Below are 288,358 nucleotides of genomic sequence, written 5' to 3'. Positions count from 1 at the left end.
CACCCGTTAGACTTCGGGCGAGTCAAGGGGGTAGAACACCGCATCCCTACGGGAGATCATCCTCCCATAAAAGAGAGGTATCGACCCGTACCCCCTGCACATTACCAACACGCCAAGGGGATGCTTAGAGACATGAAGGAGGCTGGGGTAATCCGGGATAGCTGTAGCCCCTGGGCAGCCCCACTAGTTTTAGTCAAAAAGAAAGACAACACCATGAGGATGTGTGTAGATTACCGGAAAATCAACCGTATCACACACAAGGATGCGTACCCCTTACCAAGGATAGAGGAGTCATTGGCTGCTTTAAGATCTGCTAACTTCTTCTCTACCTTGGATCTCACTAGCGGGTACTGGCAGGTTCCTGTAGCAGAGGCGGACCGGGAGAAGACCGCATTCACCACCCCGATGGGACTTAGCGAGTTCACCTGCATGCCGTTCGGACTCTGCAACGCCCCAGGAACCTTCCAACGATTAATGGAGTGCTGTCTGGGCCACAGAAACTTCGAGACGGTCCTGTTGTACCTGGACGATGTCATCGTATACTCCAAAACTTATGAGGACCACCTGAAACACCTGGCGGAGGTGTTCGAAGCTCTGGCGAGTTACGGCCTAAAGGTGAAACCCTCCAAGTGTCACCTCCTGAAACCAAAGGTGCAATACCTGGGACACGTGGTGAGCGCTGACGGAGTGGCTCCCGACCCCGATAAGATCACCGCAATTAAGGGATGGCCAAGCCCCTCCAGCGTAAAAGAAGTGCGGCAGTTCCTAGGGTTGGTAGGCTACTACCGAAGGTTTATTCCCGGTTTCACCAAAAAGGCAGCGCCTATGCAGGACCTCCTGATAGGCCAGTCCCGGAAGGCCAAGAACCAGAAGCCGCCCTTCAAATGGGAAGAGCTAGAAGAAGAGTCCTTCCGCCAGCTGAAGATGGCCCTCACGGGGGATGAAATCTTGGCGTACCCAGACTATAGCCAGCCCTTCATCCTCTACACCGACGCCAGTAACATCGGGCTAGGAGCCGTACTGTCCCAGATTCAGCAGGGGAGAGAACGAGTGATCTCCTATGCCAGCCGAAAACTGCGACCCACCGAAAGGAACCCCGAGAATTACAGCTCATTTAAGCTAGAGTTCCTGGCCGTGGTATGGGCAGTCACCGAGCGCTTTAGGCATTACCTCGCTTCTTCCCGGTTCACCGTATACACGGATAACAACCCGTTGATACACCTGGACACGGCAAGACTCGGTGCCCTGGAGCAGAGGTGGATGGCCCGTCTGTCCAACTACGAGTTCACAATCAAATACCGGGCAGGACGCTCCAATACTAACGCGGATGCCCTGTCCAGGATGCCCAACCTGCCGGACGAAGGAGAAGATCCGGAGGGACTGGAAGAAGTTGAACTCCCTGCGTTCCACCGTCATGGGACTATCCAGTATTCCCACCGGGTAAGGGGTAAACAGGCTGCTACGTTGAACCCCTTACCCCACTACAACTGGGCGGAAACGCAAGACAGCGACCCTGCCGTCCGACTGGTGAAGGAGATGCTGACTCGGCCGGAGGCTCGACTTGAACCAGACGCTCCGGAGGAAGCCAAACAACTATGGGCGGAGAAGAGTCGACTATTCCTTTACAAGGGGAAGTTGTGCCGCAGAATGGTCAACTCCCGGACGCATGAACTACTCTGGCAAGTAGTGGTGCCACGAAGAGACGCAGCCATGGTGATGGAGGCATACCACGACGGAGCTGGACACTTCGGGTGGAAAAAGCTGGAGTTCCTGCTGCGCGAGCGGTTCCACTGGGTAGGCATGAGGGGAACCATCGAGAAGTGGTGCAGAGACTGTGGCCCGTGCAATCTGAGAAGGAAGGACCGGGCCAGCCAGAAGACTCCCCTGCAGTCCATCGTCACCCGGCAACCGTTGGAACTGGTAGCCTTGGATCATGTAAAACTGACCCCAAGCAGAAGTGGCTACGTCTACGCGTTAACCATCGTGGATCATTACTCCCGGTTCTTGGTTGTCGTCCCCGTCAAGGACTTAACGGCTCAAACAGCAGCTAGAGCCTTCCAGCAGCACTTCTGCCGTCCACACGGGTACCCGGACCAAGTGCTGACGGACCAGGGACCTGCCTTTGAAGCGGAGGTCTTCCAGGAATTCTGCAATCTGTATGGCTGCCGGAAGATAAGGACGACACCCTACCATCCGCAAACTAATGGACTTTGTGAAAAAATGAACCAGGTGGTAATGGATCTTCTAAAAACATTGCCCCTGGAAGAACGCAGTCTGTGGCCTGAGAAGTTGCCCGATCTGGTGGACCTATACAACCACATCCCGGTAGGTTCCACCAACTGTACCCCGGCTTACCTAATGAGGGCGAGACCTGGTAAGTTACCTGTTGACCTGGAAATGGGAGTCCTGACACCTGAGGACACTTCACCAGAAACAGACTGGGACACAGAGAGGCAGCAGCAGTACCGGAGAGTACAAGAGAGCGTGGAGCGAAGTCTCTGTCAGGCTAGGGAAAGACAAGAGAAGACTTACAACCAGTATGCTCCCGCTGTTCCCCTGGTACCCGGAGAGCAGGTCTTGAAGAGGAAAAGACGGCTCCACAAGTTGGATGACCAGTGGGAGGAGGACCCGTACACCGTACTGCCCTCAAGCCACGAGAACCCGAAGGTCTGTACCATCAGTAAAGACGGAGGGGAAACCACAGCCATTGTATCCCGGGACCACCTGAAGAAGTGTCCCGAACAACTGAGGAACCCTGAAGAGGAACAAGAAGACCATCGACCCGTGGGAGAAAGGGAAGATATGGTTAGTACCGTGCTCGGGGACTTCCCTCGGTCTTGGACTCAAGTCAATGGTGCAGTTGTGGTACCCGTACTCACCTTCCTCCAACCATCATCCCAAGAACCTACGGAGCAACGGGTAGAGCTGGAAGAACAGCCGGTCCAGGAGGCAGAAGACTCCACACGAGTAGAACAGGAGAATCAACCCTCTGCTTATAGTGAGCCTGCCGTACCCCTAGTGAGACAAAGAGCCGGTAGACAGCTGCCCAGTTTACCCTTGACAGCTCCTACACCCTGTAGTTCAGGGCCAGACAGTCAGCTCCGTAGGTCCACTAGGGCCACTAGAGGCCAGTTACCCGCACGCTGGAGAATTTGAAGTGTAAAAATAGTTCTATTTATGTTTATCTGTGTATTGTTGCTTGTGTATAATTTTGTGTTTCCAGTTGTTTTTAGGAAACCTTGGTGGATTTACCGGGAATCCTTGTATATAGTTGGAGCGTAACCCAGGATGGACTAGAGACTGTTAAGGACTCGGGGTAGGACAGACCCCTACCTGGTTACGTCTCCCTGTGTTGGTGAAATGGACACCTTTGCTTTTCTTCAAAGACTGCACCCGGTTGCGGACACGCCGTAACCATCTTATGTGTTTTTCTTATTGTGTTGTTATTGTTATACTTTGTTATGTTTTTCTAAATGTGTTTAGTCCCGGAGTACTAAATTTCACTAGGGGGGAATGTGGCACCCCAGGGGTCTGGTTTTCCACAGTAATGTAATGTTATGTCTGAGAGCAGGTGGGAGGTCCTTTGGTCAGGGATCCTGTGCATGCCACACCTCCTGCCCAGTCTGGGGAGGGGAAGAACTTCCCCTGTATAAACCCGGGGCTGAGGCATGGTGAGTCAGACAAGGAGAGTGGAGAAGAGAAGCAGCATAGGAAACAGCAGAGTTACAAGGAGTCAGGGGCTGGCAGCTGTAGAGTTCGCCCTGACTAAGAAGATTCTTTACCGGACCCGGAGTCCGAGGCTGTGGGGACTAACTCCTACCCAGCAGCAGAATCCGACAGGCAGGGGATTTCAGGTCCTCTGGCCCAGAAGCCCGAAGGCACGGTCACACGCGTGGGACCAGCACCGCCATCGTGGAGCGGAAGCCATTAGAAGGCCCCGAGTCACCGGCCATACGGGTGAGCACCACACGGTACACTCAGGGACGTGGGCTACTTACATCAGCTTCTAGCAAGGTAGCCAGAAGAGTACAGTCAGTTTGGGAGGCCTACAACTACGCCTGGCCAGGGGAGATCCCATCTGCTCAAAGACTGACCAGGCCCCGTTTGCTAGCAAGTACTCCGGAAGGGTCTATCGTTGTTACCAGTAAAGACCCTGAACTACACCGTACCGTCTCTGAGCGGTTCCTGCTACCCCCATCATCCACGTCGGCTGCCCTGAGGCCATACCCCTCCCGTTGGGGGTTATACTATCACGCTGCACAATCCTACCACCGGCCTCAGCGGTCTGCCCTGCAGCAGCAGCTCCCTGGCTGCACTCAACGGGTGGCGTAGTCATCAACTATTTACTACTAATAGACAGCCGTCTAGTTTGACTCCCTGGGCACGGACCGGGTCACCGCCACGAGACTACAACCCTCCACTGATCCGGCTCCGGGTAGGCTCCCGCGTGCGCAACGCAGCGCGACACCGGCCCAGGGGCGCGTCAATAGCGCAGGAAAATCCATAATGGTGAATCTGCACCAAAATCGACATAATCCTTGGAGGAATTTCCTGCTGAATTATCCAACTTGTTGAGACCTTCCCTAAAGATATATTAACGTGGTTGTCCTCTACTAGGACAACCCTTTCTCGATCTAAATGTTTGGCTCCGATAAAATAAAAAAGCTTATACTCCCCTCTCGCACCGGCACCGTTCCCGCAATGTCGGCACTCGCGGTCCCGGAGCTCTCGTGAGCCCCGCACCCAATCAGCGATGGCGTCACTGTCCCCACCTTCAGACAAATTGAACATGAAGAGGAAGTCTGGGCTGCGGCTGCTCTCTTATTTCCTCTTCATGTTCAATTCGACAGGAGATGGGGACAGTGACGCCATCGCTGATTGGGCGCGGGGCTCACGTGTCACAACAACCGCACGAGAGCTCCGGGACCGCGAGTGCCGACACTGTGGGAACGGCATCGGCAAGGCAGGTGAGTATAAGCTTTTTTTATTTAATCAGGGACAAGCCTGTAGTTGTCCAAGTAGTGTGACGACTTCTTTAAACACAGTCTAGATAAGGTGTAGATTCCCATCTGGATTTTCCGCGTGGAGAATCTGCAGAGTATTACAGTTTTACAGTAATGTTACAGTAGCGTATTACGGTACATTTACAAAAAAGCAACAAAAAAATAAAATTGTCTGGTGCCGGATTAAATTCTGTAGAAGCCTCTTAGCAGTCAAAGTCTTGGGCCACCCCAGCAAATTATTTCCTAATTTACTAAAAACACACCAATTAAGTTTTATTAAACAGCAAAAATAAGTTAATCAAACTTCATTATAACCCAGAAAAGATAATTAACGAACGTTGACCTCGGGTGTAGGGTGCATTCCCATCTATGTCCTCGGAACTTCTACTCATGAATGTTCTATTATATTCTAGCGTTATTGAGATATCGTGGCCACTTACCATTCCTCCTCTCCAACTCTCCTATTACTCATAGATTCTAAAACATATCCATTACCAGGCGAAACCATTTCCATGCCACTTGCCGTAATGTTCCCAGATGGAGCTCCGTTGTTCTAGATGGCTTCCAATGCAATGTCACCCAGCCAGGTCGGCACGCTGATTGTAAATTTCTTTCAACATTAAAACCATATTATTTTTTATTGTGCCAAAAGACACGGGACTTGTCAGCCGGTGCCTACTATGCCTAATCCGGCACTGTAATTGTCACTGGTATATTACCTGAAATTGCAGCTCAAAAAAATAGATTGTGGGGGGCGATTCATCAAGACTATCCATTTTTGCGCCGGTCTTGATGAGGGGACATTTCGAGCGGACGCTCACGTTTCATTAAGAGGATCACGCTATTGTGGCGCCCTTTCGGGTCCAGTTGCCACAGAGGTACTGCATCTCAGCCAGAGGTGTGGTACCCCACTCTCGGGTAAGGAGGGAGCACTACCCAGGACCCACCCACTCACATCCAACACTACACCACTCCATTAGGGAAGGTCCAGATTGCTCCTGAGGGAGAGCACAGACCCGGTCCCTGTTTGGAAGGTGGAACTAGGTAGAGGAGGTGGGTGGAGGAAGTGGTTTAGGGGAGCACTGAAGGAAGGACTGAAGTTAGAGGGGACCACGCACTGCGACAGTTGGCGACGTGGGTCACATGACAGAGTATAAAAGGCAGGTAGAAAGAGTTGAGTAAGTGATCGTTGAGGAGTAGGGTCCAGACGGAGTGGGGGTCCAGTCAGAGGGGCTCAGTAGGAGAGTGAAGAGAGAAGACAGGAGCAGTGAGAAGGGCTCCAGAGAGAGAGAGGATCCTAGGGGCACGGGAAGTGCGGAGGCTACCCGTGCGCCTGTGTTCACGCCGACTGTGAAGGGATCAGGTCGCAGTAGGGGATCGGCCCCAGACTAATGGAGGACTGCAAGACTCAGCTAGCAAACCGGAGGTTGCGGTATCTTTAAGTGCCCTAGCCAAAAACCACACACATTCGCTGAAAAGGTGACCATATAGGACCAGGGGGACAGAGAGGATGTCGCCCGACAAGGCCCGCGGCCACTGGCTCGGGACACTACGTGTGAGGCGCAGGGCAGGTGGGCGAGAGCCAGCACAGAGAGACGATTCAGAAAGGTACACAAGAAGGGGGTCCCGTTCAAGTGCACCCAAGTTAAATGAGAGTTGGCTGGATCACTTCCCTGGAGGACACAGGACTCGGTGGGCTGTTATAACCTGCTGGCAATTGTAAAGTGGAGCATCATAAGAACTGTGAGTAAACACTTGAAGACTGCACCCCACTGTGTCCTTGACTTAATTGCTGCGTCACCTGCCTTGCACTACACCAACAACATCCAAATTTAATTGCCCTGAGGCCTAGCTCTACCCGTGGAGAGCTGAACCATCTTTGCTGCGTCATCAACAGCCCCAGTGGACCTGAACAGCAGCGGCGGCCACCTATGGCCGCATACCACGGGTGGCGTCACAAATCTTTATTCCCCAATTGACTTTTTTTATTGACCTCCCTGGGCCATGGACCGGGTCACTGCCACCGTGACTACCCCAAAAAGGACCTGCCCGTCTACCGAGTACCCCACGGCTCCAGGGGGCGCGTCACTATATGTGTATATGCGCCTTGCCACAATTCTTACACCAGCCTCTGCTGAACGCAGCTGCTTGTCATGACATTGATGATGGGTTGCCGCATCCCATCAGGGACCGGTCCCTCTTCCCACTTTATCAGAGCTGGGGCGAGAATGACGTGAAAACACCAGAAGATGCATTTTTTTTTCTAAAAAAATTGCAATATTTTTTTTCTCAAAGCTTTTTCTTTTTTACCAGAAATTTTGCAAAAAAACTTTGATGAATCGTCCCCTATCTTTTACATACTTAATCTTATGTGATGAAATAGTACATAGTAAAATAGAATTGAGATTGATCGTACAACTTGGTTGGAGCATGCCTTACCGGGCAGAAATCGCATATGCGGTTCCTGTTCGTTTCGCATGTGTGCGCTTCATCCAATTACATTATTAAACTTTGGAGATTTGTGACTTTGTCACCTGCTGGTCACATTTAATCATATATTGTTTCAAATGGTCCTTAGACCATTTTTTGTGCATTTTTCAAGAACATAGAAACTCTATTATTTATTACGGATTGTGGTGCACCTTGCTTGATTGAGCATGTCCGACAAGTTCGTAAAGGAGATCTAAGATGTTTGAAGTTTGCAGGATTAGGGAACATAAAACATGGGATTAAATAACAATTTGATTGTCTTTTCATATTGAATAACCATGATATTTATTGCACTTATTTGTACTCTGCAGATATGTATTATAAAAACGAATGTATTTATTGTATTTTTTGTATATAGTTTAAACTGGAATTGTTATATATAATGTGTTCTGTTAGAGGGCTATGTGAGGCACCAGACGAAGCTTCATCAGCGGCGTGAAACGGCCTTCGTGTAGTATCAGAAGTTATGCCGCTCCAGCCCTATGTCACGTTACTTCTTTTTGGATTAATAAAAAGAAGCATTGGAGTTTGGTGAGTGCCGCGTTTATCTTTTTCTCATTATAAAAGTAGCAGCTTATTATATAAATAGCAAAGTTCCAGCGAAATGAATGAGAATCCGGAACCTTAGCCGCATGTTACGGAGAAATATCTAAGAAAATATTGGATTTTAAACCTGCCGCATTTCAGCAAAAAATTACAAATCCTCATGTAACTCATGCCAATTTTGCTGCAAATTTCTTTCTGCACAATTTATGTTCTAGGTGGATGAAGCCTAGATAGAGATGAGTGAATCTCCCAAAATACATTTCAGGCACAATCGCTCGAATTGATGGCCAGATTTAGTTCTGTCCGAATAAAAATCGATCCAAATCGAAAGAGTCTCTATTTCTTTTATTATGCTCTTAGGGAATGAGTTATAAAATAAAGCCCATTAGGCTAAGGCTGCACGGCGTGTAACAACAATGCTCAGACAAGTTGTGCGGCCAAAACTACGAGACACAGTTATTCTACTTTGGGAGAGCGCCTAGCCAGTGTAAGGAGACTTATAAGCCATGCAATGCTCCTCTGGGAAAATACGTATGCAGAGAGGAAGAGAATTTTAACTGTAGAACCACCTATTGGAAGTAGAAATCCTAAAAGTCAATATTGATCCTTTACCGAGCCTTGCCACATGACTCAGGATAAAAAGCAAACCAAAGAAACACTCTATTTACAGACACATGTTTTGGGGTGTTTGCCCCTCATCAATACAAAGCAAGAGGTTTGATTTTGCTGGGCATCTGACGGTGATCTCAGGGGTAGAGATGAGCATTGTTCTACTCGAACTGTTCGCCAATCTCAAATTCGAGCTGTTTTGGGCGGTGTTCGAGCCCGTCGGCGAACACGAACAATTTGAGAAAAATTCGGCTGTTCGAGGTTATGTTCGATAACTGTTCGTGCACCAAAATCATAACTGGATTTTTTCTCAGTAATGATGAAAATTAATGTTAATACGCAGTTTGAGTGTACAGCGGGGTGGGGGGAGGGGCAGGGGATGGATCTCTGCAGGAACAATGAAGATCTCCATTTTTTTTTCTCTTTCCCGCATTTACAGTGGGGAGGTGCAATCTGTCAGCCTATCAGCAGCGCACACACGGAGCGAAGTGCTTTTTTTCACACAAGCAAGGGCATGTGTCATTGGCAGTGTATGTCACATGTCCTTGCCCTATAAGACCAAGCCATTTTCCCCGTCGCCACCATTTTCTCACTGCTGCAGCTGCGTGTTAGACGGCACCGCTGTTGCTGTGTGCGCTATACCTTGTTAATTTCAAGCCAATTTTCGCACAAATCTACAGATAGCTTGGGAGTAGGGAATAGTTGTGATTGCAGTCCTTTTAAGGACTAGGTTACAGCATTTCCTACGACTTTTATCAGGCAGGTCTGTGCTCTTAAATAGATAGGTTGTGGGAGTAAAGACTAATTGTAATTGCAGTCCTTTTCAGGACTAGGTTACATCAGTTCCTATCAGTTTTTGCCAGGCAGGTCTGTGCCAGTGCTGTGCAAGTTTTTTTCACAGCATTTGGCTGAATCTAGCAAAGCTAATCCTTTTTGGCCTATTGCAGAGTGTGTTAGTCAGTGGAGTAGCCTATCTGTGTTGCAAGATATACCACCTGTGTATAGAATACCAATTTTTTTACTGCACCTAGTGAAGTAAAATCTTTTGGGCATAGCATCATTCTATTAGTCCATCTATACTGACCTCCATCAGGTTGCAAACTGAATATAATTTTTTTCTGCATCTAGCTCTGAAAAAATATTGGGCTTCTAGCTGTGTGTGGGTCTTGTTCTATTAATCCATCTATACTGACCTCCATCAGGTTGCAAACTGAATATAATTTTTTTCTGCATCTAGCTCTGAAAAAATATTTGGCCTTCTAGCAGTGTGTGGGTCTTGTTCTATTAATCCATCTATACTGACCTCCATCAGGTTGCAAACTGAATATAATTTTTTTCTGCATCTAGCTCTGAAAAAATATTGGGCTTCTAGCGGTGTGTGGGACTTGTTGTATTAGTCCATCTATACTGACCTCCATCAGGTTGCAAATTGAATATAATTTTTTTCTGCATCTAACCCAGCCAATAGTTTTGGCCTAATACCACAGTTTGGCCACTCAGCTCTGCTCGGTTACCATCCATTGTTTTTTTGTGCAAACAACTCCAGAGTTGTGAATTAGTTAACCACCAAAATGAGTGGAAAAAGGCCTGCTGCTGGTGGAAAGGGGAATAGGCGTGTTGGGAAGGGGAAAAAAGGTTGTGTCCGTGGGGTAGGTGCTAAAGCAACAGTAACATCTGCAGAAGAAAGACCATCTTCCAGCCAAACTAAAATGTGTACTTCTTTTAGCGGACAATGTGATAAGATCCCTTTCTTACGGCCACGCCAATCGCTACAAATTCCAGATGAGGCACAAAAACAGCAGGTGCTTCAACGGATATCAAGTGCTCCTTTAAGTGGGCTCTCCTCCACATCAACTTCAACATCACAAATACTCCAGTCCTCAAAGGTGTCACCCAAATCGCACTTGCTTCCTCACAGCTCCCAAATCTCCAGCTGCCCGTCTGAGTATGAGGTAGAACAGATGGTTGAGTCTGCAGAGCTGTTTACTCATACTATAGCCTGGGAATCAGAGGTCGACTCCAGCGCTTCTGTGAATCCAGACGAGGAAATGATCTGCACTGATGCCCAGAATCTTTATGAGTCGGATACAGGACCAGACGCAGAAGGTTCTGACCATAATGTAGACCCTCATTCCCAAACTGTAACTCCTGTTGGTGGAGACAATGAGGAATACGATGATAAGACTCAAATACCTGATTGGAGCGACAACTTTAGTTTTTTGTCAGGGCAGGAACAGGTTGGCTCTGAGGACGACGGGTGTGATAACACACAGGGTGATGATGATGAGGTTGGAGATCCCACTTACTGTCAACCCACAGTCAGCCAAGAGATGAGGTCAGCAGAGGAGGTGGAGGAAGATGCTAGTGACGACGAGGTCAGGTTGCGCCTTCCTGGACAGAGACGTAGTACTGGAAGCACGTCAACAACTGCATCCTCAAACACAACTCTGCCCCTCACCACAAGTCGTGGTGGCTCTTCAGGTCGCATGGGTGCTAAGCCTTTCATAGCCTGGGCATTTTTTCAGATCGATAAAGATGACCCAACTCGTGTTATCTGTAACATTTGTCAGCAAAAGCTAAGTAGAGGCCAAAAAATACATAGTTTGAGTACTTCATGCATGGACATGAAGCATAAGTTGCAGTGGGAAGCTCAGTGTGCTACAATGCGGCCTAGCCGGCCGGGCCAACCACCGTCTGCCATATCTTGTGCATCCGCGGCCTCTTCATCCTCTGTGACTGGGGGGACAGCAGTCACACCTGTTTTGGGGCGCAGACCTGCCACCTCTTTACCCGCAACAGCCAGCGTGATTGGCAGGTCATCATTTTCTTTGGAGGTGGGAACACCAGCTGGTGTTGAGCGCTGTCCGACATCGATAGCACCACCTTTGGATCAAGGCAACCTAACATGTCCGCCTGCATCTTCCTCACAGACCGGCAGTTTGCCGGGGACACCCTTATCAACCCCGTCTAAGCACAATAGCCAGCCCTCGGTCCCTCAGATGTGGACAAGTAAAAGACCATTTCCTCCTAGCCATGAGAAAGCTAAGAGGTTGAATTTCACCATCTGCAAGCTCTTGGCTACAGAAATGCTGCCTTTCCGCCTGGTGGACACAGAGGATTTTCGAGACCTTATGTCCGTCGCAGTGCCCCAGTACCAGATGCCCAGTCGGCACTACTTCTCAAAGAAAGGTGTGCCTGCGCTCCACCAGCATGTCGCACACAACATCACCGCTTCTTTGAGAAACTCTGTGTGTGACAGGGTGCATTTCACCACAGACACTTGGACGAGTAGGCATGGACAGGGGCGTTACATGTCGCTGACTGGGCACTGGGTAACTATGGTGACAGCAGGACAAGGGGCTGCTGTCCAAGTCTTGCCGTCCCCACGAGTTGTGCGTCAATCCTCTTTATGTCAAAGTTCCTCCACTGCTTCTGCCTCCTCAACCTCCTCTCGGTCTTCCACCTGCACCCAAAGCCTGTCTGGTCATGCCACAAGCTTTCTAACTGCGCAGAAGGGATCCTGCACACCTCCTTACTATGCTGGCAGTAGGGCTCAATGTCATCAGGCGGTTTTTACATTGAAATGTCTGGGAAATGTGAGTCACACAGCTGAGGAGTTGTGGTCAGCTCTGGAGAACCAATTTCATGAATGGTTGTCTCCACTGGACCTGAAACCAGGGAAGGCCGTGAGCGACAATGCTGCAAACCTGGGTGCGGCCCTTCGCCGGGGCAATGTCACACACGTGCCTTGTATGGCTCACGTGTTGAACCTGGTTGTCCAGCAATTTTTAGCCCACTATCCCAGACTAGATGGCCTTCTGCAGAGGGCACGGTCGCTGTGTGCTCACTTCCGCCGTTCGCATCCCGCAGCTCAGCGACTTACATCTCTACAGAAGTCATTGGGCCTGCCACTTCACCGGCTAAAATGCGATGTGCCTACCCGGTGGAATTCAACTCTGCACATGTTGCAGCGACTGTGGCAGCACCGACAAGCCCTGGTGCAATACGTTCTGACGTATAGCCTGGGCCAACGAGATTCAGAGGTGGGGCAAATCACGCTGGAGGAGTGGTCTCAGATCAGGGACCTATGCACCCTTCTGCACAGTTTTGAAATGGCGACGAAGATGTTTAGTGCTGACGATGCCATTATCAGCATGACTATTCCGGTGATTTACATGCTGGAGCACATGTTAAACAGAATTCGGAGTCAGGTGGTGGCACAAGAGGAGGTGGAGGAAGTAGAGGAGGAGGAGCTGTATGCGGAAGGGCTAACATCTGCAAGGTCCAGACGGTCGGCAGCACCAAGGCGGTAGGCATGTGAGGGTGGGGGAGATGGTTTTACCAGGGCGCATGGTAGCAGCCAAACTAGTGAGGAAGGTGCAGGAGCCCAGGAAGAAGTGGAGGACGAACTGATGGAAGACTCATCAGATGAGGGAGACCTTGATCACATTTCTGTTGTGCGAGGTTGGGGGGAGAGGACAGAGGAAGGAAGCATGATTGTTACCTCGCCACCAACACAACAGGGACTTGGTGCTCCTGGATGCGCAACACACATGAGTGCCTTCTTGCTGCACTACCTGCAACATGACCCTCGAATTGTGAGAATTAGAAATAATCCTGACTACTGCGTTGCCACACTGTTAGATCCCCGGTACAAAAGTAAATTTGCAGAAATTATTCCTGCCATAGAAAGGGATGCACGCATGCAGGAGTATCAGCAGAGACTGTTGCAGAATCTTACATGTGCTTTTCCACAAAATACCAGTGGTGCACGTAGTGAATCTCACAGTTCCAACTTGCCAACCGTGGGACCGTCAAGTGTTCAGCACTCAAACCGTAACAGAACCACAGTATCTGCTGGTAACATCAATTTTGCGGAATCATTTCACCACTTTTTTAGCCCATCCTTTGCAAGGCCACAGGAGACAAGAAGTCTGACACATAGTCAACGCCTAGAGAGGATGGTACAGGAGTATCTCCAAGTAAACATTGAAGCCACGACTGTGTCACTGGACCCTTGCTCTTTTTGGGCTTCCAATCTGGATAAATGGCCGGAGCTAGCCACTTACGCCTTGGAGATCTTGTCATGCCCCGCAGCCAGCGTTCTGTCTGAACGTGTGTTCAGCGCTGCTGGTGGTGTGCTGACAGATAAGCGCACGCGGCTCTCCACTGATAATGTAGACAGACTCACGTTCATAGAGATGAACAAATCATGGATCCGAAACGACTTTTCTACCCCTGTGTCATCCTGGGGAGAGTAAAAGCTTGATGATTGGTTAAAATCACCCTACCAACCGTTTTAAGCTTTCAAATTACTAATCATGTTTATCTGTATCTTGACTGGAAAATAATTTGGGCTTTGTAGCAGTGTGCAGCACTGATCCTATTAGGCCATCTATACTAAAGCTTCACCAGATTTAAAATTTTAAATAATTTTTAGCTGCATCTAGCCCGGAAAATAATTTTGGGGCTCCGAGATGCGCAAGACACATAAGTGCCTTCTTGCTGCACTACCTGCAGCATGACCCTCATATTGTCAGAATTCGAAGTAATCATGACTACTGGGTTGCCACACTCTTAGATCCCCCAAACTTTTCGATCAACCTTTTCATTTTAATAAAGACCAAAAAAATGGTCATTTTTGAAATTATAAGCATTAGCAGGTTGTTAGAAACTGAAATCAAACAGTTTTCAACTCAAAACTTTATTCTAGGTGATGTTACATTTTCACATAGGACCCCTTGTTCGAAAGGAGCTTCTGAACTCTCTCGTCCATTGAATTTGTCAGGTTTTGGATGGTTTCTGCTTCAATTGTTTTGCATGAGGACAGAATACCCTCCCAGAGCTGTTGCTTAGATGTGAACTGCCTCCCGCCATCATAGACAATCCTTTTAATGATGCTCCAAAGGTTCTGAATGGGGTAGAGGTCAGGGGAGCATGGGGGTCACACCATAAGTTTGTCCCCTTTTATGCCCATATCAGCCAGAGATGCAGATGTTTTATGTGCAGCATGAGATGGTGCATTATCATGCAGAAAAATGATCTTGCTGTGAAATACACGGTTCTTCTTCTTGAACCATGGCAGGAAGTGCTGTTTGAGAAAATCCACATACATTATGGAGTTCATCTTTAGCGCCTTCAGGGATCCTAAAGGGGCCGACAATCTCTCTCCCCATGATTCCAGCCCAAAACATTACTCCACCTCCTCCTTGTTGGCGCTGTAGCCGTGTTTGCGTGGGGTGTCCATCAACCAGCCATCCTCCACTCCATCCATCTGGACCATCGAGCGCTGCACGGCACTCATCCATGAACAAAACTGTTTTGAAATCAGTCTTCATGTAATGTTTGGCCCACTGGAGCCGTTTCTGCTTGTGTGAAGTGGATAGAGGAGGTCGACAGGATGGCGTATGCACAGCTGCAAACCTCTGAAGGACCCTGCATCTTGTTGTTCGGGGGACGTTGGAGGCACAAGCAGCTTCAAAAACTTGTCTGCTGCTATGACAAGGCTTTTTTGCCGCTGCTCTTTCAACCTGACGTAATTGCCTGTAGGAAAGAGTCCTCAATTTGCCCTTATCAGCACGCACACGTGTGTACTGTGAATCAGCTACATACTTCTTGATTGCCAAGACACTTCATCCTGATCATCGCACAATGTTGATTGTAGTCATGCCTTGACCTAAACACTCCACAATTTGTTGCTTCTCAGCAGCCGACACATCCTTTTTCTTTCCCATTTTGGCAGAAAATGTAGGCTGCTTAACAATGTGAGAGAGCCTTCTTAAGTAGTCTTGCCTTTCATTGGACACACCTGCCAAACTAATTAGCACAGGTGTCTGCAATTGCTTACAGTGATATAAAGAGCCCTGACACACATCACCATCAATGAGTTTAACTGACAAACAAACAAATTCTTCCCTTATCACTCCTAAACACTTTTTGCATAATAATTTGGAACACAGTGTACATGTGCTTTTCCACAAAACACCAGCGGTTCACGTAGTGAATCTTACAGTTCTAACTTGCCAACTGTGGTCTGTATGGAGTTGTTCAATAAAGGGCCCAAAATTAAGATAACATAGATGGGAGAGGTCTCTATGAATAGGAATTCCTAAGTATTTGATACCCTGTGAGGGCCAGGCAAAGGGAAAGTTGGACTGGATGGAATCCTATATGGATTTGGGGAGGGAGACATCGAGGGCCTCAGACTTCGCTGCATTGATTTTAAAATTTGACCATGTAACAAAGTGATCTATTTCAGCCATAACAGCAGGGATGGATATATGTGATTGAGTGATATATACTAGGACATCATCAGCAAATAGAGAGCACTTGTACTCGGTGCCTCCCACCTCAATCCACCTAATATTGGGGTTATGGCGAATTGATGAGAGCAGGTGCTCCGTCACTAGGATGTATAAGAGAGGGGACAGAGAACATCCCTGTCTTGTCCCATTGGTGATTGTGAAAGGTGATGAAAATGTTCTGACGCGCCCCCTGGGCCTTGGGACACCCGGAGCCGGACCCTTTTTGGTGGATGCTGGTGGTTGTAGTCTCCGTGGCGGCAACCCGGTTCCGTGGCTCAGGGCGGTCAAACCAGTGGCGGAACTATTTATGTGGTTTTGATGTTTAAATGTCCGACTACGCCACCCGTGGATTGCGGTCAGAGTGAACCGCCGCTCCAGGGCAGACCGCTGAGGCTGGTGTTGTGGGTGCAGCAGAGCGTAGCATAACTCCCCACGGGAGGAGTATAGCCTCAGGGCAGTGTATGCGGAGGATGGGGGTGATGGTGCAGGGCAGCAGCAGTAACGACACGGAGTCAGTGATGCAGTCCAGGGCCTTTACTCACAGTTCTTATTATCCAGACCACGTCTGCAGGTAACGGCTGCCCACGTCGTACTGTGCTCACCAGGTGAGGGGCTCAGACAACTCCCAGATAACTTTGGAGCACTTCACAGGACCCCCTTTGTGTGTCCTTTGTCTGGCCTTTCTTACCAACACTTCTGTCCGGCTGCCTCGGGCCTCCTCTTGGTAAACTTGGCGCCAGTTTCCCTGACCCTATGTGGTGCCTTCCTAGCGGGTGTAGCGAGGGGCTGCGCCACATAAAATGTCAGAGCCTCCGGTTTCTAGCTGAGGGTCGTTTCCTGCCTCCACTAGTTCGGGGACCGGTCTCCCCCTTTGGCCTGACCCCTCCACGCAGGTGGATTCGGGCGTGCGGTGGCGACTCGCCCGTCCGCACCCCTGGGATCCCTTCATTCCTCGTTCCTGGAGCCTTCTCCGCTCCTCTTCCTTCCTTCTCCCTCTTCCAGGCCTGGGCCTCTGTTACTAGGCCCGCCTCCGGAGCAGAGCTCATGCAGAGCCCCTGCTCCCTGACACTTCTGCTCAGACTTCTCTGCACTGAACTAAGATGGTGCCCACCTTTTATACTCCCTTCTCAATGCACCCAGGAACTGCTTCCTCCCTGCTCCTGCACTACAGGGTTCCCCTTCCTCAGTGTTCCCTCCCCCCACTCCAGCCAGGGACAGGGACTGTCGTGCCCATCTCAGGGGCATATTGGTCGCCCTGCCCCACGGCAATGTGGTGTAATGCATGCAGGTGTCGGGTCCTGATCCACACTCCATCCTTACCTGAGAGTGAGATATCACACCTCTGGGTGAGGTGCAATACGTCTGTAGCAACCGAGCCCTCAGGGTGCTACAGTTCCATTTATCTTCAGCCTAGGTGACGTATTGCGATACAGGGCCGTGATTTTGGCTATAAAAGGGTCCCCTAGACCCCTACCCCAAGCTTTTTAAGAGAATCATATATGGCGTGCCAGGAGACTCTATGGAATGCTTTCTCAGCATCCAACGAGAGTATCTAATTACAAATTTTTAACTGCATCTAGCCCAGGAAATACTTTGTGCCTAGTAGCAGTGTCTGCTAGTCAGCGGATTATCCCGGCTGTTAAGCAAGCTACACCACCTGTAGTTTAGACACTTAATTTTTTCAAAGGAAATGATTCGGGACCATGGGATACTTAGTGAAGAGCATCAGGAGGCACCCCAAGACATAGGGGCTGGGACTGGCATTAGGATGCCTTGCGGTGGACAGCCGAGCTCGATCCTTATAAAAGCTTTTTAACTGCAGCAGCTTTAGTGGACGCTACTGGAGCTGGAATTACGCGGCTGCTGGCATGAGACTTGCCCTCCAATAGATCCTTGTAAATGGATTTAAAGTGTATTCATTCAAATTAGAGAGACAATTTAAATTAAAAAGCTTAGAGCTGCCTCCACCACAGGGGGGCTCGCTCGACCCACCAGCGGACAGGCACCAGTATTGGGAGAGGGGGGCTGGCCGTCAGGGTTCACCGCGGCTCTGGCACAAACCCGGCGACACGGAGGTGGCACGGGCAGGAGCGGACTGGCCGTGTCGGCTTCTCACTTTTTGGATTTTAGAAGGGCATGACATGCCTATATCTGTGTCTCCCCCTCCTTTTACTCCTCCACCTCTTTTATTTTCGCATGACTATATGTACTTGTCACTTTTCCATGTGTTAGTTATGTCTTCTGAGCAGTTTGTCAGCTTTTGGACACCTTTGAAGGTGTTTTCTATGTGTTTTTGTTTGCCTGCCATTGGTTTTAACGGTGTTCGAAGGTGTTCGACGAACAGTTCGACGAACAGTTCGGCGAACACACGGGTGTTCGACGAACCGAACCGAACTCGAACACTACGGGGGTGGCTCAACACTACTCAGGGGTAAGGAGAGATGTTACCCCTTAGAACCTATTCAGAGGTCTCTCATCCATTCAAATCAGACCTCTTGCTTTGAACTGAGAAGGAGTAAACACATCTGCAAATATATTATAGAGTTTAGCTTTTCTTATTAGCAGAGGTGTTTCGTGGTGTTTGCCCCTCATCAGTACAAAGCAAGAGGTCTGACTTGGCTCGATGAGAGGCCTCTGACAGCATCTAAGTGTAAGGAGAGACATTACCTCTTAGACCCAGTCATAGGCCTTTCAACCAGTTAATTCAGACCTCTTGCTTTGCACTCATTAGGGGCAAACAAACACCAAGAAACACATCTGCAAATAAAATGTCTGGTTTGGCTTTTATCATAAGTCATGTGGCAAGCCTCGCCTCGTTAAAGGGTCAAATGAACATTTAGGATTTGTACTTCGAATGGGTGGCTCTAGAGTTCAAGTCCTCTTCCTATCTGCCATCTAATGCTCTGCCCCCCTGATTCAACTCACTGGTACAATTCTCTGCCTGATATTTCTGCTTTATCTGTCACATTCCATTCAATACTCACATATGTCTGTCCTTTCCCCACTGCAGATTTTATCTGATGTTTAGAGGTGCCAAACTGCAGAGCCTACAGCAGGGGTCCTCAAACTTTTTAAACAGGGGGCCAGTTCACGGTCCCTCAGACCATTGGAGGGCCGGAATATAGTTTTTAAAAAAAAACTATGAACAAATTCCTATGCACACTGCACATATCTTATTTTGTAGTAAAAAAAACAATACAGGAACAAATATAATATTTAAAATGAAGAACAAGTAAAGTTAAATCCACCGGTATTTCAATAGGTAGCATAGGTCCCCAATAGGCAGGTAAATGTCCCCAATAGGCAGGTAAATGTCCCCAATAGGCAGCATAGGTCCTCAATAGGCAGGTAAATATCCCCAATAGGCAGGTAAATGTCCCCAATAGGCAGGTAAATGTCCCCAATAGGCAGCATAGGTCCCCAATAGGCAGGTAAATATCCCCAATAGGCAGCATAGGTCCTCAATGGGCAGGTAAATGTCCCCAATAGGCAGCATAGGTCCTCAATAGGCAGGTAAATGTCCCCAATAGGCAGGTAAATGTCCCCAATAGGCAGCATAGGTCCTCAATAGGCAGTTAAATGTCCCCAATGTAACGGGTCTGGGAGGCGGAACCTCTGAGCTACTATACAAGGGGGCGGTCCTTGTAAGGGAGCGGGTGGCGACCAGGGAAGACGGGCAGGCAGTCACAGCAGGTGACCGGGACAGTCTCTGGGTGAACGGGCTGGAGGTCACGGCAAGTGACCGGGGTAGTCTCTGAATGAACGGGCAGGAGGTCACGGCAAGTGACCGGGTCAGTCTCTGGGTAAAGGGTAGGTACGACCTGTGATGGCTGAGCCTCCAGGTAGGCTAGCAGGCAGATGGAAGATGTGTGCTCCCAGGTGAGCAAGCGAGAGTCTCTGGATAAACGGGTGGTCACAGCATGTGACGGCGGAGCCTCCAGGTAGGCTAGCAGGCAGGTAGCAGATGTGCGCTCCCAGGTGAGCGGGCAAGCTGGTCCATAGACAGACTGACAGGAGTAGGAAGGCAGACCGTCGGACCTCAGGCTAGCAAGCAGGTAGGAGGAATGTCAGGCAGGAAACAGACAGCAAACTGGCAGGTTTCTGGCAGGTAACTGGCAGGTAACTGGCAACGGGACCTGAGGGCTGAAGCAGAGTAGTGAACAGTGCAACAACATTGCTCGGGCACCTGCATTTTGAAGGAGGTGCCTTATATATGGTGAAGTCCTCCGGCCATTGGCCGGGGACTCCTTAGGACGGCGCGCGCGGCCCCTTTAAGAGGGAGGGAGCGCGCGCCCTAAGCACAGTGGCCGGGAAGGAGCGCGCGCTGCCAGCAGAGCGGGAGGAGGACGCCGGGCTCGGAGCAGAGGGGTGAGGGGAACAGCGTCCCTGCCTAGCAGAGGGCAGGGACGCCGGCGCTACAGTACCCCCCCTTTAGGCCCCCCCTTTTTTAGGCCAGAGAGAAATTTAGCTAGGATGAGAGGGGCATGGATGTTCTCCCGGGGCTCCCACGTTCTCTCTTCAGGACCAAACCCCTTCCAATCTACTAGAAAAAAGGTCTTCCCTCTTACCCTTTTGGTGGCCAGAATGTTCTCTACCTCAAATTCGTTTTCAGCGGAAACCGGAGCAGGAGGCGTACCTGTAGACTTGGAAAAAGAGTTAAGTACCACAGGTTTGAGGAGAGATACATGGAAGGAGTTAGGGATCCGCAAGTTGGCCGGGAGTTTCAATTTATAGGCCACCGGGTTGATCTGACTGATGACCTCCAGAGGACCGATGAACCGAGGCCCTAACTTATAGGAAGGAATTTTGAGCCGGACATACTTGGACGAGAGCCAGACCTTATCCCCTGGACGGAATTGAGGAGGATCCAGACGTTTTTTGTCAGCATGTCTTTTCATACGCTCGGATGACAGAAGGAGTGCGGACCGGGTACTCTCCCATATGGAGGAAAATTTGTTAACAAGAGATTCCGCAGCCGGGTTGTCCACCGAGGTGGAGACGGGAAATGGGATCCGAGGATGCTGACCGAAGACAACAAAAAACGGGGATTTGGAGGAAGATTCGCTCTCGTGATTGTTGTAAGAAAATTCGGCCCATGGCAGGAGATTCACCCAGTCTGAATGGTGGGCATTAACGAAGTGCCGGAGGTAACTGGTCAGGTTCTGATTGATCCGCTCCACTTGACCATTAGACTGTGGGTGGTAAGCGGAGGAGAAGTCCAGGGTGACGTCTAGCAGTTTACAAGTGGCTCTCCAGAAGCGTGAGGTGAACTGTACCCCACGATCCGACACTATGTGGAGGGGCAGTCCATGAAGACGGAAGATGTGGCGGATAAAGTCTTTAGCCAGCTCGGGTGCAGACGGGAGGCCTGGCAGGGGAACGAAATGAGCCATCTTGGAAAAGCGGTCAGCGACCACCCAAATGACCGTACAACCGGCAGAGACGGGGAGATCAGTTATAAAGTCCATTGCTATATGCTGCCAGGGGGCAGCAGGTACTGGGAGCGGAAGGAGGCGACCGGCTGGCAGATGTCTCGGAACCTTGTTGCGGGCGCAGGACACACAGGCAGAAACAAAGTCTATTACGTCCTTGTGCAGGGTAGGCCACCAGTAGTGCCGAGTAATAAGCTGGAGGGTCTTTTTCTGACCGGCGTGGCCAGCTAGTTTAGACGAGTGACCCCAGTGTAGGATCTTCTCCCGATCAGGTACTGATAGGAACGTCTTACCGGGAGGGAGACGATTTAGACTCACGGGAGCCACCTGCATTACTCTGGCGGGATCGATGATGTGTTTCGATTCTTCCTCGAGATCAGACACCAGAAAGGATCGGGACAAGGCGTCCGCCTTGATGTTTTTGTCAGCCGGGCGAAAATGAAGAATAAAATCAAAGCGAGCAAAAAACAAGGACCACCGAGCTTGGCGCGGGTTAAGTCTCTGGGCATGCTGGAGGTAAGCCAAGTTCTTGTGGTCAGTGTAAATTATTACCGAGTGAAGAGCCCCTTCGAGCAGGTAACGCCACTCCTCCAATGCCAGCTTGATGGCCAATAACTCTCGATCTCCTATGGAATAGTTGCGCTCAGAAGAGGAGAAGAGTTTGGAGAAGAAGCCACAAGTTACCATTCTCCCGGAAGATGATTTTTGGGTAAGTACCGCTCCGGCTCCAGAGGAGGAGGCGTCAACCTCCAGGAAGAACTGCTTGTTGCCATCTGGGCGATGCAGCACCGGGGCGGAAGAGAAGGCCTGTTTTAAGGAAAGAAAGGCCTCCTCTGCTTCGGGCGGCCACTCTCTGGGATTAGTGCCCTTACGGGTGAGCGCGGAAATTGGGGCAGTCCGGGAAGAGAAGTGCGGTATGAAGAGGCGGTAGTAGTTGGCGAAGCCCAGGAACCGCTGAATGGCCTTCAACCCCTCCGGTCGGGGCCATTTCTCGATGGCAGACAGTTTCTCTGGATCCATTCGTAGGCCGGTCTGAGAAATAATGTAGCCCAAAAACGGAAGCGAGGTCTGCTCAAAGAGGCACTTCTCATATTTAGCGAAGAGGTGATTCTGCCTGAGCCTGAGCAGGACCTGACGAACGTCTCTCCGGTGAGTCTGGAGATCCGGAGAGAAGACCAAGATGTCGTCCAGGTACACCACTACGCAGGAGTAGAGAAGGTCCCGGAAGATGTCATTGACCAACTCTTGAAAGACGGCAGGAGCGTTACAGAGACCAAAGGGCATTACCAGATATTCATAGTGGCCGTCCCGGGTGTTGAATGCAGTCTTCCATTCATCCCCTTGACGGATACGGACCAGGTTGTACGCCCCACGGAGGTCCAGTTTGGTGAAGATTCTAGCCCCCCTCAGACGATCAAATAATTCTGGAATGAGCGGAAGGGGGTACTTATTCTTCACCGTGATCTGGTTAAGGCCTCTATAGTCTATACAGGGACGGAGACAGCCGTCCTTCTTTTTTACGAAAAAGAAGCCTGCTCCCGCCGGGGAGGTAGATTTCCGGATGAATCCCCTAGCCAAATTCTCCTCAATATATTCAGACATCGACCGGGTCTCAGCAGCGGACAATGGGTAAATACGCCCACGGGGAGGCGTAGTACCGGGTAACAGGTCGATAGGACAGTCGTATGGTCTATGAGGGGGTAATGTCTCTGCCTCCTTTTTATTAAAGACATCAGCAAATGACCAATAGGGAATCGGAAGTCCAGGTAGATTAGTTGGGGTAGGAGAAGGACGGGCGGGATGAACAGGAACCAAACAAGTCTTATGACAGTCCTGTCCCCAGCGAAGGACTTCTCCGGTCTGCCAGTCAAGCACGGGTGCATGTCTCTGGAGCCAAGGTAGACCTAGTAAGAGGGCGTGAGAGAGTCCAGGCAGAACGTGAAAAGAGATGCTCTCAGAATGCAGCATTCCCACCTGCAGAGTTATGGATTCGGTGATGAGTTGGATGGGACGTGGTAAGAGGCCCCCATCCACAGCAGCGACAGATAATGGTATAGCCAGAGGTTTGGTGGGAATGCGGTATTTTTCTACCAGGGCCTGTGAAATAAGATTTCCGGCCGCTCCAGAGTCAAGTTGGGCTAGTTCGAAATAACGATTCTCCCCGCAGATAATTGAGACTGACAGCAGCAGAGATGGAGAGGATTTATTCTTGTCTAGGTCGACCTCTCTGAGCGAACCTAGACACAGGCGTTTCCCGACCTCTCCGGGCAGGTACGGATCCAGTGCTCCTTACTGCCACAGTAGAAGCAGCTCCCCTCGGCACGGCGTAAGTCCTGACGGGTTTTGACTATCTTGGTCTGGTCGACCTACATAGGCTCAGGAGAGTATACTTGGGGAGAAACGGAGGGAGTGACGGGTTTCTGAAAAGTAGGAGCTAGTCGTGGAAACCTCCTCTCACGGGTGACTTCTTTGGCACGCTCCTGGAACCGTAGGTCAATCCGGGTGGCAAGAGTTATTAGGTCATCGAGAGTGGTAGGAATGTCTCGACCGGCGAGTTCATCTTTAATACGGCCGGACAGACCCTCCCAGAAGACAGATACCAGAGCGTCGTTATCCCAGGCCAGCTCCGAGGCAAGGGTACGGAACCGTATGGCATATTGGCCGACGGTGAGACTTCCCTGACGGAGGCGTAGCAGAGATGATGCGGATGAGGTCTTCCGTCCGGGTTCATCGAAGACTTTCCGGAAAGCCATGAGAAAGGCAGGCAAGTCGGACACCAGGGGGTCTCCTCTCTCCCATAGAGGATTTAGCCAGGCCAGGGCCTCCCCGGTGAGATGGGACATGATGAAGGCAATTTTGGCCCAGTCGGAGTTAAACTGGTGGAACAGGAGTTCAAAGTGCAGGGTGCACTGATTTATAAAGCCCCGAGCCTGAGCGGAGTCGCCTCCGAAGCAAGGAGGTGCAGAAAGCCGGGGTCCGGGGTAGGATACCATAGTATTGGTGGGCAGCGGAGCTGCCGGATTGCGAGTCATGGCACTGGCGGTGGTTGCTGGTGGAGCAGTCAGAGTGTCCAGGCGAGAATTGACATTCCGCAGGTGACCCAGGATGGACTCCTGTTGGGACCTCTGACGGGACAGTTCATGACACAGGTCCGAGAATGAGGGAGCTTGGGTGCCACCGGGTTCCATGGCCCGAGCAAACTGTAACGGGTCTGGGAGGCGGAACCTCTGAGCTACTATACAAGAGGGCGGTCCTTGTAAGGGAGCGGGTGGCGACCAGGGAAGACGGGCAGGCAGTCACAGCAGGTGACCGGGACAGTCTCTGGGTGAACGGGCTGGAGGTCACGGCAAGTGACCGGGGTAGTCTCTGGATGAACGGGCAGGAGGTCACGGCAAGTGACCGGGTCAGTCTCTGGGTAAAGGGTAGGTACGACCTGTGATGGCTGAGCCTCCAGGTAGGCTAGCAGGCAGATGGAAGATGTGTGCTCCCAGGTGAGCAAGCGAGAGTCTCTGGATAAACGGGTGGTCACAGCATGTGACGGCGGAGCCTCCAGGTAGGCCAACAGACAGGCAGCAGATGAGCGCTCCCAGGTGAGCGGGCAGGAGTCTCTGGAATGGCAGGTGGTCACAGCACGTGACAGCGGAGCCTCCAGGTAGGCCAACAGACAGGCAGCAGATGAGCGCTCCCAGGTGAGCGGGCAGGAGTCTCTGGAATGGCAGGTGGTCACAGCACGTGACGGCGGAGCCTCCAGGTAGGCCAACAGACAGGCAGCAGATGAGCGCTCCCAGGTGAGCGGGCAGGAGTCTCTGGAATGGCAGGTGGTCACAGCACGTGACGGCGGAGCCTCCAGGTAGGCTAGCAGGCAGGTAGCAGATGTGCGCTCCCAGGTGAGCGGGCAAGCTGGTCCATAGACAGACTGACAGGAGTAGGAAGGCAGACCGTCGGACCTCAGGCTAGCAAGCAGGTAGGAGGAATGTCAGGCAGGAAACAGACAGCAAACTGGCAGGTTTCTGGCAGGTAACTGGCAGGTAACTGGCAACGGGACCTGAGGGCTGAAGCAGAGTAGTGAACAGTGCAACAACATTGCTCGGGCACCTCCATTTTGGAGGAGGTGACTTATATATGGTGAAGTCCTCCGGCCATTGGCCGGGGACTCCTTAGGACGGCGCGCGCGGCCCCTTTAAGAGGGAGGGAGCGCGCGCGCGCGCACCCTAAGCACGGTGGCCGGGAAGGAGCGCGCGCTGCCAGCAGAGCGGGAGGAGGACGCCGGGCTCGGAGCAGAGGGGTGAAGGGAACAGCGTCCCTGCCTAGCAGAGGGCAGGGACGCCGGCGCTACACCCAATAGGCAGCATAGGTGTAACGGGTCTGGGAGGCGGAACCTCTGAGCTACTATACAAGGGGGCGGTCCTTGTAAGGGAGCGGGTGGCGACCAGGCAGGCAGTCACAGCAGGTGACCGGGACAGTCTCTAGAAGAACGGGCAGGAGGTCACGGCAAGTGACCGGGGTAGTCTCTGGATGAACGGGCAGATGGTCACGGCAAGTGACCGGGGCAGTCTCTGGGTGAACGGGCAGATGGTCACGGCAAGTGACCGGGGCAGTCTCTGGGTGAACGGGCAGATGGTCACGGCAAGTGACCGGGGCAGTCTCTGGGTAAAGGGTTGGTACGACCTGTGGCGGCTGATGGTAGACGTGAGCTCCCAGGTGAGCAGGCGAGAGTCTCTGGATAAACGGGTGGTCACAGTATGTGACGGCGGAGCCTCCAGGAAGACCAACAGACAGGCGGCAGATGAGCGCTCCCAGGTGAGCGGGCAGAAGTCTCTGGACAGGCGGGTGGTCACAGCACGTGACGGCAGAGCCTCCAGGTAGGCTAGCAGACAGGCAGCAGATGAGCGCTCCCAGGTGAGCGGGCAGGAGTCACTGGACAGGCAGGTGGTCACAGCACGTGACGGCTGAGCCTCCAGGTAGGCTAGAAGGCAGGTAGCAGATGTGCGCTCCCAGGTGAGCGGGCAAGCTGGTCCATAGACAGACTGACAAGAGTTGGAAGGCAGACCGTCGGACCTCAGGCAAGCAGGCAGGTAGTTGATGTGCGCTCCCAGGTGAGCGGGCAAGCTGGTCCTTAGACAGACTGACAGGAGTAGTAAGGCAGACCGTCGGACCTCAGGCTAGCAGGCAGGTAGCAGAATATCAGGCAGGAATAAGACAGCAAGCTGGCAGGAATCTGGCAGGTATCTGGCAGGTAACTGGCAACGGGACCTGAGGGCTGAAGCAGAGTAGTGAACAGTGCAACAACATTGCTCGGGCACCTCCATTTTGGAGGAGGTGCCTTATATATGGTGAAGTCCTCCGGCCATTGGCCGGGGACTCCTTAGGACGGCGCGCGCGGCCCCTTTAAGTGGGAGGGAGAGCGCGCGCGCGCGCCCTAAGCACAGTGGCCGGGAAGGAGCGCGCGCTGCCAGCAGAGCGGGAGGAGGACGCCGGGCACGGAGCAGAGAGGTGAGGGGAACAGCGTCCCTGCCTAGCAGAGGGCAGGGACGCCGGCTCTACAGTACCCCCCCCTTTAGGCCCCCCCTTTTTTAGGCCAGACAGAAATTTAGCAAGGATGAGCGGGGCATGGATGTTCTTCCGGGGCTCCCACGTTCTCTCCTCAGGACCAAACCCCTTCCAATCTACTAGAAAAAAGGTCTTTCCTCTTACCCTTTTGGTGGCAAGAATGTTCTCTACCTCAAACTCGTCCTCAGCAGAAACCGGAGCAGGAGGCGTACCTGTAGACTTGGAAACAGAGTTAAGTACCACAGGTTTGAGGAGAGATACATGGAAGGAGTTAGGGATCCGTAAGTTGGCCGGGAGTTTCAATTTATAGGCCACCGGGTTGATCTGACTGATGACCTCCAGAGGACCGATGAACCGAGGCCCTAACTTGTAAGAAGGTATCTTGAGTCGGACATATTTAGATGAGAGCCAGACTTTATCTCCAGGACGAAATTGTGGAGGATCCAGGCGTTTTTTGTCAGCGTGTCTTTTCATCCGTTCGGACGACTGAAGGAGTGCGGATCGGGTACTCTCCCAAATGGAGGAAAATTTGCTAACAAGAGATTCCGCAGCCGGGTTGTCCACAGAGGTGGAGACAGGAAAAGGAATCCGAGGATGCTGACCGAAGACTACAAAAAACGGGGATTTGGAGGAGGATTCGCTCTCGTGATTGTTATAAGAGAACTCGGCCCATGGTAGGAGATCCACCCAGTCTGAATGATGGGCATTAACGAAGTGCCGGAGGTAACTGGTCAGGTTCTGATTGATCCGCTCCACTTGACCATTGGACTGTGGGTGGTAAGCGGAAGAGAAGTCCAGGGTGACATCTAGCAGTTTACAAGTGGCTCTCCAGAAGCGTGAGGTGAACTGGACCCCACGATCCGACACGATGTGGAGGGGCAGGCCATGAAGACGAAAGATGTGACGAATAAAGTCTTTCGCTAGCTCGGGTGCAGACGGGAGGCCTGGCAGGGGAACGAAATGAGCAATCTTGGAGAAGCGGTCAGCGACCACCCAAATGACCGTACAACCGGCAGAGACTGGGAGGTCAGTTATAAAGTCCATTGCTATATGCTGCCAGGGGGCAGCAGGTACAGAAAGCGGAAGGAGGCGACCGGCTGGCAGATGTCTCGGAACCTTGTTGCGGGCGCAGTACACACAGGCAGAAACAAAGTCTATTACGTCCTTGTGCAGGGTAGGCCACCAGTAGTGCCGGGTAATAAGCTGGAGGGTCTTTTTCTGACCGGCGTGGCCAGCCAGTTTAGACGAGTGACCCCAGTGAAGGATCTTCTCCCGATCAGGTACTGATACGAACGTCTTTCCGGGAGGGAGACGATTTAGACTCACGGGAGCCACCTGCATTACTCTGGCGGGATCGATGATGTGTTTCGGATCTTCCTCGAGATCAGACACCAGAAAGGATCGAGACAAGGCGTCCGCCTTGACGTTTTTGTCAGCCGGGCGAAAATGAAGAACAAAATCAAAGCGAGCAAAAAACAAGGACCACCGGGCTTGGCGCGGGTTAAGTCTCTGGGCATGCTGGAGGTAAGCCAAGTTCTTGTGGTCAGTGTAAATTATTACCGGGTGAAGAGCCTCCTCGAGCAGGTAACGCCACTCCTCCAATGCCAGTTTGATGGCCAATAACTCTCGGTCTCCTATGGAATAATTGCGCTCTGAGGAGGAGAAGAGTTTAGAGAAGAAGCCGCAAGTTACCATCCTCCCGGAAGATGATTTTTGAGTAAGTACCGCTCCGGCTCCAGAGGAGGAGGCGTCAACTTCCAGGAAGAACTGCTTGTTGCCGTCCGGGCGATGCAGCACCGGGGCGGAAGAGAAGGCCTGTTTTAAGGAAAGAAAGGCCTCCTCTGCTTCGGGCGGCCACTCTTTGGGATTAGTACCCTTACGGGTGAGCGCGGAAATTGGGGCAGTCCGGGAAGAGAAGTGCGGTATGAAGAGGCGGTAGTAGTTGGCGAAGCCCAGGAACCGCTGAATGGCCTTCAACCCCTCCGGTCGAGGCCATTTCTCGATGGCAGACAGTTTCTCTGGATCCATTCGTAGGCCGGTCTGAGAAATAATGTAGCCCAAAAACGGAAGCGAGGTCTGCTCAAAGAGGCACTTCTCGTATTTAGCGAAGAGGTGATTCTGCCTGAGCCTGAGCAGGACCTGACGAACGTCCCTCCGGTGAGTCTGGAGATCCGGAGAGAAGACCAAGATGTCGTCCAGGTACACCACTACGCAGGAGTAGAGAAGGTCCCGGAAGATGTCATTGACCAACTCTTGAAAGACGGCAGGAGCGTTACAGAGACCAAAGGGCATTACCAGATATTCATAGTGGCCGTCCCGGGTGTTGAATGCCGTCTTCCATTCATCCCCCTGACGGATACGAACCAGGTTGTACGCCCCACGGAGGTCCAGTTTGGTGAAGATTCTAGCCCCCCTCAGACGATCAAATAACTCCGGAATGAGCGGAAGGGGGTACTTATTCTTCACCGTGATCTGGTTAAGGCCTCTATAGTCTATACAGGGACGGAGAGAGCCGTCCTTCTTTTTGACGAAAAAGAAGCCTGCTCCCGCTGGGGAGGTAGATTTCCGGATGAATCCCCTGGCCAGATTCTCCTCAATATATTCGGACATCGACCGGGTCTCAGCAGCAGATAATGGATAAATACGCCCACGGGGAGGAGTAGTACCAGGTAACAGGTCGATAGGGCAGTCGTATGGTCTATGAGGGGGTAGTGTCTCTGCCTCCTTTTTATTAAAGACATCAGCATAAGACCAATAAGGAATCGGAAGTCCAGGTAGATTAGCTGGGGTAGGAGAAGGACGGACGGGATGGACGGGAACCAGACAGGTCTTATGGCAGTCCTGTCCCCAGCGAAGGACTTCTCCGGTCTGCCAGTCAAGCACGGGTGCATGTCTCTGGAGCCAAGGTAGACCTAGCAAGAGGGCGTGAGAGAGTCCAGGCAGAACATGAAAGGAGATACTCTCAGAATGCAGCATTCCCTCCTGCAGAGTAATGGATTCAGTGATGAGTTGGATGGGGCGTGGTAAGAGACCCCCATCCACGGCAGCAACAGACAAGGGTACAGCCAGAGGTTTGGTGGGGATGCGGTATTTCTCTACCAGGGACTGTGAAATAAGATTCCCAGCTGCTCCAGAGTCAAGTTGGGCTAGTTCGAAATAACGGTTCTCCCCGCAGACAATTGAGACTGACAGCAGCAGAGATGGAGAGGATTTATTCTTGTCTAGGTCGACCTCTCTGAGCGAACCTAGACACAGGCGTTTCCCGACCTCTCCGGGCAGGCACGGATCCGGTGCTCCTTACTGCCACAGTAGAAGCAGCTCCCCTCGGCACGGCGTAAGTCCTGACGGGTTTTGACCATCTTGGTCTGGTCGACCTGCATAGGCTCAGGAGAGTGTACCTGGGGAGAGACGGATTTCTGAAGAGTAGGAGCTAGACGTGGAAACCTCCTCTCACGGGTGACCTCTTTGGCACGCTCCTGGAACTGTAGGTCAATCCGGGTGGCAAGAGTTATTAGGTCATCGAGAGTGGTAGGAATGTCCCGACCGGCAAGTTCATCTTTAATACGGCCGGACAGACCCTCCCAGAAGACGGATACCAGAGCGTCGTTATCCCAGGCCAGCTCCGAGGCAAGGGTACGGAACCGTATGGCATATTGGCCCACGGTGAGACTTCCCTGACGGAGGCGTAGCAGTGATGATGCGGATGAGGTCTTCCGTCCGGGTTCGTCGAAGACTTTCCGGAAAGCCATGAGAAAGGCAGGCAAGTCGGACACCAGGGGGTCTCCTCTCTCCCATAGAGGATTTAGCCAGGCCAGGGCCTCCCCGGTGAGATGGGACATGATGAAGGCAATTTTGGCCCGGTCGGAGTTAAACTGGTGGGACAGGAGTTCAAAGTGCAGGGTGCACTGATTTATGAAGCCCCGAGCCTGGGCGGAGTCGCCTCCGAAGCGAGGAGGTGCAGAAAGCCGGGGTCCGGGGTAGGATACCATGGTATTAGTGGACAGCGGAGCTGCCGGATTGCGAGTCATGGCACTGGCGGAGGTTGCTGGCGGAGCAGTCAGAGTGTCCAGGCGAGAATTGACATTCCGCAGGTGACCCAGGATGGACTCCTGTTGGGACCTCTGACGGGACAGTTCATGACACAGGTCCGAGAGCGAGGGAGCTTGGGTGCCACCGGGTTCCATGGCCCGAGCAAACTGTAACGGGTCTGGGAGGCGGAACCTCTGAGCTACTATACAAGGGGGCGGTCCTTGTAAGGGAGCGGGTGGCGACCAGGTAGGCAGTCACAGCAGGTGACCGGGACAGTCTCTAGAAGAACGGGCAGGAGGTCACGGCAAGTGACCGGGGCAGTCTCTGGGTGAACGGGCAGATGGTCACGGCAAGTGACCGGGGCAGTCTCTGGGTGAACGGGCAGATGGTCACGGCAAGTGACCGGGGCAGTCTCTGGGTAAAGGGTTGGTACGACCTGTGGCGGCTGATGGTAGACGTGAGCTCCCAGGTGAGCAGGCGAGAGTCTCTGGATAAACGGGTGGTCACAGCATGTGACGGCGGAGCCTCCAGGAAGACCAACAGACAGGCGGCAGATGAGCGCTCCCAGGTGAGCGGGCAGAAGTCTCTGGACAGGCGGGTGGTCACAGCACGTGACGGCAGAGCCTCCAGGTAGGCTAGCAGACAGGCAGCAGATGAGCGCTCCCAGGTGAGCGGGCAGGAGTCACTGGACAGGCAGGTGGTCACAGCACGTGACGGCTGAGCCTCCAGGTAGGCTAGCAGGCAGGTAGCAGATGTGCACTCCCAGGTGAGCGGGCAAGCTGGTCCATAGACATACTGACAAGAGTTGGAAGGCAGACCGTCGGACCTCAGGCAAGCAGGCAGGTAGTTGATGTGCGCTCCCAGGTGAGCGGGCAAGCTGGTCCTTAGACAGACTGACAGGAGTAGTAAGGCAGACCGTCGGACCTCAGGCTAGCAGGCAGGTAGCAGAATATCAGGAAGGAATAAGACAGCAAGCTGGCAGGAATCTGGCAGGTATCTGGCAGGTAACTGGCAACGGGACCTGAGGGCTGAAGCAGAGTAGTGAACAGTGCAACAACATTGCTCGGGCACCTCCATTTTGGAGGAGGTGCCTTATATATGGTGAAGTCCTCCGGCCATTGGCCGGGGACTCCTTAGGACGGCGCGCGCGGCCCCTTTAAGAGGGAGGGAGAGCGCGCGCGCCCTAAGCACAGTGGCCGGGAATAAGCGCGCGCTGCCAGCAGAGCGGGAGGAGGACGCCGGGCACGGAGCAGAGAGGTGAGGGGAACAGCGTCCCTGCCTAGCAGAGGGCAGGGACGCCGGCGCTACAATAGGTCCTCAATAGGCAGGTAAATATCCCCAATAGGCAGCATAGGTCCTCAATGGGGAGGTAAATGTCCCCAATAGGCAGGTAAATATCCCCAATGGGCAGCATAGGTCCCCAATAGGCAGGTAAATATCCCCAATAGGCAGCATAGGTCCTCAATGGGCAGGTAAGTGTCCCCAATAGGCAGGTAAATATCCCCAATAGGCAGCATAGGTCCCCAATAGGCAGGTAAATGTCCCCAATAGGCAGGTAAATATCCCCAATAGGCAGCATAGGTCCTCAATGGGCAGGTAAATGTTCCCAATAGGCAGGCTGTGTACCCCTTATAATGCCATATGCAGGCTGTTCCACCCCTTATAATGCCCCATGCAGGCTGTTCCCCCCTTATAATGCCCCATGCTGGATGCCACCCCCCATATAATGCCCCATGCAGCATGTCACCCCCCCCATATAATGCCCTAAGCAGCATGTCACCCCCCCATATTATGCCACATGCAGCATGTCACACACCCCCATATTATGCCCCATGCAGCATGTCACCCCCCCCCCATATTATGTCCCATGCAGGATGTCCCTTTCCCCCCATATAATGCCCCATGCACGATGTCCCTTTCCCCCCCATATAATGCCCCATGCAGGATGTCACCCCCCATATAATGCCCCATGCAGGATGTCAAACCCCCATATAATGCCCCATGCAGGATATCACTCCCCTGTCTTTATAATGCCCCATGCAGCATGTCACCTCCCCATATAATGCCCCATGCAGCATGTCACCCCCCATATAATGCCCCATGCAGCATGTCACCCCCCCCATATAATGCCCCATGCAGCATGTCACCTACCCATATAATGCCCCATGCAGCATGTCACCCCCCCATATAATGCCCCATGCAGCATGTCACCCCCCCATATAATGCCCCATGCAGCATGTCACCCCCCCATATAATGCCCCATGCAGCATGTCACCCCCCATATAATACCACATGCAGCATGTCACCCCCCCATATAATGCCACATGCAGCATGTCACCCCCCCCCATATAATGCCACATGCAGCATGTCACCCCCCCCATATAATGCCCCATGCAGGATGTCACCCCCCCATATCATGCCCCATGCAGGATGTCACCCCCCCATATTATACCCCTTGCAGGATGTCACCCCCACCCCATATAATGACCTATGCCTCCATACATTAAAAAAAAAAAAAAAATTCCAATACTCACCTCACTTCTCACTTGCTGCCGCTGCCGCTGCTCTACTCTGGTCTGGACTCCAACGTCGCGGCGTCGTCGTCCCGCACTGCGCTGCCTGTGACGGCACTCGGGAGGGCGCGGTGTAAAGACGTCACCGCACCCTCTGACCTGAGACGTCACAGGAAGCGCAGAGCAGGAAGACAGCGGATCTGCAGAGGCACGGGGAGAGGTAAGTATCTGCCTGCCGGGGCCCTGAGCACGCTGGGGAGAAGGGCGGGCACTGACACCGCTCTCCTCTCCTCCGCCCATAGCCCGGCGGGCCGGATAAAAGTCCTCCGCGGGCCGCATGTGGCCCGCGGGCCGTAGTTTGAGGGCCCCTGGCCTACAGAGTCCTAGCTCTGTCTTTGATCACCGAGCCATCTCCTGGTGAGATGAGCAGCTGCTAATTTAGCCACAAGCAGCTCCCACAATGCCCCTCACCTGATGGTTTAGTGTGCCCTATATATTTAGAAGCTGGTGCACGCGTCTTCTTGTGCAAAGCGGCTTCAGAGATAAGTGGCAGTTATGTCAGAGGCAGTTAGTCAGGGCAGGAGTCAAGTAACCAACACTTTGACCACTTTCTCTCTTTTAACTATGTTTCTGTTAGCTCTCACTTTTTCCTCTATAGTCCTCCACTTTCTAATAACCCCTTAAATCCCTACACCTAGTAAGAAACTCTTCATCTCTCCCTCCATCCGCCCCATTCATCTCACCTCCTCCTCAGAATTATTCCTCAACATTCAATCCTGGATCTCCAAACACAGACAGCCACCTCATGCTCTCTCCTGCTCCCACTTGCTAACACTTTCTCTGCTCCTCCTCACTGCTGGAGATATCTCTCCAAATCCTGGTCCTCCTCGCCATATCCCCACTGTTACTTCTACCTCCGATCCACAACCTTCCACAAACTGTCGCAACCCTTCTAACCTCATACCCATCCAACTAATCCCCACTTCCTTAGTTGCACTAACAGGAGCTCTATGGAACGCTCACTCCATCTGCAACAAACTTTCCTACATCCACGACCTTTTCATTACTAACAAACTTTCCTTCCTCGCCATCACCGAAACCTGGCTCACCCCCTCTGACACAGCCTTACCAGCTGCACTTTCATATGGTGGATTCCACCTTTCCCACACACCCCGCCCCAACGGCAAACATGGCGGAGGCGTAGGTTTTCTCCTGTCAGATACCGGCGCTTTCACCCAAATATCACTGCCACCCTCCGTTACACTCCCCTCTTTTGAGGTGCACTGTGTGCGCATCTATTCCCCCTCTGACCTCCAACTGGTCGTCATTTACCGACCCCCAGGGCTAGCCACCACTTTCTTAGACCACTTCACCACCTGGCTGCTTCACTTCCTTTCCGCTGACATCCCCACTATCATAATGGGCGATTTCAACATCCCCATTGACACTTCCCACTCGTCTGTCTCTAAGTTCCTGTCCCTCACTTCCTCCTTCGGCCTCGCTCAATGGTCTTCTGCAGCTACTCATAAAGATGGCCACACACTGAACCTCGTCTTCACCCGCCTCTGTTCTCTATCTAACCTCTCTAACTCACCTCTCCCTCTCTCTGACCATAACCTCCTCACATTCTCTACCCTCTCCTCTCCAGGTGCACAATCCCCACTCCACAAACTTACACACACTCGCAGAAACCTCACACACCTTGACCTACACTCACTCTCTGAATCCCTCCTCCTTCTTACAGACATAAATTCCTTACACAATGCAGATGTTGCTGCCGCTTCATATAACACCACAATAGCTGCAGCTCTAGACTCGATCGCCCCTCTCACACATACCAAATCTCGCACAATCAACAGGCAACCCTGGCACACCAAACTTACTAAAGAACTGCGACGGGCCTCCAGGGTTACAGAGCGGAGATGGAAAAGGTCTCACTCCATCGAGCACTTCATCGCATTCAAACAACCCCTCACGATTTTCAAGTCCGCACTCACTACTGCAAAACAAACCTACTTCTCATCTCTCATATCCTCCCTGTCTCACAACTCTAAACAGCTATTTAAAACTTTCAATTCTCTCCTTCGTCCCCCAGCACCTCCTCTCTCTTCTCTCATCTCAGCCAAAGACTTTGCCTCATTCTTCAAGCAGAAGATTGACACCATCAGACAAAGCTTTTGCCTAAAGTCCGCACAACTCCTCCTCATATCTACTCAACCTTCCTCCTCCAAACCCCACTTTTCCACCATTACAGAAGGTCAAGTCTCCTCTTTACTCTCCAAATCACACCTCACCACCTGCGAACTTGACCCAATCCCATCCCACCTCATCCTTAACCTTACCACAGTCTTCATCCCAACCCTAACCCACCTTTTCAACCTGTCACTAACAACCAGTATCTTCCCCTCATTTTTCAAGCATGAGGCAATCACACCCATCCTCAAAAAGCCCTCCCTTGACCCATCCTCTCTGACTAGCTACAGCCCCATATCACTTCTCCCCTTTGCCTCAAAACTACTAGAACAACTTGTCCACCTTTAACTGTCCTCCCACCTCTCCTCCTGTTCCCTCTTCGACCGCCTACAATCTGGCTTCCGACCACATCACTCGACTGAAACTGCCCTGACCAAAGTCACCAACGACCTACTAACCGCCAAATCCAAGCGACACTACTCCATCCTCCTCCTTCTGGACCTGTCATCTGCCTTCGACACAGTGGACCATTCCCTCTTACTACAGATTCTCTCATCTCTTGGCATCATGGACTTGGCCCTATCTTGGATCTCCTCATATTTAACAGACAGGACATTCAGCGTCTCGCACTCACGCACCACCTCCTCATCTCGCCCCCTATCTGTCGGCGTCCCCCAAGGTTCAGTTCTAGGACCTCTGCTCTTCTCCATCTACACCTTTGGCCTGGGACAGCTCATAGAGTCTCACGGCTTTCAGTATCACCTCTATGCTGATGACACACAGATCTACCTCTCTGGACCTGATATCTCCTCCCTACTAACCAAAATCCCACAATGTCTGTCTGCCATCTCATCCTTCTTCTCTGCCAGATTTCTAAAACTCAACATGGATAAAACAGAGTTCATCATCTTTCCACCCTCTCATTCATATCCCCCATCTGACCTATCCATCAACGTCAATGGCTGTTCACTCTCCCCAGTCCCACAAGCTTGCTGCCTTGGGGTAACCCTGGACTCTGATCTCTCCTTCAAACCACACATTCAAGCCCTTTCCACTTCCTGCCGACTCCAACTCAAAAACATCTCCCGGATCTGTGCATTCCTCAGCAAAGACTCTGCAAAAACACTAGTGCATGCCCTCATCATCTCCCGCCTTGACTACTGCAACCTCCTGCTCTGTGGCCTCCCTTCCAACACTCTTGCGCCCCTCCAATCTATCCTAAATTCTGCTGCTCGACTAATCCACCTGTCCCCCCGCTATTCCCTGGCCTCTCCCCTCTGTCAATCCCTTCACTGGCTCCCCATTGCCCAGAGACTCAAGTTCAAAACCCTAACCATGGCATAGAAAGCCATCCACAACCTGTCTCCTCCATACATCTGTGATCCAGTCTCCCGGTACTTACCTGCACGCAATCTCTGATCCTCACAAGATCTCCTTCTCTATTCCCCTCTTATCTCCTCTTACCACAATCGCATACAAGATTTCTCCCGTGCATCCGCCCTACTCTGGAACTCTCTACCCCAACACATCAGACTCTCGCCTACCATGGAAACCTTCAAAAAAAACCTGAAGACCTACCTCTTCCGACAAGCCTACAACCAGCAGTAACCACCGCTCCACCACATTACTGCATGACCTCCTCTACCCCCACTTACTGTATCCTCACCCATCCCTTGTAGACTGTGAGCCCTCGCGGGCAGGGTCCTCGCTCCTCCTGTACCAGTCGCTGACTCGTTTTGTTAAGATTATGTAAATGTTTTTGCTATGTATATCCCTATCACATGTAAAGCGCCATGGAATAAATGGCGCTATAATAATAAATAATAATAATATCTACATATTTATTTCCCAAGAGGAGAATTGCATGGTCTATAAGTCTCCTTACACTGGCTAGACACTCTCCAAAAGGAGAGACTTTACCCTTTAGATCCTCAGAGGTCTCGCATCCAGCTAAATCAGACTGCTTGCTTTGCACTGATGAGGGGCAAATGTAGCACCCTGAGGATTCGGCTGCTACAGGAGTATTGCACCTCAACCCAGAGGTGTGATATTCCACTCCCGGGTAAGGATGGAGTGTGGAACTGAGCTCAGATAGACTGCATGCACTACATACATCCCATTCCAGAGGAGCAGGCCGACGGCACTCCCACTTAGAAATGTGCAGGTGCGACCGAGCCTGTTCCTGGCTGGAGTGGGAGGGGGGAGGAACATCCCATGTAGTGTAGGGGCAGATAGGGGGAGCAGTCTGGGTAGTGGTAGGAGCTCATTGGGTGCTGGTCACCTGAGCTCACACATAGAGGGATATATAAGGAGGGCACCAACTTAGAATCAGGGTCGGTCAGTCAGCTGCAGAGGACAAGTCAGATGCAGAGAGCAGGAAACAGCAGCCCTGGAGAGAGAGAGAGTGGAGTGAAGAAAGACCCAGAGGGGGACAAAGAAGGGACCCAAGAACCCAAATAAGAACACCGGGTGAGGAGTCAGCAAGAGGGTACCGGAACCCAAGCTGGTGGGGGCAAAGACATTCCCCAGCCAGAGACCGGAGACCGTGGGCAGTGTCTGTCACGGTCACCCACTACATTCACCCTGAAGGCACACCACAGGAAGGGTCAGGGAACCTTAGGCCAAAGGTTGCCCAACAGAAGGCCCGAGGGAGCTGGACTTAGGTGAATCACTGGTGGGGACGGCTGAAGTAAGGACAGAGGGAGAGCTCAGGGCCACGCTCCGGACTTGTTTGGGGGTTGGCCGGATCCAGGACCTGGTGGACGCAGCACGGCTCGGGAGGTCACTTGGAGCTAGAGTGACCAGGAACATCTGCAGTAAGTAAAGACCCTTAACTGCACTACCCGAGTCTGTCATCATTACCGGCTGCACCGCACCACCACAACCCCCATCCTCTGCGCCTGTCCCCTCTGAGGCTATACCCCTCCCGTTGGGGGTTATCCCACCAAGCTGCGCATCCACCATCAGCCTCAGCGGACCCTGCTGCAGCGGCGGCCACAGTGACCGCATCACAACGGGTGGCGTAGTCGACACAACGAACTTTAATAACATCAGTAAAGACTGCCACATAACCCTGAGCTTGACGCCCTGGGCACGGGACCGGGTCACAGCCGCTCGGAGACTACAACCCCCCATCTGATCCGGTGCCGGGTATTCCCCTCAAAAAGGAATATGTCCCAGGGGGCGCGTCAACTTTGGCGTAGTCGGCAGGATTACGTGCCCGCAACACCCGGGTACTGCGTGCCTGAAGAAAAGTGCAAGTTTACCTCAGAAAGAAGTCTCCCGCCGGTTCCGGAGGGTCCACGCCATCGGACTCCATCACCAGTCGTTTCCCGCCGATTGTCCGCCATTTCCAGCTTGTTCCCGCCATCTGCAGAGTTTCCCGCCACTGGGCGACGCTTCCCGCCAAAACCGCAGATTTCCCGCCTTGGAAGAGCAGCGGACGCCATTATGGGCGTGCCAAAGGAGGGCAAGAGGCCACCTCCCATCGTGGGCCGGGACAGAAAATGGCGCCAAAAGTGGAAACCGCCCCCACCAACAGAGACTGTGATGCTGGAGGTGTCTGTCAGCGTGAAAGAACTACCCCTGGAGCTGACAGTCACCGAGTTGCCCCGGGACCGCCCTCGAAGTGGGAGGAGACGAAAGAAAAGAGCAAAGATGGGTGTCGCTTGGAGCAGTCTAGAACGAGCGCACCCGGAGGCAAGGTGTCCAGAGCGAGAGCACCCGGAGTCGAGAAGAGGAAGAGTAGACCCGGGAATGGAGCGGCAGCAGAGCAGCACCGGCCCGCTGGCCAGGAGCCTGCAGAAGGAAGAAGGAGGAGAGCAGAGCAGCACCGGCCCGCTGGCCAGGAGCCTGCCGGAAGCAGAGCAGAGCAGCACCGACCCGATGGTCAGGAGCCTGCTGGAGTCAACAACCCCGCTAGGCTTAGCGGAGATCCTGGCGCAGCTTCCCCGAGATCGGGAGTGCGCGCGGAGTGCCCTGGAGGGCCTCGCGGGAAGGATGGCCCGAGTGCAGAGGGAGATCCTGGCGGAGTGGGGCCGGGAGATGGCCCAGCAAGCTGGAATCCGTCCACGGAACCCGCTCCCTTGGAAGAAGACACCGACTACCTCTGCGGATGACGCGGGAGGACCCAAGGCCGGAGACGGCGCAGAAGAGGGAGCGAGACGCATGGCAGCAGGTAAGGGGGACGCCTATACCCCATACCGGAAGACCGCCCACCTGCCCCAGCTCCCCGTCGCAGAGCCCGAAAGTCCCCCTGCCGTACCCGAGACCGCCATGACACCGCCACCGACTAGGCCCCGACCGGAAGCCGCCGTCGCGACCCCAGTGACGTCACGCGTCGTGACCCGGAGCGTGGCGAAGGAAGGGAAGCCTCCGGCCTGGTCGCAAGGCCTAGCGTTTCCGGGCGCCGCATCCCCAGCAGAGCCATCTACCTCCGCGGAGCCTCCGGCCTGGTCGCAAGGCCAGGTGGCCCAGGGTGCCGCCGTGTTAACAGTTCCATTTACCTTCCAGATGCCCCAGGCCTGGCCGCAAGGCCTGGGCAACCTGGGCGCCCCCACCATCGCGCCCGCACCCGTAACATCAAGGGTGCCAAGTCTGGGAGAGGACCCCTTCAGCCAGCTAGCGTGGCCGGACGGGCGGCCCTTCATCTGGCCCAAAGAATTCTTGGAACTGGAGCGACAAAAGAAGTTAGGTCCCCTGTGTGAGCCCCTGATCCCGGCTCCAAAGCCCGTGACTCGGGTCTCGCCTCCACTCGAGGAAGCCCAGTTCGTGTGGGACCCCACGGGAGAAGATTTGATGGGGTTCACCGGAGAGACTCGGGCAGCTGCAGCAGAGCGTACCGAGTGTTGCCGTCAACAGCTGGCAGAGTTCAAGAGAGAGCGGGAGGAGAGGCGGGCCAGAGAGCAATGGGCCCGGACCCGCAGCGCGGAGCAAAAGAGTCGGACCAGAAGGGACCCCTATGCAGCAGATCGTCCCCGTACCATCGGGACGGTAATAAAGTTTAATGCGCAGCATGGGTGGGGCTTCATAAAGGACCGGAACACCATGGGTGACGTCTTCGTTACCCGACGGGATGTCGAGTCTCACCTGCCAGAGGGTCACAAAGGCCGTGACCTCTACGTCGGTGACGAGGTAACGTTCACCCGGCACAAGTGTGCCAAGGGACCTTACGCCCTCCACGTGCATCGCCTGACAGAGGAGGAGTTGCGGTGTAGGGAGGAGGAGCCAGAAGACCCGGACGGGTTCAAGGCTAGAAGGTACTATGACTGAAATAGTACAAAGGAGATGTAAATAGTTACCCGTCGGGGTACCCAAGTAACCGTGGCTGCTTTAAAGTTTAGTCCCCGTTGGGACCAGTGAACAGTTTAACCCGTGTGTCCCCTACCCAAACCAGGCTGAGGACTGTGAGCAGCCATCCCATTCCCTTTACTTGGCCGGGGACTGAGAACGGCCAAAACTTCCCTGTACATAGTTGCGCTTCCTAAGGCGCCCCCTACTGGTTTTATGAGAAACTGCTTATCAAAAGACTGTCGCACTTTACCTGGTCACGAGTTGCACGGTGACCAGAGGAGGAAGAAAGAAAGAGACGACGAGAATGTTATAATGATGTCTATATGAAAAAGTTATATATATATAATATTTTATATGTTTTATTTGTTTATAAAAATTTGTATGTTTTGGTGTTTTTGTCTTTGCAGCCCGAGGACGTGCTGTGATTTACCAGGGGGGAATGTAGCACCCTGAGGATTCGGCTGCTACAGGAGTATTGCACCTCAACCCAGAGGTGTGATATTCCACTCCCGGGTAAGGATGGAGTGTGGAACTGAGCTCAGATAGACTGCATGCACTACATACATCCCATTCCAGAGGAGCAGGCCGACGGCACTCCCACTTAGAAATGTGCAGGTGCGACCGAGCCTGTTCCTGGCTGGAGTGGGAGGGGGGAGGAACATCCCATGTAGTGTAGGGGCAGATAGGGGGAGCAGTCTGGGTAGTGGTAGGAGCTCATTGGGTGCTGGTCACCTGAGCTCACACATAGAGGGATATATAAGGAGGGCACCAACTTAGAATCAGGGTCGGTCAGTCAGCTGCAGAGGACAAGTCAGATGCAGAGAGCAGGAAACAGCAGCCCTGGAGAGAGAGAGAGTGGAGTGAAGAAAGACCCAGAGGGGGACAAAGAAGGGACCCAAGAACCCAAATAAGAACACCGGGTGAGGAGTCAGCAAGAGGGTACCGGAACCCAAGCTGGTGGGGGCAAAGACATTCCCCAGCCAGAGACCGGAGACCGTGGGCAGTGTCTGTCACGGTCACCCACTACATTCACCCTGAAGGCACACCACAGGAAGGGTCAGGGAACCTTAGGCCAAAGGTTGCCCAACAGAAGGCCCGAGGGAGCTGGACTTAGGTGAATCACTGGTGGGGACGGCTGAAGTAAGGACAGAGGGAGAGCTCAGGGCCACGCTCCGGACTTGTTTGGGGGTTGGCCGGATCCAGGACCTGGTGGACGCAGCACGGCTCGGGAGGTCACTTGGAGCTAGAGTGACCAGGAACATCTGCAGTAAGTAAAGACCCTTAACTGCACTACCCGAGTCTGTCATCATTACCGGCTGCACCGCACCACCACAACCCCCATCCTCTGCGCCTGTCCCCTCTGAGGCTATACCCCTCCCGTTGGGGGTTATCCCACCAAGCTGCGCATCCACCATCAGCCTCAGCGGACCCTGCTGCAGCGGCGGCCACAGTGACCGCATCACAACGGGTGGCGTAGTCGACACAACGAACTTTAATAACATCAGTAAAGACTGCCACATAACCCTGAGCTTGACGCCCTGGGCACGGGACCGGGTCACAGCCGCTCGGAGACTACAACCCCCCATCTGATCCGGTGCCGGGTATTCCCCTCAAAAAGGAATATGTCCCAGGGGGCGCGTCACAAACACCCAGAAACACGCCTGCAAAAAGAGTGTCTAGTTTGGATTTTCTACCTCAGTCATGTGGCAAGGCTCGTTAAAGAGTCAATATTGACTTTTAGTCTACTTCCAATAGGTACAAGTCCTCTAACTCTCTGAATAGACACATTACATAGACTTGAGCTGTGATTTTGCGGTAAACAAATGGACAAAGTTGCAGATAAGTCGCACACAAATCAAATGTGACTTCCACTGAAGTCTACGGCAAGTGAGTCGCATGCGACTTGTGACCAGTGACAGAAAATACAAGATGTTTGGATTCATACAAAGATTTCTTATCAATTTGGGATGGAAGTTCATAGGAGCTCCGGTAGGTGTCTTTATACAGTACAGTTGGCAATTTAGTAACACAGCAAATTTGCCAGGACTGTCTTTTAAAAAATAGTACAATCCTGGCAAATTTTGGATAGTTGGAATTGGTGAGAATGAGAAACTGCAGCACTTTGCTATATTATGGTGCCTAGTTTCTAGGAAGTAATATGGTGTGATACGTAGGCATAATATAGGGACATACTGAGTGCGTAGGGCTTTCTAGTAAGCCACTGTATGGACTCTCTGTGACTAAGGTGTCCTATGCTAAAGGGTGTAGTCTTTAGAAAAATATAGTGTGGGCTTCAAACTGCTAAAAATTATTGTAGGCCTCAAACTGTCTCTGTTTCCCATAGCAACCAATCAGAGCCCAGCTTTCATTTCTTACAGTGGCTTTGAAAAATTAAAGCTGCACTGTGATTGGTTGTTATGGGCAACACGGAAAGTTGTGTTCTTTCCCTATAGTCTGTGTGCGCCATATTAAAATGCAGCATGTAAATAAAGCCTCAGACATGAGAATAATAACCAGTCACATTTATATCACCACTGAAACTGACATAAATGTTAATAAAGTAACTTACACCACAGGCTTCCTGCTACGAAGGCCTTCATTAAAATATCATAAAGGGGCCACCTTGTGATCCTAATCCCTTCTGTCTGGGAACTCGGGGAGTTTAAGATGTTGACATGTAAAAGGCCATTACATAATCTCTTCATTCAACAGTAAAAAGGCATTAAAATGAAAGAGGTAATTTGTACAGTAAATATTAAGGAGGAATAATATCGTCAATTTTTTTTTTAGATCCCGCGATATAAAAGCCGCCTTTCATTTTCAGACTAAATAACAACTTTAATAAAGCACTTTATACTCTGACAGCGTTTGCTTTGGATGAACACAGAGCAGCCGGCGAAGAAAAGATTGGATCAAGGTCGAGCAGTTACAAGGTTATGAATCCAGACGTTATCCTGCGAGTCTCATGGATTCAAGCGCCGCTGCCTCGCTGAAGAGATGTTTCCAAAAATGGCATCATCTACTGCGCTCTGAAAACGTACAGCCGATATAGATTATACAAAGACCCGTAGACGAACACTCCGTATATACAATCAGTGGCCTCGTGGGAAAAAGCACAAAGTATAAATATTATGGCCACACTGTGCAGATAAATAATGCTGCCATATAATGCCAAAAAAGATGATGCACAAAGCATAAAGCCACACTGTGTAGATAAATAATTCTGCCATATAATCCCCAACAAGATAATGCAATAGCATATCACAACACTGTATAGATAAATAATGCTGCCATATAATACCCACACAAAATAATGCACAAAGCATATCGCAACACTGTGTAGACAAATAATGCTGCCATATAATGCCCACCAAAATAATGCACAAAGCATACCACCACACTGTGTAAATAATGCTACCATATAATTCCCAACAAGATAATGCAAAAGCATATCGCAACACTGTGTAGATAAATAATGCGGCCATATAATTCCCACCAAAATAATGCACAAAGCATATCGCAACACTGTGTAGATAAATAATGCTGCCATATAATACCCACCAAAATAATGCACAAAGCATATCGCAACACTGTGTAGATAAATAATGCTGCCATATAATACCCACCAAAATAATGCACAAAGCATGCCGCCACACTGTGTACATAAATAATGCGGCCATATAATTCCCACCAAAATAATGCACAAAGCATGCCGCCACACTGTGTAGATAAATAATGCGGCCATATAATTCCCACCAAAATAATGCACAAAGCATGCCGCCACACTGTGTAGATAAATAATGCTGCCATATAATTCCCACCAAAATAATGCACAAAGCATATCGCAACACTGTGTAGATAAATAATGCTGCCATATAATGCTTACCAAAATAATGCACAAAGCATAGCGCCACACTGTGAAGATAAATAATGCGGCCATATAATTCCCACCAAAATAATGCACAAAGCATATCGCAACACTGTGTAGATAAATAATGCTGCCATATAATGCCTACCAAAATAATGCACAAAGCATATCGCAACACTGTGTAGATAAATAATGCTGCCATATAATGCCTACCAAAATAATGCACAAAGCATATCGCAACACTGTGTAGATAAATAATGCTGCCATATAATTCCCACCAAAATAATGCACAAAAGCATATCGCAACACTGTGTAGATAAATAATGCTGCCATATAATTCCCACCAAAATAATGCACAAAAGCATATCGCAACACTGTGTAGATAAATAATGCTGCCATATAATGCCTACCAAAATAATGCACAAAACATAGCGCCACACTGTGAAGATAAATAATGCGGCCATATAATTCCCACCAAAATAATGCACAAAGCATATCGCAACACTGTGTAGATAAATAATGCTGCCATATAATTCCCACCAAAATAATGCACAAAAGCATATCGCAACACTGTGTAGATAAATAATGCTGCCATATAATGCCTACCAAAATAATGCACAAAACATAGCGCCACACTGTGAAGATAAATAATGCGGCCATATAATTCCCACCAAAATAGTATCATATATTGCCCTTAAAAACCATTTGCCATCAAGTATCATAGGTATATTACCTTCTGAAATAGTGCCACACATATCCCAAAGAGCCTTATACAAATACCACCCTCCTAAAATAGTACTAAACATGCCCTCTGATGCGCTCTGAAAACATACGATATAGGTTATACAAAGGCTCGTAGACTCACACTTGATATACAGTACAGACCAAAAGTTTGGACACACCTTCTTATTTAAAGAAATTTCTGTATTTTCATGACTATGAAAATTGTACATTCACACTGAAGGCATCAAAACTATGAATTAACACATGTAGAATTATATACTTAACAAAAAAAGTGTGAAACAACTGAAAATATGTCTTATATTCTAGGTTCTTCAAAGTAGCCACCTTTTGCTTTGATGACTGCTTTGCACACTCTTGGCATTCTCTTGATGAGCTTCAAGAGGTAGTCACCGGAAATGGTTTTTACTTCACAGGTGTGCCCTGTCAGGTTTAATAAGTGGGATTTCTTGCCTTATAAATGGGGTTGGGACCATCAGTTGTGTTGTGCAGAAGTCTGGTGGATACACAGCTGATAGTCCTACTGAATAGACTGTTAGAATTCGTATTATGGCAAGAAAAAAGCAGCTAAGTAAAGAAAAACGAGTGGCCATCATTACTTTAAGAAATGATGGTCAGTCAGTCCGAAAAATTGGGAGAACTTTGAAAGTGTCCCCAAGTGCAGTTGCAAAATCCATCAAGCACTACAAAGAAACTGGCTCACTTGAGGACCGCCCCAGGAAAGGAAGACCAAGAGTCACCTCTGCTTCTGAGGATAAGTTTATCCGAGTCACCAGCCTCAGAAATCGCAGGTTAACAGCAGCTCAGATTAGAGACCAGGTCAATGCCACACAGAGTTCTAGCAGCAGACACAACTCTTCAACAACTGTTAAGAGGAGACTTGGTGTAGCAGGCCTTCATGGTAAAATAGCTGCTAGGAAACCACTGCTAAGGACAGGCAACAAGCAGAAGAGACTTGTTTGGGCTAAAGAATACAAGGAATGGACATTAGACCAGTGGAAATCTGTGCTTTGGTCTGATGAGTCCAAATTTGAGATCTTTGGTTCCAACCACCGTGTCTTTGTGCGACGCAGAAAAGGTGAATGGATGGACTCTACACGCCTGGTTCCCACCGTGAAGCATGGAGGAGGAGGTGTGATGGTGTGGGGGTGCTTTGCTGGTGACACTGTTGGGGATTTATTCAAAATTGAAGGCATACTGAACCAGCATGGCTACCACAGCATCTTGCAGCGGCATGCTATTCCATCCGGTTTGCGTTTAGTTGGACCATCATTTATTTTTCAACAGGACAATGACCCCAAACACACCTCCAGGCTGTGTAAGGGCTATTTGACCAAGAAGAAGAGTGATGGGGTGCTACGCCAGATGACCTGGCCTCCACAGTCACCAGACCTGAACCCAATCGAGATGGTTTGGGGTGAGCTGGACCGCAGAGTGAAGGCAAAAGGGCCAACAAGTGCTAAGCATCTCTAGGAACTCCTTCAAGATTGTTGGAAGACCATTTCCGGTGACTACCTCTTGAAGCTCATCAAGTGAATGCCAAGAGTGTTCAAAGCAGTCATCAAAGCAAAAGGTGGCTACTTTGAAGAACCTAGAATATAAGACATATTTTCAGTTGTTTCACGTTTTTTTGTTAAGTATATAATTCTACATGTGTTAATTCATAGTTTTGATGCCTTCAGTGTGAATGTACAATTTTCATAGTCATGAAAATACAGAAAAATCTTTAAATGAGAAGGTGTGTCCAAACTTTTGGTCTGTACTGTATACAATCAGTGACCTCGTGGGAAAGTGCACAAAGCATAAATATTACTGCCATACTGTGTAGATAAATAATGCTGCCATATAATGCCCACCAAAATAATGCACAAAGCATACCGCCACACTGTGTAGCTAAATAATGCTGCCACAAATTTCCCACCAAAATAATATCATATATTGCCCTTAAAAAGCATTAGCCATCGAGTATCATAGGTATATTACCACCTGAAATAGTGCCACACATACCCCAAAGAACCTCATACAAATACCACCCCTCAGTAAAATAGTACTAAACATGCCCACTAATATAGTGCAATACATATAGGGCCATTAGTTTAGTGCCACCTAAAATATTTACTGATACATAGCGGAATTGGTACTATTGGTAAAATAGTGGCCGGCATGAAGTGGTGTTGATACAGTACTATCTAAAATACTGGCCGGCACATAGTATCGTTGGCATAGTGCCACCAAAAGTAGTGGATGACATATAGTGCAATTGGTATAATGCCACCCAAAATAGTGATATTGGTATAGTGCCATCTAAAATAGTGGCATACATACAGTGAGCACCGATATAGTGCCACCTTAAATAGTGACATACATATAGTGCCTTTGGTATAGTGCCACCCAACCTAGGTGACGCGCCCCCTGGGCCGTGGGGTACTCGGTAGCCGGGCCGGTCAATGCTGGGGGATGTCACGGTGGCCGTGACCCGGTCCGTGACCCAGGGCGATCAATAAAAGGGGAATGAAGTTTTTTGTATATATTGTTAGTGACGCCACCTGTGGTATGTGGCTATATGGAGCCGCCGCTGCGGTGCCAATCCTCTGGAGCTGATGATGACGCAGCAGAGTTGGTTCAGCTCTCCACAGGCAGAGCTTAGCTCCAGGGCGGTGCAGGGATGATTTAATGAGGTAGCTGCTGCTGTGCAGTGTAGTGCAGGTGATGGCGCAGATAATAATTCTAGGACACAGTGGGGTGTAGTCTTCAGATTTACTCACAGTTGTCAGACTCCAGGTTCCCAGGGCCAGGGTAACCTCCCACGCCGTCCTGTGTTTACCAAGGCAGGGGTTCAGCAATCTCCCAGGTGTTTCAGGAATGCATAACAGGACCCCATTCTGTGTGCCTTCCTCGGTCGTCTTCCTGCGCTGGCTCTCACCCTCCTGCCCTGCGCCTCGCAACCAGTGTCCCAAGCCGGGAACCTCGGATTTTGGCGGGCAACGTGCAGGCCCCAGAATCCTATGAGGCTACCTTTTTAGCGATTTAGTTGCAGTTGTGAGCAGCTGCACCCTGAAAGTACAGTAGCCTCCGGTTTCTAGCTGAGCCTTGTAGTTCTCCACTAGTTAGGGGCCAGTCCCCTTTGCGGCCTGATCCCTCCACGTTCTGGTAGATTCGGGTGCACGGGTGACTTTGCACTCGCCGTGCCCCTGGGATTCCCTCACTCCTGGAGCCTTCCTTCTACTCCGTCCTCTTCCAGCCAGTCCTCCTGGGCCTCTCAATCTAGGCCCTCTCCTCTCTCCTCTGAGCAGAGCTCCTGCTCCCACTCCTTCTCCTCTCAGACTGATCTGTCTCTCCCAAGATGGTTCCCCTTTTTATATTCCTATTCAAGTGCTCCCCTGTCCTGCTTCCTCCACCCACACCCCCTACTTAGTTTCCCCTCTTTCGGTTCCTCCCACTTCCAACCAGGGACAGGGCTCAGCATAAGCCAGTGCATCTTGCCCTGCCTGCTGGTCTGGAATGGTGTAGTGTTGGATGCAGGTGGGTGGGTCCCGGACAGTACTCCTTCCTTACCTGAGCGTGAGATACCACACCTCTGGGTGAGATGCAGTACCTCTGTGGCGACTGAACCTGCAGGGGCGCCACATAAGTGCAGACATATAAAGCTTCTAAAATAGTCATACACCTCAGAACGTAGCCATTTTTATGGTCACCTCTCCACCATTACAACATGGGTATGGGCCTGACACGACGCACATGGATGTGTAGAAATTTTACATGAGGCAGCTGGTAATAAGGCAAACTAAAATTAGGATGACAGTCATAAAATGGATGGCAGGGCAGGGAGCGTATGGCATCATTTCATCCTGCAGTCAACTGATCCACAAACGGAAGAATCAGATTGGTCGTTTCCGATACGATGGAATGAAGTCATTGTTGGGTCCAGTGGCACGGAACCTCCGGGGCAGTTTTAACCCCATAACCTCTTCTGTGCATATACCCCTTGTATACTTCTTAGAATCCTAGAATGTTAGAGTTGGAAGGGACCTCCAGGGTCATCGTGTCCAACCCCCTGCTCAATGCAGGATTCACTTTATCCCATAGTTCTACGCTCTTCCCTTTCCTGGTAGGACCAAGGTTGATTTACAGTATCCTCATCTCAGGTTCATGAATGTGACCCTGCGTTAAATGTAACTTTCACTCTACGCCATTCAGGGTCTATATGTAAAAGTCCTGATGGGTTTAGTAATGTAGGAAACTAAGGTAACAGCTGAGGAGCACAGCAGAGGCATGCTCGGAATGGTTTACGAAAATGTGAGGCTCGCTAATGATATAGTTAGTCTAAGCGCCTACTAATCTGCAGCAGATGACTCGTCTTTTAACTTTCAAAGAAATGTTTCCTGTCTTGGTTTATTGATCGATAGAGAAAGTCAATTAAAGAAATCCCCTGAATTTTAAATAGTCATTTCCTCTAAAAATGAGAATGTTGCTGCAAGATGTGAACCATGAGGGAGTGTAGGCTCGGGGCATAGGTGCCTTTATTGCAAAGTGTGGAACAGTGCTAGAATAGGACTACTATGAGAAGATCTCCTTGGTAGTAGGGGTCATTATGACCAGGACGCAGTGAACTGATGAGTTGGGCATAAGGACAGTGTCCCCGTCCTTTGGCAAAAATGGGCCCTACAAGCGCAACTGTAGCTATATTACATAGATGTGTTTTTTTTTTTATAGCTGAACATTGATTACTATGAGCTAATCATTTCGAGACACAGAACTTGCCTCAAATTTTCTGTGATTTGATTTTGGGTGAATCCTGGATAATGGTGGCTACTCTTACCATTCCAGCTTGCTCTGACTCCATGCACAAGGATCCTGTTACTTGGCTTACCACCACTTCCTTTTTCAATTTGACTGTTCCGCAAATCAGACCTCAAATTAACAAGGTTATTCAGATATGTAACAAACAGTTGGTAAAAAAACAAAAAAAATGTTGCCGAGAAACGATCCAGAATGAGAGTCAGCAGAGCAGACACGTTTATTTTAAAGCTTTTAAAGGGATTAGCTTTGCCATGTTAGTAAACTTTGTAACCTGATGTTCCAGGTCACAGGGACTGCCCTGATTTGCCCCTTATCTCCTTGGGTTCTTCTAAATGGGATACGGAACAGCAGGTGTCAGATGTCATGGATGGGAGACAGGCATTCCGGGATGTCCATCCCATCAGTAAGCAGCAGAAGAGGAGGTCTAGGATGTCTTCACAGGACTGATTGCTTGCATCGAAAGATTTTCCAAGTGCAGCATTATTAAAGTGCACTTTGCAATGTTCTCTTGAACTTTGGTTTATTTTGTCTCCTGTTCCTAAATAGTAAAAGGAAAGTATTTATACAACGCTTCACGTTTGCCAGAGCTTGTAATATGCACACGCCAAGAGTGGTGAGCGGGGGCTTACTGCACGGCGAACTTCTACACCTTGTCATGCAAAGTTTTGCAACTTCGGTTCTACACCTTGTCATGCAAAGTTTTGCAACTTCGGTTCTACATCTTGTCGTGCAAAGTTTTGCAACTTCGGTTCTACACCTTGTCATGTAAAGCTTTGCAACTTCGGTTCTACACCTTGTCATGTAAAGCTTATCAACTTCGGTTCTACACCTTGTCGTGTAAAGCTTATCAACTTCGGTTCTACACCTTGTCGTGTAAAGCTTATCAACTTCGGTTCTACACCTTGTCGTGTAAAGCTTATCAACTTCGGTTCTACACCTTGTCGTGTAAAGCTTATCAACTTCGGTTCTACACCTTGTCATGTAAAGCTTATCAACTTCGGTTCTACACCTTGTCATGTAAAGCTTATCAACTTCGGTTCTACACCTTGTCATGTAAAGCTTATCAACTTTGGTTCTACACCTTGTCATGTAAAGCTTTGCAACTTCGGTTCTACACCTTGTCATGTAAAGCTTTGCAACTTCGGTTCTACACCTTGTCATGTAAAGCTTATCAACTTCGGTTCTACACCTTGTCATGTAAAGCTTATCAACTTCGGTTCTACACCTTGTCATGTAAAGCTTTGCAACTTCGGTTCTACACCTTGTCATGTAAAGCTTATCAACTTCGGTTCTACACCTTGTCATGTAAAGCTTTGCAACTTCGGTTCTACACCTTGTCATGTAAAGTGTAACATACCTGGCGGCGTCCTTGCATAGTGGTCCATCTCCCACTGTGCAAGAGCGCGCACTTGATCTCCTGTCCAGAATGTCTCTCTGGCTTCCCTCCATGCTGTCTGTTTGTGTCTGTTTCTGCTGCTTAAGGGCAGCGCCCGATCACTTCCTGCTTTTTGTACCTGCTGTGGGTCACACCCCTTGTGCGTCCTCAGCCTATTGCTGTCTGTCACCTGGTATATAGCTCAGCTGCTCCAATCAATCCCTGCCTGAGCATAGTGTTTCATTCAGTGTGTGCTTGCACTCTGAAGGTGCCAGGTCCCGTTCTGTGTTCTCTTGTCTGCCTATCCTGGAGGCTGTATTTCCAGGCCTGTCTGAACACGCTCCTAGCCTGTTCCTCCCGCCTTCTAGGGGCCGATTACCTAGACCCGCTCCTGTATCTTGTCTGTCCTGTCTGAACACGCTCCTTGCTGTTCGTCCTGCCTCTCTGGGGGCCGTATTCCCAGACCCGCTCCTGTATTCCGCTGCAGTGTCGGTCTCCTCCGTACACTCAGTTCCAGTCTGAACTCTCTCCTATCCTTTACCTGTTTTGCCTCTATGTCCGTTCCCTTCCTTTTTCTGCAGAGTCTGAACTCGTACCTAACTCCTGCTTGTTGTCTCTGTACTCCCGTTTGTGAGTTTGTGGTCCACTCGCTACTTCACTGCAAGTACCCTGTGGGTATCTGGCTCTGCCTTTCCCTTCCTGTCTGTTCCGTGTGAACAGAGCCCTGTCCCCCCTGCTCAGCCTTGCCTGCTCTGACTCCTTTGCTCACCGCTCCGGTGGTTCTAGCCTGCTCTGACTCCTTTGCTCACCGCTCCGGCGGTTCTAGCCTGCTCTGACTCCTTTGCTCACCGCTCCGGCGGTTCTAGCCTGCTCTGACTCCTTTGCTCACCGCTCCGGCGGTTCTAGCCTGCTCTGACTCCTTTGCTCACCGCTCCGGCGGTTCTAGCCTGCTCTGACTCCTTTGCTCACCGCTCCGGCGGTTCTAGCCTGCTCTGACTCCTTTGCTCACCGCTCCGGCGGTTCTAGCCTGCTCTGACTCCTTTGCTCACCGCTCCGGCGGTTCTAGCCTGCTCTGACTCCTTTGCTTACCGCTCCGGCGGTTCTAGCCTGCTCTGACTCCTTTGCTCGCTGCTCCGGCAGCCTTGCTCCGCTCTGACCCTTTTGCTCACTGCTCCGGCAGTCTCGCTCCGCTCTTATCCTTTTGCTCACTGCTCCGGCAGTCTTGCTCCACTCTTGCTCAGCGCTCCAGGCGGTCTCGTCCTGCTTTACTCTTGCTCACTGCTCCGGCAGTCTCGCTCAGCTCTGACCCTTTGCTCACCGCTCCTGGCGGCCTTGTCCTGCTCTACTCTTGCTCACCGCTCCAGACGGCCTTGTCCTGCCCTGTTCTCGCTTACCTCTCTGGGCGGCCTCACTCTGCTGTGTTTGTCCGCCACATCTGTGGTTCTGTTCCTGAGTCCCAGTGTGTACTGGGTCCTATCCCGCCTGTGTTCCTACCTGCTAGTGTCTCCCTGTCTGCACTCTAGCTGTGCTTGCCTGTACCCCTCTGCCTGTATTGTTCCTGAGTCCCAGTGTGTACTGGGTCCTATCCCGCCAGTGTTCCTACCTGCTAGTGCCTCCCTGTCTGCACTCTAGCTGTGCTTGCCTGTACCCCCCTGCCTGCATACCCGCCTGCCTGCATACCAGTCGTGCCTGCCTATACCCACCAGTCTGTGCGCCAGCCTAACCAGCCTGTTCCTGTATTCCCCTGTGTGGGTCAACAGCCGTGTCCGGGGTCTGTCCTGGAGTAGCACCTGGTCCCTCTGCTCGGTTCCTCCTTGGTGCACTGGCGTCGTATGCCGTCGTGCGACCCTGGTCGGATCGGGTGAATACCTAGTTACGCCCCTCCAGGCATTCACTCTCCGGCACAGTCCAGTGGAATCACACGCACACGCCGCTCAGCCCGGGCGTGTGCATTACATAAAGCTTATCAACTTCGGTTCTACACCTTGTCATGTAAAGATTATTAACTTCGGTTCTACACCTCGTCGTGCAAAGTTTTGCAGCTTCGGTTCTACCCCTTGTCATGCAAAGTTTTGCAACTTCGGTTGGTTTCTAAGACTTGAGGTGGTCTTACACATTACATTAAAGTCAGCCAAACTTGCTGTTTTCGGGAAGGATTGATCATCCATCCAATGTTTATGGGGGTGTTCTAACTTTTCCACAACTGCAGGTGTTGATGGAAGGAAGGGTCAGGCTTTTGCATTCGAACATGCACAATCCAGATGCTGCAAGAGATGTCTGGCAGTGGCTTGCGTGTTTGACTGTATAGAGCATGAAGTAGGCCAGGAGGAAAGATCGTTGGCTGAACGAGCCATGAGCTACATGTTCTCATTAAATTCCAACTCACTGCGCCATCCAATCATGCATATGTTGCCAGATCTGATTATCTCCCATGGGAACAAAGGTTGGAGCAAGTTGAAATCCAACATGCTTATTCCTTCATTCTACTAACATCTGCTGGTGTAGGAGTCAAGACACCCCATATATATTTGATGGTCAGTCAGCCACACTGAAATTGGCAGGTTTGGTGGCCTTTTGGCTATTGCCGGTGTATGGACACGAACTAGACTCCATGTATTATCATTAGATCTTCCTAAACAGACAAACACTTCATTATTACAGCATATAGACGCTATACAGAGATAAGTCGTCAAGTATGGTGGCTGGAGTCATTGACATCAGGAGATGGCCCAGTAACTTTTTCTATGAGGTTTCCCATAGATATATTTTGTCAAGGAGATTGACCTTCACTGATACTCAGAACATCGAGGTTGTATTCCCATCAAAGTTGGCCACACTTCTTGCCATATCGATTATATGATATATCCCAAATACAATCAATAGATAACTCAGTATAGCAGCCCGAAACATAAGTGACCACAACTAGGATGGTATTTGACGATGACAGGTCTCTTCTCTCCTGACCATCCATGGTGACAGATTGCTGAAGTTCTGACAGTCTACACTGGCAATGTTTTAGGGATACCCATTGCAGAATAGGATATGATAACCTCAATGAAACATAGATCAAAGCGTTGGGGTAAAATTTACAATGGTTATCTGGTATAGAAAACATTTTTATCTTACCAGTAAGAGAATTTGGAGTTCATACAGGTGAAAAGGTCATTATTGAAGATCCTAATTTGCCAGAGTGGTTGCAAAAAGCATCTCCCATTTTGGAGGACCCAGATTGCCCTTCATTACACAGACATCACTTAGAAATGCATAATATCTCATATTCCCTGTGGTGGCGCTGTCCAGGAACGGACTACCTATTTTTGGGATCCCACTCAGATTACAGATGAATGCCGAAGGGTCTCGGAAGTAGGGCACCCCGTAGTCAGCTTTTTATTGCTGGACCCTTCTAATCATAAGAGAACGTCTTTAATAGTTGTTGTAGTTCAGCAGAGTTTTATAGTTCATAGACACGTAGGCAGTGAGCAAAAACTAAAATCCATTTTGCTCAAGATAAAAGGAATTGACAGGGCATTAAGGGGTCAGATTAACACTGCCTATTGAAGTCTATGGAGTGAAGAGAAAAAGAAAGGAGCTGAGTTTTAAAGAGTGGAAGTTGCTTCGTTGTAAGTCTTTTATCTCACTCCAGAGCTGGATTCACAGATAAGCTGCTCAGTACTGCTCCTGCTTCTGAACATGTGCTACATTGTGCCAGGAGAGCAGGAATCCCTCATGTGTCTGTGCGTGCTGTGTATGGGAGACATCATAACAGCTAGTGTCCACCCACTAGCTTAGAGACAACTGAAAATTGGAAGTAGAGCCTGCAGAGGGAAAATGGGTGAAAAATGCAAGGAACAAGCATATAATTGTCAGATTCAGTACTAATCCTCCTGTCCACAAATGGCACCTGAAACGCCAGATATATTTTAACAATCCCTATCGCGGCAGGTCCTAAAGGAGAATATGGCAGAACCTATGAAGGATCTTTTATTTTTTGCTACGAAGAGTATATCTAACACTGGCAGACCTGACATATGCTTGCATTACAGAGCAATCCCATTGATTTCAATGGATACCGTATAATTCTTCAGTTTAAAAAAAATCAGCCTATTACCAAGAAATCTTTCTGATAAAAAGATTATTTATTAAACACTAAAAATAGATTGTATCATTAAAACCTTTATATTACTCAGGAATCAATGAATATAAAATAATCTGTTATAAACTGTACATGATATCAATGTATATAATACAAAATACTGTCAGGTATAGTACAAAACTAACAAGTGTCTGCCCGGGGGGGCCCTTCTGTACATTCCTGTGCATGTGACCATTTATTGCTGCTTTTTAAGTAGGAAATAGGTTACAAGTGGATAACTGCAATGCCGGCCTGCACTAACCAGCTGCCGCTCTGGAGCAGAGGCCATTGTGTGCCGCGGCTACAGGAGACATTTATGAATCGGGGCTGACAATGAAAATGTCACATAAGACAAGTGAAAGTGGCTCAGCCGGCTTCTCACATCAGACTTGTCTCACTGAAAATACACCCTGGGTCTAATTCCCTTTTAGCTCTGCATACTTCTCTTTTTTGGACTCCTCCTCCCCCCGAACTCTGCAGTTGTGCGAGGTTCTTTGTCTTTACATCTGACAGCCGGCCAGCAAAATATATGTTTATCAGATCGCTTAATGAGAGACATTAGCTTTTCAATTAGGATATGATAAATAACCCCTACCACCACCCATTTCAACAAAAAGCCAATTAATAAGTTAATATGGGAGTCCCTGATCAGACCCTCATTCTTTAGCTGGAGCACCTCTCTATCTGGAGGACTAGGCCCTGCATGCATTGCATGGAAAGGCCACGGATTTCAAACTGCACCAACTAAATAAATGTTCTATATGTTTCAAAGCTTACTTGTCATCCAGTACTCTCCATCTCCCATCAAGTTTCATCATCCAGTACTCCCCATCTCCCATCCATTCTTGTCATCCAGTACTCTCCATCCCCCATCAATTCTTACTTGTCATCCAGTACTCTCCATCCCCCATCAATTCTTATCATCCCGTACTCTCCATCTGCCATCAATCTCATCATCCAATACTCCCCATCTGCCATCAATTCTTATCATCCCGTACTCTCCATCTGCCATCAATTCTTATCATCCAGTACTCTCCATCTGCCATCAATTCTTATCATCCAGTACTCTCCATCTCCCATCAATTCTTACTTGTCATCCAGTACTCTCCATCTCCCATCAAGTTTCAACATCCAGTACTCCCCATCTCCCATCAATTCTTTTCATCCAGTACTCTCCATCTGCCATCAAGTTTCATCATCCAGTACTCCCCATCTGTCATCAATTCTTATCATCCAGTACTCTCCATCTCCCATCAATTCTTACTTGTCATCCAGTACTCTCCATCTCCCATCAATTCTTACTTGTCATCCAGTACTCTCCATCTCCCATCAAGTTTCAACATCCAGTACTCCCCATCTCCCATCAATTCTTTTCATCCAGTACTCTCCATCTGCCATCAAGTTTCATCATCCAGTACTCCCCATCTGTCATCAATTCTTATCATCCCGTACTCTCAATCTGCCATCAATCTCATCATCCAATACTCCCCATCTGCCATCAATTCTTATCATCCCGTACTCTCCATCTGCCATCAATTCTTATCATCCAGTACTCTCCATCTGCCATCAAGTTTCATCATCCAGTACTCCCCATCTGTCATCAATTCTTATCATCCCGTACTCTCCATCTGCCATCAATCTCATCATCCAATACTCCCCATCTGCCATCAATTCTTATCATCCCGTACTTTCCATCTGCCATCAATTCTTATCATCCAGTACTCTCCATCTGCCATCAATTCTTATCATCCCGTACTCTCCATCTGCCATCAATCTCATCATCCAATACACCCCATCTGCCATCAATTCTTATCATCCCGTACTTTCCATCTGCCATCAATTCTTATCATCCAATACTCCCCATCTGCCATCAATTCTTATCATCCCGTACTCTCCATCTGCCATCAATCTCATCATCCAATACTCCCCATCTGCCATCAATTCTTATCATCCCGTACTTTCCATCTGCCATCAATTCTTATCATCCCATACTCTCCATCTGCCATCAAGTTTCATCATCCAATACACCCCATCTCCCATCCATTCTTGTCATCCAGTACTCTCCATCTCCCATCAATTCTTACTTGTCATCCAGTACTCTCCATCCCCCATCAATTCTTTTCATCCAGTACTCTCCATCTGCAATCAAGTTTCATCATCCAGTACTCCCCATCTCCCATCCATTCTTGTCATCCAGTACTCTCCATCCCCCATCAATTCTTACTTGTCATCCAGTACTCTCCATGTCCCATCAATTCTTACTTGTCATCCAGTACTCTCCATCTCCCATCAAGTTTCATCATCCAGTACTCCCCATCTCCCATCCATTCTTGTCATCCAGTACTCTCCATCCCCCATCAATTCTTACTTGTCATCCAGTACTCTCCATCCCCCATCAATTCTTACTTGTCATCCAGTACTCTCCATCCCCCATCAATTCTTACTTGTCATCCAGTACTCTCCATCTCCCATCAATTCTTACTTGTCATCCAGTACTCTCCATCTCCCATCAATTCTTACTTGTCATCCAGTACTCTCCATCTCCCATCAATTCTTACTTGTCATCCAGTACTCTCCATCTCCCATCAAGTTTCAACATCCAGTACTCCCCATCTCCCATCAATTCTTTTCATCCAGTACTCTCCATCTGCCATCAAGTTTCATCATCCAGTACTCCCCATCTGTCATCAATTCTTATCATCCCATACTCTCCATCTGCCATCAATCTCATCATCCAATACTCCCCATCTGCCATCAATTCTTATCATCCCGTACTCTCCATCTGCCATCAATCTCATCATCCAATACTCCCCATCTGCCATCAATTCTTATCATCCCGTACTTTCCATCTGCCATCAATTCTTATCATCCAGTACTCTCCATCTGCCATCAATTCTTATCATCCCGTACTCTCCATCTGCCATCAATCTCATCATCCAATACTCCCCATCTGCCATCAATTCTTATCATCCCGTACTCTCCATCTGCCATCAATCTCATCATCCAATACTCCCCATCTGCCATCAATTCTTATCATCCCGTACTTTCCATCTGCCATCAATTCTTATCATCCAGTACTCTCCATCTGCCATCAAGTTTCATCATCCAATACACCCCATCTCCCATCCATTCTTGTCATCCAGTACTCTCCATCTCCCATCAATTCTTACTTGTCATCCAGTACTCTCCATCCCCCATCAATTCTTTTCATCCAGTACTCTCCATCTGCCATCAAGTTTCATCATCCAGTACTCCCCATCTCCCATCCATTCTTGTCATCCAGTACTCTCCATCCCCCATCAATTCTTACTTGTCATCCAGTACTCTCCATGTCCCATCAATTCTTACTTGTCATCCAGTACTCTCCATCTCCCATCAATTCTCACTTGTCATCCAGTACTCTCCATCCCCCATCAATTCTTTTCATCCAGTACTCTCCATCCGCCATCAATTCTTATCATCCAGTACTCTCCATCTGCCATCAAGTTTCATCATCCAGTACTCCCCATCTCCCATCCATTCTTGTTATGCAGTACTCTCATCTCCCATCAAGTTTTATCATCCAGTACTCTCCACCCCCCATCAAACCTTACTTTCCATCCAGTAGTTTCCATCTGCACCAATTCTTACTTGTCATTCAGTACTCCCCATATCGCACCAATTCTTGTGAATCAGTACTTTCCTTCTCCCAACAATTACTTATCATTCGGTACTGTCTGCTTTCCATCAACTGTTCATCCGGAAATCTCTCTCTCCCATCAATTATTGCTTCTCATCCAGTACTATCCATCTTCTACCAACTCATTGTCATCCAGTACTCTCCATCTCCCATCAATTCTTATCATCCAGTACTCTCCATCTCCCATCAATTCTTATCATCCAGTACTCTCCATCGCCCATCAATTCTTATCATCCAGTACTCTCCATCTGCCATCAATTGTTATCATCCAGTACTCTCCATCTGCCATCAATTCTTGTCATCCAGTACTCTCCATCTGCCATCAATTCTTATCATCCAGTACTCTCCATCTGCCATCAATTCTTATCATCCAGTACTCTCCATCTGCCATCAAGTTTCATCATCCAATACTCCCCATCTGCCATCAATTCTTATCATCCAGTACTCTCCATCTGCCATCAATCTCATCATCCAATACTCTCCATCTGCCATCAATTCTTATCATCCAGTACTCTCCATCTCCCATCAATTCTTATCATCCAGTACTCTCCATCTCCCATCAATTCTTATCATCCAGTACTCTCCATCTCCCATCAATTCTTATCATCCAGTACTCTCCATCTCCCATCAATTTCATCATCCAGTACTTTCTACTTCATATTTTTTAGCCATCATCCTGTACTCCCCATTTTCCATTCAGGAATGGATTATTATTGAGGGAAAAGTGAGCAACTGGCAGAGACCCAAAGGTCATGGATGGACCCCGAGGAGAAGATTGTCCTATTATAATTGGAAGCGTTGGTGGTGCAGTGCAGTGAGGCAGAGATGTCTTTCTGTGGCGTCCATGCCTTCCATATACAATTATACCTGCATCTTAAGGATGTTGATATAACTGAACATAGCAGAGGGTGGGATCCTCTGTAGCAAAGAGGGTGGACAGCAAATAGTTTAATCTCTCTTGTAGCAAATGGGGGATGCAGTGGGTAACTAACAAGAGAGGGGAGAGAGAGGCACTATTGGTTATTGAATGTGGGGAAGAGAGACACAGTGGGTTATTGAATGTGGGGTAGGGAGACACAGTGAGTTATTAAATGGGGGCCAGAGAGACACAGTGGGTTATTGAATGTGGGGTAGAGAGACACAGTGGGTTATTGAATGTGGGGTAGAGAGACACAGTGGGTTATTGAATGTGGGGTAGAGAGACACAGTGGGTTATTGAATGTGGGGTAGAGAGACACAGTGGGTTATTGAATTAGGGGGGAAGAGGCACAGTGAGTTATTAAGTGGGGGGAGAGACAATGGGTTATTGAATAGGGGAAGAGAGGCACAGTAGGTTATTGAATAGGGGAAGAGAGACAATGGGTTATTGAATGGGGAAAGGCAGACAGTGGGTTACTGAATGAAGGGAAGAGACAGTGGGTTATTAAATGGGGTGTAGAGAGGCACAGTCGGTTATTGAAAGGGAAGAAGAGAGACAATAGGTTATTGAATGGAGGAAAGAGGCACAGTGGTTAACTTAATGAGGCGGCAGTGGGTAATGAATTAGGGGAGCACAGTGGTAATGAATTTATATATTTAATAGGAGGGAGTGCATAGTGGGTACTTAATTATATTTTTTGGGTGAGGGAAAATTGGATATTAAATCTTTTAGGATAACAAGGGGCTCTCAAATGTTTACAAACCTATTATAATTTTCTCCAGAATTTGTGTTTTTTATACTGTAAACCTTCACTAGCTCATAGCTGGTAGAGATTTGATATTCTCATGCATAGATGGCCAGAAAAGTCCCTAATTTATTAAGAGGGTGGATGCTATGAAAAATATTACAAAAATGCTGCATGTTTTTTTTTTTTTTTAATTTCTTGACTTAAAGATGTCCTCAGCAGGTGGCAGTGACCTTTTAACTGTTATCATTTCAGTTTGCTCTACCACCACTTACGAGGATCCTGTTTCACAGCTTAAACCGACTTCTTCACATAGAATGTTAGAATTGGAGGGGACCTCCAGGGTCATCGTGTCCAACCCCCTGCTCAATAGAGCGAGACACAGGGGGTTATTGAATGGGGGTGGCACTGTAAGTAAGTGAATTTGGGGCAGTGGTTAATCATTTGGGAGGTACACATAGTGGCTACGTGTTGGGGAAGAATGGCTATTTAATTTTGCAGTTCATAGGGGGATGCAAAGTACTGGCTTATTTATTGACATGTATGCATTACAGAGAGGATCATTCATTATATATTAATGTTTTGGTGCATATTTGTATTCACGGGCAAAGTGTGGGATATTTTTTATTCAGGGGTCATATATATGTAACTTACTTATTTTCAGAAATGCTGTGATCTGTGCAGCAAACTTTACTTAGATAAGTCCTCAATTGTTGATGTAGACGTGAAGGTCTGACCAGATGGAGGAGAAATTAAAGAAAATTGCTCTAATCAGATGGGACATCCCCGGAAAGTTACTGAATGTAAATCTAGTGATTCTATACTATATGGACTGCACAGAGATGATGAAAGTAACAGTCTTATTTCTAAAACAACCTTCCTTATTACATAATGTCCTCCTTTATGTATAGCACCTCCCACTGTCATAAAAGGTTCTCCATTATTATGTATTCTGCCATCCATTATTAAATAGTATGTTCCCTTATCACATATCGTGTTGTACAATATTACAGTGTCCTCCCTTATTACGTATAGCGTAATTCATTGTTATATAGTGTCCTCCCTTATTATGTATAGTGCTTTCCATTGATATAAAGTATTCTCCATTATTATGTATTCCACCATCAATTATTACATAGTATGTTCCCCTGTTACATATAGTGTCGTTCAATATTACAGTGCCATCCCTCATTACGTATAGCATCATTCAGTGTTATATAGCGTCTTCCCTTATTATATATAGTGCTTTCCACTGAAAGTATTCTCCATTATTGTGTATACCACCATCAATTATTACATAGTATGTTCCCCTGCTACATATAGTGTCGTACAATATTACAGTGCCGTCCCTCATTATGTATAGCATCATTCATTATTATTTAGCGTCCTCCCTTATTTTGTATAGTGCTTTCCAATGTTATAAAATGTTCTCCATTATAATGTATCCCGCAACCGTCATTATATAGAATATTCTCTTACTATATATAGCGTTGTACATTATTAGTGTCATCCTTTATTATGCATAGGGTCATTCATTGTCAAAAAGTGCCCTCTCTTATTATGTATAAAGCATTCCATTGATAAATATTATACTCTCTTATGTATTGTGTCATCATTTATTATGTGTAGTTTACATATACTTGATTCTTTATTATCTATAATGCCATCCTCCTTACTAGGTCGTGTAACCGATGCCTCGGATTGCATTTTTAATTAATGTAAAAATTTGCAAAGTGCGATGCTTTTTCTCCACCATTTTATTTATCTCTCAAATATGCACATGAGCAACTGTATGTTCATAACGTGAGCCATCATTTGACTTCTCCTGGCACTTATCTTCAGCTGTCAGGGAACCTGTCACATAACACATCAGGTGAACACAGGGACCGCACAGTCTGAACTGCGCAGGGCACTGGCTACCCTTGATTAACCCCTGCTCCCATCAATTCTTGTTTCTAATGATCCTTAAAGAAGCACTCTTCCTGCCATCAAAGTTTTTATCCTCTTAATATTTAGCAATCAACATATTATATAGCACTGTGTACTTACAATTGCTCATTTTGCCTTTCTACCCAGATAATTCTTCTCTTTTCTCTCCTCTATAGAAACAGGAAGTCTCTTGTTCCTGCATTTATCATTCCCCTCTTCAACTCCTGACCCAGCTGCTTTCTCCTCCCCCCTGCCTTTAACTTTTGCAGTGACTCATGACTCATACAGGGAAAATTGACCTCCATAGAGCTTAGAAGGATTCATCTAGTCAGTTTTTAATGATGTGATATCATAGAGCTAATGGAAAAGAGAAGAATTATCTGGGTAGAAAGGCAAAATAAGCAATTGTAAGTGCACAGTGCTATATAATATGATGATTGCAATATATTAAGGGGATACAAATTTTGATGAGAGGCAGAGGAGTGCTTCTGTAATATTAGAAACCTCTTATTTATTATATTTTATCTGCAGATGTGACTTGTTAGCATCTACAACACCATGGTCCTGCGTACACTTTCTATGATACATTACTTTTTGTTTGAGGCTTATGTCTGAGCTTTTCAGTGATTTCTCATTCATCTGGTAATGAAAGTCATTTTTATCTATAGGGTACGTATTAATATGTTGTATGGGCATCCCTAAAATATTTCTATATTATATAGGCAAGGTTTTGTAAAGTCTTTCTTCAGTGACGTAACTTGAAATTCACGGGTCTCAATGCAAAAGCTGCAACGGGGCCCCCAATTATTGCAAGTCTTAATAGTATTGGTCTTTTTCTATTGGCCAATGGGACTTCTTGGGCCCCCTAGACCCCAGGGCCCGGGTGTGATTGAAACCCCTGCACCTATTGTAGTTATGCCTGTGCTTTTCTTTCTGTGTTCCTCCTCAGTAAGACGTCAATCATATGTTTTTTGTACATGCAGGCAGAGGTGAACACACAATATGGGTTAACTAAGCAACGACAGTAGTAAAAGGGATCCACCACCAAGTTAAAGAATTTGTTCCATAAAAAAATATATATCACCTATCCACAAGATACGTGATATACACTTCTCAACATCAAAATTGCAACACCTAAATAGAGACGTTGTGCAATTAAAGAAATCGCAAGATCGATTGTTAATGATATGCAAATTATGAAAAAAAGGAAACAAAGCTTTCAAAACATTTGGATTATCCAAAAAGTTTTTTAGGAGACTTTCAACATGACAACACCATGGACAGCAGCGTCTACCACCGAGCACATCTGGGACGTCATTAGTCGACAATTGCACAGGAGCTGCCAGCAGCGGATCTTGATGATTTGCCGAAGCTTATTCAGCGGCAGAACCTTCCTCAGGGGTCCATTAATAATCTCATTGACAGCAACCAAGGCTAAAAGTGCCCGGATTTTTGCTTGCGGCGCTCATACTCCATACTGAATAAATCAAGAGGTTTTGAATTTTTTCCATTATTTTCATCATTTGCAGATTAATAACATCTCCATCCTGTGATTTCTAGAATTCCACCACTTTTCCTTCTTGGCGTTGCAATTTCAATGTTGAGGAGTGTGTGATCTCTGGTGGTCTAACCACTGGAACCCCCATAGATCATGAGAACAGGGATCCAAAACCCACTTTGAATGAAGCAATAGTGAGCATGTGCGACCACAGTTCAATTCACTGTGTAAAGGGAGGTGGTAACACATGCTCACTACCGCCTAATTCATGACTTTGTGCCCCCCATTCTCAGGATCGGTGGGGTTTTAGAAGTTAAATCCCTGGTGATCAACCATTTATGATTTATCTTGTGGATAAGTGATAAATGTTTATGGCATAAAACCTTGAAAGCTACCTCTCCTGGTGTAAAGCAAGACAGACATAAAAGGGACATGCTCTATTATGCATGGGCGATTCTCTACAATCGCATAGGGTCTCTCCACCATGTTTTAATCTTTGTGTCCACTTTTAACGACCAACTTGCTCGGACTCTTGGAAGAATTAGTAAATCTCTTGGGCACCTCCAAAGTCTACTGCAACCTTGTAAAACCAGCGCTTCTAGAAGGTTGTATGATTATCATGGCTTAAGTTCCGATTCTCTCTTCTGTATGAAGAATCTCTATCAGAATTTTTTTACATTGTTTATATTTCTTATTTCCCTTCCGAAAGTACAACTGACCTTTTTTTAGCTATTACACTTTGTGCTTCCGGCAGTGACTGTTTTCCTTATTTCTCCGTGTAGAATTAAAAATTTTGTAGTACCTTTTTCACTTCTGCTTTTGAATAAACACGGATGTGAGAATTGGCCACGTGCTCGACTAAAGTTTCAAAACTTTTTTTTTCAAGATGTTGGGGTCAGCATTTGGCCTTATATACCTTCCTCTTCTACCTTTAGATCTCCAGAGGGTGCTAAATTACAACTCTCAGGAACCCCTGTTAGGACATGGTAGTTTCTCAACAGCTGGAGAGACGCAGGTTGGAAACCACTCCTGTAGCCCAGATGTACCTTTCGGCCATAGTCACGTAATTTAGTCAACATATTTGGTATGATGTATCTTTAAAAATTATTATCAAGGGCCATCATTGACAATGACTGCAGTAATTGTGTGCCTTATCAAGGACATACAGTACATACCATGGAGGCAGCCTGATGGAGAAGTGCCTGAGTGAGAGGGTCTTAGTCAAGTTAGCTGCAAATTTTAATTGGCGGTCTAGATCTATGCAGGGATCTTCTCTCCATTGATCTTACCACATTAGTAACGCAAAGGCCAGCCCAACTCTCCCGGTAGGTTTCTGGAAGAAGAAGAGATCTCAAAAACTCTCAGAGTTGAGAAGTCTCACATATGTCTCAGAAACCTCTTGGAAAGCAGCTCTTTTGGAGATTTTCTTTGTGCAAGACACTAAGATGCTCCTCCAGTAGACCAAACTCTGGCATCCACATGAATATCTAGGGAGAAAGAAATTGGACATGGCCTAAAAAGGACAAGGTTATGCAAAAACAAACCTCTCACACAAGCATATCCCATGGTTGGCAAGTATGACACGGTAACTAGATTGGGGCAAACCCCTCAAATTATCCAAGTTTTATTTCACGCAATGGGAGATGTTATGAGAATGTCAGATATAATGTAATTTTTTGCTAATTCATCATGAGGAAACACCAGCAAACAAAATCAGAACCACTACAACAGTGGTCTTCAATTGAATGCAAGCCCCATCATTATAAATAACCATGCCCAAAGTAAAACAGGTGGAGACCACCATTCTATCTCTAGAACTAGGATCCCTACATAGTAGAGATGGGTGCACATGCATGGAGCCCTCTCTAAGTTCTTGAGAGTTTTAGAAGCCACCAAGTCCAAGCCAGTGAACATCTCAAAGTGACCAGATAGTCTCATCAGGTAGCAGAAGAACGCTGGCTTGTCAGACATCAATTCTGAACAGAATAATAAACTGCTGCCAGACACCTAGCTTATCTCCCTTGAGAACATGCTTATTAGATGGTCCACCAGTCTTGCCAAAAGTGGTTCAGCTAGCAAAAGTTTAACCTGTATAACCACCTCACCAACTCTTTTGGAGAGGGTCACCAAACAACCATGAGAGACCCTAAATGTGTCAATCCCAAAAGGTGAAGAACACTGAATATACTCTCTCAACATAATTCGTTACCTCCAGGGTGTAAAAAAAAAGAATGCTGAGTGTATCAGTTTAGAGGTAATGATTGGGAATGAAGAGCAGTGGGGGTACCACTAGATCCTTAAGGTGGTGAAGACCCCAAGACATGCTTTCCTTTACACCTTTGCTATTTTCAAGAAAAATAATGTCATCGTCAGGGTTGGTCCAGCTCATCACGTAGGCAAGAGAAACCTACTGCGGGCCACAGGGGTGGACACAGACAGGAGACGGCCCCTGTGCAGGAGCAATATATGGGCCCTGGGCAGTCCGATAGCTCATCATAATGTACACTTACACCTGTTTTGGAGGTAGAAGTTGGCCCCCTTAACTCTTAAGCCTCTGCACAGGTTGCACCAATGGTATGCCTGCCCCTGGCAGGACAGCCACAACCAATTTTTCAAAGAGTAGAAATTAGTTAATGATGCCTTTAAAGTTTAGGACAAGTGCATAAGGACATCCAAAAACCAAACAATGGTGTGCAACCAATTTTGTTTGTTTGTTTAGATTAGGTCCTCAGTCTAATTTCCTCCAGTGCCCTTAAGGTAGTCCAGTGCTTATAACTGACATTTTAGCCCAACTTATGTTGCAAAAATAAGCAAAAATGTGCTTATTTTTTACACCAAATTCCGAGAGGATTTCTTCCATGGAGGTCAACCCACAGGTAGAATTCCTTTGTATGCATCTTGCTGAATACCACCGGATGCTTCGTGTAAAAATAAGGTGCTGAATTATCTTCACTTTTGTTTCTCACACCCCAGCAAATTCTTCACATGTCAAGTACTTGGAGCGGCCAGTTGATCCAGGAGCTCCACATACCGCACAGCCAGATGACAATACAGAATGTGCTGGGCCGTTTCCTGCTGCGTGGCCTCTGTGAATTTCTTTGATCTGTAGTACAGTAGTTGGATGGTGGGGGGTGCCAAGCCGGTAGCATAGACGTTCTTCTGAACCCTTCAAGCCTTTCAATGTCTTTACTAGATTAAGACTTGAAGATACAAACTGCAGATTCATTTGTGCTGATCTTTTCCATGTGGTCTTGCTTTTTGAGATGTTTCGTCTTGACGTGGCGGAAGCGCACAGGTGACTTGTAGATATTTGCCACGTGTTTACGGTCTGTGATTATTTCTACATTCTCCTCTCACTTTCATTACAGCAGAAATGCACCTAGACAAAGAAAGAAACAGAAAAAAACTCAATCAGAAAATTATTAATTACCTTTAGGTAAGTCACATACTGTAGGCAGCAGTTATTCTGCAGGGAGGGGGAGGAGGGAGGTGAAGCTGAAGTGTCCTCCTTATTGCTCATTGTTAATGGTGGATTCTGTTACATGACTCCAGCATTGGTGTTACGTTTTAGTGTAACCATAGCCCCTGATGACAATAATTGACTGACTCAAGCCCCCCATACACATTGAATAGCTGTCAGGTGAACCATTGTTCGGCCGGTGGCTATTTCGGTGGACTTTCCCATCCCGCTAGGTCGAGCACGCTTATATTTTCTAATAGAGACTCCTTTGATGGTGGCTTTTCTCATTGAGGTCAAAAGGATCAGTAGCCTGAAATCGGACATGCTAATCCTTATGTCAGGGGCCCCTATACACATTAGCCTGTTGGCTGAACCTGTCGATATTGGTAAGCCCCCCATACACAAACTAATAGCGGCTAAAGAATCCCATATTGAGGGATTCAGCCAACAGTTTAATGTGCATGGTGGCCCATTACAGATGATCTCGAGGGGGCAGGCAAGGATCCGGCATGTCCTATTTCGGACAGCGGCAACTTTCTTTCCTGCCCGAGATAAACCGCCATCAAAAATGTCTGGCAGAGTCTCTCTCACAGAGAATATAGGGAAAGGTGGCTGAGATAGCTGCCAGACGAATGAACAACTATACAAAGTGTATGGGGGTCTTCAGGTCCTCAGTGAACACAGCACAAGCTGTAAAGTGATGGTGATAGCGAAGTGTCAACCAATTGTGAGTGAGCAATTTGCAAGGGCTGGAATATTTCCAGCTTTATTTATTTTCCATGTCCTTTCTACATAATCTTCAACTGATTTATTCATTTTCTCCCTCCCCGTTAACACAAAAATATTGCGCTGGAGGGGCGAGGTGTAGAGTGAGGAGCTGCCATTACTAGAGGACAGGACCTCTTACTGATTTAGGGTACCACAAAAAGTCTTGTCAATTCCCAAAGAAGTGTTTTGCATTTTTTTACATTAATTACTGTTTGGGTGCAGTCAGACGACTGAATAAATCGGATGAAAACTGGAATGCAGTGAACGGACTGGCTGGCGGCTCTCCCTATCAGAGAATGACAGCTGCATAGAAATAAATGAAACGGTCAAGCTCGGGTCGGGAGAGCCGCCGGCCGGTCCGAGCACTGCGTTCCGATCTTGGTACGATTTATATGGCCCTTTGACAAAGCTCACAGCCTAGATTAGTTTACCCGATCAAGGCAAAATCTAATTCTGAAGATGCCCATAAAGTAAGAAATGTGCAGGTGAAAGGAAGTAAAATGTGAAAGTAATTAATAGGCTCTACAGTGACTAAACAGAAGCAACATAATACTGATATGAGGCACATGTAAAATAGAGCCATACAGTGACCCCAGAACAGGTTTATATAGTGACGATATTTTATTGACATTAACCATAGAGTGAAGACAAAACTGATTTGTATAATGCCGACATATAGGTTCACAGTATGTGTAAGCGATGTAACGTTTTTTTTTAGAGTGCAAAAATAATACCGTTATGCAGTGCTCACATAATAAAGCAGTGAATCCAATACTTTTCTATAGACGCTTACACAATAGAGCCAGAGAGTGAACCTATAATAGTTTTATAAAGAGCAAAAGTAATACTGTCATACAATGTATACTAAATAGAGCCACACAGCAAATCCAGAATAATTCTATAGAGTGCAAAAATAATACCGACATACAGCACTTACACAGTGAACCAATACCAGGTTTTTATAGTGCATAAATAATACCGAAATACAGGGCTTACACACTAGAGCCAGAGAGTGAACCCAATATAGTTCAAAAATAATACTGTCATACAATGTATAAATAATAGAGCCATACAGTAAACTCAATATAATTCTATACGGCGAGGAAAACAATACCGACATACAGCACTTACACAATAAAGTCATATAGTGAACCTATAACAGTTTTATATAGTGCATGAATAACACCGAAATACAGTGCTTACACAATAAAGCCAGAGAGTGAACCCAATGCAGCTTTATAGAGTGCAAAAATAATAACGCCGGCTAAAAATACCTCCTCAGGAGGGCTGGAGGGGGATGTACATGGTCCGAACAGGGTCATCAAGGTGACAATGCAATGTTATAATCCAGATCCAGCCCAGCTATACGGTATACAGTACAGACCAAAAGTTTGGACACACCTTCTCATTTAAAGATTTTTCTGTATTTTCATGACTATTAAAATTGTACATTCACACTGAAGGCATCAAAACTATGAATTAACACATGTGGAATTATATACTTAACAAAAAAGTGTGAAAGAACTGAAAATATGTCTTATATTCTAGGTTCTTCAAAGTAGCCACCTTTTGCTTTGATGACTGCTTTGCACACTCTTGCCATTCTCTTGATGAGCTTCAAGAGGTAATCACCGGAAATGGTCTTCCAACAATCTTGAAGGAGTTCCCAGAGATGCTTAGCACTTGGTTGGCCCTTTTGCCTTCACTCTGCGGTCCAGCTCACCCCAAACCATCTCGATTGGGTTCAGGTCTGGTGACTGTGGAGGCCAGGTCATCTGGCGTAGCACCCCATCACTCTCCTTCTTGGTCAAATAGCCCTTACACAGCCTGGAGGTGTGTTTGGGGTCATTGTTCTGTTGAAAAATAAATGATGGTCCAACTAAACGCAAACCGGATGGAATAGCATGCCGCTGCAAGATGCTGTGGTAGCCATGCTGGTTCAGTATGCCTTCAATTTTGAATAAATCCCCAACAGTGTCACCAGCACAGCACCCCCACACCATCACACCTCCTCCTCCATGCTTCACGGTGGGAACCAGGCATGTAGAGTCCATCCGTTCAAATTTTCTGCGTTGCACAAAGACACGGTGGTTGGAACCAAAGATCTCAAATTTGGACTCATCAGACCAAAGCACAGATTTCCACTGGTCTAATGTCCATTCCTTGTGTTCTTTAGCCCAAACAAGTCTCTTCTGCTTGTTGCCTGTCCTTAGCAGTGGTTTCCTAGCAGCTATTTTACCATGAAGGCCTGCTGCACAGAGTCTCCTCTTAACAGTTGTTGTAGAGATGTGTCTGCTGCTAGAACTCTGTGTGGCATTGACCTGGTCTCTAATCTGAGCTGCTGTTAACCTGCGATTTCTGAGGCTGGTGACTCGGATAAACTTATCCTCAGAAGCAGAGGTGACTCTTGGTCTTCCTTTCCTGGGGCGGTCCTCATGTGAGCCAGTTTCTTTGTAGCGCTTCATGATTTTTGCAACTGCACTTGGGGACACTTTCAAAGTTTGCCCAATTTTTAAGACTGACTGACCTTCATTTCTTAAAGTAATGATGGCCACTCGTTTTTTCTTTACTTAGCTGCTTTTTTTCTTGCCATAATACAAATTCTAACAGTCTATTCAGTAGGACTATCAGCTGTGTATCCACCTGACTTCTGCACAACACAATTGGTGGTCCCAACCCCATTTATAAGGCAAGAAATCCCACTTATTAAACCTGACAGGGCACACCTGTGAAGTGAAAACCATTTCCGGTGACTACCTCTTGAAGCTCATCAAGAGAATGGCAAGAGTGTGCAAAGCAGTCTTCAAAGCAAAAGGTGGCTACTTTGAAGAACCTAGAATATAAGACATATTTTCAGTTGTTTCACACTTTTTTGTTAAGTATATATTTCCACATGTGTTAATTCATAGTTTTGATGCCTTCAGTGTGAATGTACAATTTTCATAGTCATGAAAATACAGAAAAATCTTTAAATGAGAAGGTGTGTCCAAACTTTTGGTCTGTACTGTATATAGTGTGTCTCTAGAACAGGACAGCTTTGAAAGTCCCACACTGAGGTAGAGCCAAGGTCATCGTCTTGTTCACGAGATGATGACCTTGCAGTAATTCATGATCACCAAATTACACATTTCATTACAAAATGTCCATACAAATCAGGCCGCGGCCTCTGACCTCTAGATCTGACCTTACACTATATCTAGATATGGCTTCTGTCGATGCACCAGGGATCCACAAAGTTGGACAATGGAAGTCTGTGAGTATTTGTGTAAAAAAGCTTTTAAGAAAATGAAGTCGTAGGGAAAAGACATAAAGAGACACATTCAGAAATTAGATCCTGAAACAATCCAGGCTTTATTACGTTGCGTTGCTTTCTGTCCACCCACTATAGTGCAGACGCTTGTAATATTGATCAGGTATCGGCCATGGATAGATGTAGCATCCAGCACAACCCATACATCGGGCACCAGGATGCAGTGGAGATTGTTATAGCCCGTTCATCAGATGTTACCTGAAATTGCACTACCAAGTTACAGTATATGTCAGGTCGTATGTACAGAGATACATATGGAGGAGAACGGTAGATAATCTTTACCTCCTCGATTCATTCGGTCTTTTATTGCTGAAGTCATAGATCTACCTTCTGTAATACTGGAATACTACTGTAACGGGTCTGGGAGGCGGAACCTCTGAGCAACTTATACAAGGGGGCGGTCCTTGTAAGGAAGCGGGTGGCGACCAGGGAAGACAGGCAGGCAGTCACAGCAGGTGACCGGGACAGTCTCTGGGTAAACGGGCAGGAGGTCACGGCAAGTGACCGGGACAGTCTCTGGGTAAACGGGCAGGAGGTCACAGCTAGTGACCGGGACAGTCTCTGGGTAAACGGGCAGGAGGTCACGGCAAGTGACCGGGACAGTCTCTGGGTAAATGGGCAGGAGGTCACAGCAAGTGACCGGGACAGTCTCTGGGTAAACGGGCAGGTACGACCTGTGACGGCTGAGCCTCCAGGTAGGCTAGCAGGCAGATGGCAGATGAGTGCTCCCAGGTGAGCAGGCGAGAGTCTCTGGATAAGCAGGTGGTCACAGCATGTGACGGCGGAGCCTCCAGGTAGGCTAACAGGCAGGTAGCAGATGAGCGCTCCCAGGTGAGCGGGCAAGAGTCTCTGGACTGGCAGGTGGTCACGGCACGTGACGGCGGAGCCTCCAGGTAGGCTAACAGGCAGGTAGCAGATGAGCGCTCCCAGGTGAGCGGGCAAGAGTCTCTGGACTGGCAGGTGGTCACAGCACGTGACGGCGGAGCCTCCAGGTAGGCTAACAGGCAGGTAGCAGATGAGCGCTCCCAGGTGAGCGGGCAAGAGTCTCTGGACTGGCAGGTGGTCACAGCACGTGACGGCGGAGCCTCCAGGTAGGCTAACAGGCAGGTAGCAGATGAGCGCTCCCAGGTGAGCGGGCAAGAGTCTCTGGACTGGCAGGTGGTCACAGCACGTGACGGCGGAGCCTCCAGGTAGGCTAACAGGCAGGTAGCAGATGAGCGCTCCCAGGTGAGCGGGTTAGCTGGTCCATAGACAGACTGACAGGAGTCGGAAGGCAGACCGTCGGACCTCAGGCTAGCAAATGGGTAAGCGGATAACAGGCAGGAATCAGACAGCAAACTGGCAGGAAACTGGCAGGTAACTGGAAACGGGACCTGAGGGCTGAAGCAGAGTAGTGAACAGTGCAACAACATTGCTCGGGCACCTCCATTTTGGAGGAGGTGCCTTATATATGGAGGGATCCTCCGACCATTGGCCGGGGACTCCTTAGGGCGAAGCGCGCGGCCCCTTTAAGAGAGGGGGAGCGCGCGCGCGCCCGCCCTAAGCACAGTGACCGGGGGAGAGCGGGCGCTGCAAGCAGAGCGGGAGGAAGCCGCCGGGCACGGAGCAGAGAGGTGAGGGGAACAGCGTCCCTGCCTAGCAGGAGGCAGGGACGCCGACGCTACAGTACCCCCCCCTTTAGGCCCCCCCTTTTTTAGGCCAGACAGAAATTTAGCAAGGATGAGAGGGGCATGGATGTTCTCCCGGGGCTCCCATGTTCTCTCCTCAGGACCAAACCCCTTCCAATCCACTAGAAAAAAGGTCTTTCCTCTTACCCTTTTGGTGGCCAGAATGTTCTCTACCTCAAACTCGTCTTCAGCAGAAACCGGAGCAGGAGGCGTACCTGTAGACTTGGAAAAGGAGTTAAGTACCACGGGTTTGAGAAGAGATACATGGAAGGAGTTAGGGATCCGTAAGTTGGCCGGGAGTTTCAATTTATAGGCCACCGGGTTGATCTGTTTGATAACCTCCAGTGGGCCGATGAACCGAGGCCCTAACTTATAGGAAGGAATCTTGAGCCGGACATATTTGGATGAGAGCCAGACTTTATCTCCAGGACGAAATTGTGGGGAATCCAAGCGTTTTTTGTCGGCGTGTCTCTTCATCCGCTCGGACGACTGAAGGAGTGCGGATCGGGTACTCTCCCAAATGGAGGAAAATTTGCTAACGAGAGATTCCGCGGCCGGGTTGTCCACAGAGGTGGAGACAGGAAAAGGGATCCGAGGATGCTGACCGAAGACTACAAAAAACGGGGATTTAGAAGAAGATTCGCTCTCGTGATTGTTGTAAGAGAACTCGGCCCATGGTAGGAGATCCACCCAGTCTGAATGGTGGGCATTAACGAAGTGCCGGAGGTAACTGGTCAAATTCTGATTGATCCGCTCCACTTGACCATTGGACTGTGGGTGGTAAGAGGAGGAGAAGTCCAGGGTGACGTCGAGCAGTTTACATGTGGCTCTCCAGAAGCGTGAGGTGAACTGAACCCCACGATCCGACACGATGTGGAGAGGCAGACCATGGAGACGGAAGATGTGGCGGATAAAGTCTTTAGCTAGCTCGGGAGCAGACGGGAGGCCTGGCAGGGGAATAAAATGAGCCAATTTGGAAAAGCGGTCAGCGACCACCCAAATGACCGTACAACCGGCAGAGACGGGGAGATCTGTTATGAAGTCCATAGCTATATGTTGCCACGGGGCAGCAGGCACAGGCAGAGGAAGAAGGCGGCCGGCAGACAGGTGTCTCGGAACTTTGTTGCGGGCGCAGGACACACAGGCAGAAACAAAGTCAATTACATCCTTGTGCAGGGTAGGCCACCAGTAGTGCCGGGTAATAAGCTGGAGGGTCTTTTTCTGACCGGCGTGCCCAGCTAGCTTAGACGAGTGACCCCAGTGTAGAATCTTCTCCCGATCGGACTCCGTTACGAACGTCTTACCGGGAGGGAGACGATTTAGGCCCACGGGGGCTACCTGCATTACTCTGGCGGGATCGATGATGTGTTTAGGCTCCTCCTCAAAATCAGACACCAGAAAGGATCGGGACAGGGCGTCAGCTTTGATGTTTTTGTCAGCCGGACGAAAATGAAGAATGAAATCAAAGCGGGCAAAAAACAAAGACCACCGGGCTTGGCGCGGGTTAAGTCTCTGGGCGCTCTGGAGATATGCCAAGTTCTTGTGGTCAGTGTAAATTATTACCGGGTGGAGAGCCCCCTCGAGCAGGTAACGCCACTCCTCCAGTGCCATCTTAATGGCCAACAATTCTCGGTCTCCTATAGAATAATTGCGCTCAGAAGAGGAGAAAAGTTTGGAGAAAAAGCCGCAGGTTACCTTTCTTCCGGAAGAAGATTTTTGGGTAAGTACCGCCCCAGCTCCGGAGGAGGAGGCGTCAACTTCTAGGAAGAATTGTTTGTTGCCGTCCGAACGATGCAGCACCGAGGCGGAGAGGAAGGCCTGTTTTAAGGAAAGAAATGCCTCCTCTGCTTCGGGCGGCCATTCTCTGGGGTTCGTACCTTTACGGGTGAGAGCAGAGATAGGGGCGGTCCGGGAAGAGAAGTGCGGTATGAACAGGCGGTAATAGTTGGCGAAGCCCAGGAACCGCTGAATAGCCTTCAACCCCTCTGGTCGGGGCCACTTCTGGATGGCAGACAGTTTCTCAGGATCCATTTGTAGACCTGTCTGAGAGATTATGTAGCCCAGAAATGGAAGAGAAGTCTGCTCAAAGATGCACTTCTCATATTTAGCGTAGAGGTGGTTCTGCCTGAGCCTGAGCAGGACCTGACGAACGTCCCTCCGGTGAGTAGGAAGATCCGGAGAGAAGACCAAGATATCGTCCAGGTACACCACCACGCAGGAGTAGAGAAGATCACGGAAGATGTCATTGACCAACTCTTGAAAGACGGCAGGAGCGTTACAGAGACCGAAGGGCATCACAAGGTACTCATAGTGGCCGTCCCGGGTATTGAATGCCGTCTTCCACTCATCCCCCTGACGGATACGGACCAGGTTATACGCCCCACGGAGATCCAGTTTGGTGAAGATTCTAGCCCCCCTCAGACGGTCAAATAATTCAGGAATAAGCGGAAGGGGGTATTTATTCTTCACAGTAATCTGGTTTAGGCCTCTATAGTCTATACATGGACGATGTGAGCCGTCCTTCTTTTTGACAAAGAAGAAGCCTGCTCCCGCCGGGGAGGTAGATTTCCGGATAAATCCCCGGGCCAGGTTCTCCTCAATATATTCAGACATGGACCGGGTTTCAGCAGCGGACAAAGGGTAGATTCGCCCACGGGGAGGAGTAGAGCCGGGCATCAGGTCGATTGGGCAGTCGTATGGTCTATGAGGAGGTAAAGTCTCTGCCTCTTTTTTATTGAAGACATCCGCATAAGACCAATAGGGAACCGGAAGACCGGGCAGATTGGCTGGGGTAGGAGAAGGATGGGCAGGACGAACGGGAACTAGACAAGTCTTATGGCAGTCCTGTCCCCAGCGAAGGACCTCTCCGGTCTGCCAGTCAAGCACGGGTGCATGTTTCTGGAGCCAAGGCAGGCCAAGCAATAGTGCGTGAGAGAGTCCAGGCAGAACATGAAAGGGGATGCTCTCAGAATGCAGCATTCCCACCTGTAGAGTCAGAGATTCGGTGATGAGTTGGATGGGATGTGGTAAGAGACCCCCATCCACGGCGGCGACAGATAAAGGTACGGCCAGAGGTTTGGTGGGAATGTGGTATTTTTCTACCAGGGATTGAGAGATGAGATTTCCAGCAGCTCCAGAGTCAAGTTGAGCCAGTTCAAAATAGCGGTTCTCTCCGCAGAAGATAGAAACAGACAGCATCAGGGATGGAGAGGGTTTACTTTTGTCTAGGGCGACCTCTCTGAGCGATCCTAGACACAGGCGTTTCCCGACCTCTCAGGGCAGGAACGGATCCGGTGCTCCTTACTGCCACAGTAGAAACAGCTCCCCTCGGCACGACGTAAGTCTTGACGGGTCTTGACCATCTTGGTCTGGTCGACCTGCATAGGCTCAGGTGAGTGTGCCTGGGGAGTAACAGAGGGAGTGACGGGTCTCTGGAAGGTAGGGACTAGACGTGGAATCCTCCTCTCACGGGTGACCTCCCTAGCGCGATCCTGGAACCGGATGTCAATCCGGGTGGCAAGTGTAATCAAGTCGTCGAGAGTGGTAGGAATGTCCCGACCGGCGAGTTCATCTTTAATACGGCCGGACAGACCCTCCCAAAAGACGGACACCAGAGCGTCGTTATCCCAGGCCAGCTCCGAAGCAAGGGTACGGAACCGTATGGCATATTGGCCCACGGTGAGACTCCCTTGACGGAGGCGTAGCAGAGATGAGGCGGATGAGGTCTTCCGTCCGGGTTCGTCGAAGACCTTCCGGAAAGCCGTGAGAAAGGCTGGCAGGTCGGACACCAGAGGGTCTCCTCTCTCCCATAGAGGATTTAGCCAAGCCAGTGCCTCTCCCGTGAGATGGGACATGATGAAGGCTGCTTTGGCCCGGTCGGAATTAAACTGGTGGGACTGGTGTTCAAAGTGCAGGGTGCACTGGTTAATGAAGCCCCGAGCTTGAGCGGAGTCGCCTCGAAGCGAGGAGGTGCAGAAAGCCGGATTCCAGAGCAGGATACTATGGTATTGGTGGGCAGCGGAGCAGCCGGGCTGCGAGTCATGACACTAGCGGTGGTTGCTGGTGGGGCAGTCAAAGTGTCCAGGCAAGTATTGACATTCCGCAGGTGACCCAGGATGGACTCCTGTTGGGACCTCTGTCGGGACAGTTCATGACAAAAGTCCGAGAGCGAGGGAGTTTGGGTGCCACCGGGTTCCATGGCCCGAGCAAACTGTAACGGGTCTGGGAGGCGGAACCTCTGAGCAACTTATACAAGGGGGCGGTCCTTGTAAGGAAGCGGGTGGCGACCAGGGAAGACAGGCAGGCAGTCACAGCAGTTGACCGGGACAGTCTCTGGGTAAACGGGCAGGAGGTCACGGCAAGTGACCGGGACAGTCTCTGGGTAAACGGGCAGGAGGTCACAGCTAGTGACCGGGACAGTCTCTGGGTAAACGGGCAGGAGGTCACGGCAAGTGACCGGGACAGTCTCTGGGTAAACGGGCAGGAGGTCACAGCAAGTGACCGGGACAGTCTCTGGGTAAACGGGCAGGTACGACCTGTGACGGCTGAGCCTCCAGGTAGGCTAGCAGGCAGATGGCAGATGAGTGCTCCCAGGTGAGCAGGCGAGAGTCTCTGGAAAAGCAGGTGGTCACAGCATGTGACGGCGGAGCCTCCAGGTAGGTTAACAGGCAGGTAGCAGATGAGCGCTCCCAGGTGAGCGGGCAAGAGTCTCTGGACTGGCAGGTGGTCACAGCACGTGACGGCGGAGCCTCCAGGTAGGCTAACAGGCAGGTAGCAGATGAGCGCTCCCAGGTGAGCGGGCAAGAGTCTCTGGACTGGCAGGTGGTCACAGCACGTGACGGCGGAGCCTCCAGGTAGGCTAACAGGCAGGTAGCAGATGAGCGCTCCCAGGTGAGCGGGCAAGAGTCTCTGGACTGGCAGGTGGTCACAGCACGTGACGGCGGAGCCTCCAGGTAGGCTAACAGGCAGGTAGCAGATGAGCGCTCCCAGGTGAGCGAGTTAGCTGGTCCATAGACAGACTGACAGGAGTCAGAAGGCAGACCGTCGGACCTCAGGCTAGCAAATGGGTAAGCGGATAACAGGCAGGAATCAGACAGCAAACTGGCAGGAAACTGGCAGGAAACTGGCAGGAAACTGGAAACGGGACCTGAGGGCTGAAGCAGAGTAGTGAACAGTGCAACAACATTGCTCGGGCACCTCCTTGGAGGAGGTGCCTTATATATGGAGGGATCCTCCGGCCATTGGCCGGGGACTCCTTAGGGCGACGCGCGCGGCCCCTTTAAGAGAGGGGGAGCGCGCGCGCGCCCTAAGCACAGTGACCGGAGGAGAGCGGGCGCTGCAAGCAGAGCGGGAGGAAGCCGCCGGGCACGGAGCAGAGAGGTGAGGGGAACAGCGTCCCTGCCTAGCAGGAGGCAGGGACGCCGATGCTACAACTACCACCAGAAATAAGTGAAAGAGGATAGATACTTGCACACAGTTTTATAGGAACTCGGCAGAAGGTTGTTCTAACACTGTCACGCAAGGTGTGGGAAAGACTAAGTGCAACACGAAGTGGAAAGGGGGAGGAAGCCCAAACACTAGGTAAAGGGGGAGTGGAGACCCCCTAGGCAGATCTAATATCCACCTGCCTTTCCTACCGTTCCTATATAGGTTCCACACCTGTTGCCGAGCAGGACCCTAAGCCCTATATGTCCCTAGAGCTTGGCCCTAGATAGGGAGGGGGAGAGATTAGCACTGGTCAGGTCCCACTACAAACTAAAGACAACAAGGTAGACAAACAAAGGGGAATAACTTAGCTTGAGCAGACACCAAAGGAGTAACGCCAACTGTCCTCCAAGGGCATCAGAGAAGAAGCTAGCTGACTGCTAGTGCTCCAAGCCTGCACAAAGGTACATAGACGTATCACCAGCAATTCCCTGGAGCAAACTCAGTGTTTTTAACTCCCAGGCAAGGGTGTGTCAATCAGCAGCAGGAGGGAAGTCGCCACTGGGTCCTAAAGGAAGAAGGATTAAGAAGGCATCTGTAATGCCAAGCGCAATGATCTTCTACAGCCAGATTCAGAGCGACTGTCTATTACACCTGACACACTCTTAACAGATACTTATCCATCATGACATACCATCAAGAAGGTTTCATGAAGATCAAGAGGCATCTGATTGGCTCCAAATTTATTCTGCGGTAAGACAACGACCCCAAACATAAAGCCAAAGTCATTAAGAACTATCTTCAGCATAAAGAAAAACAAAAAGTCCTGAAAGTGATGATCCGGCCCCTGCAGAGTCCTGATCTCATCATCATCCAGTCTGTCTGGGATCACATGAAGAGACAGAAGGATTTGCACAAGCAGCAAATATTCCACAGAAGATCTGTGGTCAGTTCTCCAAGATGTTTGGAACAACCTCCTGCCAAGTTCCTTCAAACAATTGTACCTATAAGAACTGATGAAGGTGACGGGCGGGCACCAAATATTGATGGAATTTAGATTTCTCTTTTGTCCCGTTATTTTGCCTTTTATTACCGTAACTGGTAAAAATAAACTGTTAACAGTTCTAGTTTTGAATGTATTTTTACTTTGCAGCAATTTTTCAGCATCTGCCTAAATATTTTTCAGAGAGTGTGAAATAGACGGACAGATCATGAAATAAATATCTAAAAAAAATAATACCAACAAATTATGACAACTTGCATCATATAATAACAAATCAGTTGCCGTCTTCTGTTACTATTATATTGTTATTATTTTCCATACTATTATTTGCAGTCTCCTTTTACTTTTAATATCTAAAACCTCAATGAGATCTACAGCCAAACCTACCCAGTTCGTCTCATGATCCTCGGGGTTTATAGACCGTTACTGGTCGTCTTCTCGGTTAAGTTCAGATCAAAGTGGAGCATTAAAAGACCGAAAATAAAAGTCTCAGGAGGTTGCGGATTCCTGGAAGAGTCGTTTTTCCTGTAAACGCGTCACAATGAGCGAGACAGGTGATAGATGTTCCCAGGAACCTGTGATATGAAACCCGAGAGGTAATTACTACTCAATTACCTACTTAGGCCCTCGACACGAATGATATAAGCGGCAGCGATGGATGAATGGCCTTCTCCGGGATGAATAGACCCGGCCGCCGCTCATCCAATATACAGTATGTGTACGAAACAAAAAAAAAATAAATATATAACACACGAGACAAAAAGCGAAGAATGGCTTTGATATCTGAGATTAAAGAGAAGAGTTCAGAGTGGAGGAGTTTGTGGATAATGATCCAGGCTTTCATCAGCGAAACCCAAATTACCAACTACACTCACAACCCTATCATATCCTCTGCGGCGCGGCACAAGTTACTTATTACAGAGCCATCCATACAGTCATCTAACTTTCAGGGAAATGAACGAAACCAGATCCCGGCTTTTCAAACTTTTTTTTCTTTTTGTGTGTGTATTTTCACCCTTTTTCTCCAGGGAAGGATCAGCTGTCGGAAACACATGCCTGACCATAGACAAAAACAGAAAGAGAGAAAAAAAGAGTCCTACGTGAACACAGTGACCATCTGCTCCAGAACGCTGAGTAATAAGATCTAATGAAATCTTCATCCCCGGCCCACCAGTCTGACGGTTTTTAACTTGGCCACAGCCGGGAAGTAGGAGCTGCCAAGAGCCAATTTAAAAGGAGTGCTGTGTTTTGGAAGAGCTACGTCCAAGATGAACACAAGCCGAGATTTAGAAACCACAGCTGATTTCCTCTAACCCCCCTCAAGGGCACATTCCTTGTCTCCAGTCTATTGAACATGTCATTGAGGAAGTAGACAATGCTCCTTCTCTCGCTCATACGCACCCACCGTATGTTTTCCATTTAAATGAGTTGGCATGAGTTACTTCTCTCCACCAGACTTCACCTAGAAGTCATTTTACTTTCTTTTAGGAGGGAAGGAGGGGGGGGGTTAATATTGGAAAGAGAGAAGCTGTTTCAACCGGATGTGGATTCCTGAGAAAGTAGCGAAGATTATAAGAAAGTTGTGTTATGCTTGAATCATTTCCCCCTTCTGTGTGGTATTAGTGGGTGAAGAAAACTTACTTGCATTAGAGATACACAGACATTCCTGGTCCTGTGGGATTGACCATCATACAAGAGGAGCATTACAAATTGATGTGGTCACTCCTTAGACATAAATCCAAAGAATGTTTCAAAAGGGACGAAAGAAAGTCAACTACAAGTAGAGTTTTGAGTAGATGAGACCAAACTTACAGTGATGGGTCATGTCACTTCCAATACTTGAAGAAGGACAGGGCACTTCATTGAATTCCTGAGTAAAAAGTGTGGAAAAACTAAAAGGCTTTTTAATGGACTATTTGAGGAGGGGTGGAGCCTTGGACTTGGTTGTCCCACCCATGAGGAATCATTCCCATTGTTCTACTAATTATAGCCTGCCACTATGAAACATTCAACATATACATAGACTATCTTCTATTGCATAATACCACATTGTCACCAGACCTCCTAGGAGTCACTTTACTTTCTTTTGAGCATTAAGAGGGGGCTTAAAATTGGGAAGGGAGAAGCTGTTTTGGCCAAATGTGGATTCCTGAGAAAGTAACAAACAAAGTTGTGTGATAACCATGTTTGAACCATTTCCTCTTCCTGTGTGGAATTCATGGATGAAGAAAGCTTACTTTCATGGACATACAAAGGCAATCCTGGTCCTATGGGATTTATCATCATTCACAGGGAACACTTCTAATGTGGTCACTCTCTAATCATAAATAATTCAGTGGGGAAGACCAAATAGTCATGGAAAGAGAAACAATTAACTACAAGTAGCATTTTGAGGAGATGAGACTTCCCTTACGGTGGTGGGTGATGTCATGTATAACATTTAAAAGGTTATTACAAAAAGCACAATATTTTTCACAAAGCACAATAAATGCATACGTATTAATATATATAGTAAGCACAACAAAGTTTATTGTAACTTTGTTTTTTTATTTATTTAAATATTTTCATCTGCCCCTCTGTGCATTCAGCTTCACATAGCTGAATAGTGTATTCTTACACTACTAAAACTACATTTCCTAGCTGCACCTTGCTTATCCTCAGTGCTGCAGACTCCCCCCTCTGCTCTCTGTGGCTGAATAATCTCACCTCTCTGAATTAGCATCATGCTAATCAAAGTGTAGAATTTTCATTGTGTGTCTCTGTATTCTCTGTTCTTGTACAGTACCCTGCCTTACTGATTTTATCTTCTGTCACCTACATCAGTATAGCTACCTTTGTGTTTTATATCGTTAGCAGGTTTCTAGCACAGCTCAACTCTCCTTCACTGCTCCACTGGGGCTTGAAATAATTGGGCAGTACAGAGTTGAGACAAGCTGAACTGTGTTTGTTGCCTGCTCCAGACTGATCAGTGATGTGAAACTACAAAAGCCACTCAACTGATGCATATAGTAAAGGATTATCTTCTGCCATATACTGAACATGAAAATAGAAGTATTTGCAGTTTTACATAACTGATCTGTCAACAGCAGGCAACAAACACAGCTCAGCTCTGTGCTGGGTAGTTATTACACGCTCTGATTTCGAGACGTGCAGGAGAATTGAGCTCTGCTAGAAATTAGCAAACAATTGTGTAAAAACATACATGTAGCTAAACTGATGTAGATGGCAAAAGATAAAATCAGTCAGCCAGGGTACGGTACAGAAACATGCAATGTCCAGGAGCATGCAGTGTATTCTACAGGTAGAATATACTCTGACAGAGGTGGTAGACCAGGAGCAGAGGAACTGCAGCAGGACAGTTCCGATGGCAACTGAAGGGTAAACAGAGCCTGGAGAGGCATCCTGTGGGGGTGATATGTTCAAAACGGGTCAGATTTAAAAATATGTTTTATTCTGAAAAAAGTCTAAATAAGTGTGTACCTTATTATACGACCACATTGTGATTGTGGGAAGAACCCTTTAAAAAGGAGAACAGGTCACTTCATTGCATTCCTGCAAAAAAAAAAAAGGAAATGTGGCATAACCGAGTATCTGATGAGAGGTGGAGCCTTGTACTGAGTTGTCCCGCCCACAAGGAGCTCCGTCCTCTTCTCTATTACTATATTGGCTGCGTCTATGAAACATTTAAACTTTACATAAATTATCTTCTACTGTGTAATACTATATTTTCTCCTTGCAGTGAAAGGGATGAGGTAACTGGTTCAGTGGTTACAGACTGCAAACTACAGACTACAAACTGTTATGTGATCCTGCAGTTTTATATTACTTCACTCCACCTGCCCTCTCTCCTTGCTAACCTACAAACAATAGAAAGGGGGCCAAATAGAAAAGTAAACACATGACTGCCGTTATTTGTAGTAAATATCCATGACAAGTCATAAGTAGGTCTGCATAGGAGCTGTATATGCCAAATGGAAGTACATTTGTAATCAAGATTATTTGCACATTAGCTTCATTATTTTTAGATGTATTGGAGAAGTAAAGGTGACTTCAAAAGTATACATATACATTAATGATGTAGCAAAGCCAGGTAGGACTAGGTTAAATTCTAGCACTGCAGGTCTTAATTAAATACACCTGACCAGCTTTAACTAAGAACCAGGGCCTGTGTTCATTAGATGGCAGTCTGCTGGATGGTGAGCAGAGTCGAGTGTGTCGCTGGTGAGTCAGGGTCTCTCTTTCATTGGAGACTGCACGGGTCAGCTAGGAAAGCTGAGCAGTCTGTGTGTTGGAGCTGCAGAGAACAGTGTGAACCCAGAGTTGAACATTCCTGTTTGGCGCTGGAAGCTGCTGGAGCTCGGTCTAAAAGCAATACCGAGACTGGTGGGATTGTGCTTCTTCTGTATATGAAATTTGTTCTGGGAAAAAGGACTGTAATCTGTCATATATGCCCTGTTAAATGAACTGTTTATTTCTGTGATACATTTGTTCCAAGAGGAGGCTGTTTTTGGTTTTAAATCCCTTGGGGTTTTATGAAAGCAATAAAAACTGCACCTGTTTGGACCAAACCACATTGCCTGTGTGAACACTACCTAATGCCTACCTGAGAGAGTGAATTCCTACAAAGACAATATGACTGGCTACACAGAACTAAGGGATTGGAATTAGATCTGTCCAGTCCTTAGATAAGCAGTACCAGGAGCGTGTAGGAGCTGCTTATTCTAACCCTTTATTAAGAAGTCAGAAATTATAGCTTTGACCCTAATGATTGCATGGCTGACATGTTTCATGTCTTTGGCGAGATTTACAAGTAGGACAAGCGAGTCGGGGCATGCTTCTGGCCCCACAGTTTGCCCTTTTGGGGGTATTAAGTAGGCTCAAGTGTGTATATATATATATATATATATATATATATATATATATATATATATATATATGTATTTTGCCTAAAATTTCTTGTAGCTTTCAAAAAGCAAGAAATTGGAAAATTGCATTATAACCTAATGCAGATATTTGCTGATGCAGCGCCACTGTCATCCAGTTATCACAATGTGCGAGAAGGAGATGACGACTCATGGATTAGCTGCTGTTGGTCGGGAAAAATAAATAGAAGAAATCAAATCCATTGTAATTTTTCAAAAGCCAGTCACAGATCCCTAATTCAACCTCAGTAGGATTCACATTCCACTTTGTTGAGGCACAGTTCAAGGCAGATATAAAAAAAAATTCCTAACGTATCAACAGCAATATCCTAACTGAAGTGGAATTTCCCCTATTAGTCACTCACAGAGCTCTGCCCTGACTAAGATGGATTCAGTTACTGTTTTATAGAGGAATCAGGCTGCCATGATCTCCTAAAATTTTAAAGGAACCCGGCCCACCCACCCCCCTCCCAAAAATATCACATGTATGTATAGTCTTCTGTCAAGTAAGGCTAACTTTATTCCCCATCGGGCCTCATTCAGATCTTCATTCATACAACGCATTTCGAAGCTGATTTCGAAACGCGTTGAATGAAGATCCAGAGAACATACAGTACATCCTTGTGTTCACTCTGTGGCAGCGCCCAGGTATCACTGATTTTTCATGTTTGGTTTGAATACATTTCTTCCAATCGGCGTGTCGGAACAGTAGCCCTTAATTCTTACAAGTACGGAGTTGTGCTGGGTCGCAACCCAGGCGGGTGAGAATATACAATCCCTTTTTTTCCTGTTTGGTCTGAAAACAAAAAAATAATTTTACTCACCTCTCCAGCCCCTCCGTGTCACCCGTACGATTCTTACGCCAACTCTAGATCGCCTGTGCTCGTGCAGAAATCCTTGAGCCTCTCACGTGGAGCAGGGACTTCTCACTTTGATGAGGGCCAGGGAGGGTTCTGGTGAAGAGCGCATAGGGTCACGGCGTCATGATGTCACAGCGTGAGTCATGACCTTGCGCGTAAATGCAGAACCCTCCCTGCTAGCGTGAGAGGCCTGGGGATTTGAGCTCGAGCGGTGGCAATCTGAAGATGCGGCAAGGACCGGATGGGTGACTGTAAGAAGCAAGGAGCTGGAGAGGTGAACGAGGAGGTGAGTATAAGGATTTCCTTTATTTTTTTACATATTTTGTTCTTAATGCTCTGTTGTCTTCAAAGACCCCTGAACATAATAAGTTCCATTAAATTCTCAAAGAATAACTTCTCTGTGAATCAAAAGTCCCAGAAAAAAAACGCGTGAACAGGTAAATTAGAATTTTACCTGATCTGCCCGTCTCTAGTGCCAACATGTTTTTTTTCCTGTACATTCCATTTTTGTTGTTTTTTTATGTGTTGTTTTTTGTAGTCAAATTTTTGAACTTTTTATTTTCAGAAAAACAGAGGGTCAACATTGACGATACCCAAAAGGAATTTTTTTGTTGTTTTTATTATTATTTTTTTTTAAATAAACCATTCCTGGGAAAGAATCCGAAAGACCCTTAAGTCAGTAGACTCGGGAACCCAAATTTTGTGGAACCGTTCTTCAAAGACATTTATTTTTTAAGTTATTGAATATGACTCGCCCAGGGGGATAGGGGGGACTCGGTACCCGGGCCTTTACCTTCTTGGGATGTCACAGCAGTCGGTTCCCGGGCCCGTACTCTGGGGTCACTCTGTAAAAGGAGGCTTGTTACTTGAAGGGATGAATAACAGTTTTGTCTCGTGACGCCACCTGTGGTTCCTAGTAATGGGTACCAGCGCTGCTGCAGACCTGCGGGGGTGATGGAATGGCAGCTGGGATGCTTCGGCTCCCCACAGGCGGAGCGGGTCCCCGGGGCAGGGTTGATGGAAGGGATGCAGGTGAGAGGTGGCCCGGTCGGGTCAGGGGGAATGATGGATACGCACACAGGGGATTCGCATCAGTACCTTTACTGGTGTAACCGCAGGTATGGTCCAGGGTACTCAGTAGGAAGGGTGCACTTCTGGACTCTCTCCAGTGAGCGGGTAGTAGGCCTCCTGATCCGTTTCTTCCTCTCTCTAAAGCTCTTGGCCAGCCTGGAACTAAGCCTAGCTTCTGTGCTATTTCACTTTCTCACCTGTCTGCTTGGTAGTAGAACTTTTCTCTGGCAACCACTATCCCTGGACGCTGGGGCCTTCGTGGTTCCTAGTCCTGTAAGTGATTATAGCTTCAGGTTGACCAGGGGTCTGGAATCCTCCTGGTATGCCGGTTGTCCCTACTGGGTGTAGAGGACCCTGTAGTCACGGACCCGGTGTCCAGCTTGTGTTCTGGGGTGAGCTTCTGATGCTCCTCTGCCCCCTTAACTCCTCTCTCCTTGCCTCCGGCCACACTCGGGGCCCTCAGCACAGCAGCGAACAGGTGCTGCTTCTTCACTGATCTCTAGTGCCAGCACACTCTCTCTACCTAACTCCACCCTCCAGTATATATATCCCTAACAGGGCTCCCTCAGGTGGTATGAGGTGGAAGGGTGGAGGTGTCTGTTATGTAATGAGGGCCTCTTGTGGAGAAGTCAGTCCATGCACCCTTTTGGGTCCTGTGGTACCTATGGTAGCAGGGTGCCACAAATACATTGAAAGAAGATTCCAATAGATTGAAAAGAAAAAAGGAGAAATTGTGCACAAACATTTAGAATTCCCATTGTCTAATGGTCCCATCCCTCAATGATTAGCGATTCTAATTTTACTTCATTAGATGAAATACGGCTTCTAAGAACTTGATTGAATTCACATCTGTACTGATGATGAGCGATGGTCTATAATGAACGAGCCCAAAATGTGAACTGGAGAAGTAGCGCAGGAGTCCGGGAAAGTGGCAGAGGGCGAGAATCCCGTAGTGTTTGATCTATTCTTACGACTGGGGGCAGCTGGTATTCAGGAGCGCCGTGCAGTGGAAGCCTCATCATTAGTATGATACACACTGCATATGGCAGGGGAAAGGTAACAGAGACTTTTGCCGGAGGATAAGATTGCCAGTGAATGCGTTATGAGGCTGAGTAGAGAGGAGCAGAGGGAGATGCGCTAATTAAATGTTGATAGCTGAAGGAGAGATCTGATTGAGGATGGAAAGTTAAATCGCTTCTGTGCATAGGAAAACAATCCTGGGAAAAATTAGCAAATCACCGGTGGAAACCAGCGTTTGCAAATAAATTAAATGTTGGTATTAAAGAAAAATCAACAGCAATGTATAATATATTCTAAATCTAAAAGCTAGTCAAGACCATCGACGGATTTGTAGCCGAGGGTGCCATCGTTGCCAGTCCTCCAACCTTACAGTTAGAACTTCATAGTGCAGGCTTCATCATAAGAGCAGCGCCCCAGAAGGCTGGCCATACCTGTCAGCATCTCGGCAGACTGGCCAAGTCTGGCAACGTCACGGCAGGTCGGCTAAGTCTGGCAGGATCCCGACAGGCCGGCCACATCTGGCAGGGTAGCGGCAGGCCTGCCACATCTGGAAGTGTCCCAGCAGGCTGGCCACCACTGACAGCATCCCAGACCTCCAACCTTACTGTTAGAACTTCATACTGCAGGCTTCATCATAACAGGCAGTACCCCGGAAGGCTGGCCATACCTGTCAGCATCCCGACAGACTGGCCATGTCTGTGTTATGTTCTGCTACCAAAGCTAAGGAAAGAGAGGAGATCTGTCCCTACTATAAGACTCAGCTGAATCCCTACGATGTAACAGGGAACCTGATCCTGCGATCAGACCTGCTAAAGTCCTAATCTAGTCTGTACGGAGACCTATAGATTTGGGGAGGGAATCCCTACAAGTACTAAGGACTGGGAGGAATATGGGACACCTCCTAACAGAAAAAGTAGCAGACAGACGAACAAACAAAATAGATAGAACATAGAGGTCCGTAGACCAAGCAAACTAACAGAGTTAGATACAGAGCACAGGCTAGCTAGAAAGTAGATATACAATGAAGTCCAGCAAAGCCAGAAGGGCGGAGCAGGATTAAATAGGCCAACAAGGTCATGTGACCAGCAAAGGAAAAAAAACCTAACAGCAAGGTTCTAACAGTACCCCCCCTTCTAAGAGGATCCTCCGGATCCCCTAGGACCAGGCTTATCAGGAAATCTCCTGTGAAACGCTCTGATAAGTCTGGACGCGGAAACATCATCTGACCTCACCCAAGAGTTATCCTCGGGTCCGAAACCTTTCCAGGCCACAAGATACTGCAAACTACCTCTATACCGTCTAGAGTCAAGGATGCGAGAAATTTCATATTCCCCGTCCTCCACCACCGGAGGAACAGAGGCAGAGGCGTCACCATCCGACACAACAGCTTTTTTTAACAGAGAGACATGAAAGACCGGATTAATTCTCCAGGAGGTAGGAACCTCCAACCTAACAGCAGATTGGTTGACAACCTGAAGCACCTTAAAGGGCCCTACAAACTTGGGACCCAATTTCTTAGAAGGAATCCTCAACCGCAGATTCCTAGAGGACAACCAAACCATGTCACCAACAGCGAACAAAACCTCCTGTCGTTTCCTATCAAAGTAGTCTTTAGATTTTCTGTTGGCCTCCTGAAGATTACCACGCACATCCGTCCAAACTCTTTCCAAATCACCGGAAAAATTCTCCTCCTCAGGCACGGCAGATCCCAACTTGGAGAACGACCCAAACGACGGATGTCTCCCAGAACAACAAAAAAAAGGCGAACAACCAGCAGAAGAAGATGTATGATTGTTCAGAGCAAATTCGGCAAGTGGCAGAAACTCAGACCACCCCTCTTGATTGTCTGCCACAAAACAACGCAAGAACTGCTCAACATCCTGGTTTTTCCTTTCTGTCTGGCCATTAGATTCAGGATGATATCCGGACGAAAACGACAAATGAATTCCCAACCTGTCACAAAAGGCACGCCAAAAACGAGCCACGAACTGAGGACCCCTATCAGAAACAATGTCAGTAGGAACGCCATGAAGTCTGACAATTTCCTTGACAAAGGCCTTAGCGAGAGTTTTAGCGCAGGGCAGTTTGACGAAGGGAACCAAGTGACACATCTTGCTAAAACGGTCCACGACCACCCAGATGACAGTAAAACCCTCAGAGGGGGGAAGGTCAGTTATAAAGTCCATAGCCAAATGTGTCCAAGGAGCACTGGGGACCTCCAAAGGACAAAGCAACCCCGCAGCAGGAGTATGTGAGGACTTAGATCTAGCACATATAGTACATTGGCGCACCCACTTAATGACTTCCTTCTGCCATCCAGGCCACCAAAAACTGCGACCCACCAGTCTCTTGGTCTCAGAGATTCCGGGATGACCTGCCAACCGAGATTCGTGACACTCAACAAACAAATCTCTCGTAAAGGTCCCAGGCACAAACAACCTCCCATGAGGAGTGTTAGATGGGGCATTCTCCTGAGCTTTAAGAATCTCATCTTCCAAAACGGAGTCTAAAGCAGCTATCACAACACCTTCTTGTAAAATGTTTTCCTCTTTCTCAGCACCGACTATGGGAGAAAAACTGCGAGACAAGGCATCCGCCTTAACATTCTTAGTACCAGGGATGTAAGTAACGGAGAAATTAAACCGCGAGAAAAACAGTGCCCACCTAGCCTGACGGGCATTCAGGCGCTTGGCAGCGTCAAGATATATCAGATTTTTATGATCCGTAAGAACCTGAACGGGAAATTCCGCACCTTCCAAGAAGTGGCGCCAGTGTTCAAATGCGAGTTTAATAGCCAATAATTCCCGATTACCAATATCGTAATTCAATTCAGTCTCCGAAAATTTTTTTGAAAAAAATGCACAGGGATGTAATCCATCCCCGTTATCCTGAGACAATACTGCGCCAACCCCCACAGAGGAAGCATCAACCTCAACCAAAAACGGCCTAGTAACATCAGGCTGCATAAGGATGGGAGCAGAGGTGAACCTCTCCTTGAGATACACAAAAGCTTCAATGGCCTCAGAAGACCACTGAACCGCATCAGCACCTTTCCTGGTGAGATCAGTCAGAGGTTTGACAATACTAGAAAAATTTTTTATGAATTTTCTATAGTAATTGGCGAAACCCAAAAACCTCTGTATCGATTTCAAACCAATAGGCCTAGGCCATTCCTGCACAGCCTGAACCTTAACCGGATCCATCTCAAAACCTTTGCTGGAGATAATGTAGCCCAAAAAACTAATTCTCTGTACAGCGAACTCACATTTCTCCAGCTTAGCAAAAAGCGAATTGTCCATTAATAACTGTAATACCTCACGCACGCTCCGCCAATGAGACTCCAGATCTGGCGAATAAATCAAAATGTCATCCAAATACACAACCACATTTTTACCGATCAAAGGTCTAAGGATGTCATTAATCAGATTCTGAAAAAATGCAGGAGCATTAGTAAGACCAAAAGGCATAACCAGATTCTCAAAATGACCCACAGGAGTGTTAAAAGCAGTCTTCCATTCATCACCCTCCTTCATGCGCAACAGATTGTATGCCCCCTTAAGGTCAATTTTAGAGAACCACTTGGCCCCCATTAACTGGTTAAACAGATCAGGAATCAATGGCAGTGGGTAAGGATTGCGTACCGTAATTTTGTTAATCTCACGAAAATCCAGACAAGGACGTAAACCGCCGTCCTTTTTTTTTACAAAAAAAAATCCAACCGCCACAGGAGACTTAGAGGGCCTAATGTGACCGGCGGCCAAACTTGTCTGTATGTATTCCTCCAAAGCCTTCCTCTCAGGAATAGTAAGGTTAAATAAACGACTTTTAGGAAGAGTCGCTCCAGGGACAAATTCAATAGAACAATCATAGTCTCTATGGGGAGGCAAAACCTGCGATTCTTTCTCAGAAAAAACTCTCCAAAAATCCTGAATAGGAACAGGCAATTCTCCCCTATCCAAAGCTGCAATACGCCCGTTACAACACTTGTCATAACATTTATGGCTCCAGGATTTAATTTCACTGGTAGACCAATCCAGTACATGATTGTGAAATTTTAACCAGGGCAAACCCAATATTACTGGAGAAGGCAAGTTATTCAACACTACCAAATCCAATTTCTCATGATGAACACCATTAATAGTGAGAGGAAATTCACTGACCTTGAGAGTAATATTCTTCAAAGGGGAGCCATCCACAGAAACCACAGCAATGGGGGATGATAAAGGTTCAGGTTTTAAATTGAGTTTTTCCACGAATCCCCCATCAATAACATTCAGTGTAGACCCGCAATCAACAAACACCCGAAATTCCATTAATTTTTCCTGAGCAATCGTGGAAGCAGCTAAAAATATACCCTTGGAATTTAAACAGGCAATACGGGCGTGACTGACCATTTTTTTTTCTTTCTTCATACGAAGCTCACAGCCTTTAATCAAATGACCAGATTTCCCGCAATAGAAACACAAGCCTTCTGAAAAACGAAGGTGTTTTTCTTGAGAGCGAGGTGCCACCGATCCAATCTCCATCGGTTCACCACTGTTAGTACACACATTATCATAACCAGAAACTGACATAGCAGAGGATTTGCTCTCATTAACCCTAGCACGCAGTCTTCTATCCACCCGTATAGCTAATTGCATAGCCTGTTGCAAATCCTCAGGTGTAGGATAAGCAATTAGCAGGTCTTTAACCTTTTCACTGAGCCCAGCAAGAAATAGACTTTTCAGAGCAGAATCGTTCCACCCTGTTTGAGTGGACCAACGACGAAAATGAGTACAATATTTTTCCATATTACCTGATCCTTGTTTTAAACGTCTCAACTCAGTCTCAGCTGATGCCACACGGTCAGGATCATCATATAATAGTCCTAAAGCAGAAAAAAAACTATCCACTGATCTGAAGCATGTATCACTAGGTTGCAAAGAAAAGGCCCACTCCTGAGGCTCTTTGCGCAAAAGTGACATTATGAACCCTACACGCTGGGATTCATCCCCAGAGGACTTGGGTCTCAAACGAAAATACAATAAGCAAGCATTTTTAAATGAAAAAAATTCTCGATGTTCACCAAAAAATAAATCCGGCAAACATACCTTAGGCTCCAAGAAATGTGCTCCAGAACAGTTACTCACGTGCTGACGGAGCTCGGCCACTTCCAGAGAGAGTCCCTGCAGGTGTTTAGCCAAATCCTGAACCGACACCATGATGGAACAAAAAAAATCTTTCCTTAGAGAATTTACAGGCTGGACTTACTGTTATGTTCTGCTACCAAAGCTAAGGAAAGAGAGGAGATCTGTCCCTACTATAAGACTCAGCTGAATCCCTACGATGTAACAGGGAACCTGATCCTGCGATCAGACCTGCTAAAGTCCTAATCTAGTCTGTACGGAGACCTATAGATTTGGGGAGGGAATCCCTACAAGTACTAAGGACTGGGAGGAATATGGGACACCTCCTAACAGAAAAAGTAGCAGACAGACGAACAAACAAAATAGATAGAACATAGAGGTCCGTAGACCAAGCAAACTAACAGAGTTAGATACAGAGCACAGGCTAGCTAGAAAGTAGATATACAATGAAGTCCAGCAAAGCCAGAAGGGCGGAGCAGGATTAAATAGGCCAACAAGGTCATGTGACCAGCAAAGGAAAAAAAACCTAACAGCAAGGTTCTAACAGTCTGGCCCCATCACAGTAGGTCAGCCAAATCTGGTAGGATCCCGAAAGGCTGGCCAAATCTGGCAGTATTTCCTCACATACATACTGCAGATTTTTAGTAATACACCAAAAAACCTTAGTGAAGTGTACAAAGTTCTTAAGAATTTACGAGAGTGCCCAAAGGCCCCTTTCCTACATAAGAAGACAACATAACTTTAAATCTTAAGTGATGACTGAGGGGTCAAAGTACACAAATAAGGTGGGCCCCAGGAACTTCTAGCTAACATTCTAGGTCTTGAAAGGTCTTGCTAACTTTCAAGGTCTTGAAAGGTCTTTGACTGTCTCACCCACCCATCTCACCTTATTCTCCAATGGCTATTACAACCCTTGACCAAACAGATCGTTTTACAAAATTGCCTTTCTGCAATTTTGGAGCCAAAGATAAAATAGGGGATCCATGAAGGATTAATTATTAAATAGGGCATGAGGGTAGTGTGGATTATATTTCTTGACTTGAAAATTGAGATGGCCCATAGGTCCCTTCCACCCAAGCTGATACCTTGAGCAGATTTGAATTTAAGCTTAATTTCAAGGTTTTATTACAAAAAGAGGTTGGAAATTTTAGCCAACGTCCTCCAATAACTGCTTCCACTCTTAACCAGAAAGGTTGTGTGTCACCCTACCTGGATGCCACAAGTGTAAATAAAGCTGTGTCTGAGAGCAAGGGGGAGGTTCTCTGGCCAGGGGAACATTAGCATGCAATGCCTCCTGTCTCAGGCCAGTAGGGGGAGCTGGCTGCCCCTATAAAAGCTGGTGCTGAGGGCAGGGTTAGGGAGAACTGGAAAGCCTGTCTCAGCTCTGAGACGTGTCCCAGAGTGGAGCAGGGACAGAAAGTTGCATTGTAACCTAAGAGGAAGTGTGGCAGGAAGAGAGCCACAAGCCAGAGACAAGAGGCGAAGAGAGCCTGTCTTGGCAGAGAAAGACTTAGCTTTACCAGACTTTGGTGTCTGAGGCTGGAAGGATTCCACATCCCCCAGCAGAGAACCAGTCCGCAAGGGACTGTACATTGCTTGGCCTAAGAAGCCTGGAGGCCCTGCCACAACCGAAGGGACCAGTAAAGCCGTACAAGGCTGGGAGCAGAAAGGAACCCACGTCGCAGGCCATACAGGCGAGAATACACGGAAAGCTCGGAAACGTGGGCTGTTACCCTATCAGGAGGAGATAGCCAGAAGGAGCGCAGAAAGCACGGTAGGCCTACACCATCACCCTGACCAGGGCCAATTTCCCCGTTGCTCTCAGACATCCAGGTCCCCTCCTAGCTGGGACTGTTTATGGGTCAGTTTACCTGTTTCAGTAAAGACCCTGGACTGCAACCTGTTGTCTGTGTGCTCCTTGCTCCTCCAGCACTATCAGCACTGGGACTCTCACTACCATCACTCCCACCATCCACTATACTGCCCTGGGGCCGCACTCTTCCCGTGGGGAGTCACACTACCCTAGCTGCACACCTCATCAGCCCCAGCGGTCTGCATGCAGCGGCGGTTCCTAATAACCGCAAATCCACGGGTGGCGTAGTTGGACATAAACATCAGCACATAACGGACTACCACTGGCCTGACCACCCTGAGCCACGGAACCGGGTTGCCACTACTACTCCCATCGTTCCCCTACTGCCCGGATCCGAGTGCCCCACGGCCCAGGGGGCGAGTCAGTTGTATCACAAAATTTCTGGAATTCTGGAGCCAGAAGAAAAATTGGAAATCCACCTTCCACAAGAATCAATTATGAATTACGGCATGGTGGTAGAGTAGATCATATTCCTTGAAAGTCACTCTACATTTCAAGGTATTCATCAAGCAGGGCAGGACTTTTGGTGAGGTCACCACTGTCACCAATGCTTATACTCCACCCTTAATCCGACGGCTGGTCTTACAAATACTTGCAGACAGAGGAAAAGGTAGTTGGTCAACCGATTAAATTGGGTAAAGTGGATCATATTCCGTGACTTAAAAGCTGATATCTGGACCAGATTTGGATTTCAATGATGCTTTCAGTAGAGTGGAAAAAAACTATTCCGAGCCTTAGGACATTGGCATGACCTACTGTACTTCTATGGTATAGTCCAAAGCTACATAGTAATTCTTTCAAAATACAGCAGAGGAACCGACTGTTGTTGAAGAGCCCAAAAAAGTGACCCACAACCACAAGCCCCTCTCTTTCCTTCTTACTGACTTGAGCCAAATCAGCCACCTGTCCTAAAGTTGTGAAAGGAGTAGAGTAATTTTTGGGGTCAATCGAATGGGAGTTTGGCCATGACTTTAAAGATCATGAAAAAATGTTTATGGACTTAAATATTGCTTGTCCCATCGTAAACCAGATGGTAGGGTAACTTTTGGAACCAATAAGGGTGTGAATACTTATGCAATGCACTAATGTAATAACAGAATACTTGAAGACATGAATCATTTTTGCTGCTTTGAAGGAACCTCAGATGATTTACTAGTAATCGGAGGATGTAATTTGTAAAATCTATATGGAGCAAATGATCTCCCACCATGCTTTACTCATCCTGCCCTACAGTGGTTTTCATGCAACTCAACTTTGTGTTAAAGTGGTTGATCAATATTAAAAAAAAACAGGCTGCTTTTTTTTTCCAAAACAGTGTCACATCTGTCCATTACATCTCAGCCCCATTCCCTTCAATAGAACTAAGCTGCAATACCAGACATAACCTGTGAAAAGGTGTGGCGCTATTTCTGGGCAATTGCAGCCATCGTTTTTATTGTACTGCACAACCCGTTTAACTAAAATCATCTGCCGAGAGCTCACACAGATAATACAATGGTGTTCTATAATTATAGGAGGGCATATGTGACACTTCTGGCGGTATTTCTCATGCAATGACTAGAGATATGCATTGTATGACTATTACCAGGAGTCAGCCCACACCCATAGTCGCTGACAAGCTGCGATTGCTGATCACTTGCCAAAATATCTGACATAACTCAGATACAATACAGACACTGAGGGGAAATGACAGAGAATGGTTCCGAGAGACGGAGGTGGCTCCGCCATCAGTGACCCTACAGCTGCCGCAGGGAACCACAATGGAAGGTTTTATACTGCATTTATATGATATTTACCCTGTAATACAGGGACCGTGGCAGATTTAGTTTATTTTATATATGGTAAAAATACTATGTAGCAGAATTTAAAAACAAGTTCTCAGGGAGTGATGAGTCGAGTGTATTAGGACACCCCTGCTATATGAAGCCAATCGTGGCTTGATCACGACTAAAGACTGGACGCATACAGGATTGCCCATTATTCTAACATATAATATGGCACCGTCTATAACTCTAGTCACCAAAATCAACTTTTAAAGTGAATCTCTCAACAGGTTTTTGCTAGCTGATCTGAGAGCAGCAAAATGTAGAGGCAGAGACCCCAATTCCAGCGATGTATCACTTACTTTACTGGGTGCTGCAGTTTTGATAAAATTCCTCTTTTATCTATTGCAGAATGAGCAGTTCTCTGACTGCTGAGCTCTGTATAACCCCACCCACACTACTGATTGGTGTAAAGAGAGCTGCCAATCAGTGGTGGGGGTGTGGCTGGACTCCCTGGTAGTCTTCTAATGATAAAACAGTGATTTTATGAAAACTGCAGCCAGCAGTCCAGTAAGTGATACATCAAAGGAACCAGGGTTTCTGTCCCTACATCATGCTAGTCTCAGATTGCATAGCAAAAACCTGGTGACAGATTCCCTTTCAACTCTCTATAGAAAACACTATTATGAATGGGTAAGAACCAGTCAAGTAAATAGGAGGCAGATGACCCCAATTACCCAGCTGTCCAAATCATTATCAATCTGCTAGAGTCTGGAAAAACAGGATAACGGAATAGAAAAAAAAATCTGGCCTTCAAGATCCTTGCTTCTGTCATCTGTAGCCATGAGTCAATGATGGGGACCCTAATTAAGATCTATGGGCCGGACATAGATCTCCCCGAGAGTCTGCCTCCAAAGTTTAAGCTTTACATGAAAGGGGGCTCTGCAGTGAGAACAGGAGAGCAGACTGTCAGTCATTACATGTCTCACACTGGTAACACCCCCTTTCATGTAAAATAAGCTCTGGAGGAAGATTCTCAGGGAGATCTATGTCCGGCCCATAGATCTTAACAGCTCATTTACGTATTAAGAAGAACATGTATTTCTAGGGAACCATCCATCGGATGGCAGCTATCAAGGTGTCATTTTATTCAACTTTCCATAACCTATATGCCCATAGAAAGGTTGATCCTACTGATAGATTTCCTTTAAGTGTAAGCTCACCTTCATTTCTGACCTTACGGTTAGAAATTCATAGTGTAATGATGGCACCATCAGGGATCTCACTTTTTACTGAACCATCCTTCCTGGCGCACAATAGCTGGCAGCACCAACTCTCACTGGCAGGTTCTAGGACATTACAAAAGTTTACAAACTTCTTCAGAAGCTATGAAGAGTGATTTAAAAAAAATGATGTGAAGAAACAAAAGGATCAGGATATCTGTCTGAGAAGACGAGCCAACAACATAGGTGCACACGACATAGGACAAACGTCTGAAGGGTGGGAGCTCCATCTATCTGAAAGATGGGTTCTCTGCCATCTTGGGTCAAAAGATGGGCATCAGAGGCTTTATAGAAGGGCAACAAGCTTACTTGCCCTTCACCTTAACATCCATAGATTTCAATGGAGATAGCAGTGCACACGCGCAGCGACTCCTCCATAGAGCCACCTTCCATACATGGCCACCACCGGCCACAAAGGCTTGCAGAATAGGGGCTACCCCTTGTCTCCCAGAAGTAGGACCCTTACCCAAACTTTTTTTTTTGTATATCCAAATGGCAAAAACTTTTTAATTTTATCTATTTGGTGCCAACCAATATGACCACCGGTGTAGTTTTCACTGGGGTTGTCGCTCCTCTTTCAAACAACCTACTTGGCTATGCAGAATTAGAAGATCATGGCGGTATCACTGATTGAGTAGGCCAACTGACAACCTCTCTTGTATTTACAATGGTGGACACAGTTGTTGCAGTCTTCCAAAAGCTTTTTAAATTTCCAATTCCTCACCCTGTTACAACGTGAGGTCTCGGAGTCCACAGACATCCGATACCTAGAAAGAAAACCTGTGCTCGGTGTGCGGTCGCAGCTCTCGGCCGGGGCTGCTGGGTCCGTGTGTGTCCACACTGGGCACTAAAGGATTAAACGTTTTGTGAGTCGGTGTTGTAATGCGTCTGCAATGTGCCAACACAGTTTTTTCAAGTTCACGCAATCATGTGTAATTCTGCACTGGCACACAGTCTGCCATATTGTTGCTGTAATCCTAAGATCAACTGTGTGCCTTTCCAGCTCACCGGGAAAAGCACGGGAAAAAGAAAGGTCTGCTTTATTAAAAACACAACCCCGCACTCTCCTCAGGGCGCCTTTGACCTTCTTTTGTTAAACAATGACCATGGTAAAACAATTCATGAGGGTCAGTGGTGATGGTAGAAGTTTGCTAACTTCCTGGGATGTAACAGCACTGTGGGTACACACATCATGCCCGTCGTGTATTCACCCATATTACACCCAAAATGCTAATGGTGACCAACCTGTGGCGACTACCATAATGAGAGCAGTTTCCACCCTCATCCGCTGCCTCCTTAACCCCATGTATACACACACCATGAGCACAGATGTACCATGTCACATAAATATGTATTGCCGATGCTCAGGGTACCCAGAACACCGCTTCCCACAGTTCAACCCTTTAGATGCAGCAGTTAATAATTGTAGCATCTAAGTGGTAAGATAGAGGGAGAGGGAACTGATCATAGGGGTGCTAATACATTGTTATAGTAGCCCCATGAGAACAGATGTACCATGTCATATTTGTCTATTGCCGATGCTCAGGGTACTTGACTCGCCCCCTGGGCCGCGTGGGGAAGTGGGAAACCGGGCCTCTGGTGGGATGTAGTCTCCGTGGCGCTGACCCGGTCCGTGCCCAGGGTGGTCAAACCAGTGGCAGTCTTAGTGTAATAACAAACGTCCGACTACGCCACCCGTGGATTGCGGTCAGTGGGGACCGCCGCTGCGCTGCAGGCCGCTGAGGCTGATGTTGTTTGCGCAGCCGAGTATGGGATAACTCCCCACGGGAGAAGTATTGCCTCAGGGCAGCTAGTGTGGATGATGGGAGTGATGGTGTGAGCGTCTCAGTACTAATGGTGCTGGTGCGGCGATGAAACACAGACACGTGTGGTGCAGTTCAGGGTCTTTACTGATGGTATAAAGCAGACCCTCCCGGGAGTACTGGCTAGCAGTAGAGGCCTGGTCAGTCTGTGAGCAAACAGGATCTCCCCTGGCCAGGTGGAGTTGTAGGCCTCCCCGTCTATCTGCACTCTTTCCTGGCTACCTTGCTCTATGCGGATAGAAGTAGCCCACGTCCCTGAGTATACCGTGTGGTGCTCACCCGTATGGCCGGTGACTTGGGGCCTTCTGTTAGCCTCCGCTCCACGACGGCGGTGCTGGTCCCTTGCTTGTGACCGTGCCTCCGGGCTTCTAAGGCCAGAGGACCTGGAATCCCCTGCCGGTTGGATTCTGCTGCTGGACCTGGATGTCCCCACAGCCTCGGAGTCCGTGTCCGGTATTAGTGTCTTCAGCCAAGGCGAGCTATCTAGCTTCCAGCCTCTGGCTCTCACTCCTGCTCCTACAGAGCTCCTGCTGTATCTTTCCCTCTCCAAGCTCTGACTCCCCTAATCCCGCCCCAGAACCAGTTTATAAGGGCAGATTCCTCCCCTCCCAGGTCTGGGCGGGCAGTGTTGCATGCTTAGGGCTCCTGACCAGAGAAACCTCCCACTTGCTCTCAGACATAATATTCCTATTACTGTGGCAACCAGACCCCTGGGGTGCCGCATACTCAAAACACCGATTCCCACAATTCAACCCCGTAGATGCAGCAGCTTATAATGGTAGCATCCAAGTGGTTAGATAGAGGGAGAGGGAACTGATAATAGGGGTGCTAATGCATTGTTATAGCAGCCCCATGAGCACAGATATATCATGTTACATATTTGTGTATTGCCGATGCTACGGGTACCAAGAACACCGATTCCCACAGTTCAACCCCCTAGATGCAGCAGCTAATAATCGTAGCATCTAAGTGGTTAGAGAGAGGGAACTGATCATAGGGGTGCTAATACATTGTTATAGTAGCCCCATGAGCCCAGATGTATCATGTTACATATATATGTATTGCCGATGCTAAGGGTACCCAGAACACCGATTCCCACAGTTCAATCCCTTAGATGCAGCAGCTAATAACTGTAGCATCTAAGTGGTTTGACAGAAGGAGAGGGAACTGACCATAGGGGTATTAATACATTGTTATACATTGCTATAGTAGCCGGGACACTATGGACCCTATTGCTTCCATCCTAGAACTGCTATTAGAATCTGCTAAGTTTCATTCTTCTGCCTCTTAAAACATGTAATAAAAAGTGATTGGAAAAAAAAAATAGTAGTGATGAAAGTGTCAACTCACCATGAAAATTAAACCACATAGGTCCGCTGATGGAAAATTTAAGAATTTTTTTTTTTTTACTACACTTAGAATATGGTGACATCAAAATAATTTTTTTTAAATTGTTTTAATTGTCCAAAAATAGTACAATACTAAAAAAGTTGTATAAAAAAAAATCAAACTAAAGCAAAATTGTCAAATTGCTATCCCACCTGTGCCCACCAAAATACAAGACAATAAAAGTTTTTCAATGGATTATATGTACCCTACCAATTCGCCACTTAAAAATATAACTTGTCTTGATGGAAAAATTTAACAGTTATGGTTTTTGGAACTCAGCAAAAAATAATAATTAACAGCCTGGAATACGTGCCCGGCGGGGCCTAGGGGAGGCTCCATGACTGAGGAGGATGCTACTGTAGGTCCCGTCTGGTACATAAGGGGTTCATTTAGCAAGCAATTTATGTGGGAAAGTTTAGGGGAATAAGGAGGGTTTAGGGCTTTTTGGGTTGGTTAGTGGGGGTCTGGTGTGGAGGGTATATAAGTTTGTTTAGGTAAGGAGTTTGGAACTGGTTGGTTGTGGGGTTTTTCCCTTAAGGTTGGGCCGATAGTTACCGTATACTTTTCCAGAGTCAAATGCGAGACCCTAAAAAGTTGCATCCTTGAGAGGTTACGAGTGCTTAACAAAAAAAAAAAATAACAAAAAAGGCAAATCTTCCAACATCTGCCAATTGTGTTGATGTGAGGGGTCATTCAGTTCTTAGGAACATCCAGCCAAGAGCATAAATTGTGCCAGTCATCCAATTGAACATGTTATTTCTAGGAAGGGTCATCAAAACTTTAGCTACCAGCTGTTCCTCTCATTTTAAGAACATCTGTACTGAATCTGGGCAAAATATCCAACAAGGTCGATCCTTGCCTGTCCCTCACACTCTACCCATCCCCCCCCCCCAAAAAAAAATAAAAGGATGACAAAAAATGCAATATCTGTGTATAGTACGAAACCCTCCGCGTGTCAGGTATCTGTCTCCGTATACGACATGGGCTTCAGTAGCGGCTGCTCAGTCTGTACACGGGGTGAACTATTTTTGGGAATAGCAAGATCTATGAGTGACTGTTATACAATCTTGGCAGTGAATTGCCCGTGTTCTGTGTCGGAATTAGTGAGAAGTAATCATGCCAGATGGAAGAGAGGTCATTCAGAGTATAATTTTTTATTGCAACATTAACCACAAGCTGTTCCGTGTGCCCTTTTTTTTTTTTTTTTTATACTTAAAAAAAAAGTAAAAATTTCTTAACGCTGAAGTTACCATAGATGAGCATGGAATTACGGTTCAGGTGTCGTCTTATTGCCGCTTTTCATTTTTTTTTAAATATTTTTAAACAAGATTAAAAATCTTTTTCGTTCTCGAGAATGGAGGAATTATTACATTTTATTGTTTACTACTTTTTGCCTCGGTGACCGGTCACCTGCAGTGTATCAGTGGGGAGCGGTCACCTAGGCAAAAAGCACAACGCTTACAGACATCCTTCCTATAGAGCTTGTAAGCGCTGCTCTGAAACTCGCTAGATCCATTCAACTTCAGTCCCCATACACTCCTCCAATGCTGAAGAAGCAAACCCGGCCTCTGCTTGCAACACCATTCTGGCCAGCAGCCCCATAATGTCGCCGGTTCAAAATGTTGATCAATCAGGAGCGCCCTGGTCCCCTGATTCTTGGTTTCCAGCTTGCTGGGGGGATAGTACGCTCCTGAATGATTGACATTTTGGATCAGCGGCATTTTGGGGCAGTTTGCCAGAGCTGTGCACCCTCGCATTTTGCAAGCACAGGCAGCTTTGCTTTTGCAGCCTCGGAAGAGTGTAGGGAGGAGACTGAAGCTGACCGGATCCAGCGATTTTCCAAGCTTCAAAGCAGTGCTTACAATCAATTGTGAGAACAACTCTTTAAACCAGTCCATAAATAATACTCAAAAGATATGTGGCGAACGGACTATACATATTTTGCATTAATCATATGAACGGTTCCCTTTATGCAAAATTGTATCATGGGACATATAGCCCTTCTGCATTGTCCCTACTATATCTAGGAGGTTCATACTATATCTAGGAGGCTATGCAGGGCTCATACTATATCTAGGAGGCTAAGAGGGGGCTCATACTGTATCTAGGGGGCCATGAGGGGGCTCATACTGAAATCTAGGAGGCTATGAGGGGGCTCATACTGTATATAGAAGGCTATGTGGAGGCTCATACTATATATAGCAGGCTATGCGGGGGCTCATACTGTATCTAGGAGGCTATACGGGGGCTCATACTGAATCTAGGAGGCTATGCGGGGGCTCATACTGAATCTAGGGAGCTATGCGGGGGATCATACTATATTTAAGAGGAATGTAAGGGCTCATACTATATCTAGGGGTCTATGAGGGGGCTCATACTATATCTAGGGGGCTATGAGGGGGCTCATACTATATCTAGGGGGCTATAAGGGGGCTCATACTGTATCTACGAGGCTATGTGGGGGTTCATACTGTATCTAGGAGGCTATGCGAGGGCTCATACTATATTTAGGAGGCTATGTGGGAGCTCATCCTGTATCTAGGAGGCTATGTGAGGGCTCATAAGGTATCTAGGGAGCTATGCGGTGGCTCATAATGTATCTAGGGAGCTGTGTGCGGGGGTTCATACTGGATCTAGGGAGCTCTGCGGGGGGCTCATACTGTATCTAGGGAGCTGTGTGCGGGGGTTCATACTGGATCTAGGGAGCTCTGCGGGGGGCTCATACTGTATCTAGGGAGCTGTGTGCGGGGGTTCATACTGGATCTAGGGAGTTCTGCGTGGGGCTCATACTGTATATATGAGGCTATATGAGGGCTCACACGGTGGCTCAGTGGTTAGCACTGCAGCCTTCAGGTGCTGAGGTCCTGGATTCAAATCCCACCAAGGGCAACATCTGCAAGGAGTTTGTATGTTCTCCCCGTCTTTGCGTGGATTTCCCCCGGGTTCTCCGGTTTCCTCCCATACTCCAAACAGATACTTAAAGGGAATCTAGATTGTGAGCCCCAATGGGAAATATGATAGCACTATATAAGTAAAGCTTTGTGGGGACTCATACTGTATATAGATGTATCTAGGAGGCTATATGGGGGCCCATACTGTATATAGGGAGCTATGTGGGGGTTCACACTGTATATAGAGCTATGAGGGGGCTCACACTATGTAGCGGCTATGTGGGGCTCGTACTGTATGCAGGGGCTAGGTGTGGGCTCATACTGTATGTAGGAGGCTATGTAGGGGCTCATACTGTATGCAGGAGGCTATGTGGGGGCTCATACTGTATGTAGGAGGCTATGTGGGGGCTCATACCTTATGTAGGGGGCTATGTGGGGGCTCATACTGTATGTAGGGGGATGTCAGAATACTTAATTGTGCTCAATATTAAGTCATACAATTAATGTAAAAAAAATAATTAGAATTAATATGTTCATATTAATATTGAGCAGAATTAATTTCAGCCTATTGGTTCGGCCTCCACAACAGTCACTGTCTCTCATTTGGCCCCTTGGGAAAATTAATCTCCCACCCCTGCCCTATTTTATATAGCCCTATGCTGTACATAAGGGTAACATTTGCTGACAGCTACCTCTATCTTTTTCCATCTACACATGTGCACCAGAGCATCTGTGTGTTACTCACATGACCTATCACATGATTTAACAAAGGTAATCATGTGCCATGTCACGTGATACATTGGGTACCTGAGAGGGGGGATCATGCCTTCTAAATTGCCCGGGGCCCTGTCTACTCTTAACCCTGCACCCACCTCCCCATAGCCCTACCACAGTCATCAGGTGTCGATAAGCTGGGTGTTAACAACTAGTGGGATCCATCACAGGAGATGGTGCGCAAAGCTAACCCGAGATTGTGATAATTCTTTCCCCTTAATTTTCCTAGGTGTAATATAAAGGTGATAATAACGTCTGGTCTGGGCGGTAATGGAAAAGTAATCTCGAAATCTAATGGCAGAACATGAACTGGGCCAATAATCTCTTCTTTTATAGTCATTCATATTCTGTATTAGAAAAATATGAATCTTCTAAACTGCTTAAATATTGGGGAGAATTTCAACAAATTGTAAAAAAGTTGCAAAATTGAGCTACATTTTTTTTTACTATGGTCAATAATAAGGGTATTGGTTCGTCAACAACTTTTAGAGCCTAAATGTAGAACACGGGGCAAAACGTGGCACAAACCCTTGTTCTTTGGGACAGTCCAAAGTATTAAGGACTTGTCCCCTAGCGGCCATGTGACTGTGTTCCTCAAACTAAGAGTCCGCAACACTCCCTTGACTCTTGTTATCGCTGGTAATGGTAAAATCGGCCAACGGGAACTGGGTACACCTGGCTGACCAAAAGTTGGTCGTTGACATTAAAGTTTGCTTATGAATCATACCAATTGCATAAAAATCTGATGAAAAGTTCATGGTGACCAGAAGACTGACCACCAAGGGACCAAATGTTCAAGTTATATCACTGCATGACTTTCTGCCTGCCAAGAACCGCAGGGGTGGGATTGAGGGAGGTCATTTGGATCCCATGGGCGTGTACTAACAAAAAGGTCTTAATATGCCATATCCTACATGAATAGAGATGGCAGAATTGATTTGTCAGGTTTGAGATTTCCAAGAATCTGAATGAATTGCATTTCTCAGAGACAATAGAGAAAAATAAGAGAAACGATAAGTAGAGAAAACTTTTTCACATCTATCCAAGGCGAGAAGACAACCAAAAGACAATTGTACTATAATGTATTTTATGACAATATTTGTCTATACTTTGCCTTATAACACCTAAGGCAAAATTGTCGCTTAACCTTTTCCAACCACCCGTCAACCTATCAATCAGAAAAAGCCTTACATTTCGGCTAACCTTTGATAGGATCCTTGCTGGAAGCGAGGAAATAAACTCAGCTGTGCTGTCTCAAAGTTTTCTCTGACATCACTGGAGACAATTTGTAGTTTTTCCAGCTTTTTTTATTCCATTTGAGGCCCGAAGCACCAACATAAACATTAAGGTAGAAGACATAAGACACAGACACTGAAAATTTAGGACACCCCATGTTATCTGCTGTATGATACCTAAAAGTTTGGAAATTCTGAGCTTGTGGACTCTATTTACTAAGGCCAAGAGTACAACAATGCATAAGTCTACCATCAGAGGACCCTTGACCTCTCAAGCAACATCCTTCTATCGATTATTCCTTTTCTTTTTAATTGTAAGCAAAACCAATAAAAATAAAGTTTTGTTCCTATGTGTCCTACAAGATCAGCCATTGTCCTTCTTAGAAACGTGTCTATTTCTGTAGTAGACATTAGATTAACATTGGCTAAACCTGCTGACTTTGGAGGAACAGGCCAACCATCTTACATGATTGGGATCTCGCAACAAGGCTCTGACTACAGATGTTGGGTAAAAAAAAAAAAGGATTGCGCATGGTGGATTTCAGCATGTCTGATCTTTTTGTCCTCACGGCAAATAAGTCCCTAAGAGGGGTATTCGGCAGTTTCTTATTCCCTTCTCCCCAATGAGAATATGCAAGTTCAACCAAATTTGCATGACTATGTTGGGGTCATCACGAGAAATAAGTTCTGGAAAGAAAGAGAATTTGGCAGACAACTTGGAAAGTGTAGGCCTACCACTAGCCCAACTCTTGACTAAGGGTCCTAGGCACATTAGAAGAAAGTTGTTTGACCCTCGCCAATTTCGGTGAGATCAGCTGACCCTGATGTGTACAGTGGCCTAAAGACTTGGTCAAGAAGTTGGATAATGGTGCCAATACATCTTAGATGTCGATTGAGCATATGATGTGGAGAGAGAGAATGATCGGAAAGTCCTAATTTTAATGGCCAACTCCTTTGTTTTTAGGGGAGTTAGGCCACTGCCGGAGGAGTCTAGCAGTCGCTTGAAGATACATGAATGATTGGTTGGATAGGATCAAGTAGAAATAAGGAAAACATAGGGGTATAGCTCAAGGAGCTGTAAAAGGTAGCAACCATGTCGGTGCCCAATGGTCACATAGGAAGACACATGGAACACGGCAGGTATGGAGGTCATATTCTAGATTTAACCTCGAAGACCAAAAGATGTATTCTCTGCACTGTTTTGGGTGGTCACCCAAAATACACCTCTTCACCACATGACAATTAAACTACCTGTCATGCCCTTCTCACCAAAAACTTGTCAAGCTGAAGTTTTCATCTTTGCCCAATTCTAGGGCCATAATATCAGGTTGTGGGTGATAATCCTTACAAGACGGGGACATGAAGAGACTTTACCCAAAGAAGATTCTTAATTTAAAAATAGGTGAAACCTAAGAAAACATTCGTAGAAATGCAAAGGAAAAGGTTTTTGAAGCAGTGATAAGAGCCAGATAGACGACAGCACATCCTGTTCTTAAATAAAAGCAGCACGTAACCACAGCTCTCGAGAGTTCGTGCATATTCACAAACCAATGTTTGGGTTTTAAAGTTAATTAAATGGGTTATTCTGAGATATTCTCCTTCCCTTAGTGTATATACACATACATACATATGCTATAATGAGGACGAGTTATAGGGGGTTCGGAGGTAGTAGTTACACCTGAAAACTCGTGTCCATAGGGGCCTAAAGACTATTCTGTTTAACCAGTATTATAAATGGCACAGGGTAGGCGGGCGCCCTTAAAACAGAACTCATATCACTGTGAATGTATATAATGAAATTAATTAGCACAGAATTTTGGATCTATTTAGGAGTGGTGCCTATGAAGAGGAGGTATCCGCCACAAGAGTACCCCACCAATAGGAAAAAGGAGATGACCGCCCCCATTGATGCAGCCATTGCAGTGCTGGTGCTGCAGTGTAGGATGGGGCATGAAGCTACTCCACCTTTATAGGTTACGAAAAAGCCCAAAGCTAAATCCAGCTAAGACCAGCTACCCCCTCCCTTCTTCCAACTATCATGTGCCATTTTTAATACTGGTATCTTATTTGGCAGAGAGGAGTTTGGGCCCTCAGAGATGCCAGAGCTCCAGTATAACTGCTGATCCTGCATATTTAATTACAGGACTCAACAGAGACATAACTTGAAGCTCATGAGCCCCAAAGCCAATGTGTAATACCTTATCTCCACCTACCATGTACCATTACAACACTAGTAAATTCCTTCATTGACAATTTTAGTCAGTTGGCCATCGGGAGATATAAGTCATTGTGTCCACCAAACATTTTCGGTCATAGTCACACCCCTTTAGATGTCACACTCATTCCTCGCCTCGATCTCCACCTCTTTGGACACTGGGGCATAAGAAACCTTCAATAATCAGTGATTTCCTGGCGATTGCTTGGAGATCAAGGAGCTTTACTGGCTTTTCTGCAAAATTCTCCCCTTTCACAAAAAGAGTTGGCAAGTATGATGTATTCTTATATGACTGAGAAGTCCCAGGACCTGAGTGCTAGCGCTCACAGTCCTCCATCCCATAGCTACACTTATGGGGCTAGGGCAACAAACTTAACGGGGTTGTGGGGTGAAAACATGTTATTATCTATCTCCAGGATAGGTGACAACTTGTTGATCAGTGGAGGTCCGACCACTGGGATTCGTACTGGGAAGCAGAGTCGCAAACTATTACACCAGTGCGCATGATAAAAGTCATTCCATACCTTCCCTATGGGCTACCAAGCACTGCGCTCAACTTTTTCCAGCAGCCCCATATAGAATCCATTTTTTACTGAAGATAAAAAGGCTCAGAGGTGGGACCCCCACCAATCAGTAGGTTATCACCAATCCCATGGATAGGAGATCTTTTTTTTTTCACTGGACAACCCCTTTACTTCTTGCCCCAAGTGTAGAAAAACCAAGTTATGACATTGCTCACCCCAACCACCAACAGCCCTTCCATAGGTCCCCGACGAGAGGCCAACTCTTGAGACATCAGAGGAACGCTTCTGCTACAAGTATAAAAACAGGAGTCTATGTTGTCATCATTTATGAGCCAGAAGAGTCACTCTCTTTGAACTTCTTGACTCGCATTACATAATCTATTCTGCATAAGAAGAAAACTTCCCGATTACCACAATGGCAGGTTAATGACGAATCCGGCACTGTGGGAACCTAACCCGCATGACCCAAACAAAGGTACGTACTAATGACTTTCTGAAATCCTCTCCCTGCTTGTTTTGTAATAAGGTTATTATTGCTGATGGCTTAGGAGGGACAGAGTGCATATATAATTATACTAATGTCTATCCAGGCTACGGGAAATTAGCAAAGCTTGCAGTAGGAGGGACACAGTCAACAGACATTACGCAATACGGGTGACAGCGGCTCAAATGTGAATGCAGAGTCAATGAGTAGCGCGTTATTTATTTCCATGGAGGTGCCACAAATCTGACCGAAAATGTCCTGATGCAGGCGATTAAGGTTGCAAAAACCACACGAGTAGGATGCAGATTATGGTTGGATTTCATACTGATTTTGAAGCAGATTCCAGGGTTGTCGACTTTTTATTTTTTTTCTGGAGAGATTATTCCAGCTTAAAAAAAAAAAATCAAGGACACCTGAAATTTTTTTTTGTTACAGGCAGGTGCCAAAAATGTCCCTATTTTTACGGACTGTCCTGGAATTTCTGGACAGTTGACAACCCTGGCCGAATTCATGGCCAAATCATCCGCATGTGACCTAACCTTACTGGATTACCCAGCCAATATGCACATAGCCTTTTCCACTACATCTTCTCTATGCCCCATGCTATCGGCCATAAGGTTTTCTCTGTCCCATTTCATCACTTGATCTATTCTGTACGTAAAGCAACTCCAAAAATAGATTTTAATTAGGGAATTACTGTAGATGCAATTTAGCAAATGAAGAGTTTGATTAAAAGGTGAAACCACTTTGCGTTTAGCCATGGCAAAGAAAATACTTTATAGACCCTCATCCAAAGGAGGTGTTTTTGCATGACAAAGGGGACTATCCCTCTGGATCCAATGACCATAAGACTATGGATCGGTTGCAAGAGTGTCTCTTTCCTTCAAGAACATGTGGGGGGAGGGTTCAAAGCATCGAGACACCTTACGATTACTTTATTATTGCTTTCTATGCAATTCCATTATATATGTGCATGACTGTTTCAGAATTATTTACCTTCCAAAACTTCGCTTATCATGGAAAAATGGAGGCACTTTGGGATGGACCATGACCAACTCCAGTCAGATCTCAACTTTGCTGATGTGTTTAGAGCATAGCAAGTATTTTCATCCCAAGCCATCATGAATACCGTCTGTCTGCCATAATACTGTTTTATATAGTCCCTAAGGGAGGAAGAGTATGGTGTCAAATAGAGTAATCTCCGCTCACTTGACCTTGTAAGACCATGACAAAAGTACTGAATGACTTCCTTGTAAAAAGCTTCAGACCCACTTCTGATCCTACACCAGATGTTTCTGCAACAGATTTCCATTTCCCATATATTCTACATACAGTAAAACCACTCAAAAAGACATTTGTAAGAAGACCACCCCTCATCTAGACCAGATTTTTCTGTTCCCCTATGTTATGCATATCAAGTCGGTCTCTTCTTCGAAAGGACCAAGGAGGCAAATTTTGGTGATGTTCTAAAAAAATATTTACAGTACTCAACATCTGAAGATCTACCTTGACCTTCTCATAAACCCAATAAAAGGTGAAAGAACATTGTTAAGTCATCAAAAAGAGCTTCCACTAATACAAAATATCAGCAAAAAATGACCATTTAATACAAGCACATGTTCATAATAATAAGATTAGTTGAATAGAGCGTTCTCCAATAGAAAAGTGATGGAAAACAAAGTGACTCAAAGTTCTTTGAAAAGAAAACCTAGCCACATAGATAAGAGTCAACTGATTTGCTCATTTTGGCTTCATGTTTCTTCAAGAGGACATATTAATTGCTCATTTTAAAGGAGATTCAATAGTTTCTCCATTAAGATGTTTCAGTTTACATGGAAGATCTACATGGAACTTTTAGCTTAGTGTCCAGGAAATCTTTGAGTTGAGGGTTTACGTGGTTGGTTCTATCAACTAAGGGTCTATATGGATCTCCCAGCTAAATTTCTTGGTTGAACATGCAACTGAGGTTCTACAACAATCTTCCTGTTGAGGGTCTACATAGACGTTCCAACTAAGAGTTGACATGGACCTTCCTGCCAAGTATCAACATGGTCTGTCCTGCCGAAGGTCTACATCAGTTTTTCAGTTGCAAATATACATAGACATCCTAGTTATGAGTATACCTGGATCTTGCAATCAAAAGTCTATGGTGGTCTTCCAGATGAGGATCTACCATCCAGCTAAGAGTCAACATGAACTTTCCAATCAAAGGTTCTAAGTGGATATTCCAGCTAAAGGTATATGTAGGTATTCCAGATGAGGATCTACATGGACCTTCCAGATAAGAGTCGACATGGACCTTCCAAACAAAGGCTCTATATGGATATTCATGGATATTCCAGCTAAGGGTATAAGTAGATCTTCCAGTTAAGGATCTACTAGGACCTTTCCGCTCAGGGTCCACATGGACTTTGCAGCTGAGGATCTATGTAGATCTTCCAGTTTAGGATCTACATGAACCTTTTAATACAGTCAACAAAGGAGAATGTACACAGTGATAAGTCATTGAGGCAGACTATTTTATGACTAAGACACTGAATGTAAGAGGGTGGCTTTGCAAGGGAAAATGTGAACTAAAGGACACTGTAAAAGTTTAAGGAAAGGAACACAGTTTCCTAACCTTATTGCATGAAAAAGGGAATCGCTTTGTACATTGTTTATGTAGGCTTCATTTAGGCATTCAGCTAAGTCTGTATCGATTACTTTATATCGACGCACAAAAATAAAGGATGTACCTAGAAATTCACTAGATATGTATAGATGGTCTAGGCATCGTCCTAAGGTGTGCTGAGTGTCACAACAAGGGTGGGGTGAGGGTGCAGAACAGGTGACACCAGCTGTGAGGGGAAGGGCAGGTCCATGGTTTCATGACCTCTGGTGTCACTGCCTGTTTGGTTTCCTGTATTTGCCTTTTTGTGTATTTTTATTGCATTGTTCTTTTGTACGAAGCAAAGCTGCTATGTAAACATTATAGAAAACATACGTACTGCTACATTGTTACTTTGCTCATCTTAAAAAGGTACATATATCACTGCCAAAAAAAACATGACTAAAGCGGTGACTCTTTGCCGCAATTTACTGTATAAAATATCAAATATGCCTATAATGGTTTATAGAACATGAGGTTTTAAAAGTGACCTGTCAACTTCCATAAATATGTAATTTTTTTTTCCTGGCGTAAATGCCGCTGTTCTCCTGAATCCGACGATGTTTTTCTTTTGTTTCTGTGCCTCTCTGTTCCTGAGATATGGCCTCTTCTTTCCAGCATATAAATCTAGTCTTTTAGGACAAGTGGGCGTGGTCTGTGGACAAAATCTTGAGAACTACACCCTGTTGGCTAAATGACTAGATTTATAATCAAGCAAAAGAGGGTTGTATCTCGGGAATGGAGAGGAGCAGGAAAAAAAGAAAAACATCTCCGGATTCAGGAGAACAGCGGCATTTACACCAGGTAAACAATACTCAGATATGGCAAGTGACCTCATTAGTCTAAAGGATATCAGCCAAGGAATTTTTTGGGGGCTTAGAAGAGTTAGGGTATGTTCACACATTGCATTTTTGCAGCGTTTATTCAATCATAAAAATGAACAAAATTTCTAAAAGTTTCATTCACACGGTGCATTTTTTTTCTTGTCTTTTTTTTGGGGGGGTGGGGGGCTGCAATGCATTTTTGTAAACTACAGCATGTCAATTCTTTTTCCATTTTTCACCCAAACAAATGAAAAAATAAAAAAGCAAGTAAAATTGCATCAATAACGCATGTATACACTGTGTTCCAAATTATTATGCAAAAAGTGTTTAGGAGTGATAAGGGAAGAATTTGTTTGTTTGTCAGTTAAACTCATTGATGGTGATGTGTGTCAGGGCTCTTTATATCACTGTAAGCAATTGCAGACACCTGTGCTAATTAGTTTGGCAGGTGTGTCCAATGAAAGGCAAGACTACTTAAGAAGGCTGTCTCACATTATTAAGCAGCCTACATTTTCTGCCAAAATGGGAAAGAAAAAGGATGTGTCGGCTGCTGAGAAGCAACAAATTGTGGAGTGCTTAGGTCAAGGCATGGCTACAATCAACATTGCCAAGACACTTCATCCTGATCATCGCACAATCAAGAAGTATGTAGCTGATTCACAGTACACACGTGTGCGTGCTGATAAGGGAAAATTGAGGACTCTTTCCTACAGGCAATTACGTCAGGTTAAAAGAGCAGCGGCAAAAAAGCATTGTCATAGCAGCAGACAAGTTTTTGAAGCTGCTGGTGCCTCCAACGTCCCCCGAGCAACAAGATGCAGGGTCCTTCAGAGGTTTGCAGCTGTGCGTAAGCCATCCTGTCGACCTCCTCTATCCACTGTACACCAGCAGAAACGGCTCCAGTGGGCCAAACAATACATGAAGACTGACTTCAAAACTGTTTTGTTCACCGATGAGTGCCGTGCAACGCTCGATGGTCCAGATGGATGGAGTGGAGGATGGCTGGTTGATGGACACCCCAAGCAAACACGGCTACGGCGCCAACAAGGAGGAGGTGGAGTAATGTTTTGGGCTGGAATCATGGGGAGAGAGATTGTCGGCCCCTTTAGGATCCCTGAAGGGGTAAAGATGAACTCCATAATGTATGCTGAGTTTCTCAAACAGCACTTCCTGCCATGGTTCAAGATGAAGAACCGTGTATTTCGCAGCAAGATCATTTTTCTGCATGATAATGCACCATCTCATGCTGCACATAACACATCTGCATCTCTGGCTGCTATGGGCATAAAAGGGGACAAACTTATGGTGCGGCCCCCATGCTCCCCTGATCTCAACCCCATTCAGAACCTCTGGAGCATCATCAAAAGGAGTGTTTATGATGGCGGGAGGCAGTTCACATCTAAGCAACAGCTCTGGGAGGGTATTCTGTCCTCATGCAAAACAATTGAAGCAGAAACCATCCAAAACCTGACAAATTCAATGGACGAGAGAGTTCAGAAGCTCCTTTCGAACAAGCGGTCCTATGTGCAAATGTAACATCACCTAGAATAAAGTTTTGAGCTGAAAACGGTTTGATTTCAGTTTGTAATAACTTGCTAATGCTTATAATTTCAAAAATGACCATTTTTTTGTTCTTTATTAAAATGAAAAGGTTGAAAACTCTGCTGGGCATAATAATTTGGAACATGCATTTTGAGTGCAGTTTGAGTGTTTTATTTTTAAAAAAATATTCTGTTATCATAGGCAGTTTGTACAAAAACCTTTCAATTGTACTCTAATAGTTATTTGACTGGAAAATTACAATGACTGCAATTCATATAGGTAATTTGGGAAAATCTGAGAAAATATTATTTGCATAATAATTTGGAACACAGTGTAGTAAGCAGCTTTTTTCCTGCCAAGACGTGCAATTTTAATGCAGAAAAAAAGCAAAGACGCAGCATGTGAACATATCCTTACTGTATAAAGCATTTTAGAACTCTCTAATATACTTTATGTTTCCGTGCCTCTTTTATGCACTATATAGTATCGAAATAGCACTTCTCAATCCAAAAATTAGGGAAGGTCCATGTGCCCAAACCATTAAGATCAGTGGTGCCAGCTTCCGCAGTGACTGCCCAGTTCACATATATCTTCGATATGTCTATAGACACTTTACCTTCATTTTTATGCCTCTTTATTCATTTTTTTAATTACATTTTATTTATTTATTTTTTTTATTGCGGAGATTAGAAGAGTTTTGGATATTTTGTGAGGTTTTAGTTTTTTTGTATGTCTTCTGTAGCGAATATATCTATGTAAACATTACAGTTTTACTACGGAAAGGGCGCAGACATCCCGCAAACTCCTTCCCACCAAGCCCCCAGTTTCGCTTCGACGCCGCACAGTTGTTCGGGTCCCATTGCTTTTTCATAAAATGATTGTACAGAACTACAGAGATGAATCCGCACCTCTACAGTTGAGATATTAGTCGTTCTGATTCCTGTCTGCAGGGAGCGATTTCATCGAAGATCTAGTAACAGAAAGGTACACTCGTCTCATTCTGGTAGCACAGAAATGATTGGCTTTCCGTTAATAAAGAGGCCACTTACACATAATTGTGACCAAGGCAGAGCAAGAAAAGAAATTCAACATGAGGTTTTTTTGTGCCTTTATTAGAAAACTTTCTGAATGTGGAGCTGATCTCTTGAAGCATCCATAGAAGAAATGTAGGTGATAGGTAGCCACATTCAGGAGTTACACCAAGTCCTTGCAGGTCCTAATATTTCATAGTTGGGGGCAAGCTTGCCTTTGCCAAACAGTGCCAGGGCCACTAAGAAAAAGGGTGTCCCATACAATATCAGCTCCATTGCAAATTTAGGAATTGGTATGCGGTTATTGCCCAATACGAACAATCCCTTTGTGTTGATCAGGTACACCATGAGACTAGCTCAGGGATGCACAACATTTTTTGGTCCAAGGGCTACATTGCCATACTGAACCAATCCCAAGGGCTGTAAAAATTGAAAGGGGTACTTACATAAATACGTCACCAGAACCACCATGAGTACACAAATACATCACCAGAACCACCATCAGTACATCAATACATCACCAGAACCACCATCAGTACATTAATACATCACCAGAACCACCATCAGTACATTAAAACATCACCAGAACCACCATCAGTACATTAATACATCACCAGAACCAACATCAGTGTAATGCACAAGCCCGGACTGACTGGCGTGTATATGTAGTGATTCCACTGGACCGTACCGGAGAGTGAATGCCTGGAGGGGCGTAACTAAGTATCCACCCGATCCGACCAAGGTCGCATGACGGCATACGACGCCAGTGCACCAAGCAGGGACCGAGCAGAGGGACCAGGTGCTACTCCAGGTCAGACCCCGGACACGGCTGTTGACCCACACCGGGGAATACAGTAACAGGCAGGTTAGGCTGACATACCGACTGTTGGGTATAGGCAGACACGGCTGGTATGCAGACGGGTGGACGCTGGCAGGTACGGCCGGTATGCAGGCAGGAGGATGCTGGTAAGCAAGACTGGTATGCAGGCAAGGAGGTACTGGCAGGTTGGAGCACAGAGTGGATAGGACCCAGTACAGACTGGAACTCAGGAACAAAACCGCAGATGCAGTGCACAAACACAGCAGAGTGAGGCCGCCCAGAGCGGCGAGCAAGAGCAGAGCAAGACGAGACCACCTGGAGCGGTGAGCGAGAGTAGAGCAGGACGAGACCACCTGGAGCGGTGAGCGAGAGTAGAGCAGGACGAGGCCGCCTGGAGCGGAGAGCAAGAGTGGAACAGGACGAGACTGCCGGAGCAGTGAGCAAAGGGTCAGAGCAGAGCGAGACTGCCAGAGCAGTGAGCAAAGGGTCAGAGCAGAGCGAGACTGCCGGAGCAGTGAGCAAAGCAGAGCGGAAACCGCAGGAGCGGTGAGCAAGGCAGAGCAGAGCGGAAACCGCAGAAGCGGTGAGCAAGGCAGAGCAGAGCGGAAACCGCAGGAGCAGTGAGCGAGGCAGAGCAGAGCGGAAACTGCAAGAGCGGAGAGCAAGGCAGAGCAGAATGGAAACCGCAGGAGCGGTGAGCAAGGCAGAGCAGGCTAGAACCGCCGGGGCGGTGAGCAAGGCAGAGCAGGCTAGAACCGCTGGAGCGGTGAGCAAGGCAGAGCAGGCTAGAACCGCCGGAGCGGTGAGCAAGGCAGAGCAGGCTAGAACCGCCGGAGAGGTGAGCAAGGCAGAGCAGGCTAGAACCGCCGGAGCGGTGAGCAAGGCAGAGCAGGCTAGAACCGCCGGAGCGGTGAGCAAGGCAGAGCAGGCTAGAACCGCCGGAGCGGTGAGCAAGGCAGAGCAGGCTAGAACCGCCGGAGCGGTGAGCAAGGCACAGCAGGCAAGAACCGCCGGAGCCGTGAGCAAGGCACAGCAGGCAAGAACCGCCGGAGCGGTGAGCAAGGCAGAGCAGGCTAGAACCGCCGGAGCGGTGAGCAAGGCAGAGCAGGCTAGAACCGCAGAAGTGGATAGGACACAGTACAGACTGGGACTCAGGAACAAAACCGCAGATGCAGTGCACAAACACAGCAGAGTGAGGCCGCCCAGAGCGGCGAGCAAGAGCAGAGCAAGACGAGACCACCTGGAGCGGTGAGCGAGAGTAGAGCAGGACGAGACCACCTGGAGCGGTGAGCGAGAGTAGAGCAGGACGAGGCCGCCTGGAGCGGAGAGCAAGAGTGGAGCAGGACAAGACTGCCGGAGCAGTGAGCAAAGGGTCAGAGCAGAGCGAGACTGCCGAAGCAGTGAGCAAAGGGTCAGAGCAGAGCGAGACTGCCGGAGCAGTGAGCAAAGCAGAGCGGAAACCGCAGGAGCGGTGAGCAAGGCAGAGCAGAGCGGAAACCGCAGAAGCGGTGAGCAAGGCAGAGCAGAGCGGAAACCGCAGGAGCAGTGAGCGAGGCAGAGCAGAGCGGAAACCGCAAGAGCAGAGAGCAAGGCAGAGCAGAGTGGAAACCGCAGGAGCGGTGAGCAAGGCAGAGCAGGCTAGAACCGCCAGGGCGGTGAGCAAGGCAGAGCAGGCTAGAACCGCTGGAGCGGTGAGCAAGGCAGAGCAGGCTAGAACCGCCGGAGCGGTGAGCAAGGCAGAGCAGGCTAGAACCGCCGGAGAGGTGAGCAAGGCAGAGCAGGCTAGAACCGCCGGAGCGGTGAGCAAGGCAGAGCAGGCTAGAACCGCCGGAGCAGTGAGCAAGGCAGAGCAGGCTAGAACCGCCAGAGCGGTGAGCAAGGCAGAGCAGGCTAGAACCGCCGGAGCGGTGAGCAAGGCACAGCAGGCAAGAACCGCCGGAGCCGTGAGCAAGGCATAGCAGGCAAGAACCGCCGGAGCGGTGAGCAAGGCAGAGCAGGCTAGAACCGCTGAAGCAGTGAGCAAGGCAGAGCAGGCTAGAACCGCCGGAGCGGTGAGCAAGGCAGAGCAGGCTAGAACCGCCGGAGCGGTGAGCAAGGCAGAGCAAGCTAGTACCGCCGGAGCGGTGAGCAAGGCAGAGCAGAGGGGACAGGGGCTCAGATCACACGGAACAGACAGGAAGTGGAAGGCAGGACCAATACACACAAGATACTAGCAATGGACACTAAACTCACAAACGGAAGTACAGCGACAACGAGTAGGAGTTAGGAGCAGGTTCAGACTCAGCAGAAAAAGGAAAGGTACGAACATAGAGAAAAACAGGAGACGGGTTTGGAGACAGTTCAGACAGGAACTGTTACTGCAACAAATACAGGAACGAGCCAAGGTAAAGCCAAGTGCTGGTTCAGACAATGCAGGAGAAAGGGAAGGTACGGACATAGAGAGAAACGGGAAGCAGGTAGGAGACAGTTCAGACAGGAACTGTACTGAAACAAATACAGGAACGAGTCTGGGTATGCGGCCCCCAGAGGGCGGGACGAACAGGCTAAGAGCGTGTTCACACGGGCCTGGAAATACAGCCTCCAGGAAAGGCAGAAAGACAGCGGGCTAGAGTACACAGACAGGACACAGTTCTGACACGGGAACAGATACCGCCAGGCAGGAAAACATAGACAGGACCTGGCACATCAGTGACAAGAAGCCAACTGACAGAACAAGATGCTCAGGCATGGATTCCAAGGAGGAGCTGGTTTAAATACCAGGTGACAGACAGCAATAGGCTGAGGACGCATTAGGGGTGTGTCTGCAGCAGCTACAAGAAACAGGAAGTTCGGCGGGCGTCGCCCTAAGCAGCCAAAGCAGAGCAAAGCAGACAGAATGGAAAGAAGCCAGAGTGGCAGTCTGGACTAGAAATCAAGTGCGCGCTCTTGCACAGTGGGAGATGGACCACTATGCAATGACACCGCCAGGTATGTTACAATCAGTACATTAATACATCACCAGAACCAACATCAGTACATTAATACATCACCAGAACTACCATCAGTACATTAATACATCACCGGAACCAACATCACTACATTAATACATCAGAACCACCATCAGTACATTAATACATCATCAGAACCAAGTTTTGAGTATTTGAGGAGGATTTGTAAAGATTCTACTCAGTTTGTCCTTAAAAAAATAAGTGTGAACATACGCTGACTTACACAGAGTTCCTTCATGGAGCGTTTGCTATTGCCTGCACGTCTCCATTGCCTCTGTACTGAGGTACCAGTAGCAGTGTGATGTGATCAAAGTGTGCTGACCTCTTCATGCTGCTGCACATCGAGGCGCCCAAGTCATTGCACCCAAGTGTTCAAATGTATTTGCGTCTGAGAGACGTGAATACATTTGAATATAGGAAGAAGGGAGCAGGCCGTCTCCTGGTGAGCTCTGCGGGCCACAACAAACCGTGGGCCGTATTTTGTGCAGGTCTGCCCTAGATGATGAGAAACGGGAGCCTTGATATAACCAAGTACAATGTTGCAAGTTGAACCTATTCTTGCACAAAGTTGATCCAAAAGAAGCTGTAAAAGCCAAAAGAACCACTAGGGGCAGCAGAGAAAATCAAAAGATCTAAGTAATGTCTAATCATCATCAATGATACCCAGAGACAGAAAAATATAAAAGGATTGATGGAAGAGGGGGGTCCCCTCATTAACTCCACATTCCCTAATAAGACCTATAGGTTGGGACATATCCTTTAAGACACTCCACACTGTGCCAGTATCCCATGGTTGACATGGGTGTACACCCCAAAAGGTTCAAAGCTGGAGCAGCAGCGGCTTCCTATAGGCTCGTGGCTCAGTGGATGGGCAGTAGCCATAGGACACGATCGTGTGTGACCAGTGACAATCTCAGGGACTCGACTCCATCACACAGGACGACGGCATAAATGACATCTCTATAAGTCCAGAGAGATGGATCTTTATGGGAATATCATTGGGTTAGATATAGAAAGAACGTATGATAGATGCAATATACTTATACTGTGCAGGTGACACGGCCTCAATAATGTGTCACAGAAAGCGGATTATCATCAATTAGGGGCCATATACATCATCAATAAAGGAAACTCCAAATCTCTCCAGCATCACCGGTGTAATGCACTGCTATTATCTGTGTGTGGATGTTCATGTCCAACAAGTGAGTGTGGTGTTAGAGTGTGTGCAAAGCGCACAAGCCTAATGCAGCCGCGTGTCTGTATGCTGAGCATGTATATGTACGTACGCATATAGTGAGTGTGCATATAGTGAGTGTGCATATAGTGAGTGTGCATATAGTGAGTATGCATATAGTGAGTGTGCATATATTTACTGTATATGTAAGGAGCGTGCACAGGTGTCTGTAGATGTAGTCCATCTGTATTTGCATCTTCCTATATAGCTAGTGCACATATGTGTGTGTATATAAAATTATGTCCATATATATATATATATATATATACACAAATATACACATATATACATATATCTAAAGGTGTGTGTGTGTATATAGTGAGTGGGCATATGTATGCATCTGTATCTGTAGTGAGCGTGCACAGCTATGTGCCTATATATACCAGTACATATTACATATGTTTACATATATATAGTGAGCGTGCACGTGTAGGTGCCTGTATATATAGTGAGCGTGCACGTGTAGATGACTGTATACATAGTGAGCGTGCACGTGTAGATGTCTGTATACATAGTGAGCGTGCACGTGTAGGTGTCCGTATACATAGTGAGCGTGCACGTGTAGATGTCTGTATACATAGTGAGCGTGCACGTGTAGGTGTCTGTATATATGGTGAGCGTGCACGTGTAGGTGTCTGTATATATAGTGAGCTTGCACGTGTAGATGTCTGTATATATAGTGAGCGTGCACGTGTAGGTGTCTGTATATATAGTGAGCATGCACGTGTAGGTGTCTGTATATATAGTGAGCGTGCACGTGTAGGTGTCTGTATATATAGTGAGCGCGCATGTGTAGGCCTCTGTATATATAGTGAGCGTGCACGTGTAGGTCTCTGTATATATAGTGAGTGTGCACGTGTAGATGTCTGTATATATAGTGAGCGTGCCCGTGTAGGTCTCTGTATATATAGTGAGCGTGCACGTGTAGGTGTCTATATATAGTGAGCGTGCACGTGTAGATGTCTGTATATATAGTGAGCGTGCACGTGTAGGTGTCTATATATAGTGAGCGTGCACGTGTAGGTGTCTGTATATATAGTGAGCGTGCACGTGTAGGTGTCTGTATATATAGTGAGCGTGCACGTGTAGGTGTCTGTATATATAGTGAGCGTGCCCGTGTAGGTCGCTGTATATATAGTGAGCGTGCAAGTGTAGGTGTCTATATATAGTGAGCGTGCACGTGTAGGTGTCTGTATATATAGTGATTGTGCACGTGTAGGTGCCTGTATATATAGTGAGCGTGCACGTGTAGATGACTGTATACATAGTGAGCGTGCACGTGTAGATGTCTGTATATATAGTGAGCGTGCACGTGTAGATGACTGTATACATAGTGAGCGTGCACGTGTAGATGTCTGTATATATACTGAGCGTGCACGTGTAGATGTCTGTATACATAGTGAGTGTGCACGTGTAGGTGTCCGTATACATAGTGAGCGTGCACGTTTAGGTGTCTATATATATTGTGAGCGTGCACGTGTAGGTGTCTGTATATATAGTGAGCGTGCACGTGTAGGTGTCTATATATAGTGAGCGTGCACGTGTAGATGTCTGTATATATAGTGAGCGTGCACGTGTAGGTGTCTATATATAGTGAGCGTGCACGTGTAGGTGTCTGTATATATAGTGAGCGTGCACGTGTAGGTGTCTGTATATATAGTGAGCGTGCACGTGTAGGTGTCTGTATATATAGTGAGCGTGCACGTGTAGGTGTCTGTATATATAGTGAGCGTGCACGTGTAGGTGTCTGTATATATAGTGAGCGTGCACGTGTAGGTGTCTGTATATATAGTGAGCGTGCCCGTGTAGGTCTCTGTATATATAGTGAGCGTGCACGTGTAGGTGTCTATATATAGTGAGCGTGCACGTGTAGGTGTCTGTATATATAGTGAGCGTGAACGTGTAGATGACTGTATATATAGTGAGCGTGCACGTGTAGATGACTGTATACATAGTGAGCGTGCACGTGTAGATGTCTGTATACATAGTGAGCGTGCACGTGTAGATGTCTGTATACATAGTGAGTGTGCACGTGTAGGTGTCCGTATACATAGCGAGCGTGCACGTTTAGGTGTCTATATATATTGTGAGCGTGCACGTGTAGGTGTCTGTATATATACTGAGCGTGCATGTGTAGGTGTCTGTATACATAGTGAGCGTGTACGCTTAGGTGTCTGTATATATTGTGAGCGTGCACGTGTAGGTGTCTGTATATATAGTGAGCTTGCACGTGTAGGTGTCTGTATATATAGTGAGCGTGCACGTGTAGGTGTCTGTATATATAGTGAGCGTGCACGTGTAGGTGTCTGTATATATAGTGAGTGTGCACGTGTAGGTGTCTGTATATATAGTGAGCGTGCACATGTAGGTGTCTGTATATATAGTGAGCGTGCACGTGTAGGTGTCTGTATATATAGTGAGCGTGCACGTGTAGGTGTCTGTATATATAGTGAGCGTGTAGGTGTCTGTATATATAGTGAGTGTGCACATGTAGGTGTCTGTATACAGTACAGACCAAAAGTTTGGACACACCTTCTCATTTAAAGATTTTTCTGTATTTTCATGACTATGAAAATTGTACATTCACACTGAAGGCATCAAAACTATGAATTAACACATGTGGAATTATATACTTAACAAAAAAGTGTGAAACAACTGAAAATATGTCTTATATTCTAGGTTCTTCAAAGTAGCCACCTTTTGCTTTGATGACTGCTTTGCACACTCTTGGCATTCTCTTGATGAGCTTCAAGAGGTAGTCACCGGAAATGGTTTTCACTTCACAGGTGTGCCCTGTCAGGTTTAATAAGTGGGATTTCTTGCTTTATAAATGGGGTTGGGACCATCAGTTGTGTTCTGCAGAAGTCTGGTGGATACACAGCTGATAGTCCTACTGAATAGACTGTTAGAATTTGTATTATGGCAAGAAAAAAGCAGCTAAGTAAAGAAAAATGAGTGGCCATCATTACTTTAAGAAATGAAGGTCAGTCAGTGCAAAAAATTGGGAAAACTTTGAAAGTGTCACCAAGTGCAGTTGCAAAAACCATCAAGCGCTACAAAGAAACTGGCTCACATGAGGACCGCCCCAGGAAAGGAATACCAAGATTCACCTCTGCTTCTGAGGATAAGTTTATCCAAGTCACCAGCCTCAGAAATCGCAGGTTAACAGCAGCTCAGATTAGAGACCAGGTCAATGCCACACAGAGTTCTAGCAGCAGACACATCTCTTCAACAACTGTTAAGAGGAGACTTTGTGCAGCAGGCCTTCATGGTAAAATAGCTGCTAGGAAACCACTGCTAAGGACAGGCAACAAGCAGAAGAGACTTGTTTGGGCTAAAGAGCACAAGGAATGGACATTAGACCAGTGGAAATCTGTGCTTTGGTCTGATGAGTCCAAATTTGAGATCTTTGGTTCCAACCACCGTGTCTTTGTACGACGCAGAAAAGGTGAACGGATGGACTCTACATGCCTGGTTCCCACCGTGAAGCATGGAGGAGGAGGTGTGATGGTGTGGGGGTGCTTTGCTGGTGACACTGTTGGGGATTTATTCAAAATTGAAGGCATACTGAACCAGCATGGCTACCACAGCATCTTGCAGCGGCATGCTATTCCATCCGGTTTGCGTTTAGTTGGACCATCATTTCTTTTTCAACAGGACAGTGACCCCAAACACACCTCCAGGCTGTGTAAGGGCTATTTGACCAAGAAGGAGAGTGATGGGGTGCTACACCAGATGACCTGGCCTCCACAGTCACCAGACCTGAACCCAATCGAGATGGTTTGGGGTGAGCTGGACCGGAGAGTGAAGGAAAAAGGGCCAACAAGTGCTAAGCATCTCTGGGAACTCCTTCAAGATTGTTGGAAGACCATTTCCGGTGACTACCTCTTGAAGCTCATCAACAGAATGCCAAGAGTGTGCAAAGCAGTCATCAAAGCAAAAGGTGGCTACTTTGAAGAACCTAGAATATAAGACATATTTTCAGTTGTTTCACTCTTTTTTGTTAAGTATATAATTCCACATGTGTTAATTCATAGTTTTGATGCCTTCAGTGTGAATGTACAATTTTCATAGTCATGAAAATACAGAAAAATCTTTAAATGAGAAGGTGTGTCCAAACTTTTGGTCTGTACTGTATATAGTGAGCGTACATATGTAGATGTCTGTATACATAGTGAGTGTGCACGTGTAGGTGTCCGTATACATAGCGAGCGTGCACGTTTAGGTGTCTATATATATTGTGAGCGTGCATGTGTAGGTGTCTGTATACATAGTGAGCGTGTACGCTTAGGTGTCTGTATATATTGTGAGCGTGCACGTGTAGGTGTCTGTATATATAGTGAGCGTGCACGTGTAGGTGTCTGTATATATAGTGAGCGTGCACGTGTAGGTGTCTGTATATATAGTGAGCGTGCACGTGTAGGTGTCTGTATATATAGTGAGTGTGCACATGTAGGTGTCTGTATATATAGTGAGCGTGCACGTGTAGGTGTCTGTATATATAGTGAGCGTGCACGTGTAGGTGTCTGTATATATAGTGAGCGTGCACGTGTAGGTGTCTGTATATATAGTGAGCGTGCACGTGTAGGTGTCTGTATATATAGTGAGTGTGCACATGTAGGTGTCTGTATATATAGTGAGCGTGCACATGTAGGTGTCTGTATACATAGTGAGCGTGCAAGTGTAGGTGTCTGTATATATAGTGAGCGTGCACATGTAGGTGTCTGTATACATAGTGAGCGTGCAAGTGTAGGTGTCTATATATAGTGAGCGTGCACGTGTAGGTGTCTATATATAGTGAGCGTGCACGTGTAGGTCTCTATATATTGTGAGCGTGCACGTGTAGGTGTCTGTATATATAGTGAGCGTGCACGTGTAGGTGTCTGTATATATAGTGAGCGTGCACGTGTAGGTGTCTGTATATATAGTGAGCGTGCACGTGTAGGTGTCTGTATATATAGTGAGCGTGCACGTGTAGGTGTCTATATATAGTGAGCGTGCACGTGTAGGTGTCTGTATATATAGTGAGTGTGCACATGTAGCTGTCTGTATATATAGTGAGCGTGTCCGTGTAGGTGTCTGTATATATAGTGAGCGTGCATATGTAGATGTCTGTATATATAGTGAGTGTGCACATGTAGGTGTCTGTATATATAGTGAGCGTGCACGTGTAGGTGTCTGTATATATAGTGAGCGTGCACGAGTAGGTGTCTATATATAGTGAGCGTGCACGTGTAGGTGTCTGTATATATAGTGAGCGTGCACGTGTAGGTGTCTGTATATATAGTGAGTGTGCACATGTAGGTGTCTGTATATATAGTGAGCGTGCATATGTAGATGTCTGTATATATAGTGAGTGTGCACATGTAGGTGTCTGTATATATAGTGAGCGTGCCCGTGTAGGTGTCTGTATATATAGTGAGCGTGCATATGTAGATGTCTGTATATATAGTGAGTGTGCACATGTAGGTGTCTGTATATATAGTGAGCGTGCACATGTAGGTGTCTGTATATATAGTGAGCGTGCACGTGTAGGTGTCTATATATAGTGAGCGTGCCCGTGTAGGTGTCTGTATATATAGTGAGCGTGCACGTGTAGGTGTCTGTATATATAGTGAGCGTGCACGTGTAGGTGTCTGTATATATAGTGAGCGTGCCCGTGTAGGTGTCTGTATATATAGTGAGCGTGCATATGTAGATGTCTGTATATATAGTGAGTGTGCACATGTAGGTGTCTGTATATATAGTGAGCGTGCACGTGTAGGTGTCTGTATATATAGTGAGCGTGCACGAGTAGGTGTCTATATATAGTGAGCGTGCACGTGTAGGTGTCTGTATATATAGTGAGCGTGCATATGTAGATGTCTGTATATATAGTGAGTGTGCACATGTAGGTGTCTATATATAGTGAGTGTGCCCGTGTAGGTCTCTGTATATATAGTGAGCGTGCACGTGTAGGTGTCTATATATAGTGAGTGTGCACATGTAGGTGTCTGTATATATAGTGAGCGTGCCCGTGTAGGTGTCTGTATATATAGTGAGCGTGCATATGTAGATGTCTGTATATATAGTGAGTGTGCACATGTAGGTGTCTGTATATATAGTGAGCGTGCACATGTAGGTGTCTGTATATATAGTGAGCGTGCCCGTGTAGGTGTCTGTATATATAGTGAGCGTGCATATGTAGATGTCTGTATATATAGTGAGTGTGCACATGTAGGTGTCTGTATATATAGTGAGCGTGCACGTGTAGGTGTCTGTATATATAGTGAGCGTGCACGAGTAGGTGTCTATATATAGTGAGCGTGCACGTGTAGGTGTCTGTATATATAGTGAGCGTGCACGTGTAGGTGTCTGTATATATAGTGAGTGTGCACATGTAGGTGTCTGTATATATAGTGAGCGTGCACGTGTAGGTGTCTGTATATATAGTGAGCGTGCACGTGTAGGTGTCTGTATATATAGTGAGCGTGCACGAGTAGGTGTCTATATATAGTGAGCGTGCACGTGTAGGTGTCTGTATATATAGTGAGCGTGCACGTGTAGGTGTCTGTATATATAGTGAGTGTGCACATGTAGGTGTCTGTATATATAGTGAGCGTGCACGTGTAGGTGTCTGTATATATAGTGAGCGTGCACATGTAGGTGTCTGTATATATAGTGAGCGTGCCCGTGTAGGTGTCTGTATATATAGTGAGCGTGCACGTGTAGGTGTCTGTATATATAGTGAGCGTGCACGTGTAGGTGTCTGTATATATAGTGAGCGTGCACGAGTAGGTGTCTATATATAGTGAGCGTGCACGTGTAGGTGTCTGTATATATAGTGAGCGTGCACGTGTAGGTGTCTGTATATATAGTGAGCGTGCACATGTAGGTGTCTGTATATATAGTGAGCGTGCCCGTGTAGGTGTCTGTATATATAGTGAGCGTGCATATGTAGATGTCTGTATATATAGTGAGTGTGCACATGTAGGTGTCTGTATATATAGTGAGCGTGCACGTGTAGGTGTCTGAATATATAGTGAGTGTGCACATGTAGGTGTCTGTATATATAGTGAGCGTGCACGTGTAGGTGTCTGTATATATAGTGAGCGTGCACGAGTAGGTGTCTATATATAGTGAGCGTGCACGTGTAGGTGTCTGTATATATAGTGAGCGTGCACGTGTAGGTGTCTGTATATATAGTGAGCGTGCACATGTAGGTGTCTGTATATATAGTGAGCGTGCCCGTGTAGGTGTCTGTATATATAGTGAGCGTGCATATGTAGATGTCTGTATATATAGTGAGTGTGCACATGTAGGTGTCTGTATATATAGTGAGCGTGCACGTGTAGGTGTCTGTATATATAGTGAGCGTGCACGAGTAGGTGTCTATATATAGTGAGCGTGCACGTGTAGGTGTCTGTATATATAGTGAGCGTGCACGTGTAGGTGTCTGTATATATAGTGAGTGTGCACATGTAGGTGTCTGTATATATAGTGAGCGTGCATATGTAGATGTCTATATATATAGTGAGCGTGCACGTGTAGGTGTCTGTATATATAGTGAGCGTGCACGTGTAGGTGTCTGTATATATAGTGAGCGTGCACGTGTAGGTGTCTATGTATAGTGAGCGTGCACGTGTAGGTCTCTGTATATATAGTGAGCGTGCATATGTAGATGTCTGTATATATAGTGAGTGTGCATGTGTAGGTGTCTGTATATATAGTGAGAGTGCACGTGTAGGTCTCTGTATATATAGTGAGCGTGCACGTGTAGGTGTCTGTATATATAGTGAGCGTGCACGTGTAGGTCTCTGTATATATAGTGAGCGTGCACGTGTAGGTGTCTGTATATATAGTGAGCGTGTATGTGTAAGTGTCTGTATATATAGTGAGTGTGCATATGTAGGTGTCTATGTATAGTGAGCGTGCATGTGTAAGTGTCTGTATATATAGTGAGCGTGCACATGTAGGTGTCTATGTATAGTGAGCGTGCACGTGTAGGTCTCTGTATATATAGTGAGCGTGCACATGTAGGTGTCTGTATATATAGTGAGCGTGTATGTGTAAGTGTCTGTATATATAGTGAGTGTGTATATGTAGGTGTCTATGTATAGTGAGCGTGCACGTGTAGGTGTCTGTATGTATAGTGAGCGTGCACGTGTAGGTGTCTGTATATATAGTGAGCGTGCACGTGTAGGTTTCTGTATATATAGTGAGCGTGCACGTGTAGGTGTCTGTATATATAGTGAGCGTGCACGTGTAGGTGTCTGTATATATAGTGAGCGTGCACGTGTAGGTGTCTGTATACATAGTGAGCGTGCACGTGTAGGTCTCTGTATATATAGTGAGCGTGCACGTGTAGGTGTTTGTATATATAGTGAGCGTGCACGTGTAGGTGTCTGTATATATAGTGAGCGTGCACGTGTAGGTGTCTATGTATAGTGAGCGTGCATATGTAGATGTCTGTATATATAGTGAGTGTGCATATGTAGGTGTCTGTATATATAGTGAGCGTGTACATGTAGGTGTCTGTATATATAGTGAGCGTGCCCGTGTAGGTCTCTGTATACATAGTGAGCGTGCACATGTAGGTGTCTGTATATATAGTGAGCGTGCACGTGTAGGTGTCTGTATATATAGTGAGCGTGCACGTGTAGGTGTCTGTATATATAGTGAGCGTGCACGTGTAGATCTCTGTATATATAGTGAGTGTGCACATGTAGGTCTCTGTATATATAGTGAGCGTGCACATGTAGGTCTCTGTATATATAGTGAGCGTGCACGTGTAGATGTCTGTATATATAGTGAGTGTGCACATGTAGGTGTCTGTATATATAGTGAGCGTGCACGTGTAGGTGTCTGTATATATAGTGAGCGTGCACGTGTAGGTCTCTGTATATATAGTGAGCGTGCACATGTAGGTGTCTGTATATATAGTGAGCGTGTATGTGTAAGTGTCTGTATATATAGTGAGTGTGTATATGTAGGTGTCTATGTATAGTGAGCGTGCATGTGTAAGTGTCTGTATACATAGTGAGCGTGCACGTGTAGGTGTCTGTATGTATAGTGAGCGTGCACGTGTAGGTGTCTGTATATATATAGTGAGCGTGCACGTGTAGGTGTCTGTATATATAGTGAGCGTGCACGTGTAGGTTTCTGTATATATAGTGAGCGTGCACGTGTAGGTGTCTGTATATATAGTGAGCGTGCACGTGTAGGTGTCTGTATATATAGTGAGCGTGCACGTGTAGGTGTCTGTATACATAGTGAGCGTGCACGTGTAGGTCTCTGTATATATAGTGAGCGTGCACCTGTAGGTGTCTGTATATATAGTGAGCGTGCACGTGTAGGTGTCTGTATATATAGTGAGCGTGCACGTGTAGGTGTCTATGTATAGTGAGGGTGCATATGTAGATGTCTGTATATATAGTGAGTGTGCATATGTAGGTGTCTGTATATATAGTGAGCGTGTACATGTAGGTGTCTGTATATATAGTGAGCGTGTACATGTAGGTGTCTGTATATATAGTGAGCGTGCCAGTGTAGGTCTCTGTATACATAGTGAGCGTGCACATGTAGGTGTCTGTATATATAGTGAGCGTGCACGTGTAGGTGTCTGTATATATAGTGAGCGTGCACGTGTAGGTGTCTGTATATATAGTGAGCGTGCACGTGTAGATCTCTGTATATATAGTGAGTGTGCACATGTAGGTCTCTGTATATATAGTGAGCGTGCACATGTAGGTCTCTGTATATATAGTGAGCGTGCACGTGTAGATGTCTGTATATATAGTGAGCGTGCACGTGTAGGTGTCTGTATATATAGTGAGCGTGCACATGTAGGTCTCTGTATATATAGTGAGCGTGCACATGTAGGTCTCTGTATATATAGTGAGCGTGCACGTGTAGATGTCTGTATATATAGTGAGTGTGCATATGTAGGTGTCTATGTATAGTGAGCGTGCATGTGTAAGTGTCTGTATATATTGTGAGCGTGCACGTGTAGGTGTCTGTACACATAGTGAGCGTGCACGTGTAGGTGTCTGTATGTATAGTGAGCGTGCACGTGTAGGTGTTTGTATATTTAGTGAGCGTGCACGTGTAGGTTTCTGTATATATAGTGAGCGTGCACGTGTAGGTCTCTGTATATATAGTGAGCGTGCACGTGTAGGTTTCTGTATATATAGTGAGCGTGCACGTGTAGGTGTCTGTATATATAGTGAGCGTGCACGTGTAGGTGTCTGTATATATAGTGAGCGTGCACGTGTAGGTGTCTGTATACATAGTGAGCGTGCACGTGTAGGTCTCTGTATATATAGTGAGCGTGCACCTGTAGGTGTCTGTATATATAGTGAGCGTGCACGTGTAGGTGTCTGTATATATAGTGAGCGTGCACGTGTAGGTGTCTGTATATATAGTGAGCGTGCACGTGTAGGTGTCTATGTATAGTGAGCGTGCATATGTAGATGTCTGTATATATAGTGAGTGTGCATATGTAGGTGTCTGTATATATAGTGAGCGTGTACATGTAGGTGTCTGTATATATAGTGAGCGTGCCCGTGTAGGTCTCTGTATACATAGTGAGCGTGCACGTCTAGGTGTCTGTATATATAGTGAGCGTGCACGTGTAGGTGTCTGTATATATAGTGAGCGTGCACGTGTAGGTCTCTGTATATATAGTGAGTGTGCACATGTAGGTCTCTGTATATATAGTGAGCGTGCACATGTAGGTCTCTGTATATATAGTGAGCGTGCACGTGTAGATGTCTGTATATATAGTGAGCGTGCACGTGTAGGTGTCTATATATAGTGAGCGTGCACGTGTAGGTGTCTGTATATATAGTGAGCGTGCCCGTGTAGGTGTCTGTATATATAGTGAGCGTGCACGTGTAGGTGTCTGTATATATAGTGAGTGTGCACATGTAGGTGTCTGTATATATAGTGAGCGTGCACATGTAGGTGTCTGTATATATAGTGAGCGTGCACGTGTAGGTGTCTGTATATATAGTGAGCGTGCACGTGTAGGTCTCTGTATATATAGTGAGCGTGCACGTGTAGGTGTCTGTATACATAGTGAGCGTGCACGTGTAGGTGTCTATATATAGTGAGCGTGCACGTGTAGGTGTCTATATATAGTGAGCGTGCACGTGTAGGTGTCTGTATATATAGTGAGCGTGCACGTGTAGGTGTCTGTATATATAGTGAGCGTGCACGTGTAGGTGTCTGTATATATAGTGAGTGTGCACGTGTAGGTGTCTGTATATATAGTGAGTGTGCACATGTAGGTGTCTGTATATATAGTGAGCGTGCACATGTAGGTGTCTGTATATATAGTGAGTGTGCATATGTAGGTGTCTATGTATAGTGAGCGTGCACGTGTAGGTGTCTGTATATATAGTGAGCGTGCACGTGTAGGTCTCTGTATATATAGTGAGCGTGCACGTGTAGGTGTCTGTATACATAGTGAGCGTGCACGTGTAGGTGTCTATATATAGTGAGCGTGCACGTGTAGGTGTCTATATATAGTGAGCGTGCACGTGTAGGTGTCTGTATATATAGTGAGCGTGCACGTGTAGGTGTCTGTATATATAGTGAGCGTGCACGTGTAGGTGTCTATATATAGTGAGCATGCACGTGTAGGTCTCTGTATACATAGTGAGCGTGCATGTGTAGGTGTCTGTATATATAGTGAGCGTGCATGTGTAGGTGTCTGTATATATAGTGAGCGTGCACGTGTAGGTGTCTGTATATATAGTGAGCGTGCACGTGTAGGTGTCTATATATAGTGAGCATGCACGTGTAGGTCTCTGTATACATAGTGAGCGTGCATGTGTAGGTGTCTGTATATATAGTGAGCGTGCATGTGTAGGTGTCTGTATATATAGTGAGTGTGCACATGTAGGTGTCTGTATATATAGTGAGTGTGCATATGTAGGTGTTAATGTATAGTGAGCGTTCATGTGTAAGTGTCTGTATATATAGTGAGCGTGCACGTGTAGGTGTCTGTATGTATAGTGAGCGTGCACGTGTAGGTCTCTGTATATATAGTGAGCGTGCACGTGTAGGTGTCTGTATACATAGTGAGCGTGCACGTGTAGGTGTCTATATATAGTGAGCGTGCACGTGTAGGTGTCTATATATAGTGAGCGTGCACGTGTAGGTGTCTGTATATATAGTGAGCGTGCACGTGTAGGTGTCTGTATATATAGTGAGCGTGCACGTGTAGGTGTCTGTATATATAGTGAGCGTGCACGTGTAGGTGTCTATATATAGTGAGCGTGCACGTGTAGGTGTCTGTATATATAGTGAGCGTGCACGTGTAGGTGTCTGTATATATAGTGAGCGTGCACGTGTAGGTGTCTGTATATATAGTGAGCGTGCACGTGTAGGTGTCTATATATAGTGAGCGTGCACGTGTAGGTGTCTGTATATATAGTGAGCGTGCACGTGTAGGTGTCTGTATATATAGTGAGCGTGCACGTGTAGGTGTCTATGTATAGTGAGCGTGCATGTGTAAGTGTCTGTATATATAGTGAGTGTGCACGTGTAGATGTCTGTATATATATAGTGAGCGTGCACGTGTAGGTGTCTATATATAGTGAGCGTGCACGTGTAGGTGTCTATATATAGTGAGCGTGCACGTGTAGGTGTCTGTATATATATAGTGAGCGTGCACGTGTAGGTGTCTATATATAGTGAGCGTGCACGTGTAGGTGTCTATATATAGTGAGCGTGCACGTGTAGGTGTCTGTATATATAGTGAGCGTGCACGTGTAGGTGTCTATATATAGTGAGCGTGCACGTGTAGGTGTCTGTATATATAGTGAGTGTGCACGTGTAGGTGTCTATGTATAGTGAGCGTGCACGTGTAGGTCTCTGTATATATTGTGAGTGTGCATATGTAGGTGTCTATGTATAGTGAGCGTGCATGTGTAAGTGTCTGTATATATAGTGAGTGTGCACGTGTAGATGTCTGTATATATAGTGAGCGTGCACGTGTAGGTGTCTGTATGTATAGTGAGCGTGCACGTGTAGGCCTCTGTATATATAGTGAGCGTGCACGTGTAGGTGTCTGTATATATAGTCAGAGTGCACGTGTAGGTGTCTGTATATATAGTGAGCGTGCACGTGTAGGCCTCTGTATATATAGTGAGCGTGCACGTGTAGGTGTCTGTATATATAGTGAGCGTGCACGTGTAGGTGTCTGTATATATAGTGAGCGTGCACGTGTAGGTGTCTGTATATATAGTGAGAGTGCACGTGTAGGTGTCTGTATATATAGTGAGCGTGCACGTGTAGGTGTCTGTATATATAGTGAGCGTGCACGTGTAGGTGTCTGTATATATAGTGAGCGTGCACCATTGTGAATTGGAGGATGGGGGGACAGAATATTTGCACTTTGGTCACCAGTGGGTTAATGTGACGTCACACTGCTACTTAGTAACTTGACTTCTATCAATTTAAATCCTGATACATTGTAACAATTGATTCTTCATTGTCGGCTGTTGCCGCGGAGACGATACCTGTCAGTGACGTGTCCGCGCTGTGCCTGTGCGCGTCCCGTGATACAAGACTCGTTTATTGTGAAATATTCAGCAATTTCTGAATACGGCAAAGGGAAAAAAAAAATATTTTCCGGATGAGTGACTGCGGTTACTCCGGAGAACGCTTCCCAAATTCCAATCCTATTTATCCACGATGAGAGGGAGCGATGAATGAAAAGATACTTGCTCCAAATATACCCTCAGAACTTGTAGCCAAGAATCCGGCCTCCTCCAGAGACATCCACAGACGTATTGTAAATCCACGGAGAGAGTCCACACATGCCACCGGGGGAGAGACGGTCGATGTGGCCCTGAAAAAAAGAAAGAAATAATCAGCAGCTGATTGGAGAAATTCTGAGCCGACACAATATCTGTGAAGGGTGAGGGTACTGTCTGGACTATAAAGAGTCAAGGAAAAACTCCCTGACTTTTTAAGTTTACTGGCCCTTTAAGAAAATGATGAAAAACTATGACCCTTTTTTGTGAGGTCAGAGGGGCGTGGCATGACACAGGTATTCACAGAACATCAGCTGGGATATTTCTCTGTTAAGCTCCACCCCCTCAGCCAAATTTTGCTTTACATCATTCTCTTAAAGCGCCAGTCACACATAAATGTATATAATGGCTATCACAAATGGACACGCATATGATAAAGTAGGAAGCTAGACCTTTCATTTATTGATTAATAACCTTTAAATGACTGATGTAAGAGAGCAATATGCTGCATTCATCAGAACAGAAATAAAGACATTGTACGTAGTGTCCCTTTAAGAGATTTTGACACTGCACCTTAATGGGGATTCCAATATTATATATTTGAAACCCCATTAAGCAAGCAGAGATATTGAAAAGTTATGAAATCCCAGGACGTTCCCTTACACCTAAAGACAGAAAAAGCCATTAAAGGGGTATTCCGACAACAGACTTTAATAGCATATGTATGTGCCTCCCAACATACTGTACTGTCACTTTAAATTTCTGCTGACTATGTGCTACAGTTAACTTTGATTTCGGATGCCTTGACCCATCCCTGACTTTACCATTTATTGCCACACACTGCATATCGGCCATACAATTAGAAATATGGAGGAAGCATAGCCGAGTTGCTTTGGCGCAGCCGAGCTGCTTTGGAGTAGCAGGGCCGAGCTGCTTTGGAGTAGCAGGGCCGAGCTGCTTTGCGCAGCAGGGCCGAGCTGCTTTGGCGCAGCAGGGCCGAGCTGCTTTGGCGTAGCAGGGCCGAGCTGCTTTGGCGCAGCACGGCCGAGCTGCTTTGGCGCAGCAGGGCCGAGCTGCTTTGGTGCAGCAGGGCCGAGCTGCTTTGGCGTAGCACGGCCGAGCTGCTTTGGAGTAGCAGGGTTGAGCTGCTTTGGCGTAGCAGGGCCGAGCTGCTTTGGCGCAGCACGGCCGAGCTGCTTTGGAGTAGCAGGGCCGAGCTGTTTTGGAGTAGCAGGGCCGAGCTGCTTTGGCGTAGCAGGGCCGAGCTGCTTTGGCGCAGCACGGCCGAGCTGCTTTGGCGCAGCACGGCCGAGCTGCTTTGGAGTAGCAGGGCCGAGCTGTTTTGGAGTAGCAGGGCCGAGCTGCTTTGGCGTAGCAGGGCCGAGCTGCTTTGGCGCAGCACGGCCGAGCTGCTTTGGCGCAGCAGGGCCGAGCTGCTTTGGCACAGCAGGGCCAAGCTGCTTTGGCGCAGCACGGCCGAGCTGCTTTGGAGTAGCAGGGCCGAGCTGCTTTGGAGTAGCAGGGCCGAGCTGCTTTGGTGTAGCAGAGTTGGGGTTGTTATTTCACACTAGTCCATGGTACAAAGTTGATTTTGCCACTGAAATAAGACAAATTCAGCTCTGCTACATCGGCGGGGGGTCTTTGTCATCTGACACAGTTGTACAACTCAGAAACTTGTTAATTAAACCTGAGCTCTTAATAAAAAAAAGAAAAAGTCAGCATTAATCCATGTGTAGAGAAGAGAAGCCAAGACGCCTCTGGTGAGCGGCCAGCCCCTTCCCCCCCCAGTGCATCTCTCTCTGTTACCAGATATTTCATCAGCCAGCCCCCTCCCTGTAAAGATGCTCTCAAACTGAACAATAAACTACTAAAGAGCCTGAAAAGCTCAAGAGACAATTAAAAATCACTAAATATTTAACTAGGGATGGCGATATTATTTAGGAATTCAATAGCAGGATTATGGCGGAGCTATATAATATAGTATTATGTAAGAACTATATAGGTAGTAAAGATAATGGAAGGTAAATTGGGCAATTTACTAAAAAGAAGGACAACAAAAACCCCAAGGGCAAACTAGAATCATTCATTTATATTTAGCTGTGCATGGCGGTATTATTAATTCAATAGCAGGATTATGGCAGAGCTATAAAGTATATAGAAGTCTTATGTAAGAACTATATGGTAGTAGAGATAATGGAAGGTAAACTGGATAATTTACTTAAAAGAAGGAAGATTGATTCCTCAAGAGAACTAGAATCATTCATTTATATTTAGAGGTGTATGGCGGTATTATTTAATAGCAGGATTATGACAGAGCTACTGTACATGGAAATATTACTCTATGTGAGCACTACATGGCAGTTTTATCTGGTATTTTATTATATGGTATTTTTTATGTGGGTTGAATACGAGAGCCTCATCTTGAAACTATATGGCGGCATTATATGAACTAAAATGATGAAAAGCTGTCTTAAAATGGCAAGTAATGGCCCTATTATATTTCGGATCCTACAGAAAATCTCTTCCCCCTTCTTTTTTTTTAAAGAAAATTTAGATATGTTATTGTTATCAGAGTTTGTCACAAACACAAAAATTTGGGTGCACATGGCAACAGAATTTACACAAGATTTGCCCATCAACAGCACAGAAAAGATGCATGTTAAATGTCAAAACGGATTCTGCACAGAAGCTGCAGAGCGCAGTCGTATGTGGATGAGCCCCAAGTAACAGTAGTAATCTGAGTGCGGATCGGCTTGATGTCAACTGCAAACCTGTGGCAGAAATCCGCAGGTCGACCTCAGATTTCTGCATATCTGTAGAATATACCATGAATACCCAACAGATGTGGCCTCACCGCTATAACCAACATTTATCTCAAGAATTGGACCCAATTAGCTTTTTTTGAGAGTGATGAAGCAGCTGCGCATGCTCATTCGTCTCCATTCATTTCTATGGGAGTTCTTCATCTCTAGCAGTGGGCAACAGAGTCTATTTCTACAATGAAGAGGATGTCGCATATGTGCAGCAGTCTCCTTACATTTGTAGGGCTGCTCTTCATCTCTAGCAGTGGGCAACAGGGCCTTTTTCTACAATGAAGAGGATGCCGCGAATGCGCAGCTATCTCCTTACATTTCTATGGGAGTTCTCCATTGCTATAAGCTCGTAAAGATACCCCATTCTTCTAGAGAGATGTGGGTCCCATCGCTGAAACCTCCATCTAGAACGGGGCTTCAGTTCTTGATTTTAGGAATAAAGAGGTGGCTGCGCATGTGTAGCCAACTCCATTCTTTTTTATTGCAGCTCTCCATCCCTAGCAGTGGTCAACAGTGCCCTATTCTCAAGGTACATACAGCCCCACCACTGCGACCAACATCTAAAATGGAGTTTACATTACACAGTTTTGGGATTGAAGAGGAGGTTGCGCGTGCGCAGAAGTCTCCATTAATTTCTGTGTGAGTTGTCCATTTCTGTAAGCTCGCAAGGGGGCCCCATTCCTCCAGAGAGATGTGGGTCCCACTGCCGAAACCTCCATCTAGAATGGGGCATCATTTCATGTGTGTAGGGATAAAGAGGTGGCTGCGCATGTGCAGAAATCCTCATTTTTTTCTAGGGCTGCTCTCCATATCTAGCTGCGTTCAGCAGTGCCATATTCTAAAGGGAGAATCGGTCCCACAACTGCAACCAACATCTAAAATGGGATTTACATTGCACAGTTCTGGGAATGAAGAGGAGCCGTCTTCATTAATTTCTATGGGAGTTCTCCATTCCTGTAAGCTTGCAAGGTGGCCCCATTCCTCCAGAGAGATGTGGATCCCACCGCCGAAACCTCCATCTAGAACGGGGTTTCATTTCATGTTTGTAGGAATCAAGAGGTGGCTGCTCTCCATATCTAGCGGCGTTCAATAGTGCCATATTGTAAAGGTAGATACGGTTCCACCGTTGCAACCAACGTTTAAAATGGGATTTAGATTGCGCAGTTTTGGGAATGAAGAGGAGGTCGCACATGCGCAGCCGTCTTCATTAATTTCTATGGGAGTTCTTCATTCCCGTAAGCTTGTAAAAGGGACCCCATTCTTCTAGAGAGATGTGGGTACCACTGCAGAACCCTCCTTTAGAACAGGGCTTTATTAGATATTTTTAGAAATAAAGAGGTGGCCTCGCATGCGCAGCAATCTCCATTTTTCTCTAGGGCTGCTCTCCATGTCTAGCTGCTTTGAACAGTGCCCTATTCTCAAGGGAGGTGGGGTCCCACCTTTGCGAGTTACATCTAAAATGTAGGAGCATTTTTTGGGAATGAAGAGGAGGTTGCGCATGCGGAGCCATCTCCTTACATTTCTATAACAGTTCTCCATTCCTAACAACAAGCGACAGGTCCACATACTCATAAGAGATGCTGGTTCAACCGTTGCAACCTAGGTGGCTTCCATTGCCTATTTTAAGGAAAGAAGAGGTGGCCGCGCATGCGCAATCCTCTCCATTTGTTTTTATGGCCACTCTCCAGTACTAACAGTGCACAATGATGCCACATCATACCCAAGAGAGATGCTGGTCCAACCGTGCAACATGCGTCTAGTACAGGGCTCCATTCTGTGGGTTTAGGAACGAAGAGGTGGCTGAAGATGCGCAGCCCTCTCCGTTCATTTCTATGGACCACGTCCATTCCTGACAGAGCCCCATTCTCAAGAGAAAGCTCTTGAATGACAAACATGACTTGTAACCCAGCTTTCGCAGGAACAGATAGAACCATAACAAGGTGAATATAAGGTAAAAATGTTGCTTCTGTGTTAATTAGGGACAAGACATTTGTGAGCGCAGCAAGGACTTCCCACCGGGGGGGACAGATCTTCTATGTATATTTGCACATCCAGAGCCCTGAGCGCACCCATCAGGACAACATCCTCTGTCACTGGGCTAAGAACAGTTTGGCCTCTGGCGGTGTCGGATGTTTTTCTTAAGGGCATACATCCAACGTAAAGCTGCAATAAAGAAGAGAAGATGTTCGGGAAAAGACTATATATGGAAAGAAGTCTGAGACGTGAAGGATAAATTGCAGTTAGGACTGAGGCGCTGCCTCCGATAGACGAGAGGGAATGTCATTTTCATGAGAACGGCGATGGAAGATTTTATATACAGATACTCGGCAGAGGACAGAATGAGGACAAGTGGCACCGGACTTGGGAAAAGGGTCAATTTCCAGCTGCAGACTTAGTATGCTTCAGAAGATCTGAGACGCTCATGAGACTTTATATCTTATTACAAAATTCAGCCCCTAAAAGTTGAATGATAAATTCACCTCTGCTACATCCAGAGTTCACACAGGGATACAGGAACTCAACAAGTGTGTCTTTGTAATGTTTCCCAGAGGTCAGTAGGGTCCAGGGACTATGGACGGCCATTCTCACGACCTACAGTCCCGGAGATAATTCCATACTCAATGGGTTACTGAGGGTCTTAATCAGGAATCCCAAATCCTAGAATTCCTAGACCAACTCTTAATTAATGCTCCAAAATTATGGCCACATTAGGTAATACCACAGCAATTATATTCTTGTATGCAGGAGCAGTATTATAGTAGTTATATTCTTGTACATAGGGGCAGTATTATAGTAGTTATATTCTTGTACATAGGAGCAGTATTATAGTAGTTATATTTTTGTACATAGAGGCAGTATTATAGTAGTTATATTCTTGTACATAGGAGCAGTATTATAGTAGTTATATTCTTGCACATAGGGGCAGTATTATAGTAGTTATATTCTTGTATATAGGAGCAGTATTATATTAGTTATATTCTTGTATATAGGAGCAGTATTATAGTAGTTATATTCTTGTACATAGGGGGCAGTATTATAGTAGTTATATTCTTGTACATAGGGGCAGTATTATTGTAGTTATATTCTTGTACATAGGGGGCAGTATTATAGTAGTTATATTCTTGTACATAGGAGCAGTATTATATTAGTTATATTCTTGTATATAGGAGCAGTATTATAGTAGTTATATTCTTGTACATAGGGGGTAGTATTATAGTAATTATATTCTTGTACATAGGAGCAGTATTATAGTAGTTATATTCTTGTACATAGGGGCAGCATTATAGTAGTTATATTCTTGTACATAGGGGGCAGTATTATAGTAGTTATATTCTTGTACATAGGGGCAGTATTACAGTAGTTATATTCTTGTACATAGGAGCAGCATTATAATAGTTATATTCTTGTACATAGGGGGCAGTATTATAGTAGTTATATTCTTGTACATAGGAGCAGTATTATAGTAGTTATATTCTTGTACATAGGGGCAGTATTATAGTAGTTATATTCTTGTACATAGGAGCAGTATTATATTAGTTATATTCTTGTATATAGGAGCAGTATTATAGTAGTTATATTCTTGTACATAGGGGACAGTATTATAGTAGTTATATTCTTGTACATAGGGGGCAGTATTATAGTAGTTATATTCTTGTACATAGGGGGCAGTATTATCGTAGTTATATTCTTGTACATAGGAGCAGTATTATAGTAGTTATATTCTTGTACATGGGGGCAGTATTATAGTAGATATATTCGTGTACATAGGAGCAGTATTATCGTAGTTACATTCTTGTACATAGGAGCAGTATTATAGTAGTTATATTCTTGTACATAGGGGGCAGTATTATAGTAGTTATATTCTTGTACATAGGGGCAGTATTATCGTAGTTATATTCATGTATATAGGAGCAGTATTATAGTAGTTATATTCTTATACATAGGGGGCAGTGTTATAGTAGTTATATTCTTGTACATAAGGGGCAGTATTATAGTAGTTATATTCTTGTATATAGGAGCAGTATTATAGTAGTGATATTCTTGTATATAGGAGCAGTATTATAGTAGTGATATTCTTGTACATGGGGCAGTATTATAGTAGATATATTCGTGTACATAGGAGCAGTATTATCGTAGTTATATTCATGTATATAGAAGCAGTATTATAGTAGTTATATTCTTGTACATAGGAGCAGTATTATAGTAGTTATATTCTTGTACATAGGAGCAGTATTATAGTAGTTATATTCTTATACATAGGGGGCAGTATTATAGTAGTTATATTCTTGTACATAAGGGGCAGTATTATAGTAATTATATTCTTGTATATAGGAGCAGTATTATAGTAGTGATATTCTTGTACATAGGAGCAGTATTATAGTAGTTATATTCTTGTACATAGGAGCAGTATTATAGTAGTTATATTCTTGTATATAGGGGGCAGTATTATAGTAGTTATATTCTTGTACATAAGGGGCAGTATTATAGTAATTATATTCTTGTATATAGGAGCAGTATTATAGTAGTTATATTCTTGTACATAGGAGCAGTATTATAGTAGTGATATTCTTGTACGTAGGGGCAGAATTATAGTAGTGATATTCTTGTACATAGGAGCAGTATTATAGTAGTTATATTCTTGTACATAGGGACAGTATTATAGTAGCTATATTCTTTTACATAGGGAGCAGTATTCTAATGGTCATAATCTTGTATATATAAGGATTTTATGTGAGTAGCTGACATTGAATTCTTAGCAGATGATTTTTATTTCATGTATGGACTCAGCCATAACCCACATCTCAGGTGTATTACTGTCCCCCGGGGAATCTGAGGTTAGGCGGTGTCCTGTAACGGAGATGATGTACGGTGATGACTGATGTGCTGGGTTTTCTACTCCCACCACCAACGGTTAGAGATTAACCACTAACAGGATCTGCCGGTGGGAATTTCTGCTCCACACTTATCTATGAGAACATTATTTGAAGTAAGAGCAACTTAAGAGTTCAAGGTTCTAGAGAACAGAAAAGCGCCCAATTCCCGAAGCAAAGTCTTCCCTGGGCATGACCGCACAACCCAGAGGTCCTCCAGATTCAGGATCAGGCCAACAACTGGGTCATGTTGGCTAGACAAAATATATCCACCTACCATATGATATATACTCTATATTACTGGTGTCCAACTATGTGGCCTTTGGCCTTTCAGGAATCAACCACGGCCAAGATGTGACTTACTTCTGCACCTACTATAGCTATGCCCAGTTTTTTCATGTGCCACTTTTTGAATGACCCTAAAAGTCACCGCAGAAGACATGTCCCATATCTCCCCATTTGGGTGGACCAAAAGAACATTTTGGCCCCAATGAGAAGACCAGGGACAATTGAGGGCCCTGCTCGACATTTTCCATTGTGGTCCACAAGCTTTAAGTGAAACCACTGGATCCCAAAGCAAGAAAAAGTCTTGGACAAAGTCCCCCATGTAACCATTGAGGAGGGTATAGTATAGACACAGTGGCGTTCTTAGCCCACTGGTTTCTATCTATTATCCTTCGGCTCAGTCTCAAACCATAGTGACTTGATGGATGAACGCTCTGCAGGAAGATCGATCTTGTGGAAGCCTAGTTAGGTCCACCAGGGTCTTCTCCACCATTATCTTGATAATATCAAGCCATCGGGTTGCTGGTCTTCCTCTTCACCCTGTTCCTTCTATTATTGCAACCATGATGTCCTTCTCCAGTGATTTCTATACTCATATGTGTCCAAAGTAGACAAGTTGTAGCTTGGTGATCCTTTCTTCTAGTCTGGCTTGATTTGTTTCAAAATTGATTTGTTTGTCCTTCTTGCCATCCATGGTATTGATAACATCCTTTTCCAGCACCACATTTCGAGGGTGTTGATTCTTCTTCAGTTTTGTTTCTTTATTGTCCAGGTTTCGCATCCATAGACCATATGTTACTACAGAAAAGACCAGACTATGTATGAGCCAGTAAAATGTTCCTTGATTTGAAGACCTTGTCCAGTGATGTAATTGTTGATTTGCCCATAGCTATTCTCCTATTGACTTCTGGTGTCATCGCTGCATCTTGAGTGATCATTGATTCGAGAAGGTTGAAGTCCTTTACAACCTCCAGTTGGTCGCCATCCATTTCAAAGTCTGGTTACTATAACCAAGGCAATATTGGGGCACGGCTATCAAGAGCAAATGTAAAGGAGTTCAAAAAAGGGAGATCAATGGGGGCGTGAATGATTTGCCCATCCTGACCATCTCTGCACAATATTGTCCATCATCCCAATGTCTACAATCCTGGGACTGACACGTATATTGTTATAGTGTTTGACAGCAGTTTGCGCAGAATCTCCTGGAGCAGGAAGCAGATTGTAAGCACAATTCCCTGTGTAATGAGAGTGGAATTGGTGAGTCAGCGAGCGCAGCATTATCCACCTCATCTAACAATAGGCCAGGAAAAAAAAAACATCTCCCAGGACCATCCCTCTCCACTTCAGGCACCATGTTCTCCCCTCTGTAAATCAGCATGGCTTTCCCGGCCCCAAAATTCTTATCTGAGCTTTATTTCTGTCTCCTACAAAAGCGAAATGTCAGTGTCATTTCCTGAACATCTGCCGGGCACACGACGGCGACGGGCCAGAAGAATGGCTCACCCTTGGGTTAACTTTCACTGCAGACATCGGAGGAGACTGGGTCATGCCAACAGAAAATGACAATGCCCCCGAGTCTTCCTATGCACAATAAGGACAATGGCCGGGGCCAGAATGAAATGGGAAATACCCTTTTCTGCATGGAGACAGTCAGTCGTGGGCTCAGCGAGAAAGCAAACAGAGGAATACAAAGACGCTGGCATTTAAATGTTCCAAAAACACAGGGATGCTAAAAATGCCTGCGGTACAGATGGAGCAGAGCGGAGCTCGCTCATGTGACACAAAGCTGTATTTCTTGGGGAAGTTTACATAGGACTGCAAGCAAAGAATACAAGAGCCAGTAATCATAGTGCACAAGATTAACCCAAATCATAGTGAAATATTGTACCAGCATCGCCAAATATTAGGGGAAGTTCAGAGTCCCAATGAAGCAGCCTTAGTCTCCCAGCACGAGTACAAAATGAGTTCCTAAATCACTAGGGATTATTATTCTGGCGTTTTTTTTTGTTTTTTTTTTTCGGATTTTGCCTTTTCTCCATCTGCACAATCCTATCCTGTAATCACAGACAATGATTGCACATTAGCGAAGAAAAATAGAAAGCTTAAAAAAAAAAAAAAAAAAAAATCATAAAATGAGAAACTGAGGATGAATGTTTGGTTTGGCTCTCTGCTTTTATAGTGGAAACCATCAGCAAGGCCAATTTTATTTTTTTACTGAAAGAGGTTGTCCACTACTTTATCGTTGAGGACTCATCCTTGGGATACAAAATGAAAAAGTTACAAAGAACATCTCTCTCTCTGGAGGACCTATCCTACCCTGGATTACCCAGAGAACCTATGGGTGGATATGGGCATTGGGTAATTCCTCATTTCTCCAGTGTGGGCACAGCAGGAAAATTAAACACTTGCTGCCAGGCTTCTCCTATCACTGAAGGTCTCAGCAGGAGGACACTGATTATTTTATTGTCAAGAGCAGAAGTAGGGAATTTGAGATTTCTCCCATTTTGGATTCCAGGTGGCACAGAGGAAGATTACAGTATCTTGTGTCCTGGAGAGGTTTCGGCCCCGAGGATAATTCCTGGGTGAAGGCCGAGGACGTCTTGGCCTCAAGGCTAGTTAAGGCTTTTCACAGGAGATTTCCTGGTAAGGCTCGGCCTAGAGGATCCGGAGGATCCTCGTAAAAGGGGAGGTACTGTTAGAATCTATGTTGTTTTACTATCGGCCATCTTGTTGTGGTTTGCTGGCTTCTAGTCTTTTCCTCTGGTGCTGGGTATCTTGGTCACGTGATGTCTTCACTCTTTATTACTCAGCACCTGTCTCCCATTCCTTGCTGGACATCACTGTTGCTACGCTTGTGCTCTGGCTAAGTTGCCTTGTTAAGTTCTGTGTGCTTTTGACAATTGTTATCCTGGGACTTCTTGTTCCACCAGTTTTGTTCCCTTTAATCTTTGATTCTGCAACTAACTTTTCTGTTAGGAGGTTTCCCGTTTTTGCTCCCAGTCCTTAGATTTTCTAGGGACCCCTTTTCCTTTACTTTAGGTCTTCGTTTGAGTTCAGTGCAGGAGTTTCGGCGGGGCTATTCACAAGGAATAGGGCACCCACCCCAGCGTAGGGTTAAGCTGAGTCTCAGTGCAGGGACAGCTTTTCCCTCCTACTCCTTAGTTCTAAGTTGCAGAACATAACATCGTCCACATGAGAGAACCTAGTTAGGAAAAAAATGATCTTCTCAAATTTTGGGTTCTCTAGCTTCATATTCCCTATAAATGATTTCTTTGTTAATGAGGGCTTGGGAGGGACACAGTTCAGGACCTTCATCACTTCCAAAGTTAAGAATAGTTACAAAGACGATCTCTCTCTTTCTCTGGAGGACCTGATTACACTTGATGCCAGTCTTCCCTGATCACTGGAGGTCTCAGCAGGAGGACACTTTGTGATTAGCTTATTGTTTACAGCAGAAGTAGGGATTGTCCAAATGAGAGAACCTCGTTAGGAAAAAACATATCTTCTCAAATTTTGGGTTCTCTAGCTTCATATATTCTCTAAGGGATTTCTTTGTTAATGGGGGCCTGGGAGGGAGGGTCACAGTTCAGGACCTTCATCACTTCCAATGTGAAGAATAGATACAAACAACATCTCTCTCTCTCTAGAGGACCCCAACTCCAGTCCTCAAGGCCCACCAACAGGTCATGTTTTCAGGAGCAATACTAAGGAAACCCTGAAAACATGACCTGTTGGTGGGCGTTGAGGACTGGAGTTGAGGAACACTGAAATAGACAGTCCATGGATTGGAATGGACACGGTGTAATTCTTCATTTCTCCTCTGGTGGCACTGCAGGGATATTGAACACTTGCTGCTGATCTTCACCGATCACTGCAGGTCTCAGTAGGAGGACACTTTTTGATTAGTGTATTGGATTGTCTAAATTGAGAATCCCTTTAGGAAAAATATACTATATATCTTCTCTATCTTAGTCTCTCGAGCTTCTCAGAAGCATCAGAACATTATATCCTTCGTCATTTTCCCATTTACCTGCCTTTAAAACTTAACTGATGAGGTGAGCTGGCATCTCTCAACCTGCACAGGCCGCGGCCCCCGAGGGCACATACCAAGAAAACTGCTGTCTTTTAGTTTCTTTGTTTATCTGGATAACTTCCACAACTTCTACAGTAAAGTGCACCCCTTGTATACTGCCCGGGGTGTCCTAGAGGGAGCGTGCTTTTTTAGGCCACCTGATCGTATTAAAACATACCAGGTAAGATGTGGAAATGTTGGTTACAGTGGCCTTCAGGCACCAGCTTACCATAGTGTTTAATGCTACAGAGGACCAGGGCTGAACACTAATCCTCTGTGATGGCATAATTATCTGTACTCTGCCCTGTGGGGAGTAGGTAGGGAATTCAGATTCCATTCTGCACTTATGTAATTGCCCCTAAGTAGAGTATCATATTATTTGGTAATGCTCTATAATTTAAAATTCTCAGAGGTGATGATTTCACACTGCAATAGGTCATCCGCTTTGGACAAACCCTACTTTTTAAAATGGTCCTTTAACAATAATTTATTACAAAGTGTCCTCCTGCTGAGATCACCAGCGATCAGCTTTGATCTATAGGGAAACAGACAGAAAGTGTTCAATTTCCCTGCAGCACCACCACTGGGGAAATTAAGCACTACACTGTGTCCACTCACATCAATGGGTTGTGGGGGTTATCCAGGACAAGACAGGTCCTCCCGAGCGAGAGACGCTCTTTGTAACTACTATCCACTCTAGCCAAGGAGTGAGAATCCTGAACTGGACCCTACTCTACGAAATCACAAGTATGATTAAAAAAAAAAATAATACCTTAAAAAAAATATTCTAGTTATTTTGTCATCCAATAAGTATCCAAAAAACATGTAAAAATAGTCCTATGGCTAAAGGAAGAATGGAAATGAGAACTTCCTAGATGATGAGGACAATATTATGGATGGAGATCTTCACGATGCCGATACCCAAACTATTTCTGATGTTAATGCATCAGTGGCACAGCCTATAGTAATTGCATTCTTTTCAGTCTGATTCAAAAGGGACCCCAAGGGAAGGTATATGATGGGGGTGTGAAAAGATTATCTTCCCTATCAGGGTACTTCTTAACCAGTTGGGAATACTTCATTAACTGCTATTCTTTTCATTGTGCCCGATTAGGAGCAATCAATTGCAGAACTGGGTCAAGGTGTAGGCAGAGTAGGCAGTAGCCCAGGGCACCACTGAAAGGGGGAGAGGGGCAACATGGGCTTCCAATTTATAAGATGATATATCCAAGCTTCTAATAATACAGAAGAGAGGAGCGGATCATTGAGGAGTGAGAATACATGTATTTATAGTGAAAAGAGTGAGGGACAGACCAAAGGGGGCAGCTACCGGGACTGGAGCACCCAAAAATAGATGTGTAGTAGGTTGGCCTACTGGAAGGTAGGGAAATAGGGAGCATTTAGAGACAGCAATTAGTGGGAAATTAGAGATTGGGGATTAGGATTATGTTCGGAACAAATCAAATCAGTTACAAATTCCCTGAAAATTTTGGATTCTGGAGAATCCAACATTTTTTGTGATTCGATTCATACAAATCCAGCAAAAAAGCCAAGAAGTCAGACCACATTTTACTAGATTCTTTATAGGGCTTGGAAGGGGGTTAAAATGAAAATAATATACTCATAGGCCCTTCCTTCCACTGTCCTAGGAGCTCCTTCACTCACTCCCTCTGATATTTGGATCCTCTCTCGCCGACTAGTACTCATGAGGTCATGTGGACCCCTCCCCTCTCCTAGATGATCCTTCTACTCACTCCCTCTGATATTTGGATCATCTTGCACTTGACTAGTCCTAATGAGGTCTTGTGAATCCCTCCCCTGTCCTGACGCTCCTACACTCACTCCAATCTTTGGATTCTCTTGCGCTTACTAGGCCCTTGCTTCCTCTGTTCTAGTAGCTCCTCCACACACTCCCTCCAATCTTTGGATACTCTTGTGCTGACTAGTCCCTCATGAGGTCATGTGGACCCCTCCCCTGTCCTAGGCGCTCCCCCACTCACTCCCTCCAATCTTTGGATCCTCTTGCCCTCATGATGTCATGTTGACCCTTCCCCTTTCCTAGGAGCTCCTCCACTCACTCTCTCTGATCCTTGGATCCTCTTGTGTTGACTAGTCCTCATGAGGTCGTGTGGACCCCTCCACTATCCTAGGCACTCCTTCACTCACTTCCTCCCATCTTTGGATCGTCTTGCGCTGACTTGGCCCTCATGATGTCATGTGGACCTCTTTCGTGTCCTACAAGCTCGTCCACTCAATACCTCCCATCTTCGGATCCTCTTGTGCTGACTAGTCCTCATGAGGTCATGTGGACCCCTCCACTATCCTACTCCTTCACTCACTTCCTCCCATCTTTGGATCGTCTTGTGCTGACTAGGTCCTCATGAGGTCATGTGGACCTCTTCCGCATCCTAGAAGCTCCTCCACTCCCTCCCTCCCTCCCATCTTTGGATCCTCTTGTGCTGGCTAGTCCTCATGAGGTCATGTGGACCCCTCCCCTGTCCTTTGCACTCCTCCACTCACTCCCTCTGATCTTTGGATCCTTTTGTGCTAACTAGGCCCTCAAGATGTCATGTGGACCCCTGACTGCGGTAGTCAAAATTCCAATCATTATCTGACCAGAAACTCAGACTACTAATTTACCCTTCCACCATGCTTTACACTGCAGATCTGCTTGTTCAGATTGTTAGCCTAGTATAAATATTTCAATTATAGAATGATTATAAAACTAGAAGATTATCCAATAATTGCCAGCAATTATGTAAGACTCTGTAAATGGAAATCTCCCTTTAAATTTTTTTAGTACAAAAGTCTATTTGGCAAATTAGATCATTTTCAAGCATGGACTCACGAGAAATTGTGGTGTCATAAACGTACGAGCCAGAGATCTCAGTGATTTCCTTTTTTACGAGCCGAGGCCAGAAAAAACCTGGATTTTGGTAGTGACAGCCCTCTCATGTGAAAAGAATGTAATCACTTAAGATGGAAAATCATTACTTACCGGAGAGACAGCGGCAGCCCTGTGTAATGCATAAATAGTGAAGAGAAGAAGAAAAAAAAAACGAGAGTGCAGCCTATATATAACATGTACTGTACACACTGTAGTTCTGGGAATGAAATGTACGGATGTTCTCAGAAAGCGTGCTTGTGAGCGTAGACTGAATAAAGGTCTCAGGCACCTTCATCGGATCCCGGCACACCTAAGACGTCTACAAACCCACAGTGTTACTTTTCCTCGTTTTATTTTTAATATGTTATATCATTTTAGGAACTATGAAATTTAAAGCCCAATTTACATATGGAAGATAGCAGAATTAAGATTTATAGGGATATTTAAAGGGTTTCCCAATTTTAAAAAAAAACTATTTCAACCCACCCTTGGGTGGTCCTCACTTTAGAGTCCTCATCTTTTGCTCTGGAGGACCCGTCTTGTCCAGACAATCCATTGATGTGAATGGACACTGTGTAACGCTTCATTTCTCCAGTGGTGGCACTGCAGGAAAATAATACACCTAATATCAGGTTTCCTTGCAGATCACAGCTGATCAGTGTGATCTTTGATGGTTAAAGGGACAATTCCAACAAATACGGATTCATGAAGGGGGTCTCGCTTGTTCAGCTGTTATCAAGACCTGGCCACATTGGACAACGCTGTCCATATTACATACGGAAATCATGGAGGGGTGTCCCCAAAATTAGCCAATTTTCTAGCAGCCACAGGAGAGAGCTGCTATAATATGGCAATGGTATTGTATTATATGGTCACATCATGCATTTACATGGGCACCATATAACGTTATATTTCCATACAGGGGTCACAGCTGAGAAAGTCTGGGGCCTCCCCCCATTCCATTGCCTCCACATCAGTAACCTGCACATCACTGCCAATTTAACGGTTTCTCTAATTTCAAAGAGCATTTACCCCAAAGAGGATCGATGCCATAGAGACATTCAAAATACCTACTTCTGGTCCCATGGAAAGGAGTCAAGCCAACCAAATTCCTTGCTCTCAATGGGTAACAGCCAAGGGGTAACGCTGTTGTTCTCTCCTACAAGGGAAGAGAAATGGATGAAGGTGTGGAACAAGGCCTAGGCTTCTGCAACCCAAGAGAGTGGGATGTAGTGTTAAAATACAGAACCTGTAGGGGGCTTTATTTTTATTTTTTTAATGAAGCTGTGCCTCCTATGAATTCTTTGTGCCTGTGATATAGGAAAAGGGACTGTAAAACTCATACTTTTGAAGGCAAGCAGGTGGGAAGAGCTGTCTCGCGAGTGATGTCGTGCCTTCTCCATGCCTATTACCCACCACCCCGAATGAAGAAAGGTTTTGGGTACATTCAGTGTTGACCCATAAAAGGAAGTCCAGGACGTCTCCAATTATTTTGGCACCCTTCTGGATATTGCAGGAGAATTGGCAAGTATAGTATTACTGTAAGGATCTTCAAAAAGTTGTAATGGTGGCCATCTTGGTTGAGCGAAAAGAGACTCTCTGCACTAGTTTGGTGTCCCTAGTCCAGTCCTCCATGGCAGCCAGACGAGACAATCTTCAGTTCTGCGGTCAGTATCCTTGGCCCGGCATGTTGGGAGCAGCTTGTTCGTGCTAGACTCCTAGACATCCACCGATCCGGGACAGCACAAATATTTTGCTCAACCCAATGTTCCAAAAACATTTCATGCAACGAAGAGAGGGTCCAATGGAGTTCTTAATGGAAGAGGACAATTCAAGAACAAATATGATTTTTGGAAGGAAAAATGTGAAGTGACTCTATAAATAAAAATATTATGGGATTTGGCTTAAGTCTCCTTTGTTTTTGGAAACAAGAGAACCACAAAGCAATGGTTTAATCGCAACGGGCTGACCTTACGGAGGCCATCGTCTGCACATGACGGCTCAGGTAGAGACAGATTCATTAATCATCTCCATGATGGCGTAAAGGAAGTTATCTCAACCTCTCAAATTTCAGCAAAAATACAAGAGAAGCAAAATCGACATTTATAGGGCTAAACTGTTCTCATCCTTTGGAAAGGTTATTTCACCTGCAGACCAATGCCACCGTAATCCCTATGAAATCCCCGGCGCTCGCTTTCCCTATAATTAGAATTAAAGAAGTATTAACTCTTCGGGATTTTCGGAGGAAAAGCTATAAAAGGAGACAAGTCGTTAGTTTGTCATGTTATCGGGACCAGGAAAAGAAAACAAAGATTAAAAAAAAGTAAAAGAAAACTACGAGAGAGAAAATTTATTGGGTATAATTATATGGTTAGAGCGATGACAGAGTCACAGATGATTTGTAGAACAATTGCGGTTGTGCAATAGAAGGTAGGAATGTTCTGACTTAGCAATTCATAAACCTAGATGGTTTCTTATGAAAGAGCGGCTTATCTACATACACCTTCTAGGAAAGTGTATCAAGGTGACTCACTAGTAGAGTTAGATTAAAGGGAATGACTCTTCAAACCAAGCACAGGTACCAGGTGCACCATTGGCATGGCCAAGCCATTCAGTGCATATTCTTACTTCTTTTGCATCTATTGCCTTCTCCTTTTACTTGATTGACAGCTCTGACAGGAGCCAGAAAAAGAAGGCGATGCATGGAAATCAAGACGATAGTAAGCTGCACTGGACTGCTCGACCATGCCAAGGGTACACTGAACACTTGTGCTTGGTTTGAACAGTCATTTTGCCCTGACGGACTCCTTGTAAAGATGGTGAAGGTTCTTAGACAAAAAAAGTTTGAGGGGACCTTCTATCGATGTCCCATGTTATAGAGGCGCCCATTTCGCCCTCTACACTGAAATCTAGGGGGTTAAGGAGACAGCAACTTCCTTACGCGAGACAGCTATATCAATCAAAGTTGGGCACAGTTCACAATTTCCTGGTACTGTCCTGAAAATACTTCAGAAACAATCCCTGCATGCCCCAGTATGAAAAAGGGGTGAAGATTGTGCAAACTTCAGCCAAAGGTGGATGTTCTCCTCCGTTTTTTTCAAGTTCCCAGGGTGGGGGGGTGAGATGCTAGCAAGTATGGATGAAGGCATCTCCACAACTTCTTGGTTGGATAAGATTTTCAAACAGCCAAAAGGAGAGGTCCATGTTCCCGAGATGTGGAGGTCCCATGTGTGAGCAGAGCACACAATTATCATAGAAATAGTGGCATAATTAAAAAATGTAGGGTCTCATGGCAAACTTTTAAAAGTGCACCAACTTATGAGACTCTACAGGTGTTCCCTCCTCAGTGTGGGTCACTAGGTAAGATGGACCGACTTAAACAGATGGATTTAGGTCATACAGGCAAGGACAGTAGGTGATGGAGATCATCAAGTTAGTGAAAGCCCCATGGCATGTGTCCCTTGTGCCCTCTCTATAATCCAGCCTTTCTCACTAGTTAACATTGTGTCTTGCAGTACTTTAGTCTTGGGTTTGAATCTGATCAAGAGGAACATATGGAAGGTGCCTTCTTCTCATTATTTTCCACTAGATAACACTTGGAGTGTGATTGGCAACTAGTTATACTCTAGGTCAAGTGGCTTTCCATAAAAATGGCCCTAAATGTGCATGTGAGCTCAAAAGAGAAACTAAGAGCCCCACTGAAGACAGAGACAACTTCTCGGGGAAAGGGTCCAAAGCATTCCCTAGAGAGGAGTGCAGAATACGTTGTCACAACTTAGTAAAAAATTAAGAGATCTACGAGACCTTCAGAAAGCCTGTTCCAGTGATGGAGGGAATCGTCCAACTGACTAGATCAAGAGGCAGTTGACACTAAGGATACTGAATATTGACAAAATGGCACCCAGGGTTTGAGAGGACTAGAAAAACTCAAGGTTCATAATACAGTTTAATTTGGAGGAAGGACATTGCTTTTGGGTGTACAGAGATAACAATTACACCCAAAGGCCTTAGATCAGTTGATGCAAATACATAGGATGTACCATAGTTGATTGACTTTATGGAACTAGAATTTGTTCTGTGTTGTTGGATGATGACACTTAGGCAGGCCATACACATTAGATGGCTGTCGGCCAAAAGATCTATACACAGGAGAGCTTGTTTGGCCAACCGCACCTGTGTTCTCGAAGAGAAAGTCTACGACTGACACATCGGTCGATGGTTTATGTCGAGGTGAATAATGCAATTGGTAGTCCGAAATCAGACAAGCCTGATCGACATTCCTCCTGACCATCATTTGGCTGGCGCCCTCAATATTGGTGGGCTTCACGCATACACAACCTCACATTAGGCCAGCTTATCAAAAGAGAAGCCAGGGACCTCGACAGGTAGGAGGTGGCTCACAGGACTCCCATCCGGTGGTCACAGAATATTAATGTAGCCATTGGACCAGAGTCCTGCAAACTTATTTGTTCATCTCTGTAGCATCGGCGTCTCTGCCGCCTGCTGGGCAGAGACGCCGTTTCCCTCACTGCCGCGGTCCTGGTCCGGCGTCTTCCTGCTTCCTTGCTGCTGTGGCGCGCACCGCGCGCAGCTTCCCATGCACTGTGCTTCCTCCCTCTTAAAGGGGCTGCGCCATCCTAAAGAACTTCTCCTGTATAAGGCACCATCTCCAAAATGTAGGTGCCTGTGCAAGGTTGTTGTTTCAGTGTGCTAACACTTGCTTCAGCCCTCAGGTCCCGCTGCCAGTCAGTCCTGCCCGCCAGTCTGTCTACAGTCCAGCCCGCCAGTCTGTCTAATAGTTCTGCCCGCCAGTCTGCCAGTTACCTGCTGTGCCTACCAGCTTGCCTACCTGGAGCACCTGCCAGTAACCTGCTGAGCCCGCCAGCCAGCCTACCAGGAGCACCTGCCAGTAACCTGCCGTGCCCGCTAGCCTGCCTACCTGGAGCACCTGCCAGTTACTTGCTGTGCTCGCCAGCCTGCCTACCTGGAGCACCGGCCAGTAACATGCCATGCCCGCCAGCCTGCCTACACGGAGCACCTGTCTGGCTATCCGCCGTACCCGCCTGCTTGCCTACCTGGAGCACCTGTCTGACTATCTGCCGTACCCGCCTGCTGATCTACCCGGACCACCCGTCTGCCCTCCCGCCGTGCTCATCCGCTGTACCGGTCAATTCCTGTCATCTGACCCGTGGGAGTCGCCTGCTCTCACTCAAGGTCAGTCCCAGAGTGGCACCTGGTTAACGGTTCCTTCCTGGTTCACGGAGTCGACTAAGCCGCCGTGTGATCTGGGTCAGGCCGAGTAGGCACTTAGTTACGCCCCTCTGGACCCTCCTTGCACCGAAGCACAGAGGTTCCACCACCCGGACCCGTAACAATCTCTAGTATAGGAGTTTTTGGTTTTACCATGTTGGGCACCAATGATTTATTATGGCATTTCACACTAGTAGAAGTGACTTAGGCCACCAGGACAGTCATCAAAACATTGTGTAACCAAGCAAATAATTAAGAAGAGAACACAAGATTCTCCTTCAGGGTACACCACTCAGTGACACAATCTGATTATCTTTCTACCTCATGACCTACATTATGAATTACTCACACTAAAGTGTGTGAACCTTGTAAATCAAACATGTCCGGTCTGAAGAGAATAGAGGACATTGTTTTCCATGGTGAAGGCAGTGGACAGCCTCTCCCTCAATGCACACTTGGCACACTGTGTGTAATGCGAGATCACCATGTGCCAAGACTGACGCTGCCAAGCAAGTCAATAACTGACTCATTGTAGCAGAGGGAACAGTCCAGCTGGCACACAATGCTTGTATGGCATTACTCAGGGGTTTTACTGGAATGAAGACACTACTCTTACTTGGTCGCCATTGAACTACATGGTGAACCAAAAAGTCTTAAGCTACATTCAAAAGATAATTGGAGTGAGGATCATCAACATATTTAATTGGTTATTCTTGGGCTTTAAGATTAATCAAAGAGCTTTTTTTGCATCCAAGTTCCTTGTTCATCAGTGTTTTTCATGAAGGACCAAAGATATTTAAGCTACTTTCATGAGTGCCATGGGCATCAAAGTGGCTCATTAACCTAAAACCTCATTAATCCATAATTATCTTTTCTTAAGTGTCATTAAAAACTGCTAGAACATTAGTGTGATATTCTGACGACATTATCAATATATCCACATAGCCTTAGTCACTGTAGGATTCTAGCTGTTAAAGGGAACTGATCAGATTAAGTATAAGATCCCAATTGTAGGCAACAGGATATATATCTAGAGCTCTCAAGTAGATTGATATATAGTTTTGTTTCAATATACTTTGATTCCACCCGCCCCACCCCATTTTAAAACTTGCTGAAGGAAACCCGTCCCCTTAAGAAAATGCTATTGACCTGCAGATATTGGATTAATCTGCAGGTAAATAGTGTTACAATGCTGCCCAGTCACCTTACTGAAAGTGTTGCTACCATGAAAAAATTAACTTATTTCCTACTGGAAGCCACCGGCTTTCAGTCATAGGGGCGTGAACAGACGGCTACAGTCATCATACTGTGAGTGGAAGCCGTAAACAAGCTCTGGAACTTTGATTGACAGCTCACCCTGCACAGTCAACTGACAATGAGAGCGCCAGGTCCTGCTTACAGTCCCAGCTCACAATATAGTGACCATAGCCTCTATGTGCACGCCCATGACTGAAAGCCGGCGGCTCTCGGGAGGAAGTTAACACATTACACAATTATCATGAACGATGGGTCGTTACTCATTAGGGTTAGAATTTTGTTTTGGCCGGGGTAAATGCACCTCAAATCCTTGAATTAATACATCACTGTGCCTCTCCCAAATATTCATCACCTATCCCATGGTTCTAGTTTTATAGAAATAAATTTTGATCCATAATGAGAACTCCTACAACTTTCTAATATATTTTGCATTAAAATTTTTCACCATTTGTAACTGCAGCAAGAAATTAATGTCATAAATCGGAAGTGAAAAGTATGGGGTCTATACAGGTTCAGACAAGAATGTCCAATTCAGTGACAGCAAACAGAGATTCTGACGATAGGGAGGAATTCAAACAGTAGAGCATTAGAAAGTTGTAGAACTTTACAATGATTAAGCTTAACCTTATTTGTCAGGACAACTCAGCGTGACGAACAGGACTGAAGCACCATATGATGTAAGACAATGTAACAGCCATCTGTCATCTATCTGCTTGTGCTGGAGATTTGCATCTGGGTCGTCTTATAGTCACAACTATTTATGGAAATGTCTATATAAATCCATTCTGTACTGCAGAACCAGAAAAAACACCAGCAGGAAGGTGAAAGCTGTACCTTGAAGCAGGGGAGGGCAATTAATTTTCCTGAGTGGCCCCATGAGAGATCGTGGCGGATGTGGAGGGCCGAACCATTAAGTATGCTGACACCCCCCTACATACCGTATGAGCCTATACACAGCACCCCCTATATACAGTATGAGACATACACAGCCCCCAATATACAGTATGAGCACCCACAAAGCCCGCTATATACGGTATGAGCCCTCGCATAGCCTCCTATATATAGTATGAGCCCTCACATAGCCCCCTATATATAGTATGAGCCCTCACATAGCCCCCTATATACAGTATGAGCCCTCACATAGCCCCCTATATACAGTATGAGCCCTCACATAGCCTCCCTATATACAGTATGAACCCTCACATAGCCTCCTATATACAGTATGAGCCCTCACATAGCCCCTATATACAGTATGAGCCCTCACATAGCCTCCCTATATACAGACACATCCCACACAAATTCACACATGAAAAACGACAACATATACTCACCTCATTCCCATTCCCCCAGCGCTCTGCTCCGGTCTTTGCTGTGAGCACTTATGTTCCGCATAGCAAACGCAATGTAGTGATGTCATCGCGTCTGCTGCACACGCTGATTGGTGGAGAAAGAATCCAGTGGCTCACTCCTCCACCACTATATTCATGCATGGTGCGGATCGTGGGTCAGTGTTTTCAGCCCTTCGGCTGTCTCGCTCCGCTGGCAGGACTGCACCAGCCAGAGGGCCAAATATGGCTCGCGTGCCACACTTTGCCCAGGTTGGCTTTAAAAGATTATCATGGGGGTCTCTGCATTCACAGGAGCAAAAGGCAGCCATACAAGTTAGATAGCTGTTGGCCAAACTATGTTTCGGCCGGACCGCCATTTCAGCTGTCCCATACACAGGAACGATTGATCGGGCAAGTGCTCCTGTGTTTTCTATGAGAAAGTCGATGACTGACAAGTCAGCTGGCGGCTTATCTCTGGGAGAATGATGCGATTGGTAGTCTGAAATCGGATATGTTCTGATCAACATCTCTCCAGATGGTCAGTCAGCCGGGCCTCTCGATATTGGCAGGTTCAGCCAACATTAGTCTAATGAGTATGGGGGCCTTAATGTATCTCATACCTATCTGTTCCTGCATCTGATATCTATCCCACTATCCATGTATCTCAATCCAACTCATATCTATATAGTTAATATACAACATATCTATCCACCTCGTATCCATCTTCCAGTCCATTCATCCTTCAAATATCTACCTCTCTTATCCATATAATACGTATCTAATACGTATTCCTATAGTATCTATCCATTCATCTATACCAATCCATCCAATCCATGCAACTCATCCAATCCATCCAAAACATCCAATCCATCCACCCAATCTATCCATCCACCCAATCCATCCATCCACCCAATCCATCCATCCACCCAATCCATCCATCCACCCAATCCGATCCATCCACCCAATCCGATCCATCCACCCAATCCGATCCATCCACCCAATCCGATCCATCCAATCCATGCATGCAATTCATCCAATCCATGCATTCCATCCATCAATCCAAACTATGCATCCAATCCATTCAAACCATCCATCCATCTATCAAATCCATTCATCCAATCCAATCCATTCAAACCATCCAATCCATCCATCCAATCCATGCATCCAATCCATGCAACTCATCCAATCCATCCATCCACCAAATCCATCCATCCAATCCTTCCATCCACAAAATCCATCCATCCACCCAATCCATCCATCCACCCAATCCATCCATCCACCCAATTCATCCATCCACCCAATCCGATCCATCCAATCCATGCATGCAATCCATCCATCAATCCAATCTATGCATCCAATCCATTCAAACCATCCATCCATCTATCAAATCCATTCATCCAACCCAATCCATTCAAACCATCCAATCCATGCATCCAATCCATTCATCCAATCCATTCAAACCATCTATCCAATCCATCCAATCCATCTCATTTCAATAGGAATTTATACCAAGTTGCATTGTATTAGTAATCTCGCCCTGGGGCTCTGCAGGGAATGAGGAGTGTGGGGGTTAGCAGAGGACTGCAGGAAATGCTATTTAATGAGAACATCCATGATAATTGATTTATGTGCATTTATCTCCCGCTGGGACGAGCTCTGTGGCTAAAAGAAGATGCAAAAATTTACAAATAAACCAATGAAATAAACAGAAGTGTTTGAACACAAAAAAGTTCCTTAAATGCGGCATACAGATGTAGATTTTACTAGGAGTCCCGGCACCTTTATATGTGATAGTCTGATACTGGGAACTTTTAGTTTGTGTTTGTAAACAAATATTCGGTCTCTGGTCCCAGACAGGGACATTTCCAACCCAAAAAAAAACAACAAATTCTTCTATTGTAGATTATATCTTTTATATCCATCTCTCTCTCCTCACCCAGATTTCCTGTTCTCCAAAATGGCACATATATAGTGGAGCTGCAGGTATCAGTAGTCCCTTGCTAAAAGCAATGCCACTTACAGCCTGGCACCTTAGACCTGGGACTACATCATAGTACTTGCATGGCAGTATTATTTATACACCATTATTAGCTTATGGAGCTTTTTGGTTACTGCATGTTGGTTTGTTTGAGTACTATATGGCAGAATTTGTTAGGCAACAGGTGGTACTGCACAGTATATTATTTTTGCAGTGTACGGTATTGTATTATTTAGCCAAGATATGGCGCTATTATTTCGGCACTATACTGTAGAGCACTTGTCTTTCCCTCACCCAGGGCAAGAGTACATTTTTCTGTCCTCACCCATGTAAAGTGACTTGCTGATGCCTCCCCCCTCTGGCTGCCAACAGAAGGTACCACACACACACACCAGTCCTACATTTCTACCTAATTTTCTAGAGGCAGAATTTTAATTTTATGAAGCCAAAATAAAAATATGTAAAATCCCTGCCAAAAAACAAAAATATTTTCAATTTTTTTTTAAGAAAATTGAATTTTTAATTGTTAAATAAAAGAAAATGACTCAATAATTTATTTATCTTGCTTATATAGCACCAACATATTCCACAGCGCTGCACAGGCATCATCTTCCCTGTCCCCATTGGGGGCTCGCAATCTACATTCTCTATCAAGATGTCTTTGAAAAATTTGGAACTTTTGGATTATGGGTGGAAGTGGTGTCCAGTTTGGCATCAGGTTACAACATCTCTGATGCCTTAGCCCCCCCCCCACCCCGCCACCCCCTCATCGTATTATCACTAAAGTGTGAAATTGGCACATCCTGGGAAAGAGAATGCTCAGGAGCCAGGAAGAGGAAGAGATTTGTTGGGACAGCGGTCCCCGGAGAATGTGGGCCAGAAGAATGGATGGTTTTCATCACGAGGATGTGACACCGCATTACGGCTTTGGCCGAGTTGAAGGGCTTTATTTTTATTTTTTTGCGACTTTGTCACATTGATGTCACTTGGGTCCTTTCAAAAACATCCTGCCCCTCCCGTGATGTTTTTCTCTGCTAATAAAACATTGACAAACACGAGTCCCCGACCATCCCAAAAATGGGAGAAATACAAAAATAGCTCCGGTGGAGGTCAACAGATGATGTTTGATCAGGGTCAGGAACCCCTGATCCCTCCACAACCCCCCACAATTGTCTATAATCCTCTTGGGGCTGAACGCAATTAAAATTTTGTAAATAAGTGCAAAGAGGGCATTATTATAGTCCGAATAGTCAATAGGGGATGGAGTTGTCCCTATTCTGGTTATCAATAGGGACACTTGTAACCCCTATAACAATGGCCATCAATAGACCAACCAGGAGCTCGGAGGTTTTGTTCCAAGCTCAATAGGACCCTGGACGTCAATGAAGCCCATTAGTTTGTTTTGTTGCCATTTACCATTATTTAGATGAGTGGTCTTAAAGCTGGAACTCTCCAGTTTTAGCTTCTACTACAACTGCCACTATGTTCTGACAGCAGTTGACACGCTGGGAGTTGTAGTTTTGCTGCAGCTCGAGAGTCACAGATCTGATATAGAGAGGCAGAAAATATTTAGGATGAGAACGCACAGTCCCGAATCCTTCAGTGCAGACACCAATCATAGTTTGATAAGGTTTAGCTCCATTTGTGAATTTTGGCCAGGAAGCGGTCCAAAAATTGAAGGCAGATGTCAATTTTTACGTACAGATGAGAAAAATAAAAAAAACATGAATTTTTATATTACTAGGATATTGCTATTAATAGTGCTAATAAAATATAATAGTACCCGACATAGTGCCGATATAACAGTACAATAGTGTTCATAGAATAGTACCCGACATAGTGCCGATATAACAGTACAATAGGGTTCGAAGAATAATACCCAACATAGTGCCAATATAACAGTACCATAGGGTTCATAGAATAGTACCCGACATAGTGCCAACATAAAAGTATCATAGGGCTCATAGAATAGTACCTGACATAGTGCCGATATAACAGTACAATAGGGTTCATAGAATAGTACCCGACATAGTGCCGATATAACAGTACCATAGGGTTGAAAGAATAGTACCAGACATAGTGCCGATATAACAGTACAATAGGGTTCATAGAATAGTACATGACATAGTGCCGATATAACAGTACCATAGGGTTCATAGAATAGTACCCGACATAGTGCCAACATAACAGTATCATAGGGTTCATAGAATAGTACCCGACATAGTGCCGATATAACAGCACAATAGGGTTCAAAGAATAATACCCAACATAGTGCCAATATAACAGTACCATAGGGTTCATAGAATAGTACCAGACCAGACATAGTGCCGATATAACAGTACCATAGGGTTCATAGAATAATACCCGACATAGTGCCAATATAACAATACTATAGGGTTCATAGAATAGTACCCGACATAGTGCCAACATAACAGTACCATAGGGTTCATAGAATAGTACCAGACATAGTGCCGATATAACAGTACCATAGAGTTGATAGAATAGTACCCGACATAGTGCCGATCTAAGTATACCATAGTGTTCATAGATTAGTACCCGACATAGTGCCGATATAACAGTACTATAGGGTTCAAAGAATAGTACCCGACATAGTGCCGATATAACAGTACCATAGTGTTTATAGAATAGTACCTGACATAGTGCCGATATAACAGTACCATAGTGTTTATAGAATAGTACCTGACACGTTGCCAATATAACAGTACCATAGGGTCAAAGAATAGTACCCGACAGAGTGCCGATATAACAGTACCATAGTGTTTATAGAATAGTACCAGACATAGTGGAGATATAACAGTACCATAGGGTTCATAGAATAGTACCCGACATAGTGCCAATATAACAGTACCATAGCGTTCATAGGATAGCATCCAACATAGTGCCGATATAACAGTGCCATAGTGTTTATAGAATAATACCAGACATAGTGGAGATATAACAGTACCATATTGTTCATAGGATAGTACCCCACATAGTGCCGATATAACAGTACCATAGTGTTCATAGAATAGTACCCGACATAGTGCCGATATAACAGTACCATAGTGTTCATAGAATAGTACCAGACATACTTGCGGCCACATGACCGGCACCGGAGAATCCTGACAGCGTGCGGTGTGCGCGCTGTGAGGATTCCGAAGTCTCGGTCACATAGAGCGACCGTAGCTTTTTCTCTAAAGACCGAACAACTTCTTTAAAGACAAAAATAAAGATCATTTTTGCCTTTGAGCAAAATTCATGAACATTTTAGAGAATCTGGAGCCAAAAAATACGAAAGAGAAAAAAAAAAAAAAAAATACAATTGATGAATGGGGGCCAATGTGTACATAGTTGCAGCAGACACTGTGAAAATAATTGTGCTAGACATAATGTGTACATGATAATAGTAGACATATTCCCAATAAAAATGATAGCAAGCAGATTTTGCATAGAGGTCCGAGCTCTTCCAGTTCTGCCGTCTGATGATGGATTATCATGACTTTCACCTGTTCTCGATCTATAACTCTAGATATAATCCCAGCCTAATACTAAATGTTAATACAATCCATTTGTGCGCCTCCCTGCCTTTATGAATGATCGCAATCAGTGTTTTTTTCCAGCAACCAAAATCTTTTGAATCAATAAAGAAAATGTTGAGAAATGTCCGATATCGTGAGCCGGCGCTAGTGGATGGCAGTGAGCCGAGTTCACTAAGACAATGCATCCTTTGTGCCGACGTTTGTAAATAAAAGCTCACAATAAAACAGATAAGATCTGATATCCGTCGAGTAGACCGACCGCGTGATGAAAATGTGTCCGAGTGAGTCGGAAAGAACACGTCGCCACCACGCCAATATATATATGGAGTGATCTGTGATGGCTTGGACAGCGGCCAACCGTCTACTCTCTTGTCCGTATGATTGCTTTTGTGTATGCAAAGCTTGACTTTGCAGTTTTATCTTTATCTGCCTCCGTGATAGGAAATCGATAAAGATATTGATTTCTCTTTTTTTCTTTTGGTGGGGTAAACATGAGTCGTATAAAATTAGCAAAAACGGCTACAGGTCAAACTGGCGGCCCCCATTGAGATGTAGGATGGAAATAAGGACACCCAGATCGGACAACCATTTCCATTCCGCGATAGTAACGAGTGCAAAGTCAATGAAAACAAAAAAAGTTCCTGACAACTGAAGGTTCTCCTCTTGAGTAAACCTTAACTTATCTGGTATTTTAATGTGTTTGCTTTATCAACATTTGGTCCTGATCCCTGCAGCTTTTGGAATGAAAGATGTCTTGCCTGCAGGGGGTGGACAGAAACCTGAAGGTCTGATAATGACCGCTTAACCCCCCTCCTCACTGCCAGACAAGAGCAATAAAGCCATTGCTTTGCAAGTTCTTTTGCATGCACAAATTGTTGACATCCTTTCTTTGTAGTGGATGTTGAATTGCCCACATTCTTGCTCAATAACAGAATGTACTTTCTTCTAATCAGATGATCCTCAAGGTAACATGGATTTCAAGCCTCTTGATGATTGAGCTTCAGAACTTCTTAAAAACAAACAAAAAAAAGTCTTATGAGGAATTTAGTTTTATAAAGCTGGCCATACACATTAGACTTTTGTCAACCAAAGTCACCAACATCGATGGATTCGGCCAACGATCTAATGTGTATGGGGGCCAGGACAACTGATGGTTGGGAGAGATGTCGATCAGGCATGTCCAATTGCAGACTGCCGATGGCATTGTCCTCCCGGAGAGGCCAGCGTGTCTGTGAGCAGCTTGACCGAACGAGTGCTTCTGTGATTGGAAGAGTTAGCTGAGATGGCTTTTGGCTGAACGATCTTTCAGCGGACAGTCATCAGATGGCCATCTAATGTGCATAGACAGATTAAAAGGGAGAAAAAGACTGCAGCCATGAGCTAAAGGGCATAAAAAATTGATTGAGAACTCAAGTTTGATCATTTATGCACAGTAGACTTATAGGATGGACTGAATCAGTAGTCCAAAGTTGGCAAAGAATTATGATGTTGGAGACTCTATAAAGAAAAATCATTGGACACACAACTACTGTCTAGAACTTGAACCTACATTTGACTACCACTGCCATGGAAAGTGGAACTGACTAAGAAAATGTGGTCCTCTCTAACTCTAGGAGAAAAATGCTTGGCCATCTCTCCAGGACTGGACAAGATTATCAATGGTCCAGCAGGGAAGAAGGTCCATAGAGACCCCTAAATCCTCAATGTGGTGGAAGCCTCAAGTACCATGGCTTGTGCCCTTCCAACAATTCAGTCCTGGTCCAATGATGATTTGCGATCATAGTAAAACACATTTTGGATGACCAACGACTTCTTACTCCATCTAAAAATATGTCTTCATAGGTTGAGGCAAGGAAATATCGCAATGGTTCATTCTCTACATGAGAGAAGAGATGTACCATATATGTTATGTTATAGCTGTCCAGTAGGCACGATGGTCAAAGAGCATTTTTAGGGCCAATATCCTTAGAAAAGTTTTGAAGCCTATGTTGGAGCAGATTATGTATAAGAAACACCTTTAATTGGGTTTTCCAGAATTTAACAATTGATTGGTGGGGGTCCAACCTCTTCACCCACTACAATCAGCCAATATCTGTCAGCAGTGGATGGATCTAGGTGATAAAACGGGGCTGCTGTGCATCTCCTATTCATGTAAATGAGAGATGAAAAGCATTACTTGACACGGACCACTAAGCAATTGTCCCCAATGTTGCATTCCCCCCTCTACATTGCATATATCTGGATGCTGATGGAGTAGATTTCAACTGATTGGAGGGAGTAGCGGGTGTTGGATTCCCACCGATGTCAAATCAATTACCTTACTTGTTAAATGGAACCTCACAACTGCCCTAGCCCCCCTAAACCATCACCATGTATGTACTGCAACCTTTCCCTGCATTCTAACAAGCACTTTTTTGTGGCTTATTTATTGACAAATTAATATAAAATTAACTTTGAAGCCGCACTCACGCTATGCAAATTAGTGGTTGACTAGTCAGGAGGGGCATTAATTACCCTAGACTAATCCTGCCTTTATTAATGTACGCACGCTCCTGTGGGTATGATTTGGAAATGCGACTTCACCAACGGCTCTTTGCCCTACTCGCGACTGGCCGAGATCTATATCACCGCGGGCTCCCTGGACATGCGCAGTGCCCTGATGAAGCCGGGGGACGCACACCGAGCTTCATTGTGCATTCCCAGGGAGGAAGAACATTGCATGCTTGCGAAATATTTACAAAAAGTGATGTATCTTCAAAAGTAATTTTAGGATATATTTAGCAATTGCTAAGCCACAATAAGGGGCTTGTTAGAATGCAGGGAAAGGTTAGAGATGACCGTATCGATTTGCGGGACTCCAGTCTAGCATCCCGATGGGAGGCCAGCAACTCTTACCTTACGACGTACCTTGCGTGGCTTCAACTATGCTTCACATCTCACAGATGACATTGCGAAAAATCAAATGCCGTGCCGGGGACGCTGGAAGGTAAGAGATTCGAGAGTCTCCTTACTAGCTGCCAGGTACCACTGTCGACAGGCTGCAATTCATATCACTGTGGCTACATAGAACATAAATATCTCCTAACAGAGTATCACAAAAGTATTTTTTTTCAAAGGTGGTCATCTCGCACCGCTCATCTGTCCAACCAAGAGGAAAGGTAAGGAAGGACACATTGTATGTTGTCAATCATGGCACTGCTTGAAGACCAACTTTATATAAGACAAAGGAGTAGGACTATTGTGTGTGAAAAGGTATCTGCAATGCATCTAATCACTGCTGATAAAATTATGCCAAGGCCAGACCAAGCTTTCAAAAAGATTTGCTTGTTTGCCCATCACATTTGCGATTTGTGTTTAGACAATGTTTTTGCATTTTAGGTCATGAAGTCCTTAAAGCCAAAACAGCAGGGGAGAAAATAATCACACCCAAATGTTTTTGTTTTTCTGACCAGTTGTCCTGTATCGGGGTTAATATACAGCATTGCAGACAGCTGTAGAGTATTTGAGGAGTTGTCTGTTCTGGTCTTCAAGGCTCTGTCTTGTTGATTCAGGCGGTGAAGAGGATTTAGGTCTTATCTTAGTCAAGGAATGACCAGTATTAGCAGTTTGTCTTATAGTATGGGGGGTTGTCTGTCCTTTTAAATCCAAATCAGCTTTTCACACATTCCCACCCAATAATAAGTAACGAGTATTTAATTGCAAATTAGCCAGAGGTTCTGGAAGTCTTCTAGTCTATTGTGACCTCGGCCAGAAAGAAAAGCCAGAGATATGTGCTAGACTTGCCTAATCCCTCGGCTCCTTGGGTACAAAAGTGTTTGCATAGCTATGTTAATAGAACATAACACATTACCCGGGTTTTATAGAAAGTTATGTAACCTCTATTGTGAGATGTCACTCCATCGAATGTAAGGTCTTTCGAGGAGAATCAGACATGAAATGGGACAACTTCCAGTCTAGGTCATTATTCTTGGGATCGATTTGCATCCAAAACCAAATTTTGGCTTGTATCATTACCGGTTGGTCTTTAGATGGCATAAGAACTGAAAATGGAGATTCCTTTATAGTGACCAAAAATGGGAACCATCAAAGGATGGCTTATAGATGGTGGAGGCACCATAGGTAAAAAAAAATGTTGAGAGACCTCATTTCTTCTTGCCAGACTCCAACTGAATCCATGTCAAAAATAACATTTTGGAGAGGTCTGAAGTATATAGACACCGATTGGATGTCATTAATTGTGGAGACCACCTTAGACAAAAGAGACAGCCATGTTCCCGCTTCTCAGTTACCGTAGATATAACTGCTAAATGCCCATCATTGGGCACTCGTTTTTCTGGGAGGTGGATGGCCAAAAAGTACTTTGTGTCTATAATACCACCAATACAAACAATGGCTATCAAGAACATTGCTAAGAAAAATTGACCTATAGTAAATTTTTGAAAGTGCACCCTCTTTGGAGACCTTTAAATGTAGCTACTCCCTCAGTAAGAGTCTCTACGTAAAAAGTTATCAGGAAATGAAAGTTGAATGTGGCTCCTCTAGTTGTACTAAGCGGTTTGCTCATGTTATATTTGCCCAATATGTCCTCCCCATAATCCAACTTTATTACCAATAAAAGTCCATGGAGCAAGAATCCCTCTCAGAACGCTCATGCTCGTTGGCACACAGAAGAACCCTTCCTTACATTTCCATGGAATTTCCAACAGGACCCAATTGGCAAAATAACTCAATATCTCCTCTTCGCGCTGGCCAAATATCGGAGCGAGATGAAACACCAGCAAAGTCATCATTTACAACTTGTGTGTTCTCTACTGATTAACACTTCCCTAGCCTTGACCACCACAAAATGTGCAAGCCTACGAACATGGGTACAAAAAGTGAAAACCCGTGCTGGTCAACGACTCCAATGTGGATCAAAGCACTCCATTATTTTGTGTTAATAAACACTACTAATCACATTTTTCTTTTTAGGTTTGGAGGTCTAAAACAGGAGTTATTTTTTTGGGGGGTGGGATATTAATTGAATAATTTATTTTTAGATGAAGTAAAAGTTTTTGAAACTTGTTTTTAAAGTTCCGAACTAAATTTAAACTGTTCAAAAAGAAGAAAACAGTAGGTTGCTTTGAACTTTTGGACCAAAGTTTACTTAACTGATTGCTGCGCGAGACATGCAGTCTACGAATGTGACAGCTGCAACACTCAGGGACAAACATCAGCTGGAAGAGTTTGGCAGTGGTCACCTACACCTACCTGTGAGGTGTAAACACAAAGGAGCAATCTGTGAAGTGTACAGCCATATTGTCATTGGTTCTTAATCTTTGAAATTCAAAAATGTTGTCCTAAGAAACTTAGGAAACAACTGGGGCCTATGATGTGGGGTCTCCAGCTAAGATCATCCCCCTCATCCCATGGTGCCATTGGATTGGTCTTCTTAACCCTTTAAGGACCTGAATATTTTTCATTTTTGTCCTTTTGCATTTTCCTCACAATTTCAAGAGCCATATATTTTTTTTTTCTCCATTGACATAACCGTATTGTAGTTTGTTTTGTTTTTTGTCGGAAGCGTAGTCGGCTACTGACCCATCATGGGAGGCGTCTTACTGACTTCAACTTTATTTTGCAGCTGGATAAAGACCCCAAACATCCAGCCAATGTCATTAAGAACGAGGAGTCCTGGAAGTGATGATCCGACCCCCACAGAGCCCTGATCTCACATCATCCAGTCTGTCTGGGATCACATGAAGAGACAGAAGGATTTGCACAAGTGACATCCACAGAAGATCTGGGGTCAGTTCTCCAAGATGTTTGGAACAACCTCCTGCCAAGTTTCTTCATAAACCGTGTACAAGTGACAAGTACCTAGAAGAAGTGATGAAGGTGACGGGCGGTCACCAAATATTGATGGGATTTAGATTTCTCTTTTATTCATTCATTTTGCATTTTCTTAATGGATAAACTATTAACCCATCTATATTTGAAATCTTTCTTAATTTAAAAAAAAAATTTCACACCTGCCTAAAACTGTTCCACAGAATGTAAGATCTCAATTTGTGCGTGCGTCGCCTCCGGCAGCCATTTTCCCGAAGCCCACCGCAGGGAACTGAATGGCAAGGGGGTCTTCACTCACCGGCACCGACATGTAATGTGTGCCCAGGCACCGCAGCATTGCCCCACTCCTGCTGCAGCGAACCCTGCCTCCTGTGATCTACCGACCCCCCCCCGGTAAGCTGCCGTTAAAACCGATTATTAGATGCATCATCATTTTATTTAAAACATTTTTACCCCACTTTACACCCCAAAATTTGGGGTGCGTCTTATGATCCGCAAAATATGGTATACTGTACAATATGAAGTGAAGCAACTATTATGGAGGATCACCACACCCGGTGTGCTCTTCCAACATTTCTGATGGATGTAGAAGTAGATCCGAAGGTTGAAATACCTGATTAAATATCATCCTTCAAATTCAATAGAGCATTGTTGACCTAAGAAGCGGTATTGCACCAGAAGAGGGAAATGTAATGTCCATTTGTCAAGATGTGCGCTGTAAATATTGTTAAGGATAAGTTGCTCAGTTCAGACAGTTCTGAAGAAAATCATTTCCTCTTGCAAAGGTTAATCTTGTGTAAACACCAAAGAGTAATGGTCGAAAGGACACACATCTTCAAATTATCATTTCAGGTGACTTTTCAGAATAAGTCATGTGTGTACATGAGGAATAACACCATTTCTGGCTACTATATGAGTTTCATCCAGCATTTATCACCAGTTTTCCCCTATGTAGGCTCTAATTTTCTGTCACCTCTGAGCTAGTGGGTGGAGACTAACAGCTATAATGTCTCCCATACACAACACACACAGAGACATGAGGGATTACCGCTCTCTTGTCTCTATGTAGCAAAGGTTCATAAGCAGCAGCAACGCAAAGGACATTATACAGCAGAACCAAGCAATGTAAGTGTTAATCTAGCATAGCAGGGAGGTATTAGAAGCATCAGCATCCCCACCTGGTCTCTCTCTGCTCTTCTCTCCTTCTCACCTTACCATCTCCATAAACTTCAGTAGGCAGTTGTAATCTGATCCCTCAGTGAGATGGCAGTTTTTTTTTGTCTTTGACAAGTTGGATTTTAGCTGTATTTCAGCGTGAATGATAAAGAAGTGGGGAAGATGTGGCTCAAAAATGGAGAAAGAAGCAGATTCTTTGATAAGACATATTAAAAAAAAAGTTTCTTACTTTTGTTTGCATAGTTGATTTAAGTAAAAGTTTGTTGAAACAAAGACCATTTATAGCCTATAAGTTTAGATAGTAATCGGACAAAACAGGGGCCTGGACCAAAGATTACCTTTAAAACCTACCTATGCATAAATTATAAGCCCATTATTGGTCTACCTTTAAAAATATCAGAAACATTCTCAAATAACAAATTTGGACTGCCCCTCTGATACTCAATCACATGGCCACAACCCTCATACCAAGATGGAAACCCCGGCTTTCACCATATTATATGTGACCCTCTATCACTCCTTTGGTAAAGTGAACGTTTTTGGACATGTTTATGTTTTCTAGAAGTAGAAGGACAGCCAAGGTGGAGACTGGAGAACCCAGTGCCACATTAAACATGGGTTCCTCCCAATTCTTTTTAGAAAAAAGGCAAATCCCTCAAAATGGTTCTCTATCACTTGTTTGGAAACATCAAAGTCTTTGTAGACCAAGGAACATAGTCATCTTCATGTGATCTATCTATAGGAAGCCAACTAAAGCGGAGACTGGAAGACCCGGCGACTGATTAGCCATATGCTTCTTCCAATCCATGTAAGGCTGGGTTCACATTTTGTTTTCAACCATGACTAAGCACAGCTCTAAGCCCGAAACGCATCGGTTTTTGCCTTGATGCAATATTTTTAATGTACCTGGAACATTTTTAGCTGTACTAATAAATTTGTGAAGTCCAAAGGCGGGATACCTTCATTTCCTTTGCTCACACTGTGTTTCAGCCTACTGTCAATGGCTCTGTCAAGGTTTACGTCTGAAGACATGGAAAATGATATTTGTGAGTACGTGCCGATAGGGACATCTAATTTTCCAGTGCTTCAGACGTAAGCCCCAAAGGAGGCATTGACCATGGGCTAAAAGGCATGGTGAACCCAGCCTAAGAGAGAAAAGAGACAAGTCCCTCAAAATAGTTCTCCATCACTTGTTTGGGAACATTAAAGTCTTTGTAGACCAAGGACTTCTGACTTCCGGTAGGTACAACCAAGACACATTTGAGATGGATGGAGATGAACTGGAGGTTGTAAAGGACTTTAACCTACTCAGATCCATGGTCACTCAAGATGCAGCGACAACGCCGGAAGTAAATAAGAGAAAAGCTATGGGCAAATCAACAATGAAATCACTGGACAAGGTCATCAAATCAAGGAACACTTCACTGGCGATGACGACGTGCATAGTTTAGTTTTTTCCTGTGGTAACATACGGATGCGAAAATTTGGAAGATAAAGAAACAAGACAGGAGAAGAATCCACGCCTTCGAACTATGGTGCTGGAGAAGGATGTTATCAATACCACGGATGGCAAGAGGAACAAAAAAAATAAATTTAGAACAAATCAAGCCAGACATGTCACTCGAAGCAAGGATCACCGAGCTACGACATGCTTACTTTGGACACATCATAGGAAGAGAGCAATCACTGGAGAAAGACAACATGGTGGGAGGAATAAAAGGAACAAGGCAAGGAGGAAGATCATCAACCCAATGGCTTGATACTATCAAGATAATGGTGGAGAAAACCCTGGTGGACCTATCTAGGCTTGCACAAGATCGATCTTCCTTCTCAACCATCAAGACGTCATGGTTTGAGATGGAGATTTACACATACTATAGTGTAGGAGGCCAACTGCAGTCAAGACTGGAGATTAACATTTGGTTCCTCCCAATTCTTGTAAGAGAGAAGACAAGTAAGACCCTACCAAATGTTTGGCAACATTACATACATGTAAATCAAGGAATGTGGGATGGACCCAAAACTCCCACCTAGCCAAAATGCTAGGGTAATGCTAATCTTAAAAAAGAAGCGAGGGGAGGCACTAAAAATGTGCAAGGAACCAAGAATCATGATATATTCATGCTGTTCATTGGGGGTTCATACTTGGACATCCAGCAGCTACATGAGCTATGTCTATAGTCTCAAGGCTACTTTTGCCCTTGAGCCACAAAACAACTTTCTCTGTTTTTCAACCAGTGAGCTTTAGACCCGATATCCTGATTTCAACCCAGATCAGCGGTTCCGATAATTTTTGTGCAGACCTGTCGTGTTATTTTTGAAAAATGAGTCTTTTTTTCTTGTGTAAATTAGTTGACCGCAATCAGTCATGTTTGCAAAAAAAAAAAAAAAATACAAATATAACTTCAAAAAAACGAGGAACCCTAGAGGTCAATGCTCTATTGATTAGCTGTCAGTGACCAAAACTCACAGTCTTCTGCTAGGTAAAAAAAAAAAATGCAGTCTGGGACAGTTTGTTTTGTGATTTAGGGTGATTGGAGTCAATTAGACCGTACACACACACACACACACACACACACAGTGGGCTGTGAAAACCTGCATAAGGCGGCCATTGATTTACACACAGATCCCTTTCTCTGCACCTTACATCATTGCTATTTTGCAGAAGATTCCACTTAAGGAAAAAAGATCTGCGTGAATTTCAAACATGTGTAAGGCATACCGGCCTCCGAAATGTGGCAAAAATTCCTCCATCTATATCAAGCCTGACGCACTTCGGGATCCTGGGAGAGGCTTAAAATAGTAAGGGGACGTCTTCATGGAAAGGGATAACTTGATAGTCTTCTTTCATAGAGAGCTTAGTATAGTGAAGGATGAGTCAAGGAGTTAAAGGCTATATACACCTTGGCACATATTTGTATTGCTCATTTACTTCCTAAGTGCAAATTTAAGTAACTTTCTAAATTTCCATGAAAAATGTTCTACCATTTTGTTGCCATAAGTTATTGAACTGCAAAACTATTACAAATCAGTCAGATCTCCTGCTCCTCATTGCATTCTGGTCTCTCCTCTGAAACCTCAGTGTTTGAGATAGCAGAAGGGTTGTTGTTTCCCAGATCTCCATAATGTAGACAAGGGAGTAAGCATGTACAGTCTCAGGGAGGACAGAGAAAACAGGCTGTAGATGAGGAAGAAAACACACGAAGAGAAAAAAAAAGTACAAGATAGAAGCTGAGCTGATATGTGACTTAATGAAGACAGCTGCATTATGGATACACACAGAACTCACATCCAGCCTATATTACTAGGAGGGAAACTCCCGTAATTGAAAAATCTGGATCAGGCTGAAAACTGGGGGGGGGGGGGGGGGTCTGAAAACAAAATGAAGGAATGAAGATTGCAGACTGAACTAATGGTAACCACAAACATAAGTAAAAATAGTTTTGCCTATCAAACTGGACCACACACATATATATATACATATATATATATATATATATATATATATATATATATATATATATATACATATATATATATATATATATATATATATATATATATATATATAGCATAGGACATGTATAGAACACTTTGTCAGAGCTATGCAGGGACGCCTATGATGATATAAAAGGGTTGTAGGAATTTCATTTACATGATTTTAAAGGTTAATAAGGTGTAAAACTAGTGACAGGCTCCCTTTAAAACTCAGGCCTCAGTACTTCGATCTGGGCCAAATTTAGTTGAAATGTGTGCAAACCTAAAAGATTGCCTGCACCACGGAAAAATTGTTGTGTTAGTTAGAATTTCTTTCAGCTGGATATCAAACATTTTTATTTGCAGAATTAGCCTTCTTGACCCATTAAATTAATTTAAGTGGTTCTCCAGGATTTATATATATATATATATATATATATATATATATATATATATATATATATATATATATATAAAAATAGTAGGGTCATGCTTTTGGTTGTCCTTTCTGTTCTTTGTTTATCTCCTGCATATATTATTCACATTAGTGCTGCAGCCAATCACTGGCCTCAGCAGTGATGCCGGTGTGTACGGCACATAACTGCTAAAGCTGGTCTGGTTGTAACGGCCATGTCAATGATGTGATGACTGCAGAAAGTGGAGATCGATGGGAACAACCAGCATAGCGGAGGATTGAAGAGTTGAGTTTTTTTTTTTTTTTTGCTCCATGTTTAACCCATTCCCTGAGTAGGATAATAAAACAAATGCCAGAAAAAAACCTTTAAATTCTCCAATCATCCTTTGTCATCAAGCGTGGACCATTCCCTCCCTACGGTGGAATCTGTAGAACTGTTTTTTAGCATGGCTCATCCTGAATAGGTTTTGTGTTTCCAATTTTCCCATGACGTTTTTTCCTTCTCCAAAACAAAATTGTGTTAGAAGAACATCAATGGTGGAACCTTCCAAAAGAAAACAAAGACTTCTTGGCCCACCTGTTGTGAGTGCATTTACATCTCAGCCCTACTGCCCTGATAAATGACCCTCATGTTTTCTTCTTTTTTTTTTTTTCTCCTTTCTTTAGTGACCTGGAGAACCTTTAGTTGAAGTGTCACCAATGAGCCGTAAAGAGCAATCAGTGGAGGTCCTTCCTGCCGCCTACTATATTACATGCCATCACCTTTGCAGCCCTCGGTCCATGCATGGTCACACTCAAGGAAAGTGAAATGTCCTGCTTCAATAGACCCTGTCTGTTTACATTACCTGCTACAGCAGAAGAGCAGAAATTCACTCCCTGCTCCGCTAAGCATCATTAACCTCAATGAGAGCAAATAACCAGCCCTGATAAGGACCGTTCAGGGGTGCAATCTTTCCTTCTCAGGGTGAGGAAGGATTATCTTTTTATTAGAATATACTCCCTTACAGAAGCAACGGTGCCAAATAATCCATGGACAGGGCCGCACACCGGTCAGCAGTGAAGCGTTACAACATTTCTTTAAATTCAAGACTTGTATAATATGGAAAACGGCAATTCGAGACTGGTCTGAGATAAGTAAATAACCAGATTGCTACTCTTGAGAAGTCTCTTCGACATGTCAGACGTCCTGTTATAAGATAGGGTCAACATTTATTAGATTGTGGAGAACATACCCTAAAATCACCCTCTGTGGGAGGTTTGTGCAGTGCCACAGGAGATTTGCCAACTCTTCCGGGAGTCCTGGAGGTCTCTACTTTTCTTTGGGAGCCTCTCAGATGTTCTGGAAGAGTTGTCAAGCTTCATAGCGCAATTTTGGGCCACATTGTCATCAGGCAAGGAAATACTCCATAAATGGACCCCAGGTGGCTCTCTTGACCACTCAAGAGACCTGATCCACCACAGGCCTTAGCTGCCATCCAGAAGCAGTAAGTGGTGGATATCTGAAATGGTAGCCTTCAAGAAATTCCACCTTTGGGTATGAAGAGTGCAGTAACACTGTGACAAGGCCTGACCGTGACATTTCAACTTTTGGCCAGAGTGGAACATTCGACTGGAGAACGGGTGGGGTGTTTTAATAAATTTAGCAATCTTCATCTTAAAACTATCCTCTTGGTGAGAGATATAGACATTGCGCTGAGGATCTCTGGGTACAAAATAACAGAACCAGAAAGGATAGAGAGAGGTCATACACATTCAAGGGCAGGCCTAGCAGGTTTCATGTCAGGGAGGACAGTGATCCAAATAGTAAAAAGTTCAGGTAAATCCAAAGTAGCAAACAACAAATAAATAGGAAGGAAACAATCTTGCTGCTTAAAAAAAGTTAAGCTCGCCACTTCTCCTGGGACATCCAGGAAAAAAGGGGACTCCTCTAGACAACTGCAAGAGATAGCAAATCTCATAGGGGCACAAAAAGCCTCCTGAAACTTCGCATGAAAACATTTTTCAGGTAATGTGTTAAAGCCGATTCCGGGGGCAAGAATCAAGAAGTTTAAGGGGTGTATAAGAAGTGTGGCCTTTAAAATGGGGAGCAGCTTTGAGAAAACATTTGGCCACACGCTTCACATAGAGCAACCATGCACTTGCCAGAAGGTGGCAAAAATGATCCAAGTGTAGCCACAGACTGCAGATGGCTTTGAGCCTTCCCTACAAGTGACAGTCCTAATGGCTGTATTTCAACGTTCGTATACGGACCACAATGCCCGTACTGACCTCCTATGTAAGTTTGGGTTGGGAGACCAGCGGTAGGCCAAGCATATATGTTTGAACTTGGCCTAGATGTAGCAGACATCATGCATCTCCCACCTATGAGTCCAAGAGAGACGATGACAATACATCGCTATCCAGTTTTGCTCTTTTTTCCCTTTTATACAGACATGACACTATGTTGGTGCGAGGAGCAGCACAAAGCACGAGAATGGATGTAGCGAGTCATTTATCTCAATCCTCTCCCAGCATGAACATTACACGAGGCCTCGCTAACAGACCGGGCCGCGGCAATGAGCACAGTGCATCAAGTCTAATTTAGAGGGTCAGCGGTTCTGCCAGTAATACCCACCGCTGTTCGGAAGTGAAATATGGAATTATCTCTCGCGGCTCCGCTCATTGACTGCTGTGATTTAATAAATGGTCATGTTTATGGAAGATACTATCGCGTTGTTCTCTCACTTAGCATCGCTATGATACTATGATGCTCGATAGTTTGAAAGGACGGACTCCAACCAATTTGTATGTATAGGATTTGTTATTTCTGCGTATTAATACACAACTCATAGCAGATACATGACGTTGCTTTTCTTCCAAGACGTATGTAGGGTAATTCTTGGACAGAAGGAAAAAGAAAACATGAAAAAAAGTCTTGAAAATATAACTTTCCATTACACAGGTCAATCAATTTTTATATTTGGGGCAACTTAAACTAGTGATACAAAGGATGAGTGTTGCATTACTAGTTTCTAAGAAAGGAGTTCGACCAAGTGTCTAGTCATCAGGGTCATCAACAAATGTTGGCCATTACCTTGATTTAATATAATGGCGTTTTTCCAGATCTTGATATAACAACTCATGTAAAACAGATATAGCCATGGCTCTATCTATCTCCATCCTTTTTGTGTATGAACCGGCGAAGCTTTCCTGAACATGTGCCTTCCTGTCTTCTGCGCTCACAGTGTAACGCTCTTTTGGTATAACCTGGGCAAGTATATACTGGCATACCTTTTGTCCAGCTTATTGAAATATGTAATTAAAAAAAAATGCCAAGGGGTTAATGTTTCTAACAATAAGAGCCAATGGCCAACATACGTTGTAGCCTTCGGCTGGTGAGGGCTAGCAATGTAAACCTCCAACAGAAAGAGCAGAATGTTTATCCGCCGTGACACATGTCAAAAAGAAGAGAACATCACATATTTAATTTGTGACCTGGACATAGGATAAACTGGTGTGAAATTTCATTATCTCTCTAGGGGATCAGATTTGACCCAACACAACGTGGGTCACGGCGTAACGCCAATGTCAGTGCCCTGTTGGCCTTTCATGGGAATGTTCAGCCGGATCAGTTTTTAGAATCATGACCTCTTGATTCCGTGAAAGAACTGTGAAAAAAAAAAATGATTGTGACGCTCTGTACTTTCAAGGAATCAGACACCCTTTTATTTGCCTGTAGGTTCACATCTGCCAATATGAGAGAGCAAAAATAAACAGCTCCATAAACAAGGTCAGTCATCACTGAACCATGAGGCCAAAGTGAGATATCAGCAAAACAGCAGCAATAAAGTGATAGCGGCGGCTCGTGAAGTTGTGTTTTGTGCAATACATAATTATTATACAATGCACAGAGATTGCAAAACGATGTTACATAAATCTGCTACAGCCCCCAGGACTCGGGTTACGGTAGAGGTACCCGGCTGGCCCCAGGACTTGGGTTAGATCCTTTGCTGGCCTCAGGTTAGGGTAGAGGTATCCGACTAGCTCCGGGACTTGGGTTAGGGTAGAGATTCCCCGATAGACTCCATGACTTGGGTTAGGGTAGAGGTCCATAGCTGGCACCAGGACCTGGGTTAGGGTAGGGGTACCCCGACCGACTCCAGGACTTGGGTTAGGATAGAGATTCCCCGATAGACTCCAGGACTTGGGTTAGGGTAGAGGTCCCTAGTTGGCACCAGGACCTGGGTTAGGGTAGAAGTGCTGGCTAGCCCCAAGACTTAGTTTAGGATAGATATACCCCTACTGACTCCAGGACTTGGGTTAGGGTAGAATTACTAAGCTGGCGACAGGACTTTGTTAGGATAGAGGTACATAGTTGGCCCCAGGACTTGGGTTGGAGTAGAGATACCAAGCTGGCTCCAGGACAAAGGTTAGAGTAAAGGTACCAAGCTTGCTCATGGACTTGGGTTTAGGAAAAGGTACCGAGCTGGCTATAAGACTATTGCTAGGGTAGAAGCAGGCCCCAGGATTTGGGATTTGTTAAAGGTGCAAACCTGGCCCTGGAAACTCAGTAAGAATGGAGATACCTAGCTGGAGCCATTACTTGGGTTCGAGTAGAGGTAGCAAGCTGGTGCCCTAACCAATGTCCTGAGGCCAGCTTGGTATATCTACCCCAACCCAAGGTACCTCCACCCTAACCCAGGACTTGGGTTAGGGTAGAGGTACCTAGCTGGTCCCTGGACATGGGTAAATGTATGTGGCCCCAGGTCCTGGACCTCTGTATCTGGTCCAATGATTGATTCGCAGGATGAGATTTAGCAGGAAAGAAATAAAACAAAATCACAATAGATAGTAAATAGGTGGGCACATTACAGCTACAAAGCTTCATATAAGAAAGAATATTCACGTTTCTGAACCAGCAGGTGAATCGTCCATATGCTCAGGTATCATTACCATTTATAATTAGGTGCCGTCAGCCGCATCTCCCTCGTTAATACGTCCTGTCTATGTGTAGAAATGTAATTTAATTAATACAAGTAACACCTCAGGCACCGGGGATGATCCCCCGGGCAAGAAGGTTTCCCAGTCACCGCATACAGAATCAGATCAGTCACAGGGAAATCACATGGAGACAGTGTGACACTCCGGAGACAACACCTCGAGGGACGCAGTCTCCGGTTTCAAATTCTTGACGTTCATTTCATATTTATTTACTGGACTCATACCAATGAAAACATTCAGATTATTCAAGAGGAGACCCGGTTGTGTGTTCTGGCTGAGCAGACGCGGGGTAATTGGTCATTACACTGAGGATTTGCAATAAATGGTAACTGGTGGTATTACATGGACTCTTAATTGTAGGGCACACAGTAGTTAATTCATGTACACAGACTGCACCTTGTCGGTTTTAGGTCCATGATTCTGTATTGATTCCGTTCCCAATATATTTTTATAGCAGTCAGAGCGTCATTTTCTGATACAGAGCACCAAATCTCTTATACATTTCTGGCTGCTAGAAGTCACCACTAGAGGGAGCTTATGAGCTTACGCTAAAATATAACATTGATGGTAGAATCAAACAGCTAACCCCAGGAAGTGAGTTAGAGTAAAAGTACCCAGGTGATCCCAGGTCAGGTTAGATGTACCCAACTGAGCACAGGAAGAGGATTAGGATATGAGTTTCTAATTGGCACAAGTACTTGGGTTAGGTTATGAGTACCTGGCTGGCCCCAGAATTTGGGTTAGAGGAAAAGTACCTAACTGGCCCCAGGACTTGGGTTAGGGTAGGAGTACCTAGCTGGCCCAAGAACTTGGGTTAGGGTAGAAGTACCTAGCTGGCCCCAGGACTTGGGTTAGGGTAGAAATACCTAGCTGGCTCCAGGACTTGGGTTAGGGTAGAAGTACCTAGCTGGCCCCAGGACTCTGGTTAAGGTAAAAGTACATAGCTGGCCCCAGGTCTTGGGTTAGGGTAGAAGTACGGTACCTAGCTGGCCCCAGGACTTGGATTAGGGTAGAAGTACCCAGTTGGCTCCAGGACTTGGATTAGGGTAGAAGTACCTAGCTGGCGCTAGGAAGTGGGTTTACACATGAGTACCAGGCTGGTCCCAGGTCTAGGGCTGGGACTTGGGTGGGGCAGCGATACCTAGCCTTATCCAGAACTTCAGTAAGGGTACAGTTACCTAGCTGGACCTAGCATATGGGAGTTTTAGCACCACAGTGACTGTTCTCGGGTACAACAGCTCAACTCCCATTCACTTCAATAAGAACTGAACTACAGCATATGGTGTTCTGGCTCTGTACGCTGCGTACATCCCTTCGCAGTGGACATAGTAAGAGCAGGTCAGTGCATGTCCCAGTGTTGGACGCCCACCAATATATTCATGACTATGACTTTTCAATTTTGGAACAAATCGAGCCAGACACTTGAAGCAAGGATCACCAAGCTGCCATTTGTCTAATTTGGACACATCATACGAAGGGAGAAATCACTGGAGAAGGACATCATGGTGGGAAGAATAGAAGGAACAGGGCAAAGAGGAAGACAAGCAACCCGATGGCTTGATACAATCAAGATAATGGTAGAGAAGACCATGGTGGGCCCATTTAGGCTTGCACAATATTGTTCATCCATCAAGTCGCCATGGCTCAAGATAGAGCTGAAGGCCGTTAATAATAATATCAAGGATAGGCCATCAATATATTAGCCCTGGGCAACTCCTTTGACTAGGTCTAGGCTATAATTTTGGAGGTTTCTGTAAGGAAAACGAAGCTTTGCTGCCTATGAAAAGATATACTGTAAGAAGTTGTAAAAGATTATACAGACACTGCTGTTTTCATCCACAAACTGCGCCACCCTTGTCCACAGGCTGTCTGTGCTATTACAGCCAAGCTCTATTTGCATAAATGGAGCTGAGCTGCAATACCAGACACAGCCTGCGGATACATGTGGGGTCATTTCTGGAAGAATATAGCCTTGTTATTCTAATCTCATACATGCCAGTCGGTTGGATAGATATCACAACAAGAAAATCTGCAATAATCTGATGCTGCGATTCCTTTTCTCTGCCAAATAAAAGAGGGAAATGATATCAACCTCCCTTAATTAACAGCTATAAAAGATACGGTACAATGAATGTGATATCAAAGTCTCTTCTGGCCAAAAAATTCCCCTCCCTTAGACAAAACAGCAAAGTCTCAGATGCAGCAGCGACAGATCAGTGAACTGGAACAGAAATAAAGCCGGACCCCGGAGCGATGAATCTAGACTATTCATTATACAACCCCGGGAGCTGCGCTTCCATAAACTCCATTACCTTGAACTTAAAAAAAAACACCAAAACACTCAATGTAACCAATAAGAAAAATCAACTTGTGGGATGTTTCCACTAATGAGCGGCCGTTAGCTATTGATCCAGACAGTTCCAGGCTGCTAATAAGAGATTTACACGCTCTCGTAGTGATGAGATTCACTTGTGAAGGAGCATTTAGAGAAATAAAAGGAGGCGTCCCGTAATGACTACATGGCCACGCCAGAAAGCTGCGTCAAATAATAGGGGAAGACTACCACTTATAATTTATCAAGAGGCAAAGTATCTCTAGAAAAAAGGCACAAGAAAATAATAACAGCAGCTCTCCACTTGATTCAATATTGTTTCATACTGAAAAGAGAAAAAATCTTGGTGTTGCTGCCCTCCCACCTCTCTCGTGTGTGGTTGTAACACAACTTACTGCAGCAGGAGCCTCTCCCCTCCATCCTGTTTATAGTAGGACAGGCTGCACCCCTGGGTAAAGAGGGCAAGGACTTTAGAAGACCATCAGCTGAAGACCCCTTACTGCAGCAGGAGCCTCTCCCCACCATCCTGTTTGTAGTAGGACAGGCCACACTCCTTGATAAAGATGGAAGGTCTTTAGAAGGCCACCAGCTGAAGATATCTTACTGCAGCAGGAGCCTCTCCCCTCCATCCTGTTTATAGTAGGACAGGCTGCACCCCTGGGTAAAGAGGGCAGGACTTTAGAAGGCCATCAGCTGAAGACCCCTTACTGCAGCAGGAGCCTCTCCCCACCATCCTGTTTGTAGTAGGACAGGCCACACTCCTTGATAAAGATGGAAGGTCTTTAGAAGGCCACCAGCTGAAGATATCTTACTGCAGCAGGAGCCTCTCCCCTCCATCCTGTTTATAGTAGGACAGGCTGCACCCCTGGGTAAAGAGGGCAGGACTTTAGAAGGCCATCAGCTGAAGACCCCTTACTGCAGCAGGAGCCTCTCCCCACCATCCTGTTTGTAGTAGGACAGGCCACACTCCTTGATAAAGATGGAAGGTCTTTAGAAGGCCACCAGCTGAAAATATCTTACTGCAGCAGGAGCCTCTCCCCTCCATCCTGTTTATAGTAGGACAGGCTGCACCACTGGGTAAAGATGGCAGGACTTTAGAAGGCCATCAGCTGAAGACCCCTTACTGCAGCAGGAGCCTCTCCCCACCATCCTGTTTGTAGTAGGACAGGCCACACTCCTTGATAAAGATGGAAGGTCTTTAGAAGGCCACCAGCTGAAGATATCTTACTGCAGCAGGAGCCTCTCCCCTCCATCCTGTTTATAGTAGGACAGGCTGCACCCCTGGGTAAAGAGGGCAGGACTTTAGAAGGCCATCAGCTGAAGACCCCTTACTGCAGCAGGAGCCTCTCCCCACCATCCTGTTTGTAGTAGGACAGGCCACACTCCTTGATAAAGATGGAAGGTCTTTAGAAGGCCACCAGCTGAAGATATCTTACTGCAGAAGGAGCCTCTCCCCTCCATCCTGTGTATAGTAGGACAGACTGCACCCCTGGGTAAAGAGGGCAGGACTTTAGAAGGCCACCAGCTGAAGACCTCTTACTGCAGCAGGAGCCTCTCCCCACCATCCTGTTTGTAGTAGGACAGGCCACACTCCCTGATAAAGATGGAAGGTCTTTTTAAGGCCACCAGCTGAAGACCTCTTACTGCAGCAGGAGCCTCTCCCCTCCATCCTGTGTATAGTAGGACAGGCTGCACCCCTTGGTAAAGAGAAGAGGGCAGGACTTCAGAAGGCCACCAGCTGAAGACCTCTTACTGCAGCAGGAGCCTCTCCCCACCATCCTGTTTGTAGTAGGACAGGCCACACTCCTTGATAAAGATGGAAGGTCTTTAGAAGGCCACCAGCTGAAGACCTCTTACTGCAGCAGGAGCCTCTCCCCTTCATCCTGTTTGTAGTAGGACAGGCCACACTCCTTGATAAAGATGGAAGGTCTTTAGAAGGCCACCAGCTGAAGACATCTTACTTGCAGCAGGAGCCTCTCCCCCTCCATCCTGTTTATAGTAGGACAGGCCACACTCCTTGATAAAGATGGAGGTCTTTAGAAGGCCACCAGCTGAAGACATCTTACTGCAGCAGGAGCCTCTCCCCCCCCATCCTGTTTATAGTAGGACAGGCCACACTCCTTGATAAAGATGGAAGGTCTTTAGAAGACCACCAGCTGAAGACATCTTACTTGCAGCAGGAGCCTCTCCCCCTCCATCCTGTTTATGGTAGGACAGGCCACACTCCTTGATAAAGATGGAAGGTCTTTAGAAGGCCACCAGCTGAAGATATCTTACTGCAGCAGGAGCCTCTCCCCTCCATCCTGTTTATAGTAGGACAGGCCACACTCCTTGATAAAGATGGAAGGTCTTTAGAAGGCCACCAACTGAAGACATCTTACTGCAGCAGGAGCCTCTTTCCTCCATCCTGTTTGTAGTAGGACAGGCTGCACCCCTGGGTAAAGAGGGCAGAACTTTAGAAGGCCATCAGCTGAAGACCTCTTACTACAGCAGGAGCCTCTCCCCCCCATCCTGTTTCTAGTAGGACAGGTCACACTCCTTGATAAAGATGGAAGGTCTTTAGAAAGCCACCAGCTGAAGACAACTTCTCCCCTCCATCCTGTTTGTAGAACGACAAGCCACATCCCTTGGTGAAGATGGCAGAACTTTAGAAGGCCATCAGCTGAAGACAACTGCTTTTCACCCTCTGCGCTTTCTCTGTAGGCATCCACACCAAAGCTCGTAATAACGGTTTGCTCTGACTAACATTGCATTTTTTGGTGCAGATTTGACACAGTTTTGTTTTTTTTTAAGAAACAAATAAATAGGACATGTGCACGGCCACATAGACTAACATTGGTCCAAGTGTGATCCGATGTTTGGTTGGATTGTACTTGGACCGAAAATACGCTCGTATGCACATGTCCAAAAACACGTTTTACCTAAAAAAAAGGATACAAAAAAACAAAAACAGGAAGACCTAAAAGGTACCTAAAAAGTTTTCAAAATATAAAACTTATTGAAAGGTTTCTAGAGCAAGGTTGGGGGATCTTCTTTCTGCTGAGGGCCATTTGGATTTTTATACTATCCTTCGGGGGCCGTACAAATTGCTTGATATCTCTGCCCACAAAGTACGTCCTGACGCTGGCACTGGTGTCAGGGCGTAATCTTTCATTCTCGCACCTCAGCATTCAGTAGTGAACACTGCGTGCGTATGCTCACAGAGCAAGAAGAAATTAAAAGGCCGGTGGCCATCAAAATACAGCTGCCGGCCCAAGCACTGTGATCCCCAGGAGTCTGCCCTGGGGCCGGAGAAAAGGTCATTGTGGACCTGTTCTAGAGAGATGAAATGGCCCCCAAGCCACCACCATGATTACACAGTGCAGTCAGGGGTGTAGCTGTTTGGGGTGTAGAAGTAGCAATTGCTCTCGGGCCTGGTGCCAGATAAGAAGGTACCAGTTTTATTGGTGCGGGCCCTATTGCAGAATCTATGTTGGGGTCCATGAGCTTTAATTTACAAAAAAAAAGCCCTGAATGAAGAATGAACTTCAGTCACGAGTCCTTCCATCACCTCATCCAGCCAATTACTCCGGACACGGCGATGACCTGGCTTATAAATCCTTTCCTGCCGCAGCCATGAGTCAGATGACAGTAAGGATGGCAGCGCTGGAACAACATTAGTAAAATCTAATTAGAGGAAGGTTTCCCATCGCTGAGGATCTATCGAGAAGAGAATTCGTTATATTCCTGGAGCCATTAATCATTACATCAGTACAATGTAATCAGCGTTCACTCAATGATAAGAGAGGTGAAGGAACAAAAAGGAAGAGGCACCGTAAAATGCTGCTCAGTTATACCGTAAGAACTGATTCATGTGACGGTGCAACCTCACAAGTTACACCGGAGGAGGATCCTGAAGCTCATGGGCCCCAGTGCAAGGTCTGTACCAAGGGCCATAGTGCCATGTGTAATAACTTGTCCTATCGGGCACCAAGTCCAGGCATGACTGTTACCTCTGCAACCCAAGAAAAGCCAATGGAGAGGGGCGTCCAAAAAAAGGGTGTAGATTTAGAGGATATATTTAGGAGGCACAATTCAAGCATCGACTCTAATGTCCTCCTGGAAGCACATCCCTAAATGTTGACAAGTATAGTGAAGCTTTCAGGGATATCCCTCTACTTAGAAGTTAAAGGATAAGTAATAACTTCCCAGTTAGTGGGGCTCTGACCGCAGGGACCTGCACCGATCCCGAGACCTGGACTCTGAAACGGCTTGTCTGAATGGAGCGGAGGTCAGGCATGCACAACACCGCATGGCTTTATCTAGTAGTCCCATGGACAATGAATTCAGCAGTGGTTTGCATGCCCTCTGCTCTAGTTAGATGAGGAAATTCCAATCCCGAGACCAGGACTCTGAAATGACCTGTCTGAATGGAGCGGTGGCCAGGCATGCACACCACCGCTTGTCTTCAAGCAGTAGTCCCATGGACAATGAATCCATTAGTGGTTTGCATACCCACTGCTCTAGTTAGACGAGGCAATTCCAATCCTATCCCAAGAACTGGACTCTGAAATGACTTGCCTGAATGGAGCGGTGGCCAGGTATGCACACCACCTCTAGTCATTATGTAGCAGTCCCATGAATAATGAATCCATCAGTGGTTTGCATACCCACTGCTCTAGTTAGACGAGGCAATTCCAATCCGATCCAAAGAATTGGACTCTGAAATGACTTGCCTGAATGGAGTGGAGGCCAGGCATGCACACCACCGTTGGCTATTTCCAGCAGTCCCAAGGACAATGAATTGAGCAGCAGTTTGCTTGCCCACCACTCTAGTTAGACAAATCAATTCCAATCCTAATTCTCGGTAATGGTTGGAGTCCCAGCTGTCATAACCCATTTTGATCAACAAGATCTAAAGATCTGAATAACCCTTTAATACTGTCATGACGGCTACTCAAGAATCCTCAACATTCCTAGTTTCTGTAGTCTACCATATTAGCAGATTTGCCTGTTGCCCAATCTTCGATATGGTCCTCTACTTTCCTCTCGCAAAGCTCCCTCATAAAAAATTAAAGGGGCTTTTCAGTGGTCAGTCTGAAGAGCAGTCGCTTAAAACGCATCTGTGGTCCAAGCATTGCATGTGTGCTGTGAAAAAGAGTACTTCAACCTGGCACGTACATTAAGGAAGTGCATGAGGAAGGAAAATTATATGCATGGCATGTGATCGAATAAGTCACCAAAGGAGGAGGCTGAGAGAGTGCTATGACCTTTAGACAAAATTACGGATCCGTGAGAATATAATTCTGGAAGAAAAGATGGTGCACAAACCCCAAAGACCACTGTTTAGTGTATAGTGTTACTATCCTGCCACAGGCAGTCTAAGAAATCCCATGCATTCTTATGAGGTGACTCTGCTGATCCTGTCCCAGGCTATACTGCAAAGTGATGTTACAAAAATACATAGCATAAGGAATAAAGAGATTTTAAAAAATGAGGTACATAAGAAAGCAAGTGTTGTCATGGGGAAACATGAGTAGAGGTCAACCCCAACTGGATTCCAACTCCACCATAAGCCAAGCCCTATTCCTCAAGGGTCGCAGGCAATTAAAGTTAATTATACGTGGTCCCAGGTGAAGAACGACTCGTGACTAGTTGCTAAAAATCCTATCCAATGAAAAGGGGATGACCAAAGGTAGACAATTCCTTGAAGACATGAACACTTAAAGTCAAAGATATAAAGCCACTCACCTGTATATTAAAGCAACCATCCGAGAACTTACACAGCACCTTCACAAGTCGATCACATCTGGTTTCTGGTCTTCTACATCCCAGGCATTAAAGCCTTGTACACTTTATCTAAAAAGACACAAACGTGAGATGAACAAGCCATAAAAGCATATATTTGATTATATATTCTATTTACTCATTAACAAATTAAGGGATCCTCCACTGAGATTACCTGCCCTAGAAGTCAAGATGATAACGACTTAGAGGAAAAGAAAAAAAAAAATACACTCCCTTTAAGAACCTGTATAACAGATAGAGTGTGGCAGGATAGGTATGCTTTGTGGCAGCTGCAGTAAATGAAAGTGTCTATAGACCAATAAAGACAAAAAACATGGCGTTTAGCCCCTCTCTTAGAGACAAGAGGAGCAGCATATAAAGAATTATCAGCATGTATACAGTTAGTCCAATATAGCTATAATTTCACATTAAATCCATTGCCCTTTAATGAGATGGATCTGCTGACTCTGTCCCATTCTATACGCCAAAGCTAACAAGTGAGCTGCAGGAAATAATATGGTAATATACTTTTTTAAAGAATTCTTTATGAATTTAAATTTTACTTAAAGGGTTAATTCTCCCAAAAATAAAGAAGCTGGAATCAGATGGAGAATATGAGATACTGAAGATTACCAGATTGTCGCTTATCAGAGCAGTCCAGTAAACCGGAGCACGCCGCGCTCCAATATTTCTAACATGAGATGAGCTTTGCAATAATAAGAGATTGTTATTTAGAGGAAATACACAAGATGCTCCCTGTAACCTTTCCTAAAATGCGTCGAGCTTCCAGGTCGCCTGAACAGCACTCCACGGACTCCAGTGCCAGCTGCTGCCAGGAATAAGGACGGGCGAGAACAAAAGGGTTTACCATCAGACCGTGCGCACTATATATTGTCCCCATATCTCCCTCTGGAATTGTTAAATTCTCTTTTCCAGCCAGGGTCTATTTTAAGCCTCCATTTGTTAACAAACATGATTAAATACCTCTCCTGAATGGCGGCTGCGTGCACGCCATAAAATAGGATCCTGCAGCCGGATCTTCAGGACGCTGCCGCTTCTATCAATACGGATGGGCTACATTTTAAAAGGGACAGTCATAAATCTCTGAAATGTCACTTTCCTTCTGTGCGGAGCAAGCACATTCCTCAGAATTAAAATAAAAGAAAAAAGTTTAAAAGGACTTTTCCACCACTTTCATATACATAGAATAGGCCAATCAATATCTGATCAGTGAGGACCAGACTCCTGGCATCCCTGATGATCAGTTGCGCCACACATTAAGTTGTGGTTGTGCCTGGTACTGCAGTTCATTTTCAAGTGAATGTGACTGAGCTGCAGTACCAAGCACTGCCACAACCAAAGGTTAAAAAAAAAAAAAAGCACTGCAGCCTGATTGTCATGAGCAAAATCCCAACTATTCAGACAATATAGTCATGGAAAATTCCTTTAAGTGGCTAGAGAATTTAATGAAGAACAACTCATTATCAGGGAACTGTTATTTATATTAAATCTTGATTACAATCCTCTAGTATCACCAAGATATCACTTGATTTGGGCTGAGCTGCAATACCAGACCCAACCAATAGATAAGAGAGGTGCTGTTTCCGAAAACAGGTTGTACATGTATAACGTAGCCAACAATGGGGAGGGGGCAGTCATCAATAGAGGAACTACCTACAGCATAACTTCTTCTACAAGGAACCCTAAAGGGGAATTCCATTGAATGTGTTCGGAGGGCGACTAGGCACATGCTCTAAAATTCATCCAGAGTTCGATTCATTGCCTTGAGGACTTAAGGTGCCTCCACCACCCACCTTCCCAGCCTTGTCCGATTCAATCAATCTATTTATTTATGACCCATGAACTTCCACAGAGGAAGGAAAAACTTGAATGAAAATCTAAAAAGAATCCCAAAAATGTTTAAAAGTTTTTAAAGTTTTCTCTGGAGCCAAAACTTATGTTTAAGCTTCTAGCATCTTTCTAGGACCACCCAACTCTTAATAATCGGGATCTCCTGATGGCCATGGACAAACCTATGCACCCCAGAAAAAGTGGAGAAACACGACTGTGGCCATCTCCTGTAATGTCTGAAGATCCTTGTACACGAGCAAATGAGCGTTCATAAGATCGGTCTTCCCCATACAGCTTTTGACGATCCATGTGAACGGGCCTGTGAGTGCGAGACAATCGACTTGTATACGATCGATCGGCACTGGGCCAAAACTGACCCATCTAAATGCCACAAAAGCCCATGATAGTTTTTGATGACCCGGGTGCAGTGTCTGACTGGGTTGGCAAAGGTCCACCAGTGACTGATTCTTGGGGCCCACTGTTCAGCTACATGCAAAAATAACCTGACCCTAGTACACAAATTTACTCTTCCTTCTGTGTAATACTAATTTGAGTAGCTTGTTTAATGAATAATTAGATTTTTTAACTGTTTCTGCAAATTGTGAATCAAGTGTAATAGCACTACTCATTAGCACTTAGGGGCCTACCGGAGGATCCTCCTATTCTCCTGTGGGCCAGTCCGAGCCTGAACGTGTGTCTGAGCCACTAAAGAAATGTCCTCCATACAGTATAATGGGCCCATATAGTCCTCCATACAGTATAATAGCCCCACATAGTCCTCCATACAGAATAATGGGCTCCACATAGTCCTCCATACAGAATAATGGGCCAACATAGTCCTCCATACAGTATAATGGGCCCCACATAGTCCTCCATACAGTATAATGGGCCCCACATAGTCCTCCATACAGTATAATGGTCCCACATAGTCCTCCATACAGTATAATGAGCCCCACATAGTCCTCCATACAGTATAATGGGCCCACATAGTCTTCCATACAGTATAATGGCCCCACATAGTCCTCCATACAGTATAATGGCCCCACATAGTCCGCCATACAGTATAATGGCCCCACATAGTCCTCCATATAGTATAATGAGCCCCACATAGTGCTCCACAGTATAATGGCCCCACATAGTCCTCCATACAGTATAATGGCCCCACATAGTCCTCCATATAGTATAATGAGCCCCACATAGTGCTCCACAGTATAATGGGCCCCACATAGTGCTCCATACAGTATAATGGCCTCACATAGTCCTCCATACAGTATAATGAGCCCCACATAGTCCTCCATACAGTATAATGGGCCCACATAGTCCTCCATACAGTATAATGGCCTCACATAGTCCTCCATACAGTATAATGGCCCCACATAGTCCTCCATACAGTATAATGGCCCCACATAGTCCTCCATACAGTATAATGGCCCCACATAGTCCTCCATATAGTATAATGAGCCCCACATAGTGCTCCACAGTATAATGGGCCCCACATAGTCCTCCATACAGTATAATGGCCTTACATAGTCCTCCATACAGTATAATGGCCCCACATAGTCCTCCATACAGTATAATGAGCCCCGCATAGTGCTCCATACAGTATAATGGGCCCACATAGTCCTCCATACAGTATAATGGGCCCCACATAGTCCTTCATACAGTATAATGGGCCCACATAGTCCTTCATACAGTATAATGGCCCCACATAGTCCTCTGTACAGTATAATGAGCCCCACATTGTGCTCCATACAGTATAATGGTCCCATATAGTCCTCCATACAGAATAATGGGCCCACATAGACCTCCATACAGCATAATGGGCCAACCCAGTCCTCCATACAGTATAATGGCCACACATAGTCCTCCATACAGTATAATGGGCCCACATAGTCCTCCATACAGAATAATGGGCTCCACATAGTGCTCCATACAGTATAATGGCCCCACATAGTCCTCCATACAGTATAATGAGCCCCACATAGTGCTCCATACAGTATAATGGCCCCACATAAACCTCCATACAGTATAATGGCCCCACATAATCCTCCATACAGTATAATGGGCCCACATAGTCCTCCATACAGTATAATGGGCCCCACATAGTCCTCCATACAGTATAATGGCCCCACATAGTCCTCCATACAGTATAATGGCCCCACATAATCCTCCATACATTATAATGGCCCCACATAATCCTCCATACAGTATACTGGCCCCACATAGTCCTCCATACCGTATAATGGGTCCACCTAGTCCTCCATACAGTATAATGGGCCCCACACAGTCCTCCACACAGAATAATGGGCCCACATAGTCCTCCATACAGTATTATGGCCCCACATAATCCTCCATACAGAATAAGGGGCCCCACATAGTGTTCCATACAGTATAATGGGCCCCACATAGTGCTTCATACAGTATAATGGGCCCCACATAATCATCCATACAGTATAATGGGCCCCACATAGTCCTCCACAGTATAATGGGCCCCACATAGTGCTTCATACAGTATAATGGACCCCACATAATCATCCATACAGTATAATGGGCCCACCTAGTCCTCCATACAATATAAGGGCCCCACATAGTTCTCCATACAGAATAATGGGCCCCACATAGTCCTCCATACAGTATAATGGGCCCACCTAGTCCTCCATACAATATAAGGGCCCCATATAGGGGTGGAGGTTCTGGTGTTGAGGGCCAAATAAAACCAGAGTTTGACAGATATGGTTTAAAGCATATAAATGGGGTTCCGCGCTGCAAGCAGGTTGCATTATCTGGTCCTATGGGGGTCTCCAGACCGCGCTCGGCACCTCTTCTTCTTTCGTGATGGACTAGGATGACGCCTTCTGTGCTCGAAGTCTCGAACCTGCGCAGTTAAATCATTGACCTGAGCAGACGCGCCCTACTGAGGGCAAAGCCGAGTCCTGCAGTGCGCAGGCATAAGATTTTGTGATGTCATTCATTTCCTTCCTTCAAGGCGGTATTTACCGGGCACGATCCAGAGACACTCATTGACAAGAAGAGACAAAAACTGCAAGGACAAAAGCGCCACAAAAATGCGTGTAAAAAAAGTATTCAAAAGTGCAATGAAAAAAATGCAACTACCTAATTTACTTAACCGGTGCGGAAATGCTCAAAAACTCATCGTGGGAAAGTTGCCCAAAAACTTTTTCTTTTTTTTTTAAACCCACAATTTTGCACAAAAATGTAGCCAAGAAAAGATTGCAGATGGACTTCCCCGCTTTGCATTTTGCAGAATTGTGAATTCAGCTCTGGAGTATTATACAGGCTGTTTCATAAAAAGCACCCTGAAAAAAGTCATTCGATTCCCCCATTAAAAGTGCCTCTTCTTCACAGGGCAATACAATATGGCCTTTTACTTAGTTGCAAACCTGGAGGTTTACATCATGAATCCCAGCAATGCGCAGTCTGCCGCTATAAACTTAATTGACCTCAGCGCTCGCTGGTCTGAGTTTCAGCTGGGGACCGGCGTGCCAAACATTCTGAACAGAGGAGCTGCCAGTTTTCAAACGCTTGGAAGATGTTCAACATCTGACAGGGAAGTAGCTGCGGAGCTTTCCTGGAAAAACGAGCAATCCAAAAGGGCTCGGTGACCAGTTTCACAACACTTCGCTCCAAGATGGGAGGAGACGCTTACCCCCAAATTAAAGGCTGAAAAAGTCTTAAAATGTCCCCCTCTCTTGGCCCAAATCAGTTTTTTTTAATGCAGCATTCAAGGAAAAAAAAAATTGTGTTTCCATTTCAGGAACTACCCTAAAAGAACGATTACATAATATCGAATTAACTACTCCGCTTCTGTAGCCCGGGATCAAATATAGGAGTAGTCTGGGTGACCGCCTTTGTTAAATTCTTTTAATTAGGTTCAGGGGGATCTATAGACAATGGCTTAAGAAAACTTTCCAATGTGTGAAATATTGAAAAACTACAACCAACGGCACAGATACTACAATGATCTGTACTGTGACGAAATAACAGTGCCGTATAGTGCCAATAATAGCACCATTCAAGAAAAATATTAGCGCTATAGAATTTCCAGATAATTTCAGCATAAAATGCCAATATAATACAATACTCAAATAAAACTGTATTATAATATAGTACCTTCATACAGTGCCCAAATAGTACCACCATACAGTACACATAAAAGCATCTTATAATAAATAATACCACCATACAGTACCCAAAAAAAACCTATTATAATAAATGGTGGCACCATACAGTGCCCAAACAGTACCACCATACAGTACACATAAAAGCATCTTATAATAAATAATACCACCATACAGTACCCAAAAAACCCTATTATAATAAATAGTACCATCATACAGTACCCCCCCAAAAAAACATTATAATAAATAGTGGCACCATACAGTGCCCAAATAAAACAATCTTATAATAAATAGTACCACCATTCAGTACACACATAAAACCATCTTATAAATAAATAGTACCATCATACAGTGCCCAAATAAAACCATATTTTAATAAATAGTACCATCATACAGTGCCCAAAAAAACCCATATTTTAATAAATAGTACCATCATACAGTGCCCAAATAAAACCATATTTTAATAAATATCACCATACAGTGCCCAAACAAAACAATATTATAATAAATAGTGCCATCATGTAGTGCCCAAATAAAACCCTATTATAATAAATAGTGCCACCATACAGTGCCCAAATAAAACCATATTTTAATAAATACTACCATCATACAGTGCCCAAATAAAACCATATTTTAATAAATACTACCATCATACAGTGCCCAAATAAAACCATATTTTAATAAATACTACCATCATACAGTGCCCAAATAAAACCATATTTTAATAAATACCACCATACAGTGCCCAAACAAAACAATATTATAATAAATAGTGCCATCATGTAGTGCCCAAATAAAACCATATTATAATAAATAGTGCCACCATACAGTGCCCAAATAAAACCATATTTTAATAAATACTACCATCATACAGTGCCCAAATAAAACCATATTTTAATAAATAGTACCATCATACAGTGCCCAATTAAAACCATATTTTAATAAATAGTACCATCATACAGTGCCCAAATAAAACCATATTTTAATAAATAGTACCTTCATACAGTGCCCAAACAAAACAATATTATAATAAATAGTGCCATCATGTAGTGCCCAAATAAAACCATATTATAATAAATAATTCCACCATGCATTGCCCAAATAACATTATTTATATACTTCTTATGCTATGACGGATCACCAACTTGGAATGGCCAGAGATCCACTGGTAGACGGTCAAGATACCCATCAAGCGAAGTGACATGGACATACCGGCCGTACCAGGCGTCCTCAAAGGGGAACACATGAGTCTCTTTGTAGTGTCGAACAGACAGCAGCTCCCCAACATCCTCCTCAATAGTTACATCACAGTCAAACGCCGTGCCATGGAGCCATGAGTGGCATAAGTTCGGCTTTGAGCTCTCTCCTTTCAAAAATAATGCCACCATACAATGCCAAGAGGGTACCATACTAACATAGTACCAGCATGCAGTGACCAACACTATACTACACTAACATAATGCCACCATACAATACCCAAATAACACCACGCTATACTAAAATAATATGACATTGCAATGCCCACATAATAACATACTATAATAAAACATTGTCACCATGCAACACCAAAAATACACCATAATATACTAAAATAATACCACCATACATTGGCCAAATAGCACCACTCTAAAATAATGCCACAAAACAGTACCCAAGAAAAAACATATTATACTAAACAATATTGCAATACAATGTCACCACACTATACTAAAATAAAACATCCAATACTTAAATGGCATCAAAATAATACATCCCTCAATGCCCAAATAAAACCAGATTACCCTAATAACACCATACTAAGCCAAAATGACAACATATTAAAATACCAGCATACGATGCCCAAATAGCACCATACTAAAATAATACCACCATACAGCGCTAAATAACAGCATATTGTACTGAAATAATACCACCATAAAATGCCAAAAGGAAACTAAAGTGATATCACCATACAATGGTCAAGTAATTTGATATTAGACTAAAATAATGCCACCATATAGTATCCAAGTAATACCATAGTATACTAAAATAATATCACCATATACCACCCAAATCACATGATAATATAACACCAATACCAAGGAAGGATACAGGTTACCATTAAAAAGAAGGGAAAGCCCACAGAGCCCAAAGCTTGCAGCTTCGAATGCAGGAACATATATACAGTATTTGCCCAAACAGAATACTATACTAAATTCCCACCATACAACGCCCAAATGAAACTATATTATACTAAATAATACCAATATAATATGCTCAAAATGATACAATACTATACAAAAATAATGGCACCATCGGTGGGAGTCTATAGGCAATAGCTCAGAGAAATCTTAAATGTCTGACATTACAGACAAGTTTTTTTGTGATATTCTCTTTTTTGGATCTAAACTGTAATACCCGACACAACCTATGGACTGTGGTGGCGCTGTTTCTGAAAGAAAGCAGCCATGTTTTTTAGATACAGAGCTGTTTTTTGGAGCGACTGTCAATTACAAGGATATTGAGCAAAGGGAAGAGGAAAAAAACAAGATGACCTTTTACCCATAAAATGGAAACGGTGTCAGCTGCTGACTAAGCAAGGTGATAAATTGTGCAGAGTGTCGCAAGAGGTGCACACTGGTTCAGCTTTGAAGAATGAATGATTGATCATTCAGTGATTACTTTTTTTTTTTTTTGAACTGTCAAATTGGAGTCACAGACGTCCTTCAAGATCGTGAAGTCACCTGTCGAGCTGGGCGTAGAGACTTTTTTTTATATTATTTCAGTGGATTTATTCAACTTTATGGTCCAGATATAGAGTAGCCCGGCAATATGTATTGAAACAAATTTAAAACTTGGCATGCGAAAATTAAAATTTTGCTTTAGAAAAAAAAATAAAAATGAAGCCGGTTTGAATATAGTCTTGAATCTTCAGATAACAAAATCATCTACCGTTTTGTGTATACAGCTCCAATGCAAAATCATGATTAGTTCTAAAAACCTGTTTGTAGTGTGATTTTAAAGTCATATTAGATCACCTTACTTCTTATTGGTCTTCTGAGTGCTACAGAGACATCCGAGGTCACAGCAGGCCAATGTTCTTCAGATGCAGCAAGTTACATATACCCGATAAAAAAATCTAAATAGCATTTTCTTACAGAAATGTCATCTTCCACAGCTATTTCAGTATGAGACATGAAAGGAGGGTAACACGTTACCATTAAAAAAAAAAGGGAAAGGGAGAGAAAACAGCTTTACAGGGGAGGCCCACTGAGCCAAGAGCTTGCAGCTTCAAGTGCAGGAATACATATGTAATATTTTTTTTTTTTCACTATGGTGCACATACAAAAAATGGTCACTAAGCAGTGTATATCTGTTAAAAGGAACACGTCGGGATGATATTACAAATTATACTATAGCTGTATAGGTCAAATAACAATAGAAATGATACCTGACTTGTAGTAATCTGACGTGCCAGACATGAGAAATGAAGCCTTGGTAGGTAAAATGCAAAAGGAGTCCGGAAGTGCATACCCCCAATGCACTTCCAGACTAATTTGCATGTGACGTCAAAAATCAATTTACAAGCATTTTCTGGTTGTTCTACAACCTATACAGCCAAACCATTAGCTTCTGTGACAAAATCGACCTGACATATTCCCTTTAACAGATTTATGGCACTTAGGAAAGAGTCAGACGGCTGTATAACTTGGATGAGGATCGCAACGCAAAGTTTGGACTGCCTGTCAGCTCTCCCAAACCGAGCGTCACAGCTACATAGAAACACATTGTTAGAACCTTGCTCTTAGGTTTTTTCCTTTGCTGGTCACATGACCTTGTTGGCCTATTTAATCCTGCTCCGCCCTTCTGGCTTTGCTGGACTTCATTGTATAACTACTTTCTAGCTAGCCTGTGCTCTGTATCTAACTCTGTTAGTTTGCTTGGTCTACGGACCTCAGTGTTCTATATATTTTGTTTGTTCGTCTGTCTGCTACTATTTCTGTTAGGAGGTGTCCCATTTTCCTCCCAGTCCTTAGTACTTGTAGGGATTCCTTCCCCACATCTATAGGTCTCCATACAGACTAGCTTAGGACTTTAGCAGGTCTGATCGCAGGATCAGGTCCCCTGTTACATCGTAGGGATTCAGCTGAGTTCTATCGTAGGGACAGATCTCCTCTCTTTCCTTAGCTCTGGTAGCAGAACATAACAGTAAGTCCAGCCTGCAAATTCTCTAAGGAAAGATTTTTCTGTTCCATCATGGTGTCGGTTCAGGATTTGGCTCATCGCCTGCAGGGACTCTCTCTGGAGGTGGCCGAGCTCCGTCAGCACGTGAGTAACTGTCCTGGAGCACATTTCTTGGAGCCTAAGGTATGTTTGCCGGATTTATTTTTTGGTGAACACCGAGAATTTTTTTCATTTAAAAATGCTTGCTTATTGTATTTTCGTTTGAGACCCAAGTCCTCTGGGGATGAATCCCAGCGCATAGGGTTCATAATGTCACTTTTGCGCAAAGAGCCTCAGGAGTGGGCCTTTTCTTTGCAACCTAGTGATACATGCTTCAGATCAGTGGATAGTTTTTTTTCTGCTTTGGGGCTATTATATGATGATCCTGACCGTGTCGCATCAGCTGAGACTGAGTTAAGACGTTTGAGACAGGGATCAGGTAATGTGGAAAAATATTGTACTCATTTCCGTCGATGGTCTACTCAAACAGGGTGGAACGATTCTGCTCTGAAAAGTCTATTTCTTGCTGGGCTCAATGAAAGGGTTAAAGACCTGCTAATTGCTTATCCTACACCTGAAGATTTGCAACAGGCTATGCAATTAGCTATACGGGTGGATAGGAGACTGCGTGCAAGGGTTAATGAGAGCAAATCCTCTGCTATGTCAGTTTCTGGTTATGAGAATGTGTGTACTAACAGTGGTGAACCGATGGAGATTGGATCGGTGGCACCTCGCTCTCAAGAAAAAGACCGTAGATTTTTTGAAGGCTTGTGTTTCTATTGCGGAAAATCTGGTCATTTGATTAAAGGCTGTGAGCTTCGTATGAAGAAAGAAAAAAAAATGGTCAGTCATGCCCGTATTGCCTGTTTAAATTCCAAGGGTGTATTTTTAGCTGCTTCCACGATTGCTCGGGAAAAATTAATGGAATTTCGGGTGTTTGTTGATTGCGGGTCTACTCTGAATGTAATTGATGGGGGATTCTTGGAAAGACTCAATTTAAAACCCGAACCTTTATCATCCCCCATTGCTGTGGTTTCTGTGGATGCTTCCCCTTTGAAGAATATTACTGTCAAGGTCTGTGAATTTCCTCTCACTATTAATGGTGTTCACCATGAGAAATTGGATTTGGTAGTTTTGAATAACTTGCCTTCTCCAGTAATATTGGGATTGCCCTGGTTAAAATTTCACAATCCTGTACTGGATTGGTCTACCAGTGAAATTAAATCCTGGAGCCATAAATGTTATGACAAGTGTTGTAACGGGCGTATTGCAGCTTTGGATAGGGGAGAATTGCCTGTTCCTATTCAGGATTTTTGGAGAGTTTTTTCTGAGAAGGAATCGCAGGTTTTGCCTCCCCATAGAGACTATGATTGTTCTATTGAATTTGTCCCTGGAGCGACTCTTCCTAAAAGTCGTTTATTTAACCTTACTATTCCTGAGAGGAAGGCTTTGGAGGAATACATACAGACAAGTTTGGCCGCCGGTCACATTAGGCCTTCTAAGTCTCCTGTGGCGGTTGGATTTTTTTTTGTAAAAAAAAAAGGACGGCGGTTTACGTCCTTGTCTGGATTTTCGTGAGATTAACAAAATTACTGTACGCAATCCTTACCCACTGCCATTGATTCCTGATTTATTTAACCAGTTAATGGGGGCCAAGTGGTTCTCTAAAATTGACCTTAAGGGGGCATACAATCTGTTGCACATGAAGGAGGGTGACGAATGGAAGACTGCTTTTAACACTCCTGTGGGTCATTTTGAGAATCTGGTTATGCCTTTTGGTCTTACTAATGCTCCAGCATTTTTTCAGAATCTTATTAATGACATCCTTAGACCTTTGATCGGCAAAAATGTGGTTGTGTATTTGGATGACATTTTGATTTATTCGCCTGATCTGGAGTCTCATTGGCGGAGCGTACGTGAGGTATTACAGTTGTTAATGGACAATTCGCTTTTTGCTAAGCTGGAGAAATGTGAGTTCGCTGTACAGAGAATTAGTTTTTTGGGCTACATTATCTCCAGTGAAGGTTTTGAGATGGACCCGGTTAAGGTTCAGGCTGTGCAGGAATGGCCTAGGCCTATTGGTTTGAAATCGATACAGAGGTTTTTAGGTTTCGCCAATTATTACAGAAAATTCATAAAAAATTTTTCTAGTATTGTCAAACCTCTGACCGATCTCACCAGGAAAGGTGCTGATGCGGTTCAGTGGTCTTCTGAGGCCATTGAAGCTTTTGTGTATCTCAAGGAGAGGTTCACCTCTGCTCCCATCCTTATGCAGCCTGATGTGACTAAGCCGTTTTTGGTTGAGGTTGATGCTTCCTCTGTGGGGGTTGGTGCAGTATTGTCTCAGGATAACGGGGATGGATTACATCCCTGTGCCTTTTTTTCAAAAAAATTTTCGGAGACTGAACTGAATTACGATATTGGTAATCGGGAATTATTGGCTATTAAACTCGCATTTGAACACTGGCGCCACTTCTTGGAAGGTGCGGAATTTCCCGTTCAGGTTCTTACGGATCATAAAAATCTGATATATCTTGATGCTGCCAAGCGCCTGAATGCCCGTCAGGCTAGGTGGGCACTGTTTTTCTCGCGGTTTAATTTCTCCGTTACTTACATCCCTGGTACTAAGAATGTTAAGGCGGATGCCTTGTCTCGCAGTTTTTCTCCCATAGTCGGTGCTGAGAAAGAGGAGAACATTTTACAAGAAGGTGTTGTGATAGCTGCTTTGGACTCCGTTTTGGAAGATGAGATTCTTAAAGCACAGGAGAATGCCCCATCTAACACTCCTCATGGGAGGTTGTTTGTGCCTGGGACCTTTAGGAGAGATTTGTTTGTTGAGTGTCACGAATCTCGGTTGGCAGGTCATCCCGGAATCTCTGAGACCAAGAGACTGGTGGGTCGCAGTTTTTGGTGGCCTGGATGGCAGAAGGAAGTCATTAAGTGGGTGCGTCAATGTACTATATGTGCTAGATCTAAGTCCTCACATACTCCTGCTGCGGGGTTGCTTTGTCCTTTGGAGGTTCCCAGTGCTCCTTGGACACATTTGGCTATGGACTTTATAACTGACCTTCCCCCCTCTGAGGGTTTTACTGTCATCTGGGTGGTCGTGGACCGTTTTAGCAAGATGTGTCACTTGGTTCCCTTCGTCAAACTGCCCTGCGCTAAAACTCTCGCTAAGGCCTTTGTCAAGGAAATTGTCAGACTTCATGGCGTTCCTACTGACATTGTTTCTGATAGGGGTCCTCAGTTCGTGGCTCGTTTTTGGCGTGCCTTTTGTGACAGGTTGGGAGTTCATTTGTCGTTCTCGTCCGGATATCATCCTGAATCTAATGGCCAGACAGAAAGGAAAAACCAGGATGTTGAGCAGTTCTTGCGTTGTTTTGTGGCAGACAATCAAGAGGGGTGGTCTGAGTTTCTGCCACTTGCTGAATTTGCTCTGAACAATCATACATCTTCTTCTGCTGGTTGTTCGCCTTTTTTTTGTTGTTCTGGGAGACATCCGTCGTTTGGGTCGTTCTCCAAGTTGGGATCTGCCGTGCCTGAGGAGGAGAATTTTTCCGGTGATTTGGAGAGAGTTTGGACGGATGTGCGTGGTAATCTTCAGGAGGCCAACAGAAAATCTAAAGACTACTTTGATAGGAAACGACAGGAGGTTTTGTTCGCTGTTGGTGACATGGTTTGGTTGTCCTCTAGGAATCTGCGGTTGAGGATTCCTTCTAAGAAATTGGGTCCCAAGTTTGTAGGGCCCTTTAAGGTGCTTCAGGTTGTCAACCAATCTGCTGTTAGGTTGGAGGTTCCTACCTCCTGGAGAATTAATCCGGTATTTCATGTCTCTCTGTTAAAAAAAGCTGTTGTGTCGGATGGTGACGCCTCTGCCTCTGTTCCTCCGGTGGTGGAGGACGGGGAATATGAAATTTCTCGCATCCTTAACTCTAGACGGTATAGAGGTAGTTTGCAGTATCTTGTGGCCTGGAAAGGTTTCGGACCCGAGGATAACTCTTGGGTGAGGTCAGATGATGTTTCCGCGTCCAGACTTATCAGAGCGTTTCACAGGAGATTTCCTGATAAGCCTGGTCCTAGGGGATCCGGAGGATCCTCTTAGAAGGGGGGGTACTGTTAGAACCTTGCTCTTAGGTTTTTTCCTTTGCTGGTCACATGACCTTGTTGGCCTATTTAATCCTGCTCCGCCCTTCTGGCTTTGCTGGACTCCATTGTATAACTACTTTCTAGCTAGCCTGTGCTCTGTATCTAACTCTGTTAGTTTGCTTGGTCTACGGATTTCAGTGTTCTATATATTTTGTTTGTTCGTCTGTCTGCTACTATTTCTGTTAGGAGGTGTCCCATTTTCCTCCCAGTCCTTAGTACTTGTAGGGATTCCTTCCCCACATCTATAGGTCTCCGTACAGACTAGCTTAGGACTTTAGCAGGTCTGATCGCAGGATCAGGTCCCCTGTTACATCGTAGGGATAAAGCTGAGTTCTATCGTAGGGACAGATCTCCTCTCTTTCCTTAGCTCTGGTAGCAGAACATAACACACATACTGTCACACTAGGGTTGCGAGAACTGATAGCCAGTCTGAGCATTGCATTGTGATCTTCATCATACTTATATGGTAGTCTAATTCTTTCCTTTGTGAGAATTTCTCTCATTCTGCTCTTCTCATTCTTCCTTAAATTGCAGCTGCACCATTGTCAAGAAATAATGATTATGATATGTTTTCTCTGACATTCTTGAATGTGAAGCTGCAGGATCTGGGCTCAGTAGGTCTTCCCTGTAAAACAGTTTTCTCTTTCATCATTCCCTTTAAAATTCCAGGGTGTTTATAAAGCCTAATGTCACCATATAGTGTACATATAACATTTGCACTCTGCTACTATATACTACCCCATACATCTAGATGTATGTTGCCATCAAATCCATAAACTACAATTTTTAAAGTTCACATATACCAAATATCCACTCAGTCTCCACTAATTAAACACGAGGTGAAACACTATTTGTAAGTACATACAGACTGACAGCAGTCACCCCAGCGAGCAGTAAAGGTGGTGACATATCCGTCAAAAAGCACAGAACCTGTTCCATACACAAGTTTGTCCAGTGACCTAGTATCTTAAGAATGAAGAACAAAGATGATGCCATCGGCTATTACAGAATAGGTTTAGAAGACAAAGGAAGATATACATCTGGAAAAATGTGATATGGAATGAAGGTTACATCTAAGTAATATGAAAACTGCAGGAAGTTTACCTGGGAACAGGTGGAACTATCTTGTATGAAGTCTACAGAGATAACCAAGGAACTTCGACCAAGTGATAAGAATTATCTACTAAGGTGTAGATAAAGATTCGCATTGCTCCGAACTCGGAAGTGGTTGTTTCATCCCCAGTGACTGGACCCAATATATTAGTGACACGATTGAGCATAGGCATGTCGCTAACCAACCAACCAACACAAAGCCATCTATATCAATAAGGAACCTTCTTGTGAAGCATCCAGTCAACAGCCAGACTTAAAATTTACAAAAAGGACCTGTATATTACCATAAATATGTGAATGCCGCTGTTCTCCTGAATCAGGCGTTGTTTTTCTTTTCTTCGTGCACCTCTCCATTCCTGAGATATTCTTCTCTGTATATAAATGTAGTCTTATTGGCCAATGGTGTGTGGTCAACAAGAAGACTTCCATAAAGAATAGTTGAGGGCCACACCTCCTTAGCTAATAAGACTAGATTTATATACAGAGAAGATGGAGCCATATCTCAGGAACAGAGAGGTGCGACTCAAAAGCAACGCCGGATTCAGAAGAACAGCGGCATTTACACCATCTAAAAATATTTAATTTTTATGGAAAATGACAGGTCCTCTTAAAGCACTAAGAGAATACTTAGCATATTTCTCCATGCCATAGAAATCAGACATAAGTGATGCGGATTACCAAGAACCAAGTGAAAGCATAGTCCCAGTTCAGGTTAGGCTTTTTTACTATATATCGAATGGGCAGTATGGACCTACAAAGGGTTCAACATCTCTATAGGCCCTAGAGGGTAAGGTGTCCAAAAGATCATCCTGTCCTTTTCTCTGATGAGTCAGGTTGGAGAGGGACAACCAACCAAACATTGTCTTTGGGGTCGGGTGTGATGCCAGGAGGAAGCCCAAATGTTGGTTATTGCCATAGGCTCCGCATGCTTCTATGTAGTCTCTAGTTTCAACTAAGTTCTTTTGGCATTTTTTATATTAAAATGGTTATTTCATATATCAACCTGTGTCCGTATGGCCTGATCATATTAGTAATGGGCAGAGAATATTTTTTGAAGTCTGGCACATGAAGTATATAGACTTGGTTGGCTGGTATAACAACGATCCGTCAAACAGGCTTTAGAATAAGAAGGTTAGTAAAATATTGCAGAATACTTTCCTCGACAGAAAGACAAAGACAAGATAAAAGACAGCCCTGAAGCCCGAGGTCAGGTAACGATTGGTATTAATTGCATCTGAGGATGCCGGGTTGAGCTGCAGGTCCCAGCACGTACACTGGACTAAGCTATGAAACATCCAGAGTAGAGGACAATCTATAATAGGGCAGTATCGGACATTGTGCCTTGGTCTTGGTCCAATAACATTCACTATTGGGTCAACATAGAAATTTCTACAGCCTTTAAGACAAGGTGGTTGCCTTACTGCACTGGTGTCATCTGTTTTAATCCAGTCAAGGCAGATAAATACAATAACAATGCCCCAACGTATGTTCTATAAGCATTGATGTTGAGCAACATTAAGGCCAGCATGGTGGCCATTGATGATATTTTGGCCATTGTAGGTCCTTGGTTGAAAGCTGGAAGAGGGATGGTCCTGCAGCCACCATCCTCCACTGCCAGTCTTTTCTTTAAGTTGACCATGAAGTGGCAATGAAGTGTTTCAGCTCAAAAACAGTGTAGCCTAAAACATCTGTTGGAGAACATTTATGTCCATGCAGATGGGAGAGGAAAGCAGCGTCTCGCAGATCCAGCATTAGCTTATGAAGGTTTGCGAGAAGCAAGTGGATGACATTTTTAAGACCACGGACAGTTTGCCAAAATAAAGATATGTTGAAAGACTTTATGAGTTCCTGCGTTATTGACTTCTTGAAGATCCACTGAAGGTTATAGTCATCATCAGTTGTGGAACAATAGAGTCTGGAAGAGCCAAAATCTTTGCAAACTTTGTATGTTCCCCATGAATTTACTCTAGTTTCAAGACATGTTGTACAAACAAACCGATAGGTTTGTAAAATGTCATGATCACTGAAGATGATTTTCTCAACGACTTATGATGCACGGTTGGTTTGTGAAGGCAGTCAACCTGGCAGGTAACACCATAAGATAAATTGTCAAAATTGCCTGTCCTGATCTGCCTCGATCTGAAACTTGGGATGACCTCGACTAACGTTCCATTCATGGAGGGCACATCTGACAAAAGTCACGCACAAGTTGATCGAAAAGTATCTCCAAAGGCTTCACTTGACTATGAGTGAAAATATCCAACACTGCAGACCGTCAACAGTCAAAAAATTGATCTTGTGGCGATCTATAACATCTACCATATGATCAACACACATAAATGTACACAATAAGGTATTAAAATTAAGGAGTCGGACTCACTTTAAATAAATGACTCAGCCTAGCACCCTTTTTGTGAATTAATAGAGGCTAGAGCGGATCCTTTTTTCAGGAAACTCATCTTTTGCCCAGAGTGGAAAGCGGGTGCAAAGGGCGTCTCCTGCTTTGAAGGACCTGTTCTGTCCTCCAAAGGACATAGACAGTATGTAATACTTAATTTCTACTATGCTAGTACTGCAGGGAAACTGAACACTTACTGCCATAGATCAGAGCTGATCACTGGCAACTTGATCACTTCCCAATCAGCCTTTGGTCAAGAGACCTTTTAAACAAGTAGAGACTGTCCCAAGTGGGGAATAAATAGGACCAGCCTGGTTTCTACATAATCAGGTAAATAATTATAGGAGATCCGCGGTATGGATTTCAATACAAAAAGCAACTAAACCAGTTGTTCCGTAAAGAAGTAAAATGTGAATAATTCACGTAAATTGTAGCCTTTACGATCTTTATTACATGCTATTGATTACCATTAAAAGGAAACAAGTTTTTCCTTTTAAAAACCAGTCCACCCCGAATGCTTATCCACCTCCCCGAGGCCAAGAATGAGATGTAGAGATTGTTCTTTATGAGTGTATAATGTTCATAATTTACCAAAATTATAGACAGTTATTTAACACCAGGCTGTACTTTCCCTTTAACTGGTCGTGCACGTGTCGCCACAGGCAGCGCCATACATAAAAAAAGTGTTAGGTAAGGCCGTGTACTGTAGGTATGCTGACAGCACAGACAAACTGCTATTTATGACGGCCCTAAGCGATCCTACTCGATCTACGACTGCATTCCTCCTCTCAGCCTTGCTATGCAATAGACATGACATTTTGATGGAAAATCAGTGCCCCCGGCCTTTCATGTATAAATGTACGAAGTTATAAAAGTATCTCTAAAACATATGAAACAAGCCCATAACTCCGGACCCAGTGGCTGCAAGAAGCTGAGAGCATCTTACATCTAATTTCCTTCAGAGGGCCATCAAACACTATGCTTAAAGACTATGGCCACCTTTGACATAGAGAAAAAGTTTTTTTTACGTAAGTTAATAAAATTTTATTAACATATGATAACCACAAAGTTTTAGTGTCCAATTTTCATTACTTAATTCATTTTCAGATATGAAGTTTAGAGCCTGATCTAAGTTTCAGATTTTTCTCTTGTGGGAGTGACCCTCACAGGATTATAGGCTGGATGTGAGCTCTGTATATATTCAGTGTGCTGAAGTTTTCAATAGCTCATATCAGCACAGCTTTTATCCTTCATTTATTTCCTCTTCCTTCTTTTCTACAAAAGACTGTCTTCTTTCTGATACTTTACCTCTAGTGGTGTAACTTGAAGCCTGTGGACTCCAATGAAAAATCTCCAACAGGGCCCCCAACTATAACAGGAATTTAATAGTATTTTTTTTTTAAATAGGGTAAATGGATCTTTTGGGCTCCTCTAGGCTTCAGAGCCCAGGTGCGATTGCAACCCCTGCACCCCTTATAGTTACACTTGTTTCCCTCTTAGCCCATGCCATGATCTGTGTAGCTCTCATTCCTCCAAAGTGTCCCAGGAGCAGTTTTTTAACACGACAAGGCCAAGCCACGTTTCTTGTGTTACTGTGAGCAGTCTGGATAACCTTAACATGCTACCTCGTCCTGCAGCATTTCCAGACTTGACTCCCATCGAGCACATCTGGGACGTCATTGGTCAATGATTACACGGGAGCAGCCAGCAGCGGATCTTGATGATTTGTCCAAGTGCATTCAGCACAGCAGAACCTTCCTCAGACGACCATTAATAACCTCACTGATAACAGCCGAGGGTGTAAGTGCCGGGATTTCTGTGTGTGGCTCATACTCCAGACATTTCGAAAATTTTTGAACATTTTTAGAAAATGTATATATCATTAACATGTCCAGTTGTCCATCCATCCAGTGATTTCCATAAATCCAGGATTTTTATATTTTTTAGTGTTGAAGTTTCAATGTTGAGGAGCGTATTTTATTTACTGCTGGTATATATTTCTGTATATGGTTTAGTCACCGTTAGTATGTACAGTGGGGAAAATATTTGATACACTGCCGATTTTGCAAGTTTTCCCACCTACAAAGAATTGAGAGGTCTGTAATTTTTATCGTAGGTCACTTCACCAGTGAGAGACATAATCTAAAAATATAATCCAGAAAATCACATTGTATGATCACTTACTGGCTACCCTTTGGTCTCAGAGTGGCCGGTTACTTAGGCAAGGAGCGCGCACCACTCTAATAGGTTCTGTTCTTTAGCTGAAGCCGGACAAATTGTTGGATCTGGCCAATCTCGGTGCCCCTGCGTCCTCCAATGCTGCAGAGGCAAAGTTGCCTGGGACAGCGCTCAGTTTGGACCAGAGCACAACCATGCTGCCGGCCCGAGCTGCCAATCTTCAGAAGTGTACCACCACAGGCAACTGAAAAGCATGAAAACAAAGGAGCGGTGCGCTTCGCTACAGAAGATACAGGAAAGAACCCTTTCAAAGCTAGAGAAGAACAATATTAGATTTGATTTATGCCTGGATTTCTTACCAATTTTTTTCATTTTTGGGGTTGAGATGCCTCCATCAGCCGAAATGCTGGAATCGGCACTGAGTTGGGGGATTCATCTATGATAAAGAGCCCCGTTCATAGGGCCTCTGCTTTGAGAGCTACCTATGGACAATAGATACATTCCTGTATTTATAGATAGCACCATCTAACCCTGGGAGAATTTGAAGTCATACCCAAGTGTTGATTGTCATTTCCTGGGGCTTAAACATTTTTTTTCTTTTGCAAAAATGACAATTTTTCTCCAATGACCCAGAAGTAGGTAAAAAAATTCTCAGTAAATCTGAATCCTCCAGGCAATAAGGAAATCTCCTAAGCCAAACATAGGTGATTTAGTGTGTCTACTGTCCTACAAGGCTGGAGGCTTCTTGCGCAGGGACTGGTCAGCTTCACGATGAACGGTCAGATAAACAATTTGGCTTTTCAGCTCCCCGCTCCTGACTGCTAAATACTCAGCAAAACAATGTAGAGAATGCAAGAAAGCCGATGAGAAATGTAAAGCTCGGGCTTCAATCCTCTTATAGCTGGACCTTCGGCCACCCCAAATACTTGATTTTCACACGAAAAGGAAACTTATGGAATTTCACAAGTCCAGAGTTCTGGGGACAAAACTTAAGCCCAGACTTGTCACTGAATGAATTTTAGGTTGGGGGAAGGGGACATTTCAATACCTAATGAGAAAGTCTGAGGAACTCCAAGCAAACAGCTGTTTGAGTAGCAAGAGTTCATTTTCCCTGCAGCGCCTACGCAGGGGAAATTAAGAATTATACAGCCTTAGTTTAAATAGTTTAATACATGGATGAGCTGGATCCTTCAGAATTTAAAGTTCTGTGATATTGCGCTCTGTTCTGGCAACTTGGGGACTTGCTCTGAATTGGGGAACCTCTTGGGCCAAGTTAAGGCCCTCCTTACACATCTGCTGTACTAGCCGGTATCACCAGGTCTAATGTGCATGGGGGACCCAACAGATGATCGTCAGGGGAAGGATGTAGGGAAAGAGTAGGATTTGTCATGTCCGATTTCCTTCCTTCACCGCCAGAGAGATCGAGCACCCCTGTGTATGGGAGAGCTGGGCAAGACAAACTACCGGCCGACAGCTATATAGTGTCTGTAGGGGGCTTAAAGGCTCCCCCATACACAGACTAACGTCTGCCAAACCAGCAGATATCTAATGTGTATGGGGAACCCAACAGATGATTGTCAGGGGAAGGTTGGTGGTAGGATGGAGGGAAAGAGTAGGATCTGGCAAGTCCGATTTCCTTCTTTCATCACCAGAGAGATCGAGCACACCTGTGTATGGGAGAGCTGGGCAAGACAAACTACAGGCCGACAGCTTTATAGTGTCTGTAGGGGGCTTAAAGGTTCCCCCATACACAAACTAACATCTGCCAAACCAGCCGATATCTAATGTGTATGGGGAACCCAACAGATGATTGTCAGGGGAAGGTAGGAGGTAGGATGGAGGGAAAGAGTAGGATCCAACGTGTCCAATTTCCTTCCTTCACCACCAGAGAATGGGAGAGTTGGGCAAGAAAGCTACCAGATGAGTTATCGGCCAACAGCTATCAAGTGTCTATAGGGGGCTTAAAGACCTTCCATATGGATTAGACCAAAGCTGTACTAAATAGACAATCTCGACAAAATTGATCATTCATGATTTGCTTTTAACGGGTAAGCGATGGACTTTTAGGTGACGAACGATCGCAGTTGTCTGTAGGATCGATCGGCCATGTCTGATATTTTTGTATGACTATGGTGCACGGCATAACGTGTATGTGCTGATCGCTCAGAAAACTGATTATCGAGCCCAGAAGTTTCACCTAAAAGATTCTTGTACAATGTAATTGGTATTATGGAAACGTGTACGATGCTGTTGTGCGAAAGAAGATTTGTACGAGCGACGAATGATCTGTCATCATTTGATCGTCATCTCATGTGTATGGCCGGCGTTACACTACCCATAAGAAGGATCAGGCACCAAGTTGATGCCTGCAGGAACAGCAAATCTTGCAAAATAAAGTAGATTAGGATCTTATGATTTTATCGTCACCCAAGTAAACTTCCTCAAAGTTTAATATAACAAAAGTTGTGCAAGAATCAACGGGAGCAACATTCACTTTGCAAGACGTAAACTGTCTAATAGGCAAAACATACAGTATATAGAGTATCTATTCATCAATGTGCCCACCCGTCCGTCCGTGAAATAGAAAGCCGTCCCACATTACAATCCAACTATGTATGTGCCCACCCGGTCATCTCGCTTTGTATCTATCCATGTATGTGTAAATCTATTTATCTCTCCTTATCCATCTCATAATCTGTGTCTGCTCATCCAAACATCTATTAATCAGAGACATACGAGATTTACCTATGTGAGTGCAGAAGAAGGCGTCAGAGACAGATTTTCGGTGCTGGTGGTGTCCCAACGGTTCTACTGCCACACAAGGCACCAATAATATATGGCCGTCATCTCTTACATGCATTATAATTAGGGATCGTGCACACCGCTGTATTTTCAGTCCTAATACGATCCGAGAAAACATTGAATAGCACTTGGGCCAATGTTATTCTTGGGGGCTGCACACATAACCGATTTTTTCCTCAGATTGAGCAGGTCCAAGGGAAAAAAAAAATGGCTGCATGTCCAAGTTGATCCGATATTCAGCCATGCAAATCAAGATCAACCAGCTCTTGGATGACATCAAAGTGCGATTTCCACGCACTGACACAATGGAGAAATTTATTTCACCATCTTCTCCTCATCTGAGAAACTCTGGGCGCAACACTCTGGTCGATTTTCTCATATGATAGAAAATACGCCGGTGTGAGCTTAACCTTAATGTCATGAATTGTTTTAACCTAACCTGTTTCACATCGGTCAAATCCAATTTATTTGGGGTGGGGGGCAAATATTTCAAGATTTTAGGGGCCGGTTACTCCACTTGAGATTTTTTAAAAACTTTTACAGCTAGTACTTGAAAAAAAACCTAAAAGTTAGGAGTCAGTGAGTTTCCGCTTTTTTGGCTTCCAACGTTTCTGATATTTGTCCCCCATCCCTCATCCCTGACATCCGGACATTAAATACTATTGATATGTGTTCCCATTAATTTCCAAAATTTAAACGGCAATACAATTTTGCAAAAATTGACATGCTGCAAAATCAGATCTGGGATATTTTTATTTGCAAAAAGTTCTAACTTAAAAAGACAACTCCCTTACATTGCAAGTTCCCCTTTGTGTAGGAAGTGGGCGAATCCCGTAACTTGCTCATCAAGCATAGGACAGTACGGCCTCTTCTCCCACGTTAAAGCAACTGTGGATGAACTTTCATTTTTTAGCTTTTTTCTATAGACCCGGTGATGACCTCTGTGCAGAAGTAAAGTGGCAATGATAAAGTTCTCAAGGTTATAAGTGTATTCTGCACCTCAGAAGAAGGGATTAGTAATGACCCCGAGAACCTGGGCGAGCGCTGGAGCAATTTGCCGCCATACGCTGCACATATTGCTTTAGGGAAAGGCTGGGGCGGTATATGGCGGAGGGTGGGGACGCTCACTAACACACAGACTTGTATCACTCAGCCGGTCAGGATTGTGGACTTTAATGAAAATGCAACATTTCTTCTCTAGTAAATGCTCTATATACTCTATATATTCTATGCGGAGGGGCGGTAGTCCATGTCCAGGCCGGACAAGCCAACTACCAAGCCCGGACTGCTAGTATGGGGGGGCGCTGTCCATCAAATTCAGCAATGTCCAGAAATTAATATCATTTCATCTTAGACGCGATAATCCAGAAAGTCCGAAATGTCAGAACTACCATTAATTAAAAAAAAAACATTTAAAGGGGCGGCCTTTATTCACCGAGTGGACATCTTGCTTCTTAGCTGAAAGAAGAAATCTGCTGCCACACTGGAGGACTTCGCGTACCCATGTCACCAATTCATGCCCATGTGCACCATGTAATACCACATCCCTCCTGCGGTGGCCGCTGTAGAAGAAATGCGAGGCTGTCCAGACCTTCGTCAATCAGTTTGATCGTAAGGAAAAACGTTCTGCGTAGATAGGACAACCCTCTTTACTTAAACTTTTTTTTTTCTGCAACCCCTAAAACGATGGCACCCGTTTGGTAAACGGTTTCAGATGAAAAATAATGGAGCTTGGAGGTGAATTAGGTATATTTGGATCAATGGTGTCTAAAATACATTGGTGTTCCTTAAGAGTATTAAATTGATCTGTTTTTTCCCCATAGAAGTCAATGGAGTTAAAAAATATGGGACAGTTTCCACATAGACATACAGTACAGACCAAAAGTTTGGACACACCTTCTCATTTAAAGATTTTTCTGCATTTTCATGACTTTGAAAATTGTACATTCACACTGAAGGCATCAAAACTATGAATTAACACATGTGGAATTATATACTTAACAAAAAAGTGTGAAACAACTGAAAATATGTCTTATATTCTAGGTTCTTCAAAGTAGCCACCTTTTGCTTTGATGACTGCTTTGCACACTCTTGGCATTCTCTTGATGAGCTTCAAGAGGTAGTCACCGGAAATGGTTTTCACTTCACAGTTGTGCCCTGTCAGGTTTAATAAGTGGGATTTCTTGCCTTATAAATGGGGTTGGGACCATCAGTTGTGTTGTGCAGAAGTCAGGTGGATACACAGCTGATAGTCCTACTGAATAGACTGTTAGAATTTGTATTATAGCAAGAAAAAAGCAGCTAAGTAAAGAAAAATGAGTGGCCATCAATACTTTAAGAAATGATGGTCAGTTAGTGTGAAAAATTGGGAAAACTTTGAAAGTGTCCCCAAGTGCAGTTGCAAAAACCATCAAGCACTACAAAGAAACTGGCTCACATGAGGACCTCCCCAGAAAAGGAAGACCAAGAGTCACCTCTGCTTCTGAGGATAAGTTTATCCGAGTCACCAGCCTCAGAAATCGCAGGTTAATAGCAGCTCAGATTAGAGACCAGGTCAATGCCACACAGAGTTCTAGCAGCAGATTCATCTCTACAACAACTGTTAAGAGGAGACTTTGTGCAGCAGGCCTTCATGGTAAAATAGCTGCTAGGAAACCACTGCTAAGGACAGGCAACAAGCAGAAGAGACTTGTTTGGGCTAAAGAACACAAGGAATGGACATTAGACCAGTGGAAATCTGTGCTTTGGTCTGATGAGTGCAAATTTTAGATCTTTGGTTCCAACCACCGTGTCTTTGTGCGACGCAGAAAAGGTGAACGGATGGACTCTACACGCCTGGTTCCCACCGTGAAGCATGGAGGAGGAGGTGTGATGGTGTGGGGGTGCTTTGCTGGTGACACTGTTGGGGATTTATTCAAAATTGAAGGCATACTGAACCAGCATGGCTACCACAGCATCTTGCAGCGGCATGCTATTCCATCCGATTTGCGTTTAGTTGGACCATCATTTATTTTTCAACAGGACAATGACCCCAAACACACCTCCAGGCTGTGTAAGGGCTATTTGACCAAGAAGGAGAGTGATGGGGTGCTACGCCAGATGACCTGGCCTCCACAGTCACCAGACCTGAACCCAACCGCAGAGTGAAGGCAAAAGGGCCAACAAGTGCTAAGCATCTCTGGGAACTCCTTCATGATTGTTGGAAGACCATTTCCGGTGACTACCTCTTGAAGCTCATCAAGAGAATGCAAAGCAGTCATCAAAGCAAAAGGTGGCTACTTTGAAGAACCTAGAATGTAAGACATATTTTCAGTTGTTTCACACTTTTTTGTTAAGTATATAATTCCACATGTGTTAATTCATAGTTTTGATGCCTTCAGTGTGAATGTACAATTTTCATAGTCATGAAAATACAGAAAAATCTTTAAAAGAAAAGGTGTGTCCAAACTTTTGGTCTGTACTGTATATAGGGTCAAAAATATGGATTCACATATTTTTTACTTAAATTAATAATAATAATCTTAATTTATATAGCGCCAACATATTCCGCAGCGCTTTACAATTCTGAGGTTCATATACAACAGTCATAAGTAAAAGTTAAAGATAATACGATAATTAAAGCAAAAAATTCCATTGGCTTCTATGGGGAGAATGAAAATCATAAGTTGTCCCCTTTCTTTAGGATAGGGAACACCTTACTGATCACCAGGGTCTGACTGCTGGGATCAGTACGGATTCCAAAAACAGGATCCTGGATTCCCGGAACCGGGCTCTGCAGACCGCCATAAACTGGAAGTGCACATGCTCATCCTCCGATCCATTCACTGTCTATAGGACTACTGTCAGTTCCATAGAGAATGCGAATGCTCGGCCACTGCTCCATTCAAGAGGGTTTCTGTCAGGCTCGGACTGGCCCGCAGGAGAACAGGAGAATCCTCTGGTAGGCCGCAGTGAAGAACTGCTAAAAAGTAGTGCTATTACACTTGATTCACAATTTACAGAAAAAGTTATCATCTAATCATTCATGAAACATAGTGATTCAAGTATATTGTGCTAAATACTGCTTATATAAGAGGGTGGTGGCCCACCAGAGGATTCTCCTGTTCTCCTGTGGGCCAGTCCAAGCCAGGTCCCAGCAGTCGGACCCCCAGTGATTGGAAAGCTATTCACGATTCTATTAATAGGTGATATTTATGATTTTTGGAATAACCCTTTAAGCAACTCATCAGGTCAAACCCAGATAGGATAAAAGGGAGACCAAAGCTTGGGGGTCCGTGCTATCCAGTGACCTCCACCACCCACCTCAGAATACATGTCTAAGAATTGAATAAGCACCGATATGTGGGGAGCATATACTGGTATTATATGGCAGTATTAATTCACTATTTGGTACGCTACTATAGTATTGCGGTGGAATTATTGTGCATCGCATGGCGGTATTATTCAGTTCTTGACTATGTTTTGAACAGACCTTTTTTTTTTTTCTTTCGACCCAGATCGAACCCAATTAGTCAGTAATCCTGTCCAGAAAAATTAACATTTAAGAAGCAAATTGCAAAAGACACAAGATTGGGAAATCGGAACCCATGTGTTATTCCAGCTGTCCCGAGAGCCGGTTTAACTGCTCCTCTGCATGCAACGCGCGGGTAATGTCAGGGAAGATTATGTAATGAATTGGAAGGTGGCCCGATGATAGAAACGTCCAGAGTCTAGGAAAGTTCTTCGGAAAGGAGGAGAACATCAGTTCCCATAAGACTTTTTTTTGGTGGTGTTATGTTTAGCTTAACCTCATCTATTCTGGTGATGGCTGAAATACTCTGTGCTGCTGGAGCCTTAGCTCAAACTACTGTAAGTTCATTTCAGTTTAATGTTAACCCCGCAGTGTGTTTTCTGAATGGTTTAGCCGTACTAGGTAGAAGATAAGTCTCAATAATACTACCATATAGTGCCCACATAATACCGTCATATACTTTAGAGGGGTTTTCAACATTTATTATCACTGGGTTGTATCTATATCATCTCATTGTTATCAGGGTCACCACTGAAAAATGTAGAGTGATACAGTGGGAGAAACCAAGTGATAACAAGAGAATAAAAAATACCGCTATTCAGTCCTTAAAATATAGTGATGCCTTTATAGAAGTTCACAATAAGGATTTGTTGGTGCGGGTCCTTCAATGGTGGAGGTCCTGGGGCAATAATAATATAATAATAATTTTTTATTTATGTAGCGCCAACATATTCCGCAGCGCTTTACAATAAAGTAGGGACATGTACAGACAATAAAAACAATACAAAGAATCACATTTCAACAGTTACAGGAGGAGTGAGGACCCTGCTCACAAGAGCTTACAATCTATATGGTAATTTGCAATGCTATAAAAAAAAAAAAAACTAAAAAATTTCCCTTTAAAGGGGACAGAACAAATGAGCGATGGCACCGAGTAAAGCAGGGTCCCTTTAAATGGTAAATGGAGTTAGCTGCATAATATTGCAAAAAAGCTATTACTTGCCTGATAAATTCCCTGCCAGTCTAGAGCCTCATGACTCGATCAAGTGTCATCCACCTACATGATTGCTGCAACGAACCACTGGCTGCTGAAATCACATGAGCAAGTGACAGGTGGTAAGCGCAGCCAATCAGTGGCCTCAGTGGTGTATGCCATGTGATCACTACAGCCAATCAGTGGCCTCAGTGACGTATGCCTTGTGATCACTACAGCCAATCAGTTGCAGCAATGGCGTATGCCATGTGATCACTACAGACAATCAGTTGCAGCAATGGCGTATGCCATGTGATCACTACAGACAATCAGTGGCCTCAGTGGCGTATGCCATGTGATCACTACAGCCAATCAGTGGCCTCAGTGACGTATGCCTTGTGATCACTACAGCCAATCAGTTGCAGCAATGGCGTATGCCATGTAATCACTACAGACAATCAGTGGCCTCAGTGGCGTAGGCCATGTGATCACTACAGACAATCAGTGGCCTCAGTGGCGTAGGCCATGTGATCACTACAGCCAATCAGTGGCCTCAATGGGGTATTGCATGTGATCACTATAGCCAATCAGTGACATCAGTGGTGTATGGCATGTGATCACTACAGCCAATCAGTGGCCTCAGTGGCGTATGGCGTGTGATCACTACAGCCAATCAGTGGCCTCAGTGGGGTATTGCATGTGATCATTACAGCCAATCAGTGACCTCAGTGGTGTATGGCATGTGATCACTACAGACAATCAGTGGCCTCCGTGGCATATGCCATGTGATCACTACAGCCAATCAGTGGCCTCCGTGGGGTATGGCGTGTGATCACTACAGCCAATCAGTGACCTCAGCGATGTATGACACATGATTACTGAAGCCAGTGATTGGCTGCAGCAGTCACATGGGTAAACGGTATGTGATTATTGCAAGGAAAGAGCAGTGGAGAGCCCTGGAGCACCGGCACAGGACCGGTGGAGGATTTATCGGGTAAGTAATGGTTCTTTTGTTTTATGCCATCTTTTGCTAATTCTGGAAACCTCCTGTAATTCTGGGAATCCCTGGGACGCCATGTCTCCCTTCAGCGGCCTTCCCCTTTAAATCCTCATTATATATTCATGGCTCTGGTTCAGTTCTCAATGTTGTTCTTGCATTGCTGATTAATATTCTTAATATAATCCCTAACAATATTGCATTACTTTCATATGTTTGGATAGAACATACTTGGAGGGGAGAGCGCCGCACAAAACAGCAAGCTTAGAATATTTCCCTCCAGTAAGGCAGCCCATAAAACACAGAGCGAGCGCGGGGGGCTGCCAAGAATCACAGGCCGGGAATGGAAGATTCCTGCTGCACCCACACAACACTCTGCTGTGATAAGTGCAAGGCCCCTGGGCCTGGGGCCCCGCTGGCCGAGCTGAGCACCCACACATGTGTAGGTTGAGTAAGAAGGAGACTCGCATGTAGTTTTATAGAAAAAGGGGATAAACTGGTAAGAACGCCGTAATTTTGCAATAAACAGGTCAATGCACACTGCTTTCCTGAAATACTCTGCACAGCTGGGAACCCTGCCGTATTCAACACCGTCTGATTGGCTGTGTATTTGATACCATTTTAAAAACAGCGCCCCTCAACATATTCAAAATTGCAGTCAGGTACTTTATTAACTCTTCAGGTGCTTTTCCAGAATGAACATAAAGTTGTATGACCGGAATGAAAAATTTTACTTTTTACCGCTGAAAATGTTGCAAAATATAGCCAGCAGACCCCAGGGTCTTAGATCGCCATGGCAAACCATCAGGACCACAAAATCAAGGGTGCCAACGGGGTTAAAGAGGGAGTCTCAACACTTTGTTAACCATCGAGATGCTGCAGTCATTATTGATAGCAGCATCTAAGGGGTTTAAATGGCCATGGTCGGTGCCAATATATCGATCATGGCTGATGCAGCAGGCTGTCCGCTGCGGCATTTTCATCCGTCGGGTATGCTATTCTTTTGTATCTCAGGTCAGTAAAAAAGACGTATTAGTGGTCACTAACGGGTTAAGAACGATCTTCAGTGTAAAGAAGAATGAGGAGTCCTAAAAGTGATGATCCAACCCCACAGAGCCCTGATCTCACATCATCCAGTCTGTCTGGGAACGCATGAAGAGACAGAAGGATTTGCACAAGCGACATCCACAGAAGATCTGGGGTCAGTTCTCCAAGATGTTTGGAACAATCTCCTGCTGAGTTCCTTCAAATACTGTGAGCAAGAGACAAGAAGAAGTGATGAAGGCGACGGGTGGGCACCAAATATTGATGGGATTAAGTTTTCTGTTTTGTTAATTCACTTTGCGTTTTTGTTAATTAATAAACCAAGAATGATGACAGAAGTGTTAATACTTTGCAACAGTTTTTGTACTGCATCGGCAAAAAATGTTTGTCCCAGATGAGAACATCTCTTTCATTGGATCAGGCCAATTAATTCAAGCTGCCAGATCCTTATCTTCCCTGGCATCCTTTGTTGAGGGACAAGTGTGGTGGGCCCCATCTGATATCACCCGTAGCGAAGAAATCTGTCACAAGAGGGTTCATTCTAGTGCAAGACTGATCATGGTCCTTCTCTGGGTTCATTCGGTCATTGGTCCAGGGGATTTTACAGCTGTACTAATGAGGAGAGATAACATCAGCAATGAGTGGAGATACGAGGACCCATTATGGGCCCAGTCAAGTGTTCATTGGGGTCATTACTGAGTATATGCACTTATTTGTTTCAGGTAGCACTTAGTCCAGGGTGATAGGCGGTTGGGAGTGGTCGGATTATCTGAGGCTTTCATGTCCATATCCACACAATGGCTACAGACCAGGCTTCTTTGATAAGGAGCGGCCAAACTAGATTTGGAAGGAGAGGACAACTTCCCTTCTAGATAATATATTTACTGACCAATAAAGGAAAGCAAACATTTCCACCTATATTTACCCGAGGAAGTCAAACGATCGGCTAATGATGATGAACTGATATCACCCTGGCAAATTACCCAAATGCAATATTGATGATTGACAGTGCTGCTTGCATACAACCCCCACCATCCCACAAGATTATGCACCAGCGGTAACGAATACAAAAATATAGTAATATTGGTGTAATTCTACCTCCATATAATGTGTAATAGGAGGGTGGGTTCCTGACTCTCCCCCAATATCAAATGTCAGGGAACAGGAGGATCAGGTGGTTGGATGTCATCACTTAACCAATGTAGACACACGTAGGTGGTATATCACTAGGAAGTTCTACTGTTGTGACCCACTTACCATTTGGGCCCCAACAGTAGCGCATTTAGGAAAGAGCTGCACCACTTCGTCTCAAGTTGGCTTCAATTAAAGTCAATGGCTGAGCATGTGACTTCCAAAAAAGCCAAATGGACCAAAAGGGGATGAAAAGGCTTTCTTAGCATCATTCCAACAATCAACAAGGGGTTCACAGAAATTATACTTAGGGAGAGAACCTCTATCATATCGAGTTTAAGAGAGGCACAATTTTTATCTTGGATTCATATGAAAGAAAAATTTTCAAAGACAAATTAGCGTGTGCCTCCGTATATAATCAGAGCCATACAGAAGTAGAGCAATGCTCTCCAGACGAATATGGGTACCGCATTTTGGTGCTCCACCTTTCGGACAAGACCTGATGTGATTGGCATCCTGGTACAATCAGCAGAAGATAAGACTTGACTGTATGTCTTGTATCTTATGGTCAAACCCTTTACAGTTCTGCGAAATGCAACCTTGCAATCTCCATAAAAAGCTGCTGAACATCTGCAAAATGTTGGTCCTGGTACAAGAATTTTTTCCTCGAAAACAACCAGGAAATATTTAACCATTGCTGTTCTAAGTTATGAACCAAGGCGTCTCTTTTATGCTATTTGCTAAACCATTGAGTTTAAAGACTTGAAGCCTCTGAGTTGTCCAGAAAATCAAGATCGGTTATAAAGAAAGTTCTGGTCCAGTGGAGGTCGTCACGTCAGAAGTTGTCATGGGTGAGGGTCGTTGAGCCGAGATCATCTAAGCTCTATTCTGGACATGACTCAATAGACATGAATTGCAATTTACACCGTTTTACATCCCCCAACTATACAGTCCATAGGTTTATAGATTTCTTTCCTAATTTGCATAAATACCCTTCTTTTGTGATCTTGAGCTGCCTATTGGCACCACGTAAATTTTTGTCTAGACAAAACGGCCAAATCTGACGGTGCAGTATCCATGTGCCGTGGCAAAAGAAAGCAATGAGGGAACGCTGACCTGCAGGATGTTTATGTGGTACCTGGGAGACTTCCTTATTCTTCTAGGAATTTGGGAAGTCTTCATTTTTTTCTAGGAACATCTTAGACATTCCCGGAGATATCCCACGAGAGTCTCTCATCAAAGACAAACCATTTTTAAAATAAATCGGCCATGTGGGTCTGACTTCCTAGACCTTAGACAAACAGTCAATGCTGCAATAATAAGCTATATCCAACCAAAAATCGGAATTTATGGAGGCCATTTGGCTAAAAGACCATGCGTGAAATATATTTGAACGATTGAGTCCACCAGAGAAGGCACTACACTTCATTCTGGCTCATAAAGAAGGGTCCCATCAACTTTGTTAAGCTTAAAAACCCCAATGTGGTTCGCAGCCCTGTCCTTCTAATTATTGATGGGGGTCACAATGTTTAAACAACTTCTCACATGTCCCTGCTTTTGGGCATTTTTTTACCTTGGGCAACACATTTTTTTAGCCAATTTTGCAGATTCTAGTTGCATATCAGAATATTTTTGGTAGCTACAAGATGTTATAACCATGGAAATCACAACCTAGGCAATATGAAAATGGGATGACCAATAAGGAAAAACAATGACCTTCAAGAAAAACAGTCATGGAAACCTTGATCAAGCCAAGATGAAGTTTCCACTTCATGTAAAAATGACCATAGACAGATTGAAATGTTCTTCAGACTGATTGCAAATCATTATTTGCTGGTTTTATGAACACAAAATACCAATATATCTCATTAGCACCATAGATATAAAAAAGGTAAAAACAACTATCATAACCAAGCCCCCATAAATTGTGGGACAATAGTCAATTCAGACACATAATATTGCAGGATAATGACTTCTTCTATGATACAAACTCTTATGGAGGACTGTTTGAAGAGACATGGAGTTAAGATGTTATGGAGTCTTACAGGCCACGGGGAAAAGAAAAGTGCGCAAATTAGCTCTTCTACAGAAGGAAGAAACAAAAATGTCGCCCTTGCCATCCATTGGGGTAGCTAGTCAATCCATAGAAGACCCTTGAAACATGCTTCAGGGTACCTACCTCATATAGATGGCGCAAGAGACATTTTTTCTTCCTTCTGAAGGAGAACTAATTTGCAAACTAATTGCACAAATATAGATAAATATATTTCCTATAATTATTAAAAAGGTGGAATAAACATCAATGGCGGTAGTATGCCCACATGTATCTTTTATACCAACGGTCCAGGAGGTCCAAGTTAATTCTTACCAGAACTTTCGTTATTAATTATTACTCTCCTCTAACAGAAATAACTCTAGATTGTAGTCACCGTAGATCTAGAATCTTTATAGATGTAGCCGAGCACTTTGGGAAGAAAAGTTGTCAATTACTCATCGACTATCGAAGCCCCATGATGAAGTGTGGTAGCCCCGCTTCCAAGTAATAACTCAGCCAAGGTCGTAACATCAGTAAACCCATCTTCTATTCCAATATTGGAGAAAAGAGGTAAAAATAAATATTTTGGCATCCAATCTGGAAAAGTAACAATACGTTCTGAACTGGATCCCGGCCCAACGTCACATTATCCTATACTGGCTGAATTGGAAATCCTTTACATATAAGTCACTAAGAACAGGACTGAATTATCCCCTTTTTTCCCGCCGTCCAGATACCTTCATTTATTTGTTTAATTTCAATCAATGAACCCTTTTAGTATTGAAAATCCACATATGGGCGAACATTGAACACTTTAAGATCATAGGGGTTGTAAGGGCCCCTTTAGCTGGAGGGCCCAAAGATCTCCATCCTCCATAGCAGAATAGCGGTGCTGAAAGTCAATGGAGAGAAGGTGCAATATTGAAGAATAACCTGATGGAGTGCCAATCCTTGTATGCGATGTCATCCGCGGCTTTGGTGGTGGATCTAGCATTTCTGTAGGTTCCAAAATCCTCAAACTGGGCCATTGTTGGGCTGACTCTAGAGTCGTCAATCCATTATTTTCAGAAATCAAAAGCCATAGAAGATGTAGAGGATGCATTCACACCCGACACCAAGATCCAAAGGCAGTTCGAAAGTTCTTGCTACCCAATCATTTTCATTATCACCGGACTATGGTATGGGTAAAACATAACTTTTTTTTTAAAAAAAAAGTTAAAAGGTACAAAATATATAAAATCTGAATGAATGTACTCAGCTCCGTCTAGACGTGCAAACTAGATGAGAAAGACCCCTCAACAATCGAGTCATAAGGGAAGACCAATACAAAGAATAAACAAGTACCCGCAGATGCGGGAGACAACAAGGGCCACCAAGAGGTAAGAGGTCTGGCCTAATCTACCATGAAAACAATCAAATAAAAATATGACTAAACTGAGAAGGATGTATAACACTTAAAATACGACATTCGGAGTGGTGCAGAGGGTAGCAAACTCTACTGAAGGAGAAATATAGATGGAAAGGTGACTGACTATCAAGCCATAAAGCCCAACATTGTGCAGAAACCTATTCCTGCTACACCCTTCAAATAATGAGGGAATAATGGGGAATGGAGGAATATATAAATAAAATGTAAAAAAAAATCACATCAATAGAAATATATATATAAGTTCAGTATAAGATTGTAAAAATTATACCCCATGCCATCAAAATATGGCGATAATAGCCTGTGCTACATTGGAGTCACTCAGACCAAATGCCAATGATCAGGTCGTCCATAAATGGCACAGCCGGGGACTAATATAAATGAGGTGGTCTATACGTGGCCCAAACATGTCAAAAGTGCACCAACTGGGGCTTAAACTAACAGAAACAGCAAAAGGTACAGTTTTGTTAAGTTTTTTTTTTTTTTTTCGAGGTTCTCATAGCTATTATCACATTAACTTTAACTTTACTATATTGGTGAAGTATCAGCTTTGTGTTCTAGAAAGCTGAAATGTTCAATCTTTGAAAGGCTTAAGTGTAAACTTAACTTTAAAAAAAAAATGTTGCCTATAACAATTGTACAAGCCAATCTAAGAAAGTTTGGAATATATCTTAGAGAATTATTCTTCTTTCTTCACTTGTGAACTCTTATTCTCCAGCACCTTCTGAACTGGCTGTCCACTCGAAAAAAAAAATTTATCTTGACCAAGAAGGACTACCAGCAAAATGAGGGATCAGATTACAGCTCTTATTTTACTCTTAGAAAAGGGGAGGAGAGATGGTTAATGATGAGCAGAATGAGAGACAGAAAGTTTATGCTTAGCTTTCTAACGATCACTCAAGAGCTGGATTCACATCTACACAGCACAATACTTTCTGTGCAGTGTCCTCCAGCTGCTGCTGCTTCTCTCTGTTTGCTAACTAAGGAGTGAAGAGCAGGAATCCCTCATATCTGCGTGGGCTGTATATGGGAGACATCATAGCTGCTCATCTCCACCCACTAGCTCAGAGTCAATTGCAAATTAAAAGCTAGAGCCTGCAGAGTGGAAGACTGGAGAAAATGTAGGATACAAGTCATATAATGGCCAGAGATTGTGTTAGAACTCATGTACACACTGGACAGCTTATTCTGAAAAGTTACTTCAGAGTGTGGTTATCTCATCATAGTTGTCAGTATGATGAACCTCAGCAGATATGCTCATATTCACCATCATCATCGTCCTCTATCAACATGGTTTGAATAAGGGTATTTCAAAGTCATGTAGGATAATCGTCCACTCACGATTCCCTCAATGGGCCAGACGCTCTGCGAGAAGCTAAAAAATAAAACAAATCCTACATAAAAAGTCAGACTGGCCAACCGGAGTACCAGATAATCCTTTCCGTATAGGCCCAGGCTCTGACATATTAAAGGGACCTAAATTCTAGCAGAAGACAACCGTATTTGTAGGTGACTTTGGAGCAACTAGAGTCTATTTCAAAGAAGAGTCCCAATAAAACTTAATAAATCTTATTGTGGACCTGTCCAGGGTAAGCAATGATAACTACAGGGAGATTCATTGGAAAGAGGCCCCCAAATAATATGCAATACATACAATCTGAAACCCCCTCAAAAAAATACGCTACATTACATGCAATACTGGAAGTGATCTCTGCCAGGCACATTTTGATATGGAGCTCTAGGTTCTTCATCGGATCAGCAAGTATATCGGGGAAGGAATAGCAATGTCATGGTGGATGTTTTCCTTCAAATCTTCCACAGTGTGAGGATTGTTCCGATAGACCTTTCCTATAAGCATACCCCAAAGTAAGAGGTCTGGTGGTGTCAGACCCCAAAGTAAGAGGTTTGGTGGTGTCAGATCTAGCAACCGTGGTGGTCAAAGCCTCTTTGAAATTACCCTGTTGCCGAAAAAAACTCTCAATTTCTGCCATGCTCCTTGCCAATGTGCAACACGTTGTTCCATCCTGTTGGAAGTAAACTTCCATTAACGCACGATCATCTACTATTCAAAAATATGCAGGCACACATCAGTGTTCATGGTGGTGTCAAAGGAAATAGGGCCTATGATGTGCAACCGAGACATTGTGTACCATGCATAAACTTTTTGATCAAGGAGTGGTTTTTGGTAAGCGGCAAAGGGATTTTCTCAAGTGTTTTGAGATTTAACAAAACCCAACATAATGGAACCACACCTCACCAAATGAACCATGTGATGTCCAATATTCCTTTGTTGTTCCTCACAGACGCCTGGAACCACTGCCTGTATCTTACCCTTTTTTCTATATCACTCGCTTTGAGCTCCTGAACGACGGTGACATGATACGCTTGCAATCTTGCCCTTTTTACAGCTATTTGACAAGTGGAATAAAAGTTCCCAGTCTCCTGGGCTAGACATCTCTGAGGATTCTTATACGACTGCTCCAGATGTTGTTGCATATCAATTGTGTCCTGGAACATTTTCCAATGGCCTCCACCATGGGAGGGGGATCAATGATCCTGTCGTTTCCAGTTTCTATACCATCTTCTGAATGACACTCTTGGAGGACATGTCCTAAATTCATTCTAACGTTGATTAAACGAATTTGGTGTCCCAATGGCTTCGCACCATGAGGACATACTTTTCAATACTGAACACCACCATCCTGAGGAGAAGTCAAGTGAATGAGTTGAGGGGCTATGGAGGTATGCAACCATAAATCACAAATGGAGGTTGAATGTTGCAACGGCTGTCCGGCACCTACCTCATTGCTCCAATGCGGGTAGCATCACGGTTTATTCGAAGTTCCATATACTGAGGAGCACATTGCACATTGTTTCGCTCAGATTGCTTCATCTGAGCGAGAGTTAAATAAAAGAGAAACAAAAAATTCTATATTCACCTCCAGGGCTAGCAACACTCTTGCAATTCTTTCCTGGCGATCAGGTGACATTGTTATGTCATGTAACCGCTGTAGTCAATCAGCAGACATCCACTGAAGCCGAACAGTAGCCGCTAATTCAATTTATACATCATAGAGCAGGTGCGGGTGCATGATGATGTCTATAAAGTGCTGCGGAATATGATGGCGCTATATAAGCAACGCATAATAAATAAAAAATCAAAATGGAGTGTACTCAGGAGCCGAGTCTGCTCCACACAGGGCAGGCGGCAAATGTGTAATACAGTCAGTACCTGTCGGAAATAGAAGCAATTGGAGCTAGCTCAGATCGTTGCTTTTTAACCACTTAAAGAGGTTGTCCAATACTTTTACATTGACGGCCTATCTTTCGGATAGGTCATCAATGTCTGATCAGCTGGGGTCCGACACCCGGAACCCCCACCGATCAGCTGTTATCGGTGTCAGATCAATAGGAGGCGGATGTGCAGCACCAAGCTGTGGCTACTATCAAAGGACGGAGCAACTCCCCAAGTGAGCACTTCTGGCCGGCGGCCGCTGCTGCCGGCACTGATAACAACCAATTGGCGGTGGTTCCGGGTATTGAACTTCGGCCGATCAGACATTAATGACCTATCCTAAAGAGAGGTTATCAATGTAAAAGTAGTGGACAACCTCTTTAAATGTCGCTGTAACGCTGTAAATCTCTAGGCAATTGTGCTGAGCTTAGAAGTTATCATTTCAGCCAGAAGCCCTCTGAAGACCCCTGGGTGCTCGTGTAAAGCCCAGTTACAGGCGGAACTTCATAGGAGACTGTGATTTGCACTGAAGAATTGCAGTATATAGTACAAGAAATCGCAGGTTCAAGTCCTTTATGAGGACTAAAGAAGTGAGAATTAAAATAAAGTTTTTAAAAAATATTAAATAAAAGAGACAACCATAACATTTTTTTTTCTTGCCCCATCACAAAAAATCAAAACTAAAAATTGTAAAAAAAAAATAAGCCATAATATTATTATTAATAATAATCCATCACCATCAAAATATCAAATTAATCCTCTAATCGATCTAGCACAGCGAAAAAAAAAAAATCTAATTACGGTAATTAACCCATAACATTAACAGTACTCAGAAATTGATGCTTTTTTTTGTGGGGGGGGGGGCGGTTACCACACTCTAATATGCAATAAAAAGTGATCAAAACATTGTATGTACCCCAAAATGAAGACAGGAAGGAGTAAAAAAAAAAGAAAAAAAAATTGTCTACAGCTTAAGGAGTTAAGTATTAAGGAGCTTTTCTGATTTATACCTTTTTTGAGTCATTTCTACTTGTAAAAAAATATATATATTTTTTATGCAGTTAATTTTCAGGCCTATTGTGTGATAATTTGTCGTTTCCATGGTGACGCAGTACCTGCTCCTGCTACCGACATACCCACAGTGCCTTCATCGACGGATACAAAGCTAAAAAAAAGGGAGACTGAAAGCAATGTGACAAAAAATACATTCCTCGCATCACTTCAGTCTTTGGAGGGGATGGAGGAACCTGGAAAATTGTGGCCGGTAGCCCTAGCCAGTATTGGTGCAAATCTTGGCGGCCATTAGGGCCCAGTGAAGCAAGGCTGGGGGGCCTAAGGTGACGTGTAAAGCTAAGGTTGTGGGGAGTCATCCATCTCTGCACGAAAACATGGCTCGGAGGCTATCTAAAAAGCCGTGGGGTGTGTTGTCATGGAGATCAAAAACCATAGGGGTATATAGTCAGCACTGGTCATATGATCGGGGTGCCCTGTTTTTTACGTCATGCTGGGTGAGATATTTCAATGCAGTGACAACAAGAAATGGCGAGGGACCTCTTTACACATGGAACATGGCCCTCCACCCAGGAGACACTGGCCATGTCCTCCAGACAACATGGGCCACGCTCAGTGCTCTCCTCTCCTGAAATACTCCAGAGTCCCGATTTATCCACTGTGGCACCTCATACAACAAAAATATTCAAAATATGAACAGTTTTACATATTTGCATGATAACGAGCTCGCTAGAGCACCGTCACATGACATCATTAACCGCTTCATGTCGTATTAGTACAGTGAGGCCTACGTCATGGCCACGAGGAAGGGAAATAAGCTATGTATTTCCAGCCCAGCCACGTGCCTGATTAGTAGGCCGTGCGTAACGTCATGCCTGCGCAATGGTGCCGTCACACCGGGGCCTACAAATCAGAGGAGGAATTCAAGATGCCGGCATGAAGGAGCTACTTCTCGGAGCTCCTGCCCGGCAGCCATGGACTATTAAAATGGCCACAGGACCAGGGTTCTTCAAATTAATAAATGAGTACATAAATATCTACACAAACATATATGTATATACAGAGCTGGTGAACCTCTGAGTGATGGGGCCCACAGTGTTGTAGACCCAATCACTCTATGGGCGGCATCCATGGTACATGGACGATGGATGTGTGCACTGGCTCAGGAGCTGAACCTGCTTCATAGTCACGAGTCCTTGAGTCTAACTGCTCAGACCGGAGTAGAATAACCCATTAGATGCAACCGTCATTCATGACAGTGGCATTTAAGGGGTTGTAAACGGGGGAGGTGTCGTTCATTAAGCCCATCGCCTTTCCCACCACAACATTGTCATGGCAGTGAGGAGGCCATCTGAAGGCTGCCTCGTTAGTGCACCTGTGGCTGCGCTAGGAATTTGATCAATTTACGATACACTGCACTATTATAGTATTGCAGTGTACTAAGGAGACCCCCAAACATTTTTTTTTTTTTTTTTTTTAAAAATACAAAATTTCATATCACCCTCTTTTTCCTGAAATGTAAAGATAACCTAAAAAATTGTAACATATTTGGCATCGCTGTTTGAGTAAGCGTCTGACTGAATAAAATGTCAGAATATGTAATACTGATACAACTCTAGTGACCGAAAAATAAAAAAGTTATGGAAGGCAGGGAGGAAAAATTGAAAGCGGCTGAGGACCCGTATGTGCCATGTACATATACACACACATAGTGTATACAGTATATATAAATACTTATACCAATATAGAGTTGTGCAGCCACCATGACGGCCTGTAAACTATCCACGTAGCGGCCGTTCTTATCCGGCTTGAATCGCTGTAGCACCCTATAAGGTATATATATATATATATATATATATATATATATATATATATATATATATATATACACATTGTGTGTGTATGAGAATACATATCATAATATATACAGAATATATAAACACACAATCATATATACAAAGACATACACACAATATATATACATATGCTGCAATATTCTCATACCTACATACATGTACAGCACATACTACATATAACATGTCGAACATTAATGGAAGCCCGTGACCCCCTAACATCACGGTGAGAGCCTTCAGTGGATCCACATCCCAGGGCTCTGTGCTTTGCATGCATGCAATCCCTCTATGCCATGTGCTCCGAAATTAATGGCGCTGCCTCCATCCTATTTAACGCTGTAGCCAGTTAAAAAAAAAAAAAAAACACCACCGTTATAAAATGATTCCTTATTGCCGATCGACTCGATCATAATAGTTACTTTTACTTTCAAAATCAATAAACATACATCCAATGACATATCATATATACGCACGTGTATATATATGTGTATATATATATATATATATAAAATCATAGACACACTGTACAAGCCACAGTATAGTCGATATGAAGGTGCATTCAAAGGGTTAAAAATATCCGAATAGGGTTTTCTTTTACCTTTTAATATAACGTATCAGTGCTAGGCCACAGCTATGGGATATGGGAAAACGAGTTGTTTTTTTTTTGGGGGGGGGAGACTTATGCGAAAATGAAAAAAATATTGTTTTTGGGGTAGTGGTCCAAAAACGTTATTTTTGTCATTCGGGGGGGATTGGATTGGGTTTTCTGGAAGCCATCTCAACCTGGAAAGGAAACATTTTAGAGAGACGAAGGAATTACCTTAACGGACGGACTCGTACCCATCGGAGAGCCTTTACCTCTTTAGTCCCGGGATCACGTAATCCTTTGGAAAATAAAGTTGCAGAAATGATAAATCCGCAATAAGATCGTCTTCCATGTGCTCATTGTAGCACGCGCTCGGCTCAGTTGAACACTCTGCTGTCGGCCAGGGCCTGACGTCACATGAATACAGACAGGCAAACACGCACACCCCCTGCCCAGAGTGACACAGGCGCACACCGACCGCAGCCTGCCGAGGTGCATCCGAGACATGCATGTCCCCTGACAAGTCCCCTCAACTTTCCCAGCACGGTGCATGGGTCATGCTTCCTCTGTGCAGGGCTCGTAGACCATGTGCTGGGCAGTCAGCAGCTTCATCCTGTGGGAGTGGAGGGAAGGGGTGTGGGGAAGGCAGCTGCACATCGTAAGGGCAGATTCACATGCGGCACATCTGCAGCTTTCTCTCAATATCTGACATGAAATCAGAATAAACCTTTCCCGTTTTAGGTCAATTAGGATTACCATAATGTTTAATATTTGCCAAATGCCAGAATAATGAGAGAGAGAATGTTTTAAGGCATTTAAACAAACTGGGCACTCTCTTTTTCCCATTACTTTGCTCTCTCTTTGCTTCTCCTCACTGCAGGGGACATATCACCCAATTTTGCACCTCCACAGGTGATAACCCCCATTATTTCTCCTTCCTATCACTCCCCACCTACTAGAAATTACCACAATCTCTCCTATATAAAACCCATTCACTTGACCCCCACTCCACCGCTCCCTCTCTCTGGAGCACTGTGGAACACCCATTCCATCTGCGATAAGCTCCATGTCATTCACTACCTCTCTATGTTTAGCAACATATCCCTCCTTGGCCTCACCAAAACATGGCTGACCCCCTTCTGACACAGCCTCCTTTGCTGTGCTGTGTTACGGTGGTCTTCACTTCACCCACACTTAGATGGTCTTCTCCTTTCTAACAACTACACCTTCAACCCAATCTCATATCTATCCTCCCTTATCCTCCCTTCTTCTGTCCTATCCACTGTGTGCTCAACCTCAAAGTGGCCATCATAGACCATCCCCCGGGCCTGGCCACTGCTTTTATGGACCACTTCTCCACCTGGCTTTTACACTTTCTCTTTGCTGACATTCCCACCATCATCATGGGTGACTTCAACATCCCCACTGACATCCGCCAGTCAGCAGCTTCCAAACTCCTATCCTCGCTTCATCCTTTGGTCCTCCACAACCATCCACACACACAGACATACATTAGGCCTTATTTTCACCTGCCTCTGTTCCCTATCTAACCTCACAACCTCCCCACTACCCCTATCTGACCACCATCTACTCACATACTCATCCCTGTCTTCTTCACCTGCCTCACAGGTCCAACAACTAGCACACCCCCTCCGAAACCTCTCATGCCTCCACATTCACACATTCTCTGACTCTCTTCTACTGCTGTCCACCATATCTTCACTCCACAACACAGCCTCTACAATGCCACTCTCGCATCAGCTATTGACTCAGTCACCCCTCTCATGCATGGCATGCATCAATAGACAACCTCACTAAAAAGCTATGGCAAGTTCCAGGGTTGCGGAGCGGCACAGGAAGAAAATGCACTCACAGGAAGACAAACAAGCAACTTTCACATTCAAGCCGGCCCTCGCCTCGGTTAAACAGGAATACCTCACAACTTTCATATGTTTATATTCAACACTTTTAATTTCTTCCTCTGTCCACCGTTTTCCCCTCGAATCTCCATCATTTCTGCAGGAGACTTTGCCACACATTTCAAAAACAAGATTGACCAAATCAGGCAAGTCTTTACTGCTCAACCATCACAACCCACATGTATAACAGACCACTGCCCTTCCCCCATAACCTTCCTCCTCACCATCACTGAAGGAGAGCTTACTCATCTTCTCTCCAACTTGCACCTTGCCACTTGTACACTTTACCCCATCTCCTCTCCAACCTCACCATTGCGCTTATCCCAACTCTAACCCATCTCCTCAACCTATCATATACTTCCAGTACCTTCACTTTGCATTCAAACATGCCACAATCACATTTATCCTGAAGAAGCCACCGCTCGACCCAACCTCTACATCCAGCTATCATCCCATATTACTGCTTCAGTTCGCCTCCAAACTCCTTGAACAGCATATCCACATTGAACTTTCCTTCCAACTTTCATCCAACTCACTCTTTGACAACCTACAATCTGGCTTTCATCCCCACCAAAAATACTCAGATTAAAAATTACTAACAACTTACTTACCGCCAAAGCTAACAGACAATTCTCTATACTCCTCCTTCTAGACCTGTCCTCTGTTTTTGACACAATCAACCACTCCTTTCTACTACAGATCTTTTCCCTTGGCATCAAAGACCATGCCCTCTTCTGGATCTCCTCATACATTACTAACCAAACTTGGTGGAGGGTCCTGCAGGTTTGGGGCTGTAGTTGAGAAAATGGAGTTGGGGATTTAGTCAGGATTAATGGTGTCCTTATTGCTGAGAAAGATAGGCAGATGCAGACTTATCCATCATTCAGTACCATCAAGGAGGCATCTGAGTGGCCCAAAACATTCAACCAATGTCATTAAGAACAAGGAGTCCTGGAAGTGATGATCCGGCCCCCACAGAGCCCTGATCTCACATCATCCAGTCTGCCTGGGATCACATGAAGAGACAGCAGATCTGGGATCAGTTCTCCAAGATGTTTGAAACAACCTCTTGCCAAGTTCCTTCAAAAATGTGCAAGTAAAAGTATGTAGAAGAACTGATGAAGGCAAAGGGTGGTCACCAAATATTGAAGGATTGAATATAGATTTCTTTTTTGCTCATTTACTTTGCATGATGTCTATTGTTTTTTGAAAATAAACTATTCTATTGTTAAAAACATTTCTACTTTCCAGCATTTTTTCTACACCTGCCTAAAACTTTTACACAATACCAGTACTGTGTATAACTTGCAGTATGGGGTCAGATATATACATTATATAAAACTTAGTGTTCACTTGGATGCTGAGAAGCATAATTAAAACATCCGTGACTGTATAAAGAAAGTGGTGGGGTCAATATTACTAATATTCATGCACAAGGGTAGAATAAGAGGTAATAGATCTATTGTTAGTATTTCTCTGCAGCATGTTTATTATATACATAGCTTTACACATTCTGCAGTGCACACATATTCACAACACTGCTGCATGCACGGTACATGCACACTCAGCTCTGCTGTGTATACACACACAGCTCTGCCACATACTCACATTTCTGCTGTTACGGGTCCCAGTGGTGGAACCTCTGTGCTTCGGTGCAAGGAGGGACCAGAGGGGTGTGACTAAGTGCCTACTCAGCCTGACCCAGGTCACACGGCGGCTTAGTCGATTCCGTGAACCAGGGAGGGACCGAGCAGGTGAACCAGGTGCCACTCTGGGACTGACCTTGTGTGAGAGCAGGCGACTCCCACGTTTCAGATGACAGGAGCTGACCGGTACAGTGGATAAGCATGGCAGGCAGGCTGACGGGTGGTCCAGCTAGATAAGCAGGCAGGTACGGCTGATAGCCAGACAGGCGCTCCGGGTAGGCAAACTAGCGGGCATGACAGGTTACTTGGCAGGTGCTCCGGGTTGGCAGGCTGGCGGACACGGCAGGTAACTAGCAGGTGCTCCGGGTAGGCAGGCAGGCTGGCGGGCACGACAGGTTACTTGGCAGGTGCTCCGGGTTGGCAGGCTGGCGGGCACGGCAGGTAACTAGCAGGTGCTCCGGGTAGGCAGGCAGGCTGGCTGGCACGGCAGGTAACTGGCAGGTGCTCCAGGCAGACAGGCTGGCGGGCACGGCAGGTAACTGGCAGACTGGCGGGCAGAACTATTAGACAGACTGGCGGGCTGGACTGTTAGACAGACTGGCGGGCAGGACTGACAGGCAGCGGGACCTGAGGGCTGAAGCAAGTGTTAGCACACGGAACAACAACCTTGCACAGGCACCTCAATTTTGGAGGAGGTGCCTGATATAGGAGAACTCCTCCGGCCATTGGCCGGGGACTTTTTAGGACGGCGCGCACTACCCCTTTAAGAGGGAGGGAGCGCGCGCGCGCCTTAAGCACAGTGCCCGGGAAGCTTCGCGCGGTGCACGCCACAGCAGCAGGGGAGCAGGAAGACGGCGGACCAGGACCGCGGTGGTGAGGGGAACGGCGTCTCTGCCCGGCAGGAGGCAGAGACACCGATGCTACATCTCCTACATACACACAAACACACAGCTCTGCTACACACACAGTTCTACTGAATTCACACACAGCTCTGCTTCATCAACACACACACAGCTCTGCTACACACATACACAGCTCTGCTACATATTCACAAAGCCCTACTACATGAATACACAAAAATATGGATTATATTATTTCTACAGAACATGTATGGAAGGCAAACTTTAAGACGGACCTAATAATGTATTTTATTACTTGCTTTTGTCTTTTTTGTAAGGTCAACATTTGTCAAAAAATTAATCTGTGGTTGATTTTTTTTTCTTCTAATGTAGGATAATATAGAGTTCAAGGCTTGGTCTTGCCTATGGGTTGGTAGATCTCTTACTACTAGAGGAGTCACTAAATGTCACCATTTTGACAAATTTTACCGGAATTCTACCCAAAAATAGTAAATTTCTGTGAACTTCATGAAATGCTTCCTATTTCACGTTGCAGAGACTTCCTTAAAAAAAATTACACTTCTTACATATTGCCATACAGAAACTTGGTTTAAGATAAATTAACAAGAAGCAAAGTCTTGGAGCCCAATATGGTTATTTCACCAGGGAATTATCTAGTTGGACAGGAGAGCGAATATTTGATGTAGTCAGAGGGCAGTGAATGCGGATGCAGTGCGATAAGCGACATTATACCCTTCCAGTTTTGTGAGTTGATGGACAAGGGGAGAAGGACACAAGATCCAAAGAAGCTTCTGGACCAGATCAAAGACCGGGTTGGCTCCAGGCCAAAAAAAAAATGTGTCATGGGCTCCAACACTTTTTTTGAAGGAATGAAATGACTAGTAATGGCGCTGCTCAAAAAGGACCTGTCATTTGCCGTAAATATGTTTGTTTTTTTTACCTGGTGTAAATGCCACTGTTCTCCTGAATCCGGCGATGTTTTTCTTTTGTTCTTGCGCCTCTCCGTTCCTGAGATATGGCCTCTTTTCCCTTTATGCAATGCTAGTGCTGTTAGCCAATTGGGCGTTGTTCAGCATTCTTTTTAGTGGGCGTCTTCCTGATGACCATGCCCAGTTGGCTGAAAAAAAAAAAAGACCACATTTATATATAGGGAAGAGAGGTCCATATCTCAGGAATGGAGAGGCGCAGGAACCAAAGAAAAACATCTCCGGATTCAGGAGAACAGCGACATTTACACCAGGTAAATTTTTTTTTTTACATATTTAAAGCTAGTGACAGGTCCTTTGTAAATATTACTAATAGTAATCCTACAATGTGTGTGATCAACTGTGGACGAACGTTAAGTTGACAGGCAGAAAATAAGACCACATGGTGGAGAGATATAAAGTGCGTGTTACAAGAAGAAATGAGATGAGTGGATACATCCGTATTTCCAAGACGGTCATCGCATTATCTCCTCGAGAAAGTATACTGCATACAGATGACTGCCATCAGTACAGGATGACAATGAAAAATAGAAAATAGAAGATAGTCCAGGACAGAACTCAGAGATAAAGCAGGTGTAGATGGAGTAGAACCACAAAAGACTTACTGAAGATCAAAATATATGGTGGAAGCCAAGAGAAACCATGACCATTAAATCCAATGAGTGTTTAGAGGTAGGTGGCTACTTATGATATCGCTCAAGACTTCAACCTATGGGCCAGAATTTAGGCTCACCATGTAGGATAATCTTCCAATTTGGCAGACTCGAGGTGCTCCTATCAAAAGGTGTTGGCTCTACTTAGGATATCCAATCCAGTAGACGAGTAATGATTAAACGGAACACTGTCCTTTAGAATCAGACTTGGCAGTCGAAAGGTATTTGGAAACCTAGATACATTTTGGTGGAGTATTAAAGGTCTTCCAAAAGTATCTAGGTTTCCAAAGATCTCTCAATTGCCAAGTCTAAATCCAAAGGAAAGTATTACCTTAATATTGACTCATCTACTGGATTTGATGTCGTGAGTAGAGACAATCTCTTTCAGATAGGAGGGCCTTGAGTCTTCCAGAATGGAAGCGACCCTAAGTTTTGGTCTATAAATTGAGGTCTTGAGAGAGAAAAAAAACTCTACGAAGTCTTTTGTGATGTATGAAAACCAGATTTTTATGGATCCATTAAAGTTTGAGACGGGGAAGCAGGACCGAAACAGTCAAGAATAGGTGACCTGAAGACTGGGGTAACAAGGACAATTTTTGGACCAAGAAGGATTTATCGCAGGTGGGAGAGTATGATTTAGGTGGAAAAAATTAGACTAAGATTGCCACTAGATAGGAGACCATGGAGATGAGAGAAAGTAAAGTAATTTTGTCTGGCCTAGAGCTCATTCAGACGTCAGTTTTTCTCCTTCGAGTTCTATCCATATCATTCACGGATAGAACTCGTACCTATTAAAGCTTATGGGGCTTTTCACATGTCTGTGTAATTTCGTGGTCCAAGTAGTCCTCACCCAATCAAGGAGACATGATTGATTTTGATTCCAGACACAGATCAAACTCAACAATGAAAGTCTATGGATCTGTGCAAAATATCGGACAGCAACTCCTGTGCCATCCATTCCCTAGTTGAAGATTGAGAAACCTACAACAGGTTTTTTTCTGTGCATATATGAAAAATTGATGAAACTCTGATGATAAAAACTGACACGGACCAAACACTGATGAAAATCGGATCCAAAAAAATAATGAAACTCGAACCGAGCGTACAACAAAAAAATCACATAAGTCTGAACGAGCCTTTAATTAAAGTGAATGTATCATCCATTTCATACTGCCTGAAATATTAACAATCTTCCTTCGCTACAGAAAATCATGCTGTCATCTGAAATACTGCAGGGTTTCAGAGAAAATTAGGCTTGAAAATAGAATCAGATGCAGGGAAAAGTGTCCACTGGGCCTCTCCCTCTCATTTGCATAGAGCTAGGGAGTTGTCAATCAAGCTCAGCTGGAGGTGGAGAAGGGAGACACCCACTGGACTCCTTTCCTTGTGTCTGGACTCTTAACCCGACCGAGATACTGTATTGACATGGAAGTAAGAGACAAACGCAGCCTAAGAAACATAATGGTGCACCGTAAAAGAGGATGGATAAGGGGGTAAATATACGTAGTATCCGAGCCGTCTGCCCCATTGGGATGTACTGTAATTGACATGTGATAGTTGGGTGCCTTGATATAGATTTTACATTGCAGAGCATTTTTCAGACTTTTCGTGACTATTTTGCAGTCTAATGATTACATCGAAGCACAACTTTGCCACGTGTTCATAGCTGACGTGTGGGGCTGGTGTGAACAGTCCCAGCTGTCTACACCGCGCTACAAAGAATGAGACCCTATCTAATAACGTCACACTATTCTATGGACTCGTCCACAGCGGGTGCCATGTGTGCCGTAGATTGCCACATAAGACCAGGATAATTCTCCAATCAGGATTGCCGGATATTGGGGACGTCATAAAATAGGGATGGTTTAGATGTGTTAAGATGATCAAACCCAGTAGTTCTATAATGGACAGATATGGTCCGAGATTCAGGGCACAGAACTATTACTCTTAGTGGAGGAGGTTTGCCACGTCCTCTATGTCTTCTATGCCAGGGGACCACCCGAGGTCTGTACTCTCTATCTGTGGTTGCAGTGTAAGGTCAGAGCAGTGACTAGTCCTCTATGAGGAGCAATGAGGGAACAGTTCATTAGAAAATGCCTAATTGTTTAAATCAAATTTGTATGTTCTTAAACTATTTTTTATGTTAAAGTTTGGTGATTTGTTTTCCATTTTCCTTATCACTTTCTATATATAAAAAGTCACATTAAGCAGATTTCTCTCTGAGCTTAATATACTTCCATATATAGAGATCAATTCTCAGCAGTCATTTCATTATCATCACAGACAGGATTACAATCACTGATCACACCTCTATATACAGTAGATAACACAGGATCCACCATTCACAAGAGATGTCACAGCTCACCTCCTCCTCCTATACAATGACTGATAACACATCTATGAACAGCACATAAGACAGAATCCATCATTCACAATAGGTGATGTCACAGCTCACCTCCTCCTACTCCTCCTGTACAATCACTGATCACACCTCTATATACAGCAGATAACACAGGATCCACCATTCACAAGAGATGTCACAGCTCACCTCCTCCTCCTATACAATGACTGATAACACATCTATGAACAGCACATAAGACAGAATCCATCATTCACAATAGGTGATGTCACAGCTCACCTCCTCCTACTCCTCCTGTACAATCTCTGATCACACCTCTATATACAGCAGATAACACAGGATCCACAATTCACAAGAGATGTCACAGCTCACCTCCTCCTCCTGTACAATGACTGATAACACCTCTATATACAGTAGATAACACAGGATCCACCATTCACAATAGGTGATGTCACAGCTCACCTCCTCCTCCTGTACAATGACTGATAACACCTCTATATACAATAGATAACACAGGATCCACCATTCTCAATAGGTGATGTCACAGCTCACCTCCTCCTCCTCCTGTACAATGACTGATAACACCTCTATATACAGTAGATAACACAGGATCCACCATTCACAATAGGTGATGTCACAGCTCACCTCCTCCTCCTCCTGTACAATGACTGATAACACCTCTATATACAATAGATAACACAGGATCCACCATTCTCAATAGGTGATGTCACAGCTCACCTCCTCCTCCTCCTGTACAATGACTGATAACACCTCTATATACAGTAGATAACACAGGATCCACCATTCACAATAGGTGATGTCACAGCTCACCTCCTCCTCCTGTACTGATAACACCTCTATATACAGTAGATAACACAGGATCCACCATTCTCAATAGGTGATGTCACAGCTCACCTCCTCCTCCTGTACAATGACCTCTGCACAGATCACAGAGCATGCCCACAGACATAGAAGTCAATGAAGATCTCTAGACTGCTGTGTCCTATAGTCCTTGTGGCCTCTGGAAAGCATTTTTCTAAACGCTGTTATTACCAGCAACTCATGGAAAGATGGTCGCCCCCATCATAGAAGAAAAAAGTCTACAATCTGAAAACAAAAGCTGCTCAAAAATGTGAATATCTAGTTTTCATTTGTAAAACATATTAGTAAGTAAAACCTGTATTAGATGCTGTATATCATATATCTATATCAGCATGATGGGATTTGTAGTGTCACCACAGCTACACGGCTCTCGTCTCTTTCAATAGATGGATATTGTCAGATGGAGCTTTTAAATATCAGCAATTTTGCAATTTGCTGCGTATTAATATTTTCAGCCGTTCTTGACTTATTAACATTTTTTTTTCCTTTACAGCTCCTTGCCTTGGACAACGACCACCACTGCTAGACAGCAGAACATGCGCAGCACTTACAAGCTTGTTTCTATTGAGCTTGTAAGTATTGTTTTAGTCTACAGGATTACTGGACTGCTCTGTCACCTCCTAATCTTGCCCAGCTTCATGGCAGTGCTTACAAGCTAGACAGCAGCGGTGGTCGGTCTCCTAGACAACGAGATGTAAGCAAAAGAAAAGTGTTAATATCTCAAGTACAGATGTAAATTTTAATAAGAAGTAAATGACAAAAGTGTTAGTTTTTACAAGCTCTATCCAACAATATCCATCAATGAAGATAGGAATAACCCTTTAAGGGTATGTTCACACGACATCTTTTAGACGCCGACATCATTTTTGAAGTAGAAGACGCTTCAGGAAATCGCTGGAGGTGTTCTTCCTGGTGCATCTGCTTTGACATCTCAAGTATCTTTTTTTGCGGTGGTATTTTTATTATTTCCATACATAACATGGGTAAGAATGGGCAGAATGGGCCATGCTCGAAAAATGGGCAGGTCACTTCTGCGCATATGTTCATTTTTTTCTTTTTTAGCGCTTTTTCAGGTGGTTTCCAGGCAGAATCCACCTGAAAAAGATGTTGTGTGCACATACCCTTAGTCTAATATAAACTACTAAGGTGTTTACACCCCTTTAGGGAACAAAAATTTTCTTAACAACAGAAGATTACCCAAAAGCTAAACAGACACTATCCTAAGGGATGCAATAAAACATGACTTTTATTAATTTTGATAAAAAGTGATCAAAATGTAAAATTAAAAATTACTAAAGTGAACCTGTATCATTCCATTATCTAACCGGGTTCTTAGTATTGGAAACTTTCTCTATTCAGCTGAAATTCTCAAATCACTGACAAATCCATGCTATCCTATCTCAACCATGGCTGCAGTCCATGGATCTATATAGCAACACTGGATGTTTGTATTTTCATATACAGGTTTCACTAAAGCTAATAAAAGACACACATTTAGCCACGCAACAAGTTTCGCCCTAACATTCTTCCTCAGGGGGATGCATTATTGCATTATAGCTTCAGCCCCCTGAGGAAGCATGCTAGGGCGAAAGTTGTTGGCGTGACTAAATGTGTGTCTTTTATTAGCTTTATTGAAACCTGTATATGAAAATGCAAACATCCAGTGTTATTATATAGCTTTATGGACTCCAGGCATGGTTGAGATAGGATAGCATGAATTTGTCAGTGATTTGAGAATTTCAGTTGACTAGAGAATGTTTCCAATACTCGGAACCCGGTTGGGATGATATAGGTTCACTTTAGTAATTTTTCATTTTACATTTTGATCATTTTTTAACAAAATTAATAAAAGTCATTGTCACGACTCGGGTATCCCGGGGCCAGGGGCATTTATCCTGTCTCTAATGCTAGGGGCACCCTAGCTGGCCCTGTTCCCTGGATTACTTCTGAAGATGAAGACGCCGGGGCCACATACCTTGTCTGAGCTCCTCAATCCGCCCTCAGTCTTTTCCTTCCTCCCCAGGGAAGGGGGAGTAGTAGTGCATGGCAGTATAGAAACCAGACTAACAAGGTTATACAAACAGGGCTAAAGGAAAATACCAATCATACAAATATAAGAACACAAACAACAGAGGTTAACACTGGGAAGTGGAGGATGGAAACAAACCAAAATAGGAGAAGCATGGGATTAATAGGCAGCCTAAAGCACACAATAGTCTAAGCTGAAATCCACCAAACGCCTTCTCAAATAACCACATTCCTAGAACCATGCAGCATAAGCCAGCACTGGCAATGATAGCCTGTCAAAGCCCACTATATATAGGAGCGGGGAGTGGCTAACAGTGGACAGCTAAGAGCCTAAATGAAGGTAAGCTTCCAGGAGCTCACAACTGAGCAGATTAACCCCTGCACTGCTGAAAGAAACCTGCACCATTTAATATGAAGGCGAAAGGCTTCTAATGAGTGCAGGAGTGGGAGGAATAATAATAATAATAATAATAGTCTTTATTTATATAGCGCCAACATATTCCGCAGCGCTTAACAATTCAGAGGTTCATATACAACAGTCATAAGTAACATAGCTAAAGATAATACAATAATTACAGCAAAAATGACAACCCTGCTCGTAAGAGCTTACAATCTACAATGAGGTGGGAGTGACACAACGGACAATGGCTTATTTAGAAGGATGGTCCAGCCATCTTGAGGGGATGAGGGATAGATAAAGGCTGCATGAGCTCATCACCAGCCAGTATCTGTGGTGCTCTTGGGTTCGGTGGAGACTTATGTTTGGAGAAATAAGGGATGGGCTATAAGAATATAAAAGGACTTTGATTAGGAAAGGTGATAGGCTGCTTTAACCCCTTAATTACCGGGGACGTATTAGTACGCATATTTGCGTACTGCCCGTTCAGTGAGGGCTGCTACGCTGAGCCCGCACTGAACGGAGCACATGTCAGCTGATTCTTACAATCGCGATCCACCCACGGCTGTTAACATGTTAAATGCTGCTGTCAATCTCTGACAGCAGCATTTAACGCGCGCTTCCGGGTAGCGTGTCATAAGCCCCGCCCACCGGCGACCCCGTCACGTGATCGCGGGTCGCCGATGGGTGGGCATGACAACCCAGGGTCTGCAGCAGACGCCTGTGGTTGTCATGATCTTGTCGCTATGAGCGCCACCTAGTGGTCGGCGCTCATAGCACAGGACCATTTCTGCTGCATGCAGGGGACCTGCTCGTCCCCTGTATGTAGCAGAGGCGATCGGACAGTTGCTTCTTCTAGCCTCCTATGGAGACTATTGAAGCATGCAAAAAGTAAAAAAAAAAAGTTTTTAAAAATATAAAAAAAAATAAAAAAATATAAAAGTTTAAATCACCCCCCTTTTGCCCCATTCAAAATAAAATAATAAAAAATAAACCCCACATACACATATTTGGTATCGCCGCGTTCAGAATTGCCCGATCTATCAATATAAAAAAAAGAATTAATCCGATCGGTAAACGGCGTAACGAGAAAAAAATTCTAAACGCCAGAATTACGTTTTTTGGTCGCCGCAAAATTGCAATAAAATGCAATAACGGGCGATCAAAACATCGGATCTACCCCAAATGTTATCAATAAAAATGTCAGCCCGGTGCGCAAAAAATAAGCCATCAACCAGCCCCAGATCACGAAAAATGGAGACGCTACGGGTCTTAGAAAATGGCGCTATTTTTTTATTTTTTTTTACCAAATTTTTGAATTTTTTTTCACCACTTAAATATAAAATAACCTATACATGTTTGGTGTCTACGAACTCGTAATGACCTGGAGAATAAGAATGGCAGATCAGTTTTAGCATTCAGTGAACGCGGTAAAAAAAATAAATAAAAAACAACTGTGGTATTGCACTTTTTTTGCAATTTTACCGCACTTGGAATTTTTTTCCCGTTTTCCCGTACAGGATAGGGTAAAACTAGTAATGGCGTTGAAAAGTACAACTCGTCCTGCAAAAAATAAGCCCTCACATGGCCATATTGACCAAAAAATAAAAACGCTATGGCTCTGGGAACAAGGGGAGCAAAAACGAAAATGCAAAAACGGAAAATGCTCCGGGGCTTAAGGGGTTGGGTGTGTTTTTAGGGAGCGCCTAAAACTGTATAAGTTGTGGTTCATCCTAATTTCTTGGGGTAGAGCATTCCAGAGAATAGGTGCAGCTTGGGAGAAATCAGACGTTGCGGTGTTCTGGCTCCTCTCTGTAACCTGTGACAGTCATGTTTTATTGCATCCCTTAGATTCAGTCTATTTACCTTTTTGGGTAATTTTTTGTTAAGAACATACCCTTAGTCCTACCCCAAACCAACCAGTAAACAGCCCCAGATCCACCAAGAAACTCCCACCTTTTGGAAGAGTTTACATACATCATGCCCATTTTTGCCGGAGATGACCTGAAATTTCCGGGATTGTATCTGAAAAGTCAGGACATTTCCAGTTAACTTGGGTAAATTAGTAAGGCTAAAAACTGAGATCTACATGTTAAAGGGGATTTTTTTCTTCTTGACCACCAAAGAATATCACCCACCGATTTAATAGGAACTGCGGGAACAGTTATCCTGTTTAAGTAATTAGTTAGCCATAAACTACAAGATGAAAATAAGTTGACAGGAAAATGCGGGTCATTTTGCCCTCCTCTGTGAACATGACCCAATCTTTCATCTGTATTTATTTATATATAAGAATTACCTTGAAGTGCCGCAGCGCCCGCTGCCTCTTTATTTTCCATATTTAGACAACCTTGGCTGTTACGCACACGCTGAAGACACCCAGATAAGAGCGAAAGCTGGAAATGTTCCGCTTGGCTCTGTAATTACTCTAGGATCTGGTGGGTTACTATTACAAAAAAAGTCGATTTTGCCAAATATTAACTCATTGCTTAAAAGGACACAACACATTTTATGATTACAATGAATTTAGGAAAAAAAAAAAAATAAGAAAACATGCAGACAATATTGCCTAGGTTATATGTGTGCCGTGTGCACCAGGTTCTTGGGATTCAATATGAAGATAGATATTGAAAAAAAAAGAAATTAAAAGCAGCCAATAGAAAAAGCTTTGTGTCCTACTAGTCAGGAAAGGAGCAGAGCCTCGACAAAAGCATGGCAATCTAGTCCTTCAATAGGGGAAGTAAAAAAGTGTTACCCACCTGCCCTGGCTCCACCGCTGGTTGCTGTGTCTTTCTCCTTAAGACAGTTATCTCCTTTCCACCTCTAATGTCACTCTTCCGAGTCAGGTGGCAGCTGCCGCCTGAGTATTCAGGTACTTAATCTTGAACCTCCTGCAATACCCAGGTCGGCCACTCTGCGATATTGTGCCAGCTCAGTATTATTGAACTCTGCTACAAAGTCATCTCTGCTACATCACTGAGTCTATGCTGCCCTATTGATGTGCCAGGTCTGAATTATTGATCTATGCTGCAAACTCAGCTCTGTTACTTCACTAGACCAGCTCTGCCCCTGAACTTCCTGTGCATCTCGGTTCTGCTATTCTCATTACGCAGCACTGAGGTATCTCTGCTACTTTGCTGGACTAGCTCTGCTAAAAAGAAAAACCCTGTTCAACTGAATTCTTATACTCTGGTTCCTCAATACTGAGTTTACTCTGCTACCACATTGGATCCACTCTGCTGAAAACCTTCTATACAACTCAGCTCTACTACACTGAGTCTACCTTGCTTAGTTATCTCTAAGTTTACCTGGCTAACTGTCACGCACATAGGTGGCACACGTGGTTCATGGACCCACTGTGACACGGGGCTGGGCTTCCCCAGGTGGGGCCTAGCTAAGCAGCTACCTGGTGTTCACTGGAGCGAGCTTCCAATGGTGAAATCAGACTTGAGCTGCAGGTAGCCGCCAGGTACCATTCTCAGGCAGTCCCCGGTACTGCAGCTACTGATCCCAGGGTTCAGGTACGCAGACACGGACAGGACTTGGGCTCCATTCAGACTACTCCTCCTCGGACAGGACGGACACTGACACGGAGTCTCAGAAAGGACTGGATTCGGAGACTGGTTTTAGCAGTCCAGATATACTGAGTACACACATTCAGTCACTAGCCGCACAAGGACCAGGTTCAAACACTGGCCACACATGGACTATGGGACAAGGTTGAGGCCTGGCCACACATGGACCGAGGGACTAGGTTCAGGCATTGGCCACACATGGCTCAGGGGACGAGGTTCAGGTACTGGCCACTCACGGAGCAGGGGACGAGGTTCAGGTACTGGCCACACACGGAGCAGGGGATGAGGATCAGGTACTGGCCCACACGGAGCCGGGGACGAGGATCAGGTACTGGCCACACACAGACCAGGGGACGAGGTACATGCACTGGCACACATGGCTCAGGGGACAAGGTTCAGGTACTGGCCACACACGGAGCAGGGTACGAGGATCAGGTACTGGTCACACACAGACCAGGGGACGAGGTACAGGCACTGGCACACACGAACCAGGCGTTTGGGTTCAGGACCTAGCCTCACAAGGACCAGGGGTTCTGTTTCAGGACCCAGCCACACAAGGACCAGGGGACCTAAGAACTCACTAGTAGCACACTTCACTCATGACTCAATGTTGCTTAGGCCCCTCCCTAATGGGGAGGGAGCCTTTTATACAAGATACCGCCCAGCTTTTGGCTGGGGACAACATAGCAGGTGTGCAATGCCCCTTTTAGAACAGGGGAGCGTGCACGCACTAGGCTCACTGCCAACACACAGACACAGGAAGCAGAGAGCATGCCGGGGAACATGCCACGCGGCCGGGGCGGTGAGTATGTCAGCGTCCCTGCTTGGAGTGGGAAGGTGAACCATGCAGGGGAGCTGGCATTAGTGTTACACTAACTTGTGGATTACAACTCTGTTTTGCCAGTTGATGCTCAACCATAACAGTCTTTGTCGTTCCAGTTGGATCTCCCCGCTGTACCAAAATCACTTGTCCGTGCTCCATAACAGCTGCTCATCCAGACCAAAAGCTTTGAGGATCTACCTCTCCGGGTGACACATAACAGAAAGTATTATACTGTCAACTGCCAGAGGAAGAAGAAGACTGACTTTGTCCAGAACTCATCGGACCAGCACCAATGGGAACACATGAAAGCAAACCATGATGAAATAATTCTCTGTTTTTAAAATTACTTTAAAACATTTATAAATGGCCTTTCAGGACTTGACAAGCAAGGTTGACCATTGAAATCTCCCTGAGAAATACTGCCCACTTCAGTGCAAATTAAGCTAACAGCACACAGCAAAACTCAACAAAAACTATGTAAATTGTTCAGAAGTATTGTACTATATAATCCCTTTTTCTGAGGTTTATAATTATCACATTATTAAAGAAGAGTAGACCCAGCCTAAATTAAGTTACACCTTTAAGACCATTAACGCTATGACCTAAAATAGTCCCGCATCACAGGGTGACTCATTAGCCGGCAGAGCCATTCTGACACGGTGTTAAATTCCAAAGTCCAATGTGTGAGTTTCTCAAAAAAGCCTGCAATCATTAATGACCCGATTCATGGAATCGGAGAAGCGTGGAATCGCACTCATGTCCAGGGTGAGGCCATGATACAGAGACCAGGAGCCAGTTAGTAAAATCTAAGAGCCCACATGATGTTTTTACATGTCAATTATTTTGAAGAACCTTAGATAAATGGTCTGCAGGACTTCTTTGATCTAGCTGATCTTTGAAAAGAAACCTCACAAGAGGTTAGAAAAGAACATTCTACCCTCCGTGAGTGGCTCCTTATAGGCGAGAGTCTTCAAAGATTAAGTAGAGAATCTAACTTTACTTGTCAGTCCTCTCAACCATGTTGAGTGGGCAGATAAGAACAAGGAAGACCAAAGCTTCTAAGCCCCAATGCAAAATCTGTAACAGACCACCACCTACCATTTGTCATACTGAGGTCTTATGTGTCATGCAGACCCCCACAGTGCTCAGGTGTACACTTATGACTACTCAATATCCCATGCCACTCGCTGTTTTACTTTTCTTTGGACCACCTAGTAGTTGTCCACTCTTTAAGCCTTTTAGAGGGCATCAAGAAGATCCTCCTGACTTGGTGAAAGTGAACATAATCCTAATGGATCCCATTTTTTTTTTGCATGTGAACAATATTCATGAGGCTCCTTGAAAACTAATTAGATTATAATTTCTGGCAATCAATACAATACTGCCCCCTAAGAACAAAAATACAGACTTTAACTGCTAAGGACTGAGCCTACATGGACATATCAAGCAACCAAAGACAGTTTTTATAATTTTATTAGCACGTGAAATAAGCAAGTGTTGGCATAATAAGCCCATCAAACCAGTTTTCCAATGGCACGTTGAGAACTGGCAGTACCTTATGTTAAAATTATCATCCAAAATCTAATAGCTGCCAGCTGTGTTCTAATTAAACCAGAAAACAGAAGTCATCCAACAATTTTTTTTTTTTTTTTAAATGCGGACTGGCTATTATCAAATGGGCAGCCGGGAGACTCGGGAGTTTCCTGGGAGACATTCGGCTCCACCCAAGCCAACGGATACACCTTATCTTTTGGGACCCTCGGCCTTGGGCGCCGCACTCAGGCAACGAGGTGATCATAAGACTATGTTTGCACTAGGAGATTAATTATAGCAAACCAAGGCCTAAAATTCAATTAGAAAAAGTTTATTTAATTTTATCGTAAAGTCTACACATCTGCAAAGAACTCTTAATTTTATGTTTGTTAGGACAATTAAAGGATATTGCCTCCAGATGTTGTTGAATGAGCAGACGTTTGGGCTCCCATTGTGCCTATAAGACTGTTAATTCGGATTAGGAGACCTGCAGTCAATCCAGGCTTTGCCTTACACAGAACCTGAAGCACAAACATGTAGATTCAGTCTTACAATGGGTCAATTTATCAAGGCCGGAGGGCAAAAAGGCACCTCCATGCCATGGCGCCTCCACCATTTGGTTTCCTCCAGCCTTAGTTTTTACCCAATGACCTTGACCAACCTTGAACTGGCTCTGTTCACTACACCTTATGCTCAAAAATTGGTAAGATTTTTCCAAGTAAGTCTAACATACCTCACCTGATTCCTGTACTTCTGAAGGTGTGATGTTTCCAATGCTTCATTTTGTCCCTGATGAGAAGGCACAACCTATTTTTCCTCAAGATGAAGAGTTACAGTCATTGGACCAATCCAGAAGTTCGTTCTAGTGTTGGTTCTTAGACACCATATTCTGCAATTAAAAGAAACCCGTCACATTGAACAAGGTGGCTGATCTAGTCTTAGAATGGTATAAAGCAGAACGAGCTGAGCAGATTGATATATAGGATCGTGGGAAAAGATTCAATATAACTTGTATTTTACTCAATTTTCAATTCGGGGTATATAAGTCCGGTCCGATGGGCGGTCATGATCAGCGACTGACGGCTATTTCTGTGTACACACCGAATTATATTACCTTTTTGATTGCCCACTTTTGTTCAAGGTCTTAATGTGAACAATAAATTTGTTGCATTTGTTAAAAAATCCCATCTTGAAGTTAAGTTCCAATCTGCAGCTATATACAACCAATGTAAGAGGAGAAGTTAGCTACTTCCTCCATCACTGCCCTAACCTGATTTCTTGTTTCCTAACTACCCAAAGAGAAAAAAATATATGAACTGTAACTTTATAGGCTAATTTAGGGTGAAGACCATCATCAAGAGGAGAATTTATGGGCGGGTCATCTGTCGGTGAGTTACCGGTTATTCTCTGAGTAACAAATATATGAATCTCCATTAGTGCTAGTATGGCCGACAAGGCTTACTGTCAGACCATTACTTCCAGTCTAAACGCCCCTATACACGTTAGATTAAAGTTGGCAAACCCGCCAATTTCGACAGGATTGACCAAATATCTTATCTGTTTGGGAGCTTACCCTGACAGGTGGTGTAGCGAAAAAAAGATAAAAGCAAATTTGCCAAAATTCTAATTCTACAGATTCGCTCAAATTCGTCAGGGAAATTCCAATTGCATTAAATTTACAGAACATATTAAGGGTAGGGTAAAAAAATTAAAAAATAATACTCACTTCTCTCTCTTGACCTCACTTGTCACTCCCTACAGTCCAGTCTTCTTCTCTGGCATCTTTAGTACCCCTTTTGCTGGCTGGGCTTCATGAAGTCATGATGCCACGTGGCAAAGTACGTCATGACGTTGTGTGGGGCCTAAACTAGACCACACGTGACGTCGTGACATCGTGAGGCTTAGTCATTGCTGGAGCCACCAAATTGGACAGGACCAGAGGGATCGATGGGTGAAGGAGAAGTGAGAATAACATAAATACATATAATTTGTTTTATCCCTTCCCGGCCAGAGGCCGCTATTTCACTGGGTTTGCATAAGTTGAATCGCAAAAAAAATTGGATTCTGATTTTTTTTACTCCTGTAATTCGAGGCAAATTTAATTCCAGTTTAATAGTTTTGCTCGACTCCAAACAGGTACTTTAGTCTGACGAAACCCCAGAGCAGAAGAGTGACAGCAGCTTATTCTGCTGTCCCCATAGAACTCCCGGTGGAGAGCTATCTAGGGTATATCGGCACCTTAAGAATATAAATGAATGAAAATGTTTTACACCCACATTCCTCCAATAGCTGAGGTTATTGGTATAGATGGAAGGAAGGCTTTTTGACAGTGAGGGCGATTAATGAGTGGAACAGGCGGCCACGAGAGGTGACGAGTTCTCCTTCAATGGAAGTCTTCAATCAGAGGCTGGACAGACATCTGTCTGAGATGGTTTATTCTAGAAACAGCGTCACTCTTGTCGGGGTACTGTGTATGGTATTACTACAGTGAGGTATGAAATATCTTATCACCTTTGGTCTTCCACTCTTCTCGTCTTTGGTCTTTTGTCGAAGATCTTCTGGTGCTTCCTAGGCTTCACAGCATGACCAGGTGAGGCTTGATGCACATCAATGATGTGTACCATGCCCTATGTGAACACTTTGTAAGGCCTAGTCAGTGCCGAAAGATTCAGGACAGAAGACCAAAGACAAGAAGACCAAAGAATGTTTAGCTTGAAAAAGAGAAGACTGAGAGGAGACTTAATAGCTGTCTACAAATATCTCAAGGGCTGTCACATTGTAGAAGGATCATCTTTATTCTCATTTGCACAAGGAAAGACTAGAAGCAATGGGATGAAACTAAATGGGAGGAGACACAGATTAGATATTAGAAAAAACTTTTTGACAGTTAGGGTGATTAATGAGTGGAACAGGCTGCCACGAGAGGTGGTGAGTTCTCCTTCAATGGAAGTCTTCACACAGAGGCTGGACACACATCTGTCTGAGATGGTTTAGTGAATCCTGCATTGAGCAGGGGGTTGGACACGATGACCCTGGAGGTCCCTTCCTTCTCTAACTTTCTATGATTCTATGATATGAAAGCAACGTAGGCAGTCACCTAAGGCAACGTTGAGGGGGGGTTGGCAAATTTCATGCCATGATAAAAAGTAATGTTCTGCAACAACGTAACAGTTATGTATTTTATGAAACTGTAAATGTGGAAAGGACTTCACTTATCCTTGTCCTTCTAATATCTAATACTACCTATTGTACCACTAAAACTTGCCTCGGTGTTTCCCTTTAATAGCACTGAAATACTGGAATATCTACGGTGATGAATAAAGCGCATGCAGGTGTAGATGGCATTGTGTGCGTTGATGACTTACTTCGAGAACTTTTGCCAAGATTTTTTTTTTGTTGTTTTGTGCTAGACTCCGTAAGGTACAAGAACATAAATAAGTAAAAATAGCAAAAACACAAGATAAAGCCGTACGTAAGATAACCGGCATTTTCCCGGGAACCAAGGGCTGAAGATTGAGAACATCTGTTTCTTATTTCTTGTATAATATATAAAAAAAGTAATCTTAAACATAATAAGAAGTAAATGAAAAGTCTCAGCACTGCCAGGAAGGCGGGAGGGTTGTGAAATCGAGCAGTTAGGATAAGGAACCTCTGGCTTTTGCATCATGTAAACATAGGACATGTGTGCTGTTGTCTGGGTCCGGTACTCATGTAAGGAAACCGGGTGTTTCCTGACCTCCGGCCTCCTGCTGCACTGTCCATAGTGTCATAATCTCTTGGCTGTGCAAACCACAGACTGGAGACTTGTCAGTTTCTTCCTGCACATGTAGGTGGTAGTTATTTTCTAAAGAAATAAATACTATTGAGAATATTCTTAACAAGGCTTTCTACCAAAATATCTTAAAGGGCTGGCTCCCATCCTTGGTCAAATATCTGGTTTAGCTGTGGAAAATACCCAGCCTGAAAAATAATTTACAAGGAGGGGCCTGGAGTGGTAGATCCCCCAATACGATATCGTATAGAGCATTTGAACTATTTGAGACAACCACTTTAAGTGCTACTACCACTTTAAGTGCTACCTTCATTTTATTGTTCATTCAGGATGGAAAAACGTGGTGTTCAATGTTGTTAGCGCGAATATCCAATATCCATACTGGATACCAGTTTTATACTATAATTTCCACTCCGCTGCAATGACCGCGGATCAAACCGTATAAATGCAATGGTCAATAATGAACACAGCAGCTAAGCAGTTAAATAGAGGATGGCTTCCTCTGTCACCCCATCGGAAACCCAAGCAATGAAAAATTCCAAGTTTGCCTTAAGTGTAAACCTATTAGGTCCTACTAGGCTTCTTGTCAATAAAATAAATCATATGCTACACACGTTGCCTCTAAAAAATATATATATATGTTAAGTAATAAGTTAAAAAATATAGGTAAAAAGAGAAAAATAAAAAGAAAAAACACAAATAAACTTGTTTCCCATTTCACAATGCTGTAATGTAAAAGAGAAAAATTGTAAAATTTACAAAATTTTTCCCAAGACCAATACAATCGTAACTATCTACATAAAAAAAAAACAAAGGCAAAATTGTTGTATTCTCCCCCAAACATCTATCAGGCCCATAATAGCTGTGTCCTTAAAAATTAACTCTCATTTTTTTTTGTTTTTTTTCTTCTTTCAAAAATCATTACTACACAGGAAAATAAGGAACTTTGTAATATATCTTATCCGAAAAATACACTTTTTCTCTCATCCACCCTTAAAAATATTCTGTCAGTAAGATTAAGTCCCCCAAACTTAAGGTCTTTGAGCTGTAAATCCATTAGCTCCTTTATATCTTCTATCTGTTGCTACATTCCCGAGTGATTAGCATGTTAATTCATATGCAAGTGAGGTGCTAAGTGCTCTGGGTGTGACAGAGCTTTTAAGGAGCCTCTGCCTCCAGAGCTAGTTTCTCCCCTGAGCAGCAGCCTCTTTAGCTTGATTGATAGCTCAGTGTCTGTTTGACCTCAGATAACAGTGAGCTATCAATCATGCTAAAGAGGCTGATACTGGACAGAGAACTTCCCTCAAGAGGCAGTGGCTCCTTAAGATCTCTGTGGCACCCAGAGCACTTAACACCTCATTTGCATATGCATTAAAATGCTAATTATTCAGGAATGCAGCAACAGATAGAAGATACAAAAGTGTCAATTGGATTTTCAATTCAAAGACCTCCATGTCCATATATCCAATTTGGGTGAGCGAGGAGGTCATCTTACTGACCCTTTAAGGTGGGGTATCAGAAAGCCGAAAATAATCTTTGCCTACATAAGATCACATATATACAGTGCTTCAAGCCTCCAAATAATGTGACTGATATAAATTAGCTCCATAGGTGGAGTTTTACGTTAACATATATTTTCTCTCTAGGTGGAGTATAATAATTTATTACAGCTACAATAAAAACGATGAAAGTTTCTTTTCTCCCATAGCAGGTCTGTATACAAGGTAGAAGAAATAAATCATCAAACATCCAATTAAACTGTAATTATATAGAGCCCTCTCCAAGCTGCCGGCATGTGTCGGATACTCGCTGTCTGAGAACCTGACATCCAGAAGTAACTTCTAGCCGGTAGGAAATTGAGTGTATGTTCTCTTCCCACAGCCCACTGTATAATTATATGTCAGGGTGATGTACGGTGACTGATTGCCGTACAATAGAAATCTAGTGCATCGCAGTGTAATGTCACTACATGTTATATATAATTATAGGATTGCTGAACGTGGCTTGCGTCTAATGTTTACGAGCAACGGGCGGAAAACAGAATCCGCATGCGCCGGTATAAATTCTCCATAGTCAGCGCTAGGCTTAGGCTCAGTTCAGGAAAGTCTGGTTGTGATCGTCAGGGCCTGTTGTCGAGAGTTTGTAAAAATATAAAAATGAGATCAAGCTCTCCAGAGATTTTCTTTTAGAATTGTTTTATTTTGCTTTAGTCTGATCTCCTGGTCATCTTCTCAACCTAGAAGTCTGCCTGAAAATCAGCTTGTTCCCGAAATGAAAGTTTTCCACAGTTTTTCCTCTAAATTAGTAATTCTCTGCTACAGTCTGATCTTCTGGTCATCTTCTCAAACTACAAATCTATGTGATTATATCAGAATGTTCCCTACATGAAGGTTCTCCAGAAGTTTTTCCTCTAGATTAGTAATTCTCTGGTACAGTTTGATCTCCTGGTCATCTTCTCAGCCTAGAAGTCAGCCTGAAAATCAGCTTGTTCCCGAAATGAAAGTTTTCCACAGTTTTTCCTCTAAATTAGTAATTCTCTGCTACAGTCTGATCTTCTGGTCATCTTTTCAAACTACAAATCTATGTGATTATATCAGAATGTTCCCTACATGAAGGTTCTCCAGAAGTTTTTCCTCTAGATTAGTAATTTTCTGGTACAGTTTGATCTCCTGGTCATCTTCTCAACCTACAAGTCTGTGTGATTACATCATCCTCTTCACTAAATGAACGTTCTCCAGAGGATTTCCTTTAGAATTGTATTTCTGTGCTACAGCCTAATATCTTGGTCATCTTCTCTACCTACAAATCTATGTGATTATATCACCATGTTCCGTACATAAAAGTTCTCCAGAGGTTTTCCTTTAGAGTAATTTTCTGCAACAGTCTGATCTTCTGGTCATCTTCTCAACCTACAAGTCCATGTGATCACATCACTCTGTTCCCAAAATAAAAGTTCTCCAGAGTTTTACCTCAAGATTAGTAATTCTCTGCTACAGTTTGATATCCTGATCATCTTTTCAACCTACAAGTCTATGTGATCACATTATGCTGTTCCCAAAATGAAAGTTTTCCAGAGGTTTTCATCTAGATTACTAATTATCTGCTCAACTCTGGTCTCCTGGTCATCTTCTCAACCTACAAGTCTATGTGATCATCCTGTTCCCAAAATTAAAGTTTTCCAGAGGATTTTGCCTCTAGATTTGCAATTCTCTGATCTTCTGGTCATCTTCTCAGCCTACAATGCCATAGGATTACATCAGAGTGTTCCCTAAATGAAAAAGTCTCTAGAAGAATTTTCCAGCAGATCTGGTAATCTCTAAAGTCTCATCTCCTGGTCATCTTCTTCGACTACAAGTCTGTTGGATTACATCAGCATTTTCTGTAAATAAAATTTCAAATTTTTTCCTTCAAACTTGTTTGTTTCTGCTTCAACATGGTCTCCTGGTCATCCTCTTATTTGACATGTCTGCAGAGTCACATCAGCTCCTGAGAGGTTCTTAATATTATATCTTCTTCAGTTAAACGCTCTAGTTGATAATTTTTTTTACAGGTCCATGAAATAATAGACTGTAATTGTGAGAAATGCGATAGTGGAGAGCTATGGTCACTTTTCAGCCAATGAATCCACTTTAGAATATCAGGGAGCTCATCTTTTCCTTTCCTGCTAAGGCCCCCACATACATGAGAAGACAGTCAACTTTACCCAATGATATTGGTGAGACTGAGTGACCATCTGATGTTTATGGGGACCTCTCAACTCAGCTGATGCCCAAGGAGAGAAAGATTTGACAGTTGTAATGACTCATTTTTGTTTTCAGGGGAAACAAGCAATTGGTCTTCTTTCCCCATTAAAGACACATGGACGCTCGACCAAACTGAGCGCTCATGTGTATGGAGGAATTGGGAGAGATAGTGGTCTCCTTAATGAATGTTTGGCCGACAGCTATCTCATGAGAGTCAGATGCAGAAACGTAGCTAAGGGATTCAGTAAGGGGGGTGCAAAACAGATCTATGTGGAAAAAGCACAAATCCTCCAGCAATAGCCCAGAAAAAATAGTATAAAAATATGAAATTTTATTTAAACACGTTAAAAACTGTAGTAGCAGGTCACCAAGAGATAGCCAAGAGAAGAGTGTAGACCAACGCGCATGGTACCATGATTAAGGCGCTAAGCTGACACGCGTTGGTTTATACTTACCTTACCTTCAGTTTTTAATGTGTTTAAATAAAATGTCATATTTTTTATACTGTTTTTTCTGGGCTATCACTGGAGGATTTGTGCTTTTTTCTACATTGTTTCTTCACGTCCAAAACTGGGACGCTGCAACACAGGTGAAGATTGGTGATCAACAAGTGGTGAGTTGACTTTTCCCCTCCTCACTCCCCTAGCAGATCTATGTGACACCCTAACCTAGGTAATTAGGTTTACAGTTATGGAGGAGCACCCTAATTATGGTAGGCACATCCGCAGAGGACAATGTTGCTACTGAATAAAAAATACTTTATAAAATCACCATCTAATGGAAAGTACATGTTCTGCAGACAGTATGAGAGATTACATATAAAATAATTTACAGGTGAAATTCTTTTTCATGGGATCCTTCATTTTTCCCTGCTTTTGCATTTGGCCCAGACCACCATGACGACTTCTTCCAGCTTTGGCTCTTCTGCAGAGTTTACAACAAGAACACATTTAACTTCTCACACTTCAAGTATCCCTATCTATTTCCAACCTACACGAACTCCTCATCCTGCTTTCACCCAATATCTGCGTTCCTCTTAGTGCACCACGTAGTAATAATGCCCCCCCCTTGTGCCCCTTAAATAGTAATAATGCCCCCTAGTATTTTATAGACAGGAAAATTGCCCCTTCATAGTAATAGTGACCTCTTTTTACCACCCAGAAAGCAATGTTGTCTCTTGTGTCCCCTTTTGACAGTCATAATACTCCTATAAGTATTAATGCACTTTAAGCATCGAGTTAATAATTAATATTATTCCCTGAGCGCCCCTAAAAAGCAATAATGCTCCCCCGCGTGTTTCCTTAACAATATATTATACCTCATGCACCCAAAGAATGATAAAGTAATGATGATTCCACCTAAGCCTCCTCTTTACAATAATGGAGAACCCAACCAAATTGTCCCCTGACGCCAACACTTACAGTAACATAGCCCCCTGAGTTCCCATACACAAAAAATCAAAAGTGCTACAAAAAATATATAAAATAGATTTAGTAGTGCTCTGCTCTTCTCAGCCTCCTCTATATATAGCTCCTTCCTGCAGTGCATCGCTCCTCTCCGCTTCCTCTGTATGCAGCCCACTCCTGCAGTGCATCACTCTTTTCATCTCACTCTATACAAAGCCTGCCCTTGCTTTATGTCACTCCTATAATTCCCCTTTATGTACAGTCCCATCCTGCAGCATATTACTTCTCTTTTTTAGCTTTCTGTACAAGCTGCTCTTTTCTGCAGTACATCGCTCCTCTCAGCTTCCTCAGTCTACAGCCCGATCCTGCAGTACATTACTCTCGCTCTATACAAGGCCTGCCCTTCCAGTATGTCACTCCTATAATTCACCTTTATGTACAGTCCCATCCTGCAGTATATTACTTCTCTCAGCCTCCTTTATATATAGCTCCTTCCTGCAGTACATCGCTCCTCTCAGCATCCTTTATGTACAGCTCCCCCCTGCAGGAAAGTATATATTTTTTTCATCCCCCCCTATACACAACCCCATCCTGTAGTATATCACTCCTCATAGTTTACTAGTATGCACGTGTGCTGCTTTCTTAAGCATAGTCAGCGACACAGGCAGAGTGGCGCGGTGACGTCATTTAGCCACCTGTGCACAGACACTGATGTTTCTTGCATCTCCCTGCTGTTCTATAGGCTGCAGGCTAAAGGTGACCTGCTCCCTACAAAACTAAGGGTGGTAGGGGTCAAAGACCATAGCTCCCTGCTCTATCACACACGCAGTTTAACTCTATCGGTGTCCTATGCCCACCTTAATCCAGCCTTTGGACTTGGACTCAGACGGCCATTTGTTGAGCGGGGGAACGTCTTCCCATTACCACATGAAGTATGTGATTTACAATTCAGGACTTCTTTACTTATATTTTTTAAAGGAGCATAAGCCGCATATGGGTCTTCTGGATCAGCTGTTATTTCTGGGGAAAGGTGATAGTGCGGACATGTTTGAAGTCAATCGATGACCACAGAGATGGTAAAGGAAGAATGTCACTAGCCCTGGAGGTAAGATTAGCATTTTTTTTTATTTTATGATGCACTTTGAGACTATTCCAATAGTGGACAACCCCTTTAACACCACGGTGAGAGTCACCTTTTATAGCCTCTGCGTCATCTACATGCCTTATAGGGAAAAGTTCCTCTAGGACATCTAGATTCTTTACGGAGAACTTCCCATTTGAGACATCCGTATTCCCTAATAGGGGACAGTCCCTTTAAGAAAAATACGAAAGAAGCAAAACTTTTTAGCCCAAATTCATATAATAAAAAGAAAAATGCTAAATTATTCATTCAGAATACTTCACTGACTACAAATGATCTGTATTGCTGCTTCACATTCATTACCAGGTGCTCGGTGTTTTTACTTTAAAGTGACCCTATTGCATCATCATCATCATCCTACAAGCGACACTTATTTACAAATTATTATTTTTAGTGCTTTTAAAGGACCCGGCGGAGGCACAAGGGTACAATCAGTAGCTATCAGAGGAAGCTGAAGTGTTCTTGGCAGCCTTTTCTGTATTTGCTGGAGTGCATTACGCTGACGAGAACACTTGATGAAGAGATCGGAGGAGCTTACCATCTCTGCACTGTTTCATCCTTGAAGTGGTCCCCTTAAACGGTATGACATCTCGCACAGTCGCTGCGCTTCCTTACAACCCAAGATATAAACAAGACCGTCTACTGCCATTCCATGACCTCTGTTTACAGAACGAAACTGAGAAATGCCATTCCCCTTGGTAATGAAGTGGTTAACTTATTGAATACAATGCAAGCGCCGCTCATCGATCAGTGTGATTGCTTTTAAGAACGCAAATATTGAAGATGTGACCAACCGGACTGATAGTCGTCTGCCTGCACGGGTGAAAATCTTTACATTATTTTAAGGACACAGAAAACCGTAGACCTGACCTTATAAATCGTATCCAGCTGCGGCGAATAAACAAAGCATTGCATCATATTCGTCACAATGTATCAGTGCACTATGCATTATAGGAAAAAAAGTTGTCCTACATAATAACATTTTTTAAAAAAGTTATCCTACATAATACCGTCATATAGTGTCAAAATAATATTCAATATGCAGATAATACTCCCTTAAAGGGGACCTGTCACTTGTCACAAATACATTTTTTTTTAACCTGGTGTAAATGCCGCTGTTCTCCTGAATCCGGCGATATTTCTATTTTGTTCCTGAGCCTCTCTGCTTCTGAGATATGGCCTCTTCTTCTCTGTATGTAAAGCTAGTCTTTTTTATATGACTAGGAGTTGAACTCTCCACTGTGGGCGTGTCCTTGAGGATCACACCCACTTAGCTAACCAGAGGGTCATATCTCAGGAACGGAGAGGTGCAGGAAAAAAAGAAAAACATCCCAGGATTCAGGAGAACAGGGGCATTTATACTAGCTAAACATATTCGCATGTTTATCACAAGTGACAGACCCTCTTTAAAGGGTAGCTGTCATTTTAAAATGTCAGAGATTTTGATTGGTGGAGGTTTCAGTGTGGAGGCGTCAAATGATCGCTGAAATTAAGCTGTGATTGGCCCTACTGATCCCTACAGAGACAAGTGCATACAGGCTCATAATAAGACCGTTTTTATGGCAAGTCTCCTGAGTTGAACTTAAAATGGGAGGTTCAGATTATTGAGGATTTTAGTTTTAAGCCATTAGCAGAAAGGAGGGCATGGGTAGGGTGGTAGACTGAGGCGAGGGAGGAGATATAGGGTGGTGCTGAAGCATGGAGCGCATTGTGGGTCAGAGTGATAAATTTATATTGGACTCTGTATCGGATGGGCAACCATTGCAATGACTGGCACAGGGTGGAGGCGTCAGTGTAGCGGTTGGAAAGGAATATGATCCTGGCTGCTGCATTCAGGAAGGATTGCAGAGGGGAGAGTTTAGTAAGAGGGAGAACGATTAGTAGAGAGTTGCAGTAGTCCTGACGAGAATGAATAAGAGTGACAGGAAGCATTTTTGCCGACTCAAATGTAAGAAAAAGTCGAATTCCAGAGATGGTTTTGAGGTGTAGGTGACATGAGTGGGTGAGTGATCGGATATGGGTAGTGAAGGAAAGATCTGAATCAAATATGGCACCAAGACAGCGGGCTTGATGCTGTGGAGTAATGGTGGAGCCACACATTGAAATGGCAATATCGAGTATAGGTAGGTTAGTGGAGGGAGGAAACACAAGGCGTTCAGTATGATCGGGATATATGGCGATAGACTGAAATTGCTTTACTTGTTGTGTATTGATTTTGCCGTAAGAATTTTGAGCTTTTCCTCTCTCTGGAGCCCTGGAAATTTTTGTGCCCCACATTGGGCTTCTTTCCTGAAGACCATGTCGTAAAACCACAGAGATCCCACATGTCTAACACCCCACCCAAGGATAAGGAAAAGTGGTTTTATTGATAAAAATCTTATCATTTTCAGGATAGGCAATAAAATGAGACATTTTTGGTCTCTATTTAGCCATTTGTGCATTTCTTAATGCAGTAAAATTCCTTTCATCCTTATCAACGGGACCAGAGGCCGTTATCACACATTCCTGATAATCGGACAGATGTAGAGGCAGAAATTACTGCTCAAATTGTGTAAATAAACCTTAACACTTGGGGATCGATTCATCATTTCCTTCTCAGGCCTGATTTATTATTGCATTTGTGCCATTTTTTTTGCTTATTTTTTTATGGTGTTTTTTGCCTATTTTTCATTTTGCCCCTTATTCTTTTAATTTTTTCATTTACGCCTTTTCTAAAGTCTATCTTATGTGCGTTCATCTGTGTTATTTTAAGTTTATCATTGTGGGCGAGGGTTTAGGAGTTTCCAAAATATTTTTGCTTGATTCATCAATTGCAACTTTTTAAAAAGTCAAAAAGATTTTTTTTACACAAATATAACTTCCAGCTCCTTCCTGGAGTGATTTTATATACGCCTGAAATATTTTTGCAAAAAAACTTGCAAAATTTTAGTAGAACATGCTTAAAAGTCGCCGAAAAAGTTTACGTGATGAATCAAGGTCTTTTGATTTTCAAAATGACGCAAGTGGTTCAATCAAAAATGCTCTTTATTTTTTTCTTTAATCTTTCTTTTTTGCAACCTTTAGTGCAAAAAGCTGCATGTTCTGCTAAAAATTATGCAAAATTGTAACTTTTAAATATTGTCGCAGCCGAAAATGAAGAATAAGGCGCAAATGAAAAACAGGCAAAAAAAAACAAAAACGAAACAAAAAAAAAGCATAAAAATAAATCAGGAGCTGGATTGTCCCTCATTGTCAAAATAACTGTTTGCAGTTAGTAAATGACCATATTTTTTGGACTATAAAACGCACCTTTTTCCTCCAAAATTTTGGTGGAAAATGGGGGGTGCGTCTTATAGTCCGAATGTTGCTGGGGGGGTATATATATATATATATACTGTGCTGGGGGGAGCGGTTGCGGCAGAGGAGGGGGCCACAGGAGGCAGCAGCCGCTCGCTGTAGCCTACACTGTCCCCGCTGCTAAAGAAAATGAACATTCACTGCTCCCACGTCCATAGGCGTGGGGAGCACTGAATATTCATGCTCCTTAATAGCGGCACACAGTGTATTAGCAGCGCGGCTCCTGCTGCTGCCTGGTGATCGCATGTGCCTGCTATTAAAGGGCATGAATATGCACCCCCTCTCCATGCCCATGGATGTGGGGAGGGGGTGAATATTCATGCCCTTTAACAGCAGGCACATGCGATTGCCAGGCATGGATAGGAATGAGGGGTGCCATGCATACCAGGATAGGGATGAGGGGTGCCATGCATACCAGGATAGGGATGAGGGGTGCCATGCATACCAGGATAGGGATGAGGGGTGCCATGCATACCAAGATAAGCATGAGGGGTGCCATGCATACCAGGATAAGGATGCGGGGTGCCATTCATATCAGGATGGAGGGGTGCCATGCATATCAGGATGGGGATGGGAGCCATGTATAATAGGAAGGGGGGGTATATCTACCAGGATGGGGGATATTATCAGAATTGGGGGACATTACCCCTATACCAGTGTCAGCAGCAGACCCGCTCCCCCTTAACAGTGCATCGTGACCACATTTTTTGCTTACTTTTTTTATCTATTTTCCTCTTCTAAAACCTAGGTGCGTCTTATGGTCCGGTGCGTGTTATAGTCCGAAAAATACGGTAGATAATTTTTGATTACCTAAAGGCGCAGAAGTAATCCTTCTCACAGCTGAGGGATTGTTACAATTACATCCAGTATAGACAGTCCTCAATGAGCTGAGCACATCAGCCGCACACATCTTTATAGCTGGAGGAAATTCTGTACTGGTATAGCCAGATTATAAAATGTCAGACTTACTGTTGCGTAGGCAAGGCTTAGTCTTGTGTCGTGTGACTGTCAATTCTTTTTTTTTTTTTTCATGGCCTAATTGCATTATGAAAATGTGGCAACGCAATGAAGGGTTAAATTCGAAGTAGAAAAATTTTAAAAAATCAGCATTTTTGTCCCAAAATCAGTCGCATGTGTGTGAATAGGGTATTGGGGCCTGACAACACCATTGAAAAGACTGGTTGCTAAGGCAGCTCATCCTTAGCAACCACACTGTCAGACACGACTAGCTGCATGACACCCACAGGGATTTTATTTGAGACAGGGCTCCAATTAGACGAGAGGGCAGAGATGAATGAATCAATTCATAATTAATCAAATTAGTTAAAAATGTAAATAAAAATCTGATTCTGGCCAATCTGACATTTTTGGAACTATATACACACAAATACATCAAATGGTGGTTGTTTTTTTTTTAGAAAGGCGTTAAACCCCCAAAAAATGTAAAAAAATTGTCTGTCCTGGGCCGTCACATGACTCATTAGCTTTGTTTTTGAGGCCCACGCAGTCAGGTGGGAGGGGCAACACTATCATGGACCTCGGAAATCATGGATCTCGGCACCGGAAGCGTCAAAGACACATGATTAGGTGGCATAAAGAATCAAGTGAGGGTGCAGGACAGGCGGGTCATAATGATGGAGATTTATTTACAAAACTGATTTGGTTGCTCATAGCAACCAATCACAGCCCAGTTTTCATTTCTTATATTGATATTGATAAATGAAAACTGTGCGCTGATTGGCTGCTACCGAAAATAAAACAAGTTTTTTTAATCATCAGTTCCTTGAATCTAACAAAATGGTGTTTTTTTTTAACCCCTTCCCTCTCCTTCGTTTATTATGTTTTGGGGTCTGGAGAGATTTCATAGCGTAATAAACGTCTTTTAGTAGAAATGAAGCCACTTTTGGTTCAGACTGAATCATATTTGCTGGCCGATTGGAGCGAATCTGCCCGAAATTAATTTCTGGAGATTCACTCATCTCTTCAAGGGGGTCTTATAAGGCATGAACAATGATGAACACTGGGGTTAGATGAAGTATAAGGCCAGCTAGAGATGACCGTATTATCGGTCCGGGTGTGATCCAACAAAAAACATCGGATTGCACTCGAACCAATGTTTTGCTAAGAGGCAGTGCCAATAGGGGTCAATTCTTTCCTTGAACAGAGTCTTTCCAAGGAAAAAATCTGAGTGTGCTTGATTTGCATCCGATATTCGGATCGCACTTGGCCATGCAAGTCAATAAGTCCGTGGAAAAAAATTGGACTACATCTGAGTGCCGTCTGATTTCCACAGACCGACAGAAATGGAGAAGGTGGAGATTTTTTCCCACCTTCTCCACATCTGAGAGAATCGGATCACATAATCTGCCCGATTCTCTTGGGTAAGAGAAAATACACTGGTGTAACCCTAGCCTTAGATTGAGGTTTCTTGCTCCCATCAGTGGAAACGATCTTGAAGGCCACCAGCATCCAGACAACACACGTTCCTGTGAATTTTTAATTTCTTCGCAATCTTTGTACACACAGGACATGTCATTGATAGATTGTTTGTGACTCGTGTAAAAAATTGTCCCTAGTGACAAGAGATTGCTCCAAGTGGGGTTGTCTTCTGCTGGAGCTTTGGTGCCAGGACATGTCATTGATAGATTGTGACTCATGTAAAAAATTGACCCTAGTGACCAGAGATTGCTCTAAGTGGGGTTGTCTTCTGTTGGAGCTTTGGTGCCAAACCTGAGGCCACCCTACAATTATCTGGTACCTATGACAGGTCAATATAGCAGTTGATGTGGTGTGGTAGAACCAGTAACTTGATGTTAGAACCTTGCTGTTAGGTTTTTTTTCCTTTGCTGGTCACATGACCTTGTTGGCCTATTTAATCCTGCTCCGCCCTTCTGGCTTTGCTGGACTTCATTGTATATCTACTTTCTAGCTAGCCTGTGCTCTGTATCTAACTCTGTTAGTTTGCTTGGTCTACGGACCTCTATGTTCTATCTATTTTGTTTGTTCGTCTGTCTGCTACTATTTCTGTTAGGAGGTGTCCCATATTCCTCCCAGTCCTTAGTACTTGTAGGGATTCCCTCCCCACATCTATAGGTCTCCGTACAGACTAGATTAGGACTTTAGCAGGTCTGATCGCAGGATCAGGTTCCCTGTTACATCGTAGGGATTCAGCTGAGTCCTATAGTAGGGACAGATCTCCTCTCTTTCCTTAGCTTTGGTAGCAGAACATAACAGTAAGTCCAGCCTGCAAATTCTCTAAGGAAAGATTTTTTTTTTTTTTTTTTTTTTTTTTTTTTTGTTCCATCATGGTGTCGGTTCAGGATTTGGCTAAACACCTGCAGGGACTCTCTCTGGAAGTGGCCGAGCTCCGTCAGCACGTGAGTAACTGTCCTGGAGCATATTTCTTGGAGCCTAAGGTATGTTTGCCGGATTTATTTTTTGGTGAACATCGAGAATTTTTTTCATTTAAAAATGCTTGCTTATTGTATTTTCGTTTGAGACCCAAGTCCTCTGGGGATGAATCCCAGCGCGTAGGGTTCATAATGTCACTTTTGCGCAAAGAGCCTCAGGAGTGGGCCTTTTCTTTGCAACCTAGTGATACATGCTTCAGATCAGTGGATAGTTTTTTTTCTGCTTTGGGACTATTATATGATGATCCTGACCGTGTGGCATCAGCTGAGACTGAGTTGAGACGTTTAAAACAAGGATCAGGTAATGTCGAAAAATATTGTACTCATTTTCGTCGTTGGTCCACTCAAACAGGGTGGAACGATTCTGCTCTGAAAAGTCTATTTCTTGCTGGGCTCAGTGAAAGGGTTAAAGACCTGCTAATTGCTTATCCTACACCTGAGGATTTGCAACAGGCTATGCAATTAGCTATACGGGTGGATAGAAGACTGCGTGCTAGGGTTAATGAGAGCAAATCCTCTGCTATGTCAGTTTCTGGTTATGATAATGTGTGTACTAACAGTGGTGAACCGATGGAGATTGGATCGGAGGCACCTCGCTCTCAAGAAAAAGACCGTCGTTTTTCGGAAGGCTTGTGTTTCTATTGCGGAAAATCTGGTCATTTGATTAAAGGCTGTGAGCTTCGTATGAAGAAAGAAAAAAAAATGGTCAGTCATGCCCGTATTGCCTGTTTAAATTCCAAGGGTATATTTTTAGCTGCTTCCACGATTGCTCAGGAAAAATTAATGGAATTTCGGGTGTTTGTTGATTGCGGGTCTACACTGAATGTAATTGATGGGGGATTCGTGGAAAAACTCAATTTAAAACCTGAACCTTTATCATCCCCCATTGCTGTGGTTTCTGTGGATGGTTCCCCTTTGAAGAATATTACTCTCAAGGTCAGTGAATTTCCTCTCACTATTAATGGTGTTCACCATGAGAAATTGGATTTGGTAGTGTTGAATAACTTGCCTTCTCCAGTAATATTGGGTTTGCCCTGGTTAAAATTTCACAATCCTGTACTGGATTGGTCTACCAGTGAAATTAAATCCTGGAGCCATAAATGTTATGACAAGTGTTGTAACGGGCGTATTGCAGCTTTGGATAGGGGAGAATTGCCTGTTCCTATTCAGGATTTTTGGAGAGTTTTTTCTGAGAAGGAATCGCAGGTTTTGCCTCCCCATAGAGACTATGATTGTTCTATTGAATTTGTCCCTGGAGCGACTCTTCCTAAAAGTCGTTTATTTAACCTTACTATTCCTGAGAGGAAGGCTTTGGAGGAATACATACAGACAAGTTTGGCCGCCGGTCACATTAGGCCCTCTAAGTCTCCTGTGGCGGTTGGATTTTTTTTTGTAAAAAAAAAAGGACGGCGGTTTACGTCCTTGTCTGGATTTTCGTGAGATTAACAAAATTACGGTACGCAATCCTTACCCACTGCCATTGATTCCTGATCTGTTTAACCAGTTATTGGGGGCCAAGTGGTTCTCTAAAATTGACCTTAAGGGGGCATACAATCTGTTGCGCATGAAGGAGGGTGACGAATGGAAGACTGCTTTTAACACTCCTGTGGGTCATTTTGAGAATCTGGTTATGCCTTTTGGTCTTACTAATGCTCCTGCATTTTTTCAGAATCTGATTAATGACATCCTTAGACCTTTGATCGGTAAAAATGTGGTTGTGTATTTGGATGACATTTTGATTTATTCGCCAGATCTGGAGTCTCATTGGCGGAGCGTGCGTGAGGTATTACAGTTATTAATGGACAATTCGCTTTTTGCTAAGCTGGAGAAATGTGAGTTCGCTGTACAGAGAATTAGTTTTTTGGGTTACATTATCTCCAGCGATGGTTTTGAGATGGACCCGGTGAAAGTTCAAGCTGTACAGGAATGGCCTAGGCCTATTGGTTTGAAATCGATACAGAGGTTTTTAGGTTTCGCCAAATATTACAGAAAATTCATAAAAATTTTTTCTAGTATTGTCAAACCTCTGACTGATCTCACCAGGAAAGGTGCTGATGCGGTTCAGTGGTCTTCTGAGGCCATTGAAGCTTTTGTGTATCTCAAGGAGAGGTTCACCTCTGCTCCCATCCTTATGCAGCCTGATGTTACTAGGCCGTTTTTGGTTGAGGTTGATGCTTCCTCTGTGGGGGTTGGCGCAGTATTGTCTCAGGATAACGGGGATGGATTACATCCCTGTGCCTTTTTTTCAAAAAAATTTTCGGAGACTGAACTGAATTACGATATTGGTAATCGGGAATTATTGGCTATTAAACTCGCATTTGAACACTGGCGCCACTTCTTGGAAGGTGCGGAATTTCCCGTTCAGGTTCTTACGGATCATAAAAATCTGATATATCTTGATGCTGCCAAGCGCCTGAATGCCCGTCAGGCTAGGTGGGCACTGTTTTTCTCGCGGTTTAATTTCTCCGTTACTTACATCCCTGGTACTAAGAATGTTAAGGCGGATGCCTTGTCTCGCAGTTTTTCTCCCATAGTCGGTGCTGAGAAAGAGGAAAACATTTTACAAGAAGGTGTTGTGATAGCTGCTTTAGACTCCGTTTTGGAAGATGAGATTCTTAAAGCTCAGGAGAATGCCCCATCTAACACTCCTCATGGGAGGTTGTTTGTGCCTGGGACCTTTAGGAGAGATTTGTTTGTTGAGTGTCACGAATCTCGGTTGGCAGGTCATCCCGGAATCTCTGAGACCAAGAGACTGGTGGGTCGCAGTTTTTGGTGGCCTGGATGGCAGAAGGAAGTCATTAAGTGGGTGCGCCAATGTACTATATGTGCTAGATCTAAGTCCTCACATACTCCTGCTGCGGGGTTGCTTTGTCCTTTGGAGGTCCCCAGTGCTCCTTGGACACATTTGGCTATGGACTTTATAACTGACCTTCCCCCCTCTGAGGGTTTTACTGTCATCTGGGTGGTCGTGGACCGTTTTAGCAAGATGTGTCACTTGGTTCCCTTCGTCAAACTGCCCTGCGCTAAAACTCTCGCTAAGGCCTTTGTCAAGGAAATTGTCAGACTTCATGGCGTTCCTACTGACATTGTTTCTAATAGGGGTCCTCAGTTCGTGGCTCGTTTTTGGCGTGCCTTTTGTGACAGGTTGGGAATTCATTTGTCGTTTTCGTCCGGATATCATCCTGAATCTAATGGCCAGACAGAAAGGAAAAACCAGGATGTTGAGCAGTTCTTGCGTTGTTTTGTGGCAGACAATCAAGAGGGGTGGTCTGAGTTTCTGCCACTTGCCGAATTTGCTCTGAACAATCATACATCTTCTTCTGCTGGTTGTTCGCCTTTTTTTTGTTGTTCTGGGAGACATCCGTCGTTTGGGTCGTTCTCCAAGTTGGGATCTGCCGTGCCTGAGGAGGAGAATTTTTCCGGTGATTTGGAAAGAGTTTGGACGGATGTGCGTGGTAATCTTCAGGAGGCCAACAGAAAATCTAAAGACTACTTTGATAGGAAACGACAGGAGGTTTTGTTCGCTGTTGGTGACATGGTTTGGTTGTCCTCTAGGAATCTGCGGTTGAGGATTCCTTCTAAGAAATTGGGTCCCAAGTTTGTAGGGCCCTTTAAGGTGCTTCAGGTTGTCAACCAATCTGCTGTTAGGTTGAAGGTTCCTACCTCCTGGAGAATTAATCCGGTCTTTCATGTCTCTCTGTTAAAAAAAGCTGTTGTGTCGGATGGTGACGCCTCTGCCTCTGTTCCTCCGGTGGTGGAGGACGGGGAATATGAAATTTCTCGCATCCTTGACTCTAGACGGTATAGAGGTAGTTTGCAGTATCTTGTGGCCTGGAAAGGTTTCGGACCCGAGGATAACTCTTGGGTGAGGTCAGATGATGTTTCCGCGTCCAGACTTATCAGAGCGTTTCACAGGAGATTTCCTGATAAGCCTGGTCCTAGGGGATCCGGAGGATCCTCTTAGAAGGGGGGGTACTGTTAGAACCTTGCTGTTAGGTTTTTTTTCCTTTGCTGGTCACATGACCTTGTTGGCCTATTTAATCCTGCTCCGCCCTTCTGGCTTTGCTGGACTTCATTGTATATCTACTTTCTAGCTAGCCTGTGCTCTGTATCTAACTCTGTTAGTTTGCTTGGTCTACGGACCTCTATGTTCTATCTATTTTGTTTGTTCGTCTGTCTGCTACTATTTCTGTTAGGAGGTGTCCCATATTCCTCCCAGTCCTTAGTACTTGTAGGGATTCCCTCCCCACATCTATAGGTCTCCGTACAGACTAGATTAGGACTTTAGCAGGTCTGATCGCAGGATCAGGTTCCCTGTTACATCGTAGGGATTCAGCTGAGTCCTATAGTAGGGACAGATCTCCTCTCTTTCCTTAGCTTTGGTAGCAGAACATAACACTTGAAGCTCATCATGGACACGAATGCAAAAACTCTAAATTATCACAGGTCTTTAATAGCATTTATCTTCTCATATGGACTAAAGGGACCTTCTGGGCTCCCCCAGACTCCAGAGTTGGGTTCGGCTGCAACTTCTGCACCCACTATAGTTACGCTCCTTGGTAGAGTAGATGTCTAAAAGAGGCCCTGATCAGATTTTTTTCCTCCACCCAACATTAAAAATCAATAATAAAAGGAACCGATGGCCAAATAATATCTCACTCAACACTGGCGGTTCTTCTATCAGGTTCTACGATGATTGAAGATTTTGACCAAATGTCTTTCTTAGGTCTTTCACTTACAACCAGGGAAAATATAAATCAATGAAATTCATGGAGGGCAGGAATCCAGTTGAAGAATTGCTGATGACAAGTCTTTGGACTCTCAAGCCTATCCTGAGTTTCCAGCTGGGAACTTGATAAGTTCAGACATAAAAGAGAATGTTTACATGTTCAAACCACCGCAGTGATGTAACACTTACCAGAAGGGAGATGTTATCATTCCACAAAGATAACTGGGCCGTTACTGCCAGGTAATCCTGGAAGTAGACTGGAGTCATTTGATACAATCCACAAATTATATAGATTGTTTTACTTTTCAGGTCTTCATTTTGGCTTTTTATTTTATCTATAAAATTCTTAAATACTGCAAGTTCCTAGGAATGCTCTTTCTGATAACTGTGCAGTGTAAACAGGTTGTCAGTCATCCACCGAAAAAGCAGAATAGTGTCACCGTGCCGTGGTGGAATGGTTTTTACATTTTTTGATCAAAATTATGCTAATTAAGAACCCTATATTATTTTCATGCACTATTGCTGTTCATTTATTTACTGCAGGATATTTGCTTATTATGTTTTTATCTTGGGTTTTGTCTGTTTAGTGGCCAGTGTGAACATGCGCCTACATGCTGCATACACACCAACTTATATTCCAGTTTTTTTGCACCCTGTGCAGATAAAAGTGTGGCCTTCCTTACTTTTGAGCTGGACATTACATTCATATAGTTCCGTATGGCAGCGTGTCCACTAGCCGGATTTCACTCCTTCTCATGCCTTATCCACATTACATCACTTGACAAATGGTAAGGTTTTAATATTAGAGCTTAGGACCGTCCCAAATAGGGTCACCGTGACGCGGTGGGATGGCTTTTACAATTTTTTGACCAAAATTATGTTAACTAAGCACCCTATATTATTTTCATGCACTGTTGCTGTTTATTTATTTACTGCAGAGTATTTGCTTATTATGTTTTTATCTTGGGTTTTGTCTGTTTAGTGGCCAGTGTGAACATGCGCCTACATGCTGCATGTGTAGCACCCTGTGGATTCGGCTGCTACAGCGGTATTGCACCTCAACCCAGAGGTGTGATATTCCACTCCCGGGTAAGGATGGAGTGTGGAACTGAGCTCGGTAGGCTGCATGCACTACACACATCCCATTTCCGGGGAACAGGCCGACGGTACTCCCACTTAGAAATGTGCAGGTACGACCGAGTCTGTTCCTGGCTGGAGTGGGAGGGGGGTGGTACATCCCAAGTAGTGTAGGGGCAGATAGGGGGAGCAGCCTGGGTAAAGATAGGAGCTCATTGGGTGCTGGTCACCTGAGCTCACACATAGAGGGTGTATATAAGGTGGGCACCAACTAAGATCAGGGTCAGATGCAGAGAACAAGACAGCTGCAGAGGAGCAGACAGCAAGACAGCTGCAGAGGAGCAGACAGCAAGCAGAGAGGAAGTCAGCCTGCAGCAAGAGAGAGACCCTGAGTGAGAGAGGAGCAGAGAAGGAGTACCCAGAGGGGAAAACAGAGAGGACCCAAGAACCCAAATTAAATCCCCGGGTGAGGAGTCGGCACAGGGTACCGGATCCCAAGCTGGTGGGGGCAGAAAACACACCCCAGCCAGAGACCGGAGACCGTGGGCAGCGTTTGTCACGGTCACCCATCACATCCACCCCGAAGGCACACCACATGAAGGGTCAGGGAACCCAAGGCCAAGGGTGTCCCAACAGAAGGCCCGAGGGAGCTGGACCTAGGTGGATCACTGGTGGGGACGGCCAGAGAACGGGACAGAAGGAGAGCTCAGGGCCACGCTCCGGACTTGTTTGGGGGTTGGCTGGATCCAGGACCTGGTGGACGCAGCACGGCTCGGGTGGTCACTAGCAGCTGGAGTGACCAGTACAACATCTGCAGTAAGTAAACACCCTTAACTGCACAACCCGACTCTGTCTTCATTGCCGTCTGCACTGCACCACCACAACCCCCATCCTCTGCACCTGTCCCCCCTGAGGCTATACCCCTCCCGTTGGGGGTTATTTCATCAAGCTGCGCACCCACCATCAGCCTCAGCGGACCCTGCTGCAGCGGCGGCCACAGTGACCGCAACACAACGGGTGGCGTAGTCGACATTAAGAACTTAATAACATCTGTAGGACTGCCACATACAACTGAGCTTGACGCCCTGGGCACGGGGCCGGGTCACAGCCGCTCGGAGACTACAAACCCCCATCTGATCCGGTGCCGGGTATTCCCCTCAAAAAGGAATATGTCCCAGGGGGCGCGTCAACTTTGGCGTAGTCGGCAGGATTACGTGCCCGCAATACCCGGGTACTGCGTGCCTGAAGAAAAGTGCAAGTTTACCTCAGAAAGAAGTCTCCCGCCGGTTCCGGAGGGTCCACGCCATCGGACTCCATCACCAGTCGTTTCCCGCCGATTGTCCGCCATTTCCAACTTGTTCCCGCCATCTGCAGAGTTTCCCGCCACTGGGCGACGCTTCCCGCCAAAACCGCAGATTTCCCGCCTTGGAAGAGCAGCGGACGCCATTATGGGCGTGCCAAAGGAGGGCAGGAGGCCGCCTCCCATCGTGGGCCGGGACAGAAAATGGCGCCAAAAGTGGAAACCGCCCCCACCAACAGAGACTGTGATGCTGGAGGTGTCTGTCAGCGTGAAAGAACTACCCCTGGAGCTGACAGTCACCGAGTTGCCCCGGGACCGCCCTCGAAGTGGGAGGAGACGAAAGGAGAGAGCAAAGATGGGTGCCGCCTGGAGCAGTCTGGAGCGAGCGCACCCGGAGACAAGAAGTCTGGAGAGGAGTAGCAAAGAAGCTCACCCGGAGATGTCCAGAGAGCAGAGCAGCACCGACCCGTTGGTCAGGAGCCTGCTGGACACCACGACCCCACTAGGCCTAGTGGAGGTCCTTGCACAGCTCCCCCGAGACCGGGAGTGTGCGCAGACTGCCCTGGAGGGCCTCGCACGGAGGATGGCCCGGGTACAGCGCGAGATATTGGCGGAATGGAGCCGGGAGATGGCCCAGCAAGCTGAAACCAAGACGCAAGCTGAAACCAAGACCCGGAGCACGCCAGCCGAGATGAGGAAGGAGACCGCCTCTGAGGATGGCGCGGGAGGACCCAAGGCCGGAGACGGCGCCGAGAAGGGAGCCGAACGCATGGAGGCAGGTAAAGGGGACGCCTATACCCCAAGCCGTGACACCGCTTACCTGCCCCAGCTCCCCGTCGCAGAGCCCGAAAGTCCCCCTGCTGTGCCCGAAAACGCCATGTCACCGACGCAGACTAGGCCCCAACCGGAAGCCGCCGCCGCGACCCCTGTGACGTCACACGCCTCGACCCCGAGCGTGACCAAGCAGGAAGTACCACCAGCCTGGTCGCAGGGCCTAGAATTCCCGGGCGCCGCAACACCAACAGCGCCCCCTACCTCTGCGGAGCCTCCGGCCTGGTCGCAAGGCCAGGTAGCCCAGGGCGCCGCCGTATTAACGGTGCCCTTCACCTTCCAGGTGCCCCAGGCCTGGCCGCAAGGCCTGGGCAACCCGGGCGCCACCACCACCGCGCCCGCACCCGTAAAACCAAGGGTGCCGCGTCTGGGAGAGGACTTGTTTGCCCAGCACACGTGGCCGGACGGGCAGCCTTTCATCTGGCCCCAGAAGTATTACGAACTGGAGCACCAGAGGAGGGTTGGGGCCATGTGTGCACCCCTGATTCCGGCTCCGAAGCCCGTAGTAAGGATCTCGCCCCCGCTAGCGGAAGCACAGTTTGAGTGGGACCCCACCGGAGAAGATCTAATGGGGTTCACTCAGGAAACTAGGGCAGCTGCAGCAGAGCGTGCGGAGTGCTGCCGCCAACAGCTCGAGGAGTTTGCGAGGGAGCGGAGAGAGAGGCGGGTCCGGGAACAACAGGCCCAAATAAGGAGCGCCGAGCAAAAGAGCCGGACCAGGAGGGACCCCCGTGCAGCGCACAGTCCCCGTACCACCGGGACTGTAATCAAGTTCAACCAGCAGCATGGGTGGGGCTTCATTCGAGACAACAACACCCCCGGCGACGTCTTTGTCACGCGCAGAGACGTGGAGTCCCATCTGCCGGAGGGGCACAGAGGTCGTGACCTCTACATCGGAGATGAGGTCACCTTCACCCGGCACAAGTGTGCCAAAGGACCTTACGCCCTCCACGTACACCGCCTGACGGAGGAGGAGTTGCGGTGCGAGGAGGAGGAGCAAGAGGACCCGGACGGGTCTGAAGTAACAACCAGCTGTAAGCAAAGAGCAGGAGGAAGACGCCGTTGAGTGCGGCAGAGCAAGTGATGTAAATAGTTACCCGACCGGGTACCAAAGAAACTGTTGATATATATATATATAGTCCCCGTTGGGACCAGCTGAGTGAACTGTTTACCCGTTAACCCCTTAATCCCACAGGCTGAGGACTGTGAGCAGCCATTCCCTTCCCTCTACCTGGCCGAGGACTGAGAGCGGCCAACTTCCCCTGTAAATAGTTGCGCGTCCTAAAGCGCCCCCTACCGGTTTTATAGGAAAACCAGTTTTTCTAAGAGACTGTCGCACTTTTCCCGGACACACGTTGCACAGTGTCCGGAGGAGGAACCTGAAACAAGAAGTCTACGAGAATGATTATATGAAAAGTTTTATATAATGTTTTATATGTTTTATTATGTTTATATGAAAAAAAAAAAATTTTTGTATGTTTTGGTGTTTTTGTCTTTACAGCCCGAGGACGTGCTGTGATTTACCAGGGGGGAATGTAGCACCCTGTGGATTCGGCTGCTACAGGGGTATTGCACCTCAACCCAGAGGTGTGATATTCCACTCCCGGGTAAGGATGGAGTGTGGAACTGAGCTCGGTAGGCTGCATGCACTACACACATCCCATTTCCGGGGAACAGGCCGACGGTACTCCCACTTAGAAATGTGCAGGTACGACCGAGTCTGTTCCTGGCTGGAGTGGGAGGGGGGTGGTACATCCCAAGTAGTGTAGGGGCAGATAGGGGGAGCAGCCTGGGTAAAGATAGGAGCTCATTGGGTGCTGGTCACCTGAGCTCACACATAGAGGGTGTATATAAGGTGGGCACCAACTAAGATCAGGGTCAGATGCAGAGAACAAGACAGCTGCAGAGGAGCAGACAGCAAGACAGCTGCAGAGGAGCAGACAGCAAGCAGAGAGGAAGTCAGCCTGCAGCAAGAGAGAGACCCTGAGTGAGAGAGGAGCAGAGAAGGAGTACCCAGAGGGGAAAACAGAGAGGACCCAAGAACCCAAATTAAATCCCCGGGTGAGGAGTCGGCACAGGGTACCGGATCCCAAGCTGGTGGGGGCAGAAAACACACCCCAGCCAGAGACCGGAGACCGTGGGCAGCGTTTGTCACGGTCACCCATCACATCCACCCCGAAGGCACACCACATGAAGGGTCAGGGAACCCAAGGCCAAGGGTGTCCCAACAGAAGGCCCGAGGGAGCTGGACCTAGGTGGATCACTGGTGGGGACGGCCAGAGAACGGGACAGAAGGAGAGCTCAGGGCCACGCTCCGGACTTGTTTGGGGGTTGGCTGGATCCAGGACCTGGTGGACGCAGCACGGCTCGGGTGGTCACTAGCAGCTGGAGTGACCAGTACAACATCTGCAGTAAGTAAACACCCTTAACTGCACAACCCGACTCTGTCTTCATTGCCGTCTGCACTGCACCACCACAACCCCCATCCTCTGCACCTGTCCCCCCTGAGGCTATACCCCTCCCGTTGGGGGTTATTTCATCAAGCTGCGCACCCACCATCAGCCTCAGCGGACCCTGCTGCAGCGGCGGCCACAGTGACCGCAACACAACGGGTGGCGTAGTCGACATTAAGAACTTAATAACATCTGTAGGACTGCCACATACAACTGAGCTTGACGCCCTGGGCACGGGGCCGGGTCACAGCCGCTCGGAGACTACAAACCCCCATCTGATCCGGTGCCGGGTATTCCCCTCAAAAAGGAATATGTCCCAGGGGGCGCGTCACATGCACACCAACTTATATTTCACTTCATCTCTTTAAGTTTTTTGCAAATGATATAGATTGTTTTACTTTTCAGGTCTTCATTTTGGCTTTCTATTTTATCCATAAAATTCTTTAAGTGCATTTACTCTGCATGTTCCTAGGAGCGCTCTTTTTGATAACTGTGTAAACCGGTTGTCAATCATCCGCCGAAAAAGCAAAATGCTCGTTTCTCAGGTGAAAAGATCATTTGGCCGATTTAAAAAAACAAAAACATTATTCTCCGCAGCACATCGTACAGTGTAAACAGGAAATGTGCTGCCGAGAACTATGACACTCTGCGAGCAGAGAGCGTTTGACCTGTCTTAAAGGGCCCTAGATCCATTTTCAACTATGTAGCCAATCTGCGGTCATCTACGGCCACAGATCATGTCCTGTAGACCAGCACTTAAAGGAGCCCGATGCTCATACACCTTTGATAGCCCTCCATTTGCTTGAGAGCTTTCTCTCCCAACTCCCGCCAAGCCCCCCATTTAAATAACTGTTCAAAGTGTTTTCAACAAGGGACATTGGAGTAAGCCGCTAGTAGACAGCCCTTGCAGATTCTTATAGCCCCTGAAAATGAAAGGACTGATCATTCAAATCTGTCTGATCCTTATCTTCCCCAATGTCATCTGTCAGGGGGCAATCGGGAGGCCATGATACACATTAGGCTGTTGTCTGATCCCCTGAAAATTGCTGCAATTTTTGATTATTTTTGGAAAACACAGTAGTGAAGATGACAGGCTCCCATAGATTCTGTAAAAATCATCTGAGTCAACATCTCCTGATCAGATGCCACCTTTTCAGCTTAACTTTGGCATGGGCATCTCTTACCTTTACCACGTTACCATCAGCCTTAAGTTATGCCAAAGGGTAAAAATGGGAAATTAATGTCTCAGATCATGGAATTGAAATCAGCAGCAGAAGACGGTTGTGTTGACCTTGTGTGGAGCAGTGAATTGTCCATTTTTTGTGAAGACAGGGCATCATGAGCCAGTGATAGTGACTGTGAGATATTAGGAGTGAGTTTTTCTAGCCGTAGAGTATTCTTATGAGTGTTCTGATTTTGTGGAAGGCAGTGACCCAATCATTTATGGAATTACATTAAGAACAGCACTACACGTGACTGAAGTTCTCTAAATATGGGGGGATGGAAATATTAGGGCAAGGACAGGGTTCTCAGAAAATGTTACCTGTGCCTTCTTATCACCCTCAGATGATGAAGATGAATGGGGTGATTTTGGGTGAGCAGTGACCAGTCCATTTCTGTGGTTGTCAGTGAGGACAGGATCATGGGTGCCAGGGCTGACAAATGGTGTGTGTTAGGGGGTTAGGGACACAGGGTGAGACAGTGGAAGAAATGTTTTCTCAGCAGCAGATAGTTTTCTGATTTTGTAGAAGGCAGTGACTTAAATATCTATGGAATTATACTATCGAGAACTGGATTAAATGTGACAAACGTTCTGTAGACATTTCCATTTGCTTGTTGGGAAATGTTTGCCAAAATTTTCTGGATATCCCAAGTAAAACCTGATGTCTATGGCCCTCTTCAAATATTTTCAGAAAGTATCGGGAGCCCTAATCTAAAGGGGCCGCACTCTTAAAAATAGATGCAAACATAAGAAGATAGAAGTAAAGAAAAGAAACAACATTTAATGTAAATCTGGGGAGATTGACATTTCATACCTATCCTATAATTCGTATTCCTTCATAGTCTCCATTCTGTGCACCAGTTTGTCACGGGCCCATTAATAAAAGAACAGAAAGGTCAAAAACCAAGGTTTAGAACAAGCTGCTAAATACCGGTGTCACGTTGCTCACGGGTCATTGTTGTCCCTGAATTTTAATGTGTAAAACTCATTAACATTATTCACTTGTAGGTGTGTTTTGCCCGAGGCGATAAGATCCTGCAGTAATTGTTACATCCGTCCATGATCCTTTCAATTAAAAGGCTTCGCTACCATATGTGAGAAATGGATTTTCAGGTAATTGTTTGAGATTAAATGATTCATGAGACGTTGTTTTCCATAATCCAAGACTTAAAGGAGTTCTATCGTCTGAACTTTAAATGTTCTAAAATTTTGGTGCCTGAGCTGAGATATCCATGACTGGTGCTATATAGGAGATTTTATTTATTACAAGGGTCTTCCTTAGGTTGCAGGGTCTTCTGCTGATATTTTCTTTTATGACATACTTCCTAACTTTCATGGGGGAGAAATGTTGACATGCAGGGTTGCTAACCATCCAGAAATTCCAGGACAGTCTGTAAAAATAGTTCAGTTTTTTGCCCCGTTCATAAAAAATATTGTCTGTCCAGGATTTTCTGGTAAGTTGTCCAGAAATAAAATGAAGTCAAGTCGGCAACCCTGTTAGCATGTCACTAACATTTTGCAATAACAGTGTTGGCTTTTTAGAAGTCACAAGCCATGACTAGTGTTGAGCATTCCGATACTGTAATATCGGGTATCGGCCGATATTCGCGGTATCGGAATTCCGATACTTAATTCCGATACTTTGACAATATCGGATACCGGAATCGGAAGTTCCCATAATGCCTGTGCTCTGCAGTGTCTCTGAAGGATGACAAGTTGGATGGCAGCGCTCAGCTGCGATCCAGCTTGTCATCAGAATGCCATCCCAGCGTGGGAGAATTCTCCTGATTGTTTAAAAGCCGGCGGGCGGTAAAAAGCCGCCGGCTTTTAAACAATCACACAGCCCCATACTGCTTCCCCGCAGCCTCCCACCCCGATCCTCCGCTCCCCTCGCCACCTCCCATCCCGATCGTAAGCTAGGACCGGGCGGGGAGCGCAGCACCAAGGAGCGAAGGACCCGGGCGGGGAAGCCGGCAATGAAAAGACTTCACCGCCGGCTTTCCCGTTCTGTGCTGCGCTTTCCCGCCGGTTATTTCAAATGAACAGCTGAGGTATCAGGTGATGCCGATCAGCTGTTCATTTGAAGTCGCCGCGGTGCCCTCAGAGGGTTCATGTGAGTTCATGCTTGACTGCATGAACTCACATGAACTTTCCCACGGCCGCACAGGTCAGCCTCACCTCCCAGACCATCAGCCCGTCATGATTAGTGTGTGTGCGGGTGTGTGTGCGGGGTGTGTGTGCGGGGTGTGTGTGCGATGTGTGCGGGTGTGCGCGGTGTCTGTGCGATGTCTGCGAGTGTGTGCGGGTGTGCGCTGTGTCTGTGCGATGTGTGCGGGTGTGTGCGTGCAGGCAGACATAGGCCGATGTGACACTACTACTCCCATCGGCCTATGTCTGTCCCCCGTCCACTCGTGCCAGCAGGATCAGCTCGATGGGAGCAGTAGTTCCCATCAGCCTGATCCTGCTATATAAATTGCCCTACTGTGTCCCCAATAAATTTTAAATACATGTCATTGGTGGCCAGTGGTTACCTAAAAGAAATTAGTTCATACATTACCTGTCCCCGCCGATCGCCACCTAAAATAAAGTAAAAAATAAAAAACTACACCTATACTCACCTAGACACCTAATTCCCCGAAGCCATCGATCTCCTGTAATAAAATATAAAATAATAAACCACAACCTTATCCTTACCCCTCCGTAGTAGTCCACGAGTGTCCCACGATGATCTCCAGTTCAGAGCAGCCACATAGAATGTGACCGCTCTGAACCGCTGCCGCCGCTAGAATGACGGGGCCGTAAGGGTTCACCGGAGTTCAGGCAGCGCTGCTCCGGTTAGCTCCTTTACGGCCCTGCTGTATCGTGAGAAATTCCCACGGTACAGCAGTGCCGTAAAGGGGGGTCTCCGGAGCTGCGCTGACTGAATGCACTCCGGTGACCTCAGTCAGTGGCTCCCGCTGCCGGGAGCGGACGTGTTCCCGGCAGCGTGAGCTTACAGCAGCCATGACAGCTGTCACCATCTCCAGATGTGACAGCTGTGCATGGGAGATCAGCGCAGGAACGTGGACAGGTAACTATTATTTTTAGTAAACTAAGAATTAAATAAAATGGTGTGTTTTATTTCAAATAAATTATTTTTTTCTGGGTGTAGTGTGTTTTTTCTTTTTAACACTTTGTAGGTTAGTAATGGGGGTGTCTTATAGACGCCCATCATTACTAACCTGGGCTTCATGGCAGCTGGCTCTGACATGAACCCCAGCCCTATTACCCCCTGCCACCGCACCAGGGCAGCGTGGAAGAGTGAGGCTAAGTGCCAGAATTGGCGCATCCTATGGATGCGCCATTTCTGGGGCGGCTGACGGCTGGTGTTTCTAGCCTGGGAGGGGGCCATTATTCATGGCACCCTTCCTGGGCTATTAATATCAGCCCCCAGCTGTCTGCCTAGCCTTTGCTAGCTATTAAAATAGGGGGGACCCCACGTCATTTTTTTGGGGGGGTCCCCCATTTTAATAGCTAGTAAAGGCTAGGTATTCAGCTGGGGGCTGATATTAGTAGCCTGGGAAGCTCCGTGGGTATTACCCCCTTCCCAGGCTTCAAACATCTGCCCCAGCCGTCTGCTTAACCTCCGCTAGAGACTAAAATTATGGGGGATCCCACGTCATTTTTTTTTTAAATAAATCCTTTATTTTAACACTAAATGACATTTGAGGAGTTAATAAAGATGCAGTCCCTAAATTATTCTTTATTTTTTAATAAATTTTTCCCAAAACTTTTGACGTGGGCTTCGCCATATTTTTGTATGCCAGCCAGGTACAGCATCCAGCTTCTATGAACGCGCCATTTTCCGGGGCGGCTGCGGACTGCAATTTTCAGCGGTGGGGGGGGGGCAGAAAGCTTGGGCCTCCCTGCGCTGCAGATTCCATCCCCCAGCTGCCTAGTTGTACCTGGCTGGACACAAAAATAGGGAGAAGCTTCACGTATTTTTTTTTTTTCATTATTTCATGAAATTCATGGAATAATTAAGAAAAAAAGGGCTTCCCTATATTGTTGTGTCCGGCTAGGTACAAATAGGCAGCTGGTGGTTGGGGGCAGCCCGTTCCTGCCTGCTGTACCTGGCTGGACACAAATATAGTGCGAAGCCCCACGTCAATTTTTTTTAATTATTTCAGGAAATTCATGAAATAATTAAAAAAAAATTATGTGGGGCTTCGCCCTATATTTGTGTCCAGTCAGGTACAGCAGGCAGGAACGGGCTGCCCCCAACCACCAGCTGCCTATTTGTACCTAGCCGGACACAACAATATAGGGAAGCCCTTTTTTTCTTAATTATTCCATGAATTTCATGAAATAATTAAAAAAAAAAATACGTGGGGCTTCGCCCTATTTTTGTGTCCAGTCAGGTACAACAAGGCAGCTGGGGGCTGGAATCCGCAGCGCAGGGAGGCCCAAGCTTTCTGGGCCCCACCCGCTGCAAATTGCAGTCCGCAGCCGCCCCGGAAAATGGCGCGTTCATAGAAGCGCCATCTTCTGGCGCTGTACCCAACTCATCCAGGGCCCTGGTGCGGTGGCTCACTGGGTAATAAAGGGGTTAAGGCCAGCTTGGCATTATCAGCTGGCCCTAAGCCCGAAATTCATGGGGTCACGCCAATATTAGACATGACCACCATGAATTTCTAGTAAAGTATTTAAAAAAACACAACACCCAGAATAAAGTCCTTTAATTGAAATAAACACACAATTCTTTATTGTTCTAAATTAAACCATACTTACCATCACGCCCATTCCAGCTGAAGCCAACGATCTCCTGCAATAAAAGAAAAATAATAAAGCAACATCATCCTTACCTTTCCATGGTTCCCACGACAGCTTCAGCTCTGCTACATCGAGATGACAGGCTGGACCGCAGCAGAACGCTGCCATTCAGCCTGTCATCCCGAAGACACTGAGAAGCGCAGGCATGCTTGCGCTCCTCAGTGTCTGGCTGTGACGGCATAAAGATGAGCCGAGGTCATGTCCAATGAACTCAGCTCACCTCATGCACGTCACTGACAGCGTGGGAAAATTCTCCTGCACTCAGCACTTCAGCGTGAGAATTTTCCCACGCTGTCAGTGACGTGCATGAGGTGAGCTGAGTTCATTGGACATGAACTCGGCTCATCTGGATGACGTCACAGAGAGACACTGAGGAGCGCAAGCAAGCCTGCGCTTCTCAGTGTCTGCGGGATGACAGGCTGGATGGCAGCGTTCTGCTGCGGTCCAGCCTGTCATCTCGATGTAGCAGAGCTGAAGCTGTCGTGGGAACCATGGAAAGGTAAGGATGAGGTTGCTTTATTATTTTTCTTTTATTGCAGGAGATTGTTGGCTTCAGCTGGAATGGGCGTGCCAGTAAGTATGGTTTAATTTAGAACAATAAAGGATTGTGTCTTTATTTCAATTAAAGGACTTTATTCTGGGTGTTTGTGTTTTTCTTTAACTTTGACTATGGGGTTAGTAATGGGGGTGTCTTATAGACGCCTCTCCATTACTAACCTGGGCTTGATGTCAGCTGGCATTATAAGCTGACATCAACCCCAGCCCTATTACCCCCTGCCACCGCACCAGGGCAGCGTGGAAGAGCGAGGCTAAGTGCCAGAATTGGCGCATCCTATGGATGCGCCATTTCTGGGGCGGCTGACGGCTGGTGTTTCTAGCCTGGGAGGGGGCCAATATTCATGGCTCCCTTCCTGGGCTATTAATATCAGCCCCCAGCTGTCTGCCTAGCCTTTGCTAGCTATTAAATTAGGGGGGACCCCACGTTATTTTTTTGGGGGGGTTCCCCCATTTTAATAGCTAGTAAAGGCTAGGTATTCAGCTGGGGGCTGATATTAGTAGCCTGGGAAGCTCCGTGGGTATTACCCCCTTCCCAGGCTTCAAACATCTGCCCCAGCCGTCTGCTTAACCTCCGCTAGAGCCTAAAATTACGGGGAACCCCACGCCAATTTTTTTTTTAAATAAATCCTTTATTTTAACACTAAATGACAAGTGCAGTAAGCAACACTGTCACTGTACTTCATATATATGTGACTGACATGTTTCTATCTATCTAATCTATGTGTGAAGCTCTATTCTGTCTGTTATAAATTGTCGAGTACCGCTGCTGAATTGCCGGCCGGCTTTTTTAAAGAGACGGTGCACGAAAACACTAATATTTTTTTAAATAAATCCTTTACACTAAATGACAAGTACAGTAAGCAACACTGTCACAGTACTTCATATATATGTGACTGACATGTTTCTATCTATCTAATCTATGTGTGAAGCTCTATTCTTTCTGTTGTAAATTGTCGGGTACTGGTGTATGCCGCTGATGAATTGCCGGCTTTTCATGTCATTCTACATTATTCTTAGTTGTTTTACTTCATGTAGAATTAACCTACAAGGAAAGAAAGGGTTTATTTTCATTCCGATATTTGTGTCCCATTGACTTGCATTGGTTTCCGGTATCGGAATCGGCGATATCCGATACTTTTTGGGTATCGGCCCGATCCAATCCGATACGATATTTCCTGATATCGGAAGGTATCGCTCAACACTAGCCATGACCCCTGATTGTGCATCTGATCACTGGAGCTTAGCCTGGACCTTGAGCCACAGATAGGAAAGGTTCAGACGGCAGTGTCTTCCAAGAGGCTTTTGAGGTGCTCCAGAGATTTGCCAACTTTTCTGGGAGTTGTGTAGTTTTCCACTGTGTGGTCATGTAGTTTGATCCAATAAAGCTGCTGTCAGATTGGTTTGGGCACCAAGCGTGGGATCGGGTGTGCGATTTCCAGTTGCCCAGGACATCAAGGCCAATGGTACCCCTTTCAGTTACAATTTGTTTTACAGCTCATGGCATTGTTCCTCACCCATCCCCTTGAGACAACTCTTACAAGAAATACCTTGCAGTAGTTCCTTCTCCTCCCCGATAGGGATTAATAAAAACTCAATAATGTTTATTTCATTAAAAGTTTTACAACATTGGTAGATATTAAAGTGCATGTTAAGTTTTGCATACCTTCTGGACAATTATTGGGCCAAGTGAGAAGATATCATGGGTGGAGCTCCATTAGCTAATGGTGACCTTGCAGAGCAAAGGATCATCCGATTATGTTTATGGAGGTGTCCTGTATCTCCGTTACAGATAATGTCGGGGGGGGGGGGGGGGTTGAAGGATGAGGCATGTTTTGTTTCACATAACCTTTCCTTTGTACTCATGAGAGATAAGGAGGATTCTGTTGATGGCTTGCATCCCTACATTTACGCTTGGCCAAGTCGAAGGCTGAAAGGAACAGCTGTCAAACAAATAAGCGTTGAAGGTTTATGGTGGTCCACTAGTTGTAGGTGTCCCCAGTGCACTTTTCTTCTAAAGCCGGCCATACACCGAGTTGGCCAATCATTTGTTTATCTCTCCTATCTCCTCCATATACATGAGCACTTGATTTGGCCAATCATTCATGAGTTTTCAATGTGGAGATAAAACAAAAGGATCGACTGTTGAAATTCCAACCATCCGATCCTTCTCTCCTTCCACCATTAGTTATGCTCATGGTTTCATCAGAGATCTAACATGTGTGCTTCTCCATTGGTTGCATAACTACAAATTACAGCATGCCCTGAGATGATGAGGTTTGAAGTTCTAATTGGGCAAAAGTTGGAAAGTAGTCTATTGTGATCAACAGCAGTCCATGCAGTGCATTTTTACAACATGGATTTCTTCCACGCCGACTTTGAAGACAGGGCTTGGCTCTTGGCTTTCATTTTAGAGTTGGGTTACTAATGAGAACCCACTAATCTTTTACTGAAAAAATGGCCCATGAATATTTTTAAAACCTATGTAAACATAACTGTGGCTCTGCGCTTTCCATTTCTGGCAGCCAATCTATGGTAATGAGCGTGGGGTTGTACTGGTTGTACAAGTTATTATACAGCCAACAGCATACAAATCCTTGGATCCGGTGAATATTTAACGCAGCGACAACGGCTCCACATGACAATGCTTCAAGCCAATTATCCCGACATTGTAATTAGCTAGAACTTATATTCAGGACGTGTACAGACGAACATGTTTAGAATTGTTTGATTCCGGCGTGTGAAAACTTTGGAAACTCTTGTGCAACTCACCGGCTGTTAAGTGAAAGTAGGGCAGCATCAGGGAGCTGCTGTGTTTGCTGCCAGACCGGGAAAGATGGAGAGTTTTTCTTTTAAAAAAAAAAGCTAATAAAGATTACCTAGAAACTGGTTTCGGCTTTGTCTTGGGTTACTCATTGTTATTATACATGCAAATTAGAACCGTCGTGGCAGAATAAACACAGCTGGGACCGATTTTTGTGCTTGAATTTATAGGGAGGTTTATTATCACCTGTATGGTGGTGTACCGGGTCAGAGCGACTACATTAATAATACAATACTTAACTAATATATTCTCACTGGTAACCAATTTGCTGTCACCCCCTTACTCTGGGGAATCGTCACATTTGTGCCCAGTGGTTTGAAAAGCAACTGTGTAATACTACATCTCACCTATGGGAGCGCTGTAGGGAAATGTAACACTTGCTACCAAGTTCCCCTATGGATTACAGTGATGTACACAGCACCATTGATTCCATGGTGCTGTACATGAGAAGGGGTTACATACAAAATACTAATATAATTTACAGATAACAAACTAACAATGATAGATAGGTACAAAGGGAAGAGGACCCTGTCCTTGCGGGCTTACATTCTACAGGATGGTGGGGAAAGAGACAGTAGGTTGGGGGATTGCAGCAGCTCCGGTGGTGTTGAGGAGGCAGCGGGGTCATTGCAGGTTGTAAGCTTTCTTGAAGAGATGGGTTTTCAAGTTCAGTCTGAAAGTTCGGAATGTGGTGGATAATCGGACGTGTAGGGTCACAGAATTCCAGAAGATGGGGGATACTCGGGAGAAGTTTTGGATGTGATTGGCCGAGGAGCGTATGGGTATGGAGAACAGAAGGAGGTCTTGGGAGGACCAGAGATTACGTCTTGGAAGATATCAGAAGATTCGTTCGGAGATATATGGAAGAGACTGATGATGGACAACTCTGTAGGTCAGTGTTAGTTTGAACTGGATGCATTGGTGAATTGGGATCCAATGAAGGAATTTGCAGAGGAGAGACGCAGACGCGTAGCAAGGAGAAAAGTAGATTAGTAGGGCAGCAGAGTTAAGGATGGACTGGGGAGGTGCGAGAGTGTTAGCTTGGAGGCCACAGAGGAGGATATTGTAGTAGTCGAGGCAGGAGATGATGAGGACATGCACTAAAATTTTAGTAGAGATGTAATAGTTGAGGGGTCCTTGTGATTTTGGCTCAGGATCCAGGATTGAGAATTGAAACAAAGAATGATAAGGGGATTTCTGTATTCTGGGACACGTGGAATTCCAGTTGATATAAGCTATATGGACTTCTCTCTTTGATGTTACTGTTTTCCAGTGGCCTCTAATCCATGGATTTGCTGATGTTTGGAAATAGGCAGTGCTGGGGTAGTAGTTGTGGTGGCACAAGATAGAGTATACTGCTGTAGACATAAATATTAGTTGAAATAAGTAAATCAAATGCTAAAGGTCCCCACACACTGTTATGCACACGCCCGGACTGACTGGCGTGTGCGGGTGTTGTGGTTCCACTGGACCATGGACCGGAGAGTGCCTGGAGGGGCGTGACTAAGTATCTGGCCGATCCGACCAAGGTGGCACGACGGCATACGACGCCAGTGCACCAGGGAGAAACCGGGCAGAGGGACCAGGTGCTACTCCAGGTCAAACTCCGGACACGGGGGTTGACCCACACTGGGATTACTGGAACAGGCAGGTTAGGCTGGCACAGACTGGTGGATGTAAGCAAACACGGCAGGTATGCAGATGGGTGGATACAGGCGAGTATGCAGGCAGGGAGGTACTGGCCGAAAGGACGGGCTGGAGCACAGAAAGGTTAAGACCCAGTACAGACTGGGTCACAGAACCGCAGATGCGGTAGACAACCACAGCAGAGAGGGAATGCCCGAAGCGGTGGGCAAGAACAGAGCAGGACGGGGCTGCAGGAGCAGCGAGCACAAGCAGGGCAGGACAGGACTGCCGGAGCAGCGGGCAGAAGCAGGGCAGGACAGGACTGCCGGAGCAGCGGGCAGAAGCAGGGCAGGACAGGACTGCCGGAGCAGCGGGCAGAAGCAGGGCAGGACAGGACTGCCGGAGCAGCGGGCAGAAGCAGGGCAGGACAGGACTGCCGGAGCAGCGGGCAGAAGCAGGGCAGGACAGGACTGCCGGAGCAGCGGGCAGAAGCCGGGCAGGACAGGACAGGACTGCCGGAGCAGCGGGCAGAAGCAGGGCAGGACAGGACTGCCGGAGCAGTGAGCAAAAGGGTCAGAGCGGAGCAAGGCTGCCGGAGCAGTGAGCAAGGAGTCAGAGCAGGCTAGAACCGCCGGAGCGGTAAGCAAAGGAGTCAGAGCAGACTAGAACCGCCGGAGCGGTGAGCAAAGGAGTCAGAGCAGGCTAGAACCGCCGGAGCGGTAAGCAAAGGAGTCAGAGCAGGCTAGAACCGCCGGAGCGGTAAGCAAAGGAGTCAGAGCAGGCTAGAACCGCCAGAGCGGTGAGCAAAGGAGTCAGAGCAGACTAGAACCGCCGGAGCGGTAAGCAAAGGAGTAAGAGCAGGCTAGAACCGCCAGAGCGGTGAGCAAAGGAGTCAGAGCAGACTAGAACCGCCGGAGCGGTGAGCAAAGGAGTCAGAGCAGGCTAGAACCGCCGGAGCGGTGAGCAAAGGAGTCAGAGCAGGCTAGAACCGCCGGAGCAGTGAGCAAAGGAGTCAGAGCAGGCAAGGCTGAGTAGGGGGGACAGGGCTCTGTTCACACGGAACAGACAGGAAGGGAAAGGCAAAGCCAGACACCCACAGGGTACTTGCAGAGAAGTAGCGAGTGGACCACAAACTCACAAACGGGAGTACAGAGACAACAAGCAGGAGTTAGGTACGAGTTCAGACTCTGCAGAAAAAGGAAGGGAACGGACATAGAGGCAAAACAGGTAAAGGATAGGAGAGAGTTCAGACTGGAACTGAGTGTACGGAGGAGACCGACACTGCAGCGGAATACAGGAGCGGGTCTGGGAATACGGCCCCCAGAGAGGCAGGACGAACAGGCAAGGAGCGTGTTCAGACAGGACAGACAAGATACAGGAGTGGGTCTAGGTAATCGGCCCCTAGAAGGCGGGAGGAACAGGCTAGGAGCGTGTTCAGACAGGTCAGACAAGATACAGGAACGGGTCTAGGTAATCGGCCCCTAGAAGGCAGGAGGAACAGGCTAGGAGCGTGTTCAGACAGGCCTGGAAATACAGCCTCCAGGATAGGCAGACAAGAGAACACAGAACGGGACCTGGCACCTTCAGAGTGCAAGCACACACTGAATGAAACACTATGCTCAGGCAGGAATAGATGGGAGCAGCTGAGCTATATACCAGGTGACAGACAGCAATAGGCTGAGGACGCACAAGGGGTGTGACCCACAGCAGGTACAAAAGGCAGGAAGTGATCGGGCGCCACCCTTAAGCAGCAGAAACAGACACAAACAGACAGCATGGAGGGAAGCCAGAGAGACATTCTGGACTGGAGATCAAGTGCGCGCTCTTGCACAGTGGGAGATGGACCACCATGCAAGGACGCCGCCAGGTATGTTACAGTACCCCCCCCCCCCTTACGCCCCCTCTTCTTCAGGCCTGCCAGAATCTTCCGCAGGGAATTCGAGGACCAGTCGTTCACTTCAAGGAGATCACTTCCACTGTCCACAGGAAAAACTGATCTCATCTGGTTAGCTAGGATGCTACCTCCTATCCAGCCATCCTCAGCAACAGACGAAACGGGTGGAGTACCAGGAACAGCACACAAGGAAGTCTCTCTCCACATATTTTCAGGTGGCACCCCAGAGGGTACAGGAGACAACAGGAAGTCCTTCACCGGGTTGGAGGGGGACAGAGACTTGGGGGTAATCTCTGCGTCGAGGTACATCTTGTCAAGCTCACAGGAAGAAATAGACGGGTTATCAGGTACATAATGAGGAAAAGTCACTGTCTCTTTGTTATCTGGTGGTAATTCAGGAAACAACTGGAGGTCCTCCGCCGGGTCAGAAGAGTGCAGAGGCTCAGAGAAAACATCTGCTTCAGAGTACACTAGGTCGGACTCACTGGAGGAAGCAGGCGAGGTATCGGGTACCGAGTATAGGAAAGTCTCTGTCCATTCACCACCAGGTGGCACCCCGAAGGGTTCTGGAGACAACTGGAGGTCCTCCACCTGGTCAGAGGGGTGTAGAGACTCAAGGGTAACCTCTGCTTCAGAGTACACAAGGTCGGACTCACTGGACGAAGCAAGCGAGGTATCAGATCCAGGATATAGGAAAGTCTCTGTCCATTCACCACCAGGTGGCACCCTGAAGGGTTCTGGAGACAACTGGAGGTCCTCCGCCTGGTCGGAGGGGTGTAGAGACTCGGGATTAACCTCTGCTTCGGAGTACACTAGGTTGGACTCACTGGACGAAGCGAGCGAGGTATCAGGTACAGAGTAAAGGAGAGTCTCTGTCCTTTCGCTACCAGGTAGCACCCCGAAGGGTTCTGGAGACAACTGGAGGTCCTGCGCCAGGTCGGAGGGGTGTAGAGACTCGGGAGTAACCTCTGCTTCGGAGTACACTAGGTTGGACTCACTGGACGAAGCGAGCGAGGTATCAGGTACAGAGTATAGGAGAGTCTCTGTCCTTTCGCTACCAGGTAGCACCCCGAAGGGTTCTGGAGACAACTGGAGGTCCTCCGCCTGGTCGGAGGGGTGTAGAGACTCGGGAGTAACCTCTGCTTCGGAGTACACTAGGTTGGACTCACTGGACGAAGCGAGCGAGGTATCAGGTACAGAGTATAGGAGAGTCTCTGTCCTTTCGCTACCAGGTAGCACCCCGAAGGGTTCTGGAGACAACTGGAGGTCCTCCGCCTGGTCGGAGGGGTGTAGAGACTCGGGGGTAACTACCACTTTGGGGTACCGATTGTCAGGCTCACAGGACGAAGCGGACAAAGTATCGAGTACCGAGTGTAGAGAAGTCTCTCTCCATTTGTCATCGAGTGGTATCCCGGAGGATTCAGGAGGCAACAGGGGGTCCTCCGCCAGGTAGTAGAGGTGCACAGACTCAGAGGTAACCACAGCTTTGGAGCATCCTTGGACATGCACACCGGTTAAAGTGGGTGAAGCATCTGATGCCGGGTGCAGGAAGTTCTCCTGTGTGGAGTCTGGATGGGCAGAAGTCTCTTCGGGCAGGAGAACCGGAGCACTACCCACGCACATTACCCGTTGGGGCTTCTCCGGGATACAGGGAGATGAAGCTTCAGTAGGGACTTCAAGGTTGGGGTGAGGAGGTCTCAGGGAGGACAGACCCTGGCGTGACGGCTTGCCTCTACGTCTAGCACGTCTGGACTGCCTCTTGAGGTTGGGAGATGTATTCCGGAAAGCGTAGTCACCCTGTGAAGATTCTGGGTGGACAGTAGTCTCATTGGGCTGGAGGACTATTGCGCTACCCACACACATTACCCATCGGGGCTGCTCCGGGATATTGGGAGGTGAAGCTTCAGCAGGAGCCTCCGGGTTAGGATCATCGAAGACCATTAGAAAGGCCACCAGGAAGGCCATTAGGTCCAGGAGGATCGGATCCTGTGTTTCATATAGGGGGTTGATCCATTCCAAGGCATCACCCGCCAGGTAAGACATAATGAATGCCACCTTAACCCGATCGGTGGGAAAACATAGAGGGTAGAACTTGAAGTGTAGCATGCATTGCTCCACAAATGCACGACTTTGTCTTGGATCCCCATAGTAACGTGGCGGATCCGCAGGAACGAGAGCAGATAGATCCATCTGGACGGGTGCGTAATTCGCCTGGAACTCAGCTGAGAAAAAAAATAAATTTTATTTATTTATTTTTAATGCATGTATTCGCTGGAAAACTTCTCAGAGAGCGAAGGCCGTGGGGCTCAACGGGAACC

The 288,358-nt window shown here is 45.3% G+C and overlaps 1 long non-coding RNA gene across 1 annotated transcript; it reads right to left on the bottom strand.

Annotated features, from left to right (window-relative positions):
- Positions 1-63,288: 63,288 nt before the first annotated feature.
- LOC141266036 (uncharacterized) lies at positions 63,289-228,865 on the bottom strand. The gene is made up of 4 exons (XR_012320187.1): positions 228,483-228,865; positions 186,582-186,689; positions 134,126-134,457; positions 63,289-68,026 (listed from the first exon to the last, which is right to left on the bottom strand). It is a non-coding gene; the product is annotated as an uncharacterized lncRNA (long non-coding RNA).
- Between the last annotated feature and the right edge of the window lie 59,493 nt (positions 228,866-288,358).

This window comes from Phyllobates terribilis, unplaced genomic scaffold (genome assembly GCF_046119375.1).
Source record: "Phyllobates terribilis strain yellow unplaced genomic scaffold, ASM4611937v1 Scaffold_4__5_contigs__length_816908805, whole genome shotgun sequence".
Lineage (NCBI taxonomy): Eukaryota > Metazoa > Chordata > Amphibia > Anura > Dendrobatidae > Phyllobates > Phyllobates terribilis.
This window is presented reverse-complemented; position numbering and strand designations above follow the sequence as displayed.